The 249,179-nt window shown below is 40.0% G+C and overlaps 5 protein-coding genes and 164 non-coding genes across 170 annotated transcripts; 4 read left to right on the top strand and 165 right to left on the bottom strand.

Annotated features, from left to right (window-relative positions):
• Positions 1-34,278: 34,278 nt before the first annotated feature.
• Positions 34,279-34,389, bottom strand: trnal-caa (transfer RNA leucine (anticodon CAA)). Its single transcript has 2 exons — positions 34,352-34,389; positions 34,279-34,324 (listed from the first exon to the last, which is right to left on the bottom strand). It is a non-coding gene; the product is annotated as a tRNA-Leu (tRNA).
• Positions 34,390-34,646: 257 nt separating this feature from the next.
• Positions 34,647-34,757, bottom strand: trnal-caa (transfer RNA leucine (anticodon CAA)). The gene is made up of 2 exons: positions 34,720-34,757; positions 34,647-34,692 (listed from the first exon to the last, which is right to left on the bottom strand). It is a non-coding gene; the product is annotated as a tRNA-Leu (tRNA).
• A 331-nt stretch (positions 34,758-35,088) lies between these two features.
• Positions 35,089-35,199, bottom strand: trnal-caa (transfer RNA leucine (anticodon CAA)). Its single transcript has 2 exons — positions 35,162-35,199; positions 35,089-35,134 (listed from the first exon to the last, which is right to left on the bottom strand). It is a non-coding gene; the product is annotated as a tRNA-Leu (tRNA).
• A 54-nt stretch (positions 35,200-35,253) lies between these two features.
• trnal-caa (transfer RNA leucine (anticodon CAA)) lies at positions 35,254-35,364 on the bottom strand. The gene is made up of 2 exons: positions 35,327-35,364; positions 35,254-35,299 (listed from the first exon to the last, which is right to left on the bottom strand). It is a non-coding gene; the product is annotated as a tRNA-Leu (tRNA).
• Positions 35,365-35,695: 331 nt separating this feature from the next.
• Positions 35,696-35,806, bottom strand: trnal-caa (transfer RNA leucine (anticodon CAA)). Its single transcript has 2 exons — positions 35,769-35,806; positions 35,696-35,741 (listed from the first exon to the last, which is right to left on the bottom strand). It is a non-coding gene; the product is annotated as a tRNA-Leu (tRNA).
• Positions 35,807-36,151: 345 nt separating this feature from the next.
• Positions 36,152-36,262, bottom strand: trnal-uaa (transfer RNA leucine (anticodon UAA)). The gene is made up of 2 exons: positions 36,225-36,262; positions 36,152-36,197 (listed from the first exon to the last, which is right to left on the bottom strand). It is a non-coding gene; the product is annotated as a tRNA-Leu (tRNA).
• Positions 36,263-36,593: 331 nt separating this feature from the next.
• Positions 36,594-36,704, bottom strand: trnal-caa (transfer RNA leucine (anticodon CAA)). Its single transcript has 2 exons — positions 36,667-36,704; positions 36,594-36,639 (listed from the first exon to the last, which is right to left on the bottom strand). It is a non-coding gene; the product is annotated as a tRNA-Leu (tRNA).
• A 347-nt stretch (positions 36,705-37,051) lies between these two features.
• trnal-caa (transfer RNA leucine (anticodon CAA)) lies at positions 37,052-37,162 on the bottom strand. Its single transcript has 2 exons — positions 37,125-37,162; positions 37,052-37,097 (listed from the first exon to the last, which is right to left on the bottom strand). It is a non-coding gene; the product is annotated as a tRNA-Leu (tRNA).
• A 331-nt stretch (positions 37,163-37,493) lies between these two features.
• Positions 37,494-37,604, bottom strand: trnal-caa (transfer RNA leucine (anticodon CAA)). Its single transcript has 2 exons — positions 37,567-37,604; positions 37,494-37,539 (listed from the first exon to the last, which is right to left on the bottom strand). It is a non-coding gene; the product is annotated as a tRNA-Leu (tRNA).
• Positions 37,605-37,927: 323 nt separating this feature from the next.
• Positions 37,928-38,038, bottom strand: trnal-caa (transfer RNA leucine (anticodon CAA)). Its single transcript has 2 exons — positions 38,001-38,038; positions 37,928-37,973 (listed from the first exon to the last, which is right to left on the bottom strand). It is a non-coding gene; the product is annotated as a tRNA-Leu (tRNA).
• A 345-nt stretch (positions 38,039-38,383) lies between these two features.
• trnal-uaa (transfer RNA leucine (anticodon UAA)) lies at positions 38,384-38,494 on the bottom strand. Its single transcript has 2 exons — positions 38,457-38,494; positions 38,384-38,429 (listed from the first exon to the last, which is right to left on the bottom strand). It is a non-coding gene; the product is annotated as a tRNA-Leu (tRNA).
• Positions 38,495-38,825: 331 nt separating this feature from the next.
• Positions 38,826-38,936, bottom strand: trnal-caa (transfer RNA leucine (anticodon CAA)). Its single transcript has 2 exons — positions 38,899-38,936; positions 38,826-38,871 (listed from the first exon to the last, which is right to left on the bottom strand). It is a non-coding gene; the product is annotated as a tRNA-Leu (tRNA).
• A 347-nt stretch (positions 38,937-39,283) lies between these two features.
• On the bottom strand, positions 39,284-39,394 carry trnal-caa (transfer RNA leucine (anticodon CAA)). Its single transcript has 2 exons — positions 39,357-39,394; positions 39,284-39,329 (listed from the first exon to the last, which is right to left on the bottom strand). It is a non-coding gene; the product is annotated as a tRNA-Leu (tRNA).
• Positions 39,395-40,181: 787 nt separating this feature from the next.
• Positions 40,182-40,292, bottom strand: trnal-caa (transfer RNA leucine (anticodon CAA)). The gene is made up of 2 exons: positions 40,255-40,292; positions 40,182-40,227 (listed from the first exon to the last, which is right to left on the bottom strand). It is a non-coding gene; the product is annotated as a tRNA-Leu (tRNA).
• Positions 40,293-40,623: 331 nt separating this feature from the next.
• On the bottom strand, positions 40,624-40,734 carry trnal-caa (transfer RNA leucine (anticodon CAA)). The gene is made up of 2 exons: positions 40,697-40,734; positions 40,624-40,669 (listed from the first exon to the last, which is right to left on the bottom strand). It is a non-coding gene; the product is annotated as a tRNA-Leu (tRNA).
• Positions 40,735-41,057: 323 nt separating this feature from the next.
• Positions 41,058-41,168, bottom strand: trnal-caa (transfer RNA leucine (anticodon CAA)). The gene is made up of 2 exons: positions 41,131-41,168; positions 41,058-41,103 (listed from the first exon to the last, which is right to left on the bottom strand). It is a non-coding gene; the product is annotated as a tRNA-Leu (tRNA).
• A 345-nt stretch (positions 41,169-41,513) lies between these two features.
• On the bottom strand, positions 41,514-41,624 carry trnal-uaa (transfer RNA leucine (anticodon UAA)). The gene is made up of 2 exons: positions 41,587-41,624; positions 41,514-41,559 (listed from the first exon to the last, which is right to left on the bottom strand). It is a non-coding gene; the product is annotated as a tRNA-Leu (tRNA).
• Positions 41,625-41,955: 331 nt separating this feature from the next.
• trnal-caa (transfer RNA leucine (anticodon CAA)) lies at positions 41,956-42,066 on the bottom strand. Its single transcript has 2 exons — positions 42,029-42,066; positions 41,956-42,001 (listed from the first exon to the last, which is right to left on the bottom strand). It is a non-coding gene; the product is annotated as a tRNA-Leu (tRNA).
• A 347-nt stretch (positions 42,067-42,413) lies between these two features.
• trnal-caa (transfer RNA leucine (anticodon CAA)) lies at positions 42,414-42,524 on the bottom strand. Its single transcript has 2 exons — positions 42,487-42,524; positions 42,414-42,459 (listed from the first exon to the last, which is right to left on the bottom strand). It is a non-coding gene; the product is annotated as a tRNA-Leu (tRNA).
• Positions 42,525-43,311: 787 nt separating this feature from the next.
• Positions 43,312-43,422, bottom strand: trnal-caa (transfer RNA leucine (anticodon CAA)). The gene is made up of 2 exons: positions 43,385-43,422; positions 43,312-43,357 (listed from the first exon to the last, which is right to left on the bottom strand). It is a non-coding gene; the product is annotated as a tRNA-Leu (tRNA).
• A 331-nt stretch (positions 43,423-43,753) lies between these two features.
• trnal-caa (transfer RNA leucine (anticodon CAA)) lies at positions 43,754-43,864 on the bottom strand. The gene is made up of 2 exons: positions 43,827-43,864; positions 43,754-43,799 (listed from the first exon to the last, which is right to left on the bottom strand). It is a non-coding gene; the product is annotated as a tRNA-Leu (tRNA).
• A 323-nt stretch (positions 43,865-44,187) lies between these two features.
• On the bottom strand, positions 44,188-44,298 carry trnal-caa (transfer RNA leucine (anticodon CAA)). The gene is made up of 2 exons: positions 44,261-44,298; positions 44,188-44,233 (listed from the first exon to the last, which is right to left on the bottom strand). It is a non-coding gene; the product is annotated as a tRNA-Leu (tRNA).
• A 347-nt stretch (positions 44,299-44,645) lies between these two features.
• Positions 44,646-44,756, bottom strand: trnal-caa (transfer RNA leucine (anticodon CAA)). The gene is made up of 2 exons: positions 44,719-44,756; positions 44,646-44,691 (listed from the first exon to the last, which is right to left on the bottom strand). It is a non-coding gene; the product is annotated as a tRNA-Leu (tRNA).
• A 787-nt stretch (positions 44,757-45,543) lies between these two features.
• On the bottom strand, positions 45,544-45,654 carry trnal-caa (transfer RNA leucine (anticodon CAA)). The gene is made up of 2 exons: positions 45,617-45,654; positions 45,544-45,589 (listed from the first exon to the last, which is right to left on the bottom strand). It is a non-coding gene; the product is annotated as a tRNA-Leu (tRNA).
• Positions 45,655-45,985: 331 nt separating this feature from the next.
• Positions 45,986-46,096, bottom strand: trnal-caa (transfer RNA leucine (anticodon CAA)). Its single transcript has 2 exons — positions 46,059-46,096; positions 45,986-46,031 (listed from the first exon to the last, which is right to left on the bottom strand). It is a non-coding gene; the product is annotated as a tRNA-Leu (tRNA).
• A 787-nt stretch (positions 46,097-46,883) lies between these two features.
• Positions 46,884-46,994, bottom strand: trnal-caa (transfer RNA leucine (anticodon CAA)). Its single transcript has 2 exons — positions 46,957-46,994; positions 46,884-46,929 (listed from the first exon to the last, which is right to left on the bottom strand). It is a non-coding gene; the product is annotated as a tRNA-Leu (tRNA).
• Positions 46,995-47,325: 331 nt separating this feature from the next.
• trnal-caa (transfer RNA leucine (anticodon CAA)) lies at positions 47,326-47,436 on the bottom strand. The gene is made up of 2 exons: positions 47,399-47,436; positions 47,326-47,371 (listed from the first exon to the last, which is right to left on the bottom strand). It is a non-coding gene; the product is annotated as a tRNA-Leu (tRNA).
• A 345-nt stretch (positions 47,437-47,781) lies between these two features.
• trnal-uaa (transfer RNA leucine (anticodon UAA)) lies at positions 47,782-47,892 on the bottom strand. The gene is made up of 2 exons: positions 47,855-47,892; positions 47,782-47,827 (listed from the first exon to the last, which is right to left on the bottom strand). It is a non-coding gene; the product is annotated as a tRNA-Leu (tRNA).
• A 789-nt stretch (positions 47,893-48,681) lies between these two features.
• Positions 48,682-48,792, bottom strand: trnal-caa (transfer RNA leucine (anticodon CAA)). Its single transcript has 2 exons — positions 48,755-48,792; positions 48,682-48,727 (listed from the first exon to the last, which is right to left on the bottom strand). It is a non-coding gene; the product is annotated as a tRNA-Leu (tRNA).
• A 1,227-nt stretch (positions 48,793-50,019) lies between these two features.
• Positions 50,020-50,130, bottom strand: trnal-caa (transfer RNA leucine (anticodon CAA)). The gene is made up of 2 exons: positions 50,093-50,130; positions 50,020-50,065 (listed from the first exon to the last, which is right to left on the bottom strand). It is a non-coding gene; the product is annotated as a tRNA-Leu (tRNA).
• A 345-nt stretch (positions 50,131-50,475) lies between these two features.
• trnal-uaa (transfer RNA leucine (anticodon UAA)) lies at positions 50,476-50,586 on the bottom strand. The gene is made up of 2 exons: positions 50,549-50,586; positions 50,476-50,521 (listed from the first exon to the last, which is right to left on the bottom strand). It is a non-coding gene; the product is annotated as a tRNA-Leu (tRNA).
• A 789-nt stretch (positions 50,587-51,375) lies between these two features.
• On the bottom strand, positions 51,376-51,486 carry trnal-caa (transfer RNA leucine (anticodon CAA)). Its single transcript has 2 exons — positions 51,449-51,486; positions 51,376-51,421 (listed from the first exon to the last, which is right to left on the bottom strand). It is a non-coding gene; the product is annotated as a tRNA-Leu (tRNA).
• A 331-nt stretch (positions 51,487-51,817) lies between these two features.
• On the bottom strand, positions 51,818-51,928 carry trnal-caa (transfer RNA leucine (anticodon CAA)). The gene is made up of 2 exons: positions 51,891-51,928; positions 51,818-51,863 (listed from the first exon to the last, which is right to left on the bottom strand). It is a non-coding gene; the product is annotated as a tRNA-Leu (tRNA).
• A 323-nt stretch (positions 51,929-52,251) lies between these two features.
• Positions 52,252-52,362, bottom strand: trnal-caa (transfer RNA leucine (anticodon CAA)). Its single transcript has 2 exons — positions 52,325-52,362; positions 52,252-52,297 (listed from the first exon to the last, which is right to left on the bottom strand). It is a non-coding gene; the product is annotated as a tRNA-Leu (tRNA).
• Positions 52,363-52,709: 347 nt separating this feature from the next.
• On the bottom strand, positions 52,710-52,820 carry trnal-caa (transfer RNA leucine (anticodon CAA)). The gene is made up of 2 exons: positions 52,783-52,820; positions 52,710-52,755 (listed from the first exon to the last, which is right to left on the bottom strand). It is a non-coding gene; the product is annotated as a tRNA-Leu (tRNA).
• A 787-nt stretch (positions 52,821-53,607) lies between these two features.
• trnal-uaa (transfer RNA leucine (anticodon UAA)) lies at positions 53,608-53,718 on the bottom strand. The gene is made up of 2 exons: positions 53,681-53,718; positions 53,608-53,653 (listed from the first exon to the last, which is right to left on the bottom strand). It is a non-coding gene; the product is annotated as a tRNA-Leu (tRNA).
• Positions 53,719-54,503: 785 nt separating this feature from the next.
• On the bottom strand, positions 54,504-54,614 carry trnal-caa (transfer RNA leucine (anticodon CAA)). Its single transcript has 2 exons — positions 54,577-54,614; positions 54,504-54,549 (listed from the first exon to the last, which is right to left on the bottom strand). It is a non-coding gene; the product is annotated as a tRNA-Leu (tRNA).
• Positions 54,615-54,945: 331 nt separating this feature from the next.
• On the bottom strand, positions 54,946-55,056 carry trnal-caa (transfer RNA leucine (anticodon CAA)). Its single transcript has 2 exons — positions 55,019-55,056; positions 54,946-54,991 (listed from the first exon to the last, which is right to left on the bottom strand). It is a non-coding gene; the product is annotated as a tRNA-Leu (tRNA).
• A 347-nt stretch (positions 55,057-55,403) lies between these two features.
• Positions 55,404-55,514, bottom strand: trnal-caa (transfer RNA leucine (anticodon CAA)). Its single transcript has 2 exons — positions 55,477-55,514; positions 55,404-55,449 (listed from the first exon to the last, which is right to left on the bottom strand). It is a non-coding gene; the product is annotated as a tRNA-Leu (tRNA).
• Positions 55,515-55,845: 331 nt separating this feature from the next.
• On the bottom strand, positions 55,846-55,956 carry trnal-caa (transfer RNA leucine (anticodon CAA)). The gene is made up of 2 exons: positions 55,919-55,956; positions 55,846-55,891 (listed from the first exon to the last, which is right to left on the bottom strand). It is a non-coding gene; the product is annotated as a tRNA-Leu (tRNA).
• Positions 55,957-56,287: 331 nt separating this feature from the next.
• On the bottom strand, positions 56,288-56,398 carry trnal-caa (transfer RNA leucine (anticodon CAA)). The gene is made up of 2 exons: positions 56,361-56,398; positions 56,288-56,333 (listed from the first exon to the last, which is right to left on the bottom strand). It is a non-coding gene; the product is annotated as a tRNA-Leu (tRNA).
• Positions 56,399-56,743: 345 nt separating this feature from the next.
• On the bottom strand, positions 56,744-56,854 carry trnal-uaa (transfer RNA leucine (anticodon UAA)). The gene is made up of 2 exons: positions 56,817-56,854; positions 56,744-56,789 (listed from the first exon to the last, which is right to left on the bottom strand). It is a non-coding gene; the product is annotated as a tRNA-Leu (tRNA).
• Positions 56,855-57,185: 331 nt separating this feature from the next.
• Positions 57,186-57,296, bottom strand: trnal-caa (transfer RNA leucine (anticodon CAA)). The gene is made up of 2 exons: positions 57,259-57,296; positions 57,186-57,231 (listed from the first exon to the last, which is right to left on the bottom strand). It is a non-coding gene; the product is annotated as a tRNA-Leu (tRNA).
• Positions 57,297-57,643: 347 nt separating this feature from the next.
• On the bottom strand, positions 57,644-57,754 carry trnal-uaa (transfer RNA leucine (anticodon UAA)). Its single transcript has 2 exons — positions 57,717-57,754; positions 57,644-57,689 (listed from the first exon to the last, which is right to left on the bottom strand). It is a non-coding gene; the product is annotated as a tRNA-Leu (tRNA).
• Positions 57,755-58,077: 323 nt separating this feature from the next.
• trnal-caa (transfer RNA leucine (anticodon CAA)) lies at positions 58,078-58,188 on the bottom strand. The gene is made up of 2 exons: positions 58,151-58,188; positions 58,078-58,123 (listed from the first exon to the last, which is right to left on the bottom strand). It is a non-coding gene; the product is annotated as a tRNA-Leu (tRNA).
• A 347-nt stretch (positions 58,189-58,535) lies between these two features.
• Positions 58,536-58,646, bottom strand: trnal-caa (transfer RNA leucine (anticodon CAA)). The gene is made up of 2 exons: positions 58,609-58,646; positions 58,536-58,581 (listed from the first exon to the last, which is right to left on the bottom strand). It is a non-coding gene; the product is annotated as a tRNA-Leu (tRNA).
• Positions 58,647-58,977: 331 nt separating this feature from the next.
• trnal-caa (transfer RNA leucine (anticodon CAA)) lies at positions 58,978-59,088 on the bottom strand. The gene is made up of 2 exons: positions 59,051-59,088; positions 58,978-59,023 (listed from the first exon to the last, which is right to left on the bottom strand). It is a non-coding gene; the product is annotated as a tRNA-Leu (tRNA).
• A 331-nt stretch (positions 59,089-59,419) lies between these two features.
• Positions 59,420-59,530, bottom strand: trnal-caa (transfer RNA leucine (anticodon CAA)). The gene is made up of 2 exons: positions 59,493-59,530; positions 59,420-59,465 (listed from the first exon to the last, which is right to left on the bottom strand). It is a non-coding gene; the product is annotated as a tRNA-Leu (tRNA).
• Positions 59,531-59,875: 345 nt separating this feature from the next.
• trnal-uaa (transfer RNA leucine (anticodon UAA)) lies at positions 59,876-59,986 on the bottom strand. Its single transcript has 2 exons — positions 59,949-59,986; positions 59,876-59,921 (listed from the first exon to the last, which is right to left on the bottom strand). It is a non-coding gene; the product is annotated as a tRNA-Leu (tRNA).
• Positions 59,987-60,317: 331 nt separating this feature from the next.
• On the bottom strand, positions 60,318-60,428 carry trnal-caa (transfer RNA leucine (anticodon CAA)). The gene is made up of 2 exons: positions 60,391-60,428; positions 60,318-60,363 (listed from the first exon to the last, which is right to left on the bottom strand). It is a non-coding gene; the product is annotated as a tRNA-Leu (tRNA).
• A 347-nt stretch (positions 60,429-60,775) lies between these two features.
• On the bottom strand, positions 60,776-60,886 carry trnal-caa (transfer RNA leucine (anticodon CAA)). The gene is made up of 2 exons: positions 60,849-60,886; positions 60,776-60,821 (listed from the first exon to the last, which is right to left on the bottom strand). It is a non-coding gene; the product is annotated as a tRNA-Leu (tRNA).
• Positions 60,887-61,673: 787 nt separating this feature from the next.
• Positions 61,674-61,784, bottom strand: trnal-caa (transfer RNA leucine (anticodon CAA)). The gene is made up of 2 exons: positions 61,747-61,784; positions 61,674-61,719 (listed from the first exon to the last, which is right to left on the bottom strand). It is a non-coding gene; the product is annotated as a tRNA-Leu (tRNA).
• Positions 61,785-62,114: 330 nt separating this feature from the next.
• On the bottom strand, positions 62,115-62,225 carry trnal-caa (transfer RNA leucine (anticodon CAA)). Its single transcript has 2 exons — positions 62,188-62,225; positions 62,115-62,160 (listed from the first exon to the last, which is right to left on the bottom strand). It is a non-coding gene; the product is annotated as a tRNA-Leu (tRNA).
• Positions 62,226-62,570: 345 nt separating this feature from the next.
• On the bottom strand, positions 62,571-62,681 carry trnal-caa (transfer RNA leucine (anticodon CAA)). The gene is made up of 2 exons: positions 62,644-62,681; positions 62,571-62,616 (listed from the first exon to the last, which is right to left on the bottom strand). It is a non-coding gene; the product is annotated as a tRNA-Leu (tRNA).
• A 331-nt stretch (positions 62,682-63,012) lies between these two features.
• trnal-caa (transfer RNA leucine (anticodon CAA)) lies at positions 63,013-63,123 on the bottom strand. The gene is made up of 2 exons: positions 63,086-63,123; positions 63,013-63,058 (listed from the first exon to the last, which is right to left on the bottom strand). It is a non-coding gene; the product is annotated as a tRNA-Leu (tRNA).
• A 347-nt stretch (positions 63,124-63,470) lies between these two features.
• Positions 63,471-63,581, bottom strand: trnal-caa (transfer RNA leucine (anticodon CAA)). Its single transcript has 2 exons — positions 63,544-63,581; positions 63,471-63,516 (listed from the first exon to the last, which is right to left on the bottom strand). It is a non-coding gene; the product is annotated as a tRNA-Leu (tRNA).
• Positions 63,582-63,912: 331 nt separating this feature from the next.
• On the bottom strand, positions 63,913-64,023 carry trnal-caa (transfer RNA leucine (anticodon CAA)). Its single transcript has 2 exons — positions 63,986-64,023; positions 63,913-63,958 (listed from the first exon to the last, which is right to left on the bottom strand). It is a non-coding gene; the product is annotated as a tRNA-Leu (tRNA).
• Positions 64,024-64,346: 323 nt separating this feature from the next.
• trnal-caa (transfer RNA leucine (anticodon CAA)) lies at positions 64,347-64,457 on the bottom strand. The gene is made up of 2 exons: positions 64,420-64,457; positions 64,347-64,392 (listed from the first exon to the last, which is right to left on the bottom strand). It is a non-coding gene; the product is annotated as a tRNA-Leu (tRNA).
• Positions 64,458-64,804: 347 nt separating this feature from the next.
• trnal-caa (transfer RNA leucine (anticodon CAA)) lies at positions 64,805-64,915 on the bottom strand. Its single transcript has 2 exons — positions 64,878-64,915; positions 64,805-64,850 (listed from the first exon to the last, which is right to left on the bottom strand). It is a non-coding gene; the product is annotated as a tRNA-Leu (tRNA).
• Positions 64,916-65,702: 787 nt separating this feature from the next.
• On the bottom strand, positions 65,703-65,813 carry trnal-caa (transfer RNA leucine (anticodon CAA)). The gene is made up of 2 exons: positions 65,776-65,813; positions 65,703-65,748 (listed from the first exon to the last, which is right to left on the bottom strand). It is a non-coding gene; the product is annotated as a tRNA-Leu (tRNA).
• A 331-nt stretch (positions 65,814-66,144) lies between these two features.
• Positions 66,145-66,255, bottom strand: trnal-caa (transfer RNA leucine (anticodon CAA)). The gene is made up of 2 exons: positions 66,218-66,255; positions 66,145-66,190 (listed from the first exon to the last, which is right to left on the bottom strand). It is a non-coding gene; the product is annotated as a tRNA-Leu (tRNA).
• A 787-nt stretch (positions 66,256-67,042) lies between these two features.
• trnal-caa (transfer RNA leucine (anticodon CAA)) lies at positions 67,043-67,153 on the bottom strand. The gene is made up of 2 exons: positions 67,116-67,153; positions 67,043-67,088 (listed from the first exon to the last, which is right to left on the bottom strand). It is a non-coding gene; the product is annotated as a tRNA-Leu (tRNA).
• A 331-nt stretch (positions 67,154-67,484) lies between these two features.
• Positions 67,485-67,595, bottom strand: trnal-caa (transfer RNA leucine (anticodon CAA)). Its single transcript has 2 exons — positions 67,558-67,595; positions 67,485-67,530 (listed from the first exon to the last, which is right to left on the bottom strand). It is a non-coding gene; the product is annotated as a tRNA-Leu (tRNA).
• Positions 67,596-67,940: 345 nt separating this feature from the next.
• On the bottom strand, positions 67,941-68,051 carry trnal-uaa (transfer RNA leucine (anticodon UAA)). Its single transcript has 2 exons — positions 68,014-68,051; positions 67,941-67,986 (listed from the first exon to the last, which is right to left on the bottom strand). It is a non-coding gene; the product is annotated as a tRNA-Leu (tRNA).
• A 789-nt stretch (positions 68,052-68,840) lies between these two features.
• trnal-caa (transfer RNA leucine (anticodon CAA)) lies at positions 68,841-68,951 on the bottom strand. The gene is made up of 2 exons: positions 68,914-68,951; positions 68,841-68,886 (listed from the first exon to the last, which is right to left on the bottom strand). It is a non-coding gene; the product is annotated as a tRNA-Leu (tRNA).
• A 1,227-nt stretch (positions 68,952-70,178) lies between these two features.
• trnal-caa (transfer RNA leucine (anticodon CAA)) lies at positions 70,179-70,289 on the bottom strand. Its single transcript has 2 exons — positions 70,252-70,289; positions 70,179-70,224 (listed from the first exon to the last, which is right to left on the bottom strand). It is a non-coding gene; the product is annotated as a tRNA-Leu (tRNA).
• Positions 70,290-70,634: 345 nt separating this feature from the next.
• Positions 70,635-70,745, bottom strand: trnal-uaa (transfer RNA leucine (anticodon UAA)). The gene is made up of 2 exons: positions 70,708-70,745; positions 70,635-70,680 (listed from the first exon to the last, which is right to left on the bottom strand). It is a non-coding gene; the product is annotated as a tRNA-Leu (tRNA).
• A 789-nt stretch (positions 70,746-71,534) lies between these two features.
• On the bottom strand, positions 71,535-71,645 carry trnal-caa (transfer RNA leucine (anticodon CAA)). Its single transcript has 2 exons — positions 71,608-71,645; positions 71,535-71,580 (listed from the first exon to the last, which is right to left on the bottom strand). It is a non-coding gene; the product is annotated as a tRNA-Leu (tRNA).
• A 1,681-nt stretch (positions 71,646-73,326) lies between these two features.
• On the bottom strand, positions 73,327-73,437 carry trnal-caa (transfer RNA leucine (anticodon CAA)). Its single transcript has 2 exons — positions 73,400-73,437; positions 73,327-73,372 (listed from the first exon to the last, which is right to left on the bottom strand). It is a non-coding gene; the product is annotated as a tRNA-Leu (tRNA).
• Positions 73,438-73,768: 331 nt separating this feature from the next.
• Positions 73,769-73,879, bottom strand: trnal-caa (transfer RNA leucine (anticodon CAA)). Its single transcript has 2 exons — positions 73,842-73,879; positions 73,769-73,814 (listed from the first exon to the last, which is right to left on the bottom strand). It is a non-coding gene; the product is annotated as a tRNA-Leu (tRNA).
• A 347-nt stretch (positions 73,880-74,226) lies between these two features.
• Positions 74,227-74,337, bottom strand: trnal-caa (transfer RNA leucine (anticodon CAA)). Its single transcript has 2 exons — positions 74,300-74,337; positions 74,227-74,272 (listed from the first exon to the last, which is right to left on the bottom strand). It is a non-coding gene; the product is annotated as a tRNA-Leu (tRNA).
• Positions 74,338-74,668: 331 nt separating this feature from the next.
• Positions 74,669-74,779, bottom strand: trnal-caa (transfer RNA leucine (anticodon CAA)). Its single transcript has 2 exons — positions 74,742-74,779; positions 74,669-74,714 (listed from the first exon to the last, which is right to left on the bottom strand). It is a non-coding gene; the product is annotated as a tRNA-Leu (tRNA).
• A 331-nt stretch (positions 74,780-75,110) lies between these two features.
• On the bottom strand, positions 75,111-75,221 carry trnal-caa (transfer RNA leucine (anticodon CAA)). Its single transcript has 2 exons — positions 75,184-75,221; positions 75,111-75,156 (listed from the first exon to the last, which is right to left on the bottom strand). It is a non-coding gene; the product is annotated as a tRNA-Leu (tRNA).
• A 347-nt stretch (positions 75,222-75,568) lies between these two features.
• Positions 75,569-75,679, bottom strand: trnal-caa (transfer RNA leucine (anticodon CAA)). Its single transcript has 2 exons — positions 75,642-75,679; positions 75,569-75,614 (listed from the first exon to the last, which is right to left on the bottom strand). It is a non-coding gene; the product is annotated as a tRNA-Leu (tRNA).
• Positions 75,680-76,466: 787 nt separating this feature from the next.
• Positions 76,467-76,577, bottom strand: trnal-caa (transfer RNA leucine (anticodon CAA)). The gene is made up of 2 exons: positions 76,540-76,577; positions 76,467-76,512 (listed from the first exon to the last, which is right to left on the bottom strand). It is a non-coding gene; the product is annotated as a tRNA-Leu (tRNA).
• A 331-nt stretch (positions 76,578-76,908) lies between these two features.
• Positions 76,909-77,019, bottom strand: trnal-caa (transfer RNA leucine (anticodon CAA)). The gene is made up of 2 exons: positions 76,982-77,019; positions 76,909-76,954 (listed from the first exon to the last, which is right to left on the bottom strand). It is a non-coding gene; the product is annotated as a tRNA-Leu (tRNA).
• A 787-nt stretch (positions 77,020-77,806) lies between these two features.
• trnal-caa (transfer RNA leucine (anticodon CAA)) lies at positions 77,807-77,917 on the bottom strand. Its single transcript has 2 exons — positions 77,880-77,917; positions 77,807-77,852 (listed from the first exon to the last, which is right to left on the bottom strand). It is a non-coding gene; the product is annotated as a tRNA-Leu (tRNA).
• A 331-nt stretch (positions 77,918-78,248) lies between these two features.
• trnal-caa (transfer RNA leucine (anticodon CAA)) lies at positions 78,249-78,359 on the bottom strand. Its single transcript has 2 exons — positions 78,322-78,359; positions 78,249-78,294 (listed from the first exon to the last, which is right to left on the bottom strand). It is a non-coding gene; the product is annotated as a tRNA-Leu (tRNA).
• Positions 78,360-78,704: 345 nt separating this feature from the next.
• Positions 78,705-78,815, bottom strand: trnal-uaa (transfer RNA leucine (anticodon UAA)). Its single transcript has 2 exons — positions 78,778-78,815; positions 78,705-78,750 (listed from the first exon to the last, which is right to left on the bottom strand). It is a non-coding gene; the product is annotated as a tRNA-Leu (tRNA).
• Positions 78,816-79,604: 789 nt separating this feature from the next.
• trnal-caa (transfer RNA leucine (anticodon CAA)) lies at positions 79,605-79,715 on the bottom strand. Its single transcript has 2 exons — positions 79,678-79,715; positions 79,605-79,650 (listed from the first exon to the last, which is right to left on the bottom strand). It is a non-coding gene; the product is annotated as a tRNA-Leu (tRNA).
• Positions 79,716-81,396: 1,681 nt separating this feature from the next.
• Positions 81,397-81,507, bottom strand: trnal-caa (transfer RNA leucine (anticodon CAA)). The gene is made up of 2 exons: positions 81,470-81,507; positions 81,397-81,442 (listed from the first exon to the last, which is right to left on the bottom strand). It is a non-coding gene; the product is annotated as a tRNA-Leu (tRNA).
• A 331-nt stretch (positions 81,508-81,838) lies between these two features.
• trnal-caa (transfer RNA leucine (anticodon CAA)) lies at positions 81,839-81,949 on the bottom strand. Its single transcript has 2 exons — positions 81,912-81,949; positions 81,839-81,884 (listed from the first exon to the last, which is right to left on the bottom strand). It is a non-coding gene; the product is annotated as a tRNA-Leu (tRNA).
• A 347-nt stretch (positions 81,950-82,296) lies between these two features.
• trnal-caa (transfer RNA leucine (anticodon CAA)) lies at positions 82,297-82,407 on the bottom strand. Its single transcript has 2 exons — positions 82,370-82,407; positions 82,297-82,342 (listed from the first exon to the last, which is right to left on the bottom strand). It is a non-coding gene; the product is annotated as a tRNA-Leu (tRNA).
• A 331-nt stretch (positions 82,408-82,738) lies between these two features.
• Positions 82,739-82,849, bottom strand: trnal-caa (transfer RNA leucine (anticodon CAA)). The gene is made up of 2 exons: positions 82,812-82,849; positions 82,739-82,784 (listed from the first exon to the last, which is right to left on the bottom strand). It is a non-coding gene; the product is annotated as a tRNA-Leu (tRNA).
• A 331-nt stretch (positions 82,850-83,180) lies between these two features.
• Positions 83,181-83,291, bottom strand: trnal-caa (transfer RNA leucine (anticodon CAA)). Its single transcript has 2 exons — positions 83,254-83,291; positions 83,181-83,226 (listed from the first exon to the last, which is right to left on the bottom strand). It is a non-coding gene; the product is annotated as a tRNA-Leu (tRNA).
• Positions 83,292-83,636: 345 nt separating this feature from the next.
• On the bottom strand, positions 83,637-83,747 carry trnal-uaa (transfer RNA leucine (anticodon UAA)). Its single transcript has 2 exons — positions 83,710-83,747; positions 83,637-83,682 (listed from the first exon to the last, which is right to left on the bottom strand). It is a non-coding gene; the product is annotated as a tRNA-Leu (tRNA).
• Positions 83,748-84,078: 331 nt separating this feature from the next.
• On the bottom strand, positions 84,079-84,189 carry trnal-caa (transfer RNA leucine (anticodon CAA)). The gene is made up of 2 exons: positions 84,152-84,189; positions 84,079-84,124 (listed from the first exon to the last, which is right to left on the bottom strand). It is a non-coding gene; the product is annotated as a tRNA-Leu (tRNA).
• Positions 84,190-84,536: 347 nt separating this feature from the next.
• On the bottom strand, positions 84,537-84,647 carry trnal-caa (transfer RNA leucine (anticodon CAA)). Its single transcript has 2 exons — positions 84,610-84,647; positions 84,537-84,582 (listed from the first exon to the last, which is right to left on the bottom strand). It is a non-coding gene; the product is annotated as a tRNA-Leu (tRNA).
• Positions 84,648-84,978: 331 nt separating this feature from the next.
• Positions 84,979-85,089, bottom strand: trnal-caa (transfer RNA leucine (anticodon CAA)). Its single transcript has 2 exons — positions 85,052-85,089; positions 84,979-85,024 (listed from the first exon to the last, which is right to left on the bottom strand). It is a non-coding gene; the product is annotated as a tRNA-Leu (tRNA).
• Positions 85,090-85,434: 345 nt separating this feature from the next.
• trnal-caa (transfer RNA leucine (anticodon CAA)) lies at positions 85,435-85,545 on the bottom strand. Its single transcript has 2 exons — positions 85,508-85,545; positions 85,435-85,480 (listed from the first exon to the last, which is right to left on the bottom strand). It is a non-coding gene; the product is annotated as a tRNA-Leu (tRNA).
• A 331-nt stretch (positions 85,546-85,876) lies between these two features.
• Positions 85,877-85,987, bottom strand: trnal-caa (transfer RNA leucine (anticodon CAA)). The gene is made up of 2 exons: positions 85,950-85,987; positions 85,877-85,922 (listed from the first exon to the last, which is right to left on the bottom strand). It is a non-coding gene; the product is annotated as a tRNA-Leu (tRNA).
• Positions 85,988-86,334: 347 nt separating this feature from the next.
• On the bottom strand, positions 86,335-86,445 carry trnal-caa (transfer RNA leucine (anticodon CAA)). The gene is made up of 2 exons: positions 86,408-86,445; positions 86,335-86,380 (listed from the first exon to the last, which is right to left on the bottom strand). It is a non-coding gene; the product is annotated as a tRNA-Leu (tRNA).
• Positions 86,446-86,776: 331 nt separating this feature from the next.
• Positions 86,777-86,887, bottom strand: trnal-caa (transfer RNA leucine (anticodon CAA)). The gene is made up of 2 exons: positions 86,850-86,887; positions 86,777-86,822 (listed from the first exon to the last, which is right to left on the bottom strand). It is a non-coding gene; the product is annotated as a tRNA-Leu (tRNA).
• A 331-nt stretch (positions 86,888-87,218) lies between these two features.
• On the bottom strand, positions 87,219-87,329 carry trnal-caa (transfer RNA leucine (anticodon CAA)). Its single transcript has 2 exons — positions 87,292-87,329; positions 87,219-87,264 (listed from the first exon to the last, which is right to left on the bottom strand). It is a non-coding gene; the product is annotated as a tRNA-Leu (tRNA).
• A 345-nt stretch (positions 87,330-87,674) lies between these two features.
• On the bottom strand, positions 87,675-87,785 carry trnal-caa (transfer RNA leucine (anticodon CAA)). Its single transcript has 2 exons — positions 87,748-87,785; positions 87,675-87,720 (listed from the first exon to the last, which is right to left on the bottom strand). It is a non-coding gene; the product is annotated as a tRNA-Leu (tRNA).
• Positions 87,786-88,572: 787 nt separating this feature from the next.
• trnaf-aaa (transfer RNA phenylalanine (anticodon AAA)) lies at positions 88,573-88,683 on the bottom strand. Its single transcript has 2 exons — positions 88,646-88,683; positions 88,573-88,618 (listed from the first exon to the last, which is right to left on the bottom strand). It is a non-coding gene; the product is annotated as a tRNA-Phe (tRNA).
• A 1,226-nt stretch (positions 88,684-89,909) lies between these two features.
• On the bottom strand, positions 89,910-90,020 carry trnal-caa (transfer RNA leucine (anticodon CAA)). Its single transcript has 2 exons — positions 89,983-90,020; positions 89,910-89,955 (listed from the first exon to the last, which is right to left on the bottom strand). It is a non-coding gene; the product is annotated as a tRNA-Leu (tRNA).
• Positions 90,021-90,367: 347 nt separating this feature from the next.
• Positions 90,368-90,478, bottom strand: trnal-caa (transfer RNA leucine (anticodon CAA)). The gene is made up of 2 exons: positions 90,441-90,478; positions 90,368-90,413 (listed from the first exon to the last, which is right to left on the bottom strand). It is a non-coding gene; the product is annotated as a tRNA-Leu (tRNA).
• A 323-nt stretch (positions 90,479-90,801) lies between these two features.
• Positions 90,802-90,912, bottom strand: trnal-caa (transfer RNA leucine (anticodon CAA)). The gene is made up of 2 exons: positions 90,875-90,912; positions 90,802-90,847 (listed from the first exon to the last, which is right to left on the bottom strand). It is a non-coding gene; the product is annotated as a tRNA-Leu (tRNA).
• A 347-nt stretch (positions 90,913-91,259) lies between these two features.
• On the bottom strand, positions 91,260-91,370 carry trnal-caa (transfer RNA leucine (anticodon CAA)). Its single transcript has 2 exons — positions 91,333-91,370; positions 91,260-91,305 (listed from the first exon to the last, which is right to left on the bottom strand). It is a non-coding gene; the product is annotated as a tRNA-Leu (tRNA).
• Positions 91,371-92,157: 787 nt separating this feature from the next.
• On the bottom strand, positions 92,158-92,268 carry trnal-caa (transfer RNA leucine (anticodon CAA)). Its single transcript has 2 exons — positions 92,231-92,268; positions 92,158-92,203 (listed from the first exon to the last, which is right to left on the bottom strand). It is a non-coding gene; the product is annotated as a tRNA-Leu (tRNA).
• A 331-nt stretch (positions 92,269-92,599) lies between these two features.
• On the bottom strand, positions 92,600-92,710 carry trnal-caa (transfer RNA leucine (anticodon CAA)). Its single transcript has 2 exons — positions 92,673-92,710; positions 92,600-92,645 (listed from the first exon to the last, which is right to left on the bottom strand). It is a non-coding gene; the product is annotated as a tRNA-Leu (tRNA).
• A 1,379-nt stretch (positions 92,711-94,089) lies between these two features.
• On the bottom strand, positions 94,090-94,200 carry trnal-caa (transfer RNA leucine (anticodon CAA)). The gene is made up of 2 exons: positions 94,163-94,200; positions 94,090-94,135 (listed from the first exon to the last, which is right to left on the bottom strand). It is a non-coding gene; the product is annotated as a tRNA-Leu (tRNA).
• Positions 94,201-94,547: 347 nt separating this feature from the next.
• On the bottom strand, positions 94,548-94,658 carry trnal-caa (transfer RNA leucine (anticodon CAA)). The gene is made up of 2 exons: positions 94,621-94,658; positions 94,548-94,593 (listed from the first exon to the last, which is right to left on the bottom strand). It is a non-coding gene; the product is annotated as a tRNA-Leu (tRNA).
• A 323-nt stretch (positions 94,659-94,981) lies between these two features.
• trnal-caa (transfer RNA leucine (anticodon CAA)) lies at positions 94,982-95,092 on the bottom strand. The gene is made up of 2 exons: positions 95,055-95,092; positions 94,982-95,027 (listed from the first exon to the last, which is right to left on the bottom strand). It is a non-coding gene; the product is annotated as a tRNA-Leu (tRNA).
• A 347-nt stretch (positions 95,093-95,439) lies between these two features.
• Positions 95,440-95,550, bottom strand: trnal-caa (transfer RNA leucine (anticodon CAA)). The gene is made up of 2 exons: positions 95,513-95,550; positions 95,440-95,485 (listed from the first exon to the last, which is right to left on the bottom strand). It is a non-coding gene; the product is annotated as a tRNA-Leu (tRNA).
• Positions 95,551-96,337: 787 nt separating this feature from the next.
• On the bottom strand, positions 96,338-96,448 carry trnal-caa (transfer RNA leucine (anticodon CAA)). Its single transcript has 2 exons — positions 96,411-96,448; positions 96,338-96,383 (listed from the first exon to the last, which is right to left on the bottom strand). It is a non-coding gene; the product is annotated as a tRNA-Leu (tRNA).
• Positions 96,449-96,779: 331 nt separating this feature from the next.
• On the bottom strand, positions 96,780-96,890 carry trnal-caa (transfer RNA leucine (anticodon CAA)). Its single transcript has 2 exons — positions 96,853-96,890; positions 96,780-96,825 (listed from the first exon to the last, which is right to left on the bottom strand). It is a non-coding gene; the product is annotated as a tRNA-Leu (tRNA).
• A 484-nt stretch (positions 96,891-97,374) lies between these two features.
• Positions 97,375-97,485, bottom strand: trnal-caa (transfer RNA leucine (anticodon CAA)). The gene is made up of 2 exons: positions 97,448-97,485; positions 97,375-97,413 (listed from the first exon to the last, which is right to left on the bottom strand). It is a non-coding gene; the product is annotated as a tRNA-Leu (tRNA).
• A 347-nt stretch (positions 97,486-97,832) lies between these two features.
• On the bottom strand, positions 97,833-97,943 carry trnal-caa (transfer RNA leucine (anticodon CAA)). Its single transcript has 2 exons — positions 97,906-97,943; positions 97,833-97,878 (listed from the first exon to the last, which is right to left on the bottom strand). It is a non-coding gene; the product is annotated as a tRNA-Leu (tRNA).
• Positions 97,944-98,266: 323 nt separating this feature from the next.
• trnal-caa (transfer RNA leucine (anticodon CAA)) lies at positions 98,267-98,377 on the bottom strand. Its single transcript has 2 exons — positions 98,340-98,377; positions 98,267-98,312 (listed from the first exon to the last, which is right to left on the bottom strand). It is a non-coding gene; the product is annotated as a tRNA-Leu (tRNA).
• Positions 98,378-98,724: 347 nt separating this feature from the next.
• trnal-caa (transfer RNA leucine (anticodon CAA)) lies at positions 98,725-98,835 on the bottom strand. Its single transcript has 2 exons — positions 98,798-98,835; positions 98,725-98,770 (listed from the first exon to the last, which is right to left on the bottom strand). It is a non-coding gene; the product is annotated as a tRNA-Leu (tRNA).
• A 787-nt stretch (positions 98,836-99,622) lies between these two features.
• trnal-caa (transfer RNA leucine (anticodon CAA)) lies at positions 99,623-99,733 on the bottom strand. The gene is made up of 2 exons: positions 99,696-99,733; positions 99,623-99,668 (listed from the first exon to the last, which is right to left on the bottom strand). It is a non-coding gene; the product is annotated as a tRNA-Leu (tRNA).
• Positions 99,734-100,064: 331 nt separating this feature from the next.
• trnal-caa (transfer RNA leucine (anticodon CAA)) lies at positions 100,065-100,175 on the bottom strand. The gene is made up of 2 exons: positions 100,138-100,175; positions 100,065-100,110 (listed from the first exon to the last, which is right to left on the bottom strand). It is a non-coding gene; the product is annotated as a tRNA-Leu (tRNA).
• Positions 100,176-100,962: 787 nt separating this feature from the next.
• trnal-caa (transfer RNA leucine (anticodon CAA)) lies at positions 100,963-101,073 on the bottom strand. The gene is made up of 2 exons: positions 101,036-101,073; positions 100,963-101,008 (listed from the first exon to the last, which is right to left on the bottom strand). It is a non-coding gene; the product is annotated as a tRNA-Leu (tRNA).
• A 331-nt stretch (positions 101,074-101,404) lies between these two features.
• Positions 101,405-101,515, bottom strand: trnal-caa (transfer RNA leucine (anticodon CAA)). Its single transcript has 2 exons — positions 101,478-101,515; positions 101,405-101,450 (listed from the first exon to the last, which is right to left on the bottom strand). It is a non-coding gene; the product is annotated as a tRNA-Leu (tRNA).
• Positions 101,516-102,302: 787 nt separating this feature from the next.
• On the bottom strand, positions 102,303-102,413 carry trnal-caa (transfer RNA leucine (anticodon CAA)). Its single transcript has 2 exons — positions 102,376-102,413; positions 102,303-102,348 (listed from the first exon to the last, which is right to left on the bottom strand). It is a non-coding gene; the product is annotated as a tRNA-Leu (tRNA).
• Positions 102,414-102,723: 310 nt separating this feature from the next.
• On the bottom strand, positions 102,724-102,834 carry trnal-caa (transfer RNA leucine (anticodon CAA)). Its single transcript has 2 exons — positions 102,797-102,834; positions 102,724-102,769 (listed from the first exon to the last, which is right to left on the bottom strand). It is a non-coding gene; the product is annotated as a tRNA-Leu (tRNA).
• A 787-nt stretch (positions 102,835-103,621) lies between these two features.
• Positions 103,622-103,732, bottom strand: trnal-caa (transfer RNA leucine (anticodon CAA)). Its single transcript has 2 exons — positions 103,695-103,732; positions 103,622-103,667 (listed from the first exon to the last, which is right to left on the bottom strand). It is a non-coding gene; the product is annotated as a tRNA-Leu (tRNA).
• Positions 103,733-104,063: 331 nt separating this feature from the next.
• On the bottom strand, positions 104,064-104,174 carry trnal-caa (transfer RNA leucine (anticodon CAA)). Its single transcript has 2 exons — positions 104,137-104,174; positions 104,064-104,109 (listed from the first exon to the last, which is right to left on the bottom strand). It is a non-coding gene; the product is annotated as a tRNA-Leu (tRNA).
• A 42-nt stretch (positions 104,175-104,216) lies between these two features.
• trnal-caa (transfer RNA leucine (anticodon CAA)) lies at positions 104,217-104,327 on the bottom strand. Its single transcript has 2 exons — positions 104,290-104,327; positions 104,217-104,262 (listed from the first exon to the last, which is right to left on the bottom strand). It is a non-coding gene; the product is annotated as a tRNA-Leu (tRNA).
• Positions 104,328-104,658: 331 nt separating this feature from the next.
• On the bottom strand, positions 104,659-104,769 carry trnal-caa (transfer RNA leucine (anticodon CAA)). Its single transcript has 2 exons — positions 104,732-104,769; positions 104,659-104,704 (listed from the first exon to the last, which is right to left on the bottom strand). It is a non-coding gene; the product is annotated as a tRNA-Leu (tRNA).
• A 331-nt stretch (positions 104,770-105,100) lies between these two features.
• Positions 105,101-105,211, bottom strand: trnal-caa (transfer RNA leucine (anticodon CAA)). Its single transcript has 2 exons — positions 105,174-105,211; positions 105,101-105,146 (listed from the first exon to the last, which is right to left on the bottom strand). It is a non-coding gene; the product is annotated as a tRNA-Leu (tRNA).
• Positions 105,212-105,998: 787 nt separating this feature from the next.
• On the bottom strand, positions 105,999-106,109 carry trnal-caa (transfer RNA leucine (anticodon CAA)). The gene is made up of 2 exons: positions 106,072-106,109; positions 105,999-106,044 (listed from the first exon to the last, which is right to left on the bottom strand). It is a non-coding gene; the product is annotated as a tRNA-Leu (tRNA).
• A 310-nt stretch (positions 106,110-106,419) lies between these two features.
• Positions 106,420-106,530, bottom strand: trnal-caa (transfer RNA leucine (anticodon CAA)). The gene is made up of 2 exons: positions 106,493-106,530; positions 106,420-106,465 (listed from the first exon to the last, which is right to left on the bottom strand). It is a non-coding gene; the product is annotated as a tRNA-Leu (tRNA).
• Positions 106,531-107,317: 787 nt separating this feature from the next.
• On the bottom strand, positions 107,318-107,428 carry trnal-caa (transfer RNA leucine (anticodon CAA)). Its single transcript has 2 exons — positions 107,391-107,428; positions 107,318-107,363 (listed from the first exon to the last, which is right to left on the bottom strand). It is a non-coding gene; the product is annotated as a tRNA-Leu (tRNA).
• Positions 107,429-107,759: 331 nt separating this feature from the next.
• On the bottom strand, positions 107,760-107,870 carry trnal-caa (transfer RNA leucine (anticodon CAA)). Its single transcript has 2 exons — positions 107,833-107,870; positions 107,760-107,805 (listed from the first exon to the last, which is right to left on the bottom strand). It is a non-coding gene; the product is annotated as a tRNA-Leu (tRNA).
• A 787-nt stretch (positions 107,871-108,657) lies between these two features.
• Positions 108,658-108,768, bottom strand: trnal-caa (transfer RNA leucine (anticodon CAA)). Its single transcript has 2 exons — positions 108,731-108,768; positions 108,658-108,703 (listed from the first exon to the last, which is right to left on the bottom strand). It is a non-coding gene; the product is annotated as a tRNA-Leu (tRNA).
• A 331-nt stretch (positions 108,769-109,099) lies between these two features.
• Positions 109,100-109,210, bottom strand: trnal-caa (transfer RNA leucine (anticodon CAA)). The gene is made up of 2 exons: positions 109,173-109,210; positions 109,100-109,145 (listed from the first exon to the last, which is right to left on the bottom strand). It is a non-coding gene; the product is annotated as a tRNA-Leu (tRNA).
• Positions 109,211-109,997: 787 nt separating this feature from the next.
• On the bottom strand, positions 109,998-110,108 carry trnal-caa (transfer RNA leucine (anticodon CAA)). The gene is made up of 2 exons: positions 110,071-110,108; positions 109,998-110,043 (listed from the first exon to the last, which is right to left on the bottom strand). It is a non-coding gene; the product is annotated as a tRNA-Leu (tRNA).
• Positions 110,109-110,418: 310 nt separating this feature from the next.
• On the bottom strand, positions 110,419-110,529 carry trnal-caa (transfer RNA leucine (anticodon CAA)). Its single transcript has 2 exons — positions 110,492-110,529; positions 110,419-110,464 (listed from the first exon to the last, which is right to left on the bottom strand). It is a non-coding gene; the product is annotated as a tRNA-Leu (tRNA).
• Positions 110,530-111,316: 787 nt separating this feature from the next.
• trnal-caa (transfer RNA leucine (anticodon CAA)) lies at positions 111,317-111,427 on the bottom strand. Its single transcript has 2 exons — positions 111,390-111,427; positions 111,317-111,362 (listed from the first exon to the last, which is right to left on the bottom strand). It is a non-coding gene; the product is annotated as a tRNA-Leu (tRNA).
• A 331-nt stretch (positions 111,428-111,758) lies between these two features.
• On the bottom strand, positions 111,759-111,869 carry trnal-caa (transfer RNA leucine (anticodon CAA)). Its single transcript has 2 exons — positions 111,832-111,869; positions 111,759-111,804 (listed from the first exon to the last, which is right to left on the bottom strand). It is a non-coding gene; the product is annotated as a tRNA-Leu (tRNA).
• Positions 111,870-111,911: 42 nt separating this feature from the next.
• On the bottom strand, positions 111,912-112,022 carry trnal-caa (transfer RNA leucine (anticodon CAA)). The gene is made up of 2 exons: positions 111,985-112,022; positions 111,912-111,957 (listed from the first exon to the last, which is right to left on the bottom strand). It is a non-coding gene; the product is annotated as a tRNA-Leu (tRNA).
• A 331-nt stretch (positions 112,023-112,353) lies between these two features.
• trnal-caa (transfer RNA leucine (anticodon CAA)) lies at positions 112,354-112,464 on the bottom strand. Its single transcript has 2 exons — positions 112,427-112,464; positions 112,354-112,399 (listed from the first exon to the last, which is right to left on the bottom strand). It is a non-coding gene; the product is annotated as a tRNA-Leu (tRNA).
• Positions 112,465-112,795: 331 nt separating this feature from the next.
• On the bottom strand, positions 112,796-112,906 carry trnal-caa (transfer RNA leucine (anticodon CAA)). The gene is made up of 2 exons: positions 112,869-112,906; positions 112,796-112,841 (listed from the first exon to the last, which is right to left on the bottom strand). It is a non-coding gene; the product is annotated as a tRNA-Leu (tRNA).
• A 787-nt stretch (positions 112,907-113,693) lies between these two features.
• On the bottom strand, positions 113,694-113,804 carry trnal-caa (transfer RNA leucine (anticodon CAA)). Its single transcript has 2 exons — positions 113,767-113,804; positions 113,694-113,739 (listed from the first exon to the last, which is right to left on the bottom strand). It is a non-coding gene; the product is annotated as a tRNA-Leu (tRNA).
• A 310-nt stretch (positions 113,805-114,114) lies between these two features.
• Positions 114,115-114,225, bottom strand: trnal-caa (transfer RNA leucine (anticodon CAA)). The gene is made up of 2 exons: positions 114,188-114,225; positions 114,115-114,160 (listed from the first exon to the last, which is right to left on the bottom strand). It is a non-coding gene; the product is annotated as a tRNA-Leu (tRNA).
• Positions 114,226-115,012: 787 nt separating this feature from the next.
• trnal-caa (transfer RNA leucine (anticodon CAA)) lies at positions 115,013-115,123 on the bottom strand. The gene is made up of 2 exons: positions 115,086-115,123; positions 115,013-115,058 (listed from the first exon to the last, which is right to left on the bottom strand). It is a non-coding gene; the product is annotated as a tRNA-Leu (tRNA).
• A 331-nt stretch (positions 115,124-115,454) lies between these two features.
• Positions 115,455-115,565, bottom strand: trnal-caa (transfer RNA leucine (anticodon CAA)). The gene is made up of 2 exons: positions 115,528-115,565; positions 115,455-115,500 (listed from the first exon to the last, which is right to left on the bottom strand). It is a non-coding gene; the product is annotated as a tRNA-Leu (tRNA).
• A 42-nt stretch (positions 115,566-115,607) lies between these two features.
• Positions 115,608-115,718, bottom strand: trnal-caa (transfer RNA leucine (anticodon CAA)). Its single transcript has 2 exons — positions 115,681-115,718; positions 115,608-115,653 (listed from the first exon to the last, which is right to left on the bottom strand). It is a non-coding gene; the product is annotated as a tRNA-Leu (tRNA).
• A 787-nt stretch (positions 115,719-116,505) lies between these two features.
• Positions 116,506-116,616, bottom strand: trnal-caa (transfer RNA leucine (anticodon CAA)). Its single transcript has 2 exons — positions 116,579-116,616; positions 116,506-116,551 (listed from the first exon to the last, which is right to left on the bottom strand). It is a non-coding gene; the product is annotated as a tRNA-Leu (tRNA).
• A 331-nt stretch (positions 116,617-116,947) lies between these two features.
• trnal-caa (transfer RNA leucine (anticodon CAA)) lies at positions 116,948-117,058 on the bottom strand. Its single transcript has 2 exons — positions 117,021-117,058; positions 116,948-116,993 (listed from the first exon to the last, which is right to left on the bottom strand). It is a non-coding gene; the product is annotated as a tRNA-Leu (tRNA).
• Positions 117,059-117,845: 787 nt separating this feature from the next.
• On the bottom strand, positions 117,846-117,956 carry trnal-caa (transfer RNA leucine (anticodon CAA)). Its single transcript has 2 exons — positions 117,919-117,956; positions 117,846-117,891 (listed from the first exon to the last, which is right to left on the bottom strand). It is a non-coding gene; the product is annotated as a tRNA-Leu (tRNA).
• Positions 117,957-118,266: 310 nt separating this feature from the next.
• Positions 118,267-118,377, bottom strand: trnal-caa (transfer RNA leucine (anticodon CAA)). Its single transcript has 2 exons — positions 118,340-118,377; positions 118,267-118,312 (listed from the first exon to the last, which is right to left on the bottom strand). It is a non-coding gene; the product is annotated as a tRNA-Leu (tRNA).
• Positions 118,378-119,164: 787 nt separating this feature from the next.
• On the bottom strand, positions 119,165-119,275 carry trnal-caa (transfer RNA leucine (anticodon CAA)). The gene is made up of 2 exons: positions 119,238-119,275; positions 119,165-119,210 (listed from the first exon to the last, which is right to left on the bottom strand). It is a non-coding gene; the product is annotated as a tRNA-Leu (tRNA).
• Positions 119,276-119,606: 331 nt separating this feature from the next.
• On the bottom strand, positions 119,607-119,717 carry trnal-caa (transfer RNA leucine (anticodon CAA)). The gene is made up of 2 exons: positions 119,680-119,717; positions 119,607-119,652 (listed from the first exon to the last, which is right to left on the bottom strand). It is a non-coding gene; the product is annotated as a tRNA-Leu (tRNA).
• A 345-nt stretch (positions 119,718-120,062) lies between these two features.
• Positions 120,063-120,173, bottom strand: trnal-uaa (transfer RNA leucine (anticodon UAA)). The gene is made up of 2 exons: positions 120,136-120,173; positions 120,063-120,108 (listed from the first exon to the last, which is right to left on the bottom strand). It is a non-coding gene; the product is annotated as a tRNA-Leu (tRNA).
• A 1,243-nt stretch (positions 120,174-121,416) lies between these two features.
• On the bottom strand, positions 121,417-121,527 carry trnal-caa (transfer RNA leucine (anticodon CAA)). The gene is made up of 2 exons: positions 121,490-121,527; positions 121,417-121,462 (listed from the first exon to the last, which is right to left on the bottom strand). It is a non-coding gene; the product is annotated as a tRNA-Leu (tRNA).
• Positions 121,528-121,874: 347 nt separating this feature from the next.
• Positions 121,875-121,983, bottom strand: trnal-caa (transfer RNA leucine (anticodon CAA)). Its single transcript has 2 exons — positions 121,948-121,983; positions 121,875-121,920 (listed from the first exon to the last, which is right to left on the bottom strand). It is a non-coding gene; the product is annotated as a tRNA-Leu (tRNA).
• Positions 121,984-123,682: 1,699 nt separating this feature from the next.
• On the bottom strand, positions 123,683-123,793 carry trnal-caa (transfer RNA leucine (anticodon CAA)). The gene is made up of 2 exons: positions 123,756-123,793; positions 123,683-123,728 (listed from the first exon to the last, which is right to left on the bottom strand). It is a non-coding gene; the product is annotated as a tRNA-Leu (tRNA).
• Positions 123,794-124,140: 347 nt separating this feature from the next.
• Positions 124,141-124,249, bottom strand: trnal-caa (transfer RNA leucine (anticodon CAA)). Its single transcript has 2 exons — positions 124,214-124,249; positions 124,141-124,186 (listed from the first exon to the last, which is right to left on the bottom strand). It is a non-coding gene; the product is annotated as a tRNA-Leu (tRNA).
• Positions 124,250-125,028: 779 nt separating this feature from the next.
• trnal-caa (transfer RNA leucine (anticodon CAA)) lies at positions 125,029-125,139 on the bottom strand. Its single transcript has 2 exons — positions 125,102-125,139; positions 125,029-125,074 (listed from the first exon to the last, which is right to left on the bottom strand). It is a non-coding gene; the product is annotated as a tRNA-Leu (tRNA).
• Positions 125,140-125,486: 347 nt separating this feature from the next.
• trnal-caa (transfer RNA leucine (anticodon CAA)) lies at positions 125,487-125,597 on the bottom strand. The gene is made up of 2 exons: positions 125,560-125,597; positions 125,487-125,532 (listed from the first exon to the last, which is right to left on the bottom strand). It is a non-coding gene; the product is annotated as a tRNA-Leu (tRNA).
• A 787-nt stretch (positions 125,598-126,384) lies between these two features.
• trnal-caa (transfer RNA leucine (anticodon CAA)) lies at positions 126,385-126,495 on the bottom strand. The gene is made up of 2 exons: positions 126,458-126,495; positions 126,385-126,430 (listed from the first exon to the last, which is right to left on the bottom strand). It is a non-coding gene; the product is annotated as a tRNA-Leu (tRNA).
• Positions 126,496-126,826: 331 nt separating this feature from the next.
• On the bottom strand, positions 126,827-126,937 carry trnal-caa (transfer RNA leucine (anticodon CAA)). Its single transcript has 2 exons — positions 126,900-126,937; positions 126,827-126,872 (listed from the first exon to the last, which is right to left on the bottom strand). It is a non-coding gene; the product is annotated as a tRNA-Leu (tRNA).
• A 345-nt stretch (positions 126,938-127,282) lies between these two features.
• trnal-uaa (transfer RNA leucine (anticodon UAA)) lies at positions 127,283-127,393 on the bottom strand. Its single transcript has 2 exons — positions 127,356-127,393; positions 127,283-127,328 (listed from the first exon to the last, which is right to left on the bottom strand). It is a non-coding gene; the product is annotated as a tRNA-Leu (tRNA).
• Positions 127,394-128,180: 787 nt separating this feature from the next.
• Positions 128,181-128,291, bottom strand: trnal-caa (transfer RNA leucine (anticodon CAA)). The gene is made up of 2 exons: positions 128,254-128,291; positions 128,181-128,226 (listed from the first exon to the last, which is right to left on the bottom strand). It is a non-coding gene; the product is annotated as a tRNA-Leu (tRNA).
• Positions 128,292-128,622: 331 nt separating this feature from the next.
• trnal-caa (transfer RNA leucine (anticodon CAA)) lies at positions 128,623-128,733 on the bottom strand. The gene is made up of 2 exons: positions 128,696-128,733; positions 128,623-128,668 (listed from the first exon to the last, which is right to left on the bottom strand). It is a non-coding gene; the product is annotated as a tRNA-Leu (tRNA).
• Positions 128,734-129,080: 347 nt separating this feature from the next.
• Positions 129,081-129,191, bottom strand: trnal-caa (transfer RNA leucine (anticodon CAA)). The gene is made up of 2 exons: positions 129,154-129,191; positions 129,081-129,126 (listed from the first exon to the last, which is right to left on the bottom strand). It is a non-coding gene; the product is annotated as a tRNA-Leu (tRNA).
• A 787-nt stretch (positions 129,192-129,978) lies between these two features.
• On the bottom strand, positions 129,979-130,089 carry trnal-caa (transfer RNA leucine (anticodon CAA)). The gene is made up of 2 exons: positions 130,052-130,089; positions 129,979-130,024 (listed from the first exon to the last, which is right to left on the bottom strand). It is a non-coding gene; the product is annotated as a tRNA-Leu (tRNA).
• Positions 130,090-130,876: 787 nt separating this feature from the next.
• On the bottom strand, positions 130,877-130,987 carry trnal-caa (transfer RNA leucine (anticodon CAA)). The gene is made up of 2 exons: positions 130,950-130,987; positions 130,877-130,922 (listed from the first exon to the last, which is right to left on the bottom strand). It is a non-coding gene; the product is annotated as a tRNA-Leu (tRNA).
• Positions 130,988-131,790: 803 nt separating this feature from the next.
• On the bottom strand, positions 131,791-131,901 carry trnal-caa (transfer RNA leucine (anticodon CAA)). Its single transcript has 2 exons — positions 131,864-131,901; positions 131,791-131,836 (listed from the first exon to the last, which is right to left on the bottom strand). It is a non-coding gene; the product is annotated as a tRNA-Leu (tRNA).
• Positions 131,902-132,232: 331 nt separating this feature from the next.
• trnal-caa (transfer RNA leucine (anticodon CAA)) lies at positions 132,233-132,343 on the bottom strand. Its single transcript has 2 exons — positions 132,306-132,343; positions 132,233-132,278 (listed from the first exon to the last, which is right to left on the bottom strand). It is a non-coding gene; the product is annotated as a tRNA-Leu (tRNA).
• Positions 132,344-144,402: 12,059 nt separating this feature from the next.
• Positions 144,403-154,931, top strand: xpc (xeroderma pigmentosum, complementation group C). Of its 2 annotated transcripts, XM_053425371.1 has the most exons (14): positions 144,403-144,692; positions 145,384-145,680; positions 146,107-146,209; positions 146,309-146,393; positions 146,528-146,685; positions 146,802-146,922; positions 147,035-147,124; positions 147,858-148,694; positions 149,434-149,594; positions 150,347-150,428; positions 151,404-151,535; positions 151,675-151,844; positions 152,580-152,673; positions 153,648-154,931. In XM_053425371.1, the coding sequence occupies exons 1-14, from the start codon at positions 144,578-144,580 to the stop codon at positions 153,981-153,983; spliced, it is 2,781 nt and encodes a 926-aa protein (XP_053281346.1). In that variant the 5' UTR covers positions 144,403-144,577; the 3' UTR covers positions 153,984-154,931. The 2 variants fall into 2 exon arrangements, with proteins under 2 accessions (XP_053281346.1, XP_053281347.1); XM_053425372.1 differs by lacking the exon at positions 144,403-144,692 and having other exon boundaries at positions 145,602-145,714.
• A 1,311-nt stretch (positions 154,932-156,242) lies between these two features.
• arih2 (ariadne homolog 2 (Drosophila)) lies at positions 156,243-172,169 on the top strand. The gene is made up of 15 exons (XM_053424797.1): positions 156,243-156,404; positions 159,430-159,983; positions 163,110-163,177; positions 163,494-163,566; positions 164,285-164,426; positions 165,495-165,616; positions 166,230-166,339; positions 166,601-166,718; positions 166,909-166,959; positions 167,514-167,535; positions 167,942-168,093; positions 168,402-168,545; positions 169,182-169,250; positions 169,468-169,593; positions 170,031-172,169. The coding sequence occupies exons 2-15, from the start codon at positions 159,714-159,716 to the stop codon at positions 170,100-170,102; spliced, it is 1,539 nt and encodes a 512-aa protein (XP_053280772.1). The 5' UTR covers positions 156,243-156,404; positions 159,430-159,713; the 3' UTR covers positions 170,103-172,169.
• A 3,407-nt stretch (positions 172,170-175,576) lies between these two features.
• impdh2 (IMP (inosine 5'-monophosphate) dehydrogenase 2) lies at positions 175,577-191,214 on the top strand. Its single transcript, XM_053424818.1, has 14 exons — positions 175,577-175,965; positions 180,953-181,001; positions 181,515-181,616; positions 181,773-181,847; positions 182,246-182,452; positions 182,778-182,865; positions 183,002-183,201; positions 183,614-183,704; positions 183,934-184,029; positions 188,307-188,450; positions 188,710-188,854; positions 189,214-189,357; positions 190,603-190,686; positions 190,838-191,214. Exons 1-14 carry the CDS (start codon positions 175,868-175,870, stop codon positions 190,857-190,859), a joined length of 1,545 nt encoding a protein of 514 aa, XP_053280793.1. The 5' UTR covers positions 175,577-175,867; the 3' UTR covers positions 190,860-191,214.
• A 6,126-nt stretch (positions 191,215-197,340) lies between these two features.
• On the bottom strand, positions 197,341-202,311 carry LOC128442284 (F-actin-monooxygenase MICAL2). The gene is made up of 2 exons (XM_053424680.1): positions 201,786-202,311; positions 197,341-199,607 (listed from the first exon to the last, which is right to left on the bottom strand). The coding sequence occupies exons 1-2, from the start codon at positions 202,309-202,311 to the stop codon at positions 199,318-199,320; spliced, it is 816 nt and encodes a 271-aa protein (XP_053280655.1). The 3' UTR covers positions 197,341-199,317.
• A 1,343-nt stretch (positions 202,312-203,654) lies between these two features.
• dalrd3 (DALR anticodon binding domain containing 3) lies at positions 203,655-215,342 on the top strand. Its single transcript, XM_053425229.1, has 13 exons — positions 203,655-204,120; positions 206,881-207,188; positions 207,446-207,759; positions 208,860-208,918; positions 209,007-209,108; positions 209,202-209,266; positions 209,610-209,668; positions 209,773-209,855; positions 210,171-210,297; positions 210,568-210,626; positions 211,067-211,183; positions 211,278-211,346; positions 211,781-215,342. Exons 1-13 carry the CDS (start codon positions 203,887-203,889, stop codon positions 211,898-211,900), a joined length of 1,716 nt encoding a protein of 571 aa, XP_053281204.1. The 5' UTR covers positions 203,655-203,886; the 3' UTR covers positions 211,901-215,342.
• The last annotated feature ends 33,837 nt before the right edge of the window (positions 215,343-249,179 follow it).

Below are 249,179 nucleotides of genomic sequence, written 5' to 3'. Positions count from 1 at the left end.
ATGTGGTGTCTCTCAAGTGGTGCTCTGTGGATGTTGCTCAGTAACTCGTGTGTCTGTGCCAGCTGGACGGCTGCAGCGGCAAACATCGAACCATAGATGCCATGGGGGAAAACACTGAAGTGGCTGAAGCCTATATTCTGTTTGGTCTAGAGAGGACAGAGCTACAACTGTAATAGCTGTGTTTGAAATGTATTTGATAGTATGATACTGGCACACCATATTATTAAATGTTTCCATACAGTAAAAGAAAGGTTAAGCGATATAAAGCGATGACTCGTTAGCAAGACCTGTGTTTTTAATCAGTTGATTTAGTTCAGTGCTTATGTCGGTGGCAATGTCAAGATCAAGATATAAATAATGATGAAACATTAAAAAAAATTCTAACCCTTTCTGACTCATTAGACAGGTTCCATGATCCTCTTCAGACCTAAATGGGTAAATGGATTAAATATGTGGATCACAAATGTACAAATATGCAACATGTATGATATCCTGTACATGTATGTCTGTTTGTAAATGGATCATCATACTTACTCTTTCTTTCTTTCTTCTCCAGTTTCTTTAGTTGCCATTCTTGCTATTATCATCTATGTGTGTTTATGTATGTGTATATATACATTTCTACATATATATATTCCCCGCAGTGTTCTTTTATTCACCAAAATACACATAGATATTGTGAAAACTGCCATAAGTATGGTTAATAATGTCATACCTGCTCATTGCCTGTTTAAATCCTCCTCATCTCTCTCCAGCACATTACCTTGAAATCTAACAATTCCTCCATCCATTGTCTGAAAAGTCCAATTTGTCTGAGTTTGTGTTAATGCAGCTGATGACAAACTGTGTGTGACAAAAAAAGGAAACAAACAAAATGTTTTGCGGCGGAATGAAATCTTTTATTTCAGTAAAGTTGTCCGTACAAATGATAATGCAGTTTTCAAAGCACTGCGCAGCTTTCAGACCATCTCTGCATCTGTGAGTGATTTGTGGCTCTCAAGTACAAAACACAAGGGTCATTACCTCCTGAAGACAAGCCCCACTATGTGTTGTCATTGTGTGCAGCAGCATATTTCAGACAAAACAGACAAACTCACAATTGCATTTAAATTACAAGGTCCCTTTTTATGTCATTTGTTATTCTCTCGTCCCCTGAGGCTTTTCTATGCCGACTTTTTTGGCATCTCTGTCCATTGGAGTGTAACACACAGCCCTACAGCCAGTCAAGCAGAAAGCCAGCTATCCTGCCTGCACGCCTGCCTGCCAGCTCTCTCCTCTCAGGCCCGCAGACAGTGGACGACTGGGCTGGCTTCTGTAAGCTAATGGTTCATGCCCTCCTCCCAATGCTGAACATGGACTGGAATGTTGTTTACCTCAAACGCAGCATGGCACCGCGCAGCAGAAAAGATCAAACTACAGACACTTCACTCTGAGATTCAGGTAAGCTTCTTCAAGGGTGAGACACGCTGAGGTAAAACAATCTCATTCACTTTATTTGATGTTGTACCTTTTTTTTTTTTTTACATTCAAAACAAAAGTAAACCAGGCATGACAGCAACAGAATAGGTTCAACTCTAACTGGGGGAACACAGTGTTGTGTAGTTATCAAAAACTTAGCCAGACAATAAGAGATGAAAAGATCAATCTCATTAAATGAACAGAGCCAACAGTGGAGTTGTTCAATGGGCGGATATATCATCTTTTTGTTAGGGGGGGACAATAAACTGAACAAAGTCTCAAGTGCAAGCGGGACACAAATGTATATACTGTTATATTATAGATGGGGGGGATCAGACCCCTCTTTTCTCACTGTGAATTCTGCCCCTGTTTGGTGATGCAACATTTGAACTGGACTATTGAAATATTGATAATTATTCATATCCTCTTTTGTGTGCTGCTAAAAATGTGGCCTAGGAATAACAAATAATGACAGAATGAGCCTGACCGCTCAAGTGACATGAACACTGAATGTTTTGATTAACTGTTAACAATTGTCTTCAACTGTGACGTTGATTTATTTTTTATTTTTTCTATCTCCCTTTGACGACAGGCGAAGACCAGGTGGTGTCATCTAGGGCCACAAGGGACATTTGACCAACATTCCTGACTTTCTTTTTAATTTGAAACACTGTGGATGTCAAGCTTGACATGTTCTATAGTTAATGTTTGTCACTGAAGACAGGCAGTCTGAGCCCGTAAAAACATCACAGCTGACAGACGGGCCGTCGTGGCGCCAAAAGGGACATTAGATTTGAGTTCCGTGTCTCAAATATAATCAAAGGATCCTCACATGTCATTATACAGCAACCAGGGTGTTTTCAGAAAGACTGTTAATGTCTGTGTTGATGAATTTAATGCCTTTCTGTGTCCATCATGCAACGCAGCCCAACGCATTCAAGATGGGGCCCGACAAACCATTGAGAGCCCGGATCAAGCCAGAGTGACAATAAAGGTGAAGTGGGAGGTCCATTCTTTTCCTTTCAAAGGCCTTTCAGAGAACACACAAGGGATCGAGTTTGATGATAAATGGTGTCACAAGGGGTCAAAGGTGATTTGTGGAGCTGTAGAGTTGTGTGTCAGAGCGAGGTCAAGGGCAAGATCATGGGAGTTCAAGTTCAAGTTTGACTTTGTTGTCGTCCAAGGTTTAGACTATACAAACCCCAACAAGAATGAATTCTTAGGCTTTTTGTCTTGGAACAAAGTGGTGATAAAACCACAAAACCCATCAGATAGACAGTGATATCAAAATCAGAGAGTAATAAATAAAAGGCACCACATATTTCTTTCAACATATCTACAGTGTAATGCCAACAGGTGAAAAATTTAAATAGACGTCATGTAGACAGTACCTGAATGAATGTAATGACTCTCACTACATCTGACCTCAGACCAAAGTTCTGCCCCATAAGGATTTGATGCATAGACTGTGTTTTTAAAGATGCACAATGCCCCTCCAATTCCAGAATACCCCAATTACGAACGCTGCCATTTCGCATAATTGAAGCCAGAGTCTGTGCAGTAGATATGTGATGGGGAATGGAGCCAGGGTAGCGAGGTTCTGCAGATACATACATCATGATGTCTCAGCCCATCTTATTCAATCGAATTAGGAAACCATCTTGGAGAGAAGTATATTAGACTGTCACTTCGATTTATTTTAGTGTGTTCCATGTCCCATTCACTAACATAGAGGCAGGATTAAGACCTGTACCACCCTCTTGTGTTGGCAGCAGGCAATCGTCAAAGGAAGCTAGCATGACGTTCAGCCATTGTATCTAGCATTTTCATTGGTATGACCATTAACAAAGTCTGTGGACAAATATGAACATTGCATGAGACCTATTTTTTCTTACTTCACAGAGAAACTGCGGCTTTTAATAAGAAACAAAAAGATTGCAAAACAAATATATATGTTTTTACTTCCGTTAGGAAGTGGGACAAGGTTCATACTTCGTACTTAAGTAGAAAAGCAATATCGTTGTTCACTTTTTCTGTGAGTGACCAGTGCAACACTTAAATATTTACTGGAGTAGAAATCCCTCCTGAATGTCAGGTCAGAGCTCGAAAGGGCAGCAGCTTGAGTATTAGTGGTACCCAAGCTGACTAGCTGACTCAACCAGGCATCCTGTTTATTGTCAGTGACCTTCAAAACACCTCAGACCTACACAAGACTATCCAGGAACTAAGGAACCTTTTCCACTCCGCCTGTTGATGACAGTGAATTTATGACCTTTCAGAAAGCCTTTTCAATAGGTCTGCTCCGTCCCCCGGTCATGAAACCTGTTAGTGTAGATGCGCTGATTTTCTTTAGGGCACAGACGTAACATATCCTGATCGTTTACAGGGGGGACGTTCTTCCTCTCTTTCAGCGCCTCATCCTCTGAGAGGTCAGGCATCAGGGTCTTCATCAGGGTGGATCAGGGCGCCGTGGTCTGTGTAACAGCTCAATCACAGCTCAGCTGATTGTCAGGCTCGCTGCGTCCTGCTGCTCATCAACGCTCCGGCTGTCAAGTGTCACTCAGAGCATCTAAATGCAGCTTTTTACCTTGACAAGAGCTCCCAGGCATCAGCTCTCTGCCTTTGCTGCACTGCTTCCTATAAGCTGCCATGACATCTTGTGTGTCTGGCATGACAACATTTTGAGCAATGCGTACAGCCTGTGACAAATATCAGTCCTTCAGCTCAGGGATGGTTATTAATGCTGGGCTGGCTTCTGCAGTGCAGACTTCACATCCAGTGCCGACTTTCAGAGTGATGAAGAAAGCATTGACATTCATACAGTAGATTGAACAGTGTAATTGTCCAGTGGTGTTCAGCACTTTAACACTGATTCTTATCAGGTGTTGAACGAGCAGTCAATGTTGGCTTTTCTAAAACAGTGAACCATGGCAACAATTATCCACCAACGTTAATTATGTTGTTTTACAGCAGTTGTATGAAGCGAAAGACACTTTAATTATTCTGTTATTGCCTTGCTTGGATTTTTTTTAAATGATTCCACTGAAACATTTTGTCCCTGGTTTCTGTTGTTGCTGTTGTTTCTAACAACAAAATGACAGTGGACATGCACAAAGTAAACAGCGACATCATAGTTCAGCCAATGCTCCATTTTACGTGTTCACACAGAAAGAGGCGTTTTTGAAATCTACATTTTGGAGTTTTTTTGTAAAAATCTTATTTTGAATGACTTAAAACTCAGTTTGCATGTGGGGGAGAGTCCAGACACATGTGGACAGGACATTAAGTCAAACAAATAGATGGACGGTTGGAAAATGGAAAGCGACCTCCAGTAGAACCTAGAATAGAAATAAAAGTTTCAGTTCATCCTCTTTACAATGACCGTGCAAAAACACAATAGACTTAGTTCACCAGGTTTATCTCTGTCCAACCCTGGCAGAGCTAGTATTATATTAACATGTTGATATAAATGTGTTGCCACTGTGTCTCATGATAATGTTAATGCTACCATGGAAACATACCACTACTCGTACGCATAATTAACCAATTAGGAACAAGGGCATTTATCACACACTGATGGTGTTGTCACTCAGGTGTGAAAATTGTGGAGATTACAGTCCCCGATTAACTTAACTGCTGTTTCGGCCGTGTTTTTACATGGCTGCACACTTCAGTGCATTTACAGCAGGTGGGCACGCAGGTTCAATTGGGAGGCACATCAATAAGACACAAATGGTCACATGCATCCAAACATATTAGAGCGTGCTAGAGCAGTGTGCTGTGGCGTGTGTTTGTGGTGGGTCTGCGTGTCATGGTAACCGTGTGAATCGTGGTTGAAACCTAAATGTAGTGGAAAGACGCTGAGAAAAGAGAGGGGGGAATTCTTGGTTGAACTTCTGATTTTGTGCTCAGCTGAGCGTGTCTGGAGCTGGAGACGTGTGTGTGTGCATGTGTGTGTGTGTGTATGTGTGTGTGTGTGTGTGTGTGTCTGCTAAACCAAAACTCACAAAAAGATTTGGGTGTTTCTGATACAGAAATGGGAGCACAGAAGCGCATTTTGGTTAACTTGTGCTCCTTGAATACACACACACACACACACATACACATACACACACACACACGCACACACCCACACACACACACACACACACACACACACACACACACACACACACACACACACACACACGCAAACACACGCACACATGCCTACATGCGCACACAGCCTGGCACCTGCATTTGGTAGCCTTGTCTTGTCTCCCCTCCGTGCCATGAACCTGTTTGACCCAGCCACACACACCTTCACAGACAAAACACACAAACAGCAACACACGCACACACACACCAGATGCAAACATGTATTTGAATCCCCAAAAGGAAGTAGAAGGGATGAATTAACACACACTCGGTGGCTCTTTCACATTCTGAAACTGAAAACACACACCTCTTTCTTACCTCCTGAAGTGTAGACATTCACACCCCTTGGTGACTGTGACAACAGGGCTCATCTGTCATCACAGACACACACACACACACACATATAACGGAGGGGGAGAAAATAATGACCAGTGTGTGTGTGTGTGTGTGTGTGTGTGTGTGTCTGTGTGTGTGCAAACAGCATGCACATTCCTGGAGCCGCTGACCCGGGCTCTGTGGGTAACCATGACGACCACTGCTTCACCATGGAGACGACTGTTACTCCCTTTACTCGCCCTGCACCCCTCCTGCTCTCCCCCCTCCTGCTCTCCCCCCCTGCTCTCCAGGGTCTGTGTCCATCACTCTGTTACTCCCTCACTTTCCATCTCTCCCAGTCTGGCTTCGCCACGCCATCTCCTTTGAACTCTGTACTTTTTATTCATATACGTTATGATCACACAAGATTATTATAAGCGTCTGCTTAAAGGATTATATTTTCTTGTAAGCTTTGAAAATAGTAAACCTAACAATGAATGTTTCCTACTGACCAACGTATTATCTAAATGTAGCCAAAGCCTGATATATCTTACTTGAGCTGTGTTGTCCTCAAATCCAGAGGCACACTGTTGGGTTCACTCATGTGTTTCTTCATTACCCCGAGAACAGGCCCTCAAGTTTAGTACATTGTAAATCCAATATTCACTAGAGCAACAAAACCTTCTTTTACCTGTCATTAGATCCCCAGTGTTATTAAAACAGACCCTTAAGATTTAATGAGCAGATGAATACCTTGCATAGTTTATCCAGATTATTCCGGTAACCCTGAATAGAATCAGAATCAGAATCAGAATTATTTTTATTGCCATGTATATTTGCACATACAGGAAATTGCCTTGGTGTGGTTGGTGCACTGTACAAACAACAATATACAAACAACAATATAAAAATAACAATATAAAAACAACAACAATATTGAACAACAATATATACAGTAAGAGAGTTACGTGCGGTTCTAAGGTGCAGAGATTGGTGATAATGCCAATAATATAGAGTTATAAATTATGTGCGAGGGGGGGGTCAGCAGAATGTAACAAATTAAACAAGTTTAAATAAACAGGAGCTTTATTTCCATCGGACCACATCCATAATACATCTTTGTTTTAAAGTGATGGAGTCATCCCCTGATTGCTACTGTGCAGACTCTGGCTCCAAATGACATACTTGGCACAAGATGGCAGCGTTTGTATCCAGGATATTTTGGCTTCATTACTGGATAGTGGGAGGAGGTGGGGTCACATCGACCATCTTCACCTATAGTCTATGACTGTAGCCCATATAGTAACAACTAGTGCTTAAGCAACCACAGCAACTGTACTAAAATGTTCAGCTTAGTAAACTGTAGCTTTACTGGCTATGAATAAAAACTGGCCTCATTTTAACTAATGAATACACAGATATCCTGCATATTTACAATGTGGACATAACATCAACATTTAGGCATTAAGGCATGAAGCATCAAACCATCCCTGAATGGTTTGATCAGGATGATTGTGTAAGTTCTGTTACGTACATGTGATCAAATCTTTTGGAAGATTGATGTTCATCCCTTTCAGGAAAGATCCTGAGACTTGGAGAATCTATCATCCATGTGTTATCACAGCTTTTTGTCGGTCTAACCCTTTACCGAGATACTTACAGATATATACATTTTTCATTCAATTTGTGTCCATAATGTGTTTTTTGCAACCTGGTTATGCATGAGAAAATAGTGATTTTATCCCTAAATACACAACTAACAGACTAAGTGCATTATGAACATTGCCTCCATGACAGCACTGCTACTTCCTCTACACATGAATGTGAGTGGGTGGGTTTTGTAGGTGAAAGCATCTGACCTTCACTCAATGATTTCAGACAAATTATCGTGGAGATGTGTTACAGCTCAGTCAGGCCTCGCTGTCGAGGGCAGCAGAATTCATCCTTTGGCAAATGTTTAATGAAAGGGAAGTAAGAGGAGTCTTTCCGCCGCTGTCCCGTTAAATTGAATTGGTAAGAAAGAAGAGTGATGAGTTGCTCCTCCGTGTGTCTGCCGAGGTGAACACCTTCTCTCCTCAACTGCTGTTTGCTACACTTTACAAAAGTAAATTTTTCAGAAATTTGGTGAGGCGGGCTCATTGTAAGATTGATGACTGTGGATCTTTGAAATCGTATTAAGGATACTGAATGGATTTTGTTGGCCTTGGGGTGAGAAAACTTGAACCACAACCGAACAAATACGGCAGATTGAGGAAAAATCTGAAAATCTGAGGAGCAACAACCTACTTGTCACCTACTCAAGAAAGACAAAACAACTGCTCTTTACTGAACTGCTTGTTAACCTTGTTGCGTCAACTAAGTTTTGTTTTAAAATGAAGGTTGCTGCTGTTAACCTGCATGTGTGCCAACATCAGAGAGTCAAAGAGGATATAGTTTGCCTGATGATAGATCTGTTGAAGCTCCACTCTGGCAGTGTACAGTTTGGCTTTTACTGACATGCTGTGTCTGCTGACATTGACACATCCTTCACACCTTCGTGATGGTGTGATTGGAAAATGTCACTGACTGTGTCAGAAAGGGAACAAGTCTTATGTCATGGTGGGTCAATGGTTCAAGGCCAGTGTTATGTCGTGATTCCAGGCCACTTAGGCAGAGTCACTAGGTCCTCATGGGCCGCAGGTTGTGTTTTTTTTGGGCTTATTCTGAAAACTCTAGTTGATTCTAATGAATATCTAACAAGCAAGTACATTTCTTGACATTTATTATCATTATTTCCCCCACGCATTGAATAAACTGTTTGATTAAAGCCTCACAAATAATGTCAGTGTTGTAGGGTGATGCGTCCTGCTAGAAATCCCCACATGGACCTATCCCAACCATCTTTCTTTGTACCTGGCACCAGCCTGGATGTAGCCTCACTTTGCGTCATCTTTTTGATCAAGAGTTGCTGCTTTTCTTAGCCTGCATTCATCCTAAATGCGCATAAATATAATACAATGATGTCCATATGATGGAAAATCTATGAATACATGTCAGGAGGATAAAATGTTTTACTTTCTCAATTTGTTATCTTGACATTTCAGATATAATTAAATAATAATTCCAAAACCTTGTTATAATAAGCTGTCAAAACAAAGAAAAGTTAGAATTTCCAAGACAAGGAAAATGTTATTTTAGGATCATAAGAAAACAAAAATAATGAGAAACTTTAATTATTGCGCATCATGTTCAGCTGCTGGTTTTCATAGGTGGGAGGAACATGAGAGACTGTGACTTTAACATTGGTGACTGCCACTGACTGGTTCGGTTGCCAACACCTACCCAAGTGATCATAGTGCTAGGAGGATTATTCAGTCCAAACTTGAGAGAAAGGGAAAAGTGATAATTTCTAACCTCAGTGTAACAAACATGTCTCAGCAAAATAAAAATCGAATAAGTCCTCGGTGCCTCTGCTGTGAAGCAGAAAATGCTGCAGAGCAAATGTGATGATGTGCATTGTTTCCGTTCCAGTGAAAAGGACGAACATTTACCATTTCTGCAATATCCCTTCACAAAGACTCAAACTCTTTTCTTAGCTCAGGCAGTTGAGAATACATATCCGAATTCCCATCAAACATAAACTCAGCTAATTTATTCTCTAGTGATTTGTGAAAAATATCTTCTTTAGGAAAACAAGACTACACTCAAATTGTTTGGGGGTCTGACTGTGCGGTGTCTCCTTGATGTGTGTCTCAGCCTATCACAGTGTGTGTTGGTGGTTTCCACGTCTCCTCTGCTGCGGCTCCTTGTTTTGAATCAAAATAAATATTTTCTGTCTCCTAACATTTGATGTTTCAAACCCAAACTCATGTATTTCTCCACTATTTATTGCATATCTCCAAATCAATGGCCACTCTTTGGATCCCTCCATCGCTCACTACCACTGCTCTTCTCAAGTTTGCGTAATGTTTTTCTTTTAAATAAATTTCCATATATTTTTGTATCAAGATTATACAAAAACTACTGGACAGATTTCCTCAATTCTGGATCGAAGGAATCCCTTTCCTGAATATTTTGAGACAGCGAATATTTTTTCACAGATTTCCCAGGAAATAATTCATTGTTTGGACTCAAGGGAACTGTTGGGCCTTGGTGGAGGTGTATATGCTCCTCCCATGCTTTTTCAAAATGAATGTGGTAATGGTGTACTGTTGATGAAATGCAGCACAGCAGGATTATATTAACTACGACTTGCAGTCAATATTTCTCCAAGGAAAGATGCTTATTCAAAGATCGACCAATGAAACAGGTTTTTGACTTTCCTTCCGCTTCGTCCTGAACACTGTTCACTTCCTCTTCCTGTTTATCTGTCTCCATCTGAAGCCGAAACACAATGAAAAACAAACCCACATATACAGTAACTATTAATAGCACAGGTTGAATTTTTGAGATTCAAGGCGACCCGCAACGTCTTCATTTATATTATTGCAGAGTAGTGGCGTCATGCACCAACAAAGTGAAACCACAGGTACTCTTCCTCTTCTTCTTCCTCCTCCACTCGTCCTTCTCTTATTTCATCACCTCCACTTCTCATCGGCATTCCTCTTCCCCCGTCTGTTAATCTGCAACCGTTTCACTCCTCATCACCTCCTTTTTTCATCTCTTGTCAAATGATCTCTGAGACCGGTTTGATCCCCAGACCAACTACCTCCTCCGTCGCTCCTGTCAACCTTCTGTCAGTCTCACTCTGTTCCTGATTGTCCACCATCCTTTTTCTCTCTCTCTCTCTCTCTCTCTCTCTCTCTCTCTCTCTCTCTCTCTCTCTCTCTCTCTCTCTCTCTCTCTCTCTCTCTCACTCGGACAATTATTCTCATCTGGCTGCCATTTTTCACCGTCTTTCTCGTTCCTCTTCTCCTTCAACCTTCTTTTCTCCTCCTCTATCCTTTCTGTCCATTCTTCTTTTTCTCTTTTTATTTCCCATTGCTTCCTACATGTGATATTACCAGGCTCTGTTTCTTCTCCTCCACTTTTCTATCTCTCACCCTCTTCATCGCTTACATTCCCCTCCAACTGTCTCCATCATGTTACATTGAACCTTTCCTCTCTGTCCGCTCGGCCTCCGAACATTGTCGGTAAAACAGCACAAGGATTATGACAATTTAACAAGCGACAATCGTACATCACAATCTTCCCGCCGCTCAGTTTTTCCAGCACTGAAACATTAAACCACCTCTGGAGAGCGATTATGAAAAAAAAATCACATCATCACCTCTTTAAATGATTTGAAAAAGTGTATTTTTCAACTTTATCTCTGCTGCGGTGTGTACAGTTCAAGCGTCATCCCTTTCCTCTTTTTCCTTTTTGACCTTCCCACCGTTTTTGTCTTGTAATTCTCTCTGTGGCTCTCCCTCCTCCTTTATCTAGCATTTCCTTTTGACTATCTCTTTTTGTCTTCTGCCATTAGCTCACCAGTCTGTCTCTCCTGCCTTTCATCCTTTTTTTTCTTTCAGGCTCTTTGACCGTACATCCCTTAATTTTCCCTCCACTTTTTCTGTTCCTCTTCTCTCGATCACTGGAATTGTCTCTCTTTCTCAGTGTCTCTCTCTCTGCCAATTCTCCCCCTTTTTACCTCCCCCTTCCCACCACCCTTCACACACACCCATGAGCACTCACACACTTTTTCCTCATTCATATTCTACCTGTCAGTCTCCTTGGAGTTGTCTGGGGGAATCAAAACCACCTTCAAATTCATCGTTTTATTCTTCTTATCCACGCTCGGAGTCAAGGTCTTTCCTCTATTCTTCTCCTCCCTGCGGTTTTAAGTACGTCTAATTATCTGTGAAGTTTTTTTTTGTTTGCACTGAAGCAAACACGTGAAAAAAAAAAACACTCACACAAATGCTGTTTATGAATTATTCTCGGCAGACATGCATTCAGAATCTACACACTGAATTTCTCCTGAAGGGCTCTCTCTCTGAAAAGCAGAACAGATCACAGGCAAGGACAAGGTGAAATATAAGAAGAAAGCAGGATGAAGGGAAGAGGAAAATCCTGTCGAGTCTCTGTAGAGGACACTCAAGGATGCAGGGAGCTTTAAAGGGTATCACCAGTGTTTTATTTTTTGCATTAAGAGGCACTATTAAATACTTCTGTCGAAAAACAAAACCTAAAAGGGAGGACATTTTTCTTTGAGATACAGTTTTTGTTAAGGCCATGGAAATATGAAACAAAAAGAGCCAGAGGTATTTCTGAGCTTTTTTCAGCCACAGCAGATTAGACAATAGAGATCATACGGAGAAGCCGTTGTCTTGATCGTTGGTGCCCATTGTGAATGACCTTGTTAATCTTTTATTGGCTGTTCACTGATATCACATGACCAAAGTTCCACTATCCTGTGAAATGTTGCTGCTTTACCACAAAACTAGTGAAAAACATATTTTAGAAATAGAATATTGGAGTTAATATAATACCCGGAGTAAGCAATCCATCGGTTTCCGGCGGAGTTTTTCTGGCATTCCTGTGGAGGTTGGGGGCATTGAGCCAGAGTGGGCGGTGTTCAAAGCCTCCATTGCTGAAGCTGCGGCGGCTAGCTGTGGCCTCAGGGTCTTAGGCTCCTCAAGGGGCGGTAACCCTCGGACACCATGGTGGACACTGGTGGTCAGGGAAGCCGTCCGATTGAAGAAGGAGGCCTTCCGGGATATGATATCCTGGAGGACTCCGGACTCGGTTGCAGGGTACCGACAGGCCCGAAGGGCTGCAGCTGCTGCCGTGGCGGAGGCTAAGCAGCGGGTGTGGGAGAAGTTCGGAGAGGCCATGGAGAAGGACTTTCGGTTGGCACCAAAGTGTTTCTGGAAGACTATCCGGCAACTCAGGAGGGGGAAACGGGGAACCATCCAAGCTGTGTATAGTAAGGATGGGACTCTGTTGACCTCAACTGAGGAGGTCGTCGGACGTTGGAAGGAACACTTTGAGGAACTCCTGAATCCGAATAACACGCCCTCTATGTTGGAGGCAGAGCTCGAGGTTGATGGTGTTTCATCGTCAATTTCCCTGGTGGAGGTCACTGAGGTAGTCAAACATCTCCGCAGTGGCAAAGCCCCAGGGATTGATGAGATCCAGCCAGAAATGCTAAAGGCTCTGGGTGTTGAGGGGCTGTCATGGTTGACACGCCTATTCAACATCGCGTGGGAGTCGGGTACAGTGCCAAAGGAGTGGCAAACCGGGGTGGTGGTTCCCCTGTTCAAAAAGGGGGACCAGAGAGTGTGTACCAATTATCGGGGTATCACACTTCTCAGCCTCCCTGGTAAAGTCTACTCCAAGGTGCTGGAAAGGAGGGTTCGGCCGATCGTTGAACCTCAGATTGAAGAGGAACAATGCGGTTTTCGCCCCGGACGTGGAACTACGGACCAGCTCTTCACTCTCGCAAGGATCCTGGAGGGGGCCTGGGAGTATGCCCATCCGGTCCACTTGTGTTTTGTGGATCTGGAGAAGGCGTATGACCGGGTCCCCCGGGAGAAACTGTGGGAGGTGCTGCAGGAGTATGGGGTAAGGGGGTCTCTCCTCAGGGCCATCCAATCTCTGTACTCCCAAAGTGAGAGCTGTGTTCGGGTCCTCGGCAGCCAGTCAGTTTCGTTCTCAGTGGGTGCTGGTCTCCGCCAGGGCTGCGCCTTGTCACCAATCCTGTTTGTGATATACATGGTCAGGATATCGAGGCGTAGTCGTGGTGGGGAGGGGTTGCAGTTCGGTGGTCTGAGGATCTCGTCACTGCTTTTTGCGGATGATGTGGTCCTCATTGGATCATCGGCTTGTGACCTTCAGCACTCACTGGATCGGCTGGCGGCCGAGTGTGAAGCGGCTGGGATGAGGATCAGCACCGCTAAATCTGAGGCCATGACTCTTAGCAGGAAACCGATGGATTGCTTACTCCGGGTAGGAAATGAGTCCTTAGCCCAAGTGAAGGAGTTCAAGTACCTCGGGGTCTTGTTCGCGAGTGAGGGTACTATGGAGCGTGAGATTGGCCGGAGAATCGGAGCAGCGGGGGCGGTATTGCGTTCGCTTTACCGCACCGTTGTAACGAAAAGAGAGCTGAGCCGCAAGGCAAAGATCTCGATCTACCGGTCGATCTTCGTTCCTATCCTCACCTATGGTCATGAGGGCAGGGTGATGACCGAAAGGACGAGATCGCGGGTACAAGCAACCGAGATGAGTTTTCTCAGAAGGGTGGCTGGCGTCTCCCTTAGGGATAGGGTGAGAAGCTCAGTCATCCGTGAGGAACTCGGATTAGAGCCGCTGCTCCTTTACTTAGAAATGAGTCAGCTGAGGTGGTTCGGGCATCTGGTAAGGATGCCCACTGGGCGCCTCACTTGGGAGGTTTTTCAGGCACGTCCAGTGGGGAGGAGACCTCGGGGAAGACCCAGGACTAGGTGGAGAGATTATATCTCAACACTGGCCTGGGAACGCCTCGGGATCCCCCCGTCAGAGCTGGTCAATGTGGCCCGGGAAAGGGAAGTCTGGGGCCCCCTGATTGAGCTGCTCCCCCCGCAACCCGATCCCGGATAAGCGGATGACGATGAGTGAGTGAGTGAGTTAATATAATTTCTGTGAGGTAAAAAGGAATTTGAAGGCCTTTTTCCAGTTTCAATACTGTTTTAAATTAACTCACGGGAATCAACCATCATTGTCAATATGGCAAAGATTCATTCAGGTACTCTCTGTTAGCCGTCAAAAGGCATTTGGGTAAATCAAATGAAGTATCCTCTATCTGGCTCTACAGCTGCTCCAGGACCAGCTAGTCGCCAATTGTGTCTGTCTGTCAGGTCGGGACCAATGGGTCTTCAGAGGAAAACCATGAGAGCAGTGAGAGTGAACCAAAACCTGGAAAGTTGTCAGTTATGCAGTAAAACAAACAGCTGAAACTCAAAGGGCAACAAAACCACAGAGAGATGCATATTCAGATAAGAACTGTATATGAGTGAAATTTACGACATTCTTTTTTACTTTGTCACCTGACACTGTTTTGATGTCATTCTGTTGCAGAAAACAGTTGCCTCTTCATATTTGTTCTTCAAACAGTTTATTTCCTTTTTAATAAATCTGTTAAAAAAACATCTAAAAACCTGTTTTCACTTTGTAATTATGGGGGGTTTAGTGTAGATTACTCAGAGGTTTACGGGGTTTAAATATTTTCTGGATGCACTTTATGTTTATTTTATTCAACAAAGGCATGATTACATAGAACAGTTTAATAAGCATGGAGCAGCTACTATTATTCAGCCAGCTAACATGTGTTCAGTGTTCATGACCCATAATGTTGTATTTTATTCTGACAACAGAAACAGACCACTGTGTAATTGAGAACCAGTTAATAGTGAATTCAGGCGAGGTGGTCACAGAGCAGGAGACCAGGCTCAGCAGAGCAACTGTCCTTCTCTTTAGCACATGATCACTGTGATGCATAGTTCAGATTTTTACAATATATATGGAACAGTAAAGAGGAGGTTAGGCCATTTTCCTATCAGTTTTTAATTGGTGGGGAATTAAAAAAATAACAGCCTGAATTCTTATGATTTTTACAAGTGAAGGGCATTTTTATATTTAGCTGGCTGAGTGTGGACTGTTTCATCATTCCTCCCCCTTCTCTCCGACAGGCTGCTGGGTCTCCTGGTGAGAGGTGACCTTTCTCCTCAAGGAGAGAGAGACAGAGAGAGAAAGAGAGAGGGAGAGACAGAGAGAGAGGGAAATACAGGGAGCGGCAAATTGAGCGAGAGAGGAAACATAAATGAGTGAATGACAATTTAGTGGAAAATAAAGGTGATTGTGTTTTAAAATGGAGTTGTGCATACATATTATGAGTGTGTGTGTGTGTGTGCATGCATTTCTTTTTCTGTTTTCGAGCATATGTGTGAAGGTGATAGTGTGTTAATGTGTCCATGTGCATTGTGTGTGAGACACTTGGTAAGATGTGTGAGAGAGAAGGAGAAAAAGTGGGGAACATTGTACGTGTGTGTGCATACCATATGTCCATTGTGTGTGTGTGTGTGCGTGCAAGTTTGCGTGTGTTTGGTGAACTGATGGTAAATAGACATATCTACTGCATTGTCTTCATGTGGTAACCATGACAATGTCACAGTAGGAGAGGCTGTCTGTGTAAATGCTCAATGACATCAACGTTTAACTCTAAAAATGCACGCACACACACACACACACACACACACACACACACACACACACACACACACACAACCACACACGTACAGACACACTATTTACTTCAAATATATGTCACTGACTGTGTCTGGTAAACACACACCCAATAACTGCTTGGATTCACACAAAAACCATGCACTTATAAAGGCAACATACGAATACAGACCCTTTGCCAAGCTATATGTGTGTATCAAATCAACCCGAAGTCGAGAACACACACACACAAAGACACACACACAAACAAACACACACACACACACACACACACACACACACGCACACACACACACGCACACACACACACACACACACACACACACACACACACACACACACACACACACACACACACGCACACACACACACACACACACACACATCCACTCTCTCTCAAGTGGACCAGGGGAAAAACCTGTAAATACTCTCAGAGGTAAGCATGCTAGTCATTCTCTCAAGTGCTGTGAGAACACACTGTTGAGTGGTAATTACTCTACCTGTAGTTCCTTACACTTTTGTAAAACCCATGTCATTACCTAAAGACCACTTCCCTGCCTGCCCGTGTCCCTGTCAGAAAGCTGGACTGTTCACATGGAAATCCAGTTCAGTTCTTTTGGTTGATATTTTTAAACCCCACTTTCTCTCTGTTTTCTGGTTCATAGAATCTGAATCCTGACACAATGATATCACCTCATTATGAAAGAATTGCATTTTTGGCTACTTTGGTAACAGCAAGTGCAATTTTATAAAGCAATGGTCGTGGGGGTGAAGGTTTAAAGAATCCATCCATAAAGCTTGTACAGGCAACACTGCACTTTCTCATGTGACGCAATGTTTACTGTCAAATCAGGACAACAGAGATTTTCTGATCATTTGTAGAACTAGTAACTAAATATGCCTGTTGTCGTGTGGCTTAGCAAACTCACAAAGCAACACTGTGTGACTGATGAAGTAACCCCCCCCCCCCATCATGCAACTTTAGTGAGGGTTGTAACATGGGTTACAGAGGTTACAATGATCATCATGGTAGCCACAACATATCTACGAGGATTCTCAGTCATGCATGTCATAGTGTCCTCAGGGGTTATAATTGTGTACATAGGCGGCTGAACTTTCATCCATCCATCCATCCATTATAGCACTTATCCTTAATTGAGGGTCACAGGGGGAGGTTGCTGGTGCCAATCCCACCTGACATTGGGTGAGAGACGGGGTACATTCTGGACAGGTGGCCAGCGTATCACAGGGCCAAAATACAGAGAGACACAAAACCATTCACTCTCACCTTCCCACCCATGAGTCTGAAATTAAAACTATACCCCAATCTACTTTGGTCTGTGGGAGGAAGTCGGGGTATCCAGAAGAAAACCCAGAGAAACACAGGGGGAATGGGCAACTCCACACAGGTCGACCCCCGGTTAAACTGAGATTCAAACCGTGCTAACCACCACACCACACTGTGTTCCTTAAGAAAGTGAGTGCAGTTTAAAATAGATTCACAGGTAGTCTTGGGTTTCCAACAACCATCCAAAACTCAATAACCATTCTCATCCCCCCCGAAAAACACAACTGTCACTTCACTTCTCTGAGTCCTCGGAGAGTCACCTGCCAACTTGAGGTGGATGAGACTGGACAGACAGGAAGACAGCCAGAGAGAGATTCCTCCACTTATTAACAGGAGCGGTGAATGTGTTATCGCCCATTCAAAATGGACCTGTTGTGACATTGAGCTGCAAACAGCGATTTCTAGATTTAATAGTAGAATAAATGAAGAATATTAAGGTAATGAAAATTTTATAAGGTAAAAACAGTTCACACACAATAGTACTGTTAATGTGTGATTTTAACTGGACTCTGGAGTATATACTCTTAAGACGGCATACACGAGCAAGCCTTCCCCGACGTTCATCATTCAAGGGGTGGACATATACATTTTCTGCACCGACAGTTGTCTCACTGAACCAAAACAGCCATGCAGCAGTTGTTTAAATGAGTGGAGGTGCAGCTCTCACCTTTTAAAATAAGCCTGCACACTTTTACTGTCCTGCCACTCTTACTGTTGCCCTGTCTGCCTCTCAGTCATACAGCTGCAGGCAATGTCGGTGCTTTGAGCTACGTGCTGAAAATCTCTCCCTGAATTAGAGGAAGACAAAGAGGTAAAGGAGAAAAATAAATAAATCACACTTCATCAGAGAATATCACCCAGTGTGCCGTGAACATCACAGACAGATGATTCCTAAAGCTATAAAAGAATCTGAAGGAGGGTTTTTCCTCTGATGATACTGAGGCGATGTTGGGTTTCCAAATACTATCCATCACACGTGTTTGTGTGTGTGTCTGTGTGTGTGTGTGTGTGTGTGACAGATGACAGAATGTGTGAGATAGTGCAGGTGTGTGGGTGGTGGAGGGAAGAATTGAACGGTCAGAGAGAGAATGAGAAAGTGAACAAGAGAAAGAGAGCGAGTGAATCATTCCCTGAACAGACCACCTCGACAGCGTGATATCAGATGCATTATTCGATGATTGGATCGCTGGCTACAAAAGGTGATAGATCTCCGCCTGAAATTGATTTCTGTCTGGATGTGACTCACACACACACACACACACACATACACACAACACCAGGAGAAACTAATTACCAGTTCACTGAGTGTCTGAGAAACCTGAACCTCGATGAAAACACCTGAAGGACTGGCAGACTGGCAACTAGAGACAAAATAAATTGGGAAATTAATGTTCTATTATTGGACTGAGCATATGTGTGTGTATGCATGTTTGTGTGTGTGTGTGTGTGTGTGTGTGTGTGTGTGCTGGTATTTTCACAGTGTCTGATGATTTGATCACCTTTAGGGTCACTTTTGCTTCTTTTCAGTGGTTTTATTGAACCAGAGAAAATAATACAGTTTGTGTCAAATAGACGGTTAGCTTATGAGGCTGAGATGTCTTCAGTTAAATTACCGAACGCCACGGTGAAAACAGCAATGAGCTAATCCTACTTGTGGCAGATGGTGCTACAAATTTGATTGTATTAATGTTAAAGATCATTGGTCTTATATTATATTTATATTAACGACACATGACACAAACAATACATTCGGGTGCAGCTTAAACCTATTATTGGATGTACTTGTGTCTCGGTCTGTAGAACCACCTTCACTGTGTATTGTGTGAGTTTGCAGATCAACTTACCTTTGCAGTATGGATAATAATACTGTGTGCGTGTGTGTGTGTGTTTATGTGTGTGTGTGTGTTTGTGTAATATGGGTAAAACCCAATAAGTTAATTTGAGTCACCACCTGAGATGGTTATTTGTCTTTTTAAATCCAAAAGTTACTGTTAAGTTTAATGGAAATTTCACTTTATGTTCTCTAAAATGAGTCAGACCAAACAAAAATAGCACGTGGTAAAAAAAAATACTGTGGTTTCGAGTCTTTTAAAAAGCTGCTAAACTGACTTCAAGGTTCACCCTCTGCTCAGTGTCTGCCTCTACCCATGTATGGGACTAACATGAGTGGTCATGGTGATGTTGTTACTGGTGTGTGTATGTGTGTGTGTGTGTGTGTGTGTGTTGGGGGGGGGGGTTACCTCTCTGTCAGAACTCTTCTGTCACACTCGGTAATGATCAAAGCTCTCCCTGGGACCCCCTACCGTACACACTCACACAACCAGCCAACTGGACAGGAATTGCTCAGCCATGCAGCCCGCGCTCCACACGGCTCATACAAGATCACACACGCACGCACAGATATACATACACACATACATGAGCGCTTCTCCTCTCCTGTTTCGTGTCTTTCATCCTTCCAATTCCCTATTCTTTACATTGTGCTGTGAACCCCCTGCCTCGGTTTCAAGTCAAACGTTCTCCGTTAATGTATCACTGTTTGGGATTTCTCCTTCTCTTCTCCTGCAGGCATTTTTTTCGTAATGTTTTCTATGTTTTGCAACGTTTGTTCACGGTTTCTTTCTTCAAATTATTCTTACTCTGCTCAGTTTGTGATTAGATTAGACTCTCAGCTCAGCCTGTTTCGATTTCCTTTGTGTTCAGAGAATTTCAATGTTTTTGTCTTTAATGTTTGGTCTATTTTTGATTATAATAATCAATTCCTTTTTGCAACTCACACAACCTTTAATTCCGTGTTTTGAATTAATATGTTCACTCTTCTGTCCAAGCATTGATTTTTCCCTATCGTAATTTTTCTTCTCTTCTCTCTCTTTCCTTCAGCGTATAAGTATCATCAATTATTTTCCTCCTTTATTCACACATCATTTAACTGTAACCTTTACAAATACGGATTATAACATTCACATGAACATCCATTCTAATTATTTACCCAACAGGACGTTCATATTGCCTATTGACATAAGCCAACGGTTCAGTTTAGGAAAATAAAACCACTTGGATAATGTTGCACCATAAGTAGATAGAGTAGGTGTTAGTTTAACCACGTTTCCTGCGATTACATTTAATGCTGACATTAAGTGTCCTCACAGGAAATTGGATGACATTTCAATAGTGTTAAAGAAAATAAGAGACTCAACCTTTTCTTTTCAACAGTTGAAAACCAGACTTAAGAACAGAAAATAATATTTGAGATTTAAAATGTGGCCACGAACCCAATATTTGCAGACTTACCCTCTGTGATAAAAAATTTTGGAAGTTGGATTGCATTTTGTCTTACACTCTCCGTCCATTTTTCTCAAGATATATAAACACAGAACTCATCCCAGTTCTTTCGTCATTCTTCCTCTTTTTTTCCTCCCTTCACTCTGTCACTCGTGTCATCTTCCTCCTTCTATCCCCCTCTTTCCTTTCACATGTCCATCAAACACAGACATGATCGGATGTAGTTAGTTTTTCTGTGTTTTTTAGATTTGCATGTTTTTTTCTAAATCTTGGGATTGTAAGATAGACTGAATGCTGCAGAGACAGTTTTAATATTATGGCTGATCTGTGGACATATTCTGAACAAACAGTAATATGTAATTCAATACTTATTTATTATTTTTGAAATATTGCATTACTCAATTATTTTCTTTAAGTTACAGGAGTCTGGGATCAATAAAGTAAAACCTACCCACGTATCCACATACCTACCTACCCACAAACCTATCTACCCACCTATCTATCTATCAAGTCAAAAATATAGATCAGCCACAATATTAAAACCACCTAGTAGTTATTAAATATTAAAGCTGATTTATGTATTTTATTTTGTCAAGGGGTTACAACGCTAGTGAAAAACTCACACTCTGGACCTTGCTCCCTGCGATTACCAAAATGAATCCAACCCCTCACCTTATCATGAACCACCAATTCATGTTACGTCTCTTTCATTTCAAAGGAGAGCGAGCATCCCACCTCTCTCCATATCCACATCCCCTCCTGCAGGCCCTGCGACAGCCCACTGAGCGGAGAGACAGGAAATGGAGCAGAGAGACGCGACAGCCCAGCACGAGACTGGAACCAAACCCACTGACACACACATCTGCACGGATACACCCGAACCTCCGGGAAGCCCTATTTGTTTTCGAACTTGTCATCCCCAGAGATGCTTTTCTGCTTCAATCACAACAGATTATTCTCCAAACAGACAGGGATATAGGTTTAAATAGACTGAAAATGCTTTGGATCTCATCACAGGAAATATTTTGACCTCTGAATCCGTGTGTGGTGCACTCCCCCCCATTGGCCGCAGAGCCCAGGCTGTTTGAAATCTCCTTTTTGTCAGCATTTACTTCCAACTTAGTGTTGTAGTAAAATGTTTAAACATACCACTGGGTTCCAGCCACTTTAGTTAGCAGTATTATATCAGTATTATAATTAGAACCAATCAAGCTAACCAGCTTCTACAGGCTGCAAAAATTTGAATTAAAGTTAACTTCGACTCAATCGTGACAAGGTGCTCAAACGGAAATGTGCTCAGACCTATTTAAGCATTACATTTCATCTGTCACAACTGTCAGAAGTGCGGTTAAATTGTGAGTCAGCAGACACCAGGTTTTGACAAGGAAAATGCATTTGAAGAGTTCTCAAAAAACATTTGTATGCATTGATTTTCATGCTTTTCCAAAAAACTGTCTATTGTGAATCTGAAGGTGTCTTCAGACTGCTCAGACGAATCTCTTATCAGGGATATTTTTGACACTTGCTGAAGCAAATTAGTCTTTCAGTCCTGTAACAGTCACTTGTGCTGGTATAGACTGTCAACTTGCTGTCAGCTATGTCATCATAATACACATTTATTACCTTTCACAGAAAAAAACATTCAACAAACAATATGTACCTTTGGTTTCTAGGGGTCTCTCGATCAAAACAGTAAGAAATAAACAGTTTGATGATGTCGTACAACAGTGTGGGATCATGGGAGTCGTTGTCTTCACCATCATTGTCGATGATAATCTGTCTGATGCGACTCAGGGGTAAATATTTTACCTGATGTAAACTGCTTACGTTATATTCCAATTCGCAAATGGCAATGAATAATTGTAATCCATTTTGAGTGACCAATACAAACAGTGGAAGAAAAAAACAGCTGACTAGCTAACTGGCTAACTCTGTGTTTTTCCTTCGTATTGCGAAGTTATTGCAGAGACAGGACAGAGATGGGTAAAGCGGATATGAAGCAATTAATAGGCGACAAGAATTAAATGTTCCATCACCTTGATTAAAACTGGGGATTTCTCTGGGTTTCCACAAGTGGACACAATATATAACATGGGTCTAGTAGTTTTAGACCTTTAAATGAAGACGTTTTTACATATTGTATATTTAACACTACACAACCTATAAATTGTTTGTAAATAATCAATATTTTCTCAAAACACATGGCCAATGTAAAGTCTTTGACAAAAATAGTCCTACGCACGGTCGTATTCACATAAATCATCAATACAAACAAGCACAGACGCAGAATCCATATTTTACTATACTGTTTGTTAGTATAATAAATAATTACATTATCATACAGAGGGCAAATACAATAATTGTCATATATCTGTCAATGCTGCCTCAGTCAACTAAGAATGTATTATGTGACCACCAGAGATGGTTGTTATCTCCTGAATAAGTTACATAATGCTAAAAACTCCATTGCCAATATGTAATTAATGCAAACACCAATCTGCCACGACAATATATATATACTTTATGTGTGCAGGTGTTCTCTCTACAGTTAAAGTTGATGCATCACCTTGAGACACTGCCGGCCCACCTGAGAGAATCTCATTACAGTTAGTTGCAGCAGAGACATGTTTGAGGTCTCACAGTCTTCGTACTGTTTCAGAGGCTTTTCCACGCTAACGATTTGGGAGGGAGGGAATAAAAGGATAAGCATGGATTTTTTTTCACTCAACAAAAATAGCCGGCTCTAAACGAACGGGAGCTATTTCTTGCCGCGTTTGTTAACCAAGACAAATTTCAAATGAAACAATCAACCGCCTGCATACACCATCGTAAGCTGCAGTAACATGCATACACAGGTGTTACTCCTAAAACCTAGAGCTGGATCACCAACCTCAGTCGCTAAGAGATTACTACACTATAGCTGGCCGGGGCTGACTGTGCACTGTATCCAGGACAAAGCGGAGAGACAACGAGAAAAGACGGAGGATAAAAGAGGAAAAGAGAAAACCAGAGAGGATGATTAGAAAAAACCCTGCTAGTCATCGGCTCTGTGGAGCTGAAATCCCCTCTCTCAGCTCTCTGGATAGGGAACAAGCTGGGACCCACAATGGCCAGCAGATTCCCCCGGATTTGCAGCACAAAGGGTGGGCGGTTGTCCACCCAATAACCCCTCAAAACCCCCACCACCCTGACACATGCTTCTACTCTCTCATCCCCCCCACACAAACTATTTCACTCCATCAACATGACCCTCCATCTGATCCGACCGCCAGTGGCTGCTGCAACCTCCTGAATCAGAAGCCAGCCGACTGAAACAATGAGTAATAACATTTGTGAGTGAATGTGTGGCCACACATACACTTACCCAACGAATACTGGAGATTTTGCCAACTGTCACTGCGCTGCCAAACAGGAATCTCATACTGTAGTTGTGGTAATTTGAGTTTTGCTCCATGTGCCCATACAGGAGGATCGTGATAGACACAGCCACACATGGACTTTCCATTATGTCTGAATAGGTAGAAGAGTAAGTTTCAAACCATGGATTTGAGTTCAGCTTCGTCCAAGGCTCATTAAAAGTTACATGATCTCATCACACTTGGACCTGGTCCATGACCCTTTTCCAGTCCCCACCCTTAGCTTAAGAAAGTGTGGCTTCAACTTTATTGCAGCCAGGTGTTTAGTGCACTTGAGTTTGGCATAATCATTAGGTTGGTTTCAGACAATTAAACAATGAGACAATTAAAGCTCAATTAATGACTAATGTCTAATGTCTCCAGCACTGTTATGTTCCTGCCTGAAGCGACGGTACAGCGATGGCAGCAGGTGGCTGAGTGTAGCACAGCGATGGAGCATCCACTTAGCAAGTCATAACCACAACTATGTGTGTGTGTGTGTGCACGTGTGTGTGTGTCTGTGTGTGTAAGTGTGTATTTCCATGAGATAGTGTCAAAGCCTGACTCTAATCACCAGAATTGTGCCACTTGTGTCTGTCATGACAGTGATAGTAATGCAGCAGTTTTTGGCTCCAGTGCTAATAGAAGAGAGACGAGCAGCCAAGCGGCTGCTGGGACCTATCACCTCTTCAGAGATGGACATAAGAGGGTCTTTAATATGGCTCAGTGGGGTGTTGAAAAAAAAAGGAGAAAATATATAATTATGGTTGTGATGGTGCTTTTCTCTCATTTGCAATGAACGTTCAAATGGGATAAAAAGGTGGAAAAGGGCAATGGGTCTCTAGAAAAACAAAATAATGGATGTACAGTATGAAGTCAGTGAAGAAATCACCGCTAACACCCTAACATGCCTAACTAACACCTACTATGCACTTGTCTACCTGATCTCCGACACTAGGGGCTCTATCTTAACAATCTAGGCAAATAGTCTCCAGCTGTTGGTGCAAGTGTGTTTAAGACGTGCCGATTTTAACTTTTTCATGGCAAATTTTTTTTTTTTTTATTCCATTTGCGCCAGATGCTTGGTTCAAAAGGGTTCTATTTAGCCTCTTAATTAACCCTGGGTGTGCTTAAGGAGCAACATGCAAAAAAACTATCACAGGGCCATTTCACATTTTCTTTAAAAGTCAGATTATATATATCATAATGGCAGGTTGCTATTATACAGTTGGATTTTCCCAGTATGGGAGAACACTCCTGTGTGTGTATGTCTAACGAGCAGAGGGTATGTGCATCGTTCACCTGCCTATGTAGGTACATATTACTATTTTGATGCACCCTTAAAATAACAATTACTGCACCATTGTCTTAAACCAGGTTGTTGTAAGTCAATCACTCTCTGCTGTGTCCAGATAGAAATGCACCAACAACGTCCCTGAAACACGGAACAAGCAAAGAAACTTTATTATTCTTTGCATAACTTTTTTCCTCAGTCCTGTTGAACAGATGCATCACTTTAATACTTACCTCAATGTCTCCTAGTCAGTTTTATTTATCTTACGCAGCAAATAAATAACTGCGATATATTACGAGTGACCAATTCAAAAATGTACATTGGAAGTTATAGCAGAGATGGTCCTGTCACATTGAATAAAATCGTGGATTTCTTTGAGTTTTTACATTGTTGAAAACATTTTGGAAAATGGAAGTCCACAAGTCGTATAGGTCTAGTTCATTTAAAAAAAAGAATCGTTACATGTTTTAACCTTAAATCACAATGTTGATTTTGGTGTTGTATATAATCTCTAAATGAGCCATCTGCTCAGTCACTGTTTCATTTGTGACTCCATACTGCTCAAATGAGCTTCTTTCGTTGGCTGGTTAGGGTTTCCCTAAGATGGGATAGGGATCTAAGTTCAGAACTGGAAAGAAGCAGGTGATTTATTGAAGACTGGGCATCTAATCAGGATGGCCCTGTGGAGGTATTCTGAGAGGAGACCCTGGGATTGACCAGGAGTATCCTGCAGGGATTATGTATCCACTCTGGTCTGGGAATCTCTCAGGATCCTGAAGGACAAGCTGTAGGAGGTAAAGCTGGGGAGAGGAATGTCTGTACCGCTCTCTTGTTGGCCTGCTGCCACCAGGACCCGGACCAGGATGTGTGGATTAGATGAATAATGGACTAAAGGATGAAAGATGATTCCCCTTCATTTAGCTACTTTCTCCCCATTAATTTTAAATCACAAATAAGCAGTACATCATTTGTCTTTTTTTCATGTTCTCTCATATAGATTTGTTTTCCCTTTTTAAAAATTATTTTTAATCTGATTGCGAAAAAGAGAGAGAGAGAGAACAATCACTCAGGTCATAACCGAAACATGTGCAGTGCTGTTTGTTGTGTGTAGATGCTGCACTGGGATAGTGAACTATTCAAACAGAGCGAAGGAGATCGATACACAGACAGACGGAACACTTCACTTAATTCAACATGCTTGCTTTTCCCACCACAGCCGTCCTCTCTGTGTTCCAGGATTGACAAACTGAAAGCTGTTACATTACTGCCAACTATGTCCCGCAGCAGCTACCGGCGAGGAAGCCATTTAATTCAATTGATTCCAGATTGTAAAATCTGACAATTTTATCCGTCTCATTTTGGTTATGGACTGTTGTGCCAACCAAGACATCTAAGAGTTGCCTTAGTAGCAACCTATATACAATGAGATACATTTAAATTCTTATCTGAAAATCAGTCTTCGCTTCACTACTACCCAATACCCAGTAGATGCTCAAATTTACATTTTTGATGTGTTTAAGTTTGTTATGCATGTTTATATTTCTTTTGCCAATGTCCATGTTTTCCTTGACTTCTGGATTTGAATTGATGACGACAGATTTGGTGAATTTAGTTGTCGATTGGTTTTTAATGCTCACAATTCAGATGTCAGATCCTCCTCAAATAATCGGAAGCACCCGCTAGCTGACCTGGTTCTAGGGGCCTATACAAGACTCTTTTCCAACCCGGCCTTTTGCTGGTAGGTTGGTATGCTAACATACACCCCAAAATGAATACTAACTTCTGGGAAGTAATCAGAAGTATGAAATATGCATGTAAATATGTATGTCTGATGTGCCAGAGCTGTTTGAAGTCTCCCTTCCAGTGATTTTCATGCTGTTAAGAGCTGATCATTGATCCTATGTGATTTTAACCCAATGTGTCATGTGTCTGTTGGATGAAGGTTACGTGTGTTTGGACCCAGAACCTGGTTAAACATCATCATTTGATTAAATAGCAGTTTGATTTTGCAGATATATCGGCTGGGAATGACACAGTGAACATTTTCCCGTTCAGTCTTTCCTCTGAAATTATATATACACCCCTTTCAATCAGCCCTGAACCCTGAGGTTAACACAGGCAGAAATGTCATGCTATTTGTTACTACTGCAGTGGTATCAATCACCGAGTTGAAGGGTACAAGCTGTTTAAAGACATTTTTTTACAATCAATCCCAACTTTCTTTTTTCATAGCTGTTCTTTTCAAGGCTGTCTAAGAAGGGACTTGGACACCGGCGTCTTGGTCTCCATTGTTCAGACAGCAGAGAGAGGATGAGCGGCTCGGCTGACCCACATGAGGTTAGAAATCAGAGTTTCTGCTCTCTTGTAAATGTAACCAGTGACTCATTGCAGTCTGCCTTCAAAGCGGCCTCGCATTCCAAACTGTTTCCGGGCAAATGACCAATACTATCAAAGAAAAAGCTTTGATTCCCATGACATATTTATTGATCATAATACTGCCTTCTGATATGTGCTGCGAGAAAAGGGAGCGCCTACCCTGAATATCAATGAAGCCCCACTGACAGGCAGATAGAGTGGGAATATCATCAAGGGCCTATTCATATTTCATGTTTTCTATTGCAGCCTATTCTCCTCTGTTCTCTTCAATTCTGACTTGCACTATTCATTTTCTGCAGTTTTTTTCCCCCCTCTCTCGCCTATTTCAATCTTTCTTCAATCTTACCTTCTCTTACCCCACTAATGTTTTGTGTATAATCATGTAGCGTAGCACAGTCAGGCAGCAGAGGCCAAGTTAGAGGAAACATAAATACCTTATTCAGCCTGTTCTTATTTAAGAGGATCAAACGCATAGGGAGAAGATCAAAAGACCAGATTTTTCTTTATCTTTTCTCCTTTGCATTGTCACTCTGGTCCTCCACTAATGACCATTTGTAACAATTTGTAATTTCATGATGTCTGCATTGTAATATATTTGATGAAAAGGTCAGATCATGAATGTCTTCGTTTATCTGGACAAACCTGACAAAAGAATAACGAATCCTCAAGTATAGTCAAGTATAATTGATGCATTAAGAATAGACATTAAAACAAGTTTGTAAAGTAACTGTTCTTGGATGACTTTACTTCTATTGCTTGCATTTTATCATCATCATAACTTTGATAACTTAATTCCTTGAGGGAAAAAAAATCTATATTCCGAACATATTGCACATGTTTTTTCCAGCTCTGATAAGATGTGGATACTTTTCTTTGCAGATCCTGAGAAATTAAAATTCTCATCATTTCCCGATCGGCTGCTACATGTTTGATCACAGCTGTAAAAGCTTGGTTATGCCTCACTGGTGCCTGATGCTTCATTTTCACATCCATATTCAAAGTAGAAGGCAGACGTCTGCACGTTATGGCCCTTTTTGCAACAGCTGCTAACGCCTGGGCTAACGAATAGGCTTTAGTCAGAGTCAAACAGAAGACCGGAGAAAATAAGAAAAATAATATAGTTTTGTTATGACTGAACTATTTAAATAACTGTTTGATCAATTGCTGTGATGTTTGGTACTGTGACCTTTGTACTACATTTTGTACAGATGTCCTCCAAATCACTCTGCCCTCCACAGCTATGCTAATGTTTCCCCTGACTGCAGGATGACATTATTTGTCTGTGGTCTCCATATCTTTTACAAATCCTTATTAAAATATTTAGTTTGATCTCTAGGCACTGCATATGTTAAGTTTGGTCCAAGCACAAAAATGGTTAATGGATTGGCTTAAAGTTTCTCCTACGACATGTTTACGGAAAATTTACTTTTTATGGCCACTAGAGGGCTTTGTCACGTCAATGTAACATAGGCATCTTTATTTGAGGGGATTTGCTGACACGACGAATGATGTTGTCTTACTTTTGAGACCAGTCTGTCGCAAATGATTTATGGTGATCCATTAATTTTACATCTAGAGCCATCAGCTGCTAAACATTTTAATTTGTCCAATACTCTGTTTTATGACCAGATGCCTGCAAAACTAATGACATTCCAATGGGCCTCAGCTGTTCTCTGTTTTAAAGACAAATGTCAGCATGCTAACACGCACAATTCAGATACTGTTTGCTGTGATATTTGTGAGTATATTAACACTCTGATGTTAGCATTAAGCTCAGAGCTTGACACAACCTCACATAGACTACTATGCTAGTAGATGCATGATTGTAGACATTTTGTGTCTCAATCATAGACTGTATATAGAGATTGACGACAGCTCCCCAAAGTGAAGCCAAATCATCTGGATCCCCCCAGTCGCTTGCTGCAGGTCATAAGCACCGTCTCCTCCATGTTAGTGGAATGGACATGGACCAAACTGAAAAATCAAAGTACACATTATAGAAAATGTTTATCAAAGATGGTCTAAATTTTTGCTTAAAGACTTTATTGTTGCTTATTGTGGATTTTTCTGCACTACAATCTCCATGGACACTGTTCGAAGTCTTCCCCGGATTTTGTTTGTCTCTCAGCTTTTTCTTTTCTCTGTTCATATTTGCTCTCACTGCTCCTGTTAACTTCCCAGTTATTCTGTAAGTGCCTGTTGTTGATTTCTTCAACATAAAATTTGTTATGTTTTCCAGAGACCTGACACCAGTCAAATTAGTGTAAATGTGCTAAGAGTAGGGAAAGAAGCACTGGTGTCACTAAAAACTGTTTCATATTACAGGCAAAGGGTGAGATCTAAAGTCTGGCATGTCTCTCCTCTTTGCACTTGATCTTGATGCAAACCGAGCTATTACTTGAGATGGAGCCAGGCAAAGGACACTCCAACATGTCTTTTAATCCTTTAAAGAGGTGTTAAAGGTGTGAAGAAATGGATTACAGTGTGTTTGCAGCCTATGATGTACCATTAGACTTGAATACTTGAAAAACTGCAGGGCATCTTCAAAATTTAGATGTTACAGTTCGTCCACCAATTCAGGATTTGTCAGAACTCATTGTATAGCTCCTTTAAGACATGCAATGACATTAGATATTTTCCTGAAATGTTCCAGGAGCGGCTGTATGTGAGAATGCAAATGTTTGCGTCAGTGGCCACGGACACCTTCCAGAACTTTTCTGTCCAGCCCCTAATAAATTGTCTTGATAGCGTCTGAAAGAGCAAATCTGAAAATACAGCAGGAAAATTCACAGCATGCATGTTAATGACAACACAATTCAATAGCTTTTGGTGACAAGGGCTGATGCTGGTGTTGATGTGCTGTAAACCAAAGCACTTCATTTTCAGCAGCAGAGTTCATATGTCATGTCCTGCCTCCTGCATGCTCCACTCAGAGTCAACCCCTTGCCTGAATGACAGACCTTGACAATCTCCTGCTGCCGTCTTCAGACGTTAAAGGCAAACTCTGGAAAATGTCCAGGCACAATTTTCTGGATATTTTCCAGGGTTCAGGAAAGAAATCGGCTTGTTTTAATTTGTGAAGAGTAAATGTACTTTATTGTGTAACACAACATCAGTACTGTCGCTGTGGGGGTTAAAGTTATAGCTGTGCAGAAAAGACAGTATTTTGTCCCCAGCAGGACCTCAGTACACACAAACCTGTGGGAGTGTTGAGTGATAAAATAAGATCTTGGTGGTGACATCATTTGACATTTAGAGCTGAGTGGACGTCACCAAAATGAGGAAAATCTCATCTCATCCTGTCCTCACACACCTGCTTCCCCCCTGGTTAAGCTCTCTTGTCTTTATCCAAGGTTTGCTCAGCTGTATTTAGTCTTTCTCTATCCCCCACGATGTGTTTGTCCCTCCATACCTCACAGCTTCTGTACTTTCTGCAGAGCAATTTGTCGATTGGGCCTGATTGTAGACATCATGTGTCAGTTGCTTTAATGTGCTATTAGCATTGTTTTAGTTGTTATTAGTCTGGTTTTCTCAGCTTTACTATATTTTTGGGGTCTAAATTCTGTTTTGAAAGCTTTTCAGCTCTGACATGAAATACATTCTGAAAGAAAACTGAACATTTCTCTATATTTGTATTTGATAAACCGTAAATTCGATGTAAAACATTGACTAAATAAAATCCAGATGAAGTGATTAACTTAATCTCATTATCCCACTTAATATTACCCCACACCTCACACATCTTGATCAATAAATGCACTTTTCAGTGATTCTGTTTGCTGTAACAATTATCTTTGGAGTACCAGATGGATGGTTTAGCTGCATTAGGATCCGCTTCAGGGTTGGCCCACCATGCCCATTATGTAGCTTAAGGTAGATTTCTGTGTTTTTGAATAGTATCCAGTTAGAAATGGACAGACTAACTAAAAATGTTTACAGCGTGAAAATATCCTGTTTTTTTGTTTCTATATTGTCAAGAGTTGTTACGACACAATTAACACTTGGACAGTATATCTTAGCTGTTTACAACACCTGCCTGGAAGATCAGAAAATTCCGTTTGTAACTTGATTTACCAACTTAGCTGCTTCATGTTGCCTCTAAAAGTGACACAGACTGTAAACTGATAACTGACAGAGGCCACATATGCAGCTGACTCAGTTCTTAGCTTATGTCCTGAGCACCTGTCCTCTCTGTCCTCTAGACCACTCTGCACTTACAGAGTATTGTTAATACATATGAACTGTACTTCCTCTTTGCCACATTAAATACATTTGCATGGGAGATCATATGCTCATCAAAATCAAGGCATGGATCTGATTTAAAAATGTCTTCACGAACATTAGAACATACACTCCTGATCAAAATCTTAAGACCAGTTAAAAAATTGCATGAATTTGCATTTTGCACTGTTGGATCTTAGGAAGGTTCTAAGTAGAGCTTCAAAGTGCAAAAAGAAGAAATGGGAACAAGAGACCATAAGTTGTGAGCAGGCAATTTATTGAAAACAACAATTTAACTCAAATAGGCTGTTCATCAGCTGATCAAAAGTTTAAGACCACAGCCTTTAAAAGCCAAAATCTGTGCAAACATTTGGATTCCATATCATTTCCTGTCAAATAATCACACTGTGAAGATCTCTTGATGGCAAAGGCAAAAAAGCTCACCGTCTTTGAACGTGGTAGGATTGTTGAACTGCATAAACAAGGCCTCTCACAACGTGCCATCGCTGCTGAGGTTGGACGCAGTAAGACAGTCATTTTGCATTTCTTAAAAGATCCTCAGGGTTATGGAACAAAATAATCAAGTGGTAGACCCCAAAAAATCTCACCGGCGCTGAGCCGGAGGATCCGAATGGCTGTCCGTCAAGACACGGGACGATCCTCGTCCCAAATTAAGGCCATTACTGGTGCTGACTGCAGCCCAATAACCATCAGACGGCATCTGCGAAGGAAGGGCTTCAAAAACAAGAAACGTCTTCAAAGGCCACGTCTCCTTCAACGCCACAAAATTGCCCGTTTAGACTTTGCAAGGGAGCACCAAACATGGGACATTCAAAGGTGGAAGAAAGTTTTATTCTCTGACGAGAAAAAATTTAACCTTGATGGTCCTGATGGCTTCCAACGTTACTGGCATGACAAGGAGATGCCACCTGAGATGTTTTCTACGCGGCACAGTGGAGGGGGCGCCATCATGATCTGGGGTGCTTTTTCCTTCAATGGAACAATGGAGCTCCAGGTTGTGCAGGGGCGTCAAACAGCAGCTGGCTATGTGGAGATGTTGCAGCGGGCATCCCTCATGACTGAGGGCCCTCGTCTGTGTGGTAACGACTGGGTTTTTCAGCAGGACAATTCTGCAATTCACAATGCCCGTCTGACCAAGACCTTTTTCCAGGAGAATAACATCACTCTTTTGGACCATCCTGCGTGTTCCCCTGATCTTAATCCAATTGAGAACATATGGGGATGGATGGCAAGAGACAAAGGGATTTCTGGTCTCCGAATGGAGGCTTCAGTTCCAGACAGTGGATGCCCTTCGTGAAGCCATCTTCACCACTTGGCGCAACATTCGCACTAGTCTTTTGGAAACAATTGCATCAAGCATGCCAAAACGTATTTTTGAAGTGATCAACAATAATGGTGGAGCTACTCATTACTGAGTCAGTTTTTGACACTTTAATTTCTGTTTTAGGAGTTTATTTTTTTTTTTTTAGCTGTGGTCTTAAACTTTTGATCAGGTGATTAACAGCCTACTTCAGTTAAATTGTTGTTTTCAATAAATTGCCTGCTCACAACTTTTGGGCTCTTGTTCCCATTTCTTCTTTTTGTATTTTGAAACTCAAATTAGAACCTTCCTAAGATTCAACAGTGCAAAATGCAAATTCATGCAATTTTTTAACTGGTCTTAAGATTTTGATCAGGAGTGTATCAACTTTCTGTTGACAATGACACAGTCTGACAATCATTGAGTTCCCCTGTGACACTGTGGTAGTTGTTGTATGATTTAACTCAGTCTGTCAAAACTAAATGTGTTAAACACATGTCAGAAGTGGGATTTGAACCCACGCCTCCATTCGGAGACCAGAAATCCCTTTGACAAGGAAGGAGTCAGTCCTTGAGTCTGGCGCCTTAGGCCTCAGCCATCCTGACATTGGTAATTCCTATACCGTATAGAAATTCACACAGCGAGAGATCATATTTCATACCTGACTTGGGTCATACAAAGATTGTCAAGATTTCACATTCACCACATTTAATGAATTTTCATGAAAGAACAGATCTTCCTGAAAATTAAGCAACTAAGTCGGTTTACAAACATGAAATTGGCCCCTGTTGACCCCAAACCTCCCAAAGAGGATACTAAGCTTCTTCTGTTAGTCACATAGTCTTCACCATTGAATTTTCAATCAAAATGTACATTTTTTATTTTATTTGTTTCATGTAACCAGTGTTCAAATGTAAACCCACCTCACAAAGACACCTGGAGGAAAATCACATGTCAGAAGTGGGATTTGAACCCACGCCTCCATTCGGAGACCAGAAATCCCTTTGACGAGGAAGGAATCAGTCCTTGAGTCTGGCGCCTTAGACCACTCGGCCATCCTGACGTGTTTATTAAAATTTCCTTAACAATTTCAAAGAACAGATCTTCCTGAAAATTAAGCAACTAAGTCGGTTTACAAACATGAAATTGGCCCCTGTTGACCCCAAACCTCCCAAAGAGGATACTAAGCTTCTTCTGTTAGTCACATAGTCTTCACCATTGAATATTCAGTCAAAATATAAAAAAAATATTTTATTTGTTTCATGTAACCAGTGTTCAAATGTAAACCCACCTCACAAAGACACCTTGAGGTATATCACATGTCAGAAGTGGGATTTGAACCCACGCCTCCATTCGGAGACCAGAAATCCCTTTGACAAGGAAGGAGTCAGTCCTTGAGTCTGGCGCCTTAGACCACTCGGCCATCCTGACGTGTTTATTATAATTTCCTTAACAAATTCACATTTCATACCCGCCATGTCTCATACATAGATTATAAAAATGTCACATTCAACATACTCAAGGAATTTACATAAAAGAACAGATCTTCCTGAAAATGAAGTGACTAAGTTGGTTTACAAACATAAAACTGGCCCCTGTTGACCCCAAACCTCCCAAAAAAGATACTAAGCTTCTTCTGTTAGTCACATAGTCTTCACCATTGAATATTCAGTCAAAATATAAAAAAAATATTTTATTTGTTTCATGTAACCAGTGTTCAAATGTAAACCAACCTAACAAAGACACCTTGAGGTATATCACATGTCAGAAGTGGGATTTGAACCCACGCCTCCATTCGGAGACCAGAAATCCCTTTGACAAGGAAGGAGTCAGTCCTTGAGTCTGGCACCTTAGACCGCTCGGCCATCCTGACATTGTTAATTCCATTGTTAATTCCATTGTTAATTCCACCTTGAGGTATATCACATGTCAGAAGTGGGATTTGAACCCACGCCTCCATTTGGAGACCAGAAATCCCTTTGACAAGGAAGGAGTCAGTCCTTGAGTATGGCGCCTTAGACCACTCGGCCATCCTGACGTGTTAATTATAATTTCCTTAACAAATTCACATTTCATACCCGCCATGTCTCATACATAGATTATAAAAATGTCACATTCAACATATTCAAGGAATTTACATAAAAGAACAGATCTTCCTGAAAATGAAGTGACTAAGTTGGTTTAGAAACATAAAACTGGCCCCTGTTGACCCCAAACCTCCCAAAAAAGATACTAAGCTTCTTCTGTTAGTCACATAGTCTTCACCATTGAATATTCAGTCAAAATATAAAAAAAATATTTTATTTGTTTCATGTAACCAGTGTTCAAATGTAAACCCACCTCACAAAGACACCTTGAGGTATATCACATGTCAGAAGTGGGATTTGAACCCACGCCTCCATTCGGAGACCAGAAATCCCTTTGACAAGGAAGGAGTCTGTCCTTGAGTCTGGCGCCTTAGACCGCTCGGCCATCCTGACATTGTTAATTCCTATACCGTATAGAAATTTACACAGAGAGATCATATTTCATACCTGACTTGGGTCATACAAAGATTGTCAAGATTTCACATTCACCACATTTAATGAATTTTCATGAAAGAACAGATCTTCCTGAAAATTAAGCAACTAAGTCGGTTTACAAACATGAAATTGGCCCCTGTTGACCCCAAACCTCCCAAAGAGGATACTAAGCTTCTTCTGTTAGTCACATAGTCTTCACCATTGAATATTCAGTCAAAATATAAAAAAAATATTTTATTTGTTTCATGTAACCAGTGTTCAAATGTAAACCTACCTAACAAAGACACCTTGAGGTATATCACATGTCAGAAGTGGGATTTGAACCCACGCCTCCATTCGGAGACCAGAAATCCCTTTGACAAGGAAGGAGTCAGTCCTTAAGTCTGGCGCCTTAGACCACTCGGCCATCCTGACGTGTTTATTATAATTTCCTTAACAAATTCACATTTCATACCCGCCATGTCTCATACATAGATTATAAAAATGTCACATTCAACATATTCAAGGAATTTACATAAAAGAACAGATCTTCCTGAAAATGAAGTGACTAAGTTGGTTTAGAAACATAAAACTGGCCCCTGTTGACCCCAAACCTCCCAAAATAGATACTAAGCTTCTTCTGTTAGTCACATAGTCTTCACCATTGAATATTCAGTCAAAATATAAAAAAAATATTTTATTTGTTTCATGTAACCAGTGTTCAAATGTAAACCCACCTCACAAAGACACTTGGAGGTAAAACACATGTCAAAAGTGGAATTTGAACCCACGCCTCCATTCAGAGACCAGAAATCCCTTTGACGAGGAAGGAGTCAGTCCTTGAGTCTGGCGCCTTAGACCGCTCGGCCATCCTGACATTGTTAAATCCTATACCGTATAGAAATTCACACAGCGAGAGATCATATTTCATACCTGACTTGGGTCATACAAAGATTATCAAGATTTCACATTCACCACATTTAATGAATTTTAATGAAAGAACAGATCTTCCTGAAAATTAAGCAACTAAGTCGGTTTACAAACATGAAATTGGCCCCTGTTGACCCCAAACCTCCCAAAGAGGATACTAAGCTTCTTCTGTTAGTCACATAGTCTTCACCATTGAATTTTCAATCAAAATGTACATTTTTTATTTTATTTGTTTCATGTAACCAGTGTTCAAATGTAAACCCACCTCACAAAGACACTTGGAGGTAAAACACATGTCAGAAGTGGGATTTGAACCCACGCCTCCATTCGGAGACCAGAAATCCCTTTGACAAGGAAGGAGTCAGTCCTTGAGTCTAGCGCCTTAGACCACTCGGCCATCCTGACGTGTTTATTATAATTTCCTTAACAAATTCACATTTCATACCCGCCATGTCTCATACATAGATTATAAAAATGTCACATTCAACATACTCAAGGAATTTACATAAAAGAACAGATCTTCCTGAAAATGAAGTGACTAAGTTGGTTTACAAACATAAAACTGGCCCCTGTTGACCCCAAACCTCCCAAAAAAGATACTAAGCTTCTTCTGTTAGTCACATAGTCTTCACCATTGAATATTCAGTCAAAATATAAAAAAAATATTTTATTTGTTACATGTAACCAGTGTTCCAATGTAAACCTACCTAACAAAGACACCTTGAGGTATATCACATGTCAGAAGTGGGATTTGAACCCACGCCTCCATTCGGAGACCAGAAATCCCTAGAATGAGGAAGGAGTCAGTCCTTGAGTCTTGCGCCTTAGACCACTCGGCCATCCTGACATGTTTATTATAATTTCCTTAACAATTTCACATCTCATACCCGCCATGTCTCATACATAGATTATAAAAATGTCACATTCAACACATTCAAGGAATTTACATAAAAGAACAGATCTTCCTGAAAATGAAGTTGGTTTACAAACATAAAACTGGCCCCTGTTGACCCCAAACCTCCCAAAAAAGATACTAAGCTTCTTCTGTTAGTCACATAGTCTTCACCATTGAATATTCAGTCAAAATATAAAAAAAATATTTTATTTGTTTCATGTAACCAGTGTTCAAATGTAAACCCACCTCACAAAGACACCTTGAGGTATATCACATGTCAGAAGTGGGATTTGAACCCACGCCTCCATTCGGAGACCAGAAATCCCTTTGACAAGGAAGGAGTCAGTCCTTGAGTCTGGCGCCTTAGACCGCTCGGCCATCCTGACATTGTTAATTCCTATACCGTATAGAAATTTACACAGAGAGATCATATTTCATACCTGACTTGGGTCATACAAAGATTGTCAAGATTTCACATTCACCACATTTAATGAATTTTCATGAAAGAACAGATCTTCCTGAAAATTAAGCAACTAAGTCGGTTTACAAACATGAAATTGGCCCCTGTTGACCCCAAACCTCCCAAAGAGGATACTAAGCTTCTTCTGTTAGTCACATAGTCTTCACCATTGAATATTCAGTCAAAATATAAAAAAAATATTTTATTTGTTTCATGTAACCAGTGTTCAAATGTAAACCTACCTAACAAAGACACCTTGAGGTATATCACATGTCAGAAGTGGGATTTGAACCCACGCCTCCATTCGGAGACCAGAAATCCCTTTGACAAGGAAGGAGTCAGTCCTTAAGTCTGGCGCCTTAGACCACTCGGCCATCCTGACGTGTTTATTATAATTTCCTTAACAAATTCACATTTCATACCCGCCATGTCTCATACATAGATTATAAAAATGTCACATTCAACATATTCAAGGAATTTACATAAAAGAACAGATCTTCCTGAAAATGAAGTGACTAAGTTGGTTTAGAAACATAAAACTGGCCCCTGTTGACCCCAAACCTCCCAAAATAGATACTAAGCTTCTTCTGTTAGTCACATAGTCTTCACCATTGAATATTCAGTCAAAATATAAAAAAAATATTTTATTTGTTTCATGTAACCAGTGTTCAAATGTAAACCCACCTCACAAAGACACTTGGAGGTAAAACACATGTCAAAAGTGGAATTTGAACCCACGCCTCCATTCAGAGACCAGAAATCCCTTTGACGAGGAAGGAGTCAGTCCTTGAGTCTGGCGCCTTAGACCGCTCGGCCATCCTGACATTGTTAAATCCTATACCGTATAGAAATTCACACAGCGAGAGATCATATTTCATACCTGACTTGGGTCATACAAAGATTATCAAGATTTCACATTCACCACATTTAATGAATTTTAATGAAAGAACAGATCTTCCTGAAAATTAAGCAACTAAGTCGGTTTACAAACATGAAATTGGCCCCTGTTGACCCCAAACCTCCCAAAGAGGATACTAAGCTTCTTCTGTTAGTCACATAGTCTTCACCATTGAATTTTCAATCAAAATGTACATTTTTTATTTTATTTGTTTCATGTAACCAGTGTTCAAATGTAAACCCACCTCACAAAGACACTTGGAGGTAAAACACATGTCAGAAGTGGGATTTGAACCCACGCCTCCATTCGGAGACCAGAAATCCCTTTGACAAGGAAGGAGTCAGTCCTTGAGTCTAGCGCCTTAGACCACTCGGCCATCCTGACGTGTTTATTATAATTTCCTTAACAAATTCACATTTCATACCCGCCATGTCTCATACATAGATTATAAAAATGTCACATTCAACATACTCAAGGAATTTACATAAAAGAACAGATCTTCCTGAAAATGAAGTGACTAAGTTGGTTTACAAACATAAAACTGGCCCCTGTTGACCCCAAACCTCCCAAAAAAGATACTAAGCTTCTTCTGTTAGTCACATAGTCTTCACCATTGAATATTCAGTCAAAATATAAAAAAAATATTTTATTTGTTTCATGTAACCAGTGTTCAAATGTAAATCCACCTCACAAAGACACCTTGAGGTATATCACATGTCAGAAGTGGGATTTGAACCCACGCCTCCATTCGGAGACCAGAAATCCCTTTGACAGGGAAGGAGTCAGTCCTTGAGTCTGGCGCCTTAGGCCTCAGCCATCCTGACATTGGTAATTCCTATACCGTATAGAAATTCACACAGCGAGAGATCCTATTTCATACCTGACTTGGGTCATACAAAGATTGTCAAGATTTCACATTCACCACATTTAATGAATTTTCATGAAAGAACAGATCTTCCTGAAAATTAAGCAACTAAGTCGGTTTACAAACATGAAATTGGCCCCTGTTCACCCCAAACCTCCCAAAGAGGATACTAAGCTTCTTCTGTTAGTCACATAGTCTTCACCATTGAATATTCAGTCAAAATATAAAAAAAATATTTCATTTGTTTCATGTAACCAGTGTTCAAATGTAAACCTACCTCACAAAGACACCTTCAGGTGTATCACATGTCAGAAGTGGGATTTGAACCCACGCCTCCATTCGGAGAACAGAAATCCCTTTGACAAGGAAGGAGTCAGTCCTTGAGTCTGGCGCCTTAGACCACTCGGCCATCCTGACGTGTTTATTATAATTTCCTTAACAAATTCACATTTCATACCCGCCATGTCTCATACATAGATTATAAAAATGTCACATTCAATATACTCAAGGAATTTACATAAAAGAACAGATCTTCCTGAAAATGAAGTGACTAAGTTGGTTTACAAACATAAAACTGGCCCCTGTTGACCCCAAACCTCCCAAAAAAGATACTAAGCTTCTTCTGTTAGTCACATAGTCTTCACCATTGAATATTCAGTCAAAATATAAAAAAAATATTTTATTTGTTACATGTAACCAGTGTTCCAATGTAAACCTACCTAACAAAGACACCTTGAGGTATATCACATGTCAGAAGTGGGATTTGAACCCACGCCTCCATTCGGAGACCAGAAATCCCTAGAATGAGGAAGGAGTCAGTCCTTGAGTCTTGCGCCTTAGACCACTCGGCCATCCTGACATGTTTATTATAATTTCCTTAACAATTTCACATCTCATACCCGCCATGTCTCATACATAGATTATAAAAATGTCACATTCAACACATTCAAGGAATTTACATAAAAGAACAGATCTTCCTGAAAATGAAGTTGGTTTACAAACATAAAACTGGCCCCTGTTGACCCCAAACCTCCCAAAAAAGATACTAAGCTTCTTCTGTTAGTCACATAGTCTTCACCATTGAATATTCAGTCAAAATATAAAAAAAATATTTTATTTGTTTCATGTAACCAGTGTTCAAATGTAAACCCACCTCACAAAGACACCTTGAGGTATATCACATGTCAGAAGTGGGATTTGAACCCACGCCTCCATTCGGAGACCAGAAATCCCTTTGACAAGGAAGGAGTCAGTCCTTGAGTCTGGCGCCTTAGACCGCTCGGCCATCCTGACATTGTTAATTCCTATACCGTATAGAAATTTACACAGAGAGATCATATTTCATACCTGACTTGGGTCATACAAAGATTGTCAAGATTTCACATTCACCACATTTAATGAATTTTCATGAAAGAACAGATCTTCCTGAAAATTAAGCAACTAAGTCGGTTTACAAACATGAAATTGGCCCCTGTTGACCCCAAACCTCCCAAAGAGGATACTAAGCTTCTTCTGTTAGTCACATAGTCTTCACCATTGAATATTCAGTCAAAATATAAAAAAAATATTTTATTTGTTTCATGTAACCAGTGTTCAAATGTAAACCTACCTAACAAAGACACCTTGAGGTATATCACATGTCAGAAGTGGGATTTGAACCCACGCCTCCATTCGGAGACCAGAAATCCCTTTGACAAGGAAGGAGTCAGTCCTTAAGTCTGGCGCCTTAGACCACTCGGCCATCCTGACGTGTTTATTATAATTTCCTTAACAAATTCACATTTCATACCCGCCATGTCTCATACATAGATTATAAAAATGTCACATTCAACATATTCAAGGAATTTACATAAAAGAACAGATCTTCCTGAAAATGAAGTGACTAAGTTGGTTTAGAAACATAAAACTGGCCCCTGTTGACCCCAAACCTCCCAAAATAGATACTAAGCTTCTTCTGTTAGTCACATAGTCTTCACCATTGAATATTCAGTCAAAATATAAAAAAAATATTTTATTTGTTTCATGTAACCAGTGTTCAAATGTAAACCCACCTCACAAAGACACTTGGAGGTAAAACACATGTCAAAAGTGGAATTTGAACCCACGCCTCCATTCAGAGACCAGAAATCCCTTTGACGAGGAAGGAGTCAGTCCTTGAGTCTGGCGCCTTAGACCGCTCGGCCATCCTGACATTGTTAAATCCTATACCGTATAGAAATTCACACAGCGAGAGATCATATTTCATACCTGACTTGGGTCATACAAAGATTATCAAGATTTCACATTCACCACATTTAATGAATTTTAATGAAAGAACAGATCTTCCTGAAAATTAAGCAACTAAGTCGGTTTACAAACATGAAATTGGCCCCTGTTGACCCCAAACCTCCCAAAGAGGATACTAAGCTTCTTCTGTTAGTCACATAGTCTTCACCATTGAATTTTCAATCAAAATGTACATTTTTTATTTTATTTGTTTCATGTAACCAGTGTTCAAATGTAAACCCACCTCACAAAGACACTTGGAGGTAAAACACATGTCAGAAGTGGGATTTGAACCCACGCCTCCATTCGGAGACCAGAAATCCCTTTGACAAGGAAGGAGTCAGTCCTTGAGTCTAGCGCCTTAGACCACTCGGCCATCCTGACGTGTTTATTATAATTTCCTTAACAAATTCACATTTCATACCCGCCATGTCTCATACATAGATTATAAAAATGTCACATTCAACATACTCAAGGAATTTACATAAAAGAACAGATCTTCCTGAAAATGAAGTGACTAAGTTGGTTTACAAACATAAAACTGGCCCCTGTTGACCCCAAACCTCCCAAAAAAGATACTAAGCTTCTTCTGTTAGTCACATAGTCTTCACCATTGAATATTCAGTCAAAATATAAAAAAAATATTTTATTTGTTTCATGTAACCAGTGTTCAAATGTAAATCCACCTCACAAAGACACCTTGAGGTATATCACATGTCAGAAGTGGGATTTGAACCCACGCCTCCATTCGGAGACCAGAAATCCCTTTGACAGGGAAGGAGTCAGTCCTTGAGTCTGGCGCCTTAGGCCTCAGCCATCCTGACATTGGTAATTCCTATACCGTATAGAAATTCACACAGCGAAAGATCCTATTTCATACCTGACTTGGGTCATACAAAGATTGTCAAGATTTCACATTCACCACATTTAATGAATTTTCATGAAAGAACAGATCTTCCTGAAAATTAAGCAACTAAGTCGGTTTACAAACATGAAATTGGCCCCTGTTCACCCCAAACCTCCCAAAGAGGATACTAAGCTTCTTCTGTTAGTCACATAGTCTTCACCATTGAATATTCAGTCAAAATATAAAAAAAATATTTCATTTGTTTCATGTAACCAGTGTTCAAATGTAAACCTACCTCACAAAGACACCTTCAGGTGTATCACATGTCAGAAGTGGGATTTGAACCCACGCCTCCATTCGGAGAACAGAAATCCCTTTGACAAGGAAGGAGTCAGTCCTTGAGTCTGGCGCCTTAGACCACTCGGCCATCCTGACGTGTTTATTATAATTTCCTTAACAAATTCACATTTCATACCCGCCATGTCTCATACATAGATTATAAAAATGTCACATTCAATATACTCAAGGAATTTACATAAAAGAACAGATCTTCCTGAAAATGAAGTGACTAAGTTGGTTTACAAACATAAAACTGGCCCCTGTTGACCCCAAACCTCCCAAAAAAGATACTAAGCTTCTTCTGTTAGTCACATAGTCTTCACCATTGAATATTCAGTCAAAATATAAAAAAAATATTTTATTTGTTACATGTAACCAGTGTTCCAATGTAAACCTACCTAACAAAGACACCTTGAGGTATATCACATGTCAGAAGTGGGATTTGAACCCACGCCTCCATTCGGAGACCAGAAATCCCTAGAATGAGGAAGGAGTCAGTCCTTGAGTCTTGCGCCTTAGACCACTCGGCCATCCTGACATGTTTATTATAATTTCCTTAACAATTTCACATCTCATACCCGCCATGTCTCATACATAGATTATAAAAATGTCACATTCAACACATTCAAGGAATTTACATAAAAGAACAGATCTTCCTGAAAATGAAGTTGGTTTACAAACATAAAACTGGCCCCTGTTGACCCCAAACCTCCCAAAAAAGATACTAAGCTTCTTCTGTTAGTCACATAGTCTTCACCATTGAATATTCAGTCAAAATATAAAAAAAATATTTTATTTGTTTCATGTAACCAGTGTTCAAATGTAAACCCACCTCACAAAGACACCTTGAGGTATATCACATGTCAGAAGTGGGATTTGAACCCACGCCTCCATTCGGAGACCAGAAATCCCTTTGACAAGGAAGGAGTCAGTCCTTGAGTCTGGCGCCTTAGACCGCTCGGCCATCCTGACATTGTTAATTCCTATACCGTATAGAAATTCACACAGCGAGAGATCATATTTCATACCTGACTTGGGTCATACAAAGATTGTCAAGATTTCACATTCACCACATTTAATGAATTTTCATGAAAGAACAGATCTTCCTGAAAATTAAGCAACTAAGTCGGTTTACAAACATGAAATTGGCCCCTGTTGACCCCAAACCTCCCAAAAAAGATACTAAGCTTCTTCTGTTAGTCACATAGTCTTCACCATTGAATTTTCAATCAAAATGTACATTTTTTATTTTATTTGTTTCATGTAACCAGTGTTCAAATGTAAACCCACCTCACAAAGACACTTGGAGGTAAAGCACATGTCAGAAGTGGGATTTGAACCCACGCCTCCATTTGGAGACCAGAAATCCCTTTGACGAGGAAGGAGTCAGTCCTTGAGTCTGGCGCCTTAGACCGCTCGGCCATCCTGACATGTTTATCATAATTTCCTTAACAAATTCACATTTCATACCCGCCATGTCTCATACATAGATTATAAAAATGTCACATTCAACATATTCAAGGAATTTACATAAAAGAACAGATCTTCCTGAAAATGAATTGACTAAGTTGGTTTTCAAACATAAAACTGGCCCCTGTTGACCCCAAACCTCCCAAAAAAGATACTAAGCTTCTTCTGTTAGTCACATAGTCTTCACCATTGAATATTCAGTCAAAATATAAAAAAAATATTTTATTTGTTTCATGTAACCAGTGTTCAAATGAAAACCCACCTCACAAAGACACCTTGAGGTATATCACATGTCAGAAGTGGGATTTGAACCCACGCCTCCATTCGGAGACCAGAAATCCCTTTGACAAGGAAGGAGTCAGTCCTTGAGTCTGGCGCCTTAGGCCTCAGCCATCCTGACATTGGTAATTCCTATACCGTATAGAAATTCACACAGCGAGAGATCATATTTCATACCTGACTTGGGTCATACAAAGATTATCAAGATTTCACATTCACCACATTTAATGAATTTTAATGAAAGAACAGATCTTCCTGAAAATTAAGCAACTAAGTCGGTTTACAAACATGAAATTGGCCCCTGTTGACCCCAAACCTCCCAAAGAGGATACTAAGCTTCTTCTGTTAGTCACATAGTCTTCACCATTGAATATTCAGTCAAAATATAAAAAAAATGTTTTATTTGTTTCATGTAACCAGTTTTCAAATGTAATCCCACCTCACAAAGACACCTTGAGGTATATCACATGGCAGAAGTGGGATTTGAACCCACGCCTCCATTCGGAGACCAGAAATCCCTTTGACAAGGAAGGAGACAGTCCTTGAGTCTAGCGCCTTAGACCACTCGGCCATCCTGACTTGTTTATTATAATTTCCTTAACAAATTTACATTTCATACCCGCCATGTCTCATACATAGATTATAAAAATGTCACATTCAACACATTCAAGGAATTTTAATGAAAGAACAGATCTTCCTGTAAATTAAGCAACTAAGTCGGTTTACAAACATGAAATTGGCCCCTGTTGACCCCAAACCTCCCAAAGAGGATACTAAGCTTCTTCTGTTAGTCACATAGTCTTCACCATTGAATTTTCAATCAAAATGTACATTTTTTATTTTATTTGTTTCATGTAACCAGTGTTCAAATGTAAACCCACCTCACAAAGACACTTGGAGGTAAAACCCATGTCAGAAGTGGGATTTGAACCCACGCCTCCATTTGGAGACCAGAAATCCCTTTGACGAGGAAGGAGTCAGTCCTTGAGTCTGGCGCCTTAGACCGCTCGGCCATCCTGACATGTTTATTATAATTTCCTTAACAAATTCACATTTCATACCCGCCATGTCTCATACATAGATTATAAAAATGTCACATTCAACATATTCAAGGAATTTACATAAAAGAACAGATCTTCCTGAAAATGAATTGACTAAGTTGGTTTTCAAACATAAAACTGGCCCCTGTTGACCCCAAACCTCCCAAAAAAGATACTAAGCTTCTTCTGTTAGTCACATAGTCTTCACCATTGAATATTCAGTCAAAATATAAAAAAAATATTTTATTTGTTTCATGTAACCAGTGTTCAAATGAAAACCCACCTCACAAAGACACCTTGAGGTATATCACATGTCAGAAGTGGGATTTGAACCCACGCCTCCATTCGGAGACCAGAAATCCCTTTGACAAGGAAGGAGTCAGTCCTTGAGTCTGGCGCCTTAGGCCTCAGCCATCCTGACATTGGTAATTCCTATACCGTATAGAAATTCACACAGCGAGAGATCATATTTCATACCTGACTTGGGTCATACAAAGATTATCAAGATTTCACATTCACCACATTTAATGAATTTTAATGAAAGAACAGATCTTCCTGAAAATTAAGCAACTAAGTCGGTTTACAAACATGAAATTGGCCCCTGTTGACCCCAAACCTCCCAAAGAGGATACTAAGCTTCTTCTGTTAGTCACATAGTCTTCACCATTGAATATTCAGTCAAAATATAAAAAAAATGTTTTATTTGTTTCATGTAACCAGTTTTCAAATGTAATCCCACCTCACAAAGACACCTTGAGGTATATCACATGGCAGAAGTGGGATTTGAACCCACGCCTCCATTCGGAGACCAGGAATCCCTTTGACAAGGAAGGAGACAGTCCTTGAGTCTAGCGCCTTAGACCACTCGGCCATCCTGACTTGTTTATTATAATTTCCTTAACAAATTTACATTTCATACCCGCCATGTCTCATACATAGATTATAAAAATGTCACATTCAACACATTCAAGGAATTTTAATGAAAGAACAGATCTTCCTGTAAATTAAGCAACTAAGTCGGTTTACAAACATGAAATTGGCCCCTGTTGACCCCAAACCTCCCAAAGAGGATACTAAGCTTCTTCTGTTAGTCACATAGTCTTCACCATTGAATTTTCAATCAAAATGTACATTTTTTATTTTATTTGTTTCATGTAACCAGTGTTCAAATGTAAACCCACCTCACAAAGACACTTGGAGGTAAAACCCATGTCAGAAGTGGGATTTGAACCCACGCCTCCATTCGGAGACCAGAAATCCCTTTGACAAGGAAGGAGTCAGTCCTTGAGTCTGGCGCCTTAGACCGCTCGGCCATCCTGACATTGTTAATTCCTATACCGTATAGAAATTTACACAGAGAGATCATATTTCATACCTGACTTGGGTCATACAAAGATTGTCAAGATTTCACATTCACCACATTTAATGAATTTTCATGAAAGAACAGATCTTCCTGAAAATTAAGCAACTAAGTCGGTTTACAAACATGAAATTGGCCCCTGTTGACCCCAAACCTCCCAAAGAGGATACTAAGCTTCTTCTGTTAGTCACATAGTCTTCACCATTGAATATTCAGTCAAAATATAAAAAAAATATTTTATTTGTTTCATGTAACCAGTGTTCAAATGTAAACCTACCTAACAAAGACACCTTGAGGTATATCACATGTCACAAGTGGGATTTGAACCCACGCCTCCATTCGGAGACCAGAAATCCCTTTGACAAGGAAGGAGTCAGTCCTTAAGTCTGGCGCCTTAGACCACTCGGCCATCCTGACGTGTTTATTATAATTTCCTTAACAAATTCACATTTCATACCCGCCATGTCTCATACATAGATTATAAAAATGTCACATTCAACATATTCAAGGAATTTACATAAAAGAACAGTTCTTCCTGAAAATGAAGTGACTAAGTTGGTTTAGAAACATAAAACTGGCCCCTGTTGACCCCAAACCTCCCAAAATAGATACTAAGCTTCTTCTGTTAGTCACATAGTCTTCACCATTGAATATTCAGTCAAAATATAAAAAAAATATTTTATTTGTTTCATGTAACCAGTGTTCAAATGTAAACCCACCTCACAAAGACACTTGGAGGTAAAACACATGTCAAAAGTGGAATTTGAACCCACTCCTCCATTCAGAGACCAGAAATCCCTTTGACGAGGAAGGAGTCAGTCCTTGAGTCTGGCGCCTTAGACCGCTCGGCCATCCTGACATTGTTAAATCCTATACCGTATAGAAATTCACACAGCGAGAGATCATATTTCATACCTGACTTGGGTCATACAAAGATTATCAAGATTTCACATTCACCACATTTAATGAATTTTAATGAAAGAACAGATCTTCCTGAAAATTAAGCAACTAAGTCGGTTTACAAACATGAAATTGGCCCCTGTTGACCCCAAACCTCCCAAAGAGGATACTAAGCTTCTTCTGTTAGTCACATAGTCTTCACCATTGAATTTTCAATCAAAATGTACATTTTTTATTTTATTTGTTTCATGTAACCAGTGTTCAAATGTAAACCCACCTCACAAAGACACTTGGAGGTAAAACACATGTCAGAAGTGGGATTTGAACCCACGCCTCCATTCGGAGACCAGAAATCCCTTTGACAAGGAAGGAGTCAGTCCTTGAGTCTAGCGCCTTAGACCACTCGGCCATCCTGACGTGTTTATTATAATTTCCTTAACAAATTCACATTTCATACCCGCCATGTCTCATACATAGATTATAAAAATGTCACATTCAACATACTCAAGGAATTTACATAAAAGAACAGATCTTCCTGAAAATGAAGTGACTAAGTTGGTTTACAAACATAAAACTGGCCCCTGTTGACCCCAAACCTCCCAAAAAAGATACTAAGCTTCTTCTGTTAGTCACATAGTCTTCACCATTGAATATTCAGTCAAAATATAAAAAAAATATTTTATTTGTTTCATGTAACCAGTGTTCAAATGTAAATCCACCTCACAAAGACACCTTGAGGTATATCACATGTCAGAAGTGGGATTTGAACCCACGCCTCCATTCGGAGACCAGAAATCCCTTTGACAGGGAAGGAGTCAGTCCTTGAGTCTGGCGCCTTAGGCCTCAGCCATCCTGACATTGGTAATTCCTATACCGTATAGAAATTCACACAGCGAGAGATCATATTTCATACCTGACTTGGGTCATACAAAGATTGTCAAGATTTCACATTCACCACATTTAATGAATTTTCATGAAAGAACAGATCTTCCTGAAAATTAAGCAACTAAGTCGGTTTACAAACATGAAATTGGCCCCTGTTGACCCCAAACCTCCCAAAGAGGATACTAAGCTTCTTCTGTTAGTCACATAGTCTTCACCATTGAATATTCAGTCAAAATATAAAAAAAATATTTTATTTGTTTCATGTAACCAGTGTTCAAATGTAAACCTACCTAACAAAGACACCTTGAGGTATATCACATGTCAGAAGTGGGATTTGAAACCGCCTCCATTCGGAGACCAGAAATCCCTTTGACAAGGAAGGAGTCAGTCCTTAAGTCTGGCGCCTTAGACCACTCGGCCATCCTGACGTGTTTATTATAATTTCCTTAACAAATTCACATTTCATACCCGCCATGTCTCATACATAGATTATAAAAATGTCACATTCAAAACATTCAAGGAATTTACATAAAAGAACAGATCTTCCTGAAAATTAAGCAACTAAGTCGGTTTACAAACATGAAATTGGCCCCTGTTGACCCCAAACCTCCCAAAGAGGATACTAAGCTTCTTCTGTTAGTCACATAGTCTTCACCATTGAATTTTCAATCAAAATGTACATTTTTTATTTTATTTGTTTCATGTAACCAGTGTTCAAATGTAAACCCACCTCACAAAGACACTTGGAGGTAAAACCCATGTCAGAAGTGGGATTTGAACCCACGCCTCCATTCGGAGACCAGAAATCCCTTTGACAAGGAAGGAGTCAGTCCTTGAGTCTGGCGCCTTAGACCGCTCGGCCATCCTGACATTGTTAATTCCTATACCGTATAGAAATTTACACAGAGAGATCATATTTCATACCTGACTTGGGTCATACAAAGATTGTCAAGATTTCACATTCACCACATTTAATGAATTTTCATGAAAGAACAGATCTTCCTGAAAATTAAGCAACTAAGTCGGTTTACAAACATGAAATTGGCCCCTGTTGACCCCAAACCTCCCAAAGAGGATACTAAGCTTCTTCTGTTAGTCACATAGTCTTCACCATTGAATATTCAGTCAAAATATAAAAAAAATATTTTATTTGTTTCATGTAACCAGTGTTCAAATGTAAACCTACCTAACAAAGACACCTTGAGGTATATCACATGTCAGAAGTGGGATTTGAACCCACGCCTCCATTCGGAGACCAGAAATCCCTTTGACAAGGAAGGAGTCAGTCCTTAAGTCTGGCGCCTTAGACCACTCGGCCATCCTGACGTGTTTATTATAATTTCCTTAACAAATTCACATTTCATACCCGCCATGTCTCATACATAGATTATAAAAATGTCACATTCAACATATTCAAGGAATTTACATAAAAGAACAGTTCTTCCTGAAAATGAAGTGACTAAGTTGGTTTAGAAACATAAAACTGGCCCCTGTTGACCCCAAACCTCCCAAAATAGATACTAAGCTTCTTCTGTTAGTCACATAGTCTTCACCATTGAATATTCAGTCAAAATATAAAAAAAATATTTTATTTGTTTCATGTAACCAGTGTTCAAATGTAAACCCACCTCACAAAGACACTTGGAGGTAAAACACATGTCAAAAGTGGAATTTGAACCCACTCCTCCATTCAGAGACCAGAAATCCCTTTGACGAGGAAGGACTCAGTCCTTGAGTCTGGCGCCTTAGACCGCTCGGCCATCCTGACATTGTTAAATCCTATACCGTATAGAAATTCACACAGCGAGAGATCATATTTCATACCTGACTTGGGTCATACAAAGATTATCAAGATTTCACATTCACCACATTTAATGCATTTTAATGAAAGAACAGATCTTCCTGAAAATTAAGCAACTAAGTCGGTTTACAAACATGAAATTGGCCCCTGTTGACCCCAAACCTCCCAAAGAGGATACTAAGCTTCTTCTGTTAGTCACATAGTCTTCACCATTGAATTTTCAATCAAAATGTACATTTTTTATTTTATTTGTTTCATGTAACCAGTGTTCAAATGTAAACCCACCTCACAAAGACACTTGGAGGTAAAACACATGTCAGAAGTGGGATTTGAACCCACGCCTCCATTCGGAGACCAGAAATCCCTTTGACAAGGAAGGAGTCAGTCCTTGAGTCTGGCGCCTTAGACCACTCGGCCATCCTGACGTGTTTATTATAATTTCCTTAACAAATTCACATTTCATACCCGCCATGTCTCATACATAGATTATAAAAATGTCACATTCAATATACTCAAGGAATTTACATAAAAGAACAGATCTTCCTGAAAATGAAGTGACTAAGTTGGTTTACAAACATAAAACTGGCCCCTGTTGACCGCAAACCTCCCAAAAAAGATACTAAGCTTCTTCTGTTAGTCACATAGTCTTCACCATTGAATATTCAGTCAAAATATAAAAAAAATATTTTATTTGTTACATGTAACCAGTGTTCCAATGTAAACCTACCTAACAAAGACACCTTGAGGTATATCACATGTCAGAAGTGGGATTTGAACCCACGCCTCCATTCGGAGACCAGAAATCCCTAGAATGAGGAAGGAGTCAGTCCTTGAGTCTTGCGCCTTAGACCACTCGGCCATCCTGACATGTTTATTATAATTTCCTTAACAATTTCACATCTCATACCCGCCATGTCTCATACATAGATTATAAAAATGTCACATTCAACACATTCAAGGAATTTACATAAAAGAACAGATCTTCCTGAAAATGAAGTTGGTTTACAAACATAAAACTGGCCCCTGTTGACCCCAAACCTCCCAAAAAAGATACTAAGCTTCTTCTGTTAGTCACATAGTCTTCACCATTGAATATTCAGTCAAAATATAAAAAAAATATTTTATTTGTTTCATGTAACCAGTGTTCAAATGTAAACCCACCTCACAAAGACACCTTGAGGTATATCACATGTCAGAAGTGGGATTTGAACCCACGCCTCCATTCGGAGACCAGAAATCCCTTTGACAAGGAAGGAGTCAGTCCTTGAGTCTGGCGCCTTAGACCGCTCGGCCATCCTGACATTGTTAATTCCTATACCGTATAGAAATTCACACAGCGAGAGATCATATTTCATACCTGACTTGGGTCATACAAAGATTGTCAAGATTTCACATTCACCACATTTAATGAATTTTCATGAAAGAACAGATCTTCCTGAAAATTAAGCAACTAAGTCGGTTTACAAACATGAAATTGGCCCCTGTTGACCCCAAACCTCCCAAAAAAGATACTAAGCTTCTTCTGTTAGTCACATAGTCTTCACCATTGAATTTTCAATCAAAATGTACATTTTTTATTTTATTTGTTTCATGTAACCAGTGTTCAAATGTAAACCCACCTCACAAAGACACTTGGAGGTAAAGCACATGTCAGAAGTGGGATTTGAACCCACGCCTCCATTTGGAGACCAGAAATCCCTTTGACGAGGAAGGAGTCAGTCCTTGAGTCTGGCGCCTTAGACCGCTCGGCCATCCTGACATGTTTATCATAATTTCCTTAACAAATTCACATTTCATACCCGCCATGTCTCATACATAGATTATAAAAATGTCACATTCAACATATTCAAGGAATTTACATAAAAGAACAGATCTTCCTGAAAATGAATTGACTAAGTTGGTTTTCAAACATAAAACTGGCCCCTGTTGACCCCAAACCTCCCAAAAAAGATACTAAGCTTCTTCTGTTAGTCACATAGTCTTCACCATTGAATATTCAGTCAAAATATAAAAAAAATATTTTATTTGTTTCATGTAACCAGTGTTCAAATGAAAACCCACCTCACAAAGACACCTTGAGGTATATCACATGTCAGAAGTGGGATTTGAACCCACGCCTCCATTCGGAGACCAGAAATCCCTTTGACAAGGAAGGAGTCAGTCCTTGAGTCTGGCGCCTTAGGCCTCAGCCATCCTGACATTGGTAATTCCTATACCGTATAGAAATTCACACAGCGAGAGATCATATTTCATACCTGACTTGGGTCATACAAAGATTATCAAGATTTCACATTCACCACATTTAATGAATTTTAATGAAAGAACAGATCTTCCTGAAAATTAAGCAACTAAGTCGGTTTACAAACATGAAATTGGCCCCTGTTGACCCCAAACCTCCCAAAGAGGATACTAAGCTTCTTCTGTTAGTCACATAGTCTTCACCATTGAATATTCAGTCAAAATATAAAAAAAATGTTTTATTTGTTTCATGTAACCAGTTTTCAAATGTAATCCCACCTCACAAAGACACCTTGAGGTATATCACATGGCAGAAGTGGGATTTGAACCCACGCCTCCATTCGGAGACCAGAAATCCCTTTGACAAGGAAGGAGTCAGTCCTTAAGTCTGGCGCCTTAGACCACTCGGCCATCCTGACGTGTTTATTATAATTTCCTTAACAAATTCACATTTCATACCCGCCATGTCTCATACATAGATTATAAAATGTCACATTCAACACATTCAAGGAATTTACATAAAAGAACAGATCTTCCTGAAAATGAAGTGACTAAGTTGGTTTACAAACATAAAACTGGCCCCTGTTGACCCCAAACCTCCCAAAAAAGATACTAAGCTTCTTCTGTTAGTCACATAGTCTTCACCATTGAATATTCAGTCAAAATATAAAAATTTTTTTTATTTGTTTCATGTAACCAGTGTTCAAACGTAAACCCACCTCACGAAGACACCTTGAGGTATATCACATGTCAGAAGTGGGATTTGAACCAACGCCTCCATTCGGAGACCAGAAATCCCTTTGACAGGGAAGGAGTCAGTCCTTGAGTCTGGCGCATTAGACCGCTCGGCCATCCTGACATTGTTAATTCCTATACCGTATAGAAATTTACACAGAGAGATCATATTTCATACCTGACTTGGGTCATACAAAGATTGTCAAGATTTCACATTCACCACATTTAATGAATTTTCATGAAAGAACAGATCTTCCTGAAAATTAAGCAACTAAGTCGGTTTACAAACATGAAATTGGCCCCTGTTGACCCCAAACCTCCCAAAGAGGATACTAAGCTTCTTCTGTTAGTCACATAGTCTTCACCATTGAATATTCAGTCAAAATATAAAAAAAATATTTTATTTGTTTCATGTAACCAGTGTTCAAATGTAAACCCACCTCACAAAGACACTTGGAGGTAAAACCTATGTCAGAAGTGGGATTTGAACTCACGCCTCCATTCGGAGACCAGAAATCCCTAGAATGAGGAAGGAGTCAGTCCTTGAGTCTTGCGCCTTAGACCACTCGGCCATCCTGACATGTTTATTATAATTTCCTTAACAATTTCACATCTCATACCCGCCATGTCTCATACATAGATTATAAAAATGTCACATTCAACACATTCAAGGAATTTACATAAAAGAACAGATCTTCCTGAAAATGAAGTGACTAAGTTGGTTTACAAACATAAAACTGGCCCCTGTTGACCCCAAACCTCCCAAAGAGGATACTAAGCTTCTTCTGTTAGTCACATAGTCTTCACCATTGAATATTCAGTCAAAATATAAAAAAAATATTTTATTTGTTTCATGTAACCAGTGTTCAAATGTAAACCCACCTCACAAAGACACCTTGAGGTATATCACATGTCAGAAGTGGGATTTGAACCCACGCCTCCATTCGGAGACCAGAAATCCCTTTGACAAGGAAGGAGTCAGTCCTTGAATCTGGGGCCTTAGACCGCTCGGCCATCCTGACATTGTTAATTCCTATACCGTATAGAAATTCACACAGCAAGAGATCATATTTCATACCTGACTTGGGTCATACAAAGATTTTCAAGATTTCACATTCACCACATTTAATGAATTTTCATGCAAGAACAGATCTTCCTGAAAATTAAGCAACTAAGTCGGTTTACAAACATGAAATTGGTCCCTGTTGACCCCAAACCTCCCAAAGAGGATACTAAGCTTCTTCTGTTAGTCACATAGTCTTCACCATTGAATATTCAGTCAAAATATAAAAAAAATATTTTATTTGTTTCATGTAACCAGTGTTCAAATGTAAACCTACCTCACAAAGACACCTTGAGGTATATCACATGTCAGAAGTGGGATTTGAACCCACGCCTCAATTCGGAGACCAGAAATCCCTTTGACAAGGAAGGAGTCAGTTCTTGAGTCTGGCGCCTTAGACCACTCGGCCATCCTGACGTGTTTATTATAATTTCCTTAACAAATTCACATTTCATACCCGCCATGTCTCATACATAGATTATAAAAATGTCACATTCAACATATTCAAGGAATTTACATAAAAGAACAGATCTTCCTGAAAATGAAGTGACTAAGTTGGTTTAGAAACATAAAACTGGCCCCTGTTGACCCCAAACCTCCCAAAAAAGATACTAAGCTTCTTCTGTTAGTCACATAGTCTTCACCATTGAATATTCAGTCAAAATATAAAAAAAATATTTTATTTGTTTCATGTAACCAGTGTTCAAATGTAAACCCACCTCACAAAGACACCTTGAGGTATATCACATGTCAGAAGTGGGATTTGAACCCACGCCTCCATTCGGAGACCAGAAATCCCTTTGACAAGGAAGGAGTCAGTCCTTGAGTCTGGCGCCTTAGACCACTCGTCCATCCTGACGTGTTTATTATAATTTCCTTAACAAATTCACATTTCATACCCGCCATGTCTCATACATAGATTATAAAAATGTCACATTCAACATACTCAAGGAATTTACATAAAAGAACAGATCTTCCTGAAAATGAAGTGACTAAGTTGGTTTACAAACATAAAACTGGCCCCTGTTGACCCCAAACCTCCCAAAAAAGATACTAAGCTTCTTCTGTTAGTCACATAGTCTTCACCATTGAATATTCAGTCAAAATATAAAAAAAATATTTTATTTGTTTCATGTAACCAGTGTTCAAATGTAAACCCACCTCACAAAGACACCTTGAGGTATATCACATGTCAGAAGTGGGATTTGAACCCACGCCTCCATTCGGAGACCAGAAATCCCTTTGACAAGGAAGGAGTCAGTCCTTGAGTCTGGCGCCTTAGACCGCTCGGCCATCCTGACATTGTTAATTCCTATACCGTATAGAAATTTACACAGAGAGATCATATTTCATACCTGACTTGGGTCATACAAAGATTGTCAAGATTTCACATTCACCACATTTAATGAATTTTCATGAAAGAACAGATCTTCCTGAAAATTAAGCAACTAAGTCGGTTTACAAACATGAAATTGGCCCCTGTTGACCCCAAACCTCCCAAAGAGGATACTAAGCTTCTTCTTTTAGTCACATAGTCTTCACCATTGAATATTCAGTCAAAATATAAAAAAAATATTTTATTTGTTTCATGTAACCAGTGTTCAAATGTAAACCTACCTAACAAAGACACCTTGAGGTATATCACATGTCAGAAGTGGGATTTGAACCCACGCCTCCATTCGGAGACCAGAAATCCCTTTGACAAGGAAGGAGTCTGTCCTTAAGTCTGGCGCCTTAGACCACTCGGCCATCCTGACGTGTTTATTATAATTTCCTTAACAAATTCACATTTCATACCCGCCATGTCTCATACATAGATTATAAAAATGTCACATTCAACATATTCAAGGAATTTACATAAAAGAACAGATCTTCCTGAAAATGAAGTGACTAAGTTGGTTTAGAAACATAAAACTGGCCCCTGTTGACCCCAAACCTCCCAAAATAGATACTAAGCTTCTTCTGTTAGTCACATAGTCTTCGCCATTGAATATTCAGTCAAAATATAAAAAAAATATTTTATTTGTTTCATGTAACCAGTGTTCAAATGTAAACCCACCTCACAAAGACACTTGGAGGTAAAACACATGTCAAAAGTGGAATTTGAACCCACGCCTCCATTCAGAGACCAGAAATCCCTTTGACGAGGAAGGAGTCAGTCCTTGAGTCTGGCGCCTTAGACCGCTCGGCCATCCTGACATTGTTAAATCCTATACCGTATAGAAATTCACACAGCGAGAGATCATATTTCATACCTGACTTGGGTCATACAAAGATTATCAAGATTTCACATTCACCACATTTAATGAATTTTAATGAAAGAACAGATCTTCCTGAAAATTAAGCAACTAAGTCGGTTTACAAACATGAAATTGGCCCCTGTTGACCCCAAACCTCCCAAAGAGGATACTAAGCTTCTTCTGTTAGTCACATAGTCTTCACCATTGAATTTTCAATCAAAATGTACATTTTTTATTTTATTTGTTTCATGTAACCAGTGTTCAAATGTAAACCCACCTCACAAAGACACTTGGAGGTAAAACACATGTCAGAAGTGGGATTTGAACCCACGCCTCCATTCGGAGACCAGAAATCCCTTTGACAAGGAAGGAGTCAGTCCTTAAGTCTGGCGCCTTAGACCACTCGGCCATCCTGACGTGTTTATTATAATTTCCTTAACAAATTCACATTTCATACCCGCCATGTCTCATACATAGATTATAAAAATGTCACATTCAACACATTCAAGGAATTTACATAAAAGAACAGATCTTCCTGAAAATGAAGTTGGTTTACAAACATAAAACTGGCCCCTGTTGACCCCAAACCTCCCAAAGAGGATACTAAGCTTCTTCTGTTAGTCACATAGTCTTCACCATTGAATATTCAGTCAAAATATAAAAAAAATATTTTATTTGTTTCATGTAACCAGTGTTCAAATGTAAACCCACCTCACAAAGACACCTTGAGGTATATCACATGTCAGAAGTGGGATTTGAACCCACGCCTCCATTCGGAGACCAGAAATCCCTTTGACAAGGAAGGAGTCAGTCCTTGAATCTGGGGCCTTAGACCGCTCGGCCATCCTGACATTGTTAATTCCTATACCGTATAGAAATTCACACAGCAAGAGATCATATTTCATACCTGACTTGGGTCATACAAAGATTTTCAAGATTTCACATTCACCACATTTAATGAATTTTCATGCAAGAACAGATCTTCCTGAAAATTAAGCAACTAAGTCGGTTTACAAACATGAAATTGGTCCCTGTTGACCCCAAACCTCCCAAAGAGGATACTAAGCTTCTTCTGTTAGTCACATAGTCTTCACCATTGAATATTCAGTCAAAATATAAAAAAAATATTTTATTTGTTTCATGTAACCAGTGTTCAAATGTAAACCTACCTCACAAAGACACCTTGAGGTATATCACATGTCAGAAGTGGGATTTGAACCCACGCCTCAATTCGGAGACCAGAAATCCCTTTGACAAGGAAGGAGTCAGTTCTTGAGTCTGGCGCCTTAGACCACTCGGCCATCCTGACGTGTTTATTATAATTTCCTTAACAAATTCACATTTCATACCCGCCATGTCTCATACATAGATTATAAAAATGTCACATTCAACATATTCAAGGAATTTACATAAAAGAACAGATCTTCCTGAAAATGAAGTGACTAAGTTGGTTTAGAAACATAAAACTGGCCCCTGTTGACCCCAAACCTCCCAAAAAAGATACTAAGCTTCTTCTGTTAGTCACATAGTCTTCACCATTGAATATTCAGTCAAAATATAAAAAAAATATTTTATTTGTTTCATGTAACCAGTGTTCAAATGTAAACCCACCTCACAAAGACACCTTGAGGTATATCACATGTCAGAAGTGGGATTTGAACCCACGCCTCCATTCGGAGACCAGAAATCCCTTTGACAAGGAAGGAGTCAGTCCTTGAGTCTGGCGCCTTAGACCACTCGTCCATCCTGACGTGTTTATTATAATTTCCTTAACAAATTCACATTTCATACCCGCCATGTCTCATACATAGATTATAAAAATGTCACATTCAACATACTCAAGGAATTTACATAAAAGAACAGATCTTCCTGAAAATGAAGTGACTAAGTTGGTTTACAAACATAAAACTGGCCCCTGTTGACCCCAAACCTCCCAAAAAAGATACTAAGCTTCTTCTGTTAGTCACATAGTCTTCACCATTGAATATTCAGTCAAAATATAAAAAAAATATTTTATTTGTTTCATGTAACCAGTGTTCAAATGTAAACCCACCTCACAAAGACACCTTGAGGTATATCACATGTCAGAAGTGGGATTTGAACCCACGCCTCCATTCGGAGACCAGAAATCCCTTTGACAAGGAAGGAGTCAGTCCTTGAGTCTGGCGCCTTAGACCGCTCGGCCATCCTGACATTGTTAATTCCTATACCGTATAGAAATTTACACAGAGAGATCATATTTCATACCTGACTTGGGTCATACAAAGATTGTCAAGATTTCACATTCACCACATTTAATGAATTTTCATGAAAGAACAGATCTTCCTGAAAATTAAGCAACTAAGTCGGTTTACAAACATGAAATTGGCCCCTGTTGACCCCAAACCTCCCAAAGAGGATACTAAGCTTCTTCTTTTAGTCACATAGTCTTCACCATTGAATATTCAGTCAAAATATAAAAAAAATATTTTATTTGTTTCATGTAACCAGTGTTCAAATGTAAACCTACCTAACAAAGACACCTTGAGGTATATCACATGTCAGAAGTGGGATTTGAACCCACGCCTCCATTCGGAGACCAGAAATCCCTTTGACAAGGAAGGAGTCTGTCCTTAAGTCTGGCGCCTTAGACCACTCGGCCATCCTGACGTGTTTATTATAATTTCCTTAACAAATTCACATTTCATACCCGCCATGTCTCATACATAGATTATAAAAATGTCACATTCAACATATTCAAGGAATTTACATAAAAGAACAGATCTTCCTGAAAATGAAGTGACTAAGTTGGTTTAGAAACATAAAACTGGCCCCTGTTGACCCCAAACCTCCCAAAATAGATACTAAGCTTCTTCTGTTAGTCACATAGTCTTCGCCATTGAATATTCAGTCAAAATATAAAAAAAATATTTTATTTGTTTCATGTAACCAGTGTTCAAATGTAAACCCACCTCACAAAGACACTTGGAGGTAAAACACATGTCAAAAGTGGAATTTGAACCCACGCCTCCATTCAGAGACCAGAAATCCCTTTGACGAGGAAGGAGTCAGTCCTTGAGTCTGGCGCCTTAGACCGCTCGGCCATCCTGACATTGTTAAATCCTATACCGTATAGAAATTCACACAGCGAGAGATCATATTTCATACCTGACTTGGGTCATACAAAGATTATCAAGATTTCACATTCACCACATTTAATGAATTTTAATGAAAGAACAGATCTTCCTGAAAATTAAGCAACTAAGTCGGTTTACAAACATGAAATTGGCCCCTGTTGACCCCAAACCTCCCAAAGAGGATACTAAGCTTCTTCTGTTAGTCACATAGTCTTCACCATTGAATTTTCAATCAAAATGTACATTTTTTATTTTATTTGTTTCATGTAACCAGTGTTCAAATGTAAACCCACCTCACAAAGACACTTGGAGGTAAAACACATGTCAGAAGTGGGATTTGAACCCACGCCTCCATTCGGAGACCAGAAATCCCTTTGACAAGGAAGGAGTCAGTCCTTGAGTCTAGCGCCTTAGACCACTCGGCCATCCTGACGTGTTTATTATAATTTCCTTAACAAATTCACATTTCATACCCGCCATGTCTCATACATAGATTATAAAAATGTCACATTCAACATACTCAAGGAATTTACATAAAAGAACAGATCTTCCTGAAAATGAAGTGACTAAGTTGGTTTACAAACATAAAACTGGCCCCTGTTGACCCCAAACCTCCCAAAAAAGATACTAAGCTTCTTCTGTTAGTCACATAGTCTTCACCATTGAATATTCAGTCAAAATATAAAAAAAATATTTTATTTGTTTCATGTAACCAGTGTTCAAATGTAAATCCACCTCACAAAGACACCTTGAGGTATATCACATGTCAGAAGTGGGATTTGAACCCACGCCTCCATTCGGAGACCAGAAATCCCTTTGACAGGGAAGGAGTCAGTCCTTGAGTCTGGCGCCTTAGGCCTCAGCCATCCTGACATTGGTAATTCCTATACCATATAGAAATTCACACAGCGAGAGATCATATTTCATACCTGACTTGGGTCATACAAAGATTGTCAAGATTTCACATTCACCACATTTAATGAATTTTCATGAAAGAACAGATCTTCCTGAAAATTAAGCAACTAAGTCGGTTTACAAACATGAAATTGGCCCCTGTTCACCCCAAACCTCCCAAAGAGGATACTAAGCTTCTTCTGTTAGTCACATAGTCTTCACCATTGAATATTCAGTCAAAATATAAAAAAAATATTTCATTTGTTTCATGTAACCAGTGTTCAAATGTAAACCTACCTCACAAAGACACCTTCAGGTGTATCACATGTCAGAAGTGGGATTTGAACCCACGCCTCCATTCGGAGAACAGAAATCCCTTTGACAAGGAAGGAGTCAGTCCTTGAGTCTGGCGCCTTAGACCACTCGGCCATCCTGACGTGTTTATTATAATTTCCTTAACAAATTCACATTTCATACCCGCCATGTCTCATACATAGATTATAAAAATGTCACATTCAACATACTCAAGGAATTTACATAAAAGAACAGATCTTCCTGAAAATGAAGTGACTAAGTTGGTTTACAAACATAAAACTGGCCCCTGTTGACCCCAAACCTCCCAAAAAAGATACTAAGCTTCTTCTGTTAGTCACATAGTCTTCACCATTGAATATTCAGTCAAAATATAAAAAAATTTTTTATTTGTTTCATGTAACCAGTGTTCAAACGTAAACCCACCTCACGAAGACACCTTGAGGTATATCACATGTCAGAAGTGGGATTTGAACCAACGCCTCCATTCGGAGACCAGAAATCCCTTTGACAAGGAAGGAGTCAGTCCTTGAGTCTGGCGCCTTAGACCGCTCGGCCATCCTGACATTGTTAATTCCTATACCGTATAGAAATTTACACAGAGAGATCATATTTCATACCTGACTTGGGTCATACAAAGATTGTCAAGATTTCACATTCACCACATTTAATGAATTTTCATGAAAGAACAGATCTTCCTGAAAATTAAGCAACTAAGTCGGTTTACAAACATGAAATTGGCCCCTGTTGACCCCAAACCTCCCAAAGAGGATACTAAGCTTCTTCTGTTAGTCACATAGTCTTCACCATTGAATATTCAGTCAAAATATAAAAGAAATATTTTATTTGTTTCATGTAACCAGTGTTCAAATGTAAACCCACCTCACAAAGACACTTGGAGGTAAAACCTATGTCAGAAGTGGGATTTGAACCCACGCCTCCATTCGGAGACCAGAAATCCCTAGAATGAGGAAGGAGTCAGTCCTTGAGTCTTGCGCCTTAGACCACTCGGCCATCCTGACATGTTTATTATAATTTCCTTAACAATTTCACATCTCATACCCGCCATGTCTCATACATAGATTATAAAAATGTCACATTCAACACATTCAAGGAATTTACATAAAAGAACAGATCTTCCTGAAAATGAAGTGACTAAGTTGGTTTACAAACATAAAACTGGCCCCTGTTGACCCCAAACCTCCCAAAGAGGATACTAAGCTTCTTCTGTTAGTCACATAGTCTTCACCATTGAATATTCAGTCAAAATATAAAAAAAATATTTTATTTGTTTCATGTAACCAGTGTTCAAATGTAAACCCACCTCACAAAGACACCTTGAGGTATATCACATGTCAGAAGTGGGATTTGAACCCACGCCTCCATTCGGAGACCAGAAATCCCTTTGACAAGGAAGGAGTCAGTCCTTGAATCTGGGGCCTTAGACCGCTCGGCCATCCTGACATTGTTAATTCCTATACCGTATAGAAATTCACACAGCGAGAGATCATATTTCATACCTGACTTGGGTCATACAAAGATTTTCAAGATTTCACATTCACCACATTTAATGAATTTTCATGCAAGAACAGATCTTCCTGAAAATTAAGCAACTAAGTCGGTTTACAAACATGAAATTGGTCCCTGTTGACCCCAAACCTCCCAAAGAGGATACTAAGCTTCTTCTGTTAGTCACATAGTCTTCACCATTGAATATTCAGTCAAAATATAAAAAAAATATTTTATTTGTTTCATGTAACCAGTGTTCAAATGTAAACCTACCTCACAAAGACACCTTGAGGTATATCACATGTCAGAAGTGGGATTTGAACCCACGCCTCAATTCGGAGACCAGAAATCCCTTTGACAAGGAAGGAGTCAGTTCTTGAGTCTGGCGCCTTAGACCACTCGGCCATCCTGACGTGTTTATTATAATTTCCTTAACAAATTCACATTTCATACCCGCCATGTCTCATACATAGATTATAAAAATGTCACATTCAACATATTCAAGGAATTTACATAAAAGAACAGATCTTCCTGAAAATGAAGTGACTAAGTTGGTTTAGAAACATAAAACTGGCCCCTGTTGACCCCAAACCTCCCAAAAAAGATACTAAGCTTCTTCTGTTAGTCACATAGTCTTCACCATTGAATATTCAGTCAAAATATAAAAAAAATATTTTATTTGTTTCATGTAACCAGTGTTCAAATGTAAACCCACCTCACAAAGACACCTTGAGGTATATCACATGTCAGAAGTGGGATTTGAACCCACGCCTCCATTCGGAGACCAGAAATCCCTAGAATGAGGAAGGAGTCAGTCCTTGAGTCTTGCGCCTTAGACCACTCGGCCATCCTGACATGTTTATTATAATTTCCTTAACAATTTCACATCTCATACCCGCCATGTCTCATACATAGATTATAAAAATGTCACATTCAACACATTCAAGGAATTTACATAAAAGAACAGATCTTCCTGAAAATGAAGTTGGTTTACAAACATAAAACTGGCCCCTGTTGACCCCAAACCTCCCAAAAAAGATACTAAGCTTCTTCTGTTAGTCACATAGTCTTCACCATTGAATATTCAGTCAAAATATAAAAAAAATATTTTATTTGTTTCATGTAACCAGTGTTCAAATGTAAACCCACCTCACAAAGACACCTTGAGGTATATCACATGTCAGAAGTGGGATTTGAACCCACGCCTCCATTCGGAGACCAGAAATCCCTTTGACAAGGAAGGAGTCAGTCCTTGAGTCTGGCGCCTTAGACCGCTCGGCCATCCTGACATTGTTAATTCCTATACCGTATAGAAATTCACACAGCGAGAGATCATATTTCATACCTGACTTGGGTCATACAAAGATTGTCAAGATTTCACATTCACCACATTTAATGAATTTTCATGAAAGAACAGATCTTCCTGAAAATTAAGCAACTAAGTCGGTTTACAAACATGAAATTGGCCCCTGTTGACCCCAAACCTCCCAAAAAAGATACTAAGCTTCTTCTGTTAGTCACATAGTCTTCACCATTGAATTTTCAATCAAAATGTACATTTTTTATTTTATTTGTTTCATGTAACCAGTGTTCAAATGTAAACCCACCTCACAAAGACACTTGGAGGTAAAGCACATGTCAGAAGTGGGATTTGAACCCACGCCTCCATTTGGAGACCAGAAATCCCTTTGACGAGGAAGGAGTCAGTCCTTGAGTCTGGCGCCTTAGACCGCTCGGCCATCCTGACATGTTTATCATAATTTCCTTAACAAATTCACATTTCATACCCGCCATGTCTCATACATAGATTATAAAAATGTCACATTCAACATATTCAAGGAATTTACATAAAAGAACAGATCTTCCTGAAAATGAATTGACTAAGTTGGTTTTCAAACATAAAACTGGCCCCTGTTGACCCCAAACCTCCCAAAAAAGATACTAAGCTTCTTCTGTTAGTCACATAGTCTTCACCATTGAATATGCAGTCAAAATATAAAAAAAATATTTTATTTGTTTCATGTAACCAGTGTTCAAATGAAAACCCACCTCACAAAGACACCTTGAGGTATATCACATGTCAGAAGTGGGATTTGAACCCACGCCTCCATTCGGAGACCAGAAATCCCTTTGACAAGGAAGGAGTCAGTCCTTGAGTCTGGCGCCTTAGGCCTCAGCCATCCTGACATTGGTAATTCCTATACCGTATAGAAATTCACACAGCGAGAGATCATATTTCATACCTGACTTGGGTCATACAAAGATTATCAAGATTTCACATTCACCACATTTAATGAATTTTAATGAAAGAACAGATCTTCCTGAAAATTAAGCAACTAAGTCGGTTTACAAACATGAAATTGGCCCCTGTTGACCCCAAACCTCCCAAAGAGGATACTAAGCTTCTTCTGTTAGTCACATAGTCTTCACCATTGAATATTCAGTCAAAATATAAAAAAAATGTTTTATTTGTTTCATGTAACCAGTTTTCAAATGTAATCCCACCTCACAAAGACACCTTGAGGTATATCACATGGCAGAAGTGGGATTTGAACCCACGCCTCCATTCGGAGACCAGAAATCCCTTTGACAAGGAAGGAGACAGTCCTTGAGTCTAGCGCCTTAGACCACTCGGCCATCCTGACTTGTTTATTATAATTTCCTTAACAAATTTACATTTCATAACCGCCATGTCTCATACATAGATTATAAAAATGTCACATTCAACACATTCAAGGAATTTTAATGAAAGAACAGATCTTCCTGTAAATTAAGCAACTAAGTCGGTTTACAAACATGAAATTGGCCCCTGTTGACCCCAAACCTCCCAAAGAGGATACTAAGCTTCTTCTGTTAGTCACATAGTCTTCACCATTGAATTTTCAATCAAAATGTACATTTTTTATTTTATTTGTTTCATGTAACCAGTGTTCAAATGTAAACCCACCTCACAAAGACACTTGGAGGTAAAACCCATGTCAGAAGTGGGATTTGAACCCACGCCTCCATTTGGAGACCAGAAATCCCTTTGACGAGGAAGGAGTCAGTCCTTGAGTCTGGCGCCTTAGACCGCTCGGCCATCCTGACATGTTTATTATAATTTTCTTAACAAATTCACATTTCATACCCGCCATGTCTCATACATAGATTATAAAAATGTCACATTCAACATATTCAAGGAATTTACATAAAAGAACAGATCTTCCTGAAAATGAATTGACTAAGTTGGTTTTCAAACATAAAACTGGCCCCTGTTGACCCCAAACCTCCCAAAAAAGATACTAAGCTTCTTCTGTTAGTCACATAGTCTTCACCATTGAATATTCAGTCAAAATATAAAAAAAATATTTTATTTGTTTCATGTAACCAGTGTTCAAATGAAAACCCACCTCACAAAGACACCTTGAGGTATATCACATGTCAGAAGTGGGATTTGAACCCACGCCTCCATTCGGAGACCAGAAATCCCTTTGACAAGGAAGGAGTCAGTCCTTGAGTCTGGCGCCTTAGGCCTCAGCCATCCTGACATTGGTAATTCCTATACCGTATAGAAATTCACACAGCGAGAGATCATATTTCATACCTGACTTGGGTCATACAAAGATTATCAAGATTTCACATTCACCACATTTAATGAATTTTAATGAAAGAACAGATCTTCCTGAAAATTAAGCAACTAAGTCGGTTTACAAACATGAAATTGGCCCCTGTTGACCCCAAACCTCCCAAAGAGGATACTAAGCTTCTTCTGTTAGTCACATAGTCTTCACCATTGAATATTCAGTCAAAATATAAAAAAAATGTTTTATTTGTTTCATGTAACCAGTTTTCAAATGTAATCCCACCTCACAAAGACACCTTGAGGTATATCACATGGCAGAAGTGGGATTTGAACCCACGCCTCCATTCGGAGACCAGGAATCCCTTTGACAAGGAAGGAGACAGTCCTTGAGTCTAGCGCCTTAGACCACTCGGCCATCCTGACTTGTTTATTATAATTTCCTTAACAAATTTACATTTCATACCCGCCATGTCTCATACATAGATTATAAAAATGTCACATTCAACACATTCAAGGAATTTTAATGAAAGAACAGATCTTCCTGTAAATTAAGCAACTAAGTCGGTTTACAAACATGAAATTGGCCCCTGTTGACCCCAAACCTCCCAAAGAGGATACTAAGCTTCTTCTGTTAGTCACATAGTCTTCACCATTGAATTTTCAATCAAAATGTACATTTTTTATTTTATTTGTTTCATGTAACCAGTGTTCAAATGTAAACCCACCTCACAAAGACACTTGGAGGTAAAACCCATGTCAGAAGTGGGATTTGAACCCACGCCTCCATTCGGAGACCAGAAATCCCTTTGACAAGGAAGGAGTCAGTCCTTGAGTCTGGCGCCTTAGACCGCTCGGCCATCCTGACATTGTTAATTCCTATACCGTATAGAAATTTACACAGAGAGATCATATTTCATACCTGACTTGGGTCATACAAAGATTGTCAAGATTTCACATTCACCACATTTAATGAATTTTCATGAAAGAACAGATCTTCCTGAAAATTAAGCAACTAAGTCGGTTTACAAACATGAAATTGGCCCCTGTTGACCCCAAACCTCCCAAAGAGGATACTAAGCTTCTTCTGTTAGTCACATAGTCTTCACCATTGAATATTCAGTCAAAATATAAAAAAAATATTTTATTTGTTTCATGTAACCAGTGTTCAAATGTAAACCTACCTAACAAAGACACCTTGAGGTATATCACATGTCAGAAGTGGGATTTGAACCCACGCCTCCATTCGGAGACCAGAAATCCCTTCGACAAGGAAGGAGTCAGTCCTTAAGTCTGGCGCCTTAGACCACTCGGCCATCCTGACGTGTTTATTATAATTTCCTTAACAAATTCACATTTCATACCCGCCATGTCTCATACATAGATTATAAAAATGTCACATTCAACATATTCAAGGAATTTACATAAAAGAACAGTTCTTCCTGAAAATGAAGTGACTAAGTTGGTTTAGAAACATAAAACTGGCCCCTGTTGACCCCAAACCTCCCAAAATAGATACTAAGCTTCTTCTGTTAGTCACATAGTCTTCACCATTGAATATTCAGTCAAAATATAAAAAAAATATTTTATTTGTTTCATGTAACCAGTGTTCAAATGTAAACCCACCTCACAAAGACACTTGGAGGTAAAACACATGTCAAAAGTGGAATTTGAACCCACTCCTCCATTCAGAGACCAGAAATCCCTTTGACGAGGAAGGAGTCAGTCCTTGAGTCTGGCGCCTTAGACCGCTCGGCCATCCTGACATTGTTAAATCCTATACCGTATAGAAATTCACACAGCGAGAGATCATATTTCATACCTGACTTGGGTCATACAAAGATTATCAAGATTTCACATTCACCACATTTAATGAATTTTAATGAAAGAACAGATCTTCCTGAAAATTAAGCAACTAAGTCGGTTTACAAACATGAAATTGGCCCCTGTTGACCCCAAACCTCCCAAAGAGGATACTAAGCTTCTTCTGTTAGTCACATAGTCTTCACCATTGAATTTTCAATCAAAATGTACATTTTTTATTTTATTTGTTTCATGTAACCAGTGTTCAAATGTAAACCCACCTCACAAAGACACTTGGAGGTAAAACACATGTCAGAAGTGGGATTTGAACCCACGCCTCCATTCGGAGACCAGAAATCCCTTTGACAAGGAAGGAGTCAGTCCTTGAGTCTAGCGCCTTAGACCACTCGGCCATCCTGACGTGTTTATTATAATTTCCTTAACAAATTCACATTTCATACCCGCCATGTCTCATACATAGATTATAAAAATGTCACATTCAACATACTCAAGGAATTTACATAAAAGAACAGATCTTCCTGAAAATGAAGTGACTAAGTTGGTTTACAAACATAAAACTGGCCCCTGTTGACCCCAAACCTCCCAAAAAAGATACTAAGCTTCTTCTGTTAGTCACATAGTCTTCACCATTGAATATTCAGTCAAAATATAAAAAAAATATTTTATTTGTTTCATGTAACCAGTGTTCAAATGTAAATCCACCTCACAAAGACACCTTGAGGTATATCACATGTCAGAAGTGGGATTTGAACCCACGCCTCCATTCGGAGACCAGAAATCCCTTTGACAGGGAAGGAGTCAGTCCTTGAGTCTGGCGCCTTAGGCCTCAGCCATCCTGACATTGGTAATTCCTATACCGTATAGAAATTCACACAGCGAGAGATCATATTTCATACCTGACTTGGGTCATACAAAGATTGTCAAGATTTCACATTCACCACATTTAATGAATTTTCATGAAAGAACAGATCTTCCTGAAAATTAAGCAACTAAGTCGGTTTACAAACATGAAATTGGCCCCTGTTGACCCCAAACCTCCCAAAGAGGATACTAAGCTTCTTCTGTTAGTCACATAGTCTTCACCATTGAATATTCAGTCAAAATATAAAAAAAATATTTTATTTGTTTCATGTAACCAGTGTTCAAATGTAAACCTACCTAACAAAGACACCTTGAGGTATATCACATGTCAGAAGTGGGATTTGAAACCGCCTCCATTCGGAGACCAGAAATCCCTTTGACAAGGAAGGAGTCAGTCCTTAAGTCTGGCGCCTTAGACCACTCGGCCATCCTGACGTGTTTATTATAATTTCCTTAACAAATTCACATTTCATACCCGCCATGTCTCATACATAGATTATAAAAATGTCACATTCAAAACATTCAAGGAATTTACATAAAAGAACAGATCTTCCTGAAAATTAAGCAACTAAGTCGGTTTACAAACATGAAATTGGCCCCTGTTGACCCCAAACCTCCCAAAGAGGATACTAAGCTTCTTCTGTTAGTCACATAGTCTTCACCATTGAATTTTCAATCAAAATGTACATTTTTTATTTTATTTGTTTCATGTAACCAGTGTTCAAATGTAAACCCACCTCACAAAGACACTTGGAGGTAAAACCCATGTCAGAAGTGGGATTTGAACCCACGCCTCCATTCGGAGACCAGAAATCCCTTTGACAAGGAAGGAGTCAGTCCTTGAGTCTGGCGCCTTAGACCGCTCGGCCATCCTGACATTGTTAATTCCTATACCGTATAGAAATTTACACAGAGAGATCATATTTCATACCTGACTTGGGTCATACAAAGATTGTCAAGATTTCACATTCACCACATTTAATGAATTTTCATGAAAGAACAGATCTTCCTGAAAATTAAGCAACTAAGTCGGTTTACAAACATGAAATTGGCCCCTGTTGACCCCAAACCTCCCAAAGAGGATACTAAGCTTCTTCTGTTAGTCACATAGTCTTCACCATTGAATATTCAGTCAAAATATAAAAAAAATATTTTATTTGTTTCATGTAACCAGTGTTCAAATGTAAACCTACCTAACAAAGACACCTTGAGGTATATCACATGTCAGAAGTGGGATTTGAACCCACGCCTCCATTTGGAGACCAGAAATCCCTTTGACAAGGAAGGAGTCAGTCCTTAAGTCTGGCGCCTTAGACCACTCGGCCATCCTGACGTGTTTATTATAATTTCCTTAACAAATTCACATTTCATACCCGCCATGTCTCATACATAGATTATAAAAATGTCACATTCAACATATTCAAGGAATTTACATAAAAGAACAGTTCTTCCTGAAAATGAAGTGACTAAGTTGGTTTAGAAACATAAAACTGGCCCCTGTTGACCCCAAACCTCCCAAAATAGATACTAAGCTTCTTCTGTTAGTCACATAGTCTTCACCATTGAATATTCAGTCAAAATATAAAAAAAATATTTTATTTGTTTCATGTAACCAGTGTTCAAATGTAAACCCACCTCACAAAGACACTTGGAGGTAAAACACATGTCAAAAGTGGAATTTGAACCCACTCCTCCATTCAGAGACCAGAAATCCCTTTGACGAGGAAGGAGTCAGTCCTTGAGTCTGGCGCCTTAGACCGCTCGGCCATCCTGACATTGTTAAATCCTATACCGTATAGAAATTCACACAGCGAGAGATCATATTTCATACCTGACTTGGGTCATACAAAGATTATCAAGATTTCACATTCACCACATTTAATGAATTTTAATGAAAGAACAGATCTTCCTGAAAATTAAGCAACTAAGTCGGTTTACAAACATGAAATTGGCCCCTGTTGACCCCAAACCTCCCAAAGAGGATACTAAGCTTCTTCTGTTAGTCACATAGTCTTCACCATTGAATTTTCAATCAAAATGTACATTTTTTATTTTATTTGTTTCATGTAACCAGTGTTCAAATGTAAACCCACCTCACAAAGACACTTGGAGGTAAAACACATGTCAGAAGTGGGATTTGAACCCACGCCTCCATTCGGAGACCAGAAATCCCTTTGACAAGGAAGGAGTCAGTCCTTGAGTCTAGCGCCTTAGACCACTCGGCCATCCTGACGTGTTTATTATAATTTCCTTAACAAATTCACATTTCATACCCGCCATGTCTCATACATAGATTATAAAAATGTCACATTCAACATACTCAAGGAATTTACATAAAAGAACAGATCTTCCTGAAAATGAAGTGACTAAGTTGGTTTACAAACATAAAACTGGCCCCTGTTGACCCCAAACCTCCCAAAAAAGATACTAAGCTTCTTCTGTTAGTCACATAGTCTTCACCATTGAATATTCAGTCAAAATATAAAAAAAATATTTTATTTGTTTCATGTAACCAGTGTTCAAATGTAAATCCACCTCACAAAGACACCTTGAGGTATATCACATGTCAGAAGTGGGATTTGAACCCACGCCTCCATTCGGAGACCAGAAATCCCTTTGACAGGGAAGGAGTCAGTCCTTGAGTCTGGCGCCTTAGGCCTCAGCCATCCTGACATTGGTAATTCCTATACCGTATAGAAATTCACACAGCGAGAGATCATATTTCATACCTGACTTGGGTCATACAAAGATTGTCAAGATTTCACATTCACCACATTTAATGAATTTTCATGAAAGAACAGATCTTCCTGAAAATTAAGCAACTAAGTCGGTTTACAAACATGAAATTGGCCCCTGTTGACCCCAAACCTCCCAAAGAGGATACTAAGCTTCTTCTGTTAGTCACATAGTCTTCACCATTGAATATTCAGTCAAAATATAAAAAAAATATTTTATTTGTTTCATGTAACCAGTGTTCAAATGTAAACCTACCTAACAAAGACACCTTGAGGTATATCACATGTCAGAAGTGGGATTTGAAACCGCCTCCATTCGGAGACCAGAAATCCCTTTGACAAGGAAGGAGTCAGTCCTTAAGTCTGGCGCCTTAGACCACTCGGCCATCCTGACGTGTTTATTATAATTTCCTTAACAAATTCACATTTCATACCCGCCATGTCTCATACATAGATTATAAAATGTCACATTCAACACATTCAAGGAATTTACATAAAAGAACAGATCTTCCTGAAAATGAAGTGACTAAGTTGGTTTACAAACATAAAACTGGCCCCTGTTGACCCCAAACCTCCCAAAAAAGATACTAAGCTTCTTCTGTTAGTCACATAGTCTTCACCATTGAATATTCAGTCAAAATATAAAAAAATTTTTTATTTGTTTCATGTAACCAGTGTTCAAACGTAAACCCACCTCACGAAGACACCTTGAGGTATATCACATGTCAGAAGTGGGATTTGAACCAACGCCTCCATTCGGAGACCAGAAATCCCTTTGACAAGGAAGGAGTCAGTCCTTGAGTCTGGCGCATTAGACCGCTCGGCCATCCTGACATTGTTAATTCCTATACCGTATAGAAATTTACACAGAGAGATCATATTTCATACCTGACTTGGGTCATACAAAGATTGTCAAGATTTCACATTCACCACATTTAATGAATTTTCATGAAAGAACAGATCTTCCTGAAAATTAAGCAACTAAGTCGGTTTACAATCATGAAATTGGCCCCTGTTGACCCCAAACCTCCCAAAGAGGATACTAAGCTTCTTCTGTTAGTCACATAGTCTTCACCATTGAATATTCAGTCAAAATATAAAAAAAATATTTTATTTGTTTCATGTAACCAGTGTTCAAATGTAAACCCACCTCACAAAGACACTTGGAGGTAAAACCTATGTCAGAAGTGGGATTTGAACTCACGCCTCCATTCGGAGACCAGAAATCCCTAGAATGAGGAAGGAGTCAGTCCTTGAGTCTTGCGCCTTAGACCACTCGGCCATCCTGACATGTTTATTATAATTTCCTTAACAATTTCACATCTCATACCCGCCATGTCTCATACATAGATTATAAAAATGTCACATTCAACACATTCAAGGAATTTACATAAAAGAACAGATCTTCCTGAAAATGAAGTGACTAAGTTGGTTTACAAACATAAAACTGGCCCCTGTTGACCCCAAACCTCCCAAAGAGGATACTAAGCTTCTTCTGTTAGTCACATAGTCTTCACCATTGAATATTCAGTCAAAATATAAAAAAAATATTTTATTTGTTTCATGTAACCAGTGTTCAAATGTAAACCCACCTCACAAAGACACCTTGAGGTATATCACATGTCAGAAGTGGGATTTGAACCCACGCCTCCATTCGGAGACCAGAAATCCCTTTGACAAGGAAGGAGTCAGTCCTTGAATCTGGGGCCTTAGACCGCTCGGCCATCCTGACATTGTTAATTCCTATACCGTATAGAAATTCACACAGCAAGAGATCATATTTCATACCTGACTTGGGTCATACAAAGATTTTCAAGATTTCACATTCACCACATTTAATGAATTTTCATGCAAGAACAGATCTTCCTGAAAATTAAGCAACTAAGTCAGTTTACAAACATGAAATTGGTCCCTGTTGACCCCAAACCTCCCAAAGAGGATACTAAGCTTCTTCTGTTAGTCACATAGTCTTCACCATTGAATATTCAGTCAAAATATAAAAAAAATATTTTATTTGTTTCATGTAACCAGTGTTCAAATGTAAACCTACCTCACAAAGACACCTTGAGGTATATCACATGTCAGAAGTGGGATTTGAACCCACGCCTCAATTCGGAGACCAGAAATCCCTTTGACAAGGAAGGAGTCAGTTCTTGAGTCTGGCGCCTTAGACCACTCGGCCATCCTGACGTGTTTATTATAATTTCCTTAACAAATTCACATTTCATACCCGCCATGTCTCATACATAGATTATAAAAATGTCACATTCAACATATTCAAGGAATTTACATAAAAGAACAGATCTTCCTGAAAATGAAGTGACTAAGTTGGTTTAGAAACATAAAACTGGCCCCTGTTGACCCCAAACCTCCCAAAAAAGATACTAAGCTTCTTCTGTTAGTCACATAGTCTTCACCATTGAATATTCAGTCAAAATATAAAAAAAATATTTTATTTGTTTCATGTAACCAGTGTTCAAATGTAAACCCACCTCACAAAGACACCTTGAGGTATATCACATGTCAGAAGTGGGATTTGAACCCACGCCTCCATTCGGAGACCAGAAATCCCTTTGACAAGGAAGGAGTCAGTCCTTGAGTCTGGCGCCTTAGACCACTCGTCCATCCTGACGTGTTTATTATAATTTCCTTAACAAATTCACATTTCATACCCGCCATGTCTCATACATAGATTATAAAAATGTCACATTCAACATACTCAAGGAATTTACATAAAAGAACAGATCTTCCTGAAAATGAAGTGACTAAGTTGGTTTACAAACATAAAACTGGCCCCTGTTGACCCCAAACCTCCCAAAAAAGATACTAAGCTTCTTCTGTTAGTCACATAGTCTTCACCATTGAATATTCAGTCAAAATATAAAAAAAATATTTTATTTGTTTCATGTAACCAGTGTTCAAATGTAAACCCACCTCACAAAGACACCTTGAGGTATATCACATGTCAGAAGTGGGATTTGAACCCACGCCTCCATTCGGAGACCAGAAATCCCTTTGACAAGGAAGGAGTCAGTCCTTGAGTCTGGCGCCTTAGACCGCTCGGCCATCCTGACATTGTTAATTCCTATACCGTATAGAAATTCACACAGCGAGAGATCATATTTCATACCTGACTTGGGTCATACAAAGATTGTCAAGATTTCACATTCACCACATTTAATGAATTTTCATGAAAGAACAGATCTTCCTGAAAATTAAGCAACTAAGTCGGTTTACAAACATGAAATTGGCCCCTGTTGACCCCAAACCTCCCAAAAAAGATACTAAGCTTCTTCTGTTAGTCACATAGTCTTCACCATTGAATTTTCAATCAAAATGTACATTTTTTATTTTATTTGTTTCATGTAACCAGTGTTCAAATGTAAACCCACCTCACAAAGACACTTGGAGGTAAAGCACATGTCAGAAGTGGGATTTGAACCCACGCCTCCATTTGGAGACCAGAAATCCCTTTGACGAGGAAGGAGTCAGTCCTTGAGTCTGGCGCCTTAGACCGCTCGGCCATCCTGACATGTTTATCATAATTTCCTTAACAAATTCACATTTCATACCCGCCATGTCTCATACATAGATTATAAAAATGTCACATTCAACATATTCAAGGAATTTACATAAAAGAACAGATCTTCCTGAAAATGAATTGACTAAGTTGGTTTTCAAACATAAAACTGGCCCCTGTTGACCCCAAACCTCCCAAAAAAGATACTAAGCTTCTTCTGTTAGTCACATAGTCTTCACCATTGAATATGCAGTCAAAATATAAAAAAAATATTTTATTTGTTTCATGTAACCAGTGTTCAAATGAAAACCCACCTCACAAAGACACCTTGAGGTATATCACATGTCAGAAGTGGGATTTGAACCCACGCCTCCATTCGGAGACCAGAAATCCCTTTGACAAGGAAGGAGTCAGTCCTTGAGTCTGGCGCCTTAGGCCTCAGCCATCCTGACATTGGTAATTCCTATACCGTATAGAAATTCACACAGCGAGAGATCATATTTCATACCTGACTTGGGTCATACAAAGATTATCAAGATTTCACATTCACCACATTTAATGAATTTTAATGAAAGAACAGATCTTCCTGAAAATTAAGCAACTAAGTCGGTTTACAAACATGAAATTGGCCCCTGTTGACCCCAAACCTCCCAAAGAGGATACTAAGCTTCTTCTGTTAGTCACATAGTCTTCACCATTGAATATTCAGTCAAAATATAAAAAAAATGTTTTATTTGTTTCATGTAACCAGTTTTCAAATGTAATCCCACCTCACAAAGACACCTTGAGGTATATCACATGGCAGAAGTGGGATTTGAACCCACGCCTCCATTCGGAGACCAGAAATCCCTTTGACAAGGAAGGAGACAGTCCTTGAGTCTAGCGCCTTAGACCACTCGGCCATCCTGACTTGTTTATTATAATTTCCTTAACAAATTTACATTTCATACCCGCCATGTCTCATACATAGATTATAAAAATGTCACATTCAACACATTCAAGGAATTTTAATGAAAGAACAGATCTTCCTGTAAATTAAGCAACTAAGTCGGTTTACAAACATGAAATTGGCCCCTGTTGACCCCAAACCTCCCAAAGAGGATACTAAGCTTCTTCTGTTAGTCACATAGTCTTCACCATTGAATTTTCAATCAAAATGTACATTTTTTATTTTATTTGTTTCATGTAACCAGTGTTCAAATGTAAACCCACCTCACAAAGACACTTGGAGGTAAAACCCATGTCAGAAGTGGGATTTGAACCCACGCCTCCATTTGGAGACCAGAAATCCCTTTGACGAGGAAGGAGTCAGTCCTTGAGTCTGGCGCCTTAGACCGCTCGGCCATCCTGACATGTTTATTATAATTTCCTTAACAAATTCACATTTCATACCCGCCATGTCTCATACATAGATTATAAAAATGTCACATTCAACATATTCAAGGAATTTACATAAAAGAACAGATCTTCCTGAAAATGAATTGACTAAGTTGGTTTTCAAACATAAAACTGGCCCCTGTTGACCCCAAACCTCCCAAAAAAGATACTAAGCTTCTTCTGTTAGTCACATAGTCTTCACCATTGAATATTCAGTCAAAATATAAAAAAAATATTTTATTTGTTTCATGTAACCAGTGTTCAAATGAAAACCCACCTCACAAAGACACCTTGAGGTATATCACATGTCAGAAGTGGGATTTGAACCCACGCCTCCATTCGGAGACCAGAAATCCCTTTGACAAGGAAGGAGTCAGTCCTTGAGTCTGGCGCCTTAGGCCTCAGCCATCCTGACATTGGTAATTCCTATACCGTATAGAAATTCACACAGCGAGAGATCATATTTCATACCTGACTTGGGTCATACAAAGATTATCAAGATTTCACATTCACCACATTTAATGAATTTTAATGAAAGAACAGATCTTCCTGAAAATTAAGCAACTAAGTCGGTTTACAAACATGAAATTGGCCCCTGTTGACCCCAAACCTCCCAAAGAGGATACTAAGCTTCTTCTGTTAGTCACATAGTCTTCACCATTGAATATTCAGTCAAAATATAAAAAAAATGTTTTATTTGTTTCATGTAACCAGTTTTCAAATGTAATCCCACCTCACAAAGACACCTTGAGGTATATCACATGGCAGAAGTGGGATTTGAACCCACGCCTCCATTCGGAGACCAGGAATCCCTTTGACAAGGAAGGAGACAGTCCTTGAGTCTAGCGCCTTAGACCACTCGGCCATCCTGACTTGTTTATTATAATTTCCTTAACAAATTTACATTTCATACCCGCCATGTCTCATACATAGATTATAAAAATGTCACATTCAACACATTCAAGGAATTTTAATGAAAGAACAGATCTTCCTGTAAATTAAGCAACTAAGTCGGTTTACAAACATGAAATTGGCCCCTGTTGACCCCAAACCTCCCAAAGAGGATACTAAGCTTCTTCTGTTAGTCACATAGTCTTCACCATTGAATTTTCAATCAAAATGTACATTTTTTATTTTATTTGTTTCATGTAACCAGTGTTCAAATGTAAACCCACCTCACAAAGACACTTGGAGGTAAAACCCATGTCAGAAGTGGGATTTGAACCCACGCCTCCATTCGGAGACCAGAAATCCCTTTGACAAGGAAGGAGTCAGTCCTTGAGTCTGGCGCCTTAGACCGCTCGGCCATCCTGACATTGTTAATTCCTATACCGTATAGAAATTTACACAGAGAGATCATATTTCATACCTGACTTGGGTCATACAAAGATTGTCAAGATTTCACATTCACCACATTTAATGAATTTTCATGAAAGAACAGATCTTCCTGAAAATTAAGCAACTAAGTCGGTTTACAAACATGAAATTGGCCCCTGTTGACCCCAAACCTCCCAAAGAGGATACTAAGCTTCTTCTGTTAGTCACATAGTCTTCACCATTGAATATTCAGTCAAAATATAAAAAAAATATTTTATTTGTTTCATGTAACCAGTGTTCAAATGTAAACCTACCTAACAAAGACACCTTGAGGTATATCACATGTCAGAAGTGGGATTTGAACCCACGCCTCCATTCGGAGACCAGAAATCCCTTTGACAAGGAAGGAGTCAGTCCTTAAGTCTGGCGCCTTAGACCACTCGGCCATCCTGACGTGTTTATTATAATTTCCTTAACAAATTCACATTTCATACCCGCCATGTCTCATACATAGATTATAAAAATGTCACATTCAACATATTCAAGGAATTTACATAAAAGAACAGTTCTTCCTGAAAATGAAGTGACTAAGTTGGTTTAGAAACATAAAACTGGCCCCTGTTGACCCCAAACCTCCCAAAATAGATACTAAGCTTCTTCTGTTAGTCACATAGTCTTCACCATTGAATATTCAGTCAAAATATAAAAAAAATATTTTATTTGTTTCATGTAACCAGTGTTCAAATGTAAACCCACCTCACAAAGACACTTGGAGGTAAAACACATGTCAAAAGTGGAATTTGAACCCACTCCTCCATTCAGAGACCAGAAATCCCTTTGACGAGGAAGGAGTCAGTCCTTGAGTCTGGCGCCTTAGACCGCTCGGCCATCCTGACATTGTTAAATCCTATACCGTATAGAAATTCACACAGCGAGAGATCATATTTCATACCTGACTTGGGTCATACAAAGATTATCAAGATTTCACATTCACCACATTTAATGAATTTTAATGAAAGAACAGATCTTCCTGAAAATTAAGCAACTAAGTCGGTTTACAAACATGAAATTGGCCCCTGTTGACCCCAAACCTCCCAAAGAGGATACTAAGCTTCTTCTGTTAGTCACATAGTCTTCACCATTGAATTTTCAATCAAAATGTACATTTTTTATTTTATTTGTTTCATGTAACCAGTGTTCAAATGTAAACCCACCTCACAAAGACACTTGGAGGTAAAACACATGTCAGAAGTGGGATTTGAACCCACGCCTCCATTCGGAGACCAGAAATCCCTTTGACAAGGAAGGAGTCAGTCCTTGAGTCTAGCGCCTTAGACCACTCGGCCATCCTGACGTGTTTATTATAATTTCCTTAACAAATTCACATTTCATACCCGCCATGTCTCATACATAGATTATAAAAATGTCACATTCAACATACTCAAGGAATTTACATAAAAGAACAGATCTTCCTGAAAATGAAGTGACTAAGTTGGTTTACAAACATAAAACTGGCCCCTGTTGACCCCAAACCTCCCAAAAAAGATACTAAGCTTCTTCTGTTAGTCACATAGTCTTCACCATTGAATATTCAGTCAAAATATAAAAAAAATATTTTATTTGTTTCATGTAACCAGTGTTCAAATGTAAATCCACCTCACAAAGACACCTTGAGGTATATCACATGTCAGAAGTGGGATTTGAACCCACGCCTCCATTCGGAGACCAGAAATCCCTTTGACAGGGAAGGAGTCAGTCCTTGAGTCTGGCGCCTTAGGCCTCAGCCATCCTGACATTGGTAATTCCTATACCGTATAGAAATTCACACAGCGAGAGATCATATTTCATACCTGACTTGGGTCATACAAAGATTGTCAAGATTTCACATTCACCACATTTAATGAATTTTCATGAAAGAACAGATCTTCCTGAAAATTAAGCAACTAAGTCGGTTTACAAACATGAAATTGGCCCCTGTTGACCCCAAACCTCCCAAAGAGGATACTAAGCTTCTTCTGTTAGTCACATAGTCTTCACCATTGAATATTCAGTCAAAATATAAAAAAAATATTTTATTTGTTTCATGTAACCAGTGTTCAAATGTAAACCTACCTAACAAAGACACCTTGAGGTATATCACATGTCAGAAGTGGGATTTGAAACCGCCTCCATTCGGAGACCAGAAATCCCTTTGACAAGGAAGGAGTCAGTCCTTAAGTCTGGCGCCTTAGACCACTCGGCCATCCTGACGTGTTTATTATAATTTCCTTAACAAATTCACATTTCATACCCGCCATGTCTCATACATAGATTATAAAATGTCACATTCAACACATTCAAGGAATTTACATAAAAGAACAGATCTTCCTGAAAATGAAGTGACTAAGTTGGTTTACAAACATAAAACTGGCCCCTGTTGACCCCAAACCTCCCAAAAAAGATACTAAGCTTCTTCTGTTAGTCACATAGTCTTCACCATTGAATATTCAGTCAAAATATAAAAAAATTTTTTATTTGTTTCATGTAACCAGTGTTCAAACGTAAACCCACCTCACGAAGACACCTTGAGGTATATCACATGTCAGAAGTGGGATTTGAACCAACGCCTCCATTCGGAGACCAGAAATCCCTTTGACAAGGAAGGAGTCAGTCCTTGAGTCTGGCGCATTAGACCGCTCGGCCATCCTGACATTGTTAATTCCTATACCGTATAGAAATTTACACAGAGAGATCATATTTCATACCTGACTTGGGTCATACAAAGATTGTCAAGATTTCACATTCACCACATTTAATGAATTTTCATGAAAGAACAGATCTTCCTGAAAATTAAGCAACTAAGTCGGTTTACAATCATGAAATTGGCCCCTGTTGACCCCAAACCTCCCAAAGAGGATACTAAGCTTCTTCTGTTAGTCACATAGTCTTCACCATTGAATATTCAGTCAAAATATAAAAAAAATATTTTATTTGTTTCATGTAACCAGTGTTCAAATGTAAACCCACCTCACAAAGACACTTGGAGGTAAAACCTATGTCAGAAGTGGGATTTGAACTCACGCCTCCATTCGGAGACCAGAAATCCCTAGAATGAGGAAGGAGTCAGTCCTTGAGTCTTGCGCCTTAGACCACTCGGCCATCCTGACATGTTTATTATAATTTCCTTAACAATTTCACATCTCATACCCGCCATGTCTCATACATAGATTATAAAAATGTCACATTCAACACATTCAAGGAATTTACATAAAAGAACAGATCTTCCTGAAAATGAAGTGACTAAGTTGGTTTACAAACATAAAACTGGCCCCTGTTGACCCCAAACCTCCCAAAGAGGATACTAAGCTTCTTCTGTTAGTCACATAGTCTTCACCATTGAATATTCAGTCAAAATATAAAAAAAATATTTTATTTGTTTCATGTAACCAGTGTTCAAATGTAAACCCACCTCACAAAGACACCTTGAGGTATATCACATGTCAGAAGTGGGATTTGAACCCACGCCTCCATTCGGAGACCAGAAATCCCTTTGACAAGGAAGGAGTCAGTCCTTGAATCTGGGGCCTTAGACCGCTCGGCCATCCTGACATTGTTAATTCCTATACCGTATAGAAATTCACACAGCAAGAGATCATATTTCATACCTGACTTGGGTCATACAAAGATTTTCAAGATTTCACATTCACCACATTTAATGAATTTTCATGCAAGAACAGATCTTCCTGAAAATTAAGCAACTAAGTCGGTTTACAAACATGAAATTGGTCCCTGTTGACCCCAAACCTCCCAAAGAGGATACTAAGCTTCTTCTGTTAGTCACATAGTCTTCACCATTGAATATTCAGTCAAAATATAAAAAAAATATTTTATTTGTTTCATGTAACCAGTGTTCAAATGTAAACCTACCTCACAAAGACACCTTGAGGTATATCACATGTCAGAAGTGGGATTTGAACCCACGCCTCAATTCGGAGACCAGAAATCCCTTTGACAAGGAAGGAGTCAGTTCTTGAGTCTGGCGCCTTAGACCACTCGGCCATCCTGACGTGTTTATTATAATTTCCTTAACAAATTCACATTTCATACCCGCCATGTCTCATACATAGATTATAAAAATGTCACATTCAACATATTCAAGGAATTTACATAAAAGAACAGATCTTCCTGAAAATGAAGTGACTAAGTTGGTTTAGAAACATAAAACTGGCCCCTGTTGACCCCAAACCTCCCAAAAAAGATACTAAGCTTCTTCTGTTAGTCACATAGTCTTCACCATTGAATATTCAGTCAAAATATAAAAAAAATATTTTATTTGTTTCATGTAACCAGTGTTCAAATGTAAACCCACCTCACAAAGACACCTTGAGGTATATCACATGTCAGAAGTGGGATTTGAACCCACGCCTCCATTCGGAGACCAGAAATCCCTTTGACAAGGAAGGAGTCAGTCCTTGAGTCTGGCGCCTTAGACCACTCGTCCATCCTGACGTGTTTATTATAATTTCCTTAACAAATTCACATTTCATACCCGCCATGTCTCATACATAGATTATAAAAATGTCACATTCAACATACTCAAGGAATTTACATAAAAGAACAGATCTTCCTGAAAATGAAGTGACTAAGTTGGTTTACAAACATAAAACTGGCCCCTGTTGACCCCAAACCTCCCAAAAAAGATACTAAGCTTCTTCTGTTAGTCACATAGTCTTCACCATTGAATATTCAGTCAAAATATAAAAAAAATATTTTATTTGTTTCATGTAACCAGTGTTCAAATGTAAACCCACCTCACAAAGACACCTTGAGGTATATCACATGTCAGAAGTGGGATTTGAAACCACGCCTCCATTCGGAGACCAGAAATCCCTTTGACAAGGAAGGAGTCAGTCCTTGAGTCTGGCGCCTTAGACCGCTCGGCCATCCTGACATTGTTAATTCCTATACCGTATAGAAATTTACACAGAGAGATCATATTTCATACCTGACTTGGGTCATACAAAGATTGTCAAGATTTCACATTCACCACATTTAATGAATTTTCATGAAAGAACAGATCTTCCTGAAAATTAAGCAACTAAGTCGGTTTACAAACATGAAATTGGCCCCTGTTGACCCCAAACCTCCCAAAGAGGATACTAAGCTTCTTCTTTTAGTCACATAGTCTTCACCATTGAATATTCAGTCAAAATATAAAAAAAATATTTTATTTGTTTCATGTAACCAGTGTTCAAATGTAAACCTACCTAACAAAGACACCTTGAGGTATATCACATGTCAGAAGTGGGATTTGAACCCACGCCTCCATTCGGAGACCAGAAATCCCTTTGACAAGGAAGGAGTCTGTCCTTAAGTCTGGCGCCTTAGACCACTCGGCCATCCTGACGTGTTTATTATAATTTCCTTAACAAATTCACATTTCATACCCGCCATGTCTCATACATAGATTATAAAAATGTCACATTCAACATATTCAAGGAATTTACATAAAAGAACAGATCTTCCTGAAAATGAAGTGACTAAGTTGGTTTAGAAACATAAAACTGGCCCCTGTTGACCCCAAACCTCCCAAAATAGATACTAAGCTTCTTCTGTTAGTCACATAGTCTTCGCCATTGAATATTCAGTCAAAATATAAAAAAAATATTTTATTTGTTTCATGTAACCAGTGTTCAAATGTAAACCCACCTCACAAAGACACTTGGAGGTAAAACACATGTCAAAAGTGGAATTTGAACCCACGCCTCCATTCAGAGACCAGAAATCCCTTTGACGAGGAAGGAGTCAGTCCTTGAGTCTGGCGCCTTAGACCGCTCGGCCATCCTGACATTGTTAAATCCTATACCGTATAGAAATTCACACAGCGAGAGATCATATTTCATACCTGACTTGGGTCATACAAAGATTATCAAGATTTCACATTCACCACATTTAATGAATTTTAATGAAAGAACAGATCTTCCTGAAAATTAAGCAACTAAGTCGGTTTACAAACATGAAATTGGCCCCTGTTGACCCCAAACCTCCCAAAGAGGATACTAAGCTTCTTCTGTTAGTCACATAGTCTTCACCATTGAATTTTCAATCAAAATGTACATTTTTTATTTTATTTGTTTCATGTAACCAGTGTTCAAATGTAAACCCACCTCACAAAGACACTTGGAGGTAAAACACATGTCAGAAGTGGGATTTGAACCCACGCCTCCATTCGGAGACCAGAAATCCCTTTGACAAGGAAGGAGTCAGTCCTTGAGTCTAGCGCCTTAGACCACTCGGCCATCCTGACGTGTTTATTATAATTTCCTTAACAAATTCACATTTCATACCCGCCATGTCTCATACATAGATTATAAAAATGTCACATTCAACATACTCAAGGAATTTACATAAAAGAACAGATCTTCCTGAAAATGAAGTGACTAAGTTGGTTTACAAACATAAAACTGGCCCCTGTTGACCCCAAACCTCCCAAAAAAGATACTAAGCTTCTTCTGTTAGTCACATAGTCTTCACCATTGAATATTCAGTCAAAATATAAAAAAAATATTTTATTTGTTTCATGTAACCAGTGTTCAAATGTAAATCCACCTCACAAAGACACCTTGAGGTATATCACATGTCAGAAGTGGGATTTGAACCCACGCCTCCATTCGGAGACCAGAAATCCCTTTGACAAGGAAGGAGTCAGTCCTTGAGTCTGGCGCATTAGACCGCTCGGCCATCCTGACATTGTTAATTCCTATACCGTATAGAAATTTACACAGAGAGATCATATTTCATACCTGACTTGGGTCATACAAAGATTGTCAAGATTTCACATTCACCACATTTAATGAATTTTCATGAAAGAACAGATCTTCCTGAAAATTAAGCAACTAAGTCGGTTTACAATCATGAAATTGGCCCCTGTTGACCCCAAACCTCCCAAAGAGGATACTAAGCTTCTTCTGTTAGTCACATAGTCTTCACCATTGAATATTCAGTCAAAATATAAAAAAAATATTTTATTTGTTTCATGTAACCAGTGTTCAAATGTAAACCCACCTCACAAAGACACTTGGAGGTAAAACCTATGTCAGAAGTGGGATTTGAACTCACGCCTCCATTCGGAGACCAGAAATCCCTAGAATGAGGAAGGAGTCAGTCCTTGAGTCTTGCGCCTTAGACCACTCGGCCATCCTGACATGTTTATTATAATTTCCTTAACAATTTCACATCTCATACCCGCCATGTCTCATACATAGATTATAAAAATGTCACATTCAACACATTCAAGGAATTTACATAAAAGAACAGATCTTCCTGAAAATGAAGTGACTAAGTTGGTTTACAAACATAAAACTGGCCCCTGTTGACCCCAAACCTCCCAAAGAGGATACTAAGCTTCTTCTGTTAGTCACATAGTCTTCACCATTGAATATTCAGTCAAAATATAAAAAAAATATTTTATTTGTTTCATGTAACCAGTGTTCAAATGTAAACCCACCTCACAAAGACACCTTGAGGTATATCACATGTCAGAAGTGGGATTTGAACCCACGCCTCCATTCGGAGACCAGAAATCCCTTTGACAAGGAAGGAGTCAGTCCTTGAATCTGGGGCCTTAGACCGCTCGGCCATCCTGACATTGTTAATTCCTATACCGTATAGAAATTCACACAGCGAGAGATCATATTTCATACCTGACTTGGGTCATACAAAGATTTTCAAGATTTCACATTCACCACATTTAATGAATTTTCATGCAAGAACAGATCTTCCTGAAAATTAAGCAACTAAGTCGGTTTACAAACATGAAATTGGTCCCTGTTGACCCCAAACCTCCCAAAGAGGATACTAAGCTTCTTCTGTTAGTCACATAGTCTTCACCATTGAATATTCAGTCAAAATATAAAAAAAATATTTTATTTGTTTCATGTAACCAGTGTTCAAATGTAAACCTACCTCACAAAGACACCTTGAGGTATATCACATGTCAGAAGTGGGATTTGAACCCACGCCTCAATTCAGAGACCAGAAATCCCTTTGACAAGGAAGGAGTCAGTTCTTGAGTCTGGCGCCTTAGACCACTCGGCCATCCTGACGTGTTTATTATAATTTCCTTAACAAATTCACATTTCATACCCGCCATGTCTCATACATAGATTATAAAAATGTCACATTCAACATATTCAAGGAATTTACATAAAAGAACAGATCTTCCTGAAAATGAAGTGACTAAGTTGGTTTAGAAACATAAAACTGGCCCCTGTTGACCCCAAACCTCCCAAAAAAGATACTAAGCTTCTTCTGTTAGTCACATAGTCTTCACCATTGAATATTCAGTCAAAATATAAAAAAAATATTTTATTTGTTTCATGTAACCAGTGTTCAAATGTAAACCCACCTCACAAAGACACCTTGAGGTATATCACATGTCAGAAGTGGGATTTGAACCCACGCCTCCATTCGGAGACCAGAAATCCCTTTGACAAGGAAGGAGTCAGTCCTTGAGTCTGGCGCCTTAGACCACTCGTCCATCCTGACGTGTTTATTATAATTTCCTTAACAAATTCACATTCCATACCCGCCATGTCTCATACATAGATTATAAAAATGTCACATTCAACATACTCAAGGAATTTACATAAAAGAACAGATCTTCCTGAAAATGAAGTGACTAAGTTGGTTTACAAACATAAAACTGGCCCCTGTTGACCCCAAACCTCCCAAAAAAGATACTAAGCTTCTTCTGTTAGTCACATAGTCTTCACCATTGAATATTCAGTCAAAATATAAAAAAAATATTTTATTTGTTTCATGTAACCAGTGTTCAAATGTAAACCCACCTCACAAAGACACCTTGAGGTATATCACATGTCAGAAGTGGGATTTGAACCCACGCCTCCATTCGGAGACCAGAAATCCCTTTGACAAGGAAGGAGTCAGTCCTTGAGTCTGGCGCCTTAGACCGCTCGGCCATCCTGACATTGTTAATTCCTATACCGTATAGAAATTTACACAGAGAGATCATATTTCATACCTGACTTGGGTCATACAAAGATTGTCAAGATTTCACATTCACCACATTTAATGAATTTTCATGAAAGAACAGATCTTCCTGAAAATTAAGCAACTAAGTCGGTTTACAAACATGAAATTGGCCCCTGTTGACCCCAAACCTCCCAAAGAGGATACTAAGCTTCTTCTTTTAGTCACATAGTCTTCACCATTGAATATTCAGTCAAAATATAAAAAAAATATTTTATTTGTTTCATGTAACCAGTGTTCAAATGTAAACCCACCTCACAAAGACACTTGGAGGTAAAACACATGTCAGAAGTGGGATTTGAACCCACGCCTCCATTCGGAGACCAGAAATCCCTTTGACAAGGAAGGAGTCAGTCCTTGAGTCTAGCGCCTTAGACCACTCGGCCATCCTGACGTGTTTATTATAATTTCCTTAACAAATTCACATTTCATACCCGCCATGTCTCATACATAGATTATAAAAATGTCACATTCAACATACTCAAGGAATTTACATAAAAGAACAGATCTTCCTGAAAATGAAGTGACTAAGTTGGTTTACAAACATAAAACTGGCCCCTGTTGACCCCAAACCTCCCAAAAAAGATACTAAGCTTCTTCTGTTAGTCACATAGTCTTCACCATTGAATATTCAGTCAAAATATAAAAAAAATATTTTATTTGTTTCATGTAACCAGTGTTCAAATGTAAATCCACCTCACAAAGACACCTTGAGGTATATCACATGTCAGAAGTGGGATTTGAACCCACGCCTCCATTCGGAGACCAGAAATCCCTTTGACAGGGAAGGAGTCAGTCCTTGAGTCTGGCGCCTTAGGCCTCAGCCATCCTGACATTGGTAATTCCTATACCGTATAGAAATTCACACAGCGAGAGATCATATTTCATACCTGACTTGGGTCATACAAAGATTGTCAAGATTTCACATTCACCACATTTAATGAATTTTCATGAAAGAACAGATCTTCCTGAAAATTAAGCAACTAAGTCGGTTTACAAACATGAAATTGGCCCCTGTTCACCCCAAACCTCCCAAAGAGGATACTAAGCTTCTTCTGTTAGTCACATAGTCTTCACCATTGAATATTCAGTCAAAATATAAAAAAAATATTTCATTTGTTTCATGTAACCAGTGTTCAAATGTAAACCTACCTCACAAAGACACCTTCAGGTGTATCACATGTCAGAAGTGGGATTTGAACCCACGCCTCCATTCGGAGAACAGAAATCCCTTTGACAAGGAAGGAGTCAGTCCTTTAGTCTGGCGCCTTAGACCACTCGGCCATCCTGACGTGTTTATTATAATTTCCTTAACAAATTCACATTTCATACCCGCCATGTCTCATACATAGATTATAAAAATGTCACATTCAACATACTCAAGGAATTTACATAAAAGAACAGATCTTCCTGAAAATGAAGTGACTAAGTTGGTTTACAAACATAAAACTGGCCCCTGTTGACCCCAAACCTCCCAAAAAAGATACTAAGCTTCTTCTGTTAGTCACATAGTCTTCACCATTGAATATTCAGTCAAAATATAAAAAAAATATTTTATTTGTTTCATGTAACCAGTGTTCAAATGTAAACCCACCTCACAAAGACACCTTGAGGTATATCACATGTCAGAAGTGGGATTTGAACCCACGCCTCCATTCGGAGACCAGAAATCCCTTTGACAAGGAAGGAGTCAGTCCTTGAGTCTGGCGCCTTAGGCCTCAGCCATCCTGACATTGGTAATTCCTATACCGTATAGAAATTCACACAGCGAGAGATCATATTTCATACCTGACTTGGGTCATACAAAGATTGTCAAGATTTCACATTCACCACATTTAATGAATTTTCATGAAAGAACAGATCTTCCTGAAAATTAAGCAACTAAGTCGGTTTACAAACATGAAATTGGCCCCTGTTGACCCCAAACCTCCCAAAGAGGATACTAAGCTTCTTCTGTTAGTCACATAGTCTTCACCATTGAATATTCAGTCAAAATATAAAAAAAATATTTTATTTGTTTCATGTAACCAGTGTTCAAATGTAAACCTACCTAACAAAGACACCTTGAGGTATATCACATGTCAGAAGTGGGATTTGAAACCGCCTCCATTCGGAGACCAGAAATCCCTTTGACAAGGAAGGAGTCAGTCCTTAAGTCTGGCGCCTTAGACCACTCGGCCATCCTGACGTGTTTATTATAATTTCCTTAACAAATTCACATTTCATACCCGCCATGTCTCATACATAGATTATAAAAATGTCACATTCAAAACATTCAAGGAATTTACATAAAAGAACAGATCTTCCTGAAAATGAAGTGACTAAGTTGGTTTACAAACATAAAACTGGCCCCTGTTGACCCCAAACCTCCCAAAAAAGATACTAAGCTTCTTCTGTTAGTCACATAGTCTTCACCATTGAATATTCAGTCAAAATATAAAAATTTTTTTTATTTGTTTCATGTAACCAGTGTTCAAACGTAAACCCACCTCACGAAGACACCTTGAGGTATATCACATGTCAGAAGTGGGATTTGAACCAACGCCTCCATTCGGAGACCAGAAATCCCTTTGACAAGGAAGGAGTCAGTCCTTGAATCTGGGGCCTTAGACCGCTCGGCCATCCTGACATTGTTAATTCCTATACCGTATAGAAATTCACACAGCGAGAGATCATATTTCATACCTGACTTGGGTCATACAAAGATTTTCAAGATTTCACATTCACCACATTTAATGAATTTTCATGCAAGAACAGATCTTCCTGAAAATTAAGCAACTAAGTCGGTTTACAAACATGAAATTGGTCCCTGTTGACCCCAAACCTCCCAAAGAGGATACTAAGCTTCTTCTGTTAGTCACATAGTCTTCACCATTGAATATTCAGTCAAAATATAAAAAAAATATTTTATTTGTTTCATGTAACCAGTGTTCAAATGTAAACCTACCTCACAAAGACACCTTGAGGTATATCACATGTCAGAAGTGGGATTTGAACCCACGCCTCAATTCGGAGACCAGAAATCCCTTTGACAAGGAAGGAGTCAGTTCTTGAGTCTGGCGCCTTAGACCACTCGGCCATCCTGACGTGTTTATTATAATTTCCTTAACAAATTCACATTTCATACCCGCCATGTCTCATACATAGATTATAAAAATGTCACATTCAACATATCTAAGGAATTTACATAAAAGAACAGATCTTCCTGAAAATGAAGTTGGTTTACAAACATAAAACTGGCCCCTGTTGACCCCAAACCTCCCAAAAAAGATACTAAGCTTCTTCTGTTAGTCACATAGTCTTCACCATTGAATATTCAGTCAAAATATAAAAAAAATATTTTATTTGTTTCATGTAACCAGTGTTCAAATGTAAACCCACCTCACAAAGACACCTTGAGGTATATCACATGTCAGAAGTGGGATTTGAACCCATGCCTCCATTCGGAGACCAGAAATCCCTTTGACAAGGAAGGAGTCAGTCCTTGAGTCTGGCGCCTTAGACCGCTCGGCCATCCTGACATTGTTAATTCCTATACCGTATAGAAATTCACACAGCGAGAGATCATATTTCATACCTGACTTGGGTCATACAAAGATTGTCAAGATTTCACATTCACCACATTTAATGAATTTTCATGAAAGAACAGATCTTCCTGAAAATTAAGCAACTAAGTCGGTTTACAAACATGAAATTGGCCCCTGTTGACCCCAAACCTCCCAAAAAAGATACTAAGCTTCTTCTGTTAGTCACATAGTCTTCACCATTGAATTTTCAATCAAAATGTACATTTTTTATTTTATTTGTTTCATGTAACCAGTGTTCAAATGTAAACCCACCTCACAAAGACACATGGAGGTAAAACATATGTCAGAAGTGGGATTTGAACCCACGCCTCCATTTGGAGACCAGAAATCCCTTTGACGAGGAAGGAGTCAGTCCTTGAGTCTGGCGCCTTAGACCGCTCGGCCATCCTGACATGTTTATTATAATTTCCTTAACAAATTCACATTTCATACCCGCCATGTCTCATACATAGATTATAAAAATGTCACATTCAACATATTCAAGGAATTTACATAAAAGAACAGATCTTCCTGAAAATGAAGTGACTAAGTTGGTTTTCAAACATAAAACTGGCCCCTGTTGACCCCAAACCTCCCAAAAAAGATACTAAGCTTCTTCTGTTAGTCACATAGTCTTCACCATTGAATATTCAGTCAAAATATAAAAAAAATATTTTATTTGTTTCATGTAACCAGTGTTCAAATGAAAACCCACCTCACAAAGACACCTTGAGGTATATCACATGTCAGAAGTGGGATTTGAACCCACGCCTCCATTCGGAGACCAGAAATCCCTTTGACAAGGAAGGAGTCAGTCCTTGAGTCTGGCGCCTTAGGCCTCAGCCATCCTGACATTGGTAATTCCTATACCGTATAGAAATTCACACAGCGAGAGATCATATTTCATACCTGACTTGGGTCATACAAAGATTATCAAGATTTCACATTCACCACATTTAATGAATTTTAATGAAAGAACAGATCTTCCTGAAAATTAAGCAACTAAGTCGGTTTACAAACATGAAATTGGCCCCTGTTGACCCCAAACCTCCCAAAGAGGATACTAAGCTTCTTCTGTTAGTCACATAGTCTTCACCATTGAATATTCAGTCAAAATATAAAAAAAATGTTTTATTTGTTTCATGTAACCAGTTTTCAAATGTAATCCCACCTCACAAAGACACCTTGAGGTATATCACATGGCAGAAGTGGGATTTGAACCCACGCCTCCATTCGGAGACCAGAAATCCCTTTGACAAGGAAGGAGACAGTCCTTGAGTCTAGCGCCTTAGACCACTCGGCCATCCTGACTTGTTTATTATAATTTCCTTAACAAATTTACATTTCATACCCGCCATGTCTCATACATAGATTATAAAAATGTCACATTCAACACATTCAAGGAATTTTAATGAAAGAACAGATCTTCCTGTAAATTAAGCAACTAAGTCGGTTTACAAACATGAAATTGGCCCCTGTTGACCCCAAACCTCCCAAAGAGGATACTAAGCTTCTTCTATTAGTCACATAGTCTTCACCATTGAATTTTCAATCAAAATGTACATTTTTTATTTTATTTGTTTCATGTAACCAGTGTTCAAATGTAAACCCACCTCACAAAGACACTTGGAGGTAAAACCCATGTCAGAAGTGGGATTTGAACCCACGCCTCCATTCGGAGACCAGAAATCCCTAGAATGAGGAAGGAGTCAGTCCTTGAGTCTGGCGCCTTAGACCGCTCGGCCATCCTGACATTGTTAATTCCATTGTTAATTCCACCTTGAGGTATATCACATGGCAGAAGTGGGATTTGAACCCACGCCTCCATTTAGAGACCAGAAATCCCTTTGACAAGGAAGGAGTCAGTCCTTGAGTATGGCGCCTTAGACCACTCGGCCATCCTGACGTGTTTATTATAATTTCCTTAACAAATTCACATTTCATACCCGCCATGTCTCATACATAGATTATAAAAATGTCACATTCAACATACTCAAGGAATTTACATAAAAGAACAGATCTTCCTGAAAATGAAGTGACTAAGTTGGTTTACAAACATAAAACTGGCCCCTGTTGACCCCAAACCTCCCAAAAAAGATACTAAGCTTCTTCTGTTAGTCACATAGTCTTCACCATTGAATATTCAGTCAAAATATAAAAAAAATATTTTATTTGTTTCATGTAACCAGTGTTCAAATGTAAATCCACCTCACAAAGACACCTTGAGGTATATCACATGTCAGAAGTGGGATTTGAACCCACGCCTCCATTCGGAGACCAGAAATCCCTTTGACAGGGAAGGAGTCAGTCCTTGAGTCTGGCGCCTTAGGCCTCAGCCATCCTGACATTGGTAATTCCTATACCGTATAGAAATTCACACAGCGAGAGATCATATTTCATACCTGACTTGGGTCATACAAAGATTGTCAAGATTTCACATTCACCACATTTAATGAATTTTCATGAAAGAACAGATCTTCCTGAAAATTAAGCAACTAAGTCGGTTTACAAACATGAAATTGGCCCCTGTTGACCCCAAACCTCCCAAAGAGGATACTAAGCTTCTTCTGTTAGTCACATAGTCTTCACCATTGAATATTCAGTCAAAATATAAAAAAAATATTTTATTTGTTTCATGTAACCAGTGTTCAAATGTAAACCTACCTAACAAAGACACCTTGAGGTATATCACATGTCAGAAGTGGGATTTGAAACCGCCTCCATTCAGAGACCAGAAATCCCTTTGACAAGGAAGGAGTCAGTCCTTAAGTCTGGCGCCTTAGACCACTCGGCCATCCTGACGTGTTTATTATAATTTCCTTAACAAATTCACATTTCATACCCGCCATATCTCATACATAGATTATAAAAATGTCACATTCAACACATTCAAGGAATTTACATAAAAGAACAGATCTTCCTGAAAATGAAGTGACTAAGTTGGTTTACAAACATAAAACTGGCCCCTGTTGACCCCAAACCTCCCAAAAAAGATACTAAGCTTCTTCTGTTAGTCACATAGTCTTCACCATTGAATATTCAGTCAAAATATAAAAATTTTTTTTATTTGTTTCATGTAACCAGTGTTCAAACGTAAACCCACCTCACGAAGACACCTTGAGGTATATCACATGTCAGAAGTGGGATTTGAACCAACGCCTCCATTCGGAGACCAGAAATCCCTTTGACAAGGAAGGAGTCAGTCCTTGAATCTGGGGCCTTAGACCGCTCGGCCATCCTGACATTGTTAATTCCTATACCGTATAGAAATTCACACAGCGAGAGATCATATTTCATACCTGACTTGGGTCATACAAAGATTTTCAAGATTTCACATTCACCACATTTAATGAATTTTCATGCAAGAACAGATCTTCCTGAAAATTAAGCAACTAAGTCGGTTTACAAACATGAAATTGGTCCCTGTTGACCCCAAACCTCCCAAAGAGGATACTAAGCTTCTTCTGTTAGTCACATAGTCTTCACCATTGAATATTCAGTCAAAATATAAAAAAAATATTTTATTTGTTTCATGTAACCAGTGTTCAAATGTAAACCTAACTCACAAAGACACCTTGAGGTATATCACATGTCAGAAGTGGGATTTGAACCCACGCCTCAATTCGGAGACCAGAAATCCCTTTGACAAGGAAGGAGTCAGTTCTTGAGTCTGGCGCCTTAGACCACTCGGCCATCCTGACGTGTTTATTATAATTTCCTTAACAAATTCACATTTCATACCCGCCATGTCTCATACATAGATTATAAAAATGTCACATTCAACATACTCAAGGAATTTACATAAAAGAACAGATCTTCCTGAAAATGAAGTTGGTTTACAAACATAAAACTGGCCCCTGTTGACCCCAAACCTCCCAAAAAAGATACTAAGCTTCTTCTGTTAGTCACATAGTCTTCACCATTGAATATTCAGTCAAAATATAAAAAAAATATTTTATTTGTTTCATGTAACCAGTGTTCAAATGTAAACCCACCTCACAAAGACACCTTGAGGTATATCACATGTCAGAAGTGGGATTTGAACCCACGCCTCCATTCGGAGACCAGAAATCCCTTTGACAAGGAAGGAGTCAGTCCTTGAGTCTGGCGCCTTAGACCGCTCGGCCATCCTGACATTGTTAATTCCTATACCGTATAGAAATTCACACAGCGAGAGATCATATTTCATACCTGACTTGGGTCATACAAAGATTGTCAAGATTTCACATTCACCACATTTAATGAATTTTCATGAAAGAACAGATCTTCCTGAAAATTAAGCAACTAAGTCGGTTTACAAACATGAAATTGGCCCCTGTTGACCCCAAACCTCCCAAAAAAGATACTAAGCTTCTTCTGTTAGTCACATAGTCTTCACCATTGAATTTTCAATCAAAATGTACATTTTTTATTTTATTTGTTTCATGTAACCAGTGTTCAAATGTAAACCCACCTCACAAAGACACTTGGAGGTAAAACACATGTCAGAAGTGGGATTTGAACCCACGCCTCCATTTGGAGACCAGAAATCCCTTTGACGAGGAAGGAGTCAGTCCTTGAGTCTGGCGCCTTAGACCGCTCGGCCATCCTGACATGTTTATTATAATTTCCTTAACAAATTCACATTTCATACCCGCCATGTCTCATACATAGATTATAAAAATGTCACATTCAACATATTCAAGGAATTTACATAAAAGAACAGATCTTCCTGAAAATGAAGTGACTAAGTTGGTTTTCAAACATAAAACTGGCCCCTGTTGACCCCAAACCTCCCAAAAAAGATACTAAGCTTCTTCTGTTAGTCACATAGTCTTCACCATTGAATATTCAGTCAAAATATAAAAAAAATATTTTATTTGTTTCATGTAACCAGTGTTCAAATGAAAACCCACCTCACAAAGACACCTTGAGGTATATCACATGTCAGAAGTGGGATTTGAACCCACGCCTCCATTCGGAGACCAGAAATCCCTTTGACAAGGAAGGAGTCAGTCCTTGAGTCTGGCGCCTTAGGCCTCAGCCATCCTGACATTGGTAATTCCTATACCGTATAGAAATTCACACAGCGAGAGATCATATTTCATACCTGACTTGGGTCATACAAAGATTATCAAGATTTCACATTCACCACATTTAATGAATTTTAATGAAAGAACAGATCTTCCTGAAAATTAAGCAACTAAGTCGGTTTACAAACATGAAATTGGCCCCTGTTGACCCCAAACCTCCCAAAGAGGATACTAAGCTTCTTCTGTTAGTCACATAGTCTTCACCATTGAATATTCAGTCAAAATATAAAAAAAATGTTTTATTTGTTTCATGTAACCAGTTTTCAAATGTAATCCCACCTCACAAAGACACCTTGAGGTATATCACATGGCAGAAGTGGGATTTGAACCCACGCCTCCATTCGGAGACCAGAAATCCCTTTGACAAGGAAGGAGACAGTCCTTGAGTCTAGCGCCTTAGACCACTCGGCCATCCTGACTTGTTTATTATAATTTCCTTAACAAATTTACATTTCATACCCGCCATGTCTCATACATAGATTATAAAAATGTCACATTCAACACATTCAAGGAATTTTAATGAAAGAACAGATCTTCCTGTAAATTAAGCAACTAAGTCGGTTTACAAACATGAAATTGGCCCCTGTTGACCCCAAACCTCCCAAAGAGGATACTAAGCTTCTTCTGTTAGTCACATAGTCTTCACCATTGAATTTTCAATCAAAATGTACATTTTTTATTTTATTTGTTTCATGTAACCAGTGTTCAAATGTAAACCCACCTCACAAAGACACTTGGAGGTAAAACCCATGTCAGAAGTGGGATTTGAACCCACGCCTCCATTCGGAGACCAGAAATCCCTAGAATGAGGAAGGAGTCAGTCCTTGAGTCTGGCGCCTTAGACCGCTCGGCCATCCTGACATTGTTAATTCCATTGTTAATTCCACCTTGAGGTATATCACATGGCAGAAGTGGGATTTGAACCTACGCCTCCATTTGGAGACCAGAAATCCCTTTGACAAGGAAGGAGTCAGTCCTTGAGTATGGCGCCTTAGACCACTCGGCCATCCTGACGTGTTTATTATAATTTCCTTAACAAATTCACATTTCATACCCGCCATGTCTCATACATAGATTATAAAAATGTCACATTCAACATATTCAAGGAATTTACATAAAAGAACAGATCTTCCTGAAAATGAAGTGACTAAGTTGGTTTAGAAACATAAAACTGGCCCCTGTTGACCCCAAACCTCCCAAAAAAGATACTAAGCTTCTTCTGTTAGTCACATAGTCTTCACCATTGAATATTCAGTCAAAATATAAAAAAAATATTTTATTTGTTTCATGTAACCAGTGTTCAAATGTAAACCCACCTCACAAAGACACCTTGAGGTATATCACATGTCAGAAGTGGGATTTGAACCCACGCCTCCATTCGGAGAGCAGAAATCCCTTTGACAAGGAAGGAGTCAGTCCTTGAATCTGGGGCCTTAGACCGCTCGGCCATCCTGACATTGTTAATTCCTATACCGTATAGAAATTCACACAGCGAGAGATCATATTTCATACCTGACTTGGGTTATACAAAGATTTTCAAGATTTCACATTCACCACATTTAATGAATTTTCATGCAAGAACAGATCTTCCTGAAAATTAAGCAACTAAGTCGGTTTACAAACATGAAATTGGTCCCTGTTGACCCCAAACCTCCCAAAGAGGATACTAAGCTTCTTCTGTTAGTCACATAGTCTTCACCATTGAATATTCAGTCAAAATATAAAAAAAATATTTTATTTGTTTCATGTAACCAGTGTTCAAATGTAAACCTACCTCACAAAGACACCTTGAGGTATATCACATGTCAGAAGTGGGATTTGAACCCACGCCTCAATTCGGAGACCAGAAATCCCTTTGACAAGGAAGGAGTCAGTTCTTGAGTCTGGCGCCTTAGACCACTCGGCCATCCTGACGTGTTTATTATAATTTCCTTAACAAATTCACATTTCATACCCGCCATGTCTCATACATAGATTATAAAAATGTCACATTCAACATACTCAAGGAATTTACATAAAAGAACAGATCTTCCTGAAAATGAAGTTGGTTTACAAACATAAAACTGGCCCCTGTTGACCCCAAACCTCCCAAAAAAGATACTAAGCTTCTTCTGTTAGTCACATAGTCTTCACCATTGAATATTCAGTCAAAATATAAAAAAAATATTTTATTTGTTTCATGTAACCAGTGTTCAAATGTAAACCCACCTCACAAAGACACCTTGAGGTATATCACATGTCAGAAGTGGGATTTGAACCCACGCCTCCATTCGGAGACCAGAAATCCCTTTGACAAGGAAGGAGTCAGTCCTTGAGTCTGGCGCCTTAGACCGCTCGGCCATCCTGACATTGTTAATTCCTATACCGTATAGAAATTCACACAGCGAGAGATCATATTTCATACCTGACTTGGGTCATACAAAGATTGTCAAGATTTCACATTCACCACATTTAATGAATTTTCATGAAAGAACAGATCTTCCTGAAAATTAAGCAACTAAGTCGGTTTACAAACATGAAATTGGCCCCTGTTGACCCCAAACCTCCCAAAAAAGATACTAAGCTTCTTCTGTTAGTCACATAGTCTTCACCATTGAATTTTCAATCAAAATGTACATTTTTTATTTTATTTGTTTCATGTAACCAGTGTTCAAATGTAAACCCAAATCACAAAGACACTTGGAGGTAAAGCACATGTCAGAAGTGGGATTTGAACCCACGCCTCCATTTGGAGACCAGAAATCCCTTTGACGAGGAAGGAGTCAGTCCTTGAGTCTGGCGCCTTAGACTGCTCGGCCATCCTGACATGTTTATTATAATTTCCTTAACAAATTCACATTTCATACCCGCCATGTCTCATACATAGATTATAAAAATGTCACATTCAACATATTCAAGGAATTTACATAAAAGAACAGATCTTCCTGAAAATGAAGTGACTAAGTTGGTTTTCAAACATAAAACTGGCCCCTGTTGACCCCAAACCTCCCAAAAAAGATACTAAGCTTCTTCTGTTAGTCACATAGTCTTCACCATTGAATATTCAGTCAAAATATAAAAAAAATATTTTATTTGTTTCATGTAACCAGTGTTCAAATGAAAACCCACCTCACAAAGACACCTTGAGGTATATCACATGTCAGAAGTGGGATTTGAACCCACGCCTCCATTCGGAGACCAGAAATCCCTTTGACAAGGAAGGAGTCAGTCCTTGATTCTGGCGCCTTAGGCCTCAGCCATCCTGACATTGGTAATTCCTATACCGTATAGAAATTCACACAGCGAGAGATCATATTTCATACCTGACTTGGGTCATACAAAGATTATCAAGATTTCACATTCACCACATTTAATGAATTTTAATGAAAGAACAGATCTTCCTGAAAATTAAGCAACTAAGTCGGTTTACAAACATGAAATTGGCCCCTGTTGACCCCAAACCTCCCAAAGAGGATACAAAGCTTCTTCTGTTAGTCACATAGTCTTCACCATTGAATATTCAGTCAAAATATAAAAAAAATGTTTTATTTGTTTCATGTAACCAGTTTTCAAATGTAATCCCACCTCACAAAGACACCTTGAGGTATATCACATGGCAGAAGTGGGATTTGAACCCACGCCTCCATTCGGAGACCAGAAATCCCTTTGACAAGGAAGGAGACAGTCCTTGAGTCTAGCGCCTTAGACCACTCGGCCATCCTGACTTGTTTATTATAATTTCCTTAACAAATTTACATTTCATACCCGCCATGTCTCATACATAGATTATAAAAATGTCACATTCAACACATTCAAGGAATTTTAATGAAAGAACAGATCTTCCTGTAAATTAAGCAACTAAGTCGGTTTACAAACATGAAATTGGCCCCTGTTGACCCCAAACCTCCCAAAGAGGATACTAAGCTTCTTCTGTTAGTCACATAGTCTTCACCATTGAATTTTCAATCAAAATGTACATTTTTTATTTTATTTGTTTCATGTAACCAGTGTTCAAATGTAAACCCACCTCACAAAGACACTTGGAGGTAAAACATATGTCAGAAGTGGGATTTGAACCCACGCCTCCATTTGGAGACCAGAAATCCCTTTGACGAGGAAGGAGTCAGTCCTTGAGTCTGGCGCCTTAGACCGCTCGGCCATCCTGACATGTTTATTATAATTTCCTTAACAAATTCACATTTCATACCCGCCATGTCTCATACATAGATTATAAAAATGTCACATTCAACATATTCAAGGAATTTACATAAAAGAACAGATCTTCCTGAAAATGAAGTGACTAAGTTGGTTTTCAAACATAAAACTGGCCCCTGTTGACCCCAAACCTCCCAAAAAAGATACTAAGCTTCTTCTGTTAGTCACATAGTCTTCACCATTGAATATTCAGTCAAAATATAAAAAAAATATTTTATTTGTTTCATGTAACCAGTGTTCAAATGAAAACCCACCTCACAAAGACACCTTGAGGTATATCACATGTCAGAAGTGGGATTTGAACCCACGCCTCCATTCGGAGACCAGAAATCCCTTTGACAAGGAAGGAGTCAGTCCTTGATTCTGGCGCCTTAGGCCTCAGCCATCCTGACATTGGTAATTCCTATACCGTATAGAAATTCACACAGCGAGAGATCATATTTCATACCTGACTTGGGTCATACAAAGATTATCAAGATTTCACATTCACCACATTTAATGAATTTTAATGAAAGAACAGATCTTCCTGAAAATTAAGCAACTAAGTCGGTTTACAAACATGAAATTGGCCCCTGTTGACCCCAAACCTCCCAAAGAGGATACAAAGCTTCTTCTGTTAGTCACATAGTCTTCACCATTGAATATTCAGTCAAAATATAAAAAAAATGTTTTATTTGTTTCATGTAACCAGTTTTCAAATGTAATCCCACCTCACAAAGACACCTTGAGGTATATCACATGGCAGAAGTGGGATTTGAACCCACGCCTCCATTCGGAGACCAGAAATCCCTTTGACAAGGAAGGAGACAGTCCTTGAGTCTAGCGCCTTAGACCACTCGGCCATCCTGACTTGTTTATTATAATTTCCTTAACAAATTTACATTTCATACCCGCCATGTCTCATACATAGATTATAAAAATGTCACATTCAACACATTCAAGGAATTTTAATGAAAGAACAGATCTTCCTGTAAATTAAGCAACTAAGTCGGTTTACAAACATGAAATTGGCCCCTGTTGACCCCAAACCTCCCAAAGAGGATACTAAGCTTCTTCTGTTAGTCACATAGTCTTCACCATTGAATTTTCAATCAAAATGTACATTTTTTATTTTATTTGTTTCATGTAACCAGTGTTCAAATGTAAACCCACCTCACAAAGACACTTGGAGGTAAAACATATGTCAGAAGTGGGATTTGAACCCACGCCTCCATTTGGAGACCAGAAATCCCTTTAACGAGGAAGGAGTCAGTCCTTGAGTCTGGCGCCTTAGACCGCTCGGCCATCCTGACATGTTTATTATAATTTCCTTAACAAATTCACATTTCATACCCGCCATGTCTCATACATAGATTATAAAAATGTCACATTCAACATATTCAAGGAATTTACATAAAAGAACAGATCTTCCTGAAAATGAAGTGACTAAGTTGGTTTTCAAACATAAAACTGGCCCCTGTTGACCCCAAACCTCCCAAAAAAGATACTAAGCTTCTTCTGTTAGTCACATAGTCTTCACCATTGAATATTCAGTCAAAATATAAAAAAAATATTTTATTTGTTTCATGTAACCAGTGTTCAAATGAAAACCCACCTCACAAAGACACCTTGAGGTATATCACATGTCAGAAGTGGGATTTGAACCCACGCCTCCATTCGGAGACCAGAAATCCCTTTGACAAGGAAGGAGTCAGTCCTTGATTCTGGCGCCTTAGGCCTCAGCCATCCTGACATTGGTAATTCCTATACCGTATAGAAATTCACACAGCGAGAGATCATATTTCATACCTGACTTGGGTCATACAAAGATTATCAAGATTTCACATTCACCACATTTAATGAATTTTAATGAAAGAACAGATCTTCCTGAAAATTAAGCAACTAAGTCGGTTTACAAACATGAAATTGGCCCCTGTTGACCCCAAACCTCCCAAAGAGGATACAAAGCTTCTTCTGTTAGTCACATAGTCTTCACCATTGAATATTCAGTCAAAATATAAAAAAAATGTTTTATTTGTTTCATGTAACCAGTTTTCAAATGTAATCCCACCTCACAAAGACACCTTGAGGTATATCACATGGCAGAAGTGGGATTTGAACCCACGCCTCCATTCGGAGACCAGAAATCCCTTTGACAAGGAAGGAGACAGTCCTTGAGTCTAGCGCCTTAGACCACTCGGCCATCCTGACTTGTTTATTATAATTTCCTTAACAAATTTACATTTCATACCCGCCATGTCTCATACATAGATTATAAAAATGTCACATTCAACACATTCAAGGAATTTTAATGAAAGAACAGATCTTCCTGTAAATTAAGCAACTAAGTCGGTTTACAAACATGAAATTGGCCCCTGTTGACCCCAAACCTCCCAAAGAGGATACTAAGTCTTCACCATTGAATTTTCAATCAAAATGTACATTTTTTATTTTATTTGTTTCATGTAACCAGTGTTCAAATGTAAACCCACCTCACAAAGACACTTGGAGGTAAAACATATGTCAGAAGTGGGATTTGAACCCACGCCTCCATTTGGAGACCAGAAATCCCTTTGACGAGGAAGGAGTCAGTCCTTGAGTCTGGCGCCTTAGACCGCTCGGCCATCCTGACATGTTTATTATAATTTCCTTAACAAATTCACATTTCATACCCGCCATGTCTCATACATAGATTATAAAAATGTCACATTCAACATATTCAAGGAATTTACATAAAAGAACAGATCTTCCTGAAAATGAAGTGACTAAGTTGGTTTTCAAACATAAAACTGGCCCCTGTTGACCCCAAACCTCCCAAAAAAGATACTAAGCTTCTTCTGTTAGTCACATAGTCTTCACCATTGAATATTCAGTCAAAATATAAAAAAAATATTTTATTTGTTTCATGTAACCAGTGTTCAAATGAAAACCCACCTCACAAAGACACCTTGAGGTATATCACATGTCAGAAGTGGGATTTGAACCCACGCCTCCATTCGGAGACCAGAAATCCCTTTGACAAGGAAGGAGTCAGTCCTTGAGTCTGGCGCCTTAGGCCTCAGCCATCCTGACATTGGTAATTCCTATACCGTATAGAAATTCACACAGCGAGAGATCATATTTCATACCTGACTTGGGTCATACAAAGATTATCAAGATTTCACATTCACCACATTTAATGAATTTTAATGAAAGAACAGATCTTCCTGAAAATTAAGCAACTAAGTCGGTTTACAAACATGAAATTGGCCCCTGTTGACCCCAAACCTCCCAAAGAGGATACTAAGCTTCTTCTGTTAGTCACATAGTCTTCACCATTGAATATTCAGTCAAAATATAAAAAAAATGTTTTATTTGTTTCATGTAACCAGTTTTCAAATGTAATCCCACCTCACAAAGACACCTTGAGGTATATCACATGGCAGAAGTGGGATTTGAACCCACGCCTCCATTCGGAGACCAGAAATCCCTTTGACAAGGAAGGAGACAGTCCTTGAGTCTAGCGCCTTAGACCACTCGGCCATCCTGACTTGTTTATTATAATTTCCTTAACAAATTTACATTTCATACCCGCCATGTCTCATACATAGATTATAAAAATGTCACATTCAACACATTCAAGGAATTTTAATGAAAGAACAGATCTTCCTGTAAATTAAGCAACTAAGTCGGTTTACAAACATGAAATTGGCCCCTGTTGACCCCAAACCTCCCAAAGAGGATACTAAGCTTCTTCTGTTAGTCACATAGTCTTCACCATTGAATTTTCAATCAAAATGTACATTTTTTATTTTATTTGTTTCATGTAACCAGTGTTCAAATGTAAACCCACCTCACAAAGACACTTGGAGGTAAAACCCATGTCAGAAGTGGGATTTGAACCCACGCCTCCATTCGGAGACCAGAAATCCCTAGAATGAGGAAGGAGTCAGTCCTTGAGTCTGGCGCCTTAGACCGCTCGGCCATCCTGACATTGTTAATTCCATTGTTAATTCCACCTTGAGGTATATCACATGGCAGAAGTGGGATTTGAACCCACGCCTCCATTTGGAGACCAGAAATCCCTTTGACGAGGAAGGAGTCAGTCCTTGAGTCTGGCGCCTTAGACCGCTCGGCCATCCTGACATGTTTATTATAATTTCCTTAACAAATTCACATTTCATACCCGCCATGTCTCATACATAGATTATAAAAATGTCACATTCAACATATTCAAGGAATTTACATAAAAGAACAGATCTTCCTGAAAATGAAGTGACTAAGTTGGTTTTCAAACATAAAACTGGCCCCTGTTGACCCCAAACCTCCCAAAAAAGATACTAAGCTTCTTCTGTTAGTCACATAGTCTTCACCATTGAATATTCAGTCAAAATATAAAAAAAATGTTTTATTTGTTTCATGTAACCAGTTTTCAAATGTAATCCCACCTCACAAAGACACCTTGAGGTATATCACATGGCAGAAGTGGGATTTGAACCCACGCCTCCATTCGGAGACCAGAAATCCCTTTGACAAGGAAGGAGACAGTCCTTGAGTCTAGCGCCTTAGACCACTCGGCCATCCTGACTTGTTTATTATAATTTCCTTAACAAATTTACATTTCATACCCGCCATGTCTCATACATAGATTATAAAAATGTCACATTCAACACATTCAAGGAATTTTAATGAAAGAACAGATCTTCCTGTAAATTAAGCAACTAAGTCGGTTTACAAACATGAAATTGGCCCCTGTTGACCCCAAACCTCCCAAAGAGGATACTAAGCTTCTTCTGTTAGTCACATAGTCTTCACCATTGAATTTTCAATCAAAATGTACATTTTTTATTTTATTTGTTTCATGTAACCAGTGTTCAAATGTAAACCCACCTCACAAAGACACTTGGAGGTAAAACATATGTCAGAAGTGGGATTTGAACCCACGCCTCCATTTGGAGACCAGAAATCCCTTTAACGAGGAAGGAGTCAGTCCTTGAGTCTGGCGCCTTAGACCGCTCGGCCATCCTGACATGTTTATTATAATTTCCTTAACAAATTCACATTTCATACCCGCCATGTCTCATACATAGATTATAAAAATGTCACATTCAACATATTCAAGGAATTTACATAAAAGAACAGATCTTCCTGAAAATGAAGTGACTAAGTTGGTTTTCAAACATAAAACTGGCCCCTGTTGACCCCAAACCTCCCAAAAAAGATACTAAGCTTCTTCTGTTAGTCACATAGTCTTCACCATTGAATATTCAGTCAAAATATAAAAAAAATATTTTATTTGTTTCATGTAACCAGTGTTCAAATGAAAACCCACCTCACAAAGACACCTTGAGGTATATCACATGTCAGAAGTGGGATTTGAACCCACGCCTCCATTCGGAGACCAGAAATCCCTTTGACAAGGAAGGAGTCAGTCCTTGATTCTGGCGCCTTAGGCCTCAGCCATCCTGACATTGGTAATTCCTATACCGTATAGAAATTCACACAGCGAGAGATCATATTTCATACCTGACTTGGGTCATACAAAGATTATCAAGATTTCACATTCACCACATTTAATGAATTTTAATGAAAGAACAGATCTTCCTGAAAATTAAGCAACTAAGTCGGTTTACAAACATGAAATTGGCCCCTGTTGACCCCAAACCTCCCAAAGAGGATACAAAGCTTCTTCTGTTAGTCACATAGTCTTCACCATTGAATATTCAGTCAAAATATAAAAAAAATGTTTTATTTGTTTCATGTAACCAGTTTTCAAATGTAATCCCACCTCACAAAGACACCTTGAGGTATATCACATGGCAGAAGTGGGATTTGAACCCACGCCTCCATTCGGAGACCAGAAATCCCTTTGACAAGGAAGGAGACAGTCCTTGAGTCTAGCGCCTTAGACCACTCGGCCATCCTGACTTGTTTATTATAATTTCCTTAACAAATTTACATTTCATACCCGCCATGTCTCATACATAGATTATAAAAATGTCACATTCAACACATTCAAGGAATTTTAATGAAAGAACAGATCTTCCTGTAAATTAAGCAACTAAGTCGGTTTACAAACATGAAATTGGCCCCTGTTGACCCCAAACCTCCCAAAGAGGATACTAAGTCTTCACCATTGAATTTTCAATCAAAATGTACATTTTTTATTTTATTTGTTTCATGTAACCAGTGTTCAAATGTAAACCCACCTCACAAAGACACTTGGAGGTAAAACATATGTCAGAAGTGGGATTTGAACCCACGCCTCCATTTGGAGACCAGAAATCCCTTTGACGAGGAAGGAGTCAGTCCTTGAGTCTGGCGCCTTAGACCGCTCGGCCATCCTGACATGTTTATTATAATTTCCTTAACAAATTCACATTTCATACCCGCCATGTCTCATACATAGATTATAAAAATGTCACATTCAACATATTCAAGGAATTTACATAAAAGAACAGATCTTCCTGAAAATGAAGTGACTAAGTTGGTTTTCAAACATAAAACTGGCCCCTGTTGACCCCAAACCTCCCAAAAAAGATACTAAGCTTCTTCTGTTAGTCACATAGTCTTCACCATTGAATATTCAGTCAAAATATAAAAAAAATATTTTATTTGTTTCATGTAACCAGTGTTCAAATGAAAACCCACCTCACAAAGACACCTTGAGGTATATCACATGTCAGAAGTGGGATTTGAACCCACGCCTCCATTCGGAGACCAGAAATCCCTTTGACAAGGAAGGAGTCAGTCCTTGAGTCTGGCGCCTTAGGCCTCAGCCATCCTGACATTGGTAATTCCTATACCGTATAGAAATTCACACAGCGAGAGATCATATTTCATACCTGACTTGGGTCATACAAAGATTATCAAGATTTCACATTCACCACATTTAATGAATTTTAATGAAAGAACAGATCTTCCTGAAAATTAAGCAACTAAGTCGGTTTACAAACATGAAATTGGCCCCTGTTGACCCCAAACCTCCCAAAGAGGATACTAAGCTTCTTCTGTTAGTCACATAGTCTTCACCATTGAATATTCAGTCAAAATATAAAAAAAATGTTTTATTTGTTTCATGTAACCAGTTTTCAAATGTAATCCCACCTCACAAAGACACCTTGAGGTATATCACATGGCAGAAGTGGGATTTGAACCCACGCCTCCATTCGGAGACCAGAAATCCCTTTGACAAGGAAGGAGACAGTCCTTGAGTCTAGCGCCTTAGACCACTCGGCCATCCTGACTTGTTTATTATAATTTCCTTAACAAATTTACATTTCATACCCGCCATGTCTCATACATAGATTATAAAAATGTCACATTCAACACATTCAAGGAATTTTAATGAAAGAACAGATCTTCCTGTAAATTAAGCAACTAAGTCGGTTTACAAACATGAAATTGGCCCCTGTTGACCCCAAACCTCCCAAAGAGGATACTAAGCTTCTTCTGTTAGTCACATAGTCTTCACCATTGAATTTTCAATCAAAATGTACATTTTTTATTTTATTTGTTTCATGTAACCAGTGTTCAAATGTAAACCCACCTCACAAAGACACTTGGAGGTAAAACATATGTCAGAAGTGGGATTTGAACCCACGCCTCCATTTGGAGACCAGAAATCCCTTTGACGAGGAAGGAGTCAGTCCTTGAGTCTGGCGCCTTAGACCGCTCGGCCATCCTGACATGTTTATTATAATTTCCTTAACAAATTCACATTTCATACCCGCCATGTCTCATACATAGATTATAAAAATGTCACATTCAACATATTCAAGGAATTTACATAAAAGAACAGATCTTCCTGAAAATGAAGTGACTAAGTTGGTTTTCAAACATAAAACTGGCCCCTGTTGACCCCAAACCTCCCAAAAAAGATACTAAGCTTCTTCTGTTAGTCACATAGTCTTCACCATTGAATATTCAGTCAAAATATAAAAAAAATATTTTATTTGTTTCATGTAACCAGTGTTCAAATGAAAACCCACCTCACAAAGACACCTTGAGGTATATCACATGTCAGAAGTGGGATTTGAACCCACGCCTCCATTCGGAGACCAGAAATCCCTTTGACAAGGAAGGAGTCAGTCCTTGATTCTGGCGCCTTAGGCCTCAGCCATCCTGACATTGGTAATTCCTATACCGTATAGAAATTCACACAGCGAGAGATCATATTTCATACCTGACTTGGGTCATACAAAGATTATCAAGATTTCACATTCACCACATTTAATGAATTTTAATGAAAGAACAGATCTTCCTGAAAATTAAGCAACTAAGTCGGTTTACAAACATGAAATTGGCCCCTGTTGACCCCAAACCTCCCAAAGAGGATACAAAGCTTCTTCTGTTAGTCACATAGTCTTCACCATTGAATATTCAGTCAAAATATAAAAAAAATGTTTTATTTGTTTCATGTAACCAGTTTTCAAATGTAATCCCACCTCACAAAGACACCTTGAGGTATATCACATGGCAGAAGTGGGATTTGAACCCACGCCTCCATTCGGAGACCAGAAATCCCTTTGACAAGGAAGGAGACAGTCCTTGAGTCTAGCGCCTTAGACCACTCGGCCATCCTGACTTGTTTATTATAATTTCCTTAACAAATTTACATTTCATACCCGCCATGTCTCATACATAGATTATAAAAATGTCACATTCAACACATTCAAGGAATTTTAATGAAAGAACAGATCTTCCTGTAAATTAAGCAACTAAGTCGGTTTACAAACATGAAATTGGCCCCTGTTGACCCCAAACCTCCCAAAGAGGATACTAAGCTTCTTCTGTTAGTCACATAGTCTTCACCATTGAATTTTCAATCAAAATGTACATTTTTTATTTTATTTGTTTCATGTAACCAGTGTTCAAATGTAAACCCACCTCACAAAGACACTTGGAGGTAAAACATATGTCAGAAGTGGGATTTGAACCCACGCCTCCATTTGGAGACCAGAAATCCCTTTAACGAGGAAGGAGTCAGTCCTTGAGTCTGGCGCCTTAGACCGCTCGGCCATCCTGACATGTTTATTATAATTTCCTTAACAAATTCACATTTCATACCCGCCATGTCTCATACATAGATTATAAAAATGTCACATTCAACATATTCAAGGAATTTACATAAAAGAACAGATCTTCCTGAAAATGAAGTGACTAAGTTGGTTTTCAAACATAAAACTGGCCCCTGTTGACCCCAAACCTCCCAAAAAAGATACTAAGCTTCTTCTGTTAGTCACATAGTCTTCACCATTGAATATTCAGTCAAAATATAAAAAAAATATTTTATTTGTTTCATGTAACCAGTGTTCAAATGAAAACCCACCTCACAAAGACACCTTGAGGTATATCACATGTCAGAAGTGGGATTTGAACCCACGCCTCCATTCGGAGACCAGAAATCCCTTTGACAAGGAAGGAGTCAGTCCTTGATTCTGGCGCCTTAGGCCTCAGCCATCCTGACATTGGTAATTCCTATACCGTATAGAAATTCACACAGCGAGAGATCATATTTCATACCTGACTTGGGTCATACAAAGATTATCAAGATTTCACATTCACCACATTTAATGAATTTTAATGAAAGAACAGATCTTCCTGAAAATTAAGCAACTAAGTCGGTTTACAAACATGAAATTGGCCCCTGTTGACCCCAAACCTCCCAAAGAGGATACAAAGCTTCTTCTGTTAGTCACATAGTCTTCACCATTGAATATTCAGTCAAAATATAAAAAAAATGTTTTATTTGTTTCATGTAACCAGTTTTCAAATGTAATCCCACCTCACAAAGACACCTTGAGGTATATCACATGGCAGAAGTGGGATTTGAACCCACGCCTCCATTCGGAGACCAGAAATCCCTTTGACAAGGAAGGAGACAGTCCTTGAGTCTAGCGCCTTAGACCACTCGGCCATCCTGACTTGTTTATTATAATTTCCTTAACAAATTTACATTTCATACCCGCCATGTCTCATACATAGATTATAAAAATGTCACATTCAACACATTCAAGGAATTTTAATGAAAGAACAGATCTTCCTGTAAATTAAGCAACTAAGTCGGTTTACAAACATGAAATTGGCCCCTGTTGACCCCAAACCTCCCAAAGAGGATACTAAGTCTTCACCATTGAATTTTCAATCAAAATGTACATTTTTTATTTTATTTGTTTCATGTAACCAGTGTTCAAATGTAAACCCACCTCACAAAGACACTTGGAGGTAAAACATATGTCAGAAGTGGGATTTGAACCCACGCCTCCATTTGGAGACCAGAAATCCCTTTGACGAGGAAGGAGTCAGTCCTTGAGTCTGGCGCCTTAGACCGCTCGGCCATCCTGACATGTTTATTATAATTTCCTTAACAAATTCACATTTCATACCCGCCATGTCTCATACATAGATTATAAAAATGTCACATTCAACATATTCAAGGAATTTACATAAAAGAACAGATCTTCCTGAAAATGAAGTGACTAAGTTGGTTTTCAAACATAAAACTGGCCCCTGTTGACCCCAAACCTCCCAAAAAAGATACTAAGCTTCTTCTGTTAGTCACATAGTCTTCACCATTGAATATTCAGTCAAAATATAAAAAAAATATTTTATTTGTTTCATGTAACCAGTGTTCAAATGAAAACCCACCTCACAAAGACACCTTGAGGTATATCACATGTCAGAAGTGGGATTTGAACCCACGCCTCCATTCGGAGACCAGAAATCCCTTTGACAAGGAAGGAGTCAGTCCTTGAGTCTGGCGCCTTAGGCCTCAGCCATCCTGACATTGGTAATTCCTATACCGTATAGAAATTCACACAGCGAGAGATCATATTTCATACCTGACTTGGGTCATACAAAGATTATCAAGATTTCACATTCACCACATTTAATGAATTTTAATGAAAGAACAGATCTTCCTGAAAATTAAGCAACTAAGTCGGTTTACAAACATGAAATTGGCCCCTGTTGACCCCAAACCTCCCAAAGAGGATACTAAGCTTCTTCTGTTAGTCACATAGTCTTCACCATTGAATATTCAGTCAAAATATAAAAAAAATGTTTTATTTGTTTCATGTAACCAGTTTTCAAATGTAATCCCACCTCACAAAGACACCTTGAGGTATATCACATGGCAGAAGTGGGATTTGAACCCACGCCTCCATTCGGAGACCAGAAATCCCTTTGACAAGGAAGGAGACAGTCCTTGAGTCTAGCGCCTTAGACCACTCGGCCATCCTGACTTGTTTATTATAATTTCCTTAACAAATTTACATTTCATACCCGCCATGTCTCATACATAGATTATAAAAATGTCACATTCAACACATTCAAGGAATTTTAATGAAAGAACAGATCTTCCTGTAAATTAAGCAACTAAGTCGGTTTACAAACATGAAATTGGCCCCTGTTGACCCCAAACCTCCCAAAGAGGATACTAAGCTTCTTCTGTTAGTCACATAGTCTTCACCATTGAATTTTCAATCAAAATGTACATTTTTTATTTTATTTGTTTCATGTAACCAGTGTTCAAATGTAAACCCACCTCACAAAGACACTTGGAGGTAAAACCCATGTCAGAAGTGGGATTTGAACCCACGCCTCCATTCGGAGACCAGAAATCCCTAGAATGAGGAAGGAGTCAGTCCTTGAGTCTGGCGCCTTAGACCGCTCGGCCATCCTGACATTGTTAATTCCATTGTTAATTCCACCTTGAGGTATATCACATGGCAGAAGTGGGATTTGAACCCACGCCTCCATTTGGAGACCAGAAATCCCTTTGACGAGGAAGGAGTCAGTCCTTGAGTCTGGCGCCTTAGACCGCTCGGCCATCCTGACATGTTTATTATAATTTCCTTAACAAATTCACATTTCATACCCGCCATGTCTCATACATAGATTATAAAAATGTCACATTCAACATATTCAAGGAATTTACATAAAAGAACAGATCTTCCTGAAAATGAAGTGACTAAGTTGGTTTTCAAACATAAAACTGGCCCCTGTTGACCCCAAACCTCCCAAAAAAGATACTAAGCTTCTTCTGTTAGTCACATAGTCTTCACCATTGAATATTCAGTCAAAATATAAAAAAAATGTTTTATTTGTTTCATGTAACCAGTTTTCAAATGTAATCCCACCTCACAAAGACACCTTGAGGTATATCACATGGCAGAAGTGGGATTTGAACCCACGCCTCCATTCGGAGACCAGAAATCCCTTTGACAAGGAAGGAGACAGTCCTTGAGTCTAGCGCCTTAGACCACTCGGCCATCCTGACTTGTTTATTATAATTTCCTTAACAAATTTACATTTCATACCCGCCATGTCTCATACATAGATTATAAAAATGTCACATTCAACACATTCAAGGAATTTTAATGAAAGAACAGATCTTCCTGTAAATTAAGCAACTAAGTCGGTTTACAAACATGAAATTGGCCCCTGTTGACCCCAAACCTCCCAAAGAGGATACTAAGCTTCTTCTGTTAGTCACATAGTCTTCACCATTGAATTTTCAATCAAAATGTACATTTTTTATTTTATTTGTTTCATGTAACCAGTGTTCAAATGTAAACCCACCTCACAAAGACACTTGGAGGTAAAACATATGTCAGAAGTGGGATTTGAACCCACGCCTCCATTTGGAGACCAGAAATCCCTTTAACGAGGAAGGAGTCAGTCCTTGAGTCTGGCGCCTTAGACCGCTCGGCCATCCTGACATGTTTATTATAATTTCCTTAACAAATTCACATTTCATACCCGCCATGTCTCATACATAGATTATAAAAATGTCACATTCAACATATTCAAGGAATTTACATAAAAGAACAGATCTTCCTGAAAATGAAGTGACTAAGTTGGTTTTCAAACATAAAACTGGCCCCTGTTGACCCCAAACCTCCCAAAAAAGATACTAAGCTTCTTCTGTTAGTCACATAGTCTTCACCATTGAATATTCAGTCAAAATATAAAAAAAATATTTTATTTGTTTCATGTAACCAGTGTTCAAATGAAAACCCACCTCACAAAGACACCTTGAGGTATATCACATGTCAGAAGTGGGATTTGAACCCACGCCTCCATTCGGAGACCAGAAATCCCTTTGACAAGGAAGGAGTCAGTCCTTGATTCTGGCGCCTTAGGCCTCAGCCATCCTGACATTGGTAATTCCTATACCGTATAGAAATTCACACAGCGAGAGATCATATTTCATACCTGACTTGGGTCATACAAAGATTATCAAGATTTCACATTCACCACATTTAATGAATTTTAATGAAAGAACAGATCTTCCTGAAAATTAAGCAACTAAGTCGGTTTACAAACATGAAATTGGCCCCTGTTGACCCCAAACCTCCCAAAGAGGATACAAAGCTTCTTCTGTTAGTCACATAGTCTTCACCATTGAATATTCAGTCAAAATATAAAAAAAATGTTTTATTTGTTTCATGTAACCAGTTTTCAAATGTAATCCCACCTCACAAAGACACCTTGAGGTATATCACATGGCAGAAGTGGGATTTGAACCCACGCCTCCATTCGGAGACCAGAAATCCCTTTGACAAGGAAGGAGACAGTCCTTGAGTCTAGCGCCTTAGACCACTCGGCCATCCTGACTTGTTTATTATAATTTCCTTAACAAATTTACATTTCATACCCGCCATGTCTCATACATAGATTATAAAAATGTCACATTCAACACATTCAAGGAATTTTAATGAAAGAACAGATCTTCCTGTAAATTAAGCAACTAAGTCGGTTTACAAACATGAAATTGGCCCCTGTTGACCCCAAACCTCCCAAAGAGGATACTAAGTCTTCACCATTGAATTTTCAATCAAAATGTACATTTTTTATTTTATTTGTTTCATGTAACCAGTGTTCAAATGTAAACCCACCTCACAAAGACACTTGGAGGTAAAACATATGTCAGAAGTGGGATTTGAACCCACGCCTCCATTTGGAGACCAGAAATCCCTTTGACGAGGAAGGAGTCAGTCCTTGAGTCTGGCGCCTTAGACCGCTCGGCCATCCTGACATGTTTATTATAATTTCCTTAACAAATTCACATTTCATACCCGCCATGTCTCATACATAGATTATAAAAATGTCACATTCAACATATTCAAGGAATTTACATAAAAGAACAGATCTTCCTGAAAATGAAGTGACTAAGTTGGTTTTCAAACATAAAACTGGCCCCTGTTGACCCCAAACCTCCCAAAAAAGATACTAAGCTTCTTCTGTTAGTCACATAGTCTTCACCATTGAATATTCAGTCAAAATATAAAAAAAATATTTTATTTGTTTCATGTAACCAGTGTTCAAATGAAAACCCACCTCACAAAGACACCTTGAGGTATATCACATGTCAGAAGTGGGATTTGAACCCACGCCTCCATTCGGAGACCAGAAATCCCTTTGACAAGGAAGGAGTCAGTCCTTGAGTCTGGCGCCTTAGGCCTCAGCCATCCTGACATTGGTAATTCCTATACCGTATAGAAATTCACACAGCGAGAGATCATATTTCATACCTGACTTGGGTCATACAAAGATTATCAAGATTTCACATTCACCACATTTAATGAATTTTAATGAAAGAACAGATCTTCCTGAAAATTAAGCAACTAAGTCGGTTTACAAACATGAAATTGGCCCCTGTTGACCCCAAACCTCCCAAAGAGGATACTAAGCTTCTTCTGTTAGTCACATAGTCTTCACCATTGAATATTCAGTCAAAATATAAAAAAAATGTTTTATTTGTTTCATGTAACCAGTTTTCAAATGTAATCCCACCTCACAAAGACACCTTGAGGTATATCACATGGCAGAAGTGGGATTTGAACCCACGCCTCCATTCGGAGACCAGAAATCCCTTTGACAAGGAAGGAGACAGTCCTTGAGTCTAGCGCCTTAGACCACTCGGCCATCCTGACTTGTTTATTATAATTTCCTTAACAAATTTACATTTCATACCCGCCATGTCTCATACATAGATTATAAAAATGTCACATTCAACACATTCAAGGAATTTTAATGAAAGAACAGATCTTCCTGTAAATTAAGCAACTAAGTCGGTTTACAAACATGAAATTGGCCCCTGTTGACCCCAAACCTCCCAAAGAGGATACTAAGCTTCTTCTGTTAGTCACATAGTCTTCACCATTGAATTTTCAATCAAAATGTACATTTTTTATTTTATTTGTTTCATGTAACCAGTGTTCAAATGTAAACCCACCTCACAAAGACACTTGGAGGTAAAACCCATGTCAGAAGTGGGATTTGAACCCACGCCTCCATTCGGAGACCAGAAATCCCTAGAATGAGGAAGGAGTCAGTCCTTGAGTCTGGCGCCTTAGACCGCTCGGCCATCCTGACATTGTTAATTCCATTGTTAATTCCACCTTGAGGTATATCACATGGCAGAAGTGGGATTTGAACCCACGCCTCCATTTGGAGACCAGAAATCCCTTTGACGAGGAAGGAGTCAGTCCTTGAGTCTGGCGCCTTAGACCGCTCGGCCATCCTGACATGTTTATTATAATTTCCTTAACAAATTCACATTTCATACCCGCCATGTCTCATACATAGATTATAAAAATGTCACATTCAACATATTCAAGGAATTTACATAAAAGAACAGATCTTCCTGAAAATGAAGTGACTAAGTTGGTTTTCAAACATAAAACTGGCCCCTGTTGACCCCAAACCTCCCAAAAAAGATACTAAGCTTCTTCTGTTAGTCACATAGTCTTCACCATTGAATATTCAGTCAAAATATAAAAAAAATATTTTATTTGTTTCATGTAACCAGTGTTCAAATGAAAACCCACCTCACAAAGACACCTTGAGGTATATCACATGTCAGAAGTGGGATTTGAACCCACGCCTCCATTCGGAGACCAGAAATCCCTTTGACAAGGAAGGAGTCAGTCCTTGATTCTGGCGCCTTAGGCCTCAGCCATCCTGACATTGGTAATTCCTATACCGTATAGAAATTCACACAGCGAGAGATCATATTTCATACCTGACTTGGGTCATACAAAGATTATCAAGATTTCACATTCACCACATTTAATGAATTTTAATGAAAGAACAGATCTTCCTGAAAATTAAGCAACTAAGTCGGTTTACAAACATGAAATTGGCCCCTGTTGACCCCAAACCTCCCAAAGAGGATACAAAGCTTCTTCTGTTAGTCACATAGTCTTCACCATTGAATATTCAGTCAAAATATAAAAAAAATGTTTTATTTGTTTCATGTAACCAGTTTTCAAATGTAATCCCACCTCACAAAGACACCTTGAGGTATATCACATGGCAGAAGTGGGATTTGAACCCACGCCTCCATTCGGAGACCAGAAATCCCTTTGACAAGGAAGGAGACAGTCCTTGAGTCTAGCGCCTTAGACCACTCGGCCATCCTGACTTGTTTATTATAATTTCCTTAACAAATTTACATTTCATACCCGCCATGTCTCATACATAGATTATAAAAATGTCACATTCAACACATTCAAGGAATTTTAATGAAAGAACAGATCTTCCTGTAAATTAAGCAACTAAGTCGGTTTACAAACATGAAATTGGCCCCTGTTGACCCCAAACCTCCCAAAGAGGATACTAAGCTTCTTCTGTTAGTCACATAGTCTTCACCATTGAATTTTCAATCAAAATGTACATTTTTTATTTTATTTGTTTCATGTAACCAGTGTTCAAATGTAAACCCACCTCACAAAGACACTTGGAGGTAAAACATATGTCAGAAGTGGGATTTGAACCCACGCCTCCATTTGGAGACCAGAAATCCCTTTGACGAGGAAGGAGTCAGTCCTTGAGTCTGGCGCCTTAGACCGCTCGGCCATCCTGACATGTTTATTATAATTTCCTTAACAAATTCACATTTCATACCCGCCATGTCTCATACATAGATTATAAAAATGTCACATTCAACATATTCAAGGAATTTACATAAAAGAACAGATCTTCCTGAAAATGAAGTGACTAAGTTGGTTTTCAAACATAAAACTGGCCCCTGTTGACCCCAAACCTCCCAAAAAAGATACTAAGCTTCTTCTGTTAGTCACATAGTCTTCACCATTGAATATTCAGTCAAAATATAAAAAAAATATTTTATTTGTTTCATGTAACCAGTGTTCAAATGAAAACCCACCTCACAAAGACACCTTGAGGTATATCACATGTCAGAAGTGGGATTTGAACCCACGCCTCCATTCGGAGACCAGAAATCCCTTTGACAAGGAAGGAGTCAGTCCTTGATTCTGGCGCCTTAGGCCTCAGCCATCCTGACATTGGTAATTCCTATACCGTATAGAAATTCACACAGCGAGAGATCATATTTCATACCTGACTTGGGTCATACAAAGATTATCAAGATTTCACATTCACCACATTTAATGAATTTTAATGAAAGAACAGATCTTCCTGAAAATTAAGCAACTAAGTCGGTTTACAAACATGAAATTGGCCCCTGTTGACCCCAAACCTCCCAAAGAGGATACAAAGCTTCTTCTGTTAGTCACATAGTCTTCACCATTGAATATTCAGTCAAAATATAAAAAAAATGTTTTATTTGTTTCATGTAACCAGTTTTCAAATGTAATCCCACCTCACAAAGACACCTTGAGGTATATCACATGGCAGAAGTGGGATTTGAACCCACGCCTCCATTCGGAGACCAGAAATCCCTTTGACAAGGAAGGAGACAGTCCTTGAGTCTAGCGCCTTAGACCACTCGGCCATCCTGACTTGTTTATTATAATTTCCTTAACAAATTTACATTTCATACCCGCCATGTCTCATACATAGATTATAAAAATGTCACATTCAACACATTCAAGGAATTTTAATGAAAGAACAGATCTTCCTGTAAATTAAGCAACTAAGTCGGTTTACAAACATGAAATTGGCCCCTGTTGACCCCAAACCTCCCAAAGAGGATACTAAGTCTTCACCATTGAATTTTCAATCAAAATGTACATTTTTTATTTTATTTGTTTCATGTAACCAGTGTTCAAATGTAAACCCACCTCACAAAGACACTTGGAGGTAAAACATATGTCAGAAGTGGGATTTGAACCCACGCCTCCATTTGGAGACCAGAAATCCCTTTGACGAGGAAGGAGTCAGTCCTTGAGTCTGGCGCCTTAGACCGCTCGGCCATCCTGACATGTTTATTATAATTTCCTTAACAAATTCACATTTCATACCCGCCATGTCTCATACATAGATTATAAAAATGTCACATTCAACATATTCAAGGAATTTACATAAAAGAACAGATCTTCCTGAAAATGAAGTGACTAAGTTGGTTTTCAAACATAAAACTGGCCCCTGTTGACCCCAAACCTCCCAAAAAAGATACTAAGCTTCTTCTGTTAGTCACATAGTCTTCACCATTGAATATTCAGTCAAAATATAAAAAAAATATTTTATTTGTTTCATGTAACCAGTGTTCAAATGAAAACCCACCTCACAAAGACACCTTGAGGTATATCACATGTCAGAAGTGGGATTTGAACCCACGTCTCCATTCGGAGACCAGAAATCCCTTTGACAAGGAAGGAGTCAGTCCTTGAGTCTGGCGCCTTAGGCCTCAGCCATCCTGACATTGGTAATTCCTATACCGTATAGAAATTCACACAGCGAGAGATCATATTTCATACCTGACTTGGGTCATACAAAGATTATCAAGATTTCACATTCACCACATTTAATGAATTTTAATGAAAGAACAGATCTTCCTGAAAATTAAGCAACTAAGTCGGTTTACAAACATGAAATTGGCCCCTGTTGACCCCAAACCTCCCAAAGAGGATACTAAGCTTCTTCTGTTAGTCACATAGTCTTCACCATTGAATATTCAGTCAAAATATAAAAAAAATGTTTTATTTGTTTCATGTAACCAGTTTTCAAATGTAATCCCACCTCACAAAGACACCTTGAGGTATATCACATGGCAGAAGTGGGATTTGAACCCACGCCTCCATTCGGAGACCAGAAATCCCTTTGACAAGGAAGGAGACAGTCCTTGAGTCTAGCGCCTTAGACCACTCGGCCATCCTGACTTGTTTATTATAATTTCCTTAACAAATTTACATTTCATACCCGCCATGTCTCATACATAGATTATAAAAATGTCACATTCAACACATTCAAGGAATTTTAATGAAAGAACAGATCTTCCTGTAAATTAAGCAACTAAGTCGGTTTACAAAGATGAAATTGGCCCCTGTTGACCCCAAACCTCCCAAAAAAGATACTAAGCTTCTTCTGTTAGTCACATAGTCTTCACCGTTGAATATTCAGTCAAAATATAAAAAAAATATTTTATTTGTTTCATGTAACCAGTGTTCAAATGTAAACCCACCTCACAAAGACACCTTGAGGTATATCACATGTCAGAAGTGGGATTTGAACCCACGCCTCCATTCGGAGACCAGAAATCCCTTTGACAAGGAAGGAGTCAGTCCTTGAGTCTGGCGCCTTAGACCGCTCGGCCATCCTGACATTGTTAATTCCTATACCGTATAGAAATTTACACAGAGAGATCATATTTCATACCTGACTTGGGTCATACAAAGATTGTCAAGATTTCACATTCACCACATTTAATGAATTTTCATGAAAGAACAGATCTTCCTGAAAATTAAGCAACTAAGTCGGTTTACAAACATGAAATTGGCCCCTGTTGACCCCAAACCTCCCAAAGAGGATACTAAGCTTCTTCTGTTAGTCACATAGTCTTCACCATTGAATATTCAGTCAAAATATAAAAAAAATATTTTATTTGTTTCATGTAACCAGTGTTCAAATGTAAACCTACCTAACAAAGACACCTTGAGGTATATCACATGTCAGAAGTGGGATTTGAACCCACGCCTCCATTCGGAGACCAGAAATCCCTTTGACAAGGAAGGAGTCAGTCCTTAAGTCTGGCGCCTTAGACCACTCGGCCATCCTGACGTGTTTATTATAATTTCCTTAACAAATTCACATTTCATACCCGCCATGTCTCATACATAGATTATAAAAATGTCACATTCAACATATTCAAGGAATTTACATAAAAGAACAGATCTTCCTGAAAATGAAGTGACTAAGTTGGTTTAGAAACATAAAACTGGCCCCTGTTGACCCCAAACCTCCCAAAATAGATACTAAGCTTCTTCTGTTAGTCACATAGTCTTCACCATTGAATATTCAGTCAAAATATAAAAAAAATATTTTATTTGTTTCATGTAACCAGTGTTCAAATGTAAACCCACCTCACAAAGACACTTGGAGGTAAAACACATGTCAAAAGTGGAATTTGAACCCACGCCTCCATTCAGAGACCAGAAATCCCTTTGACGAGGAAGGAGTCAGTCCTTGAGTCTGGCGCCTTAGGCCTCAGCCATCCTGACATTGGTAATTCCTATACCGTATAGAAATTCACACAGCGAGAGATCATATTTCATACCTGACTTGGGTCATACAAAGATTGTCAAGATTTCACATTCACCACATTTAATGAATTTTCATGAAAGAACAGATCTTCCTGAAAATTAAGCAACTAAGTCGGTTTACAAACATGAAATTGGCCCCTGTTCACCCCAAACCTCCCAAAGAGGATACTAAGCTTCTTCTGTTAGTCACATAGTCTTCACCATTGAATATTCAGTCAAAATATAAAAAAAATATTTTATTTGTTTCATGTAACCAGTGTTCAAATGTAAACCCACCTCACAAAGACACCTTGAGGTATATCACATGTCAGAAGTGGGATTTGAACCCACGCCTCCATTCGGAGACCAGAAATCCCTTTGACAGGGAAGGAGTCAGTCCTTGAGTCTGGCGCCTTAGGCCTCAGCCATCCTGACATTGGTAATTCCTATACCGTATAGAAATTCACACAGCGAGAGATCATATTTCATACCTGACTTGGGTCATACAAAGATTGTCAAGATTTCACATTCACCACATTTAACGAATTTTCATGAAAGAACAGATCTTCCTGAAAATTAAGCAACTAAGTCGGTTTACAAACATGAAATTGGCCCCTGTTCACCCCAAACCTCCCAAAGAGGATACTAAGCTTCTTCTGTTAGTCACATAGTCTTCACCATTGAATTTTCAATCAAAATGTACATTATTTATTTTATTTGTTTCATGTAACCAGTGTTCAAATGTAAACCCACCTCACAAAGACACTTGGAGGTAAAACACATGTCAGAAGTGGGATTTGAACCCACGCCTCCATTCGGAGACCAGAAATCCCTATGACAAGGAAGGAGTCAGTCCTTGAATCTGGGGCCTTAGACCGCTCGGCCATCCTGACATTGTTAATTCCTATACCGTATAGAAATTCACACAGCGAGAGATCATATTTCATACCTGACTTGGGTCATACAAAGATTTTCAAGATTTCACATTCACCACATTTAATGAATTTTCATGCAAGAACAGATCTTCCTGAAAATTAAGCAACTAAGTCGGTTTACAAACATGAAATTGGTCCCTGTTGACCCCAAACCTCCCAAAGAGGATACTAAGCTTCTTCTGTTAGTCACATAGTCTTCACCATTGAATATTCAGTCAAAATATAAAAAAAATATTTTATTTGTTTCATGTAACCAGTGTTCAAATGTAAACCTACCTCACAAAGACACCTTGAGGTATATCACATGTCAGAAGTGGGATTTGAACCCACGCCTCCTTTCGGAGACCAGAAATCCCTTTGACAGGGAAGGAGTCAGTCCTTGAGTCTGGCGCCTTAGGCCTCAGCCATCCTGACATTGGTAATTCCTATACCGTATAGAAATTCACACAGCGAGAGATCATATTTCATACCTGACTTGGGTCATACAAAGATTGTCAAGATTTCACATTCACCACATTTAATGAATTTTCATGAAAGAACAGATCTTCCTGAAAATTAAGCAACTAAGTCGGTTTACAAACATGAAATTGGCCCCTGTTGACCCCAAACCTCCCAAAGAGGATACTAAGCTTCTTCTGTTAGTCACATAGTCTTCACCATTGAATATTCAGTCAAAATATAAAAAAAATATTTTATTTGTTTCATGTAACCAGTGTTCAAATGTTAACCTACCTAACAAAGACACCTTGAGGTATATCACATGTCAGAAGTGGGATTTGAAACCGCCTCCATTCGGAGACCAGAAATCCCTTTGACAAGGAAGGAGTCAGTCCTTAAGTCTGGCGCCTTAGACCACTCGGCCATCCTGACGTGTTTATTATAATTTCCTTAACAAATTCACATTTCATACCCGCCATGTCTCATACATAGATTATAAAAATGTCACATTCAACATATTCAAGGAATTTACATAAAAGAACAGATCTTCCTGAAAATGAAGTGACTAAGTTGGTTTAGAAACATAAAACTGGCCCCTGTTGACCCCAAACCTCCCAAAATAGATACTAAGCTTCTTCTGTTAGTCACATAGTCTTCACCATTGAATATTCAGTCAAAATATAAAAAAAATATTTTATTTGTTTCATGTAACCAGTGTTCAAATGTAAACCCACCTCACAAAGACACTTGGAGGTAAAACACATGTCAAAAGTGGAATTTGAACCCACGCCTCCATTCAGAGACCAGAAATCCCTTTGACGAGGAAGGAGTCAGTCCTTGAGTCTGGCGCCTTAGGCCTCAGCCATCCTGACATTGGTAATTCCTATACCGTATAGAAATTCACACAGCGAGAGATCATATTTCATACCTGACTTGGGTCATACAAAGATTGTCAAGATTTCACATTCACCACATTTAATGAATTTTCATGAAAGAACAGATCTTCCTGAAAATTAAGCAACTAAGTCGGTTTACAAACATGAAATTGGCCCCTGTTCACCCCAAACCTCCCAAAGAGGATACTAAGCTTCTTCTGTTAGTCACATAGTCTTCACCATTGAATATTCAGTCAAAATATAAAAAAAATATTTTATTTGTTTCATGTAACCAGTGTTCAAATGTAAACCCACCTCACAAAGACACCTTGAGGTATATCACATGTCAGAAGTGGGATTTGAACCCACGCCTCCATTCGGAGACCAGAAATCCCTTTGACAGGGAAGGAGTCAGTCCTTGAGTCTGGCGCCTTAGGCCTCAGCCATCCTGACATTGGTAATTCCTATACCGTATAGAAATTCACACAGCGAGAGATCATATTTCATACCTGACTTGGGTCATACAAAGATTGTCAAGATTTCACATTCACCACATTTAACGAATTTTCATGAAAGAACAGATCTTCCTGAAAATTAAGCAACTAAGTCGGTTTACAAACATGAAATTGGCCCCTGTTCACCCCAAACCTCCCAAAGAGGATACTAAGCTTCTTCTGTTAGTCACATAGTCTTCACCATTGAATTTTCAATCAAAATGTACATTATTTATTTTATTTGTTTCATGTAACCAGTGTTCAAATGTAAACCCACCTCACAAAGACACTTGGAGGTAAAACACATGTCAGAAGTGGGATTTGAACCCACGCCTCCATTCGGAGACCAGAAATCCCTATGACAAGGAAGGAGTCAGTCCTTGAATCTGGGGCCTTAGACCGCTCGGCCATCCTGACATTGTTAATTCCTATACCGTATAGAAATTCACACAGCGAGAGATCATATTTCATACCTGACTTGGGTCATACAAAGATTTTCAAGATTTCACATTCACCACATTTAATGAATTTTCATGCAAGAACAGATCTTCCTGAAAATTAAGCAACTAAGTCGGTTTACAAACATGAAATTGGTCCCTGTTGACCCCAAACCTCCCAAAGAGGATACTAAGCTTCTTCTGTTAGTCACATAGTCTTCACCATTGAATATTCAGTCAAAATATAAAAAAAATATTTTATTTGTTTCATGTAACCAGTGTTCAAATGTAAACCTACCTCACAAAGACACCTTGAGGTATATCACATGTCAGAAGTGGGATTTGAACCCACGCCTCCTTTCGGAGACCAGAAATCCCTTTGACAGGGAAGGAGTCAGTCCTTGAGTCTGGCGCCTTAGGCCTCAGCCATCCTGACATTGGTAATTCCTATACCGTATAGAAATTCACACAGCGAGAGATCATATTTCATACCTGACTTGGGTCATACAAAGATTGTCAAGATTTCACATTCACCACATTTAATGAATTTTCATGAAAGAACAGATCTTCCTGAAAATTAAGCAACTAAGTCGGTTTACAAACATGAAATTGGCCCCTGTTGACCCCAAACCTCCCAAAGAGGATACTAAGCTTCTTCTGTTAGTCACATAGTCTTCACCATTGAATATTCAGTCAAAATATAAAAAAAATATTTTATTTGTTTCATGTAACCAGTGTTCAAATGTAAACCTACCTAACAAAGACACCTTGAGGTATATCACATGTCAGAAGTGGGATTTGAAACCGCCTCCATTCGGAGACCAGAAATCCCTTTGACAAGGAAGGAGTCAGTCCTTAAGTCTGGCGCCTTAGACCACTCGGCCATCCTGACGTGTTTATTATAATTTCCTTAACAAATTCACATTTCATACCCGCCATGTCTCATACATAGATTATAAAAATGTCACATTCAACACATTCAAGGAATTTACATAAAAGAACAGATCTTCCTGAAAATGAAGTTGGTTTACAAACATAAAACTGGCCCCTGTTGACCCCAAACCTCCCAAAAAAGATACTAAGCTTCTTCTGTTAGTCACATAGTCTTCACCATTGAATATTCAGTCAAAATATAAAAAAAATATTTTATTTGTTTCATGTAACCAGTGTTCAAATGTAAACCCACCTCACAAAGACACCTTGAGGTATATCACATGTCAGAAGTGGGATTTGAACCCACGCCTCCATTCGGAGACCAGAAATCCCTTTGACAAGGAAGGAGTCAGTCCTTGAGTCTGGCGCCTTAGACCGCTCGGCCATCCTGACATTGTTAATTCCTATACCGTATAGAAATTCACACAGCGAGAGATCATATTTCATACCTGACTTGGGTCATACAAAGATTGTCAAGATTTCACATTCACCACATTTAATGAATTTTCATGAAAGAACAGATCTTCCTAAAAATTAAGCAACTAAGTCGGTTTACAAACATGAAATTGGCCCCTGTTGACCCCAAACCTCCCAAAAAAGATACTAAGCTTCTTCTGTTAGTCACATAGTCTTCACCATTGAATTTTCAATCAAAATGTACATTTTTTATTTTATTTGTTTCATGTAACCAGTGTTCAAATGTAAACCCACCTCACAAAGACACTTGGAGGTAAAACACATGTCAGAAGTGGGATTTGAACCCACGCCTCCATTTGGAGACCAGAAATCCCTTTGACGAGGAAGGAGTCAGTCCTTGAGTCTGGCGCCTTAGACCGCTCGGCCATCCTGACATGTTTATTATAATTTCCTTAACAAATTCACATTTCATACCCGCCATGTCTCATACATAGATTATAAAAATGTCACATTCAACATATTCAAGGAATTTACATAAAAGAACAGATCTTCCTGAAAATGAAGTGACTAAGTTGGTTTTCAAACATAAAACTGGCCCCTGTTGACCCCAAACCTCCCAAAAAAGATACTAAGCTTCTTCTGTTAGTCACATAGTCTTCACCATTGAATATTCAGTCAAAATATAAAAAAAATATTTTATTTGTTTCATGTAACCAGTGTTCAAATGAAAACCCACCTCACAAAGACACCTTGAGGTATATCACATGTCAGAAGTGGGATTTGAACCCACGTCTCCATTCGGAGACCAGAAATCCCTTTGACAAGGAAGGAGTCAGTCCTTGAGTCTGGCGCCTTAGGCCTCAGCCATCCTGACATTGGTAATTCCTATACCGTATAGAAATTCACACAGCGAGAGATCATATTTCATACCTGACTTGGGTCATACAAAGATTATCAAGATTTCACATTCACCACATTTAATGAATTTTAATGAAAGAACAGATCTTCCTGAAAATTAAGCAACTAAGTCGGTTTACAAACATGAAATTGGCCCCTGTTGACCCCAAACCTCCCAAAGAGGATACTAAGCTTCTTCTGTTAGTCACATAGTCTTCACCATTGAATATTCAGTCAAAATATAAAAAAAATGTTTTATTTGTTTCATGTAACCAGTTTTCAAATGTAATCCCACCTCACAAAGACACCTTGAGGTATATCACATGGCAGAAGTGGGATTTGAACCCACGCCTCCATTCGGAGACCAGAAATCCCTTTGACAAGGAAGGAGACAGTCCTTGAGTCTAGCGCCTTAGACCACTCGGCCATCCTGACTTGTTTATTATAATTTCCTTAACAAATTTACATTTCATACCCGCCATGTCTCATACATAGATTATAAAAATGTCACATTCAACACATTCAAGGAATTTTAATGAAAGAACAGATCTTCCTGTAAATTAAGCAACTAAGTCGGTTTACAAAGATGAAATTGGCCCCTGTTGACCCCAAACCTCCCAAAAAAGATACTAAGCTTCTTCTGTTAGTCACATAGTCTTCACCGTTGAATATTCAGTCAAAATATAAAAAAAATATTTTATTTGTTTCATGTAACCAGTGTTCAAATGTAAACCCACCTCACAAAGACACCTTGAGGTATATCACATGTCAGAAGTGGGATTTGAACCCACGCCTCCATTCGGAGACCAGAAATCCCTTTGACAAGGAAGGAGTCAGTCCTTGAGTCTGGCGCCTTAGACCGCTCGGCCATCCTGACATTTTTAATTCCTATACCGTATAGAAATTTACACAGAGAGATCATATTTCATACCTGACTTGGGTCATACAAAGATTGTCAAGATTTCACATTCACCACATTTAATGAATTTTCATGAAAGAACAGATCTTCCTGAAAATTAAGCAACTAAGTCGGTTTACAAACATGAAATTGGCCCCTGTTGACCCCAAACCTCCCAAAGAGGATACTAAGCTTCTTCTGTTAGTCACATAGTCTTCACCATTGAATATTCAGTCAAAATATAAAAAAAATATTTTATTTGTTTCATGTAACCAGTGTTCAAATGTAAACCTACCTAACAAAGACACCTTGAGGTATATCACATGTCAGAAGTGGGATTTGAACCCACGCCTCCATTCGGAGACCAGAAATCCCTTTGACAAGGAAGGAGTCAGTCCTTAAGTCTGGCGCCTTAGACCACTCGGCCATCCTGACGTGTTTATTATAATTTCCTTAACAAATTCACATTTCATACCCGCCATGTCTCATACATAGATTATAAAAATGTCACATTCAACATATTCAAGGAATTTACATAAAAGAACAGATCTTCCTGAAAATGAAGTGACTAAGTTGGTTTAGAAACATAAAACTGGCCCCTGTTGACCCCAAACCTCCCAAAATAGATACTAAGCTTCTTCTGTTAGTCACATAGTCTTCACCATTGAATATTCAGTCAAAATATAAAAAAAATATTTTATTTGTTTCATGTAACCAGTGTTCAAATGTAAACCCACCTCACAAAGACACTTGGAGGTAAAACACATGTCAAAAGTGGAATTTGAACCCACGCCTCCATTCAGAGACCAGAAATCCCTTTGACGAGGAAGGAGTCAGTCCTTGAGTCTGGCGCCTTAGGCCTCAGCCATCCTGACATTGGTAATTCCTATACCGTATAGAAATTCACACAGCGAGAGATCATATTTCATACCTGACTTGGGTCATACAAAGATTGTCAAGATTTCACATTCACCACATTTAATGAATTTTCATGAAAGAACAGATCTTCCTGAAAATTAAGCAACTAAGTCGGTTTACAAACATGAAATTGGCCCCTGTTCACCCCAAACCTCCCAAAGAGGATACTAAGCTTCTTCTGTTAGTCACATAGTCTTCACCATTGAATATTCAGTCAAAATATAAAAAAAATATTTCATTTGTTTCATGTAACCAGTGTTCAAATGTAAACCTACCTCACAAAGACACCTTGAGGTATATCACATGTCAGAAGTGGGATTTGAACCCACGCCTCCATTCGGAGAACAGAAATCCCTTTGACAAGGAAGGAGTCAGTCCTTGAGTCTGGCGCCTTAGACCACTCGGCCATCCTGACGTGTTTATTATAATTTCCTTAACAAATTCACATTTCATACCCGCCATGTCTCATACATAGATTATAAAAATGTCACATTCAACATATTCAAGGAATTTACATAAAAGAACAGATCTTCCTGAAAATGAAGTGACTAAGTTGGTTTAGAAACATAAAACTGGCCCCTGTTGACCCCAAACCTCCCAAAATAGATACTAAGCTTCTTCTGTTAGTCACATAGTCTTCACCATTGAATATTCAGTCAAAATATAAAAAAAATATTTTATTTGTTTCATGTAACCAGTGTTCAAATGTAAACCCACCTCACAAAGACACTTGGAGGTAAAACACATGTCAAAAGTGGAATTTGAACCCACGCCTCCATTCAGAGACCAGAAATCCCTTTGACGAGGAAGGAGTCAGTCCTTGAGTCTGGCGCCTTAGACCGCTCGGCCATCCTGACATTGTTAAATCCTATACCGTATAGAAATTCACACAGCGAGAGATCATATTTCATACCTGACTTGGGTCATACAAAGATTATCAAGATTTCACATTCACCACATTTAATGAATTTTAATGAAAGAACAGATCTTCCTGAAAATTAAGCAACTAAGTCGGTTTACAAACATGAAATTGGCCCCTGTTGACCCCAAACCTCCCAAAGAGGATACTAAGCTTCTTCTGTTAGTCACATAGTCTTCACCATTGAATTTTCAATCAAAATGTACATTTTTTATTTTATTTGTTTCATGTAACCAGTGTTCAAATGTAAACCCACCTCACAAAGACACTTGGAGGTAAAACACATGTCAGAAGTGGGATTTGAACCCACGCCTCCATTCGGAGACCAGAAATCCCTTTGACAAGGAAGGAGTCAGTCCTTGAGTCTAGCGCCTTAGACCACTCGGCCATCCTGACGTGTTTATTATAATTTCCTTAACAAATTCACATTTCATACCCGCCATGTCTCATACATAGATTATAAAAATGTCACATTCAACATACTCAAGGAATTTACATAAAAGAACAGATCTTCCTGAAAATGAAGTGACTAAGTTGGTTTACAAACATAAAACTGGCCCCTGTTGACCCCAAACCTCCCAAAAAAGATACTAAGCTTCTTCTGTTAGTCACATAGTCTTCACCATTGAATATTCAGTCAAAATATAAAAAAAATATTTTATTTGTTTCATGTAACCAGTGTTCAAATGTAAACCCACCTCACAAAGACACCTTGAGGTATATCACATGTCAGAAGTGGGATTTGAACCCACGCCTCCATTCGGAGACCAGAAATCCCTTTGACAGGGAAGGAGTCAGTCCTTGAGTCTGGCGCCTTAGGCCTCAGCCATCCTGACATTGGTAATTCCTATACCGTATAGAAATTCACACAGCGAGAGATCATATTTCATACCTGACTTGGGTCATACAAAGATTGTCAAGATTTCACATTCACCACATTTAATGAATTTTCATGAAAGAACAGATCTTCCTGAAAATTAAGCAACTAAGTCGGTTTACAAACATGAAATTGGCCCCTGTTGACCCCAAACCTCCCAAAGAGGATACTAAGCTTCTTCTGTTAGTCACATAGTCTTCACCATTGAATATTCAGTCAAAATATAAAAAAAATATTTCATTAGTTTCATGTAACCAGTGTTCAAATGTAAACCTACCTCACAAAGACACCTTGAGGTATATCACATGTCAGAAGTGGGATTTGAACCCACGCCTCCATTCGGAGACCAGAAATCCCTTTGACAAGGAAGGAGTCAGTCCTTGAGTCTGGTGCCTTAGACCACTCGGCCATCCTGACGTGTTTATTATAATTTCCTTAACAAATTCACATTTCATACCCGCCATGTCTCATACATAGATTATAAAAATGTCACATTCAACATACTCAAGGAATTTACATAAAAGAACAGATCTTCCTGAAAATGAAGTGACTAAGTTGGTTTACAAACATAAAACTGGCCCCTGTTGACCCCAAACCTCGCAAATAAGATACTAAGCTTCTTCTGTTAGTCACATAGTCTTCACCATTGAATATTCAGTCAAAATATAAAAAAAATATTTTATTTGTTTCATGTAAACAGTTTTCAAATGTAAACCCACCTCACAAAGACACCTTGAGGTATATCACATGTCAGAAGTGGGATTTGAACCCACGCCTCCATTCGGAGACCAGAAATCCCTTTGACAAGGAAGGAGTCAGTCCTTGAGTCTGGCGCCTTAGGCCTCAGCCATCCTGACATTGGTAATTCCTATACCGTATAGAAATTCACACAGCGAGAGATCATATTTCATACCTGACTTGGGTCATACAAAGATTGTCAAGATTTCACATTCACCACATTTAATGAATTTTCATGAAAGAACAGATCTTCCTGAAAATTAAGCGACTAAGTCGGTTTACAAACATGAAATTGGCCCCTGTTGACCACAAACCTCCCAAAGAGGATACTAAGCTTCTTCTGTTAGTCACATAGTCTTCACCATTGAATTTTCAATCAAAATGTACATTTTTTATTTTATTTGTTTCATGTAACCAGTGTTCAAATGTAAACCCACCTCACAAAGACACTTGGAGGTAAAACACATGTCAGAAGTGGGATTTGAACCCACGCCTCCATTCGGAGACCAGAAATCCCTTTGACAAGGAAGGAGTCAGTCCTTGAGTCTAGCGCCTTAGACCACTCGGCCATCCTGACATTGTTAATTCCCATACCGTATAGAATTTCACACAGCGAGAGATCATATTTCATACCTGACTTGGGTCATACAAAGATTATCAAGATTTCACATTCACCACATTTAATGAATTTTCATGAAAGAACCGATCTTCCTGAAAATTAAGCAACTAAGTCGGTTTACAAACATGAAATTGGCCCCTGTTGACCCCAAACCTCCCAAAGAGGATACTAAGCTTCTTCTGTTAGTCACATAGTCTTCACCATTGAATATTCAGTCAAAATATAAAAAAAATATTTTATTTGTTTCATGTAAACAGTGTTCAAATGTAAACCCACCTCACAAAGACACCTTGAGGTATATCACATGTCAGAAGTGGGATTTGAACCCACGCCTCCATTCGGAGACCAGAAATCCCTTTGACAGGGAAGGAGTCAGTCCTTGAGTCTGGCGCCTTAGGCCTCAGCCATCCTGACATTGGTAATTCCTATACCGTATAGAAATTCACACAGCGAGAGATCATATTTCATACCTGACTTGGGTCATTCAAAGATTGTCAAGATTTCACATTCACCACATTTAATGAATTTTCATGAAAGAACAGATCTTCCTGAAAATTAAGCAACTAAGTCGGTTTACAAACATGAAATTGGCCCCTGTTGACCCCAAACCTCCCAAAGAGGATACTAAGCTTCTTCTGTTAGTCACATAGTCTTCACCATTGAATATTCAGTCAAAATATAAAAAAAATATTTTATTTGTTTCATGTAACCAGTGTTCCAATGTAAACCTACCTAACAAAGACACCTTGAGGTATATCACATGTCAGAAGTGGGATTTGAACCCACGCCTCCATTCGGAGACCAGAAATCCCTTTGACAAGGAAGGAGTCAGTCCTTGAGTATGGCGCCTTAGACCACTCGGCCATCCTGACGTGTTTATTATAATTTCCTTAACAAATTCACATTTCATACCCGCCATGTCTCATACATAGATTATAAAAATGTCACATTCAACATACTCAAGGAATTTACATAAAAGAACAGATCTTCCTGAAAATGAAGTGACTAAGTTGGTTTACAAACATAAAACTGGCCCCTGTTGACCCCAAACCTCGCAAATAAGATACTAAGCTTCTTCTGTTAGTCACATAGTCTTCACCATTGAATATTCAGTCAAAATATAAAAAAAATATTTTATTTGTTTCATGTAAACAGTTTTCAAATGTAAACCCACCTCACAAAGACACCTTGAGGTATATCACATGTCAGAAGTGGGATTTGAACCCACGCCTCCATTCGGAGACCAGAAATCCCTTTGACAAGGAAGGAGTCAGTCCTTGAGTCTGGCGCCTTAGACCACTCGGCCATCCTGACATTGTTAATTCCCATACCGTATAGAATTTCACACAGCGAGAGATCATATTTCATACCTGACTTGGGTCATACAAAGATTATCAAGATTTCACATTCACCACATTTAATGAATTTTCATGAAAGAACCGATCTTCCTGAAAATTAAGCAACTAAGTCGGTTTACAAACATGAAATTGGCCCCTGTTGACCCCAAACCTCCCAAAGAGGATACTAAGCTTCTTCTGTTAGTCACATAGTCTTCACCATTGAATATTCAGTCAAAATATAAAAAAAATATTTTATTTGTTTCATGTAAACAGTGTTCAAATGTAAACCCACCTCACAAAGACACATGTCAGAAGTGGGATTTGAACCCACGCCTCCATTCGGAGACCAGACATCCCTTTGACCAGGAGGGATTCAGTCATTGAGTCTGGCGCCTTAGAACGCTTGGCCAACCTGACATTGAAATACTGGAAAACGAACATTTTATCAATTGACTACATCAAGTTTTTTTATTTTCTTACAATGTTCAGTTGAAATGGTTTCATTCTTGTTCAATTTGGTCTCTAAACCTGCCTCTGCACTATAAATGTTTGCTGTATTTCTCTTGAGGACACGTGAGAAGTCATTTTCCATTTCTGAGTGTCTACAGTCTGTAGGTTTCATCCACTGGATGTATGTGGTTTTACTGCCTCGTTGTTCCTCTCTACCTGAAGGTTTGCTGGAGACAAGAGTTGGAATGAAAACTGTTGACTTTATTTACCAATCCCCTTTATAAGACCTTGTTGATGTAGACTTGTTCGTGTCCCTGCAATTAAAGTGCATATCGTCTGTAGAATACTTTTAAAGCTTTCTTTATATTAACAATCACATGACTATATGAAAGGGTATGCTCACATGCCATGGGTTTGAGGTCTTGTCGATACACACCCTCGTCCAATCGTGAGTCAGTCTCATCTGTCAATCAGGTTTCACCATATGATAGGTTTTTATAGCATCAATCACTAACTCACTGTGAAAATGAATACTTGGAACATCTTTAAGAAAAATGTATATAACATGAACTTTGACTTCATAGTTCAGTTCATGTCCCATTCACTTACATGGAGGAGGCAAGGTTTTTGACCTATATTGCAGCCAGCCACCAGTTTGCAATCATGACCCTGTGGCTTCACTATTGGGGAGCTGTCATGTCGTCAATCATAATGTGAAGTCTGTATGTGCTTAACCCAAAGAGAATAACACCAGGTTCACACCTGACGCGGAAGCGCCGCGGAAGCGCCGAGCCGCGCTTATACTATCCCATACTTTTTCGATTATCAGCCTACAGTAAAAACGGCATTTAATAATTTTTTGCAAGCATATACTTACTTGTTGCTCCAACATTAACTGCAACAGCGTACAACATGTGTATTATTGTCTCATATGTGCTGAGGATCATACAACTCAGTGTACTTCTCCACTTCAATTATTAATTTAATGTCATCCATCCTCAAGAACTTCTCCCAGTTTGCTCCGTTTAATGTCAGGTGTGGAGGGTAAATTACGTATTCTCCACTCAAGCCTATGTTGAGAATACGTAGCCCCCCCTCTCTCTCTTTTTATCTATACTGCTTGTGTGGCTGTAGTGGATGGGCAGAGGGGGACATATAATAATGTGATTGGTAAAATTAGAACTCCAGGACAACAGAAGGGGAGGCTTAGTAGCAGGACTGATGTATGAGACAGTTTTAGCGAGGTGCACCCACTTAACTCAAAAGTTAAAGTATGAGGTAGCTACAGAGCCAAATATTTCCCTTTGGAGTCGATGAAGATCACAAGCGGAGCAGATGGAATTTTGGACATACACTTGCCAGGCAGCCAGAGACATGACTTCAGTTGAATGATGATGTTTCTCTTTATCTGCTGGATGTGTAAATAGTTAACTGTATAAAATGAGTTTGACATATCAACTTAAGAAGTGATCAACAATGTCAGTGTTGTGTTCACAAATGACCACTAAAATCTGTTATTGCAGGTTTACTAAATCAATCAATCCCATATTCAACCATCAGGATTTGTCTCATTTGGCTTAATGATCTAACTTGTCAAAGATGATGGAATTAAATATTCCACTTGAAATTCATTAGGAGTTTTATTAAAAAAGGCTTACGACTCATATGCCCGGTTCATATTATCTAGCATCAACATGTGTCTTTGGTGATCAGATCGCAAGTGGACAGCTCCAAACAATTGAACTTGCCCAAGTCACATTGAGATCTGACCAGTCGGATCATTTTCTGAGGTGTTCTGGGACACATATGACCACAGTCTTCGAGCAGAGTGTACGCCTGACTGACATCCTCTGTTAGAAGGAGGACGTACTCATTTTCAAATCATGTGAGTCCCCAATGTCAACAAAGTACGAAAAGCCCATGGAGATATAGTATGTCATAGAGTATGTCAGACATCTTGGGTCATTTGCATTGGTGAAAGGCGTGGCTGGGGAGATAGATGTTTGGAATATCCTATTACCCGACTGTGATCCGATCTTGGATAAGCAGAAGAATATGACATTTGATCTTTGCAAAAGAAACGATACAGGTTTATTTGCATTTCGAGTTAGGTGAATATTACAATAAAAAAAAAATGATGTTGGGGAGAGCGGGACAATGTGGGACATCGGGTAATGTGAGACACCCCCTGTATCTAGGCAACGGAACACATTTGTGGTCATTTGAGCATTATGTTTTCAAGCCCCTCTCATTCCTCCCTTGCCATGAAGGAGAAGTTGGAGCTGGTGCTGTGGTAAGTATGTTTTTTCACAAAAATGTTTTTTTGCATGTAAAAGTAAATTTTCTCACTTTGAACTTAATCAACTGTTGTGTCAAAACAAATTGAATCAGATAGAAAAACTTATATCATACATGTTGATGAACTTCCAACATATAAAACCATGTAATTGATGCTAGCTGAAGATTAGCCTGAATTGCTAAGAGATGTTGTTTTTTCTAAAACGGTGGCTGTCGGGTAAAGTGGGACAAATGCTGTGGGGTAAAGTGGGACAGTGTTTCACTTTACCCCACCATGAAGCACAAGTTAAGTTTATTCTTAAACGTATTTTAGTGTTATATTACATTATATATGTTTTATTTTTAATGTCATAAACATTGTAGAAAAGCCATCATGCCAAGAAACTATACGCCAGGAAGACAACCTGGGGACAAACACCCCTCGCAGAGAAGGAGAGTGCAGCCGCTGAGGTCATGCAAGGAAAGAAGTCCTTAAGAAAAGCTGGAAGGGATAGAAATATTGACAAGACAACCCTCAAAAGATTCATAAAGAAAAAAGAGAAATGGAAAGTAAAATCAGTAGCCTGGGGTGCAGTAGCTGAGGTAAAGAGAATATTCACAGATGAGATGGAGGAGGAGCTTTCCAAACACTTGAAACAACTAGCTGACCAGTTCCATGGCCTTGCTCCAGTTAAGTGCCGTGAACTGGCATTTGAATACGCAGAGAAAAACAATATCCCTGTCCCTGCCAGTTGGACAGAGAAACAATGTGCAGGTAAGCTAGGGTGTGCAAGAGATCACATGAATCATAATAATCATAAATGTGCTTAATTGACCAATCCCCATGATTCTGTTACTAGTCCGATATTAGTTTTGGAATGTGTGGTTGTCAATATAGCTGTCAGGATTTTAACTATTACAACATGTGTTGTTATGGTAGTTTTAAAGTGGAAAAAGTAAGTGGATCACTTTACCCCGTAGCAGGGGTACAGTGAGACACAAGACCACTTTTTTTAAAACAATCATATTTTCACTGCCCTTTGTCCTGAAGACATTCTGATCATTTCCATTGCTAGAAAACATCCGGAATTAATGGGAAATGTGTACATTTTACTGATATATAATTTTAGCTCGCCTAGAGGGGAGCAAATGTAAAAAATGTCCCACATTACCCCGCTCTCCCCTAAATATTTTATGGAAGGGTCTGTGATATTACCCTGACTGTGTAATATTGTGCCAGGTAACACAATCCTATGCCTTTTTTGGCCAATTTTGCTAATTCAGCCATGAGTGCTGTGTCACCTCTTTCACTCTATTTAACTCTGCTTTATTGGACTTTATTAAAACGCAGGCAGTTCAGAACAAACCCGTCTGACTTTAATAGCCTCCAGAGAAGTAAATGATCCTGAACTGTGATTTTATAATTTAACTTTTATTGCAATCAGGAACAAGGGCTGGGGGAGAGAGATGGAGGTGTTATGACTCTTACACTCCAAGGTTTTTTTCTGTCCTTCACTATTGCATCTCCTCCTTTTTCTTACCTCTCCATCCTTCTCTTCCACCCCATCCCTTCTTCCACTCTTGTGTCCTCTGTCACCTCCTCTCCTCTCACCTCTCCTCCCTCTACTTCTTTACTGCCCTCTGCCGTCCTTTCACCTTAACCCTCCATTCGTCCTCACTCCTCTCTCCCACCTTCACCTTATCCCTTCTTTTCCATCTTACATCCGTCCACATCTCTCTCCTCTCATCTCCTCTCACCCTTGATGTCCCCTCTCCTTCCTCTTACCCATTTTCACATTCATCCTGCCCCCCCACCCTCCCTGAGGCTCCCACCTTCACCACCTCCTCTCCCCCACCTTTCTCTCTGTTTCTTTTCTCCCTCCTCCTCCTCCTCCTCCTCTGCCCGGCATGACGTGGGACCAGATCAAGGAACAGTGTTGCCTGGAGTAGCGGGGATTGAGAGCGACGCGTTGGAATGCAACTCCAGCCGAGCCCCTGAGAACAGAAGAAGGAGGAGGAGGAAGAGAGAGGAGGAGGAGGAGGAGGAGGAGGATTGAGGGAAGGTCGAGAGCAAGTATTTCCACTTTATCCCTGTGTTTCTCTCAAATTCTCTCTTGTTCTTATTCTCGCCCCTTCTCTTTCTTCATGTCTTGTCTTTGACATTTTGGGCTTCGTCCTTTTTATTTCCCCTCCTCTGTCTTTGAAAAGTAGGGGCCAAGAACTGTTATTCTCCCTCTCTATCCTTCTTATTGCTGTTCTGTCTCTCCAAATCTCCTCTCTGACCTTTCACCCGCCTCTCACACCTCATATTGCAATACTACAGCTTGATTTCACTGTTTTCTCTGCTCTTGTCTGACTCTGGCACTTCAGTTATGTCGGCCGGTGATCAGGCTGTACATTCAGCTGTCTGTTTGTCTGACTGTTCGCAATGTAAATGCCAGTGAAACAGACGGAGAGAGAGAGATGGAGAGAAAGAGAGAGAGAGAGAGAGAGAGAGAGAGAGAGCGAGAGAGAGAGAGAGAGAGAGAGAGAGAGAGAGAGAGGAGAGAGAGAGAGAGAAAGAAAGAGAGAGAGGGGGGGGCTAAATACATGGAGATGCAGATGGATACACACTTAAACACATTCACAAATTCCCCAGCCACACACACACACACACACAGACACACACACACACACACAACACACACACACACACACACACACACACACACACACACACACACACACACACAAACTACTTTATCAGAAGAATGAAAGTGCTTTCTGGCGGTATTTGAATGAGACAGAAAAGAGCCCTATTCAGCCTCACTGCCCGGCTTTTATTAACACTGCGTGTCACTGAGGCGACATAAGCCTCCCCTCCCTCACACCCACTGTCTGTCTCCACATATACACACACACACATTCATACTTCTATCTTAGTGAGGACAGTCATTGGCTTGATACATTCCCTATAGCCCCTTATCTTGCTTAAACTTAACCATCAAAACTAAATGCCTCACCCTAACCTAAACCTAAATCTTACCCTATAAAACCAGGTTTTAACCCAGCAACTTCCATCCGTGTGTGCTGCCTAACCAAATCCTTATCCCCAAACTTAACTATACCCAATTCATGCCTAGCCCTAACCTTAGCCAGAATTAAACTTTGCCTCATTCAGTGTTTATACCAAACACACACAACCTTGTATGTCTATCTTAGTGAGGACAATCATTGACATGCATCCCCTGCCCTAACTTTAACCATCACAACCAAACGAAAGTAAGAACTGGCCAGAATGTCCTCACTCTTTAAGGTCTGGGCTCAAAAAGGTCCTCACAAAGACATCTGTACAAGTACGCACACATTCAGACACACACAGGCAGAGGGAGGTCTCCTGTTCAGGTATGATGATGCCCCCTCCCTCCCCCTGCTCGCTCTTTTTCCCCTCACAAAAGCCCCTTTTTTTCGCTCCTCCTCACGCAGGGGCTTTTGTTGCGTTACTCTCCTCCTCCTCTGCTTTTCCACCCCCCCCCCCTCTCTCTCTCTCGGTCTCTCTCTCTCTCTCTCTCTCTCTCTCTCTCTCTCTCTCTCTCTCTCTCTCTCTCTCTCTCTCTCTCTCTCTCTCTCTCCGTCTGCCTCCGCCGCCGCTGAATGGAAATACGCACAGATGCGTAAAGGGGCGGTCAAACTCCACATATCCACCGGTGGCAGCGGCAGCATCAGCGGCAGCATCAGCGACCCTGGTCTCTTTTCGGACAAGAGGAGCGAGCAGGGGACACCAACTCTGCTCTGTCTTTTTCATTCTTTTGGACATTTGTTCAGGCCCCGTGCAGAAGCCGACAGAGACTGGAGACCACCTGTTTGAAAGCGGCCGGGCCGGTGCAGAGGCAGAGAAGGTTCCGTGATGTCCCGTCTCGGGTGCATGGATGCTCGCTTCTTCCTCGTCATCTTCTTCATCGTCTTTTGTGTGTGTGTGTTCGGTTTTGTTGGCTGTTGTTGCTCGTCGTTGGCACATCCAGAAATAGCAGCAGGTGCTTTGCGAGGACGCGTCTGTTTGTGTGTTTTTTCTGCGCAACTTGTCGACTTTCCCTGAAATTCTCCTGCTTTCCTCTGTCGCTGTCTCTTTCTATCGTCGCCCCCTGTGTTGAGTTTCCAGCTCTGATGCCACTTAGTCTGCCCAAGTCTCACTAATTAGCGACTTGATTGACAGCTCAGTAATTGGATTTATTTCATATCCGCTCCTTGAAGTTGTGAAGCCTCTTAAGGCGCCACAGGACTGGTTTCTCAGGCTTTCATTTCTGTAGAAAAAAACAATAACATACCCACTTTAGACCTGGAATTTTTTTTGGAGGGGTTTATTCTATTTTTAATGGAGGCACTTGGCAAAATTCGCAAGCCTCAAGCCTTATCCAAGCTATTCCTGAGGCCAGAGAATGCAGGGGGGGATGCTGAAGAGGGGGATTCTTATTCTACATTTATATTAAAGTACTGTGTCTTTTTTCAGGAATATTCCACAGAATATACCCAAAATGTGGGGGAGGGTACAAGTGGTAAATAGCTATTGATTGAATGGATAAGAGAAATGATCACTGGCATTTTTTTTCTTCTTAACTGGTTTAAAAAAAGGTTGATGAAACTTGTGTTTGCAGGAGGCCAGGTTCCTGCGCACCCATTGGTGTAAAAGTTGATCCTTCCTCTGTAACAGCAGATTCTTTAAAGGGAGCCTTGGTTTTAAATTAGCCAATATCCAACAGCAGGATTTAGTCTCCACCAAACCAAGTGGATTTAATTGTCTTTTTAGGTTTTTAAGTGCAATATTTAAACAAGCACCATTTACTGGAAAATGCGCTGACAATTTACACTGGCTTCAAATGTTTAGGATAAGTGCAAAGTATATACAGAGATTAAATGTTTATAAAAATTAAGTTAGACCCAGTTTGTAAATTAGTCAAATTTAACTATTTTCAGTATGTCAACTGAGTCAGACAGCTGAATGAGTCTTTCTTTCTTTCTTTATTGAGATGTACTTGCAGTCAAGGAGATGAGGGTAGGACCTTACATATCCTTAGGAAGGAAAAGTGTGAAAATCTAAAATCGACAATAGTAATTTTCTGTGACTACACCATCTAAAATATGGCTTCTTAAAGTCAACAGGTCAAGGGGCTTAAAGAAATCTTGTACGTCACACAGCAGGGCAGGTCCGTCTGATCGTGACGAGCCAAAAGCTGCATGACTGGAAATCCAGCTGCCTTGGAGACAACACTGTGGGGATAAAGAACCCAATTCCGTGCTTGGTGGATGTCAATCCTATTGCCACACCTCAGCGCTCGGTGGCATCACCAGTCCTTAATAAGGCTTTCAATCTGACTCAAACACTCACACTATCTGACTTCTGGTCGGTCAGATGATCACTCTTAAGCCCTGTATAATGCTGAATTCCCAGTAAATCCAGTATACAGGTCCCAGGATCGTTTTTTTGGAGCTCTCAAGGCGTCTGTGTCCCCCACCTGCTCTTATCCTGTTTTCCAGTGTTGCAGGCCTCAGGGGTTTTATTTGAATGTCTTTCATCATAATCTGTGTGTGTATGTGTGTGTGTGTGTGTGTGTGTGTGTGTTTGTGTGTATCCTAGCTCTTAAAATCCAGTCTTCCCAATGCTCAGTGCGCTGTATGGCTTTTTATTCCTATCTGACTCTACTAATGGTTCATATAGGGATGGAAGCCATGCACCGCGCTGGGAGCCCAACGCACTGGACCATGGATTCAACCCTGTCACCCCACACACACACACGCACACCCACTATATGTATGGGCACACTTTCAAGAGTCTGCATACTCACAGAGGGCAATAAATGCATGCACACATCCAGGGGACTGTGAAGTGAAAGGCTGTCTGACAGAATATGGATACACGTGCACTGCACACATAAACATGTATTAATTTATGCGTATGCATGCAATAGAAATGCATGTGGGGCCTGCTTTACAAATGCACACACTCTGAAGTGAAACACACACACGTCTGCCACAGAATCTCAACGTTATCAATACAGATCGCAACGGAGCAGAATGAAAATTAGATTGAACTGGAATGAACCGAATTGATTCAGAGTGAAGAGGCAGACCTCGTTTCAGGGGGAATCACGCAGACCCATCGCAAAAATAACAAGATAAAGAATTCATTCAGTCATGGTCTTTTACTTCCTTCATTTTGTATTCAGGCTCCCAGTGGAAAGAAGAGGGCATCCCAGCAAGCACTGGGTTGAAGGCCAAGATTCCAGGTCGTGGCTGGCACACATTAATATCAGAAACCAGTTTAGTATGGAATAGAAGAGCTCTTTTGTTGTGAGGTGACTTAAACATTGTGATACATTTTCCCCTCCATAACAGAGTAAAATCACTTCAGGCATTCTCATTGTTTCAGAGGACATGTTTCTGCACAATAACATTTGGAAAAGAGCGGATTTTTTTTCCGCTCTAAAAGATGAAGCATCACATTTGTCTCCTGGTGTGTGAGGATCTATTACACATCATTAAATAAAATAGAACAGGAATAGAAAGAGACTTAAATCAGTCTCATCTGCTTGATGACCTGAAATCAGAGGTGCATTCGACCAGCCTGGGCAGGTTTTTAAAAACCTTTAAATTATAGATATCAGCATGAAATGTTCTCAGTTCCCTATATATGCAAGCTTTCTGAAATGTTAGGTTTATCTTTACAAATGAGCCATCTTTGACTTAAATGTGTGCTAATTTCCCAAAAATTATTATTTCTTAGGTTGATCAATATGATGCTTTGAGCTGCCTGCAGTGTAGCCTGATTTGAAATGTCACAGTCTCATTGTGGAGTATATATATTTAGTAGTAGTAGTGATGACTTTTTATTCAGTCATGAAAACATTATTCATATTATACACATAGTCAACAATTTGTGTATAAGGTGACTGAAAAGGCAGAGGCAGAATCAGGGTGCGTATATAAGCCTGTCCTACATTTCTGTCCATCTTATAAATCTTCCAGAATTAAACAAACAAAACAAAATATACAAATTATTAATGTTTGTAACCCTCAAAAATAGCTTAACAGACAATTTTTTACAAATTTGGAGGTACACATTCTAAAGTTTACATTTGAATTGTTCAACACTCCAACCCCAACAATTGAAACACCTCTCGTTTTGATCCCCTTTTTTGCTTTCTGTTCTATCCTGTACTTTCATGTTTACTCTCTTGAAATAAAAAATAACGTTGGACACAACTTTGGAGGGATTTTGATTTGACTCTTGACATTATTTGCGTTATTTTATAATAAATCAAATCATGCAATTTCATTGCATGTTTTTTTTTTAAGTAGTTAATTTATGTGATTATTACAACCTGCCTTATTTATAATCAGTATGGATCTTTTCTGTAGTAAATCAATTCAATTTAAGATGCTTTTAAAAGTTGACCCCAGCTCCACACAGTGTGATAGATAAGCAAGTATTAGTGGACAGTTAATTACATGTAAACTGTTATGTTTTAATGTGTGTCTGGATTTGTACTGGATGCTATTGACTTTTACATTTTTCCTTTGATATATTTATGATGTGGTTGCCATCTTATTTTATGATCAATCGCAACCCCTAGAAATTTTGCCTCAAAAACAATAAAAGAACCAAGATTTGAGGATTTCCACCTCCCTTTCAATAGTGCAGAGAAGTTTCTTAAAAAATTTAACAAAATATATTACCATCAACATGCAAAAATTATATATTTATTGATAACCGGTTGTAAACTGCAAACTTAACCATTTGCTTTGCTCTTGAAATGGTTGTCAGGACTGAGAATCACATTAGATAACTATTAAATGATATTCATCATTTAAACTCTGGTTCAGTGTCTGCAACGTTTTTCTGTGGTCACCAACCTGAGTGTCTCGGTAATTAAAGCCCATTCCAATGTTCAAGATTCCTTTATTGCTCACACACACATGCACACATGGGACATTTTTCCTCTGCTTTTGACCCATCCGTGTGATGTTGGGGGGAGTAAGGTGCCTTGTTCAGGGGAACTGAGACAGTGGAGTAGGGAGAGTCCTCTCCGACTTGAACAGATCCAGGTCCAGGCATGAGCAGCTTCATCAGAGACAGAAGCCTCTCCTGAGCTCTGCACCTGACACCTGCAGTGCAGCCTCATATATGACACAGTACCGCCCCTCAGTGTACAGAATGTGGTATTACATCAGAATGGAGAAAAGTTTACATAGTCATTATCAGGCTCCGAGCATCGACATTGGGAAGGCCATTTTGGCTGTTTTAACCGTTGTGTATTTGAACGAACTCCTCCTACAGATTTCATCAGATGAACTTCAAATACAGTGAATGTCATCTTAACAAGATGGAAATTAAAACATCCTCCATTTTTGAGTTTTCGTCACACGGCGGGACCGTGGCGTGGCTTCAAATATTGATTACTCACCATTTAACACAAGATTGTTGTATCTTGTACAAACATGGTCCAATTGACTCCAAACTAGGACATATATGACAAGAGTCCCGGCCTGATGACACCTACACAGAAATCATGCATTAAAATAAGAGCGCTCCCTGGTGGCAACAGGAAATATCTGGGTTTTGCATGTCTTATGCTTTGATTAATTCCTCCTCATCCATTTGCCGCAACTATGTCAAACTTTGTCAGAAGGGTCTCAAGATATTGATGATGAAGTCATATGGAAACCGCAATATTTTGTTGTGTGCCATGTTAGTGACGTGGCGTCAAATTTCAACGTGTCGCCATGACACACAAGATTGCTGCAACTTCAGTTTACATTGTTCAATCTCCCTCAATCTACATTTGTGTAACATGTGTCTTTCATTCAGAATAACAGCAGAGAGACAAATAACCTTAATGTTGTCTGGAAAAGGTAAGCAGGGAGTTTTATCAGCGTTAAGAAGGAGGTAAGTGCAGTAAGAAGAAGAAGAAGAAGAAGAAGAAGAATAAGAAGAATGTTTATTTTTTCACTTTATTGAAGTATACATTTTAAAATATATGGCAGTTCCATAGTGTCATATATAGGCTCTATATAGAATGGAGCCCACAGACAGCTATACAACTTAAATACAAGTAGGAATATAAATTATATTAGAATTAAATATAAAATATATAGTATTTAAGGGGCTGTTATGGATGACGAAACACGAGGAATGCTTTGGGTTTTTTTCTGTCGTTTTTATTTTACATTTGAAGAACCCCCCTCCATCGGCAGAGTGGTTACATGTTTTGGTGAACTATTCCTTTAAGATGAAAAGGAAGCGGATGTGACGTCAGAGCCCTGCCTCCAAAACATCCGGAGCGTAGTTTCTGATTGTGTAATGAAAGAGTCGTGTCGGATGACCAGCGGGTTCCTTTGCTTATACAATAGCATGTGTTCAGCTGCAGGGCTGCTGCTCTCCTAGTTCTACACAGAGACGTTTAAAGAAAGACTTTCTGGAACAAGAAGAAGAAGATAGAGAAGAAACATGGCGAAGAGGAGAGCGAGCGTAGGGACTCAGGTCAATACAAAGAAGTCGAGGCAGGTGCTGCCGGCGAAGAGCTGCAAAGCAAAGGCAGCAAGAGCCAAGAAGAGAGAGGCAGGTAGGTCAAGCTTCTCATTATACTACTATGGACAAGTCACCACTACTATTCTCTCTCCGCACATGCGACCACTTTGCATTCAAGCTTAATGTGAAAATCAAAAGGAAAAACTGAGATCGTAAACTAAGCTTGGTCCGTTTACCTGTTGCCCCAGCAGAGGGGGGTGTGTGGTGAATTCTGATAAAACTTAGTTTTTACTTGAAGGAGACTTATTGACTATACCATGCTAAAGTATTATTGTTTGTATGTGGATGTATACTTATAGATACTGACTGATTGTCAGTGTAGACTTAATTATGTAGTTTCAGTGATGCACATGATTAATATCCACTTTATTAAGAAGAGATATTATTCAATTATCACGGAGTTGTCTAATAAAATAATAGCAGTAAATGTGGCATTATAACGTTTATTAAAAGCTTAATATATACTTATAAATTGCTTATGCTTTGTGCAAGCTTGGGGAGGAGGTACAACACAATTGATCATTATCAGATTTGCTAAATGTTTAACTGATTATCCAGGGTTTTGAATTCTGTGCTCATTCAGACGAGTTAAAACGCGTCTGTTACGAAACTGTAAACTTTAAATAAAAATATTCTGACATTTATGGTGATAAATATCAATATTGACCGATATTACCTTTTTTTATCAGCAGCTTAAAGCCATTTCTTTTTGTCTGGTCTTTCAGATAATGGCATCGCAGAGGAAGAGGAGAAGCTGGAGAGGAAGATCAAACCCAAGCCACGTTTGTCCTCAAAATTGTTGGCGAAGAGCAACTCTCCCTCCAAATGCAACACCAGCACCACGACTGATGTCAATACCAGTAAATACTTCCAGTCACCAGTCAAGGAGGAGGAGACTGACAGTGAGGACTTTGACATGGTGACATCACCAGCACCTGTGGCTACTGTAAATGCCAAAAAATCTCAGAAAGACGAGGCGGAGGACAGTGAGGAAGACGAAGATGACTGGGAGGAAGTGGAAGGTAAACATCAGCTTTAAAAACCTCTTTCCTACAGGTTTGTCATTTTATCTGTAAAGAAATATCACTCAGAATAAGATTTTTTTCACAGGCACATAAGATTTATTTAATATATGCATGTGTGTGCGTTTGTGTGTGTGTGTGCGTGTGTGGTCCCAGTATTACTCTGTTGTGTTGTTGGGGCCTAAATCTATTCACACAGTCACATTATAGGGGCTTATCTTTCCTATAGTGACAAAACGCAGGTCCCCATAATGTAAATAATTTAATTTTAAGGTGAAAGCCTGTTTCAAAGTTCAGTTTAGTTTAGGGTTAGGCAGGTAGTAACGAGAGTTAAAGGTTTGAGTAAGTCTCTGATCAATGTAAGACAATGTAATGTCCCCTGAAGTCATGGAGACACTGTGTGCGTGTGTGATGTGTGTTTATCAGAGCTAGATGAGCCACTGGATCCAGCTGAGGCACTGGAACCCGTCCTGCCTTCTCAGCCCGTGGAGATAGAGATAGAGATTGAGACACCAGAAGTCAGGAAAAAGTGAGTGACTCGGTTTACTGTGTGTACATACTACATCATCATTATTATTGTAGCCCACCCATTCATCTGTTTTATTCTGTTTATCTGTATTTTTGACAGAAAGAAGATCCAGGCGGAGTTTGAATCGTATCTGAGGCGGATGATGAACAAATGCAAGAAAGACCTGCTGATAGACACACACAAGGTGAAAACACACACGCACACACACACACAGCACTTTACCTCGTCTCTCATGCTGCTTCACAGTCTTGTGTCTACACTGCATTCACTGGAGTGAGATTTTTTTTGGATCACAAACCTCTGATTGTGTCTCATCAGGTCCACCTCATGTGCCTGATAGCCAGTGGAATGTTTCGGAACCGTGTGTGCAGTGAACCAGACCTGCTGGCCATCACTCTGTCGCTGCTGCCTGCCCACTACAGCAATGTCGTGAAGGAACGCATTGACCAAAACTACCTCTCCGGACTGCTCAAATGGTGCGTCCCTTTATATCACACTGTTAAAAAGCAATGTGTGGGAATGTTTCATTGGATGCAATGAATTGACCTTGAAAGTGACACTGTTAAAATAAATCACCACTTTCTTCTTTCAGGTTTAGAGCAACATTCACCCTCAATCCCAGTCTTTCCTGTGAGGAGCGTCCGGACCTCCGGGCCATCCTGGAGAGGCGGCTGGCCAGCCTATCAGCCAGGAACCACCAGGATATGACTCAAGTTGGTATTCTGGCCCAAAACCCAGTCCATTTAATGAGGTGAAATACAGCCTTTTGTGTGAATTTACAAATGGTGGAGGTCATTAGTTCCCTGTGTTTTGTGTTTCCTGCAGCTGTTCCTGTTGGTGCTGAGGTCTCTGCAGCTCTTCTGCAGATTGGTTGTTTCTCTGCAGCCGATTCCTTTGAAACCCCCATCAGCAAAGGTACCGACAAGCTGTTACTGAGCCCTTTAGAGGATTCGGGTGTTAAAACAGCAGCTGTACTCAACCTGCAGATACAGTTTACTATAGATTTCTGTCCTCCGCCTTCTAATTTAGTGGTCAGTATGTTGGTGTCTAGAAGCCATACGAATATATGAGATTTCCTGATTAACATGCCTGTCTTTTTTTACGCCCCAATATCGGTAAGAATGATAATAGTAATATCTTTATTTGTATTGCATTTATCTAAACAAGGTTACAAAGTGATTCACTATAGAGTCAATGGTAAATAGGGTAGCAGCCCCCCAAAATTCCACAGTCTGCAAATGTCTTGTTTTGCCAGAACAGTGAGACACAGAAAGTCTGGGGTTTTAACGGAACATTTTGACATAAGCATCTACATTCTAATGATTTCTCAACATAATTAATTTACATTTTGTAATAGATCTTCTACACAATTTTTCCATGTATCCCCTGGAAACTGCAGTAGTATCCTCTGGGCCACGAGAACACCTATTTGGAATCACTGGTCTATACTGAATAATTGTATGCATTTTTTAATATCTTAATCATCAACAGTAGAAAGACAGAAACACTTTGTCTGCTACAAATATTTCACTATTGCTTTTGAATGTGACTGCTCATTCCAATATTTGGATTACAGGATATTTGCTCGTGAATGATTTTAAGAGGCTTTTGTTTTTACAAATACTGAATGTCTCTTTCATTTCTTCAGGGCAAAGGAGCAAGAACATCTCCCGGTGCCTCAGGAAAAAGCAGCTCAAACCAAGAAACCTCCAAGACCACCTCTTCTCAGCTGAAGGTCTCACCTGGCACCAAGAGACCAGCTACAGTTGTAAAAGTCAAGGGAGACAGAGGAGGAAAGAAAGCAAAGAGAAAAGAAAAACCGGAGAACCAGGAAAGGATTATAACATCCGGAGGACAGAGACCGAAGAACTCAAAGCGCCGCACTATCGCTTCAAAGGTCAGCTACAAGGAGGAGAGTCAAAGCGAAGATGAAGAGGTTCTTAGCGATGAGGATGAGTTTAAGGCAAGCAGCGTGGAGGACAGTGAGGATTCAGAGAGTGAAGCTAATACATCGAAGGGGAAAGGGAGGAAAGTGATAAACAATAAGAACACTGCAGGTAGTGGTGGAGGGAAAAAATTGATAAAAGCTGAGGGGGACAAAGAGTGGGAAGAAGAGGAGGACAATGAGGAAGGAGGAGAAGGAAAAAAAAATAATGGAACGAAGCGAAGGATTGGCAAGAAAGCAAAGGCTCCTGGAGCGGACGAGTGGTTGGAGGTGTATCTAGAAAAAACATCTTCCTGGGTTTGTGTGGATGTTGAGCAGGGTGTCGGGATGCCTCAGCTCTGCTCCCAGAATGCAACATCGCCAGTGACTTATGTGGTGTCGGTGGACGGGGACGGGTTTCTGAAGGACCTGGGAAGGAAGTACGACCCCACCTGGATGACATCATCCAGGAAGAGACGGGTGGATGAAGACTGGTGGGATGAAACGCTCGAGCCATTCCTGGGACCCGAGTATGAGAGGGACAAAAGGGAGGACAAGGAGGTGAGACACAGAGATCTATTTTATGCCCATGGTCAAACAAACACACGCATGAAGCCTCCTCTTTCTTTTTTTAAATCATTTTAAGACTTGATTAACTATTGTGTCTGGCTGGTCTCTTACAAGATTCATGTACAGGTAGTGAAATATAATAAACCGTGGATCTTACATCATTAGTGTAGGGGAATAGGACCCCTGTAGTAGCCAAGTGTATAGTCAACCATTGACTGTTTCTTGACTTTCTCCCATTGTCCAGAAATTAAGCCAAAAATATCCCAGAATCGAACTTTCCCATCTTGCACATATGTAGCCAGAGTCTGTGCAATAGCGATAGGGGAATGGCACCGGTGTAGTGAGGTCCCGTCGAAATACACAAGCTCGACCAATCGCGAGTCAGTTTCAGCTGTCAATCATGACATCTAACCCCTTTTCATAGCATTGGATAAGTAGCTAAAACCAAACTTGGCAAATCATCTGCACTTGGACAAATATAAAATGACAGAAACAGTTTTTAAAAGAAATGAATAAGCTTTCGACTATGACTTTTAAATTTGTCCCATTTAATGGCGTCGAGGCGCTTCAGCTTTGCAGAGCAGTCATATCGTCCATCTTTATATACAGTCATTACAGTCTCTGTGAACATTTGAATTGAGTTCATATAAATGAGACATGTCTCACGCTCAGCACCCTTTTACACTAACTGATACCACCCACCTCTCCTCTCTGTGTTTTTTCCATCCAGCTACAGAATAAGCTTATAAACAAACCCCTGCCGATCTCCATAGCGGAGTACAAGAACCACCCACTGTACGCTTTAAAGAGACACATGCTCAAGTATGAAGCCATCTACCCTTCAACAGCAGCTGTACTGGGATACTGCAGAGGAGAGCCGGTGTACTCCAGGTCTGTACCACAGTAGAGAAGTCCGCTGTTCATATGTATTTGCTAAATCATAGCTGAAGATGCACTGCATGATGGGCATTTGTATAATATAATCTGTGTGAACCTAGTTTATGAGGAAAACTGGTTTGGATAAGCTAACGTGTGATTTCTAGTGAAGTGAGTTGCTGTGTCCCAGTTCAGGGGCTGGATACTCAGCTCCACATTTCTAGAACAAATACAAATGACTTCCTAAGATTCATTCCTCCAGATGTGTGAGGTATATGTTAATCTTTTCTCTGAATTTGGAGGAGCCAACCAATGTATCCTCTGTTGGTCTCTGGATACCATTGCCCTTTGTCCAAACTCCATGTGTTTTATTTACCTGGTATTTGCATACTTGAACTAAAAGTAAAAAAACAACAATGAAACAGTTGTTCTCCATGAATCTTGGGGGATTGTAGATAGATTATAATGAATTGATATATTTACCATTAATCTGGTAGATTTTGGTTTACCACTGGTATCAACATGGAAGTGCACTAGTCATAGATATATGTGTCCACCTGGTGGTGCTGTAGGATATTTTTAAAACTCTTAATGTGATTGAAGCATAGTTTTCATCTCCAAAAGTTAACTACTAGCTGTGAATTACCTCTAGCATTTAGTGTTTGTTTAGGCTCTGTTCATGAAGTAAATACATACCAGTATTTACTTCAACATGATAAATGCATGTTTTGTCATTATTGTGATCTTGTTTAAATCTTACTCTCCAGGGATTGTGTGCACACCCTCCACTCAAAAGACACATGGTTGAAAGAAGCTCGGACTGTCCGACTCGGGGAAGAACCGTTCAAAGTGAGAGAGAAAACTTTTCTCCTCCATCCATCATGTCTGTTATTTCAGTTTGCTTATATCTCGCCAAAATAATTTAGCTGAAGATATGTGATTTAAGGAACATCCAAATTAAGACTTCAGTCTGAAATGTGAATCGAAGAAAAAATGAGCCACCATTGTCTAGGATGCATAGTTTTACCCACCAATTGGCGCCTTATTCATTTTCAAGGGAAGACCTTCCTATTTTTCATGGGTTATTCAGAAAAGGAACTCATAGCATGCAGCTTGTCCTCTTAGAAGTTTTCCTACAGCCGTCACTTAAGTTTGAGACTGAGAGAAGCCATGTACAGCCAGATGCACATTAAAGATGGTGACTGTGAATGTGTGGCTTTGCAAGCTAAGTATTTTGTCAGTAGCCTGAAAAAAATGTATGTGATTGTTTGTGGATGTCAGTTTTTAACATAATTTCCATCTGAGCTCAGTGCATCAGTTTTTTAATAAGGCAGTGATATTTTGCTGAGTAGAGGAGTGTTGAATAATTTGAGGAGCAGTGATGCTATTAAATCTCAGTTTGTTTGAATTGGAGCAATGAATATATGGTGACATGGTGGATTGAAGCAGAAACCTTATCTGGGTGTCAGCATTTTAATATTTTAGCCAGTCAGCACCATTTAGACAATAATAATAGTAAGAGAATTAAACTGCTTAAATGTCAAGCAAAGATTCATTAAAAGAAGGGAATTATAAAAAGATATATAATATACAAGTCAAATGAAAATAGGGGAATACAAGATAATGTGGTGTGTACACAAATGGCCCCATTAGAACCATTTTTTATTCAGTATTCACAGAAACATGATACAGTTCTTTTAGTTAATTCCCTGACTAACTGTTTGTCTCAGTTGAGAATCAAAGCTGTTTGTTGGTCGTCTGAACTCGGTCAAGTAGATATAGATAGAATGTGAATATTCTCTCTGTTGTCTCTCTTTCTGTCAGATGGTGAGGGGTTTCTCAAATCGTTCACGCAAGGCCAGGATCAATTCAGAGCTGAAGGAAAACAACGACCTGGCTCTGTTTGGAGAATGGCAGACTGAAGAGTACCAACCGCCTATAGCTGTGGATGGGAGGGTAAAGGAAAAAGAGTGGATGTGGAGACTATTATTCAAATTTTACAGCTATGTTATCAGATTTGATCAAATATCAGACCTTCTTTACTCAGTAGAGCTAACAGTGTTATTAACCTGTTGTGTGTCTCTGTTCCCATCAGGTTCCCCGCAACGATTTCGGTAACGTCTACCTCTTTAAGCCCTGCATGTTACCGGTGGGCTGTGTTCACCTCAGTCTGCCCAACCTGCACCGTGTGGCCAAGAAGCTGGACATGGACGCCGCCCCTGCGGTCACAGGCTTTGACTTCCATGCAGGATACTCACACGCTGTGTAAGTCAGCACATTTTTATCTGATCTTATCTGCTGGGATGAGATCAATTATAGCAATTGAAGTGAGGGATAAGATCAGTATAGGAGCATTTTAACATAATTTTATTTAATTTTTTCCAATTATTGGTTCTTCTTTACCATCCTAGAAAAAAGACATGTTCACTGTCTTTGCATAGAATATTTACATTATTTTCATTTTAAGCAAAATCTCAGCATACATGAAAGACGAGGACTTTTTTCCTACTTATACATCTTTTACACAATAATGTATAACCAGGTTTTTTAAACAAAGGTAAACACACTAACTCCTTTCCCCTTGCTAATAGATGAGTTTGCCTTTATGTTTCCATGTTCTTCGTCAAAAACACATCGACAACTTTGCGCTTCCATCGTCTTGCTGTGTTCACCTGGGTTTCTTGTTTCCATCACTGATGAACGGATCGTTTGCTCAGAAAATGTGTGTCTACTGCAGCGTCAAGTGACCTGGGAGTGAATGCTAATTGTCAATTGTGTGTGGGTGGGTTTTTTGACTTGTGGAAAAGGAGCTTTACTCCCACATTCATCGATCTACCTCACGAGTCTCTGTTGATTTTCTAAACTTTATTATTGACATTTGTTTTATCGGTGAAATGGGCTTCAAAGTTCTTATGTAATTTTTATTTTCATGTGTGAGAGAAATTGATCTGAATGATCAGATAAGTCAGTTTCATACAAGCATTTTTCTGTGTGTTTCAGGACTGATGGTTACATTGTTTGTGAAGAGCATGAGGAGATTCTCAGAGCCGCCTGGGTGGAAGAACAGGAGATTCAGAAACAGAAAGATAAAGAGGTTTGTGTGTGTTCATGACAACTTCTGCGACATAATTTCCCATGAATATGTTGCACTTTTAGTCAGATGTCAGGTGAAACCTCCGCCTGGTAGTCTTTTTTTAGGTCATTATCTGATGTGGATGAGACTCTGACCAACAATTCAGTTTCCTTTTTGTCTTTTTCTCAACATTCTGATGTCAATACACGGTCCCCATTTTCCTACAGTACACCTTTGTCCTGATAATTCATCAGAGGGTTTAGAAATTCCAACTTGCTGCAGGAATTGTTAGCATGAATTGACATGGCTTCAGTAACTTCCATTGCTGCAGTCAAGCTTTAGAGGTACAGGTCATCGAAAAATGACAATTCACTCATTATCTACTCACCACTATGCCGATAGAGGTGTAGTGTCCACACAACACTTCAGGGGTAAACTTTGCTGCAGCAGAATCCATTGCAATTGTAGTCAATGGTGAGTCCTTCTTCAGATGTTATAATTCAACAGAAAAAAAACATAGAATCCCTCCATACTGCTGGTGTGGTGTCATCCAAGTGCCAGCAAGCCCCGACATTCATATTAGACTCGAAAAACAAGGTCATTTACACAGTGTTTTAAGCCTTAAAGTCCACAGGAATAGCTGAGCTAAAACACGGTGTGAATGACTTTGTTTCAAGTCGAATATGAATGTGGGGACTTGCGGACACTTGAATGACACCACACGAGTAGTATGTAGGAATGTCATGTTTTTTCTGTTGTTTTATTTATGACTCAAACATTTCACCCACCCATCCATTGGCATAGTGGTGAGTAGATAATGAGGGAATTGCCAATTGAACTATCCCTTCAAGTTGACTATTTTTCTTAATCCCTGAAAGAGGCCTATCGTCTAAAAAATGCACATGATTTTTCGATTGTTGATATTTAATCTGTTATTTGAAGCCTCCTCAGGATCTTCATGCTTAATGCAGCTTTTCTTCTTCTCCACTTTCCAGAAAAGAGAAAATAGGGTGGTCTCCAACTGGACTCTGCTGGTGAAAGGACTTCTGATCAGAGAAAGACTTAAACAGCGCTACGGCAAAAAGAACCCAGGGTTGGGGAGCCTCTCTCAGGGAGACAACAACATTGACCTCTCATCTGATGAGGAGGCAGGTGAGGATGAAAGTCCCGAAGCTAAGACTGCCTCTGAAACTCTGGCTATGTCCTGGCCTCAAAACCGACAAGCAGAGGAGGAGGACAGAGGGAGCAGCAGCGGACTCAAGAAGAAACAGAAAACAAAACGAGAAAAGAAAGGACAAGACACACATTTGTTTCCCTTTGAGAAGGTGTAATATTGGAGATTAAAAACTGTTGATGAATGTTTTGATGCATCAAGGCTGATAACTTGTTTCTGATAAGTAGTTCAAATGCCTTTCAAGATTGGATCAAATGAGTCTTAGGGACAACAGATTTGAAATAGTTTCAGTAAATCAGGTCAACTCTGAAACAGAAGAGAGGATGACAGAAACAAAGGAAGGAGGAGAAGAAGAAAGATAAAACCGTTTTGTTGAGAACAAATTTTCAGACTGGTCATTTTCTTTCGGTGGGGATAATGTGTGCGATAAACCTTCTCCACTATCATTGTACCTATTGAATCTGGAAAACTGAGAGGTGCTTTCTGAACAGTAATATCATGTTGTCTTGCTAATAATCAGTGGGGGTGCTTAAAAAAATCCTAAACAGGGCTGGTTTGAGCCTGGTGGGCATAGTTTCCATTTCTACTGATGCAGACGTATTTGGAAGATAGCGTAAATATCTCCCTTCTACCTTCTGCTGTTTCAGTTTATAATGATCAAATTAGAAGGTTTCTCCAATCTTGCAAACTTGAACAGCACGCCAGTGTGACTAAATGGGACCCTGTCGTCATTACTGTTTTGGCTGTCCACTGTTTTTAGCTCAACCACTGTAAACTTTTGAGCTGATGTCAACGACTTCCGGTAGTAGATGACAAAAAGTACCCCATGTAAACCTTTTTAAAAACGGTAAAATGTAAATTTCACTTAGACAACAGATTAAGTCGTCTTAGCTCACACTCCTTTGTTGTTAGGATGCTATATCTCTGGAGGTTCACTGTTTTTTCTGGTGTATCATTGTCAACTTCCGCCTCTTAATTCACACACTTGTCAGTTTTACGCTGTGTGTTTATGTTTCACAGCAGCTGTAGTATTAAGCAGTTTTTGTATGAAAAGTATTTTTGTAAGAAATGTCTCAATCCAAGTAAAAGCAAAACAACTCAAAAATTTGTTTTAGTCTTTTTTTCATTGACTTGTGTGTATTTTTCCGTAACATTTCCAAAAATATGAATATATTTCAAAAAGATCATGGGCATTTAGAGAACAGCATTTAGAGAACAGTAAATCTGTGGCCATGAATATATTTTTTAAATTTCTAAATCATCAAAGCAGCACATCCTTAGTTAAAAAAAATGTAATTAAAGATTTGCTGTGATTCACATTTCCCTCATGTGACCATGTGGGGATTTGACGTGTGTTGATCTGAGATGTATCCACACAGGCACAAACTGACCCAGGGGTTCAGAGCTTGATGCCAAAATCAGTCCGGCCAATACTTATGACACGGTTCAGATATTTCTCCTAAAATGAAAATTCACAAAGATCCCAGTATAAACTTTTAGTTCCAAAATAATCTCTGTCCTCGTCCAACAGAAACATCATCTGCATTAGTCGATGTATCTAACTCCTCAGCAAATCAAGAGCAATTACCAATGCATTAACCCCAGAAGTTGGACCCTCCACTTCTCTTCGGTGCCGATGAGAAGCACAGCAGCGTGTCATGCATTGTTTATGAATCCATCGATCCTAGACCCTCAACCTAAAGCACTTTGACTGCTCCATTTCGATTTAGAGCTGCAACACCTTGCCAGTTACATTCCAACCTCTGCCACCTGCTGTACAGGCCAGAAAAGTAAACGAGTTCTGGAGTTTTGGGGCAGAGATGGAGAAAGCCCTGTCCCCAAAACACTAAATCTTGACTAGGTTTGTAATGTGTTCCCTCTTTTTTGAACTTGTTAAAACTCTTGCTGCAGCATTTTGAACCAGTCGGAGACAGGATAATGAAAACGGAGTAAAAAATAATAAAACGAGTTGCATTAATCAAGACATGAGGATATCGGGTCATGTGCATAAATAAATATTAATTTGAAACATAAAACAGTATCTACAAAGATTATGACAAAACTGTACATTTAACATAAATATAAAGGAGAGAAAAGAAAATAATTGGGTGAAACAGTTTCTTCATGTCAAGCTACATGAGGTGTCTATAAATTGTTGAGTCTTTATATAATCTTTGAATTCACATAGAAATCCTGTGAAATTGGAGATACTGATTGCCAGTCTACGTTTATTGATGTGAAATTTACCTTACAGAATTATTTTATTTATAAGGAAGGCAATGTTATGAAGAGAGGAGAGGGGAGGGGAGGGGAGGGGAGGGAAGGGAAGGGAAGGGAAGGGGAGAGGAGAGGAGAGGGGACGGGAGGGAAGGGGAGAGGAGAGAAGAGGAGAGAGGAGGGAGGAGGGAGGAGAGGAGACAATGAAAGGCGGATGTTACGTCACTGATAAGCACCCCTCTCACCGTCTATCTTCCGCCTACAGTCGCTCGAACACTGGGTGACTCGCTCCCTGGATTCCCCTCCACACTCAACCCACTCCTGACTGTCACCGAGAGCCGAGCCGACGCTGCTCTCACAGGTAAACACCGCCGAATTCAACCGGGGGAAACGAACTCTGCGTTTGTTGAAACATGTCTGTGAACTCCTGCGCTCCAGCGGGCCTTGTTTACATCTCAATCCCCGGACTATACTGCGTGAGAGGCGGTGGAGCAGCGTGAGGGTGCGCTAAAGAGGGTGGCTCACTTAGTCAGCCATTAATATATATGTATATTATTGTTCGGGGACTAAATTAACGTTTGTTCTGCAGAACCTCAGTGAGTTTAATCTGTTAGCATCTCACAGTTTAACTCGTTGGTTTGGCTTTCCGTTACTTCGCTGCTTAGTACAAGGGCGAGCACGCTAGCCTGGAAGCTAATGTGGCTAACGGTAAGTTAGCCACATTTGCCGTGTGGTGTTTTACTTCGCTGCCGTCGTTTATTGCTTCGGTCTCGATGTCCAGCGACAAGCAAGCCGCGTTTTACCCGTTACCCCCTCCGACACCTACGTATTGTTATCAAAGCTGACTCTGAGTCACTGTGATACATTAGCCTAGCAAGATGTGTGTCACCCAGTTTTCTGCCTATTTTTAGCCTGCAACGGGCGGAATGTGAGCGTTAGTTTGGCTCACACCGGGGCCGGCTGGCTGACCGCCTTGCCCGGCTAACCTTGTTTTCTCTCCGGGTGATTATTCCTGCGATGTCTCTGGTTAACCCCGGTGCCAGTAAACTACAAGGATCTGTCAGCAGATCGGTGACGAGATTCGTTTTTGGGAGTGGGAGACAGGTCTGGCCAAACTATTAGTCCCTCCCAATTTAGATACCATAATGTGGATATGAAGAAACTGAAAGACCACCTGGACTTTATCAATGTGGACATGTCATTGCTGCTGCACAGCATTGCTATTAAACGTCTATGATGAATTGTATACCTGGGGATAAATGTCATTGTCATGCAAATTGGTTGGGTGATTTTAGGGGAAAAGAGACATCCATCAATTATCTATACTGCTTATCCTTTACAGGGTTGCAGGGGGAACTGGAGCCAATCCCAACTGACATTGGGTCTTAGACGGGTTGTACCCCATGACAGATACCTGCGTATATATATAAAGCATTGTGATGCCTGTCCTAAAAATCATATTCTCTCTAGACATAAGAAACATCAATGTTTGGTATAAGAAAATACTACTCAAATCAAAAATAACACTTCATCTTAAAACTATGACTCATATGCATTTCAGTAGCCTTGTTGATGTTTTGAAAAAGGAAGTAACCATATTTGGAGAAGCAAGGGATAAGTCTGAGTGCCTAAAAGGTTAGTTCACCCGAAAAGGAGAAAGCCAAATCCAATACAAAAAAGTAAATGTTGAACAATTCTTCAAACCGTAGAAAACACCATCATCCAGAGTGTCTGTAAACCCCGACATTCAAATTCAACGTGAATCATGGTAATTTACACCATGTTTTTAGCCCTAATGTCCTCCGCGATCCACACGCTAACGTAACAGGAGATTATGAGTGAATTTTCATTTTGGGTAAACTATCCCTTCGAGGACACTGCAAAGCCAACTTCATTTTTATGTAAGGTTTATGGTCAGGACATAACGGAAGAAGCCACTTGTATCCCTAAAAAGCATCACAGGAATGCCAGAGGTTTGCCAAAGACCCCCTTGCAATTGTGGGAAACGTGGACTGATGAAACAATGGTTGAAATGTTTAAGAAGAACATGCAAGACTATGTATGGAAGAAACCAAGCACTTCATACTAGAGTCTAGATACCTGGTCTGAGCCATTCGGGACCACCCGGGTTTGGCAAAGATTTCTAAATCTTAATGATATGGGGCTCTTGTCGGGTCGGCTTCAGTAACGTTTGCTGATTTGTTTACTTGTTTTTTTTTTTTAATCCTGCATGTTCCTGTAAAATATCAGGCATGGGTCTGGTTTGGACTCAAAAACAGAATGCCTGTTGGGCTTGGCTAATTTACTCTTGGTCTTGGAGGGTTTCATAATTTAAAAAATCACCAAACGCTTTATTATGACCGAAAAGTCCCATGTGGTATTGAGTGTCAATGTCTTTGTTTCCAAGCATCTCTGTTTCTGCCCATCCATACTCAAATAATATTTCCAATCTACTGTTTAAGCGTCTCTAAAACGCCCTAGTAGTGTGTATCCAAGGCAGAGTTGATGGATTTTCAAATGATAACGCTGTAGTATGGATGGAGCCTTAGTAGAATTTGGGTAGACATCCCTAAGAATATGCTGGAGCTGAAGTTGCTCTTTAGGGAGAATGGTCCAAAACTTCTGAACATTATGTTGCTCTGGTCCATGGATTCCCTAGCTCATGTTTGAGGTTATTGCTGTTAAAGGAGGTACGGCCAGATATTAATTCCAAGGGTGCACTTATTTTTTCCGCCGGTGTTTAATGGGTGTGTTTATATAAAGACTCTTAGGAGTACAAGTCTGTTATTAGCTTAAACAAATTGTATCTATCTCCAATAAATGCTAAGAGTTCACAAGGTATTCTCTTGTCATTGTATCTCTCAAAGTAAATACAAAATCTCAGTTTATTGTGTAGATTTTTTGTACGTTTATTTATTGCAGGTTGTCATGGGGTTTGGTATTTCAAGAGTTTTGTTTGTCCTAGAAAAAAAGATCAGATCATTAACGAAGTACAGTTAACTATATTTTAATATTTTATCTCTGTTAAAATGTGGCCGAGCAAGAGATGTATTCTAAAATGGAACTAAGTACTGTACTACTCACACTTCTTTAGAGGTTTTATATCTTGGTCTTTCAGACTAAGCTTTCTGTTGGACCTTCTCTGTAGTGATAATGCAGACTGCTTGGCTTCCTGTCAGCAACTGATTGTGACTGTTTCTTTTCCTCTTAAGAACATTGCTAGCCTCTATGATCATTTAGAGATTCCCTCCATTAGTACACAACGTCTGTGAGGTTAATGTAAATAAGCTTACCTCTTACGAACTCATATCTTTCCCCCTTTCTTTTTCACCCATGTATCACATTCCTCTACTCTTTCCCTCCTCCTTCTCTTTCCATTTCTCCAGTCTTTTTTCTCTCCTTAGATCACCCTAAAACCATCTTTCCAAATGAGTGACGGGGAGTGTGACTTCTTCTGCTTCTTCCGTTGCTGCTGAGTGCGCTTCTTACGAGCCTCATTCAGACGAGAAGGCAAGGTGACCCTGCAAGGCTACGCGATCAGGTGGAGAGGTGGGCAGAGAGGAGCAGGAAGGTGGGGCTTTAGAAAGAGCAATTTCAGTCTACTGGACCACTAGGATCTGACAGGTGGCCGGGCCGTCTACCTGTACTGGTGTTTGATTCAGTCGACTGGATGTCTGTGGACATGAACAGCCAGGCGTCGGACAGCAATGAGGAAGACTATGGGGTGAACTCTGAGGAGGATGATGATGATGATGACGATGGTGGAGAGGAGGACGATCAGGGTGACATGTTAAACTACTATGAGGGTGTTGCCGGTGATGTGGAGCAACAGGGCGCTGACTCCTTTGACCCAGAGGAGTACCATTTCACTTGTCTGAACTATAAGGAAAGTCAACGGATGCTCACGGAAGAGGTTAACACTGTGGCTGCTGCACTAAAGGTGAGTGAAGCTGAAAACTTAAAGCTGCACTATTGGCAAAAAAAGACAATTAAATAAAATATTCTTATGGTAGTAGAGTCTGACCCACTTATGGGTTGGCCAATATGAGCCTTTCACAGTCACATCAGCCTCTGCGCTTTTGTTTGCTGAAATGAAAACTTTTATGTTAAAGAATAAACATCACAGAAAAGTTAAGCATTTATGTTAACATCGTACGTTAGTTTTGATTTGCATTGGTATTTTGCTTCTGCCTGACACGCTGATAACCAACTGCTGTTCAACAATATTGTAAGGAGTAAGTGTGGGCATGGGGGTGGCTCAGGGAGCACGTCCAGCTGTACCAAGGGGCTATCAGGGCAGCTGATAGCTCCTGGCTGATAACATCCCTGGATATATAAAGGGAGCAGGAGAGCTGCCACTGAGGAGGGAGGAAACTTTATAAGACGAAGAGATAGAGAGCTGAACTGATCCAAGTTTCCCTACGCTGTCGTTCTATTTATTTTGCTTTTTGGAATTTATGGCAACGTCACGTGCCACACTGAGTAATGATATTCCAGAAATAACTCAAAACGAAGTATAAACAAATTTGTCAAAATTATTAATATTTTTTGCAATTCGACTAACTGTTCAAAACAACTATTGGTGCAGTTACCTTGCTTGGAGTGCTATGTTACCTTGCTTGCTAGTTTAGAATAAAACCGAACCAATGGTGAAGGCAGTCGGACTGTCCTCTCTTACAATTAGTGACCAGAGATGGAGGTGTCATCTCTGGTCTAAGGACAGTAGGTAGTTGGCACCGACACAGGTCCGAGTTGCTTGCCCCTGATGAAGAGATGTTTGCATGGTGAGTGACACTGCCTCTAGAGTATTTAAGGTGCAGGACCCCTCAAGTGCTTCTGTGAGTATGCAAGGTGTCACATCCCATAGTGAGACATCGAAAGGAATTCTAAGAAAGACAACCTCAGTTCTTTCCGTGGATTTACTCGTACTCAATTTCTTCTGTCTCTTCATGTAATCCCATAACGACTCTGATTTTGAGATCTGGGCTCTGTTAGGGCCAAACCATCGGATGCAGGTCTCCTTGTTATATGGTTGTGTGTTTCTTGTCAAGAGGCAGAATAAGTCTGGGACCAATCAGACATTGACTTCCCTGATGGTGATACACGATTTAGTGTGTTAAAAACTTATTTTTAACAGTACCATACACTGATCGTCACAAAATATTGAAAACGGCAATTGCTTTTAATGTTTTGGCTAATCAGTGTATGCACTATATTTGTGTATTGATGGTCACCGTTTTGGTTTGAGGTTGTGGTTGTATTAATATTCTCAGACTGATAGTTAAGCTAGTCTGACATTGATCCGATTACATACATTAATATTCATGGACTTTTCTTACTCTGGGGATGAAGGACAATCCTCATGAGGTTAAATCATTTAATAATATGGTATTTTATGCTAAACCATGTTTTGTTTTTTTAACTCTTGTTTACTTGGGCTAAATTTGGTCCTTGTACATACTGGCATTTAGTAACACTATACTTCACACTCTTAGTCGCACATACTAACACCTGGGAACAGCTCCGTCTTGTGATAGAAGCACTGAGCACCTCCCAGAAGAGCAAGTGTGTATTTTTCTTGATTGCAGTAGGTCAAAGAAGGAATTCCCTGTAGATGATATGCTTATTTAATGTTATCTACACCTTTAGCTTCCTGCCTCATATAATATACAGTGTACAGTAAAAGCTTTGAGACTACATGAGCTGAGCAACAGTGAAATCGATGCCTAAACTACATTTCTGTTTTCTTGGCTAATTATTGACAGAGATTGGGTGTGTATAATATATTGAGGAATTTTGTCTTATTACGACTTGCTAGATATCAATAAACAAAATAACAGGCAGATATTTACATTTTAGAGTCTATATTTTATTCATTGTAATGGCAGCACAGATTTCCACTGATACGTTGTCTTTTTGTGAAATAATCAAATTAAATTGCTATTAAGTTATTGTTCAATAGCCAAGATAAACATCAGAAAATTGGAAATGTACCAATACCATTTTTCCTTCCTGATACTGATTCTGATCCCGGCTGATGTTGAGTATGGATCCTATACCAATGCATTTACAAAATTGTATGTTGTAGTTGTAACATTTTCATAATGTATTTTAATAGCTACATGCTACTTAACCCTAATGCAGGGGTGTCCAAACTACGGCCCGCGGGCCATCTGCGGCCCGCAATCCATTTTAAATTGGCCAGCCTAAAAAAAAAATATATAATAATAATTTACTAACAATTACTAACAATTTAGTAGCACTTAAATGACACTTCATTATAGCACTATGTAGTTTCGCTCTATTTTTGAAGAAATCGTACTTTCTTGATTCTTGTTGTTCTGGGTTTGTACCCTTGAATGCACTTATTGTAAGTCGCTTTGGATAAAAGCGTCAGCTTAATGAGATGGACTATGGCCCACTGTATTGCAGCTGTCCCTATGAACGCCGCCAACCCCCCCCCCCCCCTGTCAAAAGTCCGCTCCAGGGCAGGGGGGAGTGGCGGCGTGAGTGTCCCGGACCTTCGTATTTTTTCTATATGTGGCCCTCGGGATAAAAAGTTTGGACACCCCTGCCCTAATGCTATACACTGCCGGAAATCACTTCTTCTTTGCCACTCTAAAAAACAGTGCTTTCCAGAGGCAGTATGGCGCAATAGATGTTTTGGAGTGTTGACGACTCAATTTTCCAGGAAGAAAAAAAATGAAATTTCATCTGGGCGTAACTCTTTGAAAACATGTCTGATCGGAAAAAAGATTCACATGCTCACAGATGCCCAACCCAATGCTGGAATCGGATCATCTTAAAAAATACATAACTTTAACAGTGTTTGCAGCAGGGTCATGATCCTGATGTATTTCCTGCTCATCAGAAGTAGTGCCAGCTTGTATCCATTACAGTAAGAACAAGCAGACTGGGCAGCTGAGTGCAGATTAGCTGACTATAAATGCAGCCAAGTGACTTATCTGGGAGTGAAGCAACATGTAATTGCCCTGACCTAAATGTCATTTGAAGCAGCTTCATAGTCTCTTTGTCTCTCTGACTTTGTTGTGTCTCTGTCCCTCAGGTTTTGCCAGCGGTAGCAAAACTGATCCTGGTGCACTTTCACTGGCAGGTTTCACAAGTACACGACAGGTATGTCTCTTCTGTTCTTCCCCATTCCTGCCTCTTGGTTTTTCATCACCTGCTCGCTGCTTCTTTCTTCCCTTTTCTTGTGAGCCTCTCTCTCTTTTCTTGTACTTCCTTTTAGTCACCTGCGTTACTTTGCTATCTTCCTGTCTGTTATTCCCATCTGCAACTACTTTATTTAGTCATATTCAAGGTTCTCATCGTTCGGTCTTATGTTTTGTCTGATCTTTCTCTCTCCCCGTCATTCTTCTGCGCTGCAGCTTTAACTGGTTCGGTGTCTCATCCTTCTATGACTGATTGTTCTGTTTGTGTTCCCCCACAGATTTAAGTCCAACTCGTCCCTGATGTTGTCAGATGCTCTGGTCCAGCCCAGCACAACCTGCAGATCAGTCCCTGTGAGTAACGGATCAGATTGGATAAATCAGGACTCCTTAATAGACTTGACCAAAAATAACGCGCACTTGCTTTGGTCTTACACGTCATATTTTTTATATCTTTCATATATTTTGTGGACAAAGATATAACCAACGTATCGCTTGAGGCATTCACAAGTATTGGTATAAAATCCATAATGAAGGAGTACACTTCTACATTGCCGCAGTTTATACCTTTTTTTTATATGTATTGGTTTCTTATTGATTAGCTGCTCTTCACTTATATGCATGAAAGGTTTTCTGGGTGTTGTAATGTTATATGTAATTTTATATAGTTTTCTAATTCAGATATCCTTATTCACTGTCAAAATAGACAGTGAGAGCTGAGAATGCAAAGTAGCATTATTTTGTGTATTGTAGACAAAGTAATTTGTTGATTTATAAAAATATACTCACTTAAGAGAGTAGAGAGAATAATACATTGATGCAATAATAGTTTCCCCTGCGGTTTTGATATGTTGCATGATTGATTCTATTTAGAAGGTTTTATATGGCATTCAAATTTGTTGCGAGTGCTTCAGATGTCATTTCCCTGTTACCTTTTTGAGTATATCATTCCATTTCACATGTAACATGCATGTCAAAGAGCTTGTGTGTAGACCCTTACAATTTCTTTAGTGCAGGGTGTTTGTGTGTGTGTTTGCTGGTGTGTTGATGATTTATATATCTGTGTTTTCAGGCCCCTCAGTCCCTCCAGTGTGGCGTGTGTCTACAGGCCGTACGTAGAGAATCCCTGTTGGCACTGCCCTGTCAGCACTCCTTCTGCAAAGGATGCTGGGAGCAGCACTGCACTGTTTTGGTCAAAGACGGCATAGGAGTGGGTGAGTAGTGTGTCTGTGTGTGTAGTCTTTAAAGCTGGTATTAAAGTGGTTGAGTCACATTTTGATCTAAGATCCCCAGTGACTGCTTGTGTGTGTGTGTGTGTTGTGTTTATCCGCTCAGGGTTTCAGCTTCTGACGTTTATCTCAGTTTCTGCTTTCCTGCCAGACCAGCAGGGTTTGCAGATTGCTATTTGATTTAACAAATCGGGCTTCCCTAAATCAATCACTGAATTATCCTGTGTGATACATGTCTGTGCACATGTCCTCAATTGTGTGTCTTTTCACGTTTGTGTTTAAATTTCAAGAGTTGTTGTGACTTTAAAGACATGGAAGATGTAATAGGATGAGTTTTTTTTTTTTCGTTATTAATTTTACCAGGCAGGCCCACTCCTTCAGTATCCTTATGACAAACAAAAAAAAAAACACAAGTGTTTGTGAATATGGCCCCTTTCCACTGATCAAAAAACCCACTAACATCTGACTTTTGTCTGCAATGGGAATGGATACGATCAGTATTCAAGTCCAGGTGAACAGACTCTGCGGTAGACACAGGTTTTTATAGACTCCAGCTTTGATTGGCAGTGATGGAAACATGACACCTAGGTGAACATGCCGATTTGGCAAGACGGCGAGGTGAGGGAGCCCCTCTGTTTTGGTTGTGTTCATGATGTCGAACATTACACAACCGAAAACTCCTCTACTGGTGATGGAGTTAATCGCCTTTGTTACGGTCACCACTTTCTCACCGAGATATTTGTTTGGTTTTTAGTTAGAAGGGTCATCAATCACTTCCTGGCAGTGAATCCAGCGGGAATCATCTGCTGTGTTCACACATCAACTTCACTATCAGCTGGACGAAGGATGCATTTATGATGACAGAATCACTTTCTAGGTCATAGTAACTCTAGAAAACATGACACCTCACACACACACGTCTACAGAGGAACTTTCTCAGTCACAGATGGATTTTAAATCAGGAGTGTAGTTTATTTGTTGCTTTGTGTGTATGGGCTGCTTCTCCAACATTCAGGGACTCCCGGCTGTTCATAATAAACTGTGTGTTTTTAGGTATCTCGTGTATGGCTCAGGAATGCTCCCTGCAGATGCCTGAAGACTTTGTCCTGCCGCTGCTGCCGGGAGAGGAGCTGAAGGACAAATATAGACGCTACCTCTTCAGAGACTACGTTGAGGTGTGTGTCTGTGTGTGTGCTGAAGCTCTTCGCTCAGATGCTGCATCACATTCTGCATGTGTAGCAAATGAGACTTCAGAGACATGTGAAGAGGGAGAGAGAAAAACTCAGTGAGCCCTTGCGTTTCCATTAGTTACTCTTTTAATCTTTTTATGCAGCAGTTAATCTGAGTCATCTCTCTCTCACACGCTGAACTGTCCATCAGCTGGGTTCTCATCTAAATATATCTTAAGTTATTAAGCATGTTATGATATCTCATATTAGACATTTGCATTTTCTTGATGGATCATTCACCCAAATTACAAAGAAATACCTTCTTGATGATCCTTGATTGTTGTTGATGCTCAAAATGTTAAATGTAAAAAGTTACATTTACACCTCTTTCCAGTAAGAAAGAGGTGTCAATCCACAGAACCCAGTTCAATCTTCATTCGATTGATGTCAATTGTGAAATTATACTTTTTCAATGCTAAAGTTGAAGGTAATTTACAACTTCATGCTCAGTTGGATTGAGAGTTATACAGGACATCTGAATGGTTCATCTCCATTTTGACACTCTTTATGTTTTACCCAACTTACCTCACACGTCTTGGTCTCTTTCTCTGACCTGCAGACTCACTTCCAGTTGCAGTTGTGTCCAGGTGCAGACTGTCCCATCGTCATCAAGGTGCAGGAGCCCCGGGCGCGCAGGGTGCAGTGTAGTCGCTGCAGTGAAGTCTTCTGGTAGGAGACACGCACACGTGTTGTTGAACTATTACTGTTGGCCGCTATTCATCTAATTCAGAGTCAATCGAGTGATTCTGTGCTATGGACTTTTGCAAGTCCCATGCTGGCATTTTAATGTTCTTCTTGTATAAATGTTATACTGTTGCATATTTGCACAATAGGGCTTAGAATTTTTTTTACATTTGAGTTTACCATGGGACTGTAAATGTGTAAATATCCCCACAAACGTTGATGATTTAAATCTGACTCTGTTCACAGTTTTAAATGCCGTCAGATGTACCATGCGCCCACAGACTGTGCAACAATCCGAAAATGGCTGACCAAGTGTGCGGACGACTCAGAGACCGCAAACTACATCAGCGCACACACTAAAGATGTATGATGGAACTGCATGTGAACACACACACACAAACATACAGGCAAATACATACTGTAGCTTCTGTTACTCGAACACGCTTGCAAACACATTCACATTGCCATACAGTACCTTACAGTTTCATTTCCCTTACAGTCCTCTGCTGCACAGATTGAAATCATAATCATAATAATTTGCATTTTTTTCCTAGTGTCCAAAGTGCAATATCTGCATTGAGAAGAACGGAGGGTGCAATCACATGGTGAGTCGGAGCTGAAAATCACACTTTCTCAGAACACAGGACACACAAAAATTATATTTAGATTCTGAGAGCTGAAGTCCTCCACTCTCATAGTTGGAAACATCACTGGGTAGATACACTTTGCCTGTTGTTCGTTTATTACCTCCACCAAGGTTGTTTAGTTTTCCCATGCGTCTTGTTTGTACTGTATTAATTTATCAAACTTGCTGGAGTGAATGAGTCAGGGAAGAACATGTGATATGTTGGTGCTGGGATGATTTACAATGAGAAAATTCAGTGATTTTTCACAACACGATGCATTTTTCTTGAAATAAATTGTGGATCTTGATGTTAAACACACTGTTTGGCCTTGGTGGAGGTGTGGACTCTACTGAGTGCTTGTCTTTTATATTTTTCATAGCCTCTAAATGTGTTAAATCAAGCACTAAATAGTTTTGTATAAAAACATTGAGATGTCACTTTGTTCAGCTTCATTCAAAGTGTGAAAGTCAATGATTGTTAAATCAAGTTTCCAGCTCACCAATATAACTTCCTTTTATGTCTGTCTCTTTCAGCAATGCTCCAAGTGCAAACACGGTAAGTAGTTTGTCTTTGACACCAACTGCAGGAGCCAGTGAAGCATGAACTTGCTCTTATGAGACACTTTGCATCAACATAGTGGCAAAAATACATCACATCACAATAAAATAGCCATGAGTTAAAAGGAGAAGAATTACTGCACTTCCAAGAAGTTCCAAGTGAAAGATAAAACTTGGTTAGAATTAAAAAATCATGAATCCAGTTAAACCTAATTGGTTTGTCATCTGGAGTAAATACTTTATCAAACAGTCAATATCATCCAATTTGTATCACTTTTAGACGTGAGAATTCAGCTGAGCCTTTATTCAACTAATATACAGTAAACAAGATGTCACCTACTGAACATGATGTGTGATACATGTTTGTAGTTGTGAGTCCACACGTATGTTTTGTGTCTCCTTAGACTTCTGCTGGATGTGTCTTGGTGACTGGAAGACTCATGGCAGTGAATACTATGAGTGCAGCCGCTACAAAGAAAACCCTGATATAGTCAACCAGAGCCAGCAGGCTCAGGCCAGAGAGGCCCTCAAGAAATACCTCTTCTACTTTGAAAGGGTGAGTTTTTTTGTATTCTTGTTTATTTTTAATTCTAATAACAAATAAAATATATAAAAAACCAGCATGCTCAGGAAAAATCTTCCTTGATAAAACTTGATATGGAAACTTGAACACAGATTTTCTCCCTTTGCAGACCAACACTAAAAACGTTTGCCATTGCTTTTTTTTTTCTGTATAAAATCTGAGACCCTAACCTTTGGACTAGAGGAGGATTAAAGATTTCCTCCTGCACTTTCATAGAAACTTGCCTCTACATCCGCAAGAAGAATATCTTTATTAATATTTCCATTCTCTTTTTCCACAAGTGGGAGAATCATAACAAGTCTCTGCAGTTGGAGGCTCAGACGTACCAGAGAATCCAGGAGAAGATCCAGGAGAGAGTGATGAACAACCTGGGAACCTGGATCGACTGGCAGTACCTGCATAATGCTGCAAAGCTACTGGCTAAGGTGCTTCCACAGTAGAGAATGGCTGTGTGTGTCCTTGTTCTGTAGTTAGTGAGTGATGTGGGGAAAGGAGACCTGGTGTTTGAGAGATGGCAGAAAGACGGGTGCACATGGTACACAAGAAATATCAAGTTTAACTTTTGTATGGAATTTAGTTTGGAACTTTTTATTCTATCAAACCATCAAGATACTCTTAAGTAAGTAAATAACAGGTCTGTTTAAAGTAAAATCTTTAATCTTTCAGAAAGAAAAAAGAGCTATGAGACTAATGGCTTACTGTTTGGTGCCATTACTGTGTGTGTGTACTGTGTCAGAGTATTTCATTGAAGACACACAACACACAGGCATAAATAAGTGCCACAAAATGTTAATCATTTTTCAGAACTTGTTTGAGGAAGTTGTTTGGTTGTGAAAGATTTTGGAAAAACAAATGTCTTTAGATTCACTTTCTCTTTGAGAAGTAAAGTGAAGATCAATGTCATGTTTCACTTAAACACGACATTCTTACCCGAGGTTTAATATTAACCATTTAATTAGATATTCACACGTGAAACCATGTTGAGATATTGTTTAAGGGGCTTCACTTAATTTTGACCCTGTCTTTGAATGAACTTGTCTTTTGTGTCTATTTGTTTGCAGTGTCGCTACACACTGCAGTATACGTACCCCTACGCCTACTACATGGAGTCTGGCCCACGCAAAAAACTGGTGAGAGACAAACCCCTCCCCCCCGTTGTATATGCATAACTTATATTACAATGTGTTGACTGTACTAGCCGTATCCAGACTGGTGATGGTTTTATCTCGCAGTTTTGTTTGTGTTTTTGTTCAATAATATTCTGTCTTTTATCACCTAGTTTTTCTCAGTCTGGGAATTGATTGATTATTTCGCCTGATAGTCATATTTTTATCTTGTCCCCTGCAGTTCGAGTACCAACAGGCTCAGCTGGAAGCAGAGATAGAAAACCTGTCGTGGAAGGTGGAGCGAGCCGACACCTATGAGAGAGGAGTATTGAGTGGCGAGGCGGATATCAGCTCCAGTGACCGAGGGGTAAGGGACGACAACTTACATTAACTATGGTTCTGTTTTATATTGATTCTGTCGGCGATCAATCGTCTTTTTAGTACTAGAGAGAACCTACCACTGTTTTGTGGGAAGTCGAGGTTTTGGGTAACGGTTAAAAATCACCTAAACGTAGATAAAACCAGTTGTTTCTTTAAATTACTTCAAAGAAATCAAAGCTACATTGGGTCATTTTTTATTATTGGTGAGGATAATTCACAGGGCCAGCTGTTGCAGTGAATAACCATTGTAGAGCCTGGCTATTAGGCCAATTTATTGCTTTTATTCATTCTGGGATAACAGGGAAGCTAATGGAGCTCTGTGGCCCAGAGTTATAAGATCAGTAACTGTTCTGGTCTTTTTGTGGAATGCATTAATGATGAGTTATAATTCAACTACAGTGAAGGATTTTCTGTTTCTTTCAGGATCTGGAGAATCAGATGCACATTGCTGAGCAGAGGCGACGCACGCTGCTGAAGGATTTCCACGACACATGAAGCCCCATCGCGACTGCAAAGCACCAGCATCTCCCTCCCTCCCTCCTTCCGTACTTCCTTACTTCCTCGCCCACCTACCTTTTGCTTCTTTCAGTGACCATCTCTCGGTGCATTCGTACTGACCCCTTCCCTTTTGTTTCTTTACACTCGCTCATTTGCTTCTCACTTTCTGTCTTTCTCTCCCCTCACTCCTATTATGCTGCAGGGTCACAGAATGGCACGATTGTATCTCAACCTTCCTCCTCTCGTCCTCATCCTCATTAACACGTTTTGACTTCGGAGCATCACATTCACCGTGGTTACACTTGTTGCAGCTTTTCCGAGCTGATGGCTAAGGGCAAATTTTGAGGTTTTCCGCAAGTGTGTGAAAACAGTGGGCATGCTTTAATTTCACATTAAGCATTTAGACGCTGATATGAGCAGCTAAAAGCAACATGTTGCTTGTTTGTTCTCCGTGATTATTCCTGTTATGCTGGAATAATACATAGAGAGAGAGAGAAAGCTAATACAACTGCTTTCGTTATTCAGCAGATGAAGTTCTGGGAGAAATAACATTATTATTTTTCTTTAGAGAGATGTTGCTGATTGTCGGCCTGCATTTGGTGGTTTTATATAGACAATCGTGACTAGCAGGCCCTTGTTGGTAGTTGTAACTGTAGAACTTAATCGTTGGGTCAGAACACAAAGCTGCAATACTGAAATCTACACGCATTGTAAGTCACTTTTCCTCTGCTGAACTTAAACAGTTGTTGAAATAATCCCAGATTAAATGTGTCGCTGCCACAGATTAATAGGCTACATCCATACCACGACAGTTTTTGTTTGAAAACGCATCAAATTAGCTGTGGATTCACCTGGCGTCCACTCTGCTCTGGACTTTTTAGAGCCGATAAAACTGAGAACTTTTGAAACACTGCTGGCCAAGTTTTAATTTGAACACTAAGGACAGGCAGAAACAGCGATATTTGGAAACGACGACAGAGACACTCACAGCCTCTTGCTGACTGGGTCTTTTCGGTCTCGATATAGCCTTCACTGATATGTATATGCATACATGTTATGGCAGTCTCCTATCAAGTGACCCACTTCTGGAGGAAGACTGGAGCAAGATGGCTACCATGATACTATTGCTGACATGCATAGGAGTCATGCTATTATTTGAGCACTTGCCGTGTTCCCCGTCACCCACATGCCCAGTAGCATGGACAAGGCTTAAAACTAATGCGGAGCCAAAATGCTAGAGATCATTTTAACCGTAGTAGTATGGATGAAGCCGTAGACATGAACTTGGTGTGTTTGTGTGGAAAAAAAAAGACTTTGTGGTCCAACATATTCCCACATACAAAATACAGTGTTTTCCTGACGTATGATGCATGTTCATATGTACAAGATGTTATAGAATAAGATGAATGTGTGTTATCTCCTTCTTTTTTTTTTTTGATTTTGTCGCCAGTGTTTTCATTATAAGCACACCTCCCTCCCTTGGTTATGAGGTGCTCCAGCCACGACTGGCAGCATACAGTTGCTAGTCAATATTAACTAAGTAAAACTACTGAATTCATGTCTCTTTACGTTCTTGTGCTGGTGCTTGATCGTGTTCAGCTGATGTCGAAACGAGCGAGAGCCTGAGCCCCTCCATTAAATACTAGCACCTCTGCTGATCAGACGATGAAGTTATTTTGAAGCAGCAAGTGTAATCTCAGCCTTTCACTTAACGCACGCTACAGCACCACCCACTGACACCAACACAGCATGCACATATCGACACACTCGTGCTCAAGCACTGAGCTGCAGAAAATATAATGTCACCTGGTAATTTTCCTCCCCCCCCCCCTTCATCTCATGCTCTCCTCTCGTTTTCTTTACATTCAGCCCCTCCTCATTTTATTTTTGCTCTATACTTTCTCTTTTCTTCCTGCCCACATTGTTCACCTTTCTTCTGGAAAATGGCTGTTGATAGATAGATCGTTTAAAAAAAGGAATAAAAAAATACAAAAAAATTGCTGTAATTTTCAACGGTTGTACATTAATACAGAAATAGAGTTACTGAAAGTTTTTAAAACCGGACCTTGTGTCTTGTGTCTTCATTATACACTCACACACACAACCTAACATGTAATCGGGCTATTGTCTAAAGGGTTTTCTTCATTTAAAAAAAAAAAAAACAATTCCAGGATTAAATGTGATGAGTTCAACGACAACTTAACAGGAGGCTCTTAGAATTTGAATAACAACATAACAAAACAACCTTGACTCTAATTTTTTTTAGATAGAATTCCACTGAGATGTATTATTAGTAATTATGAGCTTCACATAATTGATTTGATATTCCCTGACTTTTAATTGATAATATAATGTTGATCGAGAAGTTGTAGGAATCAACGCCACACGGAAGCACTGTCATAGTCCTAGCGTTTGTTTTCACCCCTGTCCATTGGTTTTCTTGTAAGCAAGGTTTTGCAGGAACAATTGGACAGATTACCACAAAACATGCTGGAAGGAAGTGGTGATCAGAGAAGAACCCATTACATTGGTGCAGATCTGATGATGGAGGGGATTTTTATTTTTGGCATGTTAAGCGGAAAGATATTCATTAGTTTGCAATTAAGTGCAGATCCAAATCAAAATGGTTTCATAAGGGGACTATATGGTCTTGGTGGGGGTATACACTTACATTGACATGAAATTTTCTATTATACAACCGAGCCCTGTAAGTACTCAATGTGCGGCTCATTGATTATACGGACGACTTGTGTATATCTGAGTCTCAAGCATCTTTGCTGCAAATGTGGATTAAAAAAAAGAAGTGTGCTGACTTACTCTATTCCTACCCTCAGTTTATCATTGATTAGTCACTGAGTAGCTTTAATTTAAAATGTTGAAAGTAGTCCTAACGTTGAATTAAGTAACTTAAAGGAAGTAATTGGATTTCCTAAAAGTCTCTAGAACCATTTTGATGCTTCTCAACACTCACTGCAATGTGAACACATGCTGCAGACACCCACGTCACCTCTGACCTTATCATATTAGCAGCTCGTCTAATGCAGGTCCCATTTGTGCATCTGCTACAGCCTTATATAGTTAGGAGTGATTGTGTGCCAACACAGTATTAACTGCCCCATTGCACTGCCCCAGCTTTACGCATGTGACCCACTTTCACCTTCATACTGTAGCATGGAGTGTGTGGGGGGGACTGCACCTTCAAGTGTCTATCCCATGCCTCCATGAAACAGCTGCATGGAGCTAAGAGAACAATTAAAAATGGGGCACATTTTGCATTTCTGACATCATCTCGCCAACCCCTTAAAAATCACCTGCAAAGTATAATGCACTTTTTGGAGTAGTCATATATTTTTAACCTCAAACAAAGTAAAAAATGTGACGTCAACATTTTGGCTGCTTCGTTTTAAACCTATATATCATAATTTTGTAGATCTTTTGTAAATCTGCACCTGTAAACCAGACACCAATAAAAATGCATTTTCTAATAATCGAGCAATCAATAAAAATAAGACAATGACACATTGGAGTGTGTGGAGCAAGTGTCCTTGCAACCTCAAGCCAACAATACATGTCTTAAAGTAGTACTAGCAGCAGTATTACTGTAGTATAAAACCACAGTACAAAACACTTAACAAATCTATAAAAACATTAACTAGGGCTAAGTTGTAGCCAAGCACATGTCTCTGTGTTGCATGTGTTTTGCGCACTGCAGGAAGGACAAACACTTGTCGCGAAACTTCCTGCGCCCGTTTCGCGATGGCGATCCTTTCCTGCTCAAGGCCTCAATACTTCTCCGAGTCCGTTGCGGACTGACGGACGGACAGATCGGACGGACCCTTTTTGATTTATAGTTCTACGAGCCTTTTTGTTGTGAAAACAATTCACCGCCAGAACAGTAGATGGCGCAACTGAAGTCGAGCTTAGAGAAGCCTACCTCATGAGGTATATAGAAGAAGTCCACGCTGGTTTATTTACGTCCTCCCGGCTCCTCACATACAGTGAACGATGGCAACTAACAGAAAAAGGATGTTGATGACGCGACAGTTTTTGCTGAATAAAGTGACACCCAGCGGGTCAAAATGCTTTTGTTATCGTGTCTTAGCGCAGCGGTTCCCCGGTCTTGTTTCCAAACTGCGTTGCTAATTCAACAGCTGCAACAGCTTGAAGCTACACGGAGGCAGCTAGCCCCCCCCCAGCTTCCACACACAGTCAGCAGGGACACCCGATACTAACTACTCCCAAGTGTTTGCTTATAACCTGACGGTGTTTGAGAAACAGTGTCATGACAGCCTTGGGATTAAAGTCAGCGGGTTTTTGCGCTGTTCCCACCGCAGTTAGCATGGTGGCTAGCCCCGTTATGAAAGTTCATTATAACCGTATGTGACCGTACACAAATGCCGTAAGTGCTCTAACCAGCCACCGTCAGCCGGACAACGCTGCTGGCTTAACATACTTGTTAAATGTTAAATGTTCACACGGTGAACATTTAATGTAGAGCGAATGATAAGATGTAAAACAAAGCTTACTTATCACACTTATCACACTGATCCTACTGTGGACCGTAATGAGCAATAAACAGGCAAGAATCGACATCGCGTAACGGACGCAGGAAGTGAAGCGTTTATTCTTGCTGCCTTGATTGCTCTCTCAACTAACCGATTTTGAAACAGGCTTCAAAATCTGTGTGCTCGGGCCCGTTAGTGCTACAACGTAGCCCTATTTATGATTAACTTTTTATGGAATTTAGCTATTATCGATTAATCAATCTAACGTTCATGTTCAAATCAGCGTCATCGGAGCAGTGAAATTCTTGTGACATGGCTGGCAACATCTACGCAGTATACGACTTTACAAAATAGAAAAATAACATACTATATAACATACAAAATATAACATAAAACATCGTAACATATAACAGTCAAATGAAGCAGCAGTTTACAGGGTGAAGGAGTGAGGAATATTAAATAAAATAATATGAATATATTTATAACATATAACATAGTCAAATCAAATGAAGCAGCAGTTTACAGGGTGAAGGAGTGGGGATATTAAATAAAATAATATGAATATATGTATAACATATAACATAGTCAAATGAAGCAGCATTTTAAAGGGTGAAGTAGTGGGGGATATTAAATTAAATAATATGAATATATGTATAACATATAACATAGTCAAATGAAGCGGCCGTTTAAAGGGTGAAGGAGTGGGGAATATTAAAAAATAAAAATATGGATATATATGTAGTAAGTACGTAGTAAGTGTGACCTGTGATCTTGTGACCTGGCAGGCAACATCTTAGTAGACGGGCTGTACAAAATAACCATTATTATAATAACCATGTATGCATGATTGTTTTACTATAAGTAAAGTATGATAATATGTAAATATGACCATTCACGAACTAATTACAAAATGAGTGGGCGTGCCGATCGGATGTGACGCTAGTCTCGGAAACGCTGTCACAGGATAGTAACGCACGTGTGGACGGAGGAGCTGCAGAAGAACGTGAGTACCGAGCGCGTGCAACCGGAGCAGACGGTAACACGCGGCGGACATCTTTTCCGCAGCGGTGGAGCCAGAGCAGCACGCTGAAGTGACCGAGGAGGAGGAGAGCGCCACGGACCAGGACGAACAGAGTTGTCGGTGTCTGTCCCCGGGCCTCTGTGTGTGCGCACGCGCGCGTGTGGGTTGCCATCGCAGCTGGTTGAGTTGGTTCCATCAGTAGCCGGGACCGAACAGAGGACCGGGCGGCGGACGTCATGGCGGACTACTTGATCAGCGGGCAGACCGGTTACGTCCCCGAAGACGGTTTAGCGGGACAGCAGCTGTTCAACGGGGGAGACGGACTCACGTACAAGTAAATAACCGACCACTCCCACCCTCTGCACCGAGCTACACGCGGCCGAACCCCTAACCGACACGCTGCTGAGTGGGTTAGCTTAGCGTGCTAACATTAAAAGTCTGGAATGTGGGCACCGCTCCCTCCGGCTAAGTCTCCCATTAGGTTAGCTTAGTGTGGCTAACACCAAACCAAGTTGTTTACTAGGTGAAAAACACCACATCAGAATTTCTGTAAACACTGAAAACACGTCAGAAGAGTGAGAGGCGATCAGGTACATTAACCTTGACCACACCGGCTCACTCTCACACAGACATACTACCAGTTTAGTTACTCATTAATCGATCCATTATTTAACTGAAACATTCAGCTAGTCTCCTTGCAAAGGGACAGTATATGAGTGCTATCACAAGCTGATAAGTACACCTGATGATATGGAAACTGAAACTCATCTTTACAACAAGTGTTCTTCTCACATTTATATTAAAAGTTACCAGAGCTTCAAGTGGTGTCTTAATTTTAACTTACGTTTTAAAGGTTCGGTGTGTAGAAATCTAGTGGTGAAGTGTCATGTTGCCACTGAATACCCCTCACCCTCTTCAAAACATTAAAAGAACCCGTGGGAGCCTTAAGTTGTCATAAAAACTAAAAAGATGTTTAGATTGTCCAGTCTGGGCTCCTGTAAAGCACATGGTGGCCTCTGTAGAGAGGTTTTCCTGATGTTAATATATATTATTTCCACATAAAGGGCCAATTCAAGGGTAAATAAAACAATTGGTACAATTTAGATGAAACACACTAGTTAAAACACCACTTGGATACTTTTATATACAATTTCTGCCAATAGATCCCTTTCACTAGTCTTGCACACTGGAGCTTTTTAAATTATCCTCAGCCTAAAGAATGATATTCATAAGAAGAAATGGAAACAATGTTTGTGTTCTCTATATGCTTATAAGATATGGTAACAGATGTTTCATGGTTGATCCACGGTCAAATTTCAATTATGAGGACAAAGTTCATCTATCGCCACTCCGTAGAAATCCGAGCCACTACCTCACCAACTGGGCAGTTAAAGTGTTTGGCAGCAGACCTGATGAACACATTGTCTGATTCATTAATGAAGTTTTGTTTTCTTTGAACTTAACCCACAGTTGGTATTTATTTTCTTCCTTTTAAATCACACAGTTAATGTTCCTAATAAATTAACTTACTGGTTTAGAAAGTGACAACAGTGTAATTTGAATCACAGTCTTTAGGAAATTAGACAAGGACACGTTCCTCTGCACACATTCTATTCCCATATTTAGGTCCCGGCCCACTCGGGCCTGTGTTGTTGTATTGGCCTGCATTGAGCCTGGATATATTTGGCCCCTGCGTGGTATTTGTCTGCACTAAACAAAGCAAACTTAATCCGATGTACTTCATCATGGTTTTTGACACTTGTGACCAGCAGTTGAAAAATGATATGGGAGCGAGAAAAAGTGGAACAACTACAAGCTGTAGCCAGGAGACGTTTGGGTATTTGACCATTATTTGGTTGACCCACACAAATTGATGTATTTGAATTTCAAACAATTGCTGCAGATAACATCTCAAAGAGAGTTTCATGGGATTTTTTTTAAATGAATATTTTTGGGGTAAGACTTGTTGGTGAAATCAAACCTTTAGCCTTAAGATGGCACTTGGCTCTCTTGGAGAATATATATGACATTTTTCACTGTTTTCAGTAGTTTCCTGTAGATGATTAGTCAAAAAATTCATCAAGGATTATATTATGGCACTGATACCCTGCAACTCAAATATCTGCTATTCAACATTATGTTGCAGTCTAATCTAAAGTGTGAAAATAAGAACAGTGAGTTATTCCTCGTGTTTGTACAGCAAAGTTATATTTACCTGATAATTCTAAAAAGCAAAGAACTTATCAAATGTTCTGTCAATGAATACATTTTTTTAGCACTCTTATTAGTACTAACATACATTAATGACGAGCCAAATATATTCTTAATGCCCTGTGATCAAATCAATCCATGATTTGACTGATTTAGCTATTGGTTGCACATTAAAGTATATTGGTTAATAGAACATTAGTAATAGTTAAATGACCGACACGTGTTGGGACACATCGTTTCACCCTTAGGTCTCTGTCTGGTCTCACTGTCACTTGGTGCTCACTATGACTCAGACGCCAAAACGATGGTCATGCCTTTCATCTCTGCATTTGACATGTGCCCTCGCACTGTAACGTGACTCTCAGAGGATTCCCAAGAAAGAAATTCATCTTACACCGACTCCTGAGTAGTTGAAGTCACTTTTTTTCCCCTTGAATGCAGTCTTCTATTTCTGAACTGGAAAATATTTTCATGGACATGCTTACTGTTTATAGACACACATAGTTGAGTTTTGTTAAGTGTATCTTTAAGCCCATGAAACCGAATCTTTCCTGTCTTCAGTTTTGATTGGCTGAGGCAGGTTCAAAGTTGCTTAGCTGAACAGGTCTTAAAAGGACCCCAAAGGCTCACCGAGGGGTCTTCAACTGCTACCCTTCTGGGGTCTGGATAATTAGATCCATACAAAGACAGGCTCATGCTTTTTTACTGAACACACCCTGGCATAAATGCTTATGCTGGAAAAACATTAAACATTGCAATAAACATTTTGTCTTGGAATTTGCATCGGCCTACATTTCTTTCATCCATAGAGATGTAACAATATTGCAATATGTTTGGGCTAATTGTGATGCACAACATACAGTGCCTTGCATAAGTATTCACCCCCCTTGGACTTTTTCCCATTATGTACTGTTACTAACTGGAATTCAAATAGACTTAAATAAACTTTTTCCCGTTTGATCAACAAAACATGCATAGTACTTTGGAGGTGCAAAATAAATTTTATTGTGACACAAACAATAATGAGAACAAAAAAGTTGACATCTGTTGGGTGCATAAGTATTCACCCCCCTGTGTCAATACTTGGTAGAACCCCCTTTCGCTGCAATTACAGCTGCAAGTCTTTTGGGGTATGTCTCTACCAGCTTTGCACATCTAGAGATGGAAAGGTTTGTCCATTCTTCTTGGCAAAAAAGATGAAGCTCAGTCAGATTGGATGGAGACCGTCTGTTAACCGCAATCTTCAAGTCTTGCCATAGATTCTCTATTGGATTGAGGTCTGGGCTTTGACTGGGCCATTTTAAGACATTAACATTCTTTAATCCGCCCCAGTCTCAAGTCTTTTGCAGACTGCATCAGATTTTCTTCAAGGATTTCCCTGTATTTGGCTCCATCCATCTTTCCCTCTATTCTGACCAGTTTCCCTGTACCTGCTGAAGAGAAGCATCCCCACAGCATGATGCTACCACCACCATGTTTCACTGTTGGGATGGTGTGCTCAGGGTGATGGGCAGTGTTGGGTTTTCGCCACACATAGCGTTTTGCATTGAGGCCAAAAAGTTCAATTTTGGTCTCATCTGACCAGAGCACCTTCTTCCACATGGCTTCTGGCAAACTCCAAACGGGATTTTTTTTATGGATCCCTTTTCAACAATGGCTTTCTTCTTGCCACTCTTCCATAAAGAACAGATTTGTGGAGTAGACGACTAATAGTTGTCCTGTGGACAGATTCTCCCACCTCAGCTGTGGATCTCTGCAACTCCTCCAGAGTAACCATGGGCCTCCTGGTTGCTTCTCTGATTAATTTTCTCCTTGTCCGACTCTTCAGTTTGGGTGGACGGCCTCCTCTTGGTAGGTTTGCGGTTGTGCCATATTCTTTCCATTTTCTTATGATGGATTTTATGGTGCTCAGAGAGATGTTCAAAGCTCTGGATATTTTTTTATAACCTAACCCTGCTTCATACTTCTCCGCAACTTTATCCCTGACCTGTTTGGTGAGCTCCTTGGTCTTCATGATGCTGTTTGTTCAGTAATGATCTCCAACAAACTCTGAGTCCGTCACAGAACAGGTGTATTTATACTGAGATTAAATTGCAGACAGGTGGACCCTATTTACTAATTATGTGACTTGCAAATGTGACTTGTGAATGCAATTGGTCGCACCAGATCTTTGTTAGGGGTTTCACAGTAAAGGGGGTGAATACATATGCACTCAACACTTTTCAGATTTTTATTTGTAAATAATTGTGAAATCCATGTAATATTTCCCCCCACTTCCAAATGATGCACTATTTTGTGTTGGTCCATTACATAAACTCACGATGAAATAAATTTTAATCTGTTGTTATACCATGACAAAATGTAGAAAAGTCCAAAGGGGGTGAATACTTATGCAAGGCACTGTATATCTCGATATATTGAAATCTGTTAATCCCTGTTCAATGCTAAATTCAAACAAGACGACAGGAAGTGCCTAAGCAAGCGGACCTTAGCATTCATGCACCCTATACGATGCTCCCATCTGTAAAGGGCTTTTTATGAAAATCCACTCTATTCTCAGCGAATACTCGTATGTCCACTGTTGTGCAGAGATGGAATGAGAAAGGACCCTTAGATCGCTCATACTGGGGTTTGAGCTCATTTCTTTTCTACGCCGTTACCTACTGCTGCGGCTAATAGTCTTCAAAGTGTCTGTTTAGTTTTGTAATGGCGTTTAAAATAAAATGCTACTTTGGACAATCGCAACAGACTCCTTGCAAAAGAGACACACTAGTCTCGTTTTTGTCATTGCAGGAAGAATAAACGCATACTGCTCTGTCCACTCTGCTCGGAAAACTCCATATTTCGCCCACATCTGTGTGTCTGTCTGTGTGCTTCACTCTACCTAGCAACCCGGCTACACAGTATATGATAGCAACACAAAGGACCCAGATTGCTCTACTGCATCAGACATTGTTATGCCTGATTAAATGTAAAACTAAGTAACCCCCAAAACATTTTTGGGAGTGAAGAAGAGTTGTGATCCTGAGGGAAAGCTCTCGTGGTCAGGAGTGTGCCAGTTGGGGACCTCTGGTCTAACCTCTTCTATTCTTTTCTTGTCTTCCGTGCAGCGACTTTCTGATCCTGCCAGGTTACATCGACTTCTCATCAGATCAAGTGGTGAGTTGTAATTTACTTTTTATTTTTAATTTACCAACATGCGAAATCTGATTAACTCTACTGTTGTGGCATTACGCTAATCTAAGCCCGAGATGATGTCCAATATTTGGGCAAACGAGGTGAGGGTGAGAATTATCAGCATAAATATTCTATGAATTACGGTTTTAAAGATGCTATAATCACATACAGACACTTCATGGTGATGACTGTTGGTTTGATATTTGCACTTTTTGCGCTCATTCATCCTTCACTATTTATTGTATTCTTCCGAAATCATGAAATAAAGTATGACCAAATTTGTGGATTCTCATAATGGATGGCTGATATATAAAATGTAAAAATTTGGTTTAAAAAAAAAAAGAAAAATTATGGCAGGTTTCAATATTCAATTGTCTTGGAAAGATATGACACAACACCACCACCCACTGTGACAGGGTCAAGTTTGTATTTAAAATGACATAGTAGAAGAATGAAATGCTGAACCACCATTTCTTTTGTCTATCTTTTATCCAGGACCTGACATCAGCACTCACCAAACAAATCACCATGAAGACCCCCTTTGTCTCCTCTCCTATGGACACTGTCACAGAGGCCGACATGGCCATTGCTATGGCAGTAAGTATAACACACAGCACACTTTCAAAGCTTCTGTGTGCAAAACAATAAATGGGTCAGATTCAAACGCTGTAACAGAGTGTGGCGGGGTATGAGCTCTGAGTGACTGTAGTTATTCCTGTCATTACAAACTCTTAATATATTGTCTCCTCACAGCTAACAGGTGGTATCGGCTTCATCCACCATAACTGCACTCCAGAATTTCAGGCGAATGAAGTTCGCAAAGTGAAGGTAATGATGATCATCTGTGTGGTTGTTTTCTTTCATTTCATCTCTTCACTTGTTATCGTTGTATCATTGGTTATTTTCAGTCGATTGTTTTCCTGTCCTGTCTTTCAGCCTCCCATCTATCTCTTGTCAGTGTCATGCTTTTCCCCCCACTCATGTTGTTCTTTATTTCTTGTTTATCTGCATCTCACATGATCTTCTCTTTTGTTTCTGTTTGGTCCTTTTTAGTCAGTTTGGTTGTAGATAGAACCTGATAGAAGATTTTCTACCCAGCATCCTTTGCTCCTCTGCTGTAGGCAGTGATTTAATTTTCTCCATCACCCCTGCTTTTCTCCTGACCCCCTTTTCTCTTCCTCATCCCCATCCTTGTATTTCCTCACATTCTCCCCTTTCTCCCCAAGCGTTATGAGCAGGGCTTCATCACAGACCCCGTGGTGATGAGCCCCAACGAGAGCGTACAGGACGTCTTCCAGGCCAAGGCTCGCCATGGCTTCTGCGGCATTCCTATCACAGACAACGGCAAAATGGGCGGCAAGCTGGTGGGCATCATTTCTTCCAGAGACATCGACTTCCTGAAGGAGGACGACCGCCTCCTGCCGCTCAGCCAGGTGGGCAAAGTTTAGAAATAATAGTACTTTGTGAAGATAAAGAACAGTGTTTTCCCCAAAAGCCAGAAATGACTGGTAATAAAATGATGATTAATCACCTGCATAAAAAAGTTTTGGGAATCCAGGAAATGACTTTTGCCAAACAGCTGATGCATTGATCATTAGAATTTAAATTGCTAGTGAATCATAATAAATGTTATGATGAATTGTTATGAATCAAGCAAACGCATTAAAAAAAAGTTTTCACATTCTTGGAAAGGTACAACATATTAGTCAAAGAAAAAAATGCTGCGTTTACATAGTTTTGGTGTCACCATCTTCACAGGTGATGACAAAGCTGGAGGATCTAGTGGTCGCCCCTGCTGGAGTGACGTTGAAAGAAGCCAATGAAATCCTCCAGAGAAGTAAGAAAGGTGAGTAGCGAGGTTAAATCTATTTCTCATAAGTTCAATCTGAAATGTAAAGGTATGACCTAAAACTGATTTAACCTACACACTAGATGCTAGATGATTAGTCAATGAGTTTACTGTATGTGATTTCTTCCTGCAGGTAAATTGCCTATAGTGAATGAAGAGGGATCCTTGGTGTCAATCATCGCTCGCACAGACTTGAAGAAGAACAGAGACTTCCCTCTGGCCTCCAAAGATTCCCGTAAACAGCTGCTGTGTGGTGCAGCCATCGGTACCCACAACGATGACAAGTACCGACTGGATCTGCTGGTGCAGAGCGGCGTGGACGTGGTCGTACTGGTAAGTAGGACTTATAAACTGTTTACAGTGAAGACAGGAGATAGGAAAGTCTTACAAATTTAGGGGACAAGTTATTTGTATTCCATTTGGATCAATTTCAGTCTTTGATGCAGGTTAGACTGGTTGGTTTTTATTCCCTAACAAATACAAACTGGTTGAATCAGTGCTGTAACTGATGTTTGGGAGAGGGAGCTCTTGATCAAATTCAGTGAAGATTTAGTGTACTGTTAAATGTGCTTCCACTGAGTGCATTAATTAGATATAATCTTTTTTTGATAGAAATCCATGTGAAATGAAGACTTGGTCTTGATCAAAACTCGATGGGAGAACATTTAATGCTAACTTCTCATTTTTATCTGAACACTGAGCTGTGAAATCATCGAGGTAATGTGTGTTTTTTCTCTTCCTCCAGGACTCCTCTCAGGGCAACTCGATCTACCAGATAAACATGATCAAATGTATCAAAGAAAAGTACCCCCACCTACAGGTCATCGGAGGCAATGGTAACTACACTTAAACATAACTGCACACTAATATATTGTAAAAAGGTTTAAGTAGTTTGGACAGCTCATGTAAACAGAGCAACAGTGATACATTTAAACTAAAACATAGCAGTGTGAATGTAGCCACAACATTTACTAAAGTTGTGTTCCGTTTATCTCTTTTCACTCAGTTAGAAAATCGTCATTATTTAGCCATATAACTTCCTCTGTCTCCCCCTGTCTGCTGCAGTGGTGACTGCAGCTCAGGCGAAGAACCTCATCGATGCAGGAGTAGATGCGCTCAGAGTGGGGATGGGCAGTGGCTCCATCTGCATCACACAGGAAGGTGAGTGACAGATCAGCAACTCAACACACACCAGCATCCTTGCTAACTGCTCCTCAGCGACAAAGCCTCTAAGGTGGTTAGTGAATGAGCCAAAGCCTGAATGAGACGAAAGTGTCAGTTTGACAGTAGCACACAAATGCTTGTTGTATCCTGTGTAGTTTGTCGAGGTGTAAGACAGTTGACTTGTAAAATGTATGAGGCGCCACGGGCGGAAACATGAGCGCTTTGATTTATAGCCTCTCTCTGATGCTCTCTGTGACACTTTGGATGCACTTTTTGTGATGCTAGAAGTCTTTTAGATTAACTTTGATTTGCTGTGGCCTTTACAAGTAAGGTTGTGAAAGAATACGAACTACGTCTGATTCAGTGTTAATTTTGGCAGCTATTTTTGATTTAGTCTTAGTCTTTTGACGAAAACGCATATTAGTTTTAGTCACATTTAGTCATTTTTATCCTTCTTAGTTTTAGTCGACGAAAACGAATTACATTTTAGTCTAGTTTTAGTCACATTTAGTAGCCACATTAAACTTCTTTTCTTCCCTTCTCAGGCCCAGGGACCCTGTGTTGTGTCTAAAACTGCATAATAGTCTAGCTTTCAGTACTTAGGTTGTCCATTAGATATCCCTACCAGCATAGGTCTATAGCAGGGGTCGGCAACCTTTACTTTCAAAAGAGTAATTTTGCCCCCTCTTCCCCCAAATCATATTTGTCTGGAGCCGCAAAACATGTTTGATAACAAAGTTTAATATAAAGTTATACTATACTAAACTATAGTTTGTTGCATATACAAAATTATAGAACGACAATAAAGAACTTTTGACATTTTATTTCCATTTGTACCTGTTACAACAAAGGAAAACAGAGAACACTTATTAAGAGAAGAAAATACACAGGCAAGTGTCGGCCTACTTTGAAATAAATTAAACACAGAACTATGTAGGGTTATTTGAGTCCTCCCAAAATTTGTGGGAAATGTATGAAATAAGAAGTACCCTATTTTGAAATGAATAAAAATATATATTTAGTTTTAAATGTGAAAACAAAAAGTGAGAGCAGGTCAGACTGGAGGCGGACACAGAAACTGAAGCTCGATACAAACCACCTGCAGCTTCTGCTCTGATCAAGAAGCCGCTGCGCTGATCGCTGAGCAGCTGAGACCAGAGAAACTCTGTGTTTTCACTGTTTCCATAGTTAAGAATCAGTCAGTCACTGAGCGGCTGCTTCACGTGTACGAGCTCTGATCTTGTGTCTCCGAATGAGCGGGGCAGGGGGCGGAGCCTCTGGACCGGTGCGCTATCTGGGGCGCACACAGACACACACACACACACACACACTAACTCGCCCGCTCCGGATACTTCATGACGGGATGATACGATGTTTTAAAAAAAAAATTGTGACTTAGTCAACCACCAACATATTCATCTCGTCTCGTCAACGAAAGTTAAAATAGATTTAGTCATAGTTTTTATTTTCAAAGATCCGTTTTCGTTACGTCTTCGTCTCGTCTTCGTCATGGGAAAAAGTTTGTTAACAAATATTTTCCGTCATAGTTTTTGTCAACGAAAATAACACTGGTCTGATTGTGGTTCAGCGCACAGGCTGATATTTCCCAGTTGAAGTCAGGAATCTTAGATATTGTGATCAAATTATCTGAGATTTTAACCATATGTAGAGATGAGCTGAACAGTTTGAAATGTTGGTTAAATTGCATAGTTTGGATTGTTCCCAGAATTTTTTTGTGGAGTTTTTTGTTGAAACTGGGTTTGGATTGAGATGTTTTGAATTAGGATGGAGTTTGTTGATTTTCCATACATGGTGAATATAAATAGTAGTTGTTATTCTCTGTGCTTTTTGATTTGTCACCTTTCCCAGGATTCTTCTGAAATCATTTAGCTTTTTTGTTTATTCATTTTCTTGTGCTTATTTTTCTTTTTTGTCCTCATCTTGTCATCGTTCCACCTACCTCCTCCCTGCTTTCCCCCTCTCAAATCCTCACTCCTACCTCCCACCCTAATGTTTGTATGGTGTGTGTGCGTGTTTGGGAATTTATGTCCAGCTCCCCCCAGTGTACCACCAGCAATAAAGCTCCACAGCCCCAAAACCCCAACCACTGTTACGGGATACAGTGGTAAGTTTGCCCACCCCTGGGGCTCTCAGTGGCTCAACTATCACAATGTGACACCCCCCCCCCCCCCCCCTTCACTTCACAGCCTGCTGCATTGATTGGTTAACAGCTTTGCTTTGGTAGAAGTAGTGGGGGTAGTGGTCTTAGAGTTTTTGAGAGCTGGCTGTGGGGGTTTTGGGGTTCTGGGGGTTTGCTTGTTCTTGCATCCTCACTAATCCGTCAGTACTCCTGAGTGGTTGTGGCTCTTCCTCCTCCAACTGTACTGACCTCTACTGCTCTCTGGTCCGGATGGTGTCTACCGATAGAAACACTGTCCACTAGTGTGTTTTGGTTGCCAAAAGGTACCATGGGTCAGATCGTGGCTGGTATAAATCCAAACCCACTGTTATTCTTCTTAAGCTGTTTCTCTGACAGGGATTGTGATTTATTGGCCCACATCCACCACCCCCACCATTGTAACTCAACTATTTCTAACATCCATTCTTAACTTTGCACTGGAATGAGCAAACAGCGATGGCAATGTTATACAACGTAAACAGGATCAATCATACACAATATTAAAATTGCAAAAAAAAGAGTTGCTCAGTTATATGAAATCCCACCCGAGTGAGTTTGTAAATAAGTCAGACTTTGATGCATGTGGCCTAGTGAGAGTAGTGGTGGTCACATCAGTATGGAACGACCTGTGATACCTCTACTTCAGACACCTCGGGTGAATCAGTCTGTCACTGACGGAGGTTTAGCAGAGGTGTTACTGCTGGTTGAGATCAGGAAGACTTGAGTAGTTGGATTAAGACGGAGGCCTTTGTGTTCGACTCTGTCTTTCTTAAACTCTCAGACTGCACACGTGGCACGCCTGCACATGCCTGTGGTTATTGCACTCAAAGATGACACATTTTTAACTATACTACAACTGTGTGCCAAAATCTGTACATGGGTGTGATACATTTCTCAAATGAGATGTGAACAGTGAGCAGCAGCTGGGACACTTTCAGATTTCTCCGGTGCGCCCTAGACTAGTGATATCCTCCGATAACACAAGTAGTACAACGGCAATTGATTATATGGTTATAATGATGATTTCATTTTCATACTTATATATAATACTTACCATCGGGAATCATACCATGGTAATCGTTGTTTTTTCTTAATAATTGATGTTTGTGAGCTACTGTAAAGTCTCTAAGTGTCTTTAGTGCTATAATTGTAGTTCATCTTTTGAGAGACTCGGACCTGGTCTCAAACCCCTGAATGATGCTCAGGAAGAGGTGGGGGATTTATCTGCTGATGTGACAAGTTTAACTTCCTCATTCTCACATTTGTTTAACCAACGTGACCACATGAATGCACGTGTTCCCAGCCTGTCTGCTCATTGCTGCTGCTCAGTTTATTTATTTTTATTATCAAACAACCATTTTGAGTCTCAACCTGGCATGTCTATGCAAACTCTGTTCTGTTCTCCGAGCTCAGTCGAGAAGTTTTTGATACAATTCCTGTTTCCAGGGCTTTATACTTCTTTCCGTGCCAACAATCAAAGGTTAGAAACCTTTAACTCTAGTTAAAAGTAGTTTTCAGACATGAATGAATGAATCCGGCATCTTTCTACACAGTTCAGAACTATTTCTAGCATTTGCCTTTCAGGAGATCATATGATCAGACGTGTTTACAACACAAATCTCCAGAACATTCAGGTGGTGCAGGGGCAGGATGTAACATAAATTCTGCTGTGCTGGCATCAGCACTTATCACTAAAGGAACTCAATTTTCTTTGTCTTTCTAAGTTGACATCTTCATCTGGGTCTTCTGTGTATGGCTCCTCTATTTCATCCTGAGATAGTTCTTACTAATGCCAGATTATCTGGAGTTCAATGCATGTCTGAAGACAGCTCAACGGTCTCAGCCATGTGTATGTAAACATAATGATCATATGAATTAAGAAATGAGTTTCATTCCCGCATTAGTCTGTAGCTTTGTGTGGTGAACAGTTACTTTCATTTGTGTGTTTGGAAGAGGTAGGATTGATGTGTGTGTGTGTATATAGTTCAAGTGAATATATTGTGTAATACTGATGAAACTATAAATGTATATTTAAGTTGACCAACCTCTTGAGCTACACACATTTTCTTACATCATCTTTCTTCCCCTCCACCAGTGCTGGCATGCGGCAGACCCCAGGCCACAGCTGTCTATAAGGTATCGGAGTACGCACGTCGTTTCGGTGTGCCCGTCATCGCTGACGGCGGCATCCAGACTGTTGGGCACATCGCCAAAGCTCTGGCACTGGGAGCATCTACAGGTATGGATACATGTGTTTCAGGAGGATTGAATTTTTTTCATCAGTTGTATTTTTTAATCCATGTAATCAGGATTTTAATGTGCACTGTAGATTTTTCCGATTTGGATGATTGTGTTTGCGATGCTCAGTGGGAAACTACGATTACACTAGAGGGAGGAGGAAAGAGCAAAAAGGACAACGTCCTACTCTTCCCCTTTGATTTAAAGCTTTCAGTTGTCATCACTAAGATCCAAGTTACCTTCTTTCTCTCTACCTCCAGTGATGATGGGCTCTCTCCTGGCCGCCACTAGTGAAGCTCCTGGTGAATATTTCTTCTCTGACGGCATCAGACTGAAGAAGTACCGTGGAATGGGCTCTTTGGATGCCATGGACAAAAACCTGGGCTCCCAGACCAGATACTTCAGGTACTGAAAACCTTGACTTCTAAGGGCTGAGTTACAACAAAGCAAGAGACTTATTCTTAACAGAAGAGAAATTTTCTTCCTGTCACCTTTGTACCGTCAACAGACAATTCAGTCAGCTTTTCCCCAATGACAACACTTCATGTGATTATAGAGGTTTAATGAAAGACAGTGCCAGACATTTCAAGCGTAAAACATTTAATTGTTTGTTTGGGTTCAAAAGCAAATAAAAAAACCTCGAAACTGCTCAAGTCAATAATTTTATTTACTTTTAGACACAAGATGGCAGCACACAGATTGTAGAAGATCCTCTGGTTTGAAATCACCCACCTCACTTCTCTTTGCCTCCTCTCCCCTCACAGTGAGAGCGATAAGATCAAAGTTGCTCAGGGTGTTTCTGGAGCGGTGCAGGACAAAGGCTCCATCAACAAGTTTGTTCCCTACCTGCTGGCCGGCATTCAGCACTCCTGTCAGGACATCGGCTCAAAGAGCCTCACACAGCTCAGGTAAACACATTGCATCTTTCACAGCAACAGTTATGGCGGATATTTAAATGTTGGCCAAGCCACTTAAACGGGTGATTGACCTTTCAGTTTTTTCCCCCCAGTGAGTCACTGAGAACTGAGGCTCTCACCTCGCTGTCTGCCAAATTAGTTCACCCGGGTGTCATGTTTCCATCACTGCAGATCGGATTAAAACCCATGTCTGCTGCAGAGTCATTTAACCCGGGAGTGAATGCTGATACATTTCTTTGCCATTGCAGATAAAAGCCAGATGTTAGTGGCTTTAGTGACAAAGTAATCGTGTGAAATCCGCCTGTGTAACAGTGGGTTTAACTGAGCCCTCTGAGGACCTATCCAAATAATGATGATGTGGAAATGAATGTGGACAAAAGTATATTTGAGAAGGGGATAATTATCAATAATTGTTGATAATTAAAAAATCATAATACTTTGGTCTGCGCACACTCGGCATTAAGGAAAGCACAATTCAAAACAGCCATTCCGGCCTTTGCGCTGGCAACAGCTGTATCTAAGGAACGGTACAGTTGTTCATCAGATGAACTGGGTTCGAGGGTCAGAGGTTTTTTCTCATGCCTCAAATTGAAGTCCTTCTAATTCTTAACTACATACTTTATTAGTCTGGACAGACATGTACATGAACTGCAACTTGACTGACAAGTTATGCATCAATATCGTACTGATTGCTTCCGTATCTAATTTATTCTCTGATATGATTGGCTGAGCAGTCATCACTCTGATTTTGTCGATACCAGTTAGTGACTTTTAGCTTCAGCTGTAGTGATACACAAAGCTAATATGGTTTACAGAGCAGAAGTCAACAATTGGGCCAGTACTTGTGTCAAATGCTTCTGTGTGAAAAAGATTGTATGTTATCCCTCTTTTACACCAAAATTAGTCAGTATACGTAGGGTTAAACTGACTAAAGAGGTGATTTAATTCTTTCCACTGCCAGTGGAGGAGTTTGCCTTTTTCCCCTGGTGACTCATGTTTGACGTCACTGTCGCACCAAAAACTGAGAAGCTCTCTCACCTCTTTCTTGCCAAATTAGCACGTTCACCCCAGTCTCCCGTTTCCATCGCTGCAGATCGGAGATGATTAAAACTGCAGAGTCATTTGACCCGGGAGTGAATACTGATTGAATCCATTTCAATTGCAAACACAAGCCAGATGTTAGTGGATTTTTTGCCCAGTGGAAAGGGGCTTTACAGTGTTTCTTTCCTCTTGCAGAGCCATGATGTACTCTGGAGATCTGAAATTTGAAAGGAGAACATCATCAGCTCAGATGGAGGGTGGAGTCCACAGCATGCACAGGTACACACACTTCTTCAAACTAAACTAACTCGACTAAGCATTTCTGTGTTGCATTATCTTTTGCGTTAAACCATAGAAAGCTCTGTCATAATGGGAAACCTCAGAGAGCATCATGGATTTTTTATGTGATCTCTTCTTCTCTCTCCCACAGCTACGAGAAGCGTCTGTTTTGAGGACGTTTATCCCGAAGATGAGGAATCCTTCCAATGACATTATGCAATCACACTACTTGCCAGACCCTCTCGTTTCATACTCTACACATGCAGACTAACTTTTCATACAAATGTGTCTCTAAAGATCAGTTGTCACACACACACACTCTTCCAAGGATCATCGGTCTTCCTGCCAGTGCCATCTATGCATCGTCTGTGTTTTTATCCGTTTGTGTGTGAAGGAGGGAACTAAGCATTTCTATGTATTTATCAGTACATGTGTGATTGAATCCTCCAATGTCTCCAGTTTACTGCTGTGATCATTCTAAGGCAAAAAAGTTGTTCAATAATAATAAAGCTCTTGTTTTTTCCACAAGCTGCTGTTTGTCGTCAATGTAATGCAGTTTTACACTTAAATGTATTTGGACCGATTTTGCAGCGTCTTCTGAAAAATTCGACAGTTTGTAATAAAACAGAATTATAAACTGCTGCCCGTTCGTGTCACTGGAGTCTCATGTTAGCCTGAAGACGAGCTGCAACCTGTCTGCTGAACCACCAAGAGATTTCGTTTCTGATGAAAGAAAATCCCTTCCTTTGTTTGTTTAGAGATGTGACAACTCCATGATATTCTGAAACCATGTAAACGGAACAATTTCAAACTGACAAAATGATATACGGCTAAAACAAACGCCTGTAACTAATAACACTATAGCATTTATCTAACAAAAGGGTGCTTTTTTGAAATTGTATTAATATTTAATGATTATGGGGAACATAGTTGGAGATGTTTGAAAAATGACTGCAAGGATTTACATTTTTACATAATCATCTTAATGCCATTAATAGGACTAGGTTGAATTAACATGTCGAGCAACTAAACACTGTTAGTAATGTGTTTATACCTACAATAAAAACTATTCTTTTACTACATATAACAGCAACTCTGTTCTTTCTTCCCGACAACAGTTTTACAAATCACTGGTTACAGCCACAATAGATTTAGACGAGGCCATCACCTATGAATTAATGACAATGCAAATGTTTCAGTAGCAATATCTGCAGCATTATTTATTCAGACTGCAGAGTCTGAACTATTGTATTAAACGGAATACAGCAGTAGACATTTTATGAAGTTAGTTTGGAAAGACACTGGTAATTTTACTTGAGTACATTTGTCTATTTTTTTGTAGTTTAAGTCTATGGACGAAGTAGTTAAGAATTTGATTAATACAGCTGCTACTGTATTAATACCAAACTATGAAATCCAAAGGATTTCATCTGACAAACTTTAAAGTTAGATATTTAAAGAAAAGAGTTATTCATCAGAAGTTACGGTTACCGAAATTAAATGAATGAACTTCAAAGTACAACAATGCAACGTGGCATTGATTTCAGTATTAATTGTACGGAGGTGCACGCCAGATGTTGCCAGTTTATCCAATCACGCTGCAACGTTGTTAATTAGTCAAGAACATTCAAGGTCACAGTTCCTTCCAACTCCCTCACCTTGGGCCCTGGGGAAGCTGAGCGTCTCCTGGGGGGGGGGGGAGGGTCACATGCTCCAGCACCAAATTCACCGGACTTTCCAGGCTGAAACCCAGACGGGCGGATGGGACTCCTGCGGTCACAGTCTGTTGGCCGCACCTGTCTCACATCAGCTCACCTCGTCCGTCATGTCACAGGCAGATGTTTGTGATTAACACTGGAGTCGGTTTACAGGCAACTGAAAGATCAGGGATTTTATATGAGGAAACACAAGGATCATATGGAACGTTAATACTACTGATACATGTACTACTACTAGTGTCACAATCTGAAAACACACTTCAAATTCAACCAATTTAAACCCTAAACTACACTGACATGCAACTAAAATTCAAATCTCATTAACCAGTACTCTAACTAGTTCAGATCTTGTTGCTATAAACACTATGATTATATCTAATATAATTTAAACATATGACTATTGATGTCATGTCTGCTATGGATGTGTTAGCAAGTGGAAACTATAGGTTCAGGGGCCAGAGCCTGTTTGACATGACACAGACGCAGAGCTCAGTTCAAAGTCAAATTGTCCCGGTTACATTTATTAGCTTGTGATCATACATTATTATGTTGTCTGTTTGTGTGTTTTATTGTAAGCAGTATTACACAGAAGCTACAGGGCAGATCACCATGAAACTTGGTTTGAGAGATGCAGTATGTGTCGGGAAGAACCGAGTAAATTTAGGATTGGATCCACATCAGAGGGCAGAGCCAGGAGTTTTTCTTCAGCCTTCTTTAAATTGCAAGATAGGACGTCTTTTTAACTTATTCAAGTTTTCCAGGGAATATTTAATGGAACTTGTTAAAAAACTCCGGAACTTTGAGAACAGATTTCTGTGAATTTGTGCCTGTTTTAATCAGGGTTCTTACGGTCATGGAAAACCTGGAAAGTCATGGAATTTTAAAATGTCATGGAAAAAAATAATCACCCAAAAGTTTTGGAAAAGTCATGGAAATTTGTTATATTCATATTTTAATGACGTTCACATTTACGCAGAGTTTTAAATCATTCATATGCTTTTAAAGAAATATGCTCAAAATATAAGCAGGCATACTTGGGTTTGTGTCATTTAAGGTATACTGTATGCCTTGGAATTTCATTGTTAGTTTGAATGCTACATTGTTACTTTCACAAAAAGTTCGGTCATGGAAATTTGGTTTAAAGTTATTGAAAAGTCATGGAAAAGTCACGGAAATCCATTGGTCAAAATGTGTATGAACCCTGTTTAATGGAAGAGGACTGTTGGGCCCTAGTGAAGGTACAGGCTGTACTGAGAACCACAGTTGTGTGTGATAACTAAATCCAGTCCAGTACCGATTTCATCCTTCGTATTACAGCTGCACATCAGACTGAGGCTCCAATAACATGCCATTAACACGCAGTTAAATTATAATAGTTATTAAAAACAGGAGAGCAGAATTGTGCTGCAGCCCCTGAGGCTCAGATTGATTCTTATAATCAGTGTTGTGTGGTATTTTGTACGATATCTCTTTGGTGTAAGACGGCTCAACATGCAAGTCTTAAGAATGTGGTCAAAAGTTTTGGGGGGGGGGAACTGGACCAAAACTACATGGAAACTAAATGTACATACTTCGAAGAATATTTTCCTTCATAAAACTTTTGCAATGTTATTTTCTGTCTTTGAGGGTAACATTTTAGAGTAGATATTTAAAACTGTGCAGAGTTTAAACAAACTTATAAAACACTATCATAGTAGTTGGAGGTTCAGTCACCTGTGGTCTGGAGTTTCACATCAGTGGGCCGGAGGATCTCTCCGGTTCACAGGGAACTAAAGAGTCAGGAAGCAAATACAAAGCTTTCACTGAAACTACAAAAATACAAACATTGATGAATAAAGCAATAAATAATAAATTTGATTTATTTGTCCAGGTTTTGAAATACTGGCTCTGAATTTTCTGCCTCCACCAACAACATGAAGTTAAAAGAATGTATCTTGTGAGGTGCTCACAGCATTAAGAAACTCACCACAGTGACGTGGGTTTTGTTTGTCGAACACACAGGGGCCGGCTGTGGCTCAGGGGGTAAAGCGGGTCTTCCACTAGACAGAGGGTTGGCAGTTCGATCCCTGTCCTCTCCCTTTCACGTGCCGAAGTGTCCTTGGGCAAGACGCTGAACCCTGGACCCTGACAACTGTACCAGTAATGAGTGATATAGAAAGTGCTGCACACAGATCAGTGTGTAAATGGCAAAAGCTATGTTTTTAAGTGCTTAAGTGTCCATTGCGATTAGAAGCACTATATAAATTAAGACTATAAGCAAATATGTAAATACAGACCATTACCATTCAAACACGTCTGGAACCAGTTGAACTGAGGTTCTATCAAAACTAATCGTAACATTTTATCTGGATGTTAACTAGTGTGGGCACTGAGAAAAGAGACAGTAAATCAGTGAAGATTCACATGCTGTATAAAATAAATACTATTAAAGTGTCTGAATATCTCCTATTAGAAAGTTTACATTCAAACTGTGTTCAAAAGTGTCAGTTTAGGTTTGAAAAATTTGATGTAAGACTGAGTGACTGCTCCCTTCACAAACAAGCAGGTTAAACAATACAACAACAAAAAAAGAGCATTTATGTTAGAATCCCTCTACATATGCATATTGTGATATGGTGCTATACAAATGAATCGGAATATTTGAGAGTTCATCCAGGGACACACAGAAGACAAGAGAGTGGCTGCTCTCTCCAGAGGGGAGGGAGTGGGTAAAGGAAGGAAAGGAGGAGTTGTGTGTGTGATCAGGAGAAGTGAAAGTGAAATGAATCTCTAGAGAATATTTAAAGAGGAAGTGGAGACTGAGCTGTTGGTGGACGGGACCCCGGCGTGGGGACACACAGAGCTGAGATGTCGGTGAGTTGGAAAAACTTTAAGATGCCATTTAATCACTGCTTATTCACACAAGTGTCCTTCTCTCAGCTGCTCGTGCACTTTCACTTTGCCTTCATTCCTCCTGCTTCGTTTTTTTCCTGAGCCCTCTGAACACCATTTGTTCTTTTTATTCAACTTCTGAAAACTTTGTCCCCACAAGTCCAATATGTCTGTGTCTTATGGATTGTCAAGTACATGTTTGTTCCATCATTCCTTTCATTTTTAGAAAGCTGAAAAACATGCAGGGTTTCTTATCAGGGTGTTGAAGTCCCGGGGACAAACTGGAAACATGTTGGAGCTTGTGCTGTTTTATCAAAGTCTTCTTTCTTTCTGCTGCCTCGTTATTTCATCTTTTTCCAGGTTTACTTGAAGGTTTCTAAGGACACGGGAGTCGGAGGCGGTTTCAAACCAGTGTCTCAAAACCGGTTTCACTCTCCACAGGAAGGAATCCTCCGATGCAAATCTCTTCCTTCACATTTCTTTTTCAGCTCACTTCTTCCTTTTAATCGTTCCATCAGCTATTCCTCTTAACGCTGAGCTCTCGTGCTCCCCGGAGCTCGCTCTCCTCCGTCTCTCGGCCGACGACACACAACAGGTTTTTCGAGATGGAGCAGCAACACAAAGGGACTATTAATAAAGCGTGAAACTGTAAGTGATAGGTGAAGATTCTCTGCTGCAGGTTGTAAAGGAATGTCCTAGGTGGGGGGGGATTGATGAAGCTTTAGTTTCATCATATTGAAAGTTGAGTATGTTGATGTTTTTTTTTTTTATTTGAGCTTTGTCACGTTTTATCCACAAACAGCAGAAATGTTTTCATTCTTCTTTCTGATTCCTGCATCACGAGGAAGCTGCAAGTGTCACCACTCGCCCTCCTCTTCATGTAGTTTGAGTGGAATATGATTCAATGCTGCAACTGAAAGACTGTTGGGTTAACAGGGGGTTGCAAAGCTTTAAAAAAAAAAAAAAATCAATATTTTTTTTTAATTGAAATAATCTTTTTCCTAAATATTCAGTGTCTTAGATATGCTCATTCAAATTTGATCATAATTTTTTTTTCTGTCTTCACTCAGTTACATCAGAGTTAATGAAGGACTTTCAATTGGTATTGTCAGTGTTGTAAAAGAGTAAAACAAATGAAGAGTTACTGAAGAGTGATCAAAAGAATTTAAGATTTTTCTTCTTTCATCAAGCGTTTCAGCTGGTTAGTGAAATATATCACGTACAGTTCACAGCTCTGTAAACCAGTCACTCAGCCTGTGTGGAGAAAGTTTCCCATCACGTCAGATGCATTCGAAACAACTGCTCAGTGGTTTCATTACACTCATTGCTGGTGGTTTGTAATCAGATCATAGAGTCACTGAAAAACAAAAACAAAGACTAAATTGAGCCGGAGGAAGCTGAGGTGTTAAAACCATATACTTTTTTTTTTGACTCAACTGCCTGCTGCTCACAGCTCCACACTGCAAACTACTGTCTGAGGCCTGAGATCATGAACATAAAACATGTTTAAGGCTTTGTTACTGCGACGTTAAAGAGTTCAGAGTCAATCTGCAGCAGTTAGAGAGAGATTTACAAAGATTTTACACAACTCTCTGGTGAACTGACCCTTTAAAAGTAATACCACAACATGTACGGTTTTCAATGTGGGTTGTAAACAGAGTAGGATGCCGTTCAGTAAAAACTGTCCATGTGATTTCCTGGCTGGTATCTAAAGCTTGTGTTCTTTCATTTTTTTTCCATTCAAATGCAGGACATGTCACTTTCAAACTCTACAACTTGCTAATTCATCTCGTGTTTATAACAACTGTTCTCCTCTCCTCAGCGGTGCTGTGCTGCCCGGACCGGAGCCCTGACCCTTGTTTTGGTGGGTGGGATTGTAACGGAACCCATAATGCAGCTGTGAATCTGGACTCCAGCTGGTTATGGCGTCCGTTTCCATCCCACAACGCACTGGACCCTCTCAGCAGACGGGCTGACGGCGAGCTCTCATCTTTACCACGAAACCTTGTGACCAAATCCTGCATCACATCCTCCCGTTTCAACCACAGATGACTGTTTTTTCATATTATATATCAGCTGAAAACTTTATTGTTCCTTTAAAGAAAAAAAAAAAACAATGATATATTTAAAACAGTAAAACATAGGACAGTATAAAAGTATAATAATATGAATACACATCCCGGCTGACTGAACCACACAGACAAACCAAGGCCTGATTAGCTTATGCGTGGTTGACTTGATTCATTAGAGTGAAGGTTAGGAGCTCACCACTGTAGGATTTCACTTTTGTTTTCATTCAAATCAGTAAAGAAAGTGAAGGTAACAACATTAAAGCACTTCATTGCTGTGTTGCTGGTTTGTTAAAAAGGTATGTTTGTGTGCAACGAATGGATTTTGGTTTGACGAGTGAGTTTTGGTTGGACTACAGGTGTTGTTCCTCAATGACACGTTTTCTCCCGGATGCTGAACACAGTAAACGCAACCGGGAATTCCGTGTCAGCCAAGAATGACACTTCAGACAGCCACTGGCAAATAACTTCTTATTCTTAGCAATACATTTTTACTCAATGCAACATCACTGCATTTTAATGTTTAATAAATCTTACAACTTTAAACCTTAACAGTTTCTGAGTATTTGCTTTGCATCCCAATGCGTCTATGACCTGTGCTACAGACACACCACTGAGGAGCAGCATTTCCTCCACCAGGGTTAGACTCGTCTTTGGAGCTTACTCTGGCTTCCTCTCCCTCCAGGGGGCGCTGCAGCACTGTTACAGCTGAAACATGATCTTTACATCAATGTTCCACACAGCCATGTCTTCTCTAAATGCCACATTTCAACAGCATTTCCTCGGGTGATGTGCAGCGACAGCCGCCTCTACTGAACTCGTGCAGCTCTTTCTGCATATGAACGCTCCCAAATGAAAGCAAACGCTTACTCAAGCATTTGCCTCAACAAAAGGCCACGGCGGCCAATGATTTGTTTTGCCTGAGCGTTGGGCTCACTGTTCACACACCCACATGCTCAGCTGAGGTGGTGGGAGAGGCACAGCACGTCCGACCACACGTCACATTCTGGGGGTTTGCTTTGCGACAAGTTTGTCTCCTTTCCTGCAAACGGAAAGCTGTGTTCACACTGCAGGTGTTGAACGTCTCCAGATTTAGATTCAGCAGCCTCACACTGCAGATGACGTTTTTTCCTCTCAGCCCAGTTCAGTCCACATGAAACAACAGTTGATATATGCGCCACAGAACATGAGCTTATTATGTTCAGGAAATTTAGAAAATAATTAAATAAATTGTTTCTACGATGAAATATATTTAGTAAAGACTAAATGTTGTGATGGACGAATGGACAACAGTCTGTGTAGGTCTGTGAGAACACACACACCCAGCTCTTGCTCACATCATTTGACGTTACCTGTTGCACTACTGTTAACACAGAAAATTGCAAAGCTGTGTGTAAGTTAAGCTTTCTAAACTAATACAAATATCATGATTAAAAATATACATGTTCGTCAAAATCAAAACCAGTTGCCAAAATACTGCAACACATTTATACATCATTTCACAACTGGCTGATTATATATCTATATATATATATAGATATAAGATGTGGGGGAATATTGCATAGCAATATGCATTTAACAAATGGTTCATGATGCTGCTACAGTGGTGCAGAGTCTCTGTCCCTGTCAGGTTAGTGTTTGGTTATTGTTTCTGTACATTTGTGTGTTTGACACCACGGTCAGTTTACAATGAAATAATAATTTAAGATAATACAGATGAAATCACTAGTAGTGAATCAGAGCAGTGGTGGGAGCGTGGTCTGGGTTCAACCTGAATCTGTATCCGCTGCAGGCCAATGGGGTTGAGGTTAAATGCAAAATTATCTTTTTAAATACAGTAAAAAAATTTAAAAAACAAGTAACGGGGTCTCAGGCACTAGTCAGCTGGTGGAGGGGAGAGTCAAACATGTTCCCTTCACCTCAATAAAAGGAAAACCCTGTCGTTCACCATCTTCACTCACACAGGAAGCCGGTCAGCGGCCTGATGGGGCTGAAGACGAAGGGAACCTAGAGAGTATCCTGTCAACGAGTTCCATGTGTCTCTCATGGTTTTCTTGACTGACCCGTTCATGCATGACCGCGAGCTGATTCATTAGATTGTTCTGCATTTCCCTCTCGTGGTCCATTAACCTCTGAAGCCGGGCGTCCTCCTGCGCCTGCATGGCGGCGTCCATCTCTCTGAGCTGGGCGACTGTGGCCGACACTAAAGCAGAGACCTGGTCCATGACCGTCGTTTTCCTTTTCTTCGTTGGCACCTTGTACGCTGGGAAACCAAAGACACAGAGAAACCTGAGAGTGACCGGCTTCTTGTATAGTTTTGTCTCTGTGACTCTAAATAAAGTAAACTGTGTGTTTACACTCACTAAACATCAGTCATTTCCTTTTTCCTAATCCAGAGCAGAGCCAACAACAGAGTGTTTGTCCTCATTACAGACAGAGGCTGCTCTCAGACGTGAACTCCAGAAAATGTCCGGAAAATTGTGTCCAGACATTTTCTGAACTTTGCCTTTCACAAACGAAGAATGCAGCAGGAAATTGTCCGGGTGAGACGGGTTCAGAACAAAAGGAAACGTCTGGAGCACTGAGACAAGGGGCGGGGCCTAAGTAGAGCAGGAGGCAGGATATGATGTATAAATTCCACTGCAGAAATCATGTGTTTTTGTTTATGGCGCGTCGACACCGGTGTCACTCCCAAAAGATCTTGATTCTTCCTGGAATATTTGTAATCCTTTGTTCCCCCCCCACACTTTTACATCCATCATGTGTTAGAGGGTTAGAACACACCCACTCGCTCACTGTGACATTCTCTTGCTGAATCCTCACATGGGCTCACCCTGACATTTTCCAGACGTTTCACTTGGGGGGCTGGCAGGAAAAGTTTTGGAAAATGTCAGGCGCCACCGACTCTGACATTTGCATTCTCACATACGGCCCCTCTGGAAAATTCCAGGGAAATGTGAGCACAGTGCATGTTGTCTGGAAGCGTGTAGACACGACGAACGCACAAAACTCAAATACAGACTACCGGGTGCATTTGACTAATTTGCATGGCGGCATTTTCTAATGGGAACCAGAGGGTGTGTGTTGCAGACATTTCTATTTAAACACAGGAACACGCAGCAGAGATGTTAGGATTTGACAGCGTGGTCGTATTGACCCACCACTGGTCGGATGGATGATTTGAGGGTCATTACATAACAGCCACGATGGAGAAGTGGGTTAAATGGTGGACTGTGACAGACGGAGCGTTCTGATTCAAACTGAGCATAACCACAGACACCGATAGTCGCCCTAGGAGAACAAGGACGGCATTAAAAGCAGAAAGTTCCATCGGGTAGGGGGGAGGGTGTTTTTTAAATTAAAACCTTCTGGAGCAAATTATTACTCGCTCACATATTTAAGACCCAACTCTCCACTCTGCAATCTCGCCATACAATATTATTTAACATGAAAACGGCTCAGAGGAGCTCAGACATTTTCCAGACGGGCTGCATGTGAGAAAGCAACTGTCCGAGTCAGACGCTCCAGACATGTGCCAGAACATTTCCTGTCAGCCCCCCCCACCCCCCCGGTAAAAGGAAAGACGAGTGAGTGGGTGCGTTGATGATGGAATGTTCCAGACGTTTCCTGTTGTTGTGAACATGTCAGACCCGGACAATCTCCTGCTGCGTTCTTCATATGGGAAAAGCTTGGTCCGGAAAATGTCCACACCCATTTTTGCAGCAAAACAGCGTATGCCTCATCGAAGACAGGAGAAAAGTCAGAGCGTTTCTAAACTTTGTTGGTGCTTTATGCAGAACATTATTTTTGAATGGAAAGGGGAGCAACGTTTCAGGTCTACAAGAAAGCACAACAAATGTTTCCTTCTCCTGCAGCTGCAACAGTTTACAGAGGTTTCACAACTTAAACAGGGTCTAGTTGTGAGAAGAGTCAGTCGCTCCCCTCTGGAAGTGCTCTATTGTTTTGATGTGCCGGTTTCCCTGGGTCACAGGCAGCTTATAGGAAATGCTGGTGCAGTAAACAACACATCTGCAGAGGTCGACACCGACACCGAGCTCAGCGAGCAGCCAATTATTTAACCGAGAGGTTCTCTGGAGCTGTTCAGCCTCTCTGTTCGGGTCGGTTCAACTTTCAGTCTGCTTTTAATTTGGAAAGTTCAATAATCTGATTGTTAACTGAACATAATATATCATCTCCCACTGTTTCAATCGCTCTTTGTGATTGGCTGTAGAAAATCTTCCATCTGGGGAAACTCAAAGTTATAAATACTCGACTGTTCATCTGTGAAACGTACAAGTTGTGTCATTTAAAATGGATTTACTATGAATGCATCTGAAAGAGTTTGTACTCTGGATTTGATATTTGATTAGAGCCCTCGGTGATGAGTCCCAGGACCCTGCAGGTCCTCATGCTGCCTAACGACACAGACACTTATACTCACTGGTGTTGATGGTGTGCAGCTGCTCTGGTGGACTGTACTGGTCATCGTCGTCCTCCGGCTCCACGGGACCCAGATGCTTGTCCACCTCGTCCCAGAGGCCGACCACGACCTCATGATGCTCGTCGCTGAGCGCGGATGGCGGCGGCGGCGGAGGTGGCGGAGGGGTCGGCGGCGGCGGCGGGGGCGAAGGCGAGGACTCCAGCGGGGGCGTGGGACTCCTCTGGCGCTTCACCGCCACGGGGGGGCAACCGAAGACCCGGTGGCACTGGTCGTAAAACGGCCAGTCGACGCGGTCGCTCCCGCAGCGGATCTTCTGCTGGTGGTACTTGAGGTACTGCTTCCTCAGCGCCTTCAGCTTGCTGATCACCTGCATGTGGGACCTGAACACCCCCCGCTCCGCCAGCTGCTTGGTGATCCGGCTGTAAACCACCGAGTCCTTCACGGTGCCTGTGATCTGGTTGCGGATCGCCTCCGTGCCCCGGATGTTCAGAAGTTCTTTGATTTCGTTCTCCTGCCAGTTGTGCATCTTCTCTCGTGAGGGAAACGCAGCGGCTCAAACGTCTCAACTTACTACAAAGACCTCCCTTGTATATTTGCGCCCTTTACGTCACATTTCTGAGCCGGAAGAAGACGACCTCAAAGATGGTCTATTGTGGATGACTCACTCGGCTGGCTAAAAAGAAGGCTGTGGTTTAGTTTGGACTCTATCTACGATGCATTTACACTTTGATGTGTTGACTTAGGGTTTGGTTTTTCAAATTATAAGAGAAAGTAAAAAAAAACAAAAAACATGCTCATTATATTACTGGGCAAGTTCCACATACTTAAATGTTAAGTGCTAAAATTAAACACTATTTTAGTGTTTATCGTCTACCGCCTGTAATAGAAAAGCAGTAAAACCCCTTAATATTTGCACCAAATTTCATACATCACTATTATTTTATTTTAATATATATTCTTATTTATTTTAATTTTATATGCATTTGTGGAACTTTGTAACCCCTTGCATTGAAAATGTATTTATTATATATTTTTTCGTTCATTATCCGTGTGGCTGTTGTTTAGCTATTTGTTGATTGATAAAGTTTATTGAAAAATATAGAAAAATACATTTTTTTCAAATCTGGACATCTCTTTATAACAATAATAATACAAGGTAAACTTCTTGCTTGATTATCAATTACGATGGCAATCATAGTGGTATGAACCGGTATGAACTCCTTGTAATATTTTATGAAATAATAAAAAAATAAAATAACATTAGCTTTACTATAATAGGTAAAAATCACACTTTATTTATAACAGGAAAAAACACAACCCCATCATCACTGAAACATCAGTTTGCCCCATAACGCTTGTACAATGAAATAATGAACCATGAAGGCTAAAGTGAAGCTTAAACATGCATGTGAAGTCTTAATAAGCAGCACAGAGTTTTGAGGAGAGGGGAACCTAGACTTTTAATATATATGGTGCTGATTACTTTCATTGTCTATTCATTTAAAAGCTGTTCTTATATCAGAAGTTAAAGAACACTGTAATGTCTTTAAGCCTAGGAGACATTAAGAGTGCATATTCAGGTACAGTTTACCATCATAAAAGACTAGTGTATAAACAACTTCACGTTTGGGAAGCTATTTTCAGTTCTTTATAAATGATTGATAAATATGATCAGCCACTTTGTTTGTGCAAAGAGTTAAATTACAACATCACTTTAGGATTTTTGATGGAGCTAACAGGCCTCACCCACACCCAGCACAGGTAACACTACCATGCCGTGTAGTTCAGATTGCAGTTTTGTTGTCATGCATTGGGGGGCGCTATTATATGCTATTAGGGCCCCTCCCACTGGTCCAACACAAAACATTCCCTCGGCAGAAACACGGACTGCACTTCACTAGTTCCGTCAGGGAAAAACAGCCGATGCAGTCCTCACCTCCAGCCAATATCGATCAGTGGTGAAAGCGTGTGGCCGTAATGTAACTCGACAGACTCCATCAGGAACAACCGGAGTGACCGCACTTCAATGGCTGACCAGAGCTGGGTGTGGATGTGTTGATAGCCTGGTAGCTAGCTCACCTGTTAGTGTCAGAGGGTGGCGATGGAGAACATCGAGGAGCCTTCTCCCCTCCGGATCACCCCTACCGTCCGGGCGCTGAGCTCCGCACTGCGGGGGAAGCGTGAGAATGTGCCCGAGTCCAGCCGGAGAGACGGCGACAGGATCTTCCCCGACCCGGAGAAGCTGTGGTTCAAGGAGAGCAGCTCGAAGAACCTTCGGAACAGGGACTTTCTGTCGCCCTCCACGATGCTCAACACGCTGTATGCGGACGGACAGGTCGGTTAACTGGTAACTGCAGGGGGGGCGGCATTTTAACGGCATTTATGGTCCTTTTAAAGCTGTTTTTTTTAAAGGCTAAACACATCTAAGAAGAAATGTTATCTAAAGACAACGGCCCCGTGTTCAACGTCAGGTTTTAATTAACACTTTCATATGAAGAAGTCCACCTTCTACTCTTCCGCTAGGCACTATAGTTCCCCGAGGAATCGTGCTAGATAGTGTGCGAATTCATGTCATTAGTGCAGTAATATTAATGTAGTTATATTATTATTTTCATTTAAATCTTGTCTTGTCCCAGATGACACATGTCAATAATAATTAATCGCAACATTTGTGCTAACAAAGCATTCTAAGTTGTGTTGAAATGAAACGGGAGATTTAATATTTAAATGTCAGGTGTTCGGGACGGGTTTCGACCAATGGGAACAGAGGACCGGAACTATCTGCGTTAGAAGGCTGTGTCCAACTACCTGCCTGAACAAAAAAACAAAAAGAGATGGAAGCAGACATCTATGGAAGCAGACCAAACACATATTTGTAAAAACACTCAAAATTAAAAACATGGGGATTCAAAAATACCAGAAGTTTCCGCTGACTGGCTGTCCCATCATGATCGAATAGTCGATGGCAGCCTGCGGTGGTAATTATTAACTCATGAGTGGCATATGGGTCACACGCACAGCTGCAAGTCAAGAAACGCACATAAATGCCTTTTTTAAATGCATGTTCGAGTCAGACCACCAGTCATCATGACTTTATAAACATTGTGCCTGTAAATTATTTAAACAAGTGCATCTGTCAACCCCTTCATGCATCCCTGTGTAGGGTGATGTTTATATGTAGGTAGTTTCTATGCAACATGAGCATGTATCATTCCATTCAATGCAGTTTTATTTAGCATACCGCTAAATCACAGCATTCGTTGTGTCAGGACTCTTGGTAGAGAACCCCAACTGGTCGAACAATGAGAAAACACTCTACTGGGAGATGAAAACGAGCTTTAACCCCTTAATGCCTGAATTCATTCGCAATTATATATAAAAAACATTACTTGTGTTTTTGGCTGTCATACAGATGCTTAATTAATTGGAGATTGTTAATTTCAATATATCATATACAATAGATATGAAATTAAGGTTTGAGGCAAATTAGCGACATTAGGCATAATGGGGCATAACCTTAATTTAACACATTTTCCAGTCTCTAGTATGTAGATTGATGCTGCTTTTGCTTGAAATTGAATAACAACATATGTTTCTGTACAATCATTGCTGTTCCATCATCACAGTATTTCAAATACAGCTTAATACCTCAAAATAATTTTGCTGGACAGTCTCAAGGGGCTTGTATATATTTTACACTCCGACCACTAGATGGCGGCAGAGTGCTTCCAATGCCTTCCTAGGTATGTGTAGTATTTGCACCATCAGGCACAATCGTCACCTCGACAGCATTAAGACCGGAATGGGGTTTGAGGCGAATTCGCGACATTCGTCCACAAGGGGTTAATAGGGAGAAACTTCAAACAGAGCCCTACCATGTGCCTCTACCGGTTGTGGCGAGAGATGAGAGATGGGGGAGATAGGAGAGAGAGATACCAGGGATAGTTGTGTACAGACTTATTAGGTCAAACTGGTTCTTATAGTGAAAATAACAAGACTGATAGATGTAATGATGTTAATAATGATGGCAGCATCAGTATATAGTAATAATAATAATGTTATCACGATCATTTTTTATGAAATGTAAATGCACTTATATGGGTCCCTGAAGCCGAAGCTAATACATCGTATTGGGAGAAATGTATGTCTTAAAAATATGACCCCGAAACAATCACATTTATTGTATTTCTAATTTGAAAAAATTGAGTGTCACACTACAAAAAAAGGAGATAAAAGGAGATAATCCTACAATTTCTGAATGCCAGTACACAAAGTCAAACCACAATGTCAAAACATAACAAACCAAACTAACAGGACAGCATGGTTAAGCAGGGTAACAGGGTTGGCCCTTGGTTCTAATCCTTCTGTATGGAGTTTGTATGTTCCCCCTGTGTTTGCGTGGTATTTCTGTAGGCTTCTACCCACAGTCCAAAGACATACAGACTGGGGTTAAGTTAAATTGACCTTAGGTGTGAATGTGGCTGTGGGTGGTTGTTTGTCCCTAATATATCGGCCCTGAGATGGATTGGCGACCTGTCCAGGGTGTAGTTTGGATTGGATCCAACTTCCCCTGACCCTCAACAGATAAGTGGTATAGATAATGGATGGATGGACGTCAAACTAACATGCATAATCCATAATCTTACCACAATTACTTCCCACACCCAACCTCCCTGAAGTAAATTCTCAACCGCAAAAGCATATGACATCACTCACCCAACCGATTGCCACTTTAATATATTGCCATACGGACATAGATACAGGTCAATAAGGTGCAATATGACCTACTTTGGCGCAAGTGTAATAGCAGCACTTAATAATACATCCTGTCACTAACCCACCTCGCCACTGTCTGTCAGTTTTTCACTTCAATGAGATGTCCTTGTTAGTTTTCATTGCTGTTGTCATTATCTTATGTTGTGTACTGTTTGCTAGGGTTTGCTCTGTTTGTGGGGGTCAATGTGCAATGCTGTGAAACTGATATTTTTCTCATGCTTGGCTTATATGCAGATGTAATTGCCTAAAATTCAGCATTTTCTCCCCTCGTGTCTGTCTCATCCATGCAACAGCCTCATGAGTCTCTTTATCCACCTAGGTCCCTCCGCCAGTGATGTCCAGGGTCCTGTCCCTACGTGGCAGTGGGGTTCTCCCTGTGGCTGGTGGGGAGGTGATTGGTGAAGGGCTGAGGGTGAGGGTGGACCGGCCCGCAGCCTTTAAAGCCGTTCTGGCAGGTGGAGCCACAGAGTATCTGAAGCCCTCCAGTCAGAGGCAAAGCTGTGTGGTGCTTAACTGCCCCGCGCTGCACCCTAAACCCAACACACCCGCTCCTGAAACACTGACTCTAGGCCAGCTGAGGACTGTTCTGCTGGCTGACCACATGGGAGCGCTGCTGAGAGGACAAGGGTGAGTGTGAGAGTTAATTTCAACACAAATGGCTCTTAAATCCATCACATCAGCTTACCTTGATTGATTCTATATTTAACCCCTAATTAACAATGGAATGGCTTTAAGCAACCACTGACAACTTAAATTAGCATTTTTCAATATTTTCTGGCCTATAAAAGACAAAAACAATTAATTGTAAAAAGTAAAAGACAGGTGACCTGCTTATGAAAACAAATGTTGCTGTAAGTGTGACATGCCGATGTCACCTGTCTCAGATTTGCAGTTTCCTATTGCCCAACGCTTCCCCAAGACAGCGACATCAGCACCTTTCTGCAAGCTCTGGGAATCGATTGGCCGACAGCCCCAGCAAGCTGGACCAACGATGAGCGGGAGGAGAAGATCCAGGAGGCGCTGGAGAACTGCCCGTACAAAGAGAGGGAAACGGAGAGAGGCAGGAGGACCAGTGGTGGTGGTGGAGGAAGGAAGGCAGAGGAGGGGGAGAACGAGGGAGCGCTCAGGGTCAACCTGAAAAGAGTGTTCCAGGAGGTGGGGCTGCTGGGATACGACCCCAGCCTGGGTACCTGCACAGGTTAGTTAGATATGACTTTCAGCTGCAATTTATGGTTATATTATAATTGTGTGTTTGTGTCGTGCAGCTTTTTCTAAGTCACTTCTTTTTTTGAAGAGATAAATGATTGTGTGATTACAAGTTTGATCCTGTTTACCTGTGGCAATAATGCGGGTCTTGGGTGATATGAAGTGTATGGCTAACCCACATCACAGTTTACTCCTGTGTTCATCATAAAAGTGTCAGTCAGTCAATCAATCAATCACATTTTATTTGTATAACCCATATTCATAAATAACAATTTGTCTAATAGTGCTTAACACGGTGCAACATCCTCTTAACCCTCAACACTAAAAAAAAAAGAAGAAAAAAAAGGGGGGGGGACAGACAGAAGTGCAATAGATGCTGCGTGTAACTGAACACATCAACAAAATAACAGTATTTGCAACATTGATTAGGAGAAACAGTTTGTAACATAATGGAGAAGTGGGTCAATTTTTAAGGGATTAATACATAAGATGTGTCTGATAGTGTCCATTCATTACTTCAACTACTGTCACGACCTTGTCAGATCACATCACCGTTTACACAACTAAAGATATGAGGTCAAATGTATCCCAGATCCTCTCGGCAAGTGATTAATGTCTTCAGATCACAATGCGTCTCGGTGGTTGTTTGCACTTGTATTTAAAACTGTGCATTTGTGTTAATGTCAGGTGTGAGATCTTTGTTTTCACATTGACAGAAAGTGACAGCTTCAGTTTTTGAAACCTGTAAAATGTTTGTGTAAACTCAGGCCACTGTTCCATTGGTCCATTCTCTCAAATGAATTGTACAAACAAAACAAGAAACACTTTACATACTAATCAGTGATGGTTAGCTGTGAAGCCAGGCAGTTTGGAGATTGCATGATTTCCATACTTTATGTAAAGCCAAACTAATGTCCTGGCTCCAGCCTCATCACATAACAACTCCTCATTCCTAAAAAAAATATTCCTTTGATACTTTGGCAGTGTTTCATGTGTTCTAACACACCTATGTAAGGGGAAAGACTAGTAGGTTAACAGTTATATCAGTTATATATTGACTGATAGGAGATTGTTGGTTTATATCTGTTTCAGTACAAAGGGACAGTGTTGCACACCTGGCACAACTGGACCTAGCCACAGCCGACTGCACAGTGAGAGAGACACACACAATTTCTTATTTTCTCATCAGCAATAACAGTCAAAGCATTGATTGGTATATCTTTACTGTATCGTTCATAGGTAGCCATGGCAACAGCGTTACATGTGACTTCCTGTCAGGATGAGTTCCGCCAGCAGCAGATAGCAATGCTGTGGAGAGCCAGTGGAGCAACGCACACGCAGGTAACCACACGCATGCTGTACACACACAAACTCACACGGTCATGCAGTGCATTGTGTTCCTATTTCCAGCGGCTCTGCTCTCTGTGTCTGCAGAGACATCTGGTGTGTGGGCCTGTGAAGACTCCTGGGTCTCACCTCACCGCTGCACAGTACCTGCAGTAAGACACATCACTTCTTTTCACACACATGGTTCTATCTCTTCTCATTTCTTGTCGCGACTTCTTTCCTTCCTCCTGTTCTGTCTCCGCTTGTCTTTCCTGGTCTCCTTTTCCCTATGGATCTCGTCTGCTTTTCCACAAGACAGATGTTTATTATCACACAAGTCACTATTACCAGAGTCCCCTCTGCACTGTTACAATTGGAGTTAATGGAAAGTACATCAAAAGAACTCCAGTGGGCGTTGACAGGGCTTTTCTTCATCTGTGTTATTGCAGTGTATTTTTAGCCCAACTGTCTGAGTAAACAGGCCCCTACTGTCTCTGTCTTCCTCCTCTGCTGCAGGCTGAGAAGAGAACAGATGAAGGAGGCCTCAGAGATGAAGTATGGAGATCAAGTAGAAGGTGTGTGCGTGTATGGGGAAAACAATGTTTGTAGGCTCCTTACTTATCAAACTGACCTGAGATGATGAAGTGAACAAACTAAAACCCTTCTCATCCTCCTCTAGGTCAGACGTGGGATGACATCATCAGGGTCATGACTTCTGCCACAGTCCGATTTGAGCTGCTGTCTACAGTCCACACTAGTCCTGTGAGTTCTCATTACAGCTGAGTGTGTAAAGATGGTGACGTGCTGTGTGTGTACTTGTAGCCTCTTTAGGACCTATTCCAGCATAAACACTGACCTTGTCAGGACCAGAAGACCTGAGGTCATGGTAAAAAAGTATAAGATGTGGTTAGGTTCTAATAAGGATGGCTGCACAAACCTGTGTGCTTGTCACATTGATTGATTAAGAGCGACTGGGTTTGATTTGGGAATTTCGTCTCTGTTCACAGTGAAATCAATGACAATTTACTCAGTGATAGAATTGGTTAAGTCAGAATGAGTGACAGCTGTCAGTTGCAGGTGACACTGGATGTCCAGAGGGAAGGGGGCGTGTCCACCAAAGGGCCGAGAGGAGGCGTGTTTGTGATGTACAACTGTGCCAGACTTCACACTCTGTTCGACAGCTACGAGAGAGGAGTGGAGAAGGGTAGGAGTTTTATTCATTCAGACCTTATTTCTTGCTTGTCAAGCAGTTTCCATGCTCTGATTTGCAAGGAGCTGTGTCAAAATCCTCTCTCCAGTCAGAGAGAATCAAAATCATAATTTCTCATTTTCTCAAATCACTTGAGCTACTCCACAATCTTTGTACGTTGGTAATCACTGCTTTATAGAGTCCAAGCTTATTATTTTTACTTATTACTTATAACAAGGCTTGAATATGATTTATGGATTTTGTGTGTTCACTGTTTACCAACAGGTCTGTACCCAGAAATCCCTGAGGGCTCCCAGCTAGACTTCTCTTCTCTGAAAGAGGAGGTACCACTTCAATTTAAACTGTTTTGTTATTGTGTGTATTATTTATATGTCTGCCCTTCCCACTGATTTCCTTTTGTTTGCACTTTTCTCTCTCCATCAATAATCTGTGCTCACAGCCAGGGCATGAAGAATTTAACAGTTGGCCAATAATATCAGCCAATATGAGCCTTTCACAGATAGATTGGTAGCTAGACAATGTTTATTTTTTAAATTCAAGTTCTATATTTGTATTTATAATAAAGTTCATGGTTAAACAAGTTTCATAAGGACAATTTAGAAAGCATTGCCACTTTTCTTTAATTTATACATTGGCCGATATAACGGTATTAGAACTTAAGTCCTTAGTATCGATATTGGCCCCAATATCCGTGTGTCTCTAGACACATTAGCATTTCAGTGGTGATCCTGACACCTGACATCTTGTCTCTGTGCTGTGACAGGGCGAGTGGCTGCTCCTCTTCAATTACCTCATCCCATTCTCCGAGCTGCTGGACCAATCAGGACAAGTGCTAGATGGGGAAGGGGGAGGAGCCAGAGTCAATATAAAGACTGAACAGGTAGATGAACAGATAATGGAAGTAAATAGTGTCCAAAGTCTGCTGTTGAGAAGTTAATGTAAATTGAACTCTTAAATGTGTTTGTGTTCTTCAGATCTGTAAATTTCTCGTGTCTCTCAGTAAAGACTTCAGCTCGTACTACAACAGAGTCCACGTGCTGGGGGTAAGGATCTATTTATGTCGGTTTGTGTATTTCCATAGATAAGATGGATTCATTGGATCGTAAATATTGGCTCTTAAAGCAACCAGACCCTTGTTTACATAACTTATTTAGGGTACATGCATTATTATTGACTGAAGTGGATTCTTAAGTGCTCCTGAGTCTTTGTTTTCATAGATGAATGCCTGTAAACATGTTTGTTTAGATGTGTGTGTTCCCTTCCTGTTGTGCGTCATCCAGCCATAAGTGTATTAAGAGCCCAGTGCACTGTCTGGTGACTTTGTGTGTTAGGTCAACAATATTCAATCTCTCTCTCTAAATCTCTGTTCGGATCTCTCCATTCACTTTCTCTGTGTTCCTTTCTTTTTTACCCCCCACACATGCCTCCTACCATATTTTCTCTCTTTCTCTTTTTGTCTTTCTTTCTTTCTTTCCAGGAGCCGTTGCCTCATCTCTTCAACCAGATGTTTTGTCGCCTGTATCTGTTGAGAGCCTTGAGAGAGCTCTACCACAGCGCTCTGGACACCCTCAACCTCCCCCCCATCAGACAGCTATAGCCTCTATAGAATTCACTCCGGCCATCAGTGTTAGCCCTACCTCCCCACCCATCACAAACACACACACACACACAGACAAAGACACACAGACGCGCTTGTAGCTTCATCATATAAACACTTTGCTTGGATATTAATGTGTCCATGTGACACATTGTTAGCTTCCCCTGTTTTTGGCGTTGTCACAGCCAGTGATGAGATACTGTTTCACCGGCTCACTATGTAGCTTCTACAGCTCAATGTGAATGATTCCATCAATCCTCTAATGTGGCAATGGGGATGTTAAGTTTAGCTTGATGTGGTCGGACTGGTTTTGTTGGAAGCTGTGCACAGAATTCATATTTTGGGAAATCCTCCTATTTGCTTTCTTATCAAGAGTAAGATGAGAAGGTCGATAAAATTCTTATATAGTTTCCTGAGGGAAAACAATCTGCCCGCTAGCTCCTCTAGAACTCGAACATTATCACAATATATCTTGGATATTAAATATAAACATAAACCGTGTGAAAACAATAATCTGATATGGGGCATGAGGAAACATGCCGTAAACCTGCAAAGTATAATTTGACCCGGTTGTACATGGAGAACAAACAATGTTCAATTGGATCAGCTTCAAAGATTATGGAGATGCCAATTTCCCGCCGTTAGCAGTCTTCATGCTAAGCTAAGCTAACCAGCTAAATGAGTAGTAGTGATCTTCTTCTCCAACTCTGGGTGGGAACGTGAAAAAGGTTGATTTCCCAAAATGTCAAAATTCTCCTTCAAGTTTGGATTAGCTGCTACATTGAGGTGAAGGGGATTTTTGTCCATCACACAGACCAGGCAGCCAAATTTGAACAACCAAATGTGGCAAATGTACAGCGAGTCAGTTAACGAAGGTTTGTTCTGTTGAAGCTTTCAATTATAAATTCTACTCTGGTCATTTGATCATTTTGTGCTTTTGTATGCCCTTTAACCCAACAACCCACAAAACCTTCTATTTTGGTCCCGTAATCCCAACATTACTCTTGTGTCCAGCCTGAACTGTAGTTTACCACCTCACATTGATCAATGCCATATAAATATTTATTGTCAGTTTTAAAATCGTTAGATGTCAACAGAATATATGTATATTCTGCATCCTGAGTCTTAAATGCTGTGTTGATATGATTTTCCAGAACCCTGGAGTTGTAGTTATTGTGCTTGACAAATCACAAATGTTCAGTATCAAAGATGTACCAGATTAACAGGTGCAACGGCAAACAGCACCTTCGCAGTAACTAGGACTTTGTGCCAAAATGTTAGGAAATGCATGAAGTGGCATGAAAATAAGATATTTATTAAGAGTTTTATGAGATAAGATGTAATTTATAAACTGTGGGAAAGATAATGAGCCTTAGTTGAACCTTCGGTATCTCTGACACAGGGAAATGTGTTTGTTGCAACTTCATTTTTGGTAAAGCGTGCCATAACCTGTTTATTTTTTTTAAATACCTGTCGTTAAAACAAAACTGTTGTATCGTACACAAAGATCAAATATCTTTCAAATTCTCTTCTCACTGCATGAAATGTTATCTGTTCCTGAATTTTCACATTTCTTTTTTATGGGATGGTTTTTGACTTTGTTTTTACTAAAGAAAAGGGAACGAGAGGTTTGCAATAAGCAGATTTGTTTACAGTAACTGTTGTTAACTGCCATAGTAATTATACAGCTGTATTGAAGCAGCAGAGATGCAGGATGATGGACTTTTTTTTTTAATACCTTATACTGGATACTGTATAGATGCCACTTGTTCACTTGCATCAACGGTTGGACTCTCGTGTTGCTATGTTTTCCACCATGAGACCTCAACATCTCTGACCTTCCACCATTTCTCGTTCCTCTCTCCTTCCCCTTCGCTGTTTCCTCTCCAATGACTCCTCATATACAGATTTTGACCTTGCTAATTTCAGGGCCGCATGTTTTGGGTGTTCAACTACTTGTGATTCACTTTTTTTTTTAAACTGATTTCTGGAAATGCTGATAAGAAGCATGTTTTCTGTGTAAATCAAACAGCTACAACACAATAAAAAAAGAACACTTCTAAGTAAGGAAAGATTCGTTAAACCACACAGCTTTGTAATGGTCATTAACAATATTATGAGAAATTATATTTCTGAAGCAATATAGCCTCAGCTGTATAGGCTATTCCTTCGTATAGTGTAAAATCTCGATACGTCTCTGACCCGTGAGTGTATCCACTCATCTGAATCTAAGTATTCCTGCCAAACGTCCTCCAACACACATCTGTCCACCTACAGTGTTATTCCCATCTGCAGAATGAAAATAACTAAGACTGGCTCCCTCGCTCTGTGTTTTCCTCTGTGTCAGACTGATACAAATAAAGAAACTGCTCCATTGTTGCAAACTGCCCTTAGGCCCCATAAATACAATAACCCACATACTGTATGGATATAAATAATATGCTGTTAACAGTGATCCATCATGATAGATAAAACCCTGTTAATGTGATGTGACATAGGTCGTTACTCTTTTTCTCTTCTGCTTCCTATCCCCTCGCCTGGGTTCCTAATATGGTGTTTTCTCCCCTTCTCTCCTTTATCTGTTCCCTCATTTGGAGCTCATTAATAGAAGGCAAGGGACCGATTGATGGCTGATTACACGCAAAAGATTTGCTTCTTAAAAACCCGGAGCCACTTCTGTATTCTGTGGGTCACATCAAATTTCTGCTTAGATTTTCTGTGATTTATCACAAATTAAATCATTAATTTATTTCTGTGAAGTGTGCAGGGTAAAAATTCTTGAGATCCTGTTTGATTATGTGGACTTAAAGTAGCAATGTATCATTTGAGAAGTCCTGCATTTCTCTCCCTCACTTCCTGTCTAATGTTTCGGCCTCATTGTACATCGGCAAATCTACACACATGCACACACAAGGGTTTGGACTGTAAACTTCAAAACAGTGTTTACTGTCAATATTCAGCTTCAGTTTTATTCTAGAGGAACATGCGTCTTTTCCTCGAGACTTTGATTACTACCTGGGTTTGATTGTTAAATCAAAAAGTATTTATTCCATCACACAACTCTAAAACCCAGAGAAATCTATATAAAATTATCAGTTGTATCTGTCTAATCCTAATTCATCCAGCAAATTTGTACTTCTATCTAAGCCAAGGACACTCATTGGCATCGTTCAATCCCAAGCCCCTTACTCTAACCATCACAAATAAATGCCTATGCCTAACTCTAACCTAAATTCTAACCCTTACCAAAACCTAATTCCAACCCTAAAAGCAAGACCCTCAAACAGTCCATTGAAAGTGAAGACCAGCCACAATGTCCTAAGTTCCTGTACGTACACAGCTGTGAGTCTCACCTGTAACCCTTTTCTGTGTTCAATCAGATCTGTACTTTCCAAGCTATGCTCCTACTACACATGTGGATCAATAAATTATTTCTCCACCATCCTGTTGATTTATTATTATCTGTGATAAGTTTTGGAGTAAAATATGTTTAAAAAAACTGTATAACTGCTTCTGTTGTATTTAAATGATTAGATTTACCCAGTCTGTTATCATACTAATAGTTTTAGTGGCAGTACCATTTCTGCATGGTTAAGGTCACTAGCACTGATTATCATGCAGCCTCACAGGACAATGCAGACAATCAGTGTCCTCTAAATTGAATGGAGAGAAGATTATAACGGGATGTTGTTAACACAAAGCATCGCTGATGACAATGAACTCAACTTTACAATGATGGAATTAAAATTAAAATTATCCACTAAAAACATAATTATAATCTACTCAGAATAAGAAGAGGGATGAGAAGAGATGGTTAGGTTACAGTTTATTTAATGATGTTAATTGTTAATTTTTTTGTTTCACATTATTATATATATTCATATTTTAGTAAATAAATAACAGCCATGAGACACCATAAAAAATAGTGGAGGAAAATACTATTTCTAATACAGGAAATATGAAATGTTCTGTAAGTTTTTGTCCCTAAAAGTTTACAGCAGTTACTTTCTGCATCTGTGAGTCAGCGTGTTAACAGACAAAACCTTATCTCTTTACAGAGGAGGGAAATATAGTTGATTGATGGTGCTTCCAGGGACAAGATTCCCTCCACCTGTTCAGGCTGTCAGCCTCCTCTTCATCCCGCAATATCATTTTAGACAGTGACTTGAGTGAGAGATGCTCCGAGCCCACGCACACTCGATACCGTCTTCCTGCCAACGCAGCACATACAGGGAGCAACTGACAGACCATTTCACAAACATCAAAAGCTGCAGTGTTTATCGGCTAGAGGCACAGGGCTCTTTGGATGCTTGCAGAGAATAAGATCTCTTAAAAAAAAAAGGTCGTCTTTTAGATTTGATTTTAAATAATGGTATTACCTCCTGACATGTGCAGGCATACATGACGGGCGACAGCTGATAAATGTGGTAAATCCGTTGAGCAGTTTAATGATGTTTCCTCCTCACAACCAATCCTGACCCGCGGTAATGAGCAGCAGTCAGACAAAATATCCATGCATTGTGTACAAACACACACACACACACACACACACACACACACGCAGTATTCAGCTAATGCTCTTCTTCCAATGCTGCTTCTTTTTTTCAAAATATGTAAAAAGAAATGGACAAAATAAGGGAATGAAGGTTTTAGGGACACATGCAAACATTCCCAGAGTAACATTACTATAACTGAACAAGTTGAATAATGTTAAGATTTAAGACCTAGCATGTGATATTTTAACACATGAAATACTTTTAAGACCTAAAATTCAGATTATTGTACTTCAGACTTCACAGACACAGCTTTGGAAGGAAATATGCAAAGTGGAAATAATAATGGGCCTCTGATTTGTTATGGTCCTCAATGAAGATTTGCAGTATTAACCGCAATTTGCCAATGAGCAACCGAGACTTGTCTTGGTCTCAAATTGTGAGTTTAGGGGTTTTATTTGTGACAAATTATTTAAAAACATAATTTTCCTGATGTTAAATTTCGTTGTTTTCTGTCAATTTTCCACGTGGTGACAACCTGTAGCTACCTGAACAACCTGAAAACCTACTATTAATCTCTCTCTCTCTCTGTAGTTTATATAGTGCATGTATTAGCTACTCTTGCAGAAGATGAAGTGTAGCCACATTTTGAGTTGCATGTTTCTCAAAGGCTCAAATATGGTGTCTCCTCTTTGTTATGCTGTTTTTTCTAGTTTTTCCCTTTGTGTATGCTGATTTACCTCCATATAACTACCATCACACACACAATCAGACACACACACACACACACTCACACACACACACTACTCTGGCTGATGTAGCTAGAGACAGGTGGGTTTAAGTCTCAAAGGGAGTGTGATCAGGGTGTGTGTGTGTGTGTGTGTGTGTGTGCGTGTGTGTGTGTGTGTGCTGATAAAGAGGTCACTGTTACATTTTCACTTTTGGCGAATCACCTGCGCCCGCGGTCTGTTGTGTGTTTAGTACACAGCTGTTTCCTGGAGCCTCTCTTTCTCTGTCTCTGCATATTTACACGAGTTACAGTCACAAAGAGGTTTCTTCAGTTGAATAAATCAATTATTGAGCATGTTTGCACCGCAGATGCTCTCAGTGCAATTTTCTTCTTTTCAATTTCGTTTACAAATTGTCAGTGTGTGAGCACAAGATGAATCATGTTTTGTAGACGGTATCTTTCTGGATCTTTGTGTGTATTGTGCGAACACATGAGGCCTCGTGTCTGGCTGTCTCCTCCTCCCACACCTTGACATGAGTGTGCCATCTTTGGGTTTCTGATCTCTCTCAACGAGCTCACGACTCGTGACATTCTACACAACTCAACTGGGAGGCATGTCGCTCTATGATGTAATTGTGCTGCAGTGAACAAGATTCACCACACAGAGGCGATGCATGGACAGGTTTTCCAACGGCGACAAGCACGAGTCTCAACTCCAGCCAGACACACTGTAAAAAAGCAGCGCAAAGCAGATTTTGATTTGAATGTCCTAAATTTTCTTTCCATGCGTGTTCTATAGGCTAGTGATCATTATTAGATTTATACAGGCTCACACTGCTAATGTGATTTGTATCCCTCAACAAGTAAAAAAAAAAAGTTAAAACAATAGGAATTCAAAGCAAAGTGCAATGGCCATGTCAACGCTCTTCCTCATCGTTCATATCTTAAAAGGTCAAATGAAGAAGTAGCTTCAAAGGAACATCGTGTTTTGGATCGTCAGCTGATGTTATAGTGCTCAGATCTCCAAGCTGCTGACTGCCAGATGCCAACATCTGTCTCTTCATAGCCGCAAACCTTTTGGTTTTGGAGTTGTTTCCTGTTGTTTGTTATGTCATTAGTGCAAATGAACACCACAGCTGTCTGAAAAGAGAAGGGTGCAGGCAATGCTTGAGAAAGCATGGCACAGTTTAACTTGCCACAACTGTGTGTTCACATTGTGATGTTCAGAAAACAAGAATAAAATGGATAATTGATGCACAATTTATGATAAAGTCTTCTAAGAATTTAACTGACCAGCTAAACCATCCAGCTATTTTTATTAGAACATCTCTGATGTTTTGGGTATAACAAACATATTAAGCAGATACTACAGCTGCCTAATTTTAGCATCAATATCTATGAATTATTCCTTAAGAAAATTGTGAAAATGTCAAATAATGCTTGATCTTACAATGTTATAAAGAAAGCAATAAGAAATTCCTGGATCTGCACCAAAATTAAAAGGGTTTTCCCTGACTCATTACACGTCCTTCCACTAAGTTTCATGGAAACCTATCCTGTGGTTTTTGTGTAATCTTGTTCACAAATCAACAAACAAACAAACAAACAAACAAACAGCCAGAGATGTGTCCATAACTTCCTTGGTGTATGTAAAATTCAATATATATATATATAAGTAAAAATGTAAAGTTAAGTAAATTACACATATTTTCAAAGTAATACCGTTTGCTGTGCACATACTGCGATGACTAACTCCAATTGCTATGAATTGAAGATTTAAAACCTTGTTCTCTTGCAGACGCCAGGTTCGGTTCTGATCAAAAATTATAAAAAGCCAAATGCCTTTCCTTCCTGAAAAAAACATCAGTGCAAATCATAACTCCTGGTTCAAAAAATGGGGAAGATGTTAATGCAATAAGGATGAAAATGTAATTTGTGCACACAAGAGATATACAGGACACAATGAAACTGATTGCAGACATTCAGATTCAAAGTCATTTGAAGATAGAACAATTTTTCACTTTGGTGAAGCTTCCCATTTCCCCCTCGGGAGTTTCTGTTGAGAGAGTGATTTGTTTGGAACACCAACCTATTTTGGTGTAAATAGTGACTCCATCTTCATCATGAATTAGTTTAGTTTGGTACTACAGTGCCATCTGAGACTTGGATGCCACTGTTCTCAGCACAGGGAAGCTCTAAACAGTGCAGACTTCAGAGAAGCCACTTCAAACATGCTTGATGTGAATCCTGCTTTACGATGCACAAGATAAAATACAGTGACTTTTTTTTGCAGTGTAGTCAGGGCAGGTCCAGGAGGCTTTATCCTTTTCATCTCCCTCACCACCAATCAGAAAGTCCCCCCTTACAAGACCCCCGCTTGCTTGTCAATCACTCCCCTTGGGCTATGGGTTGGAGGGAGACAAAAGAGGCAGGAGAGAGAAAGAGAGGGAGGATAAAACAGGAAGGGGGTGGACGTGAAAGTGGTTGGAAAACACAGGGATGTGATGTTGGAGGGAGCAGAGCGGAGCATGTAGAGTAATCGCTGAGAGCGGGTCCACTGTCTTGAAGAAAGATGAATGAATGGGGTCAGGGACGCCCCTGAGAATAAAGAGAGAAAGTGAAAAAAAGAGAGGGGCTTGATAGAGTGAGAGAAAGGGGGATAACAGAAGGTGGGATGGAGTGAATGCATGAGGTGGAAATGGACTGAGGGCAACAGCATCGAGGAATTAAGTAACAAAGAGAAAGAGAAGAAGGAACATGGAAATGAGGAAGGAAAAGTATGCATGAGGAAGAGAAGAAGTGTAAGAGCCAGCAGGAGATAGAAGGATAATAAAGAGGAGTGAGAGAGGGTGAGATGAAGTGTAAATTGGTGGACAACCAGGAGGTGAGAGAGAGAGATTAAAAAGGAGGAGAAGGAGAGAGGAGCATCGTTTAATGAGGACGGCAGGGAAGGGGAAGACGGAGGGATTGATGTGGAGCAGCAGAGAGGGGAGAATGAGGAGCGAGGTGACACTAAGAAGGGAGGAGAGAGAGGGAGAGCACAATTAGAGGACTACAGTGAATTCAGCTTGTCCATGTTAAAGAGCACAGACAAATGAAGAGAGCTGCTCTGTGATGACAAATGAAAGCTTAGAGACAGTCTGTTTTTATAAATCAAACAATCAGTTGGTCTGTAATTAAGTTACTTGATTCTTTTCTACTGATGATTTAACAGGATGGTTTCATGTTCGCCCAAGATCAGGACGGACTTCAGCTGCCAGTCACTAAACGCTGTCTGTGAAGAAATTAAATGACAACGTTTACTTCAACACCCAAAACAATTCGAAAAACTTTCCTACTTTTGATAGTATTTCAACTATATACAGTGTCCTCGTATCAATCGCTCAAGTTAATTATCGTCTCAGCCATGTTATAAATCAAAAGTCGTTTAATCACAGACAATATATGGCATACACATTAAAATAATTTAACAATAGGAATCCATATGAGGTTAAAATCAGACTAAATCAATACTATAATGATAAACCTTAGAAAGAATCATTTGTAATACGAACACCGTGTCTGTGCAGTAACGATTACAGGGTGGAGCTGCAGTGGCAAAGTCCTGCGGATACAAAATCAAACTTACCCGAAAAGTAAACACTTAAACATCTGTGTAAGACCTACCAAAGACCTACCATTTTGGGGTTAAGGGCTATGTCCCATCCACTAACATGGAGGAGATGGGGTTTGTGACCTCTACTGCAGCCAGCCTCCAGCCACTTCCCATTGGGGTAGCAGCAATGTCGTCCATCTTTATATACAGTCTATGGGAGGGACCTTCTTCAGTGTAATCATTGGTATATCTGGAGTAAGTAAAAGCCTCTGACAGTTAGTTAAACATGCACATATATACGCCAGAACACATCTCTGTATTCTTACTGTATTTCTTGCTATAACGTACATGCGGCCCTTATGGGTCAACAAACACATGTATCTCCATCTCATTAAACAATAGGGCTGCAGTCAGATTGTCTTATTTGCTTGGGAAGGTTCCTAACTGAGTTAAATGACCTGGAAGTATCCCAGTGGCAGCCATGATAAGAGCTGGTCAAAATTGGCCGTGGGCCACATCCCGCCGAAGCTTCCCATCCAAGCCAGAGATTATTAATGTATTACAAAAATATACTACTATTTCAAATGGGTAAAATCCTCCTTGCCATGCTCCATCTCTGTGAGCACTGAATCAAGAATGATCGTGTGCAGGGAAGACATAACTGCTTGTCGGTAATGTAATCTCTGTCTCTAATGCTGAATGTTTGCTCCCTCAATCCAGATGAGAATTGAAAAAATATTTCCAGACTAAAAAGGGCGCATCCTGAGAAGGCACACAGCCCAGAGGTTTGAGCACAGAGTGCCAAGACACTTAAGAAAACATACATGAAGAAGGTAAACAGGCCGACCAGTGGGATAAGCTATCCAATTAATTTGTATGGAATATTTCCAGGCTTTAACTGGTGCTGTTGAGGCAGCTGCGACAGCAGGAGAGGGTCAGGATGAGAAAGCTGTAGCTAATGAAGAGAGAAATGCAGAAGAGGAGGAGGACAGCAGCCAACATGCTGCTGTGGGTGAGCTACAGGACAGATGCAACAGCTGACACCGGAGATAGAGCTGTATATATACTGTACACCGTACAGGTATTAAGCTGTCACGAAGTACACAGAAATTAAAATGTTTGCAGTAGAACATCATGTATACGTTTTTATAAAATAAAAGATTTAACACATGAATGCGTAGCCTGGTGTAATACAGTCAAACTGTCTGTACTTAGTTGTCAAGTACAGATACTTGACATTGAAAGGTTTGCAGACGGGTGTGCGTCTGATGTCTGTGTGTTGTCAGTTCGTCTATTGTATGTGCCAACCTTGTTGAATCGTCCGAAAAAAATCTGTTGTTTGAATAGGTTAAATGAATGGAACGGCTCATTTAGTTAGTTTTGTTACCACTGCAAAATGATTATGTTTCTACTACCAGCATCACCGACTTCAGGTGCAGAACTCGGCACCCGTTCGAATGCGCCAGATTCATGTCCTCATTATTTAAACATTATATCGTCAGAGGTGAAGACTGCAATTAAGCTTGCGAGCCTGGACAGCTCTGTTTCTGGAGAGAGCAGAAAGCCTTCCACGTCTTTCTCTTCTTCTACTGTTTAATGCTGTCTAAACATCCACCATTCAAATAAACCAACCCATGATTAAGGACATAGACCACATTTTTTGGTTGGACAAAACTTTGGTCTGTTGGTCCAGACTTTTATTTTTTTGGGGGGGGTTTAGCCAAAACTGAAAAGCCCAAAGATCCGACCAGAAAAGTTAAGAGGCACCACCTTGTGGCACAACAGAAAGCGATAGTTTTACTTAAATGTGGTCCATGAAGAAGCCTGTGTTTGTAGTTGCAGCCCAGCTGTGTGTGACCATTGTTCCAGAAAGTGGATTTTTCCGTTCTCCTCATGTGTATGTGTTACTGCATGTGTTTGTGAACCACAGATGCTCGCTGAAGACTGTAGAGAGCAAAACACAAGATAAAAGAAATACTGACAACGCAGTACGGTGGGCTGTGAAACATTAATACCCTCTGATCTCAACAAGCCGTGTGCGTTTATCTCCCCTCTCCATGCGAGGCCCAGAGAGACACAGCTAGCTGGGACGTCCGCTTCATCTAGGCCTGTGACACATTCATGTCAGCAGATTTAACACAGTGTTACAGATTCTTTCAACGCAGCGGAGACATTAGCCGCGATGAAGCTAAGAGGCTCTATTTTGAGATATTTTCTCCCTCAACAAGCCAAAGAGTTCCTTACTGACTCAGCAGGAAAGCTCCCAGGGGAGGAGGAGGATGCTGGGTAGGCTAGAGCAGTTAGGCAGGTGGTGAACTGTCGCTGGTTGAACCAGCCCACATTCCTTCTATAATAAATGTGGCCTATGACTCAGAATTTTCTCGATTTACATCTGAAGGCATCTAGCTGGGGCATCGATTCAGACAACATTCAGTTGTACTGTAATTCTGTCTAATGGAGAATGTTGTGCATGTTTATAGGGTGATTTCTCCCACTTTTTCACTAGGCCCTGTCTCCCTACATTATATATTTGGTCATTTGATTATTATTTGAATTTTGATTGACGATTAGATTATGTAGATAATCTTTTTTGAGTTGTGTGTTGTATTCTTTTACAGCAAGTATGTGTTAAAAGTTGATTTAGTTAAGTATTTGATGCTGCTCTGTGTGGTTGTTTGCTTATTTCCCAGGTATTTGGGTCAGATCAGCAGCTCAATCGGGACATTTCCAGGCATTTTTGCTATAATGTTAAGTGACTACAAGTGTCCCACATATTGTATTTCCCTCACACCAAGAGTGGGACATTTCTAGACATTTTGCCTCAATGATAAGTGCCTAGAAGTATCCGGCTCATTCTGATTGGTCGGGACATTTCTAGGCATTTTTGCCATAATGTTAAGTGCCGACAAGTGTCCGGCTCATTCTGATTGGTTGGGACATATCTAGGCATTTTGCACGACACTCAGACCTCCTATATGTTCTAATCACCATTTCAATAATCGCCATTTCAAAAATGTTCCATGAACCAGCTCACGTGGATTCAGTGGGAACAGCCCTGCGCCTAAATTAATTTAGTGCGAGGATGAGGTTGAGACTGAAGGAAAGCTGCAGATATTACTGTGGCTGCCAGTGTGGAATAATCTTTCCACAGCAGAGAGTCAGCATTCTGCTCCATTCAACATGTGGGGCATTTTCTGAACCGTGGCCCTTCGATTAATTCCAAAAACAGTTGCAAATGTGCCTGTCAAGTGCAGCAGCGGTGTGACGTGCAGGAGATTGCTGGGGGTTTGACCATGACAAGGATGGAGGAGGGGAGGTCGGCTAGAGGAGGCAGGATCTGTGTTATTCAATAATTGAATAAATTGAGAAGTGAATTAAATTAAATTGTATAAATTAGGATTCTGGGTATATCTAATTGCTGTGAACTGTGGTTGCTTGCCCCAGGCGATGGCTCATGGTGGAGATGGGGGCTGGGTGGAGGTTTAAGCTACGACGCTTTACCCTCGGGAGAAATTATTCTTCAGGTTTTCTTCTTTTAAAGACATCAGACAATCGCCTGTCATTCATTCATAACAGAGTAAATGAGGGTTAACAGAAAAATCCATCTCCAAAAGATTTGCACTGTATCTCAAGTGTTTGCGTCAGTGCCATTGTGTTGAGTACTCACACTCACACAGATGTTGTTTTAAAATAGGAAAAAAAAATGACATATGCGGCTACAACGCAGCTTGGTAAGAGAAAATGATTTCTGGTGTAAAAACCTTAAGGAGTCAAAGGGCAGGGTTTTGCAGTTATGCCTAAATTTTAAACTGATGTTTAGCAACCACACAGGGAAAAACCCATCATAAAAGCAATTTCTGCACCCACTGGAACAGGAAATAGACCGGAATCCAATGCAGCTAAAAGGAGGACACGTTGTGATTTGAATAAGAGGCAGGGCCTGACTCATACGATTTATTTTTCAATCGCTCTCATTTCTTGATCATTTTTGCCATGTCAATCTCTGACAAACAAGACTGACAAAAAAAAACAATAATCTCACGCTCATGTGCAGATGCTTTAACCGCAGCAGATGGCAGGTTGAAGCAAAATGGATACGGAAAAAAGTTATATGGCACATGGTCGTAAGGTAAATCCTGGGACAACCTCTCAGAGTGATGGCATACAGTATTTCTGAAGTGCTAAACTAAGCCTGGGGGATAATCGAGCAGCGGCCAGGGCACATCTGCCAAAATAAGTCAATTGAGTTGAACGGAGAATTAAAAACAAAAGAGAAGGCAGAGATGCTGCTGAGGCAGAGTGAGGTCTGACCACAGGTGTGATAAGAGAGAGACACACCACAATACACTCAATAGAGAAGTCTTTTAACTCAAAGGAGAAGATGTTTTGTGACCGATACCTTACCTTTATATAAATATTTATACACAGCCAAAAAGAATCAACATATCAAGCAAAACCTTTTGCACATAGCGTAGAAGTATAATCTGTGGAACAAAGCATTTTAATCCTTATTTGGGGTCAAAATCAAATTTTTTATTTGGTCAGATGTGGCTGATGAATAAATACATGCAGTTTTCATTTCCGGGTGACCTGTGAAAGTGAAGTTGTGACTCTAACTCATTTAAATAGGAGCTGTCTCTTGAACCTGAAACAACTGCTTGCAGGCTTTGCCAAGACGGCTGCCAAGTGGCGAGACCTGCCAATATGGCCTTTGGTCTGACAGTATGTTCAGGATTGATCTTAAGCTATTATTGATTACCTTTAAGAGACTGCTTGGCCCTGGGCCTGATTATATTTGAGACCTTCTGATCCCAAATCGCGAGCGGAGGTCTCCTCAGTGTTCCAGAGACCAAGGCAGAGAGCCTTTGCAGTCAGGGTCCAAAACTCTGTAATGACCTACCTGAGGAGATTAGGCTGGCAGAGTAAGTGTCATCTTTTGAGTTCACTCTGAAGGCCCTGTCCACACTAATACGGACATTTTGCAAATCAAATTTTTCCTCTGCCTTTGTACCTCTTGTCCACACATATGTATCAGTGTGTCAGTATAAAACTACTCACAATGTTTTTCTCTGTATTAGACAGATCGTTGATAAAGACTTTATCTCCATGTACTGACCCGGCATGCTTTTTTTAGGTAATCTAGTTTTTTTTGTGCCCTCGATATTAAGTAAAATGAAGGTTGTGTGAACAACACTTGGAAACATATTTAGGAGAACACAGTGGAATAAGGATTAATCCAAATACTATTTAGCAACTTTTCCAAGTATGATTTTAAAATATGAATCAATACAGGATGAGGATAACCATTGAACTTTACAAAAGACAATACATGTCAGTCTATTTAGGTCCACTACTGTTTAAAGGGCAACATTACTCCCCAAAACTGTTAAGTGGGCCAGATTGTAACCTCTGTGACTTCATCCTCAGGAGGAAATGTTACTCCTGTTTCCATCATCAGAGCCAAAAAGAAACACACCAGAGAGTAAAGGCTGGGCTTATACAATATGCACAGTTTGACAAGCAGCACCCGATACTGAATGTTGAGATCATCTAATCCGAGAGACTCCATACGCCTTGGTGGAATTATCACTGCCAGAAAGGAAAACAGGCTTTTTCCTTCAAAGCTGACTTCAAAGCTGCACAGTGGTGGCTCTGAAAAGTGAAACGTCCCATTTGGGTTTATTTAACTTTAATATCCATACAATGTATCATGCTCTGATTTTAGAGGGGGCGGATGTGATCGAGTTTTAGTGTCACTGAGAAGTTTTTTTGGGGGGCATAATCCTGCTTTACTACTGTTTAGTAGACACATTTTCAATCTTAACTTTAGTTTTTTTCACTGTATCACCAGTTACTATACAACGTACCAGATTGTCCTATTCCACTAAACTGGGATGATATAAAGTGCAATTATTCATTAAATGCTGAGGTATTTCTTTTTAGAATTCCTAATTTGTGATTTAGAGAAGTTTAGCATCTATTGTGTGTGTGTGTGTGTGTGCATCTGTCTGGTTTGTATCAGTTAACTGGGTCCATCCCTTCCTCAGCGGAGATGGTCAGATTTAATCTGATAAACTCTCGCTGCAACAGCTGTCAGCCAGACCCGGCCTGTCTATGACCCAATCTCCCTGCCTAACCCTCCATCTCTCTTCCTCCCTCTCTCCCCCTCTTCCTCTCCATCCCTGCTTAATGCCCCTCTGTCTCCGAATCTCTTCTCTGTATCCAGGCCTGTTTCAGGGATGTCCCACATGTGAGTGTACTTAGAAAAATCACATATAAGCGTACCCCCAGTGTACACACACACGCCCACCCACACACACACACACACACACACACACACACACACACACACACACACACACACACACACACACACACACACACACACACACGCCCACCCACACACACACACACACCACACACACACACACACACACACACACACACACACACACACACACACACACACACACACACACACACACACACACACACACACACACACACACACACACCATTAGGTCAGAGGAAAGCCCATGTACTGTCCATTATCCATCTCATACTCTAATCCAGCTGCTGAGGATCTGGCTTGATAAAGCCTTCTTTTCCACAAAGACAAACACACACACACTGACCCACTGCTCACACTTATTGTTAGATACAATTGTCTGGGGCAATTTGTTTGATGATTTGACAGAGATTGAATTGCTATCAGTGGGCTCTCTGGTATTTTGAGTCCTCCTGAGGAACACAACATTCGATGCTGTACAGATTTAACCTTTGACCTTTTCATCATGGCAGAGTGTCAGTGGGTCATCCCCTTATTCTCCATTCTCCCAGTAAGCTTTACTTATCCCTGCTCTGGCTGTTATAAGATCGCAGCTGCACGAGTTAATTTCCGACTCTCCTGACTCATCTCTCTGCCTCTCTTTCGCTCGCTCGCTCGCGACACAGACACACACAACATATACAAACAATCATTCATCCCTCTGTTAGTTAACTCATCAATGTGAATATGGAGGACCGACTGAAACACGGTTGCAGCAGCTGAAAATGACCAGGTTCTCAGGGATAACCAAGCAATCAGGTTTTACACATGTACTTAATGTTTGTATTGTGTGTGTTTTGCGTTGGGGCAGCAATTCCCTGTATCCAAAGCAATTTTCTCCCAATTGAGAAAAATAGAGTAATCCCGAATCGCGAACCTTCTAATGAAGGAAACACCGGCAAATATCTAGTCAATGAAAATTTAGCTGGAAGAGGACATATCGATATCAACTTTGTATTTGTATTTTGAGTAGGGTGAGCTGTGTTTACTGAAGCACACAACCAGATGTAAAAGCTACCGAGTACAACCACAGTCCTCTGTTTAAACACTGGGCAGCTCCTCTGGTGAAACTGGGATTTTCTAAATGTAAAAGTTCAGGTCTGACTTCTTGATATGCGGGAAAGTTATTCAAGGAAATATTGGAAATCAACAAGGGAGTCAACCCAAACCGGGCAGTTTGTGTAACAAGGCAGATTAAAACACTTGACTATACTGTAAATTAACGCTGGGACAAACTGAGCATCCCAGATGGTTGATGATTTCACTAGAGTAGTATTCTATCTGAGTGCATCCATTAAAGGCCTTACATTAGAGATTTAGTAAAATATTTATCTTATGGCCGAATGGTTTTGTTTTAAATAGCTCTGAATAGCAGAGGACCACAGAGGATAGTTTTCCGTTTCACTGCTTTTGCATTGATGTGAATTACTATATTAACTCTTAAACAGTATTCAGCCTGGAAGTGCATTTCATTAAGATATGAAAGTGCATTTAACCTAATTTTGCTCAAGTTCACTGGGATACTACAAAATCGAACAGTGTCCCAATTCATCTTCGAGTTGTCCATTCAAGTTCTTATATTATGCACATCTAAGCTTTGTGCCAGCCCTCACTCACACACACACACACACACACACACACACACACACACACACACACACACACACACACACACACGTTAACATGCAAGCTGGCACACACAGATATGCTAATACGGTCCCTTTCTCTATCTCTTTTTCCATCACACACACACACACACAAACACACACACTCAAAGCACAAAGTGCATATCCAGCATTAGTGATTGGGAAAGAACAGCAGGGAATCAAGGGTGTGTGTGAGTGTGTAATGAACCCCCATTGAGCTGAAAGCACTCCACAGTTTGTGTGTGTGTGTGTGTGTATGTGTGTGAAGGGAGGAGGCTGCTGATACTGGCATGAAACATGGGATACAGTACAGCTCTCCCGAATCAGACACACACACCCACTTGGCTCAGTTTAACGGCCACTTTACGTTTTGTCTGAGCCCACATCTCATTTACCAAAGTAAAACACACACGTGGAAGGGGCGCGAACATGCGGGGCTGCACATTATAGCTGCCTCATTCAGGGATGAACATCACAGGAGAATGTGGTTAATAAAAAAAAACTCATCATTCTAAATGGGATTTTAACCACTATGAAAATTCAGGTCGCGGTCTGTAATAGACATGGAGAAAAAGACTACACCCGACAGCCCACATCACTGGGGATTTAATAATGGCTTTCCTTTTTGTCCATTGTCCTATTAGTTTCCGGGTAATCCCATGTGTTGGTGTTAACAGGCATACAAAATATTTTCACTGTTAAATTTGACACTGAGCTTATCAAAAAGCACTTGCTCCTGTGAAATGATCAGAAAGGACTTTGAGATACAGGGACGTCGCTCCAGCATTAAATTAGAAGATGGAATTCGGTGACAAACAGTAATTGGAGCTGTAATTATTGCTGATGAAAATGTATCCACATACCTACGGATAAATTCATTAACCAGGACAGGTGATGTTGAAATTGTCATGACTCTCTTGACTTGGACTCTCAGATGAAGAGTATTTGGGTTTTGATTATGGACTCTTTGTTTATTACTTTTCCTGTTTTCCCTGTGTTTAGGTTGGGGTTCAGTTGACTCATTCTGAGTTCTTTGTAAACTCTTTTATTTGTTTTAGTTTCTACTCCTCATGTATCTCTGCCTTAACTTCCTGTCTGTGTCCTGTTTCGCCACCGTCGTCTGCAACTCATCCTCATGTGTTTCACCTGTGGCCTATTACCCCCCCCCCCCCTTTTCCTGGTCAGCCCGTCATCTGATGTGGTTACTGTTCATGTCATCCACCTTCAGATCCTTTGCTTGTGAGTTGTTTGATTTTAATTTTTTTAAATGTCAGAAATTTACCTTAAATAAATTATACCTTTTATCAGTTTACTTTGCTCCTGCCTTGCTTCTGCATTTTTGGGTCCACCTGCTCCTTAAACCCCAACAGAAATCCCTCCACCTTTAATTCTCAACCCCTTGAGAATGAAATCTACTCTGAAAGCTTTAGCACTAAAGCAAGAGAAACGAGAGACTTAGAAAGCAAAATTTAACAAAAATTATATTTGGAACTTATTTCACTGTTGCTACTTAAGGGAATAAACTAGGATTATTACTCTGCGGTTGCATGTCTCCACTGCAGCTTTCACCCCTAACCCTTGAACCTTAACCACTTACATCCAATCAGGAAAGACAGACTTAAGGTGTCATGTTAAAGAGCTCAAAAATGTGTTGTGTGCGGACATTGTGAACTTTGACTTCAAACCTCCTAAATCTAATCAGTAAATCTGTTAGTCAAAGTGATCACTTGTATCATGTTCCCTTGAAGGTGTTCCTGAAATAATTATTTTTTTTAAATGTCACAGTGACTTGATCACCAAAATCAATTCATCCTTGACTCCAACTCGTGTTCACAAGAAAGGGACTGACGAAAAGGCAGAAGGACGGACCAGCCGAAACATAATGCCTCCGTCCACAGGTTGTCAAAGGATGCGGAGGAATAAAAAAGTTTCCGAACACAACTCGGCATCAGTCGGCTGGCAGCTCATACATGCTCTGGTGACAGATGCTGCTGAAATATCACCAGCTAGAGTGACGTGATCTGTGGGACCTCTCACAAATGTCAAATGTCTCCGATTAGGACGGGTCTTCAAGTCTCACTTACTCAGCACAGTAAACGGGACGCTAATCTTCAAACAGCAGAGACCCTGCCAAACATCTGACTGTCTAGTTCCACTTGAATCTGGCTTGAATAAATCCTGTCTGTTATTAGACTTCTGCACTTACACAGAGAAAAACAGCGAAACCTCAGTTAAAAAGAATTGATTATTGAAAATGAATCAATGAAAATGTTTATAAACAATTCAGCTGTTAATAAAAATAATCTGAGTTGATTTCCACTTAAATATAAACATCAACTATGTCAATTAGACTAGAGGGGCAGAGGGCCCCCTTATGAAGCTCCATTTAAATTCACTAGATCTGGATTTTTATGTGGATCTGCACCTTACTGCAAACAAACTAAAATAATATAAATCTCCTGAATAAGTCAGATTCTTTTCGTCCAAGATCGATAGATTAGAAATCAATGAAAATATTGAAAAACACAAAGCTCGCAATGTTAAAGAAGTGAAATGAAAAGACTTACATCTTCCCCTTGATGTGGATCAGCTCCAAAATTCAACATGTTCTTCCCTGACCCAAACGTCCTTACACTAAATCTTGTGTTAATCCGTCTAGTATATTTTGCATAATCCTGCTAATTTACAGGCATACAGACAAAAAGAAAACATAACCTTTTGGCGGTGGTAATAATCTACTGAAAATCTCAGCAGTTGATTTTTGTTTTAGCTATATGGTTATTGATTTTTCTACCCACTATTTCTCACATTTGTTGCTGACACACCAAGCCAATCTCGAAAAACTGGCCCCACTCTGCCTCAAATCCCTTTTTCTTGATCATAGGAAAAACTGCTGCCCAATATGCACATTTGTCCCGTGCCAATGTGAAAGGAAAATAACAAGTTACTAATCTAATATAAATTACTAATGTAATCCGAAGACGAAAACCAGGAGACCAAACATGTTGACAGGCAAAAACAATGATAAACAAAACTAATTATGCAGAAACTGATGAATCTTGTTATAGGCCTGGACAGCAAGGAAAGAATTTGTCTGATACTAATATTGATGAGAATGAAATGGTTCACAGAGAACCCGCTCTTAAATATGGAGATGGCCTCAGAGGTGGTTAGCACCACTCTGTTCTTACATATAAGAAATAAAAGATGTTGAGCAGGGAACAAATGAGTCCACTTTCCATCCATATTTTTAGGAAAACGAATTTCTGCAGCCGAGCCTCTGTCATGTGTCTGAGCGGGTGTGACGATAAGATGATAATCTTTGGATTCTCAGCAAACTCCTGCTGAATGCACTTATGGTAAGTAGCTGGGTTCTGTTGTGAGGCTGAAATGTAAATGTAGAAATGTAAATGCACTGGGTTGCTTCGCAGTCTAAAGACACCTAAGAATACAAGATGAGCTGTTCCCTCTGTTCAGCTGAGTACCCCCCTCTGTTCAGCTCTAATGCACGTCTCAAGGCCTTGCCATGCTCTTGGATTCAGTGATTATGTTAAAAGAGATGAGGTTATTCCATCTATATCCCTTTTAAGGTTGATGTTCCACCATATAAAGCCCACTGCTATTAGCTTCAATTAGACTGTCACCTTAATGATTGAAATATGTATGTAAATGATCTACTACAATAGGTATAACAGCTTGTCTACTGCAACACTTTGGGTTTTCACTATAGCATAGAAGCACAGGTTTGACATTTTTTGGATAATAGACCACTCAGTTCCTCTGAACTGTATGAGCCCCATTAGATCTGTAACAAAAAGACATGAATCATTATATCTTTTGTATTTTAAGTTTGTGTCACAACAGCTAAAAAGCTGGTATGTGGACACGGGAGATTTAAATAAAAGTGAGAACTTCTTAGAGCCAGAAATTATGCAGTATGTGAATTGATGCAATACCCACTGCAACCAGATTTATTCTGAAGCAGCATCTATAGATGTCTACTCAACTAAAGTCTTACTTTTTACTCCATTCAAGCAGGAGTACGGGGAAATACTCAGAGAGCTCAAAGAGGAGCCAGTTTCTCCATCTTCTATTATTCATAAGGTTTTTGGTACTTTCTAACTTTACTTTATATAGGCAGGAATAAAGACTGATACTGCAGCCAGCCACCAGGTTGCGATGTAGACGTCATATCGTCCATCTTATATACAGCCTATCGGCTTTAAAATTTAAGGATCTAATATTCAGTATTCATATTCTGAGACTTATCTATAATGTTGCACCTTTCACAATAAACATGTACATCTACACCAGTGTTACATGTGTAGTGGGTCGTTGTGAGGGGATGAGTTAGGGCTGCATGATGTGCAAACTGTCTACTTGTGTCAAAATGATTTTATTAGTGTAGTTGACCGTTGGAGGGAAAAGATGTCTATGACTGTTTGGACCTGCAGCAGTTAAGGAAACTGTTGTGATTCTGGACAGTCAGCTTCCACAGCTTCCTACCTCAAAGCCCAGATATGGAGTGACGTGAGCAGTATGTGGATTCTACTTTATTCAATCTGTCCCTGCCTGGGAGCTAACGCTTCTAACTAGCTGTCTGCAGATATCAAGCTAATGTGTAACTGAATCTGACAGAGCTTGGACTTATTAATGTTGTGCGAGTCTGTTCACACCAATAAATAAAGACTGACGACGCGTTTTCTCTTCTTCCAACTGTACAATAAGGAAAGTTAAAATATCTTCAATATGAGTTCTGCCATGTCGCCCTTTTCATGTCATTTGGTAGTGTCTGTGGAGTAGTGATCTAGAACTGTGAATTGAGAGTCACAGCGGTTAATCCTGAACTTTCACCATTTTCATAACATCAAATTACCTTTAATACATTTTTTTAAAAGCAAACATTTGGTCCATGTCCCATCTATTAACACGGAGGAGGCAGGATTGACCACACAATGGTATTCAGTTGCAGAATAGGTCACCAGGGGGCGATCAGGGTGATTAGGCTCCGCTTCAGAGGAGCTGTCATGTCGTCCATCTTTATAGTTTATAGTTCACACCCACAACATTTCACACAGAAATCCTCTAATATCAGTGAAAGTGCTGCGATAGATCAATGCTTTCAGAGAAGAGCCAGTGAATCAATGCTGAGCTTCCATGCAGGATTCATATGAGGTGAGTTTACATGATGGAGCATTTTCAGATCATTCTGAGACTGTGGAGCTTTAAGGGAACGTAAACCAGAAGCTGTTATTTTAAATATTTTGTGCCAAACTGTCAATTTTTATCGAAACTAAAACTTGCTCAGATAAATTTTTCATAATTTTTTTTACATTTCATTAGTTGACGCTTTCATCCACAGCTACTTACAATAAGTGCATTCAATCATGAGTGTGCAAACCCAGAACAACAAAAATCAAATTTTCATTATAATAATTTGTGTAGGCTTTGTAACGAACACAACAGTCTCAGTCTGTTGCTAGCATGGCTATGGTCTGTAAACCTTACAGTTCTTACATTTCTTTAGGCACCAGATTTCCTGTAATCCTGTAATCCCATTACATAAAATGGGTAAATTCCTAATTCCGTCCAGTTAAAATGTTCCGTCATTCAGTTGGATTAAATACTGATGCAGTGTAGTCTGAAAACCGCCTACTGCTTTTCATCTAACTGTGTGAGTCAAACTACTTTATTAAAGTGCAGTTACCCCTTCTCTCTGTGCATTAATGTAATCCTATTGCAGGTAATGAGGGGCCTAACTTTCCAATACAGTGTTGTAATAAGACACAGAGCTTACTCCTGGCTTCAATATTGATCCAATTTAGGAGCGATTTCCATCTGAGCTCTGGCTCCCGACCGACTCTTCCTGGTGCCAAACTGAGTGGGTGATCGAGGAACCGGAGCCAGAGCTGCACAAAGCTCTGCTGATCTGAATATGGATGCAGTTTGACTCACGTCCAGGCAGAATCAGAAACTGAACGGGATCCAGCTATGAATGGTGCTTAGAGTCAGATTACAGATTTGGTTTAAAGGTTGATTACCAGTTTTTGTTGTTTGATCTGCTGAGGGTGTCTCTTTGTTAGCAATGTGTCTGCAGCAGTAGGAGGGATGTGAAGCAATGTTCATCGTAATGCAGAGGGTAATGATGCACTGATCCAAATGGGGGGGAGGCAGGAAGAGCGATAGAGAACATTTTGAAAGCAACAAGTATTTTGTACCGCGCTCCTGATTTCATTCACAGAGGCTGACTTTTGTGGACTATGGTTCTGCAAATAAAATACATTTAAATAAGAATATAAAACGTCTCATGTCTGTGTATTTCTTTGTTGCAAAAGAAAGGAATCAGATTAAGACACAGGGGACATATCAACACTAACCAGGGGGCAGCTTTCATTCACAAATTAAAGTGCTTTGCAGGCACAGTGCACTGAAATCAGAGGGAATTACCGTCCTGCGGAAGTATGCCTCTACCAGGCAGTGCAGTTTCAGTCTACATAATTTTTTTACTACTGAGGTCACATTGACCTTTTACCACTTAAATCTAATCAGTTAATCTTTGATTCCAAGGGATGCTCCTAAGACATTAACAAGACAATAAATGGGTTTGTGAGATCACAGTGACCTTGACCTTCGACCTGTGATCAGTTCAGATGGTTGTTTCTGATATATCACGTTAAGAAGAACATGAGCTCACAGTAACCTTGACCTTTGGCCATCAAAATCTCATCAGTTCGTTGAGACCAAGCAAATGTTCATACCAAAGTTGAAGAATTTCCCTCAAGGTGATCCTGAGATGCCACGTTCAAAAGACCAAAAACATGTCTAACTGAACATTCAAACCAAATTTTAAGTATTTCCCTAAAGGTCTTTTAATGTTCAATAGAATCGGAATTACAGATTAAATAAAAAAACATGACCACTGGCTGTCAACTGAACAGATGCATAAAAAGTAACTGCAACTATCACTTCAATCCTCCCCCCCCCATCTTCTATCTTATGCTATTTTTATCTACATATTTATTCTATTGTACTCTATGTTTTCAACAAGCGTCTGCACATGCATCAGTATGTAGATGTGCTGCTGTATAAAGGCCACTGTGCCTCTGAGGATGTCCTTTGTGTTTTCAAAGCTGTGCAGCGTATATCAAACTGCATCACTGTCATCAGCCAAATTGCAGTAAAGATTTGTTGGTGGTGTGTTGCTGCTCTGTCCAACATGAAGGTCTGTCGCTGTAACCATGTGTAACTCATTTTCTACCAATCTGGGTTTCTGAGCGTCCTGCTGGCTGCCACACACAATACGTACATACACTGTGCGTACATACACACATACACAGAGCTGCAGATAGGAACCGCTTTCATGGTAAATGTCATGTGCCTCCCAAACACTCTCCCCCTCTTTCTTGTGGCATTTCATGTCTTCTCATGTGGGATTTACCGACACACACAGGAGTCAGATCACTGGCAATGGACAACTGCAACAAACACCACAGTGTAATTGAAGCTGTATGGACGGAGAGACCATAGCTATGGTAAAAAACATAATTGTTGGTCCGTGATGGGACATGAAAGTCGGTTGAACAACCTCTCCCCCACCTTGTCCTGCATGCGCTGTCTTTCTGCTTCTTCTGGCACTGATCCCTCAATTTAGCACTGGATATAAATTTAACATGGCAACATTGACCAAGTCAGTAAAATCCCTGATGCTGCTGTTGGCTGATAATTGGCTTTTTCATATAAATCATATCTGCTTTAGAAATATATCATCCGAATCAAGGAAGCTGAAAGCTTTGAACTACTGCTGGTTTCAATGCGGGGATTAAAGGAAAAAAAACTCCAATAAACTGCTTTAACTGATACGGTTGTGAGTGGCTAGTGATCCCAGTAGTGGAGCATGCACGCTACAGACAGTACACCACTGTTGGGGGGGGTTGTTTGTGTGTATACACTATCTACCATTTCATGTTTATCTCCCAGTACATGTTCACTCAGCTTCCCAGGCCTCTCTGGACACTAACGCAAATCTGTCCTGGAGACCGAACTGTAATCCCTGTTACAATGGTTTAAAGAGGCTCTATAATAACAATCTGACCTTTAACAGTTTAATATAAATATGTTTGAATGCTGAGGAGGCCTTTAAATTACACATTTCTGTCATATACATTTGCATTCTCTGATCTTAAACCACAGAGCTGTATACTCAAAAATCAAATAGTGTAGACTTAATGATATGGGACTTTAATGTGACATGCCTCACAGCTTTAAATTCTGATGTCTGATCGAATTATCTAAATTTCTGACCATGTCTTTGGCTGTGTATCATCTGCACTTTGCCTCGGAACATTTCAATCATGCCTGACTGCTCAACTGGAAATATAGAAATGCCCAGTAAAGGAGTTCTTACTGTGGTTGTTGCCTGCGAGCCCCGAATCTGCATAACGATCAAAACAGAACATGTCTCACATGTCATATTCTTAATGATGTTTGCAACAGGTGAAGAATATTTCCCCATGAGAGAGGAAAAATATAGCTCACCTAGCTAATTCTCAACCATTAATATTAGAAGAAAAACACTTTTTTAGATGAGAGCCAACATTTTCAATGAGAACCAGACTCTTTTGAGATCTTCATATGCCCAGACAGAGGTTTTGTTCCTTTTAAACAGCAGCCCACATTTCTACATAGTTCAACACATCCACATCTGACTCTGGAGCTGCCTCACAGAAAACCGTTTAAAGCACGAAGAACGATAAAGTTTCTCACTTCTGACATCTAACCATGAAAACATGTCTCTGCATTGTAACCAGCAGGAAACCAAGCTGGATACAGCCTCTATTCTCCATGGAGCAGCCGACTACAAACTATTCACAGTCTCTATTCAAGTCTCAAAGGAGTCTGTTTGAAAAAAAAGTATATATAAATATATATATTATAAATATTTCCCTTATTGTTCTTATTGTTCTTTCGACATCAGAACCTGAGCTCAAACTATGCTGGAACTGCCGTAGTGCCACACTGGTGCAGAAGCCCCGGCAGTGCACTGGTCCTGAGCTGGCGGGACAGCGAGCAGATGTAAAGCCTTGAAGTGATGCTAATGGATTCTGTCCTCGTTTCTGATTCCCCCCACCCCCACCACCCATTAGTGTACTTCTTCGCTCTGAATCACAAATGCACAGTGGCAGAGTAAACAGAGACCCCTTCACTTTTTGCACATTTTAACAGGTTCCTAGATTTCCTTTGACATTGATTTTGAAACGACTGTCCCCCTGGCACTGGAGACAAAAGTCTTATCGACGATGTAGGCAGATTCAGTTCTTAACACAAGTACGCAACATCTGGTTGTTGAAGCCTCCCAGTCATCTCGCCCTCATTGGCTATTGGAGGTTTACCACACCAGTCTCCCCCAATTTTATATCCTAAATACTGATACGTACGATATGAAATCAGGGAGGCTCTGATTCAGACTGTAACATTAAGAATGTGTCAGCGAACCCCTCAGACTCGGCCCTAATCTGTTCGGATTGGCCTTGCGATTATCAGAAGGGCTGAATCTGACACGAAATCTTCCTGATTATCCTCTGGACACCAGCAACTACCTTTGAGTTGTGTCTAGAACTCAGCTGGAGACAACTTGAGGCCAACTGAGAAGATTGGACATGGTTCAGAAAAGACAAACGTGTTCAAGTTTTGATTCAAATTATATCTACAACACACTACAGTGTAGCACATTTTCCTGAGATGAGTTTTGTCTTCAATTTGCAGCATAGTGATAAATTCTTAATGTGGTATTTTGTGCCACAGACACTTAACTGTCCAATTGCCAATGAACATCCCTCACTTTCTGTCAACTTTACAGCTTGGCAAGCCTTGGATGTTTTCTCTTCCAATTATGCGCGCTGTGGTGCGATGCTGCACAGTCGAGGAGAAAGAAAGTTGTGGCTGAAGTGAGCTTGGAGGAGGTTGTGTGTTTGTGTAGTGAGCCACCGTGGCAGAAAGGAAGTTTCTTTTTTTTCTTTTTTTTTTGCTCTGGAAATGTAAAGCAGGCAAAGAAAGAATAACAAGCCCAGATATTTATATCAGCGCTGCATAATTTCTGCTTCACAAATGTCATCACTCATCTCCCTACATCCCAACTCCTTACTTGCTGTCAACGGCGCACCTCCTTCACACAATCCCTCTTTCACTCCTCAACCTTTGTCGCTTATGCTTCTTTTCTTCCTGCTCTTTGTACTTGTTCCATCTTCTCCCCTCCATATCCCTGTATCTATACCCCCCCCCCACCACCACTACCACCTTTACCCAATCTCTCCTGCTTTTTCCCTTCTCATTCTCTCACTCTTTTTTCATTCTGTGATTTAGGTCACTGACTGACTAAAAGACTACACACAGCTGGCCTATAAACCGCTCTGTCCTCCTCTTCAGGCCCCTCCCCTCGTACACACGCACACAGACACGCACACGTACAGCGATGAATGACAATCTGGCCCTGGCAGTGACTGACAGCATCCTGAAACACTTTGTTTATTTGGTCCATCATGTGCATTCATGCTGCTCATCACTCACTCTCTTTATTAACTTCTTCACCATTTTCTTATATTATTCTCTTTGTCCTTATTTCAGTTTGAATAACTCACCTCTACTTGACCTATCCTCTGCACTGTCACTCATGAGTGAGCCATAGAAGAACTCTGAGCATGTGTTAGTCCTGATCTTTCATCATCTCAAACATCCCAACTAGAGGAGTTTGATCTTCAGATATCAGCAACATCTATTTCACTACATTTTTTGTTTTTTCTTAGCGGGAGAAATTTGGAGGGGATTTAGTCTTTTTGCTTAATTTTTGTTTTGTATTTGTTTGCATAACATCCTCAGAATAGCAGCAGGTAATTTTTTTGTTTTTACAAATTTCCCATGTATGCATCTTTGCTCTTCTCTAAATCTAATTATGTGGCATCCAGATAAACCACACAGTCACGCATTCATGCATACACACTCACTGAGACACACACACACACACACACACACACACACAGACTTAACCGCATAATCGCTACCCAAATAATTAATGACATCATTTTGGCTACGACATTGTTGGCCAATTGGACGCCAGAGGTAATAAAGCGAGTGTGTAGCGTGTGTGTAGTGTGTGTGTGGCAGAGAGTGAGAGAGTGAGAGAAGAGCGGGAGAAAAAGAATAGAAAAACCAGAACAAAGGAGAGTTAGGATTAAGAGGCTGATGAAAAGATCTGAGAAACCACAGAGACAAGGTAAATGAAGGTCAGAAGTGTAATTTTCACTATCAAGAAGTGAAATGAGAAAAAATACTGAAACATGAAGGATGTGGATGGGGTAAAAGTCTACTGGTATTTGTAATCATCATAAATTTGATATATAGCATAAACTGCTTTGTTCAGATTGTTAGTTTTGACATTACACTGGACCTTAAAGCACTCTTACATTCTAAAAAAATAGGCCTATATTGTCCTATATTGAGAGCAACTAGAGAAACAAGTCATGACATAGAAAATGAAAAGCTGCTGCACAAATATAACCTAACAGAAACATTTGCATCCCGTCGGAGTCTTTAGTTTCACCACCATCTTTGAGTTTATCTCCTGTATGATCCTCCGGAAAACAAGGAAATACCTATTTCCACTGGTCTCTTCAGTCATATTCTTAAAATTCAGTATTTGCACATTGATTACACACAACGTGCTTCAGTGTGTGAGGGCCAGAGTAACTGGTTTGGGGTTTGTTGGATTGAACCACTTTTGTCCAGTGTGTCATCGATGCTCTCTGGATTACAAAGTAAAGGCTCTAAATTAACAAAGTACACCGCCAGGATTGAAAAGGTAAACTCTCTGGATTATGAAATAAACTCTGAATTAATTAAGTAAACTATCTGGATTTCAAAGTAAACTTCCTGGACCTGTTACCCCTCATATCACCACCGCTCTCATCTGACCAATGAACAACACAGAATAACCTTTTCCAACATAACACCTCACAGTGCACGTAAAACCAAATTTAAAACCATTTAAATATATCGTACACCGGAGATCACACACTTGCTTTATAAACCTGTTACATCCCTAAAATCTGCAGATTAATATTACATTTATTTTTATTACTGTATTCAGTCAGTTTTTAATCTGTTGTTTGTTGTATGGTTGACAAGTAAAAAAAAACAACTGCAACTCTAAATGAAGTTATGAGGAATAAACTGGCATATATTAGTATGGTAAATGGACAAAACCCAGAAAAACTGAACTACATGAATCCAGAAAATACTGTAGTGTAATACTTTTGTCTTATCAGCAGCATAATAACATTTTACGATAACATGTGATGTCAAGAGAAAGTTTGTGATGTGCAAGTAAACAGGGGCCTCTGTATGTGATTCAGGACAGAAACTGTGAGGAGGCATTTCCTATGGACACATCGGATTTAGAGATATTAGGCAGGAGTTAATATATTAAAAAAAGATAAAGCTCCTGGCATGTTTTTTAAATAAATGCCCCCCAAAAGAATGTCCATTACTCATAAACAGAGGAAGCTAGAGACCTCAAATTGCTTTGTTGAAGTATTATGCAGAGATGTCCGAGGTAGACGGGAGCTTTTATTTGATGAAGTCACCAGTTAAAAGGTCTGAGAGCTCCTCCTTAATGTTAGAGAATAAAATCGGCCGAGAGCGAATAAATTCAAATTGAACGTGAACAAGAGTTTAATGATGAACTGAGTAGCCAGCTGTTAAATCAACAGTTATGGATCACAGGTGGAGAAGCAGCTCTACAGGAGGCTTTCACCTCTTTTCCTTCCCATAATTCTTTCATCCTTTCATCAAGTGCGGCGCGTCCCCGTGGAGAGGCGAGGCTCATTATTCACACACGCACCACACTGCTTCTAATTCACACAACCAAGACACGTGCCGGGCAGCCGCCGCCATATGCCACCCTCTGTGTGTGCGATTGTGTGTGTGTGTGTGAGTGTGTAAGGGGGGGGGGGGGGTTCCAGCAAGTGGCTCTTCTGTCACTGACTGCCTGTCTGTATGTTAGGAAATGCCTACCCCTCCCTCTCTCTCTCTCTCTCTCTCTCTCTCTCTCTCTCTCTCTCTCTCTCTCTCTCTCTCTCTCTCTATGACAAACAACACACACACACACACACAATCAAATATTCAAACCCTGTCCCACCTCTGTCACCCCCACCCCATGCTGAATATGCATCACTGCTACATCTCTTCCAAGCCGGACAGATGAGCAGCAGGCCAGAGGCCACCTGCTGGCCTGCTGCTCAGGATCTCCCCAGGTTTATTTGGGGGGGTTTTAGCCGGGTTATCAACAGCCTGTGACCCTTCCCACCACATCCACAACCCCCTCTGTAACCCCCCTGTGGGATGGCTCAACGGAGAGGCAAAGAGGCGATGGCAGCAGGCACTTAGTGGGGAGCGTTATTTGAGAGGGGTAAAGCAACGAGAACCCAAAACGACCCCTTCTGAAAAGATTGTCTCCTTTAGTATTCCTGGCTTTTTCCTCTTGTTTTTTATCTGTGTCTGCTTCTTTGTGTGTGTGTTTGTGTGTTTGAACCTATGTAACCAACCTTTCTTCCGTCTTTCACACACACACTAACACACACAGCAGTAATCGGCCAGTCTCAGTGTACCCCCTCAACCTCCCTCTCCCTCTGTCTCTCTGTCTGTCATACGCACACACATACACAAACACACACACACACACACACACACACACACACACACAAACACTGATGCTTTCACTGACTGTTCCCATGGAAACCCACACAGACAGAAAGCATGCGGCTCGAGGCAGTGAGGAGACTTCCCGCGAGGAGTCAGCTGGTTATTGATCCTTCAGTACAGAGAGGCTGGCCCACTGGCCAAGCATGCACACATGTTTGCATCCACAAACACGCACACTCATGCCAAGAGACACACACACTTGGCAGAAAAAATGATCCACTAAACAGGTCTCAGTTTTGGTTTTGCCGAGGTTACTAAGGCGAACACCCAACACTTAACAGGCCCTGCACTGCTTTTAAAATCAGCACAGCAACAGTTAACATGTGTCATCTCTGCTAAATGGTATCATCCCACCAGATGTATTACTTTTTTAAAAGATGTAATCTTAGTTCAAGGTTTTTTTTGCAGCTGACACATCAAAAAGACGTAGGAAAAAAAACCAAGATGTTTGCAGTTTAAAGATGTAAGAGCACACTGGTGCGATCATTCCCAGAAAATCCAACATGAAAACAAACATAATAATGTTCCTCCTAGGAAATGTCAGAAAAAATCACAGCTGAGCATTCAAGTGAAAAATTCTCCAAAGGCGTGTGGAAAACCAATTCACAGCATTTCAGATATTGTGCCTGACATACAGGAAATTGCATAAATGTTGTCGTGCTCCCCCAAGCTGAGCTGAAATTTTGAATATGCAGATGACATCCTGTTTTCCACCTCCTCTGATTTAATGTGAAAGTGGAGTGACAGTGCGCCACACACTTGAATATCTATTTGAACTCCCCTTTGAATGGTCTGTTCAACAATACTCATAGTTGTCATCACCTTAAGCACCAAGAAACATGAAGCTTTATTCAAAAACAGTTTGCTTAATTTAGATTAGAACCCTTTTATTTCAGATGCAGTCAGCAGGTCATAGAAGTTGGAAAAACATCTGGTCATTTCAACCTTGTTAAAACGTTCACACCAGGCTGCATTATTTTCCAGTTTAGACGACAGTATTAGGTATTCAGTTCATGTGTGCATACAGGCAGCTATTAATGGATAGCCGAGCAGACATCAGCAGAGTGGATCAGCAGCGGGATCCAACTGTTTCTGAGACACATTACCTCACATATACTTAAAATACGATTTTCTCATCTAGATCTACTCGTTTCTGACTCCACATTGAGTGGGAATTATAAAGTCTGCACACTGAATCGTGAGAATAACTCTGTTCTGAAGTCAGAGTTAATATCATGCAAACATCTGAAGAATACTCCAAATGCTGCTGCCATCTGAAATAAAGATAAAATCAAGCAAGGAAGTTCAGGAGCCATATTCTACTTTTCACTTTGCAAAAAGTAGCTGTCCATGGTGCTGAATAGGAAGAATAGTCCCCAACTCATTATCACCATTAAAAAGAAAGTTCCAAGCATGCACCATTTAAAAGAATGTACCCGACATGTACCATTTAAATGAAGGTACCCAACATGTACCATTTAAAAGAAGCTACTAAATATGTACCACTTAAAAGAAGATACACAACATACCCTGCATCATCTGATGATGTTTTTGTTTATATTGTGGATTAGCCTCAATAGATTTGGATATTGCACCTCAGAAACATTTTCAGATACCTGGAAGGTCAGTTTGATCAGTCAATCCAACCACTTTACACTGACATGTAAAAATCGGTCAGGTATTATTTGCAGAGCAGGTAGAGAGGACACCTGTCCCGACCGATACGTTAAACGAAATAGACCTGGAATGAAATGAAGAGTTCAATACACATTTCTCACTCTCTTCTCCAAGAAGTACAATGCATGGCTGTAGGGCAAATTCTAAATATAGCAAATAGATGACTGAATACAATAGACTTACACATGTGGCGGGTTGAGGTTGACAAATGTGCTTACAAGGAGCATGTGTAGCTGTCCTAAAATAATTGGATTATGTAAGGACATGGTGCTGTGAAATAGGCCGGCACCTTCAAAGACCGCATCACCACAGACACCTGTCACATTTTAATCTGTTAATGGGAGTTTGATAGTGTGAAATTAGATGATTAAATCATCTAATGTAATTACATAGGCCTGAATGAGGTGGCATGTGGATTGTTGTCAGTAGATTTTGCACAATGATGATGTTTGCTATTAAAGCATTACTTTCAGACACACGCCTTTATTCTTCAGCTCTTCATCAGTTTGCCTTCCTCTCCTCACCTGCACCTCATTCTTTCATCACTTACTGCTTATGTCTTTTTTTTAACTTATTGTTTCTTTTATCTTTACACCTTCTAAGAATGCACTTTCATCAAGTATTTGAATTGCGTGTTAACAGGCACTCGGGTTGAAATTGGGAAATAATAAGGTGACACAGCGGTTTTTCCAATCAGGATTTAGAGACTTTATCAGGAATGTTTGCTGTGACACTTCAGGGCAGAGCCTGATCATAATACAAACTTCAAGCAATCAGAAGAGAACACAGGCTGGTGTTTTTGTTCATCATTTGTTTGAGGTGATGTGTGAGAGAACAGTTGAGAAATGATCAATTATCGACCATCCAAACTATTGATTGTTTCATGGTTCCCTCTACGAACGAGGTTATGTTGATTCTTGATTGATTTGTTTGTTAGCAAAATTATGTAAAAACTACAAAAGTTTGTGTAAAGATGCAGTTTGCGTCACGGAAGAACCCATTGAATTCTGCCGTTGAACCGGTTCAGGGGGCAGATACAATTTTCTTTAATATTGCAGATCTCCTGTGGAATAATTCATGGATCTTGATTAAAAAATCTGACATATTTAAGTAATTCATTTCTATAATAGTTTTTTTAATTTTAAATTTCAAATCTTTTAATCAATTTCCAAGAGAATAATTCAAGAATCTTGATTATCTTCAAGGGACACTTTTTTGTGTGTAATCTGGTGTGGATCCAAATAAAAATCTGAAAAGCGCACTGTTGGAGGTAATTCCAGTTTCCTATTGTTTTGTATTTTGTGTGTTTAAAATTGACTTTTTAAGTAACTTCGAACAAAGTCAGCGTGAGGACAATAACCCTCTGCTATGGCCGGAAAAAGTTCACGCTGCAGTTCTTCAATTTTCAAGAGTTACAGGGGCTCGACTTTCTATTACTTCCTCGCACCTCTCCCTCTCCCAACTCCCCTTCTCACTCATGACTTGCCCTCTTTTCCCAGTCTCTCTCCTCCTCTCACACAAACTCTCTCTCTCCCTGGTGTCAGAGCCTCACATGCTACAGTAACTGTCAGTCAGTTTGGTTTTGTGTCTAGTCTGTCCAGCCTCTCTGATCCATTATAAATGTCTCTCAGTGGCACAGCGTTCCCTCCCCGCTGCCACTCAACATTCTGTCTATTAGACTTCCTTCTCAGCTTAATTAATCTGACCAGTTGCTCGGAATAAAAAATTGAGGTGGACATGAAGCTGTTTTATCCTGAATCTAAACCCCTAATCGCCTCTTGTCAATAAATAACAAAATCATGAATAGGTCCCATACTTATTTACTAATACTTATTTGTGTCTGTTTAATTAGGCATGCTGAATCATGTTGCGCACTTAATTGGAGCAACACAGACAAGCAGTCCCAGTTGATTTTGTGTCAGATTTTTATTTGGTTTGACAGGCAGAGCTATTTATAATTCAAGGGTACATTTGGGATTCTTCAAGGTCTCAAGGTCTGTGATGTAATCTGCTGCTAGTCTTTCAAAACGCCAATCAAATGAAATATATGTAGGCCTTGAGACACTTACAGTTGTCACTGATAATTTACATCCTTAGCCGCGGATGTAGATGTGTGTGTTGTTCAGTTGTTGCTGTGCTTATTGTTTGTGAGTTTGCCAGATTATTTTCTCTTTATTTCTCTGTCTACTAGCAGTTAATAGTAGAATAGCCCACGCTGATCTTCTAACACAACCAAGATTTATTTTATTCTTCAAATTTACAGATGAAACTCCTTTTACTTGGTAAGGAAAACCCACTTAATTTGGGGAAAGAAAAATCCAAAAGGAGCGAGGGTGCCCATCACATTTTCACATCCGCACGTTATTAGAGTTTCCATTCTGTGTAATTAAACGTCCATCTTCCAGAGTAGGAATCAAAATGACTTCATGCCAGAAATGTTCCCCTGGTGCCCTCACTGCTGTCTCGTCCTGATAGACCGGAGCCTATTAATACCTCAAAGACTTTCAAGGGCGTACGAGGATTAAACCAGTTTTCACACTTTGCAATGTGGATTGGGAATATTTTTGTGAAATATGCTGTGTAATCCCTTCCTGTTATGCTGTGTGTGCTTGAGTATGTGCGTGTCCAGTTAGTATTAGATATATACTGTACAAAATGCCTATTGTGTATACAGTATTTATTCCGTAAAGTGAGAATTTATTCTGTAATGTTACGTGCTCTATTCCAAATATGTCCACTTTAGCCTTAGAAGAACTGAGATTCTCAGTTTACTCAGCGCTTAGAACAAACAACTTTGATCATCAATGCTTGTGTCAGGTTTCAGCTTAAAAAAAAAACTAAGTTAAAACAATATTTCCCACCTCAGAGAGTAAATTCTTTAGCCTGACGTTGTCAGACTCACAATTCTAGTCAGAATGTGAGTCTGAGACCGCTCCATTGGGCTGTGATTATGGGGCGTGTTTCAACTGACCAGGAAGTAAAATTCTTCTTCGCTCAATTGGATAGACCTACAACCAATCAGAGCAACGTAGTATGTGACGTATGCTAAGCAACGCATTGTGAGTTATTTACTAACGCCGGGTTCACACCGGACGCTTCAGCGCAGCGCCAAGCCTTAAATAACAGCTGGCTCCCATCCACTCCCATGTTAAAACTTTGTGCCGGTCACACCGGAGGCTGAAGCACCGCGAGGCAGCCTTGGCGCAGCGCGGTGCTTCAGCCTCCGGTGTGACCGGCACAAAGCCGTGCAGCGATCTACTGGATCAACGGGTGATATTATTAGCGCTGCCCGGCGGTTCAGCGTCGCTTCAGTGTCCGTTGTGAACAGCCAAGCGCCGGGGCGATAGGGATTAGCGCGGTGCTTTGGCGTCGCCTCCACGTTCTGTGTTCCTCTTTAAAAATGAATGCGCTGTCAATGTCTTCTAAAACAGACTCAATGGCAGCATCTACACATCTCAGCTCTCCAGCGGCAGGCATGATTGTTGAAAACGAATTCAACCCGAGGGCACTGTGATGACGTGGTTGATTACGTTACCGTTGATCATCTGTCAATCATCGTATAAAGCCCGCCCTGACAATCTGATTGGCCCGGTCGGGCATAGTTTTTCCTCAACGGAGCGACTCCAGACCGAACTGCCCGACCTAAAATGTTGTGGGCGGGGCTAAGTTCGTCTGGCATCCAGGCTATAAATTCTTCTCAGTTTAAGAAGAGTTGTGTCAACCATAAAATAAAAACAATTGTATGCATGAGTGGATAAAATATAACCATAACATTGGTGGGAAATAATAGTTACAAATAATTCAACCGTGTATTTATTCCTGGACCAAATTTCCTTTGAGCTGCTGCCCAAATATCAAAGACTTTAATGAAAACAAGTTAGAGGCTGCAGTGCACTATCCTTGTCTGTTAAGTTGAGCCGTGAAACCAAAAAAAGAAAAGAAAATATCTGGCGTGGAGTAATTTTGATTTCTATTCCGGAAGATGGACGGTTAATTATATTGAATGGAAACTCTAATAACATGAGAATGTGAAAACGTGACCAGCACCCCATCTCCTTTTGGATTATCATCCCTTAATGTAATGTGTTTTTACTACCAGGCAAAGGGAGTGTTATTTACAAATTTGAAGTATAAAACTAAACTTGGTTGTGTTAGAGGATCACTAATCAGCTATTAACTGGTGGTGGAGAAAACAATTAACAAGAAATGAATCTGGCAAACCAACAAACAATAAACTAATATGCCGATTCAACAACTAAACCTTGTAAGTATATTGCAAACTTTTGAGTAACTGAAGAGGGAAGGATATTAACAATGGTATTTAATTACTGTTGACTGGTGTATCACTGAATCTATAATAGCCTTAGTGTGTTAATTTCCCAACGAGGAGCATTGTAACAATATACTATTTCAATTTGGGTTTCAGGGGCTTCAGTGGGGCAGAGCAGCAAGACGGAAATCAAAGCTTCCGAGGGAGCCAGCAGAAAACATCCTGCTCCATTGACGTCCTCTGCTGCACGGAGTCACTTTGACCTCTCACATGTGGGTGGTAAAGAAAAAGATCCTTCTAAGCGGAAAAGAGCATAATTACATCTAAACCATTACTGCTGACTGGGAAATCTTGAACAATACCTGTCACTCTGTCTCTTACGCTGCCGCATCACTACTTGTCTAGACATCCCTCGTGCTTCCCCCGACACGCACCCCATCCCAAATCCTGTTAACGCTGCCAACCTACATTCCAGAGTGATCACACCGACTGAGTGCAGGCGTAAGGAGTGTCGGAGCCGACACGGTAAATCTGCTGTGAATCCTGGTGACAGCGCATGATGGCTGCAGGGAGACAACTGAGAGGGGAGGGAGCGCGTTTTTTTTTATTGCTCATTCAAATCTTATTTGGAAAAAGAGGATATGCATTTTTGAATCCCAAATTGCTCTTTGATACAAGGGTTTAGCTGCTATGAGAAAAAAAAGAGAGAGACAGGGATCCAACTGACTGGGACACACACATACACATACATGTTTTCACACAACAGTTTTTTTAAGCTGTTGTCACAA

Source organism: Pleuronectes platessa, chromosome 6, assembly GCF_947347685.1.
Source record: "Pleuronectes platessa chromosome 6, fPlePla1.1, whole genome shotgun sequence".
Taxonomy (NCBI): Eukaryota; Metazoa; Chordata; class Actinopteri; order Pleuronectiformes; family Pleuronectidae; genus Pleuronectes; species Pleuronectes platessa.
This window is presented reverse-complemented; position numbering and strand designations above follow the sequence as displayed.

What these genes read in the sequence shown, in the direction of transcription:
- xpc (XM_053425371.1), top strand. Translation starts at nt 144,578, where the DNA reads ATGGCGAAGAGGAGAGCGAGCGTAGGGACTCAGGTCAATACAAAGAAG. An exon ending in ACAAAAGGGAGGACAAGGAG is followed by an intron (nt 148,695 to 149,433) that starts GTGAGACACAGA and finishes TTTTCCATCCAG; the next exon opens with CTACAGAATAAGCTTATAAA. An exon ending in CTATAGCTGTGGATGGGAGG is followed by an intron (nt 151,536 to 151,674) that starts GTAAAGGAAAAA and finishes TGTTCCCATCAG; the next exon opens with GTTCCCCGCAACGATTTCGG.
- arih2 (XM_053424797.1), top strand. Translation starts at nt 159,714, where the DNA reads ATGTCTGTGGACATGAACAGCCAGGCGTCGGACAGCAATGAGGAAGAC. An exon ending in CAAAGACGGCATAGGAGTGG is followed by an intron (nt 164,427 to 165,494) that starts GTGAGTAGTGTG and finishes GTGTGTTTTTAG; the next exon opens with GTATCTCGTGTATGGCTCAG. An exon ending in TCAGCTCCAGTGACCGAGGG is followed by an intron (nt 169,594 to 170,030) that starts GTAAGGGACGAC and finishes TGTTTCTTTCAG; the next exon opens with GATCTGGAGAATCAGATGCA.
- impdh2 (XM_053424818.1), top strand. Translation starts at nt 175,868, where the DNA reads ATGGCGGACTACTTGATCAGCGGGCAGACCGGTTACGTCCCCGAAGAC. An exon ending in ACATGGCCATTGCTATGGCA is followed by an intron (nt 181,617 to 181,772) that starts GTAAGTATAACA and finishes GTCTCCTCACAG; the next exon opens with CTAACAGGTGGTATCGGCTT. An exon ending in ATGAAGTTCGCAAAGTGAAG is followed by an intron (nt 181,848 to 182,245) that starts GTAATGATGATC and finishes TTTCTCCCCAAG; the next exon opens with CGTTATGAGCAGGGCTTCAT.
- LOC128442284 (XM_053424680.1), bottom strand. Translation starts at nt 202,311, where the DNA reads ATGCACAACTGGCAGGAGAACGAAATCAAAGAACTTCTGAACATCCGG. An exon ending in GCTGCACACCATCAACACCA is followed by an intron (nt 199,608 to 201,785) that starts GTGAGTATAAGT and finishes TTGGTTTCCCAG; the next exon opens with CGTACAAGGTGCCAACGAAG.
- dalrd3 (XM_053425229.1), top strand. Translation starts at nt 203,887, where the DNA reads ATGGAGAACATCGAGGAGCCTTCTCCCCTCCGGATCACCCCTACCGTC. An exon ending in ACCGCTGCACAGTACCTGCA is followed by an intron (nt 209,267 to 209,609) that starts GTAAGACACATC and finishes CCTCTGCTGCAG; the next exon opens with GCTGAGAAGAGAACAGATGA. An exon ending in ACAGAGTCCACGTGCTGGGG is followed by an intron (nt 211,347 to 211,780) that starts GTAAGGATCTAT and finishes CTTTCTTTCCAG; the next exon opens with GAGCCGTTGCCTCATCTCTT.